This window comes from Mobula birostris, chromosome 14 (genome assembly GCF_030028105.1).
Source record: "Mobula birostris isolate sMobBir1 chromosome 14, sMobBir1.hap1, whole genome shotgun sequence".
Lineage (NCBI taxonomy): Eukaryota > Metazoa > Chordata > Chondrichthyes > Myliobatiformes > Myliobatidae > Mobula > Mobula birostris.
In genome coordinates, this window is record NC_092383.1 from 20,889,773 (window position 1) to 21,178,130 (window position 288,358).

Below are 288,358 nucleotides of genomic sequence, written 5' to 3' on the forward strand. Positions count from 1 at the left end.
GAGAATAAGAAGGTGGAGGGAGGAGAGGAAGAAGTACAAGGCGGTAGATGATAGGTGAGACCGGGAGAGGGGGAGTGAAGTAAAGAGCTGGGTCCTGGTGAAGGCTCTCGGCCCAAAACATCAACTGTTTACTCTTTTCTATAGCTGCTGCCCAGCCTGCTGAGTTCCTGCGGCATTTTGTGCATACAGTACTGCTTTGGATTTCTAGCATCTGCAGATTTTCTCCTGTTCTGAGATCTACACAAGGGACAATTTACAATAGCTGATCCATACACCAGCACATCTTTGGAACGTGGAAAGAAGCTAATATACAGTACCCATGTTGTCACAGGAAGAGCACCAAGGCACCACAGTGTTGCACCCCAACGTGAATTAATATCCACAGTATAAAATGTAAGGTATGTTCTGTCATATATATCAGTCACTTCTATACAAGAATGCAAAATTAATTGGCAGGAAAAGACCAGGATCACTCAGAGGCTACTGCTCACCATGACAGAGCGACATTATGACCAAACACCAACAATATTCTCCCCAACTATTCCTTCTGCCTCATCACCATTTGAATTGGAGAGGTTCTGAGGAGTCAGCTGCCCCTATGACACTAGACTTCCAAGGTGGAGACACCCTTCCAAGATCTGTCAGTGGGAAAAGATGACCAGACAGGCAAAAGACGTTATTTTTATATCCATTCAATAACGTCCCATTTAATCTTCTAAAATCGCAATAGAGTTGTTAACTCTCAATAAGCTAGGCACAGAATGTTTGGAGAAAGGCCCTGGACAGAAGGCAGTGGAACTTTAATAAGTAATCTATGTCCTATTTCAGTAGAGAAATTAAAAATACCAAGACATAAAAGTGAGGTTACAGCCAGCGATATCATCTAATTCAGTTGTTCTAAAAGATTAAAGGATTAAATCAGGTGTGTGGGGAAGTTATTTCCTCTGAAGGAGGAATATGGAATAAAAGGATTTAGGAATGAAACAAAGAACTAGTTATTGCACAGAACTGGCTGTGAAAATTTGAACTTTCTACCTTAAAATGTCCAGTTACTATTCCACTGAAAATTAAGTTAGAAATTGGATGTGAACATTGAGGTGCGCAATGGATTGCAGAACTACACTCAGTGGCCACTTTATTAGGTACACCTGTACAATTGCTTGTTAATGCAAATAACTAATCAGCCAATCATGTGGCAGCAACTCAATGCATAAAACCATGAAGACATGATCAAAGAGATTCAGTTGTTGTACAGATCAAACATCAGAATGGGGGAAGAAATGTGATCTAAGTGACTTTGACCATGGAATGGTTGTTGGTGCCAGGCGGGTATCTCAGTATCTGCTGATCTGGTATTTTCATGCACAACGTTCTCTCTAGAGTTTACAGAGAATGGAGCGAGAAACAAAAAAAACATCCAGTGAGTTGCAGTTCTGTGGGTGAAAAACACCTTGTTAATGAGAGCGGTCAGAGGAAAATGGCCAGATTGGTTCAAGCTGACAGGAAGGTGACAGTAACTCAGATAAACATACATTACAACAGTGGTGTGCAGAACAGCATCTCTGAACACAGAACACCTTGAATCTTGAAGTGGATGGGGTACATTAGCAGAAGACCACATGGAGTTCCACTCCTGTACCTAATAAAGTGACCATTGAGTGTATATATAGCTCAGCCTCAACTGAATCGAATGGCAGAGAAGGCCTGAAAGACTGATTGGCTAATTGACGTTCATGCAGTCAACACACACAAAATGCTGGAGGAACTCAGCAGGCCAGGCAGCATCAATGGAAAAAGAGTACAGTTAACGTTTCAAGCGGAAACCCTTCAGCAGGACTGGAGAAAAAAAGATGAGGAGTAGAGTTAAAAGGTGGGGGGAAGGGAAGGAGAAACACAAGGTGATAGGTGAAACCAGGAGGGGAGGGGTGAAGTAAAGAGCTGGGAAGTTGATTGGTGAAAGAGATACAGGGCTGGAGAAGGGGGAATCTAACAGGAGAGGACAGAAAGCCATGGAAGAAAGAAAAGTGGGGAGGAGCACCGGGGATGGGTAGGCAAGGAGGTAAGGTGAGAGGGAGTTCTGCAGGCCAGGCAGCATCTTTGGAAAAGAGTACAGTTGACATTTTGGGCCAGGACCCTTCATAGGACTGGAGAAAACAAAGATTAGGAGTAGAGTTGAAAGGTGAGGGGAGAGAGAAACACAAGTTGATAGGTGAACCTGAGAGGTACCATCAATGTTTCAGGCCGAGACCCTTCAGCAGGACTGGAGAAAAGAGATTAGGAGTAAAGTACTCCCGATTTCACCTATCACCTTGTGTTTCTCTCTTCCATCACTCCACCTTTTAACTCTATTCATCATCTTTTTTTCTCCAGTCCTGCTGAAGGGGTTCGGCCCGAAACGTCGACTGTACCTTTTTTCCCCCCCACAGATGCTGCCTGGCCTGCTGAGTTCCTCCAGCATTTTGTGCGTGTTGCTCGGATTTCTAGCATCTGCAGATTTTCGCTTATTTGATGTTCATGCAGTGTATAGTTTGCCTTGCAGATGAGACATTAAAATGATGATCCATCCATTCAGTTGATTAGAAGGATAATTCAATTGTGCTATTTTAAAGGGAGTCTTTCCTAGTATCCTTTCCAATAGTTGTGCTTTAATAAGCAATACAGACAAGTAGGGACTGGTCATTTGACACTTGCTCATGAAATCTCATTGTACTCAATTCATCTGATGCATTTGTTCATAATACACGGACCATGCTTCAGCACAATTCTTTAACACAGTACTCCTTGGAACGTCAGGAGGGCATGAAATGATTTCCTTAAACTTACACAGTTCTTCACTGTGACTCAATAGCTTCAGGAAACACATTTTAATTACAATGGCAGCTAATTCAAATGTTAGAGTTGGTTGCCTTTTGTGACCACTAGATCTTTCAGAAATCTTTTGAGATTTATTAAAGTCCTGGGAGAATGTTAATACCTTCTGTATTTGATTTAGTTGTGTTTCCCTGTTAAATGATGTTCAATTGCCTCAGTTGCTGTTCTAAGCTGCACTGATTTGACATAATGTGCACGTATAATGGGCCGAACATTCTGCAGCTGACTCCTCAATATACCTAGTCATATTTTAGTACATCTGGTTCTAGCACTTAGCAGACTGTATGAAATACCAGACATGTACTGTCACTTCCCTCTGCACTTAAATAAAGCATGGACCTATGTAATTAAGTGTAAAGATGATTTTAATCATTTATCTTGTCGCAGAGACTGCAAGTGCTCAGTTAGATGGTTTTGTAACTTAGATGTCCGAAGTTATAAAACAGAAGTCTGAAATGTGAGTCTGACTTTGTGTTTACTTTAAGCGAGGCACGCACGTATCACATGGTAGCAAGATGACGCATGCTATTCATGCATTTTTACATATAATTCGTAATTATTTAAACGAACAAGAATGTTTAATCAAACAATAAATATACAATATTACTCAAATATTGCTAAAATATTAAATACACAACACTCCTCCCTGCTTAGCTATAAACTCCAACTTAATAGAAGTCATCTCAACTATATAAACAGTATATTATATAAGACAGGTACCATACAGAAATTGTCCCATTTAATCGCAGTGGAGACTTTCTCACTCTCGTGAGATAATGTCTTTCCTGACAAGGGGGATCACTCTGCTTACCAGGTGAGACTTGTGGCTGTGAAACAATCTCAGGTCTTCCCCATGATGGCTGTAGGAGTTCATTCTGAGATTGCAGGAAGCAATTCTGACAGCTCTGACCACGTTTCATCTCCTTCCTTTTTCTTATTCTAGTTTGTGCACCTTGATCTTGAGAAGGTGCATTTAGTTCACTGGAGTGTTCTCCTATTAATCCTTCTATCGTTCCCTTTATGATCTGATCTCTCCTCTTGGTTTCCTCATCCACAACATCATCTGACAAATCCTCTATTTTGTATCTCCATTGACCCCTTTCTTTTTGGCCTTCCATTCATCCAGCTGGGCTTTGGTCTTTGCATCTACTTTTTAAAGCAGCTTTTTGTATCTGACTTGAAGTTCATACAATAACCTTAAAGCACATAGAGTAGATTCTGATTCTTTGTAATCAAAAAAAAAGCCAAACTCATGCAGCTTTCCTCAAGCTCCTTGAACTCTGTTCCAGCTTAAAACCAAGCCACATTTCACAAGTAACTGCCTGATTAACATATCAGATATATTGCCTACAAAAACTGTTGGAGTCGGACCACTGCTTTCATCACTTCCGTGATTCCTCTGAGCAGCATGGCCCTTCCTTGGTCCAATGTTCTCCAACCAGAAGTACAAAGGTTGGCACCAACACCTGTTTGCCCTCTGCTGAGCAATGGTTCTTGGTGCACAGCATGGAGGCAGTTGTAGCGTCATCCAGTAGCTTTCATAATTTGCTTTCAGTTGTCTTTATTGCAGGGGGTGTGGCATGCAAACGGTGGATGAATATCCAATCAAGTTGTAGTGGTCTCAGCCAATCGTGCCCCCACAATGCTGGTCCTCCTCCTGTTTTTACTACATACAAGCTCAGCGTGGCTTGTTGGTTGTTGTATTTCACTGTTATGAACGTCATCCCATTGGAGTTATCTTTTCTCCAATGCAAGTTCTTAGTTGGATATCTGCAGGTTTTAGTTCAGTATCTTTGAAATACCATTCAAACTCATTTTGAGGAATGACTGAAACAGCCAAACCAGTGTCCAATTCCATTTTAATTTATTTGCCGTTCACTTCTGGTATAAGCCATATTGCTTGCCTCTTGTTACTTTTCACATGAAGAATCTTAAGTGTAACCAGTCCTGTGTCACTCTCATTATTATCAGATTGTTCATCAACAACATGCAAGTTAATGTTCTTTCTGAAACAACAACAGGTCCACAGCAGATGGCATCTCACTGGCTCTGCATTCAATCCTGGAACATCTGGACAGTGAAGATGCTACATCTGTTGTGACTGTGAACAAAGTCACTGGAGAGACACCCCTGATGCGAGTGGATACAGAAGTCTTTATTCAGCATTCAAAACACTCTTGGAAAAAGAGGCCTGCCAGACCTAATATTACATGACACTTCCATATGCTAAAGATCAAAGGTAACAGCAGGACAATTCTATAGTTGCAATGTATCTACAATGCTTTCTTTGAACTACATATAATTTTCGAACACCTCATTCTTCATACTCACACTCCAGACACCCAAAATTAATGTTAATCAGCAGTTTCCCTCTAGCTGCATCCATGTATATGCAGACATCAAGTGAATGGGTGTTTCCTGGTTTGCAATCAACCCCAATCTGCAGCTCCAGGAAGATTATCCCATTGTACATAATATTTATTAGAAATTACTATAATTGCAAATTTGAACAGAGTTCTAATGTAAAGAGTTTTACTCCATTTGTATTCGAAGGATGTAAGTAATAAAGTCAATTCAATTCTATTATTCAGAGCTGCATTGTAAATTCAATCTACAATCCACATTTAATCTGAAGATTGGTTGCTGTTGAAATTAATATTTGCTATATACCCTAACTCCAGAATACGCCCTATCACATAAGGAAGCTCTTTATTGACTACAGCTCGACATTCAATACCATCATCCCCGCAAAACTAATCAATAAGCTTCAAGACCTTGGCCTCAATACCTCCTTGTGCAATCGGATACTGGATTTCCTCAATTGTAAACCCCAGTCAGTTCAGATTGGCAACAACACCTCCTTCACGATCTTCATCAGCATTGGTGCACCACAGGGCTGCGTGCTTAGCACCTTTCTCTACTTGCTTTACATCTATGACTGACTGGCAAAGCACAGCTCCAATACCATATTTAAGTGGGCTGGCCATGCCACTGTTGTAGACTGAATCAAAGGTGGTGATGACTCACCACCTTCGTCCTGCCGAAGGATCTCAGCTTGAAATGTCAACTGTACTCTTTTCCATAGAAGCTGCCTAGCCTGCTGAGTTCCTCCAGTATTTTGTGTGTGTTGCTTGGATTTCCAGTGTCTGTGGATTTTTCTCTTGTGGGGAGATTGAATATTTGGCTGAGTGGTGTCATAACAACCACCTCAAAGTCAGCAAGACCAAGGAACAGATTACAGACTTCAGGAAAGTGAAACCAGGGGTTTATACGCCTGTCCTCATCAAAGGATCAGAGGTAGAGAGGGTGAGCAACTTTAAATTTCTGGGTATTACTACTTCAGAGGGTCTATCCTGGATCCAGCACATAAGTGCAATTGTGAAGAAAGCACAACAGCGACTCTACTTCCTTAGGAGTCTGCGGAGATTCAGCATGACATCGAAAACTGTAACAAACATCTGTAAGTGTGTAGTAGAGAGTAGATTGACTGGCTGCATCACAGCCTGATATGAAAACACCAATGCCTTCGAATGGAAAATCATACAAAAGATAGTGGGTTCAGCCCAGTACGCCACGGATAAGGCCTTTCCAATCATTGAGCACATCTGCATGAAACACCATCATAGGAAAGTAGTATCCATTATCAAAGATCCCCACTACCCAGGCCATGCTCTTTTCTTGCTGCTGCCATCAGGTAGACAGTACAAGAGCCTCAAGACACATGTCAACAGATTCAAGAACAATTATTGCCCCACAACCACCAGGCTCTTGAACAAAAGGGGATAACTAAACTCACTTGCCCATCCATTGAGATGTGCCTACAGCCAATAATTTTACTTTAAGAACTCCTTATCTGATCTCAAGTTCTTGTTATTTATTTATATATTTACATTTGCACAGGTTGCAGTCTTCTGCACTCTAGTTGATCTAGTTGCTGAGTATGCCCGCAGGAAAATGAATCCCAGTGTTCTATATGGTAGCATTTATGTATTTTGATAATAAAATTACTTTGAACTTCGAACATATCTGTTGGAGTAATCAAACTTTGAAGCAAACTGTATGCTTTTAAGCCCAATGCACTCAGCAAAATCAGTACCTGTTTCTCATTGGATATTTAATTTGCTTCAAAATACTGTTCATTTAGCTCAGTATACATGAGCCAGTTATCTCTTGTGGAATCAACCATACTAGTCTTTCCAATGTAGCCAGCCATTTCTGCTCTTTTTTGTGATTATTATCACCTGGTTCTCACTCTTTATGAACCCATAAATTCTTTTGTTTTCTGACTTAAAAAAAAAATCGATTGGGTCTTCCCTTCCAAAGAACACATGCTGCGCTGCTTTTTTTTAAAAAAACTAAACCATTCCTTCATGTGCTGGGCTGCATTTTTTTTTAGTTCCAACATCTTGCTGTTTTTCAACAGGTCGATAGCCATCTAGTGTTCATTTTGAAAATACCTAGTTGCCATTGTTGTATTCTGTAACTTCAAACTATTAAACTAATTCAAAGGAAGACACAGAAGTCCAAAATGTAAATCTAACTTCGTGTTTACTTTAAGCGAGACACACACGTAACATATGGTAATATGATGATGCATGCAGTTCATGCATTTTACATGTAACCTGTAACGAATTACTGAAATGAACAAGATTGCTTAATCAAACTATATTCAAGATTTCTCAAATATTACTGATATATTAAATACACACAAATGGCTACAAACCTAATTGGTCTTGAGCCTCTTGTCAGTCAGGAGCAGCAACAAGAATGGACCAAGTGGGCTACAGAATGGAATTAAGAAAGCCTGCAAGAAGAACAGAGTCCTGTTGAGCTGGTCTTTGAAGAGGACATCGACTGCCCCTCTGTCTTTGGCAAGTTCACCACCATTCTCAATGGGCAATGAAATGGGACATTATCTGTTCAGCCTTGGCAGCACCAAAGACCTCAGTTGCCATCACTGTCAGCAAATGATGTTTCCATCATCTCTCTTAAGTTGCCACTTTTCTGCAGGACCTCTGCCTTCAGATATTTGTGGAAGTGCTTCATTTCCCTTGAGGAATGGTTGTGTTTTCTATCCAGAAACACTTTACATTTGCAGTGAATTAGCTCAATATTCTGGACCTTCTCATCATTTGTCTTGATCTGTAGAACTAATAGGAACTGTTCACCCTACAGAACTGCCCTCCAGAATCAAGACCATATGAACTTCATGCAGCCAATACCTGCACTTGCTGAAGCTTGAGGGGAAGGACGTTACACTCAACATCTACAAGACAAAGGTCCTCTACCAAAAAACTCCCAATGTATAACATTGCACTTCAACAATTAATATTCTCAGTAAGACTTTGGAAAATGTGCATACTTCGCGAACCTGGGGAGCCACCCCAGTGTGAAGGTAAACACAATTGACAATTGTTATTGTCTGCAGTGCACCAACACCGTTTGCTGTTGATCATGCTTGAAGATCAGGAATTCAGAATTGGCAGAAGAACTTGTGGTCTACCAGGCAGCAGTGATCCTTACCCTTTCACATGCTTCTGACACTTTGACTATCTACAGCAGGCACCTCAAGGCACTGGAAAGATAGCATCAAGGCTGACTCTGCAACATCTTCCAAATTCACTTGCAGGGAAAGGTGAACCAATGTCAGGATCCTAATCTTGGCCAAATGCCACTTGGCCAGCTATGTTGAGCAGACCATGTCCTTCACACACATGATAACCGACTCATAAATACTGCCACTCTTCCATGAAGGAGATTACCAGGCACATGGAGGAAAAGATTCAAGCATTTGCTCAAAGCCTTTTTGAAAAGATGTGCAAGATCTTCGCCCAGTCCTAGTAAGCCCCGCCACGTCTATTCAGATTGGAGCAATGTTTGAAATGGTATGCAGAATCTCAAGTCCATGCACTGGAAACACGCAGAAGCATGGGAAGGAAGTACCACCTCACAAACTACCCACAAACCTGTCTTCTCCCTCACAGGAACTACCTTTGCCCCATGAATGAAGATTGCAGCTTTAACGTGAGCCTCATCATTCAGCCCAAAACTCATAAAACTAGTAAGTTATTTGCAACCCTGTTACCTGGTTATGACCTTGCACTTTATCGTTTACCTGCACTGCACCTTTTCAGTAACTGTTACACTTTATTCTGTGTTGTTTTTACTTGACCTTACTCTGCTTAATGCACTGCGTATGAACAGTATGGAAGACAAGCTTTTCACTGTATCTTGGTACATGTGACAATAGTAAACTAATACCCAAGGTGAATGACTAAGATGTTATAACTAAAAAATAAATCTCAATAATTTATCTGAATTTTATCTGGCACAAGGAAGACTATGCAAGGATTCTTTCTCCCTATCATTCTGGTTTTGGTGTTTCATTTTAAAACATTTAATGACTCCAAGATAGCATAAACATGGCCTTAAAAGTATTAATTAAAAATAGACAAATCAATTTCTGCTTCACTATCAGCAAGGGTCACAACACTTGAAAGGTCCTATTGACTTTTAGCAGCATTTAACTTCAAAGAAATTAGTGACTGCAACTTCAAAGCCAGGAAATAACCCTCTAGTTTGCTTAAAATTATTTTTATTCATAGGGAACCATTTTAATGAAGAGTCACAGCATAGCCCCAGATTAATTATAGCATATAGGTTTATTGCTGTAAGTGTCTATTTTTGAAACACATTTTGCTGGTGCAAGACATGTCAATACTTGTCACAGTCATGTGCTTTAACACTCATTTATTTCTTCAGTAAGCTTGCTTCTGAACTAATCCCAGATACGGAGTAACCAGAATGAAAATTACCTTTATGATAGATAAATAGGAACTTAAAATAGCATTATGGCTTTAAAAAAACAATCGCAGATAGAATTATTTACTGATATACAGTGCGGAATAGGCCCTTCGAGCTGTGCTGCCAGCAACCCCTAATATAACCCTAGCCTAATCACTGGACAACTTACTATGACCAATTCACCTATCAACTGGTACACTTATAAATTAGGGGCAACATAGTAATAAAAAAAAACAGGATTTTTCAGAAAAGCACACACGATATTTGATTATAACTTCTTGCATAGTAGGAAGGGAGCATCAGGATCCAGGTACACAAGTTGAAAAAAAAAATCAACTAATAATTTATGGTACCAGTCCAATTAAGCTTAAAGATCAGCAGTCCTCTAATCTATCGTATACTGGCTTAAAATATAAAGAATAAATGGCAGAAGAGTTAGAAGAAATTATTTATTTTGAGAAGTTCATAAAATACAGGATTAATTTTAAATCTCTTTTAAGTAGAGTGTGTACTTTTTACACAGAAAAGCAGCAGAGATTTGTGCTGTTAGGAGAGTATCAAGAATCAATTTTAACACATTTCCCATTGCTTTGAACAAAAGAGATAGAAACTGATACCAAAGACTCATGTCAGAATTTCAGACCAATATACTTTGACTTCTTCATCAGAAGAGGGTAAAAAGTTATTCATATGCATGTTCCATCAAAGATGTGGGATCTTCGTATGACGTTTTCATTACTGCTCATTATGCTGCTGGTATCCAGGGTGGCAATGAAGATCCTCCATTTCCGCTCGTCCTTGGCCATATTCAGTTGCACACAGATGTAGAAGGATTCTTCATTGCTGTTTCCATAACAATTTTTTTGATCAGTCAGAGGTTGTTAGCCTTGAGCTGAATCCCTAAAACCTAGAGGACCGGTGGACCACTCTTAGTCTGGCCTCTACCCTTTGACCTGTTTAACATGGGTGACCCTACCAAGAGCCAAATCTTAAAGCCCTGACACCAACCAAATTAGCTCTCTGGGCCATTGAGGTACGCAAGCCTCCAAACCCCGACATGGTTATAACCCTGTTGGATGTTCACATCACATCTTCTAACCCATAAAATACTGTACAAAATTCAAGGGATTTACAATCCTCCAAAACCTTAACACATGGTATGGAATGCTAGGGTACTGTTTTTACATTTGATTGGATGATTACTTCAGTATAGCACAACCAGCACTTTTTCAAAAAGTGATGTTAACTACAACTGATTTAATACTTCTGCTTCACTATTTTAAATATGTTCCTAATGTTTTTAAGAACGTAATTTAATCTGCCATTTCAGCTGCATAAATCCAGATTTAATTCTTATCAGAGTGTCTATAGAGAGACAGCATATTCTCACGGTGGGCATAGAGGTTGCTGCTGAGTGCCGTGATTTCATCCCACATCTCAAATGTACACTGCTAGGTTAATTGGTGATGGTAAGCTACCTCCGTTTAGGTTAACGGCAAAAAGAATCAAAGGGTTATGATAAGCATGAATGAGGAAAAAGCAAGTTGCAGTGTTACAGGGGGTTAAAGAGAGAATGGAATTAGAGGGGATGTTTCATTGGGAAACTGAGAAATTTTATCATTTCTCAGCAGAGACAAAGGAACGCATGCATATCCTTGGTATTCATGATTGAGATGTTTAGATTTCCTTTCCTCTTGAATTCGACCGCAAAAATGAGGGCATTTTGCAAAATAAATTCGCAGCACAACTGGTTGGACAATTCATCTCTCCCTCGCTGGTCTTGATGGCAGCTGGTTCATTAGTCTGTGCATTTCCATGTTCCCACATGAGAAAACTCAATCTGAGATACAGTGGCATGCATCCATTTAACAGATTTTGAAAATTACTGATAACAATACTTGTACCTTCCTGTACATTTAGCATCTACCTTTGTGCTGCCTATCAAATACATGTCTATATTAATCCCATTAACTATAACTTGGTCTGGGGGCATCCCCTGCTTTGGCAATTCCAGTACTTGCCTAGATAGATTACCTTACAAATATTTGCCTCTACCAACCACTCAGGTAGCGTGTTCCAGATTCCATCTGTCCTCAAGGTGAAAAAGTTCCTTAGATTCCCTCTAATTCTCTTACCTCTTGCTGTAAGTGTTCACCCTTTAATTTCAAATACAATTGCTAGGGAGAAAAAAAATTCCTACCATCCTATCTTTGCTCCTCATAATTTTGTGTTATTTCATTGAGGTTCTCCCTAGCCTCCCCTGTTCTATGGAAAGCAAACCCAGTGCAACCAGTCTCTCTTCATAAATTAAACGCTCCATCCCAGGCAAGATCCTTGTGAACAACAGGAATTCTGCAGATACTGGAAATTCAAGCAACGCACATAAAAGTTGCTGGTGAACACAGCAGGCCAGGTGATCCTTATGAGTCTCCTCTGCAGCCGCTCCAGTGCATTTATATCTTTCCTTTAAAATGATGAACACATGAGGATGCAGTTCTACCTTTATCCTTACTCTATTTTTAATGTATCTAAGTAGCTACGTCTGTGGAAAAGGTATAGATAAACTGCAGCGCCACGTAAATAAATCATGATTGCAATTATTGAAACTGATTTCACTTGTTGCAAACACCAAAATGCAGCATCAAAAGGTTTGGAGCACATCGTTCTAAATAAATATATAAGCAGAAACACAGAAGGAGATGTCGGCCACTTAGCCCCTCAAACCTTCACTACCATGGCAAATCTACGCTGGTCTAGACTCTCCTTTTGTGATAATTCCCCAATACCATTAATTCCTCAATCTTTCAACTATTTATCCCCAACTTAAATGGATATGGATATGGCCTCCAGTCTCAGGGGCAGAGAATTCCATTGATCCATTAACCTTGGAGAACCTTTCACACACCCCAGCTTTAGACAACTGGACCCTTGTTCAGATTCTCCCACTAGTGAAGGTATGTTAACATTTACCCAATTGAGTTGCCTTAAGACCATTTTTATGTTTAAAATAAGGTCATCCCTCTCTCTTCTAAACTTCAAGGAATACAAACTCAAATTGTCTAGCCTTCCTTGATAGGACAACTCTTTCACCACAGGGATTAGCTTGATGAATCTCCTTTGCACTGCCTCCAATTCTTCTGTATCCTTTTATAAAGAGCTGAATGCCATATCCGTTTGCCTTGACCTCTGTCTGCCAACTTTTTGTGGTTCATGCATTTAAGCACCTAGATTCCTCTTAATTGTCAGATTTACAACAACAATTATTTCAAGACAATACATCTTGAATTTAGGTAGGATTTTATCTCAACTGTCTCAAACCTCTTCACAGAATTATTACCTAGAGGGTAGGTATAATTATATACTGTTAAACATGGCATAAACTTTCAGCCAACAAAATCTCCAATGTTCAGATAAATATAAACAATAAACCCTTTCTTTGCCTGTACTAGCCTTTACCTGAAGGACTTGAAGGTCCTGACTTGGACCCTAATTAAAGGACTTTAACGAATGGTAATTTTAGACAATAGGCTATTTCTTTGCACAATTCAATGATTAAAAGATCATAGTTCAATTATTCATATGTGTTCATGTATGACTCTGATGTGTGAAAGAGACAATAGACACGTAATTATAACCATAATTATCAAGGAAGAACTCATCCAAATTTCTAATTTCAAAAGGACCATAGCATAGTACAACTTAAATTCAATAGGCTGCAAAGTGGTTAATGAATCTAATCGGAGGCGAAAACATTCACAGAATAATTGCAAAGTACATTCAGTATGGCACTGTATCATAGCGGTTTAGTGCCAGCGATCACCAATTGGGGTTCAATTCCCACCGCTATTTGTAAGGAGTTAATATGCTCCTCCCGTGACCGCGCGGGTTTCTTCCGGACTCCAGTTTCCTCCCAACATTTCAAAGATGTACAGGTAAGGAATAGGATAAGCAATCTGTGGGCATGCTACGTCGGCACCAGAAGCATGGCAACAGTTGCAGACTGTCCCAACCCCAGCAATCCTCAGACTGCATTGGTTGTTGATGCAAGTGAAGAATTCTAATGCAAGTTCTGATGTACATGACAAATAAAGCTAATCTTTAATCATTTTATATGTATATACAAAGTAGTTATATTGAGCATGGCAGTTATTAAATTACAGAATTACAGGTGTTTACAAAAACAATAATAAAACACGATATATTTATATATTATGTATGCACACATATTATTAAACAGGGACACTGTACCACTGGTACAAAAAAAAACACCTTGTTATATTGTATAAACATAAGGCTTTGGGTTAGACTTGATAAGCACTATAAATTTACATGCATTGCTGCTCTGGTACAGCATGAAAATACTTCCCTGATTATTATTTTAATCTTGACAACAGTGCAAGAAATAAAAAGCAAACTCCCTTTTTTTAATCTTAGTGCAAGAAATTAGTTAAATACTTGTAACAAATTAGTGTTACATCTAACATACTGGAGCAATAAAACTTCCCTCCCTGCACAATCCAAAGACAAATTTCATCTTGCAATTTCAATGCAGCTTGAAGTAAAATATGACTAATTATGCACAACTGTAAAAGGCCCACACTGTTTGACAGCTTGCGTGCTCAAGATCTGATGGTGTGAGAATCAAAGTGCTTCAGGTTCTGAGTGGGTACCCAATACATAAATGTCTTCACAACACAGGCAGAATAAATTGATGTTCATTTTGATGGAACTCCTAAGTGAGAACTTTCAAGGTTGCTTTCAAATATAAACATGCTATACATGCTACAATATTCCAAGATGCCTGGCATTCAATAAAAAGTAGAGGAGTATGATCTTGTCTCTCAGATCCCAATGTGTCCAGAACTCAATGAGGAATCAAAATATTGCCATGATTCAAAACATCTCATCTTATTTGCAAGTGGCACCAGCCAAGCTGTCATCTAGAATTTCCATACTAAAAAATACTTTGGAAATTATATCAAACATTGGAAACTGCTAGGAAATCAAATCTCAGAGACTCTCCAAAGATCAGGTTCAGTACATTGCTGCTACTGCATTGCAAAACGCCTGAGGTTACAGTGGTTAACCATTGTCCTTGTCACATCATTATTCTGGAACAACCAACTTGCAGATTCTCTCTTGTTTGTGCAGTAGCCTTGGATAAGTTTCTCATAAAATATCACATCCACCTTGATTTCAATGAACTTGAGCAGCATTGCCAAACTAGTGAAAGAAATGCAGGCCAGTTGATTATTTTTGTCTCAAGTTTTTGCTGAGGTTAGATTTTTTGTATCACCTTTTGGCACTCGTACAGCAAACAGTCTGGAAGGACACAGCAACCTGAACGCAGCCACAGTGACAATATCCCAGCGTGAAATCGGCAATGAAGTAAACAGGACGTTGATGGAAGCAGTTGGCAAGCTACAATCCCTTCTGCTCCTGCAGATAAAGGTAAAAGTTAACTTGGACAAAGGCTCCAAAACGCTGGGATTACCTTCAATGTGTGTGATAGGTTTGCTTTCCTTGACATCTATTTTACAGCTGAATGGGAACTGTGGCCAGCTTTCTGTGGTGAATTCCTGAATGCAAGCGAGTCAAGGTAACTCTAACGCACTTCAAATAACATACTCAGTCTAGGAATGATACCACAGCATTCCAGGAGGTGAAGAGAGGGGAGTCATTGACACTCAGCAGTACACAATATCCCATGGATTATGGCCACATTGGGTTCCTTCCACGATATGACCACATGGGGATTTACTGTATGTCATCTTTCCCTCCCTCACTAAATAACTAAACTTATTAAGTTTAAATATCATGACCTGATTTCCGACATTGATGTTAAAAGCTGGGCCACGAAACAAGCAGCTAAGAAACATTACTGAAGGTGGCTTTACAAAATGTTGGGCGACACGATAGCGTAGTGGTTAGCGTAACATTATTACAGCGCCAGTGACCCAGATTCAATTCCCACTGCTGTTTGTAAGGAGTTTGTATGTTCTCTCTATGACTGAGTAAGTCCCCTCCAGATACTCTGGTTTCTCACACATTCCGAAGATGTACAGATTAGCAGCCAATTGGTCACCTGGGAAGTCTGGGCTTGCTGGGGCCAAAGGACCTGTTACCTTTAAATAATTTTTAAAATCTACCTCCTGTGTTTCAGCTGCTGAGATAGTGGTAGAATTGACATTTCAGTTATGATTAATTTTTTAATCACTAGCAATGTATTCACTCAATTTGCTTTCTAAAAGTTTGACCAACACACTACTCTTCAGGGCGCCCATTCAGAACAGAGATGCGAAGAAATTTTTTTAGCTAGAGGGTGCTGAATCTATGGAATTTGTTGCCACGGGCGGCAGTGGAGGCCAAGTCATTGGGTGTATTTAAGGCAGAGATGGATAGGGACCTGAGTAGCCAGGGCATCAAAGGTTATGGTGAGAAGGCAGGGGAGTGGGACTAAATGGGAGAATAGATCAGCTCATGATAAAACGGCGGAGCAGACTCGATGGGCCAAATGGCCGACTTCTGCTCCTTTGTCTTATGGTCTTTACATGTATACCAGACGAGTATAAGCTTCTCCTTTGGTCCCAGACAAGTGCATTGTCCACTGCTGTATCAGGTCTTCAGGACCAATAAGATTTCCTATTCAGTACCTGTGGCAAAGTGAGCTATCACGTTTGGGGACAGATATTGCGTCACCATTATTTAAGTATTGTACATTCACAATTATACAGCACAAAAAGGCAAAACGAAGAAAGGCAAAGCTAGCAGTCACTGAGGAGAGAGGAGTGTGGGGAAAGAGGGAGGCTGGGCAGTCAAGGGGGATTGGGGGTCTAGTTGTGGAGACTGATGAGAGGGTCATCAGTGTGGAGATTGGGGCACGTGTGAAACGTGTATCAGGGTGGTGGGGTGAAATCAGGGTAGGTGGCAGAAAGAGACACACAAGAAAAGGAAGACAGCAGCATTACACTGCAAGACCAAGCCAAATCCACCTTTGTCAAGAACACACAAATGTGAATTGATTTAATCTGAATTATGTCTGCTGAATGAGCAGCAGCCATAAAAGTTAACATGATCATGCTAAATGCATGTTGCTAATTATCAGGAACTTCAACAAAGTTAAATATGTCAAGCACCCAGTGTACTGAAAGCTCCTAAAAGCAATAATGTTTACCAAGGCAGCCCTGTAGACAATAAGGGGTAATTATAGGGTTTGATAAACTCTTTAAGAAGAAACTAACAATAATTAATTGAGACCTTATGATGTCTAGTCAAGCACTTTAAATAGCATACAGCTGACATGTTATACTCACAGCAACAGAACCAACCAGAAACTCTTCTCTTTCCAAATCAAGAGGAAGTGTTTTACAAAAGTTCATGTCACGTGTAATTAAAGTATTCAATAATGTAAAAGTTCTGAAAATGTAGTTTTTAGAATACTGAACAGTACAGGCCCTTCGGCTCACGATGTTATGCTGACCTACTCTTGTCTAACCAATTCCTTCCAACATAGGCCTCCATTTTTCCATTATCTACATGCCTATCCAGGAGTTATTCAATGTCCCTAATGTATCTGCCTCTGCCACCACCCTGGTAGGCTTCTCCAGGCACCTACCACTCTGTGTAAAAAAAAAACTTTCATCTGACATCCCCCTAATTCTTTCCCCCAATCAACTTAAACTTATCCCCGCTCCTATAAATTCCTACATCCTTTCTTGGACTTTTTTTTTTCTGGCCACAAATTGCCACTTAATGATTTTTGGATTAAGAAACATCTTAAGTGATTGCTTTTGACCTTTGCTGGCCAAGTTGTTAACTTAGTTAAGATTTTATGTATTGTTCATAATTATAATTTAATGATAAGTAAATTCTAATCAATATACTAACACATGGAAACACTGGAATGTGGGCATTCTATTTAATCTCCCAGGCCTCTTAGTCATAGTCATACTTTATTGATCCCGGGGTAAATTGGTTAACACTCTTCTAACACTCAATGAGATCATGTCTGATCTGTGCCCTAGTTCCACATATTTGTTTTTTACCCCCTTCCCCCTTACATCTATGGTTAATAATATTAATTTTATAATCATTAAAATATGAATTAACAATTGCAAAAATGTTCAAAACATCTTGTATTCACTACATTTTGAAGACTGGACATTTCAGTCCTAGATTCCATGACAAACAGAAAGTTTCTCTCTACCCCACTGGGTGCTTACCCTCAATGCCTACAAAGCCTCAATCAATTCAGCTTTAATTAATGAATGGCAATTATAAGAATGTCTCTGAAGAATATTCCTTTTAAATCTTCTCAACTTACATGTTTGCAAACTAACCACGTCAATGAAGACCTGGGAAAAAATCTCTGGCTGCCCACTCGATCCGTGCCTCTTAACATCTTGTACACCTCCATCAAATCACCTCTCATCCTCCCTTGCTCCAAAGAGAAGTCCTAGCTCTTGCTCAACCTATGCTCCTCATAAAGCATGCTCTCCAATTCAGGAAGCATCCTCGTAAATATCCTCTGCATCTTCTCTAAAACTTCCATATGCATTATCTGCACACGAGATTGCATGGTCTTCTGTGTACAGAATACCAGGCAGTTGGCAGTTGAACTCCATTGGGGGACAATGAAGGGAGAGCGAACAATGCATGTTATGATGGGAGAGCAAATAACTAGTTATGTGATCTGGTCCACCATCTAATGAGAGTAACTACGCTTGAGCAGTGGTCCCCAACCACTGAGCTGCGGACCGGTATCAGGCCGCGAGGAAACATTGTGATTTGGTAATACGAAATGATATGAGTCAACTGCACCTTTCCTCATTCCCTGTCACGCACTGCTGAGCTTGAAACCCCCCCATCCCCCCACCCCCTTCGGCCGGTCCGCAAGAATATTGTCAATATTAAACCGGTCCGCGGTGCAAAAACCGGTTGGGGACCCCTGCGCTAGAGCAGCAGCAGATAGGAACCTGCCTGTGCCAAACACACCCAGTTTAGGAGAAAGGTTTGTTCAAAGGGCAGCAGAGATTCTTCTGCAGATTGTGAAAATATATCAATGCTATGCTTAGAAAACATTTTAAGGATATCCATAATTATTGTACAAAAAGAAAGAGGTCCTCAGATTGCCGATATTCTGATGTGTTGCAGAATTTAGTTACATACCTGCACAAGCAATGTTTGCTGTCAAGGTCAAAGTAGTAAATTATAATTATAGCTGTCATTCCTAGAATGCTTTAATGATTTCTGTAGAGGAATAGCAGGGAGTATATTGGCAATAATTAGAAAAACAATAAATCTGACTACATAGCAACAGAAAAAGTTTTCATAGCCTATTTTTGTACAACACTGCCTATGTTATTAAGTAATTTCAGGTTTAAAATGTGGACAATAAAGAGACATTACCTATAATAGCCACAATATGCAGACTGAGCTCTTTCTGCAGAGCATGAAGTGCTGAAGTCAATGCTTCAGATGAATTCACTGAAAAGCTAAGATTCTGTTTCACATCATTGGAGAGTGAGAGCCAAAGGTTCCCAAATTCTTCAGTAGACAGTTTTAATGGCCTGGAAACAGAACAGAAACAAAGCCAATCTTTTTATTCTTATAATAAGCCCATGAAATTATACCAGCGTAATCATTAAGCAAAATACTGAATTAATAGGATTTATCTAATTAAGTCAAAATCTAAAAAAGTATAAATGATCTAAAACTGAAAGAAACATCATATAGATTTGTACTTAATTATATATGTTTAATTGCAAAATATTGCTGAATGGGAGGAAGGCTCATCTCAGAACAGTGCATTCTGAGATGTGCCTCTTGCTTTCCCCTTCGTACCCTAATATGTCTGTTCTTGATCACAAAATAATAGACATTCAGCTAGTGTATCAACTATAGATTACTGCTCACAAAACATTTGCTAGAGACCAAATCAAAATCGTTGTAATGCAATGGGACGTTCTTTATAAAGGAGTGCTGCAGAATAAGCATAATGTGATAAGCTGGTACATCATGGACTGTCCCTCCCTACTATCAGTCATAACAACAAGGAGCTACTGTCTCAAGAAGGCAACAAACATCAGAGATCATCTGGACCATGCCATCTTCTGACAGCTATCATCAGGAAGGAAGTACAAAACCTTGAAGTCCCACACCATCAGGTTCAAAAATATGTAATTCCCTTCAATCATTCAGAGCTTGACCCTACTGGCACAACCCTAATCACTACAGTACTATGACTATTTTGATAACTCTGCACTAGAATAATCTGTTTTTTTTGTTCTAATGTGTTCTTTCCCATAACATTGTGTAAAATTATTTATGATTTTTTGTGAATGCTGCCTCTATGATGCTTTGAGCCTGTGATGCTTCAGCAAGCAAATTTTTCATTGCACCTGTACACATGCACTTGTGCAGATGACACTAAACTTGACTTTGACTATAATGCTATTATACCGTAAAACCATAAAATGTAGGAGCAGAATTAAGCCATTCGGCCTATCAGTTCTGCCCGACCATTCAATCACGGCTGATTTATTTTCCCCCTCAACCCCAGTCTCCTGCTTTCTCCCCCATAACACTGACACCCTTACTAACCACGAACCTATCAACCTGTACTTTAAATATACCCAATGCCTTGGCCTCCACAGCCATCTGTGGCAATGAATTGCACAAATTCACCATCCTCTAGCTAAAGAAGTTCCTTCTTATCACTGTTCTATAGAGATCTCCTTGTATTCTAATGTTGTGCCCCCTGGTCCTAAACACTCCTACTATTGAAATTATCTTTGCTACATCTATGTTATCCAGGCCTTTCAGCAGCCTTCAATGAGAACCCCCCTCATTCTTCTAAACTCCTGTGAGTACAGGCTCAAAGCGATCAAACTTTCATTCCCCGGATTATTCTTGTGATCTTCCTCTGGGTCCTCTTTAATGCTAGCACATCCTTCCTTAGGTATGGGGCCCTAAACTGCTGTTATCTATCCACTGAAAATAAACATTGATAGGAAAAATAATGACTTTGGTTCATTTTAGAATTGTACCTGATAAAATCCTTCAAGAATAAAGCTAGTGTATACTTCTCTTCTGTAGAATGACTGTGCTTGGGATGATAATTGATGTGCCCTGTAAGGGCTACCTGGGTACAAGGTTTCACCATTTGCAGACAGAGCTCACATCTGACTGAGGAATGTGATCCCAATGTGGTAAAATGGAAACTTGTATCCTCACCAGCCTGTAAAGACATTAAACCAGAGTTAGGAAAGACGGCAACATAATAAATCTGTAGTATTGTCACATCCAAACAAGAAAAATATGATGATATATAGCAGCATGTAACATACAGTGCTGGAGTTCCCTCTCTCTAATAGAGTGAATTGATTCAACCATCCAGTGGACAGCTCGAGATCAGAACAAACACTTCTCCTAAGTGCAGGCCAAAGAACTTCTAACAAGATTAGGCTGGGCAGAATACATGTTTTATCATGTTTCTGAAGGACAATGTGTCATATGGTCAACTTCCTTCAAAACTCCACATCAGAAGCAAAATATGAACCGTACAAGTTCATATTGCAGCTAGATGGCCAATATGATTTTAACTCCCAAATCTTTCATCCTGTTTTTTACGTTATTACAATTGTAGAACCTCATATGGTCTAAAAATGTATTTTGATGCAATATTAATTTAATGCATTTGGAGAGATACATTGGTAAAAGATTAAAAGTAGCTAAAAAGTATTGTCATGCAAGGAACGCGGGGATGTGGAGTTCTTTACTTGATGGGATGATGGCGCCACAAAAACTTCAATACATTTTAAAAGGCTGCTTGAGCACCTGATGTCCCAGAATGTCAGCGGGCACAACTTCAGAATTGGGGGACGTCCATTTAGGACTGAAGTGTGGAGGAATTTCTTTAGCCGAAGAGTGGTAAAACTGTGAAATTCATTGTAACAGGTGGCTATGGAGGCCAAATCATTGAATGTATTCAAGGAGGAGGCTGATAGATTCTTGATAAGTCAGGGCATGAAAGGTTACGGGGAGAAGGCAGGAGAATGGGGTTGAGAGGAAAATAAATCAGCCATGATCAAATGGCAGAGTAGACTCAAGAACCCAACTCTGCCTCAATGTCTTAATGTTCTTGGCGACTAGAAAAGAGTGAAATGAATTAATTGCCGAAACAAATGTTTTGCCTTACATGGGCACAATGGGTCAAATAGCCTCCTTAGTCATTATTTTTAAATAACATAGCTTACAAATTACAATTTGTGAACTATCTAAAAGTAACCTGTTTTTATTACACTATTCTAGATGATTACGTTATATTTACCTGCAGTTCCTCAGTTAAAGCAAAATTGACAGTTGCATTAGTAACTTCTACATTGCTGTGGTTGGTAAAAAATAGGATTATTAACAGACAGTCTTCTTTCCAGACTTTGCAGAAAAACAAAGCTATATTTTCATTGGCACAAACACGCTCAATGTCTGAATGAGAACACTCCGAGAATTCTACTGGCAAGATTGGAGTCAAACTGTCGATTGGTTCATGGGCAGCAGAGGCTGAGTTACAATTCGTAGGCTGTATAATGTCAAAATTTCCATCTGCAAATAGTCCCGAAAAAGATTCCCTTGATGTGGCAGGCCTAGCTTTGATAGTTGCTAAGTTGTTATTCACGGTGCAGGTTTGATCAGGTACTTGGACTAGTTCCACCCCAGAGTAACTTGCTGCTTTTCCAAGTGATTCCACTTTACTTTCTTCAAAGGAATTACAACTTTCTGGGACATTATCCATTAGATCTGGAATTTGAGCAGGATGTGAAACAGTTGCCTTCTGAGCAGACGTAACCTTTTCAGAGGTATTTTGCTTCTCAATGTTCTTTGACTTTCTCCAAAATTTATGGGTGGTACTCTGAGATTTTCCCATCTGGAAAAGATTGCACACAAGAGACCTAAATAGTGCATTTTAAGTCTTTAAATCGTTGATCAACATTTGCCAAGAAGTCTAATTTGTTTTTGACCTTTAAAACTGTTATGCATATTATCATGTCAGACTAATGCCTTTTGTCACAAGATAATTCTATTTAAGTAGCAGTAAAACCCAATAGCATACTTAACAAGATTTCAGGCAAAGGTAATAAATTAGCAACAGGTTCTGTTGCACAATTTCTGGTTTATTACAGGTAGAGTTGCTCAAATTGCCTTTTGGATTCTGCTCTGCATTAAGTCAATGAAACAGATGATAAATGACACATGCCCAGAAGTAAAGATAGAACACTAAGACCAATAAAGTAAATAAGGAGCAAAAACAAATCAAGTAATAGTAATGTGAAGCTTAAATCAATATTTATTTATTGAGCTACAACGCAGAATAGGCCCTTGTGGCCACTCGAGCCGCACCGCCCAGCAACTTCTGATTTAATCCTAGCCTAGTCACGGGACAATTTACCAAGCTACTAACCAGTACGTCTTTGGACTGTGGGAAGAAACCAGTACACCTGGTAAAAACCCATGCATTCCACAGGGAAGACATAGGGACTCCATATATATAACATTGGAACTGCATTCCGAAGTCCGTAGTCTAACTGCTACACTACCATGTCCTCCCATATCCTCGACTGAAAAGATATAAATTAGCTTGGAGATCCATTCAATTACCTTTGGCAGTTAATTCAGGTCAATTTTAATATTACCTCTAATACTCAAACTACAAAGAGAAAGCTTCTTGAAGTTTTGCACAGATTTTCAGTGGGGCTGGGAAATCAGGCATTGTAGCCATTAAATAATAGTGGTTGCACAAATAGAAAGCTCTCCCTCTAGTGGTCATGCTGGATGCTCCATTCAATTTCTCACTAATTTCCTATTTGCTTTTGTCCTCAAAATATAGATCCCATTGCTCTTCCATTTTCCTAACATAAATGTTATGGTAAAGTTTTAAAATGCGCTTGCCTCAGCACAAATCATAATCCATGATTTAAGATTATTTGCTACTGTAAGACAATATAAGAGAGTTTATGTAGTTTAGTGTCTGTGTAAAAAAGTTTATAACTAGCTGCACAGTTACTGCTTGGAATCAAGGAAACTAATGAAGTGATCCAATTTTACGAGGGGTGATTGATAAATTCGTGGCCTAAGGTAGAAGGAGTCAATTTTAGAAAACCTAGCACATTTATTTTTCCAACATAGTCCCCTCCTACATTTACACACTTAGTCTAGCGGTCGTGGAGCATACGAATCTTGAACCTCCAGAAGGTGTCCACAGCAGAGGTGATTGAAAAATTTGTGGCCTAAGGTAGAAGGAGATGAGTTATACAGCTCTCGTTACATGCACATGCAGTTCAACTCTTTCAGTGATTATGCAGAAAGTTTGAAGTTAATAACTTATTTCCTTCTACCTTAGGCCACAAACTTATCAATCACCCCCAATGAGTTATTAACCTCAAACTTTTTGCATAATCACTGAAAGAGTTGAACTGCATATGCATGTAACGAGAGCTGTATAACTCATCTCCTTCTACCTTAGGCCATGAACGTATCAATCACCCCTCGTAAATGAGTAGTTCACACAACCTATTACTTTGATTTAGAGTTGACAAAAAGCCGATAGGAGACCTCTGAATATTTCTACATTCCTTGGTTAGGATATTACAATGTATTGCAGACTTTAAACTTGGCAGCCAATAATCATGAGAGATCCATAAACTGTAAGTTAGCCCTAACAATTACCTGAATGATGACTGAAAAATTTCTGGCCAGCCACGAAACACACATTAAACTCTTTGCCAACACCTTCAAAAATATTATTTAGAAATTTCATTTGGGAACTTTCTCTGAACTTTTCATTACACAGAGGGGAGGGGAGGGAGGGATCGTCGACTCAGGCCAGCGTCGGACATTTTCATGCCTTACAAGGCGCGGAATGAAAGACTGTGTGGCGCGCCACTCTTCACACAGATATAGAGCAATGTGTGGTTAAGTGCCTTGCTCAAGGACACAACACGCTACCGCAGCTAAGGCTCGAACTGGCGACCTTCAGATCACTAGACAAACACCTTAACCACTTCGCCATGCGCCCACACTCATTACACAAAACTTAACTGAAATAGGGAGATTTTAACAGAAAATTCACAATTTATGCCCCGTGTATTTTGCGGATAGATATTTCTTCAGTAAATTATGTTGAATGTTATCAAAACATTACTGTGGTTAGACTGATTTAATTACTTCAGTCACAACAGCTTCATAAAAATAGTGGAGCTTAGCTTAATCAGCTCCCCTTGCCATGGAAGTCAGAAAGTAATAATGCATTATGTGAAGTCATGAGGAACATTGTGAAGACATTCAAAAATGTTTCTTAAATGCATTTTCTTCCCTCAAACAAAAGCTACTTCTAAGAATGGCCAGTGATCTGACCAGGTTACTTATTTTACACCCACTTTTAGCACAATTTTGTTAAGAAGTAGAATATTACTCAAGCATATTACAAAAGGATATCGAGCTTAGGCTTAACAAGACAAAGTAGGTTCACTATCACACCACAAAGTTTATATTATATCTGTGAGTTATTTACCCTGGCCATTTTGGGTATATACTATTCCTCACTGAGTAAGCTGAATAAAGAGAAACTTCTCTGCAAGTTAGTTTGGTTATTTGGTTCAGAGTTCAAAATCCAACATCTCTCCCACCTCCGACTGCATCAATCATACCGGTGCCCAAGAAGAACAGGTTGAGCTGCCTCAATGCTGTGTGATGAAGTGCTTTGAGAGTTTGGTGATAGCTAGAATTAACTTCTCCCTGACCAAGGACTTGGGCCTGCTGCAGTTTGCCTATCACAACAGCTCTATAATTGATGTAATCTCCACTGAATCTCCACTGGGATTTGGACCACATGGGCAACAGCATTATCTGTCAGACTGCTGTTTATTGATTACAACTCGGCTTTTAACACCATCATCCCCTCAGTACTAATCAACAAGCTTCAAACCCTGGTTCTTTGTACTTCCCTCTTCAACAGGGTTCTTGACTTCCTCATAGGGGGTTCACAGTCAGTACAAATTGGTGATAACATCTCCTCCTTCCTACTGATAATCACACATGCACACCTCAGTGATGTGAGCTTAGCCTGTTGGTGTAGTCTCTCTTTACTCACACTGTGGCTAGGCTCCGCTCAAACACCATCTATAAATTTGTTGATGACAACACTGGCGGCAACGAGGAGAGAAAAAAAGGAACAAAACAGGTGGTTGAGTGGTGTCACAACAACAATCTTGCACTCAGTGTCAGCGAAACCAAGGAATTGATTGTGGATTTCAGGAAAGGGAAGTCAAGAGAACACACACTGGTCCTCATTGAGAGATCAGCAGAGGAAAGGGTGAGCAATTTCAAGTTCCTAGGTGTCAACATCTCTGAATATCATTTACAAAAAAGGCATGTCAGCAGAGCAGCGATATTTCATTGGGAGTTTGAGGAGATTTGGTATGTCACCAAAGACTGCAGAATACTTCTGAAGATGTACCGTGGACAGCATTCTAACAGGTTGCATCACCATCTGGTATGAAGGCACCAATACACCAACAAGAGGCTCCAGAGGTTAGAGACTCAGCCACCTCTATCGCGAACACAATCCTCCCCACCATCAAGGACATCTTCCAAAGGCGATGCCTCACGAAGATGGCACCCATCCTTAAGGACGCTCACCATCTGGGACATGCCCTCCTCTCATTACTACCATCAGGAAGGAGCATGGGAGCTCGAAGACCCACACGCAATGTTTCAGAAACAGCCTCTCCCCTCTGCCATCAGATTTCTGAATGGTTCATGAACCCATGACCACTATCTTGCTATTCCTCTTTTGCATTATTATTTTTATTGTAACTTATAGTAACTTGTCATACCTGCACGGTACTGCTGCCACAAAAAAAAACAAATTTTATGATTTACGTTAACCAACAATGGTTATGCTGATTGAAAGCTTGCATAACTTAATTATGTTTCTCAGCACTGTGTAGGTCAAAGCTTTTTGATTAAATCTGATGAAATCAAAGTTTTTGATTCTACCACCTTCTCAGGGAATGAGTTCCAGATCCCTAGCAGCCTGTATTCTGATCTCTCTGCCAACCAATCCATTAATTGTTTTAAAATCAAAGCCCTCCGGTTCCTGACCCTCTGCTAAGAGAAACAGATCCTTCCTCTTTATTCTGTCCAAATTATTATGTCTATTGTTCACAGAGGACTAGAATACAAATGCAAGGATGTGATGTTGAGGCTTTATAAGGCATTGGTACAAACTGTACTAGGAGTATTGTGAGCAGTTTTAAGCCCCATCTCTGAGAAAGGATGTGCTGGGTTGGAGAATGCTCAGAGGAGTATTATGAGAATAATCCCAGGATGAAAGGCTCAATGCATGAGGAGTGTAATGGCTCTGACCCTGTACTCATTGAAACCTACCGAATACTAGACATGGAGGATGTTATCCTTAGTGGGGCAGTCTAGGACCAGAAGGCACAGCCTCAGAATAGAAAGACTTCCCCTTTACAGCAGAGATGAGGAGGAATTTCTTTAGCCAGAGGATGGCGAATCTGTGGAAATCATTGCCACAGATGACTGTGGAGGCCATGTCATTGGGTATATTTAAAGCGGAGGTTGATAGATTCTTGATTAATAAGCGTGACAAGAGAAAACAGGAGAATGGGGTTGAGAGGGATAAGAAATCAAACTATGATTGAATGGCAGAGCAGACTCGATGGGCCAAATTGCCTAAATCTGCTTCCAATATTTTATGGTCTAAAACCACTTTTCCCTATAACTACAGTTTCAGGTACATTTTTAAAGTCGAGGCAATCTTAAAGCTCCTCTACACCCTTTACAATCTAATTACATCTGTCCTATAATGAGATGAGAATGACACACCATACTGCATATACTGCACACAGAACACAAGATGCAGCCTAACTGGTGTCGCGTAAAATAAGGCCAAAATCTTTCTGCTCTTTTATGTCTCAGCTAACAGAAGACACCACAGGTTAATTTTAATTAATGTCCCGGTGAGGAAGATAAAGAATGGTAGGGTGAAGGAACCATGGGTGACAAGTGAGGTGGAAAATCTAGTCAGGTGGAAGAAGGCAGCATACATGAGGTTTAGGAAGCAAGGATCAAATGAGTCTATTGAGGAATATAGGGACACAAGAAAGGAGCTTAAGAAGGGGCTGAGAAGAGCAAGAAGGGGGCATGAGAAGGCCTAGGCAAGTAGGGTAAAGGAAAACCCCAAGGCATTGTTCAATTATGTGAAGAACAAAAGGATGACAGGAGTGAAGGTAGGACCGATTAGAGATAAAGGTGGAAAGATGTGCCTGGAGGCTGTGGAAGTGAGCGAGGTCCTCAATGAATACTTCTCTTCGGTATTCACCAATGAGAGGGAACTTGATGATGGTGAGGATAATATGAGTGAGGTTGATGTTCTGGAGCATGTTGATATTAAGGGAGAGGTGGTGTTGGAGTTGTTAAAATACATTAGGATGGATAAGTCCCTGGGGCCTAACGGAATATTCCCCAGGCTGCTCCACGAGGCGAGGGAAGAGATTGCTGAGCCTCTGACTAGGATCTTTATGTCCTCCTTGTCCACGGGAATGGTGCCAGAGGATTGGAGAGAGGCAAATGTTGTGCCCTTGTTCAAAAAAGGTAGTAGGGATAGTCCAGGTAATTATAGACCAGTGAGCCTTACATCTGTGGTGGGAAAGCTGTTGGAAAAGATTTTTAGAGATAGGATCTCTGGGCACTTAGAGAATCATGGTCTGATCAGGGATAGTCAGCATGGTTTTGTGAAGGGCAGATCGGGTCTAACAAGCCTGATAGAGTTCTTTGAGGAGGTGACCAGGCATATAGATGAGGGTAGTGCAGTGGATGTGTGATCTATATGGATTTTAGTAAGGCATATGACAAGGTTCCACACGGTAGGCTTATTCAGAAACTCAGAAGGCATGGGATCTAGGGAAGTTTGGCCAGGTGGATTCAGAATTGGCTTGCCTGCAGAAGGCAGAGGGTTGTGGTGGAGGGAGTACATTCAGATTGGAGGATTATGACTAGTGGTGTCCCACAAGGATCTGTTCTAGGACCTCTACTTTTCATGATTTTTATTAATGACCTGGATGTTGGGGTAGAAGGGTGGGTTGGCAAGTTTGCAGACGACACAGAGGTTGGTGGTGTTGTAGATAGAGTAGAGAATTGTCAAAGATTGCAGAGGGACATTGATAGGATGTAGAAGTGGTCTGAGAAGTGGCAGATGGAGTTCAACCCGGAGAAGTGTGAGGTGGTACACTTTGGAAGGACAAACTCCAAGGCAGAGTACAAAGTAAATGGTAGGATACTTGGTAGTGTGGAGGAGCAGAGGGATCTGGGGGTACATGTCCACAGATTCTTGAAAGTTGCCTCACAGGTGGATAGGGTTGTTAAAGCTTATGGGGTGTTAGCTTTCATAAGTCAAGGGGCAGAGTTTAAGAGTCGCGATGTAATGATGCAGCTCTATAAAACTCTGGTTAGGCCACACTTGGAGTACTGTGTCCAGTTCTGGTCGCCTCACTATAGGAAGGATGTGGAAGCATTGGAAAGGGTACAGAGGAGATTTACCAGGATGCTGCCTGGTTTAGAGAGTATGCATTATGATCAGAGATTAAGGGAGCTAGGGCTTTACTCTTTGGAGAGAAGAAGGATGAGAGGAGACATGATAGAGGTGTACAAGATAATAAGAGGAACAGATAGAGTGAATAGCCAGCGCCTCTTCCCCAGGGCACCACTGCTCAATACAAGAGGACATGGCTTTAAGGTAAGGGGTGCGAAGTTCAAAGGGGGATATTAGAGGAAGGTTTTTTACTCAGAGAGTGGTTGGTGCGTGGAATTCACTGCCTGAGTCAGTGGTGAGGCAGATACACTCATGAAGTTTAAAAGACTACTAGACAGGTATATGGAGGAATTGAAGGTGGGGGGGTTATATGGGAGGCAGGGTTTGAAGGTCAACACAACATTGTGGGCCGAAGGGCCTGTACTGTGCTGTACTATTCTATGTTCTATTCTATCCTTATTGACCTGTCCTGCAATCGTCAAGTAATTTATAAATGTACATTTCAAGTTCCTCTAGTCTTCCAGACCACTCAATATTCCCTTATCTTGTTGCTCCTTTGTAATTAAATCACCTCACTTTTCTCTGAATTAAATTACACTTCTCAATCTTCTGCCTAACTGGCCAGATCATCGGCACCTTGCCATAAAGCTTCTCTTCGCACTGATAACTACAAGGGAAATTTTTGAAAAATCTGCATTTGCTTTTATCATACCCTTGACATATAGCTCTAAGCCATTAATGCAAAATTGCAAAAAGTGAAGGAATAAGCATTGAGCTCTGTGGAACTGATTAGTCTTCCAATTGGATCTTTGCCAGAAGTCTTTTAAAAATCCATATAGACTGTATCAAAAGCACTGCTCTCCTTGCTACCACCACAAAAGATTGAATCAAGTTAATCAAGCTTGTCTTCTCTCAGCAAACCTTTGCTGGCTGCCTCTAATTAACCTGTGCCTTTCTAAAAGTAACTACAATAATTTTCCCACCATAGAAGTTAAACTAACAGGCTTCTAGTTATGCAGTTTATCTACTACACTCTTTATAAAAAGTATACCATTAGCAGTCCTCCAATCACTCCAGTATCCAGAGTGGAGCGAAGAATGGAATCTAAACTTACTCTCATGCTTTTTTTAATGGCTCAAGTTACATCTTGCTCAGAGAACTTATTTACTTTTAAAGATCATAAACCCCTTAATACCTCCTCTTACACAGATTATCCAATCCAATTTTAAGCCTCAATAGCTACATCAGCATCTGAAACCGCTTCCTTGAAGACAGCGGCAAAATGTTCCTATCCACATCCTTGGCCTTTAAAACTAGTTAACCTTTCTGGTTCTCAATAGGCCCAATCTGTCCTCAATTATCCTCTTGCTTTTATGAACTCATGAAATATCTTTACATTTGCTTTGATTTTACTTGCAGTGAAATAAACCAATTGACAGATGGGGAAAAAAATCTGATGCATTATGAAACAAGCCAAACTCTGTAATGCACTGCCTGAAAAAAAAACATTCATCAGCAAACTTCGAGATTACAGAATAAATACTTGGAGAGAGAAAATATTGCAATTTGGGGAAGGAATGGCATTATGGTTAGAGGGCAATGAGAACTTCCACAACTCTGCGGATAGAAAAATATTGTGAAGTTTTGATCAACACCATTCAACTCAAAAAGCCCAATGTTAAATACATTTCTCTGTAAGAGTCACAACATGTTTAGCACAAATTTGATTACTATCCTTGAAGGCTCACTGGCAAAAGTTCCCCAATTAACATACCAATAAGGTATACAAACCTGTACTTAGTATGGTTAGTCTACCCAAGGATGTCAAACACAGGATATTAGATCTAAATTGTACACTTCCTCTCTCGGAAACATTAGCTTTAACCCCAACTTTGCATTGGCTGCTGTTCAAGATCAAATTTAAAAGCATTCTTTCTTTTCAAGCTCCAAACAGGAACCTGATTTTGAACCTATCCTTAGCAGGCAAGATACTACTTCATCTCAACCAGATGCTATGCTCCATCCAAATCTCATTCCTTCTCCAAAGCAGACAAAGGCTTTGTTTCCAATGTGTTACCACTGAATCTTCAAGCCCTCCATTATAGTTGAAGTATCCAGAATGGCCATGGATTTTCACTTTATGGTCAGCTCATTCTATTCGCAAACTGAAAATCATCAATAATAACTAAACAACTAGATATAAACATACAATTAGTCCAACAATCTTCAAAGATGGTACAAACTCAAGTTGTTAATTTGAGATAGTTTCTATATGGTGCATCACAAAAGTAACCAAAAGAAAGGATAATTACTTTTGAAATAATGCAGAATATTGGTTGCTCGAGTTGGCTACAAACACATTGACATAGATCCAGTATATGAACCCTTACAGAGAAATGACGTCAACAATCAATGAATCACCAGTAATCTCAGGATCTGGACAGCAAAGCAAACACTTCCAACAAACCTCCCTCAAAGTTAGTCAATCAGAGTCTTCTACTGCTAAGCTGTTCAGTGTTTTGAACCAGTCAACCAGATCACAACATCTAATCAATATCCATTTGGACTCCAGTGGAGCATTCTGAGGGAACACAACACCCTCAACTGCACATCGCTGATGGCTTCTCAACTGGAGCCAAAAAAACTGCAAACATTTTGCCAAGCTCAGCGATCAACTAAACTCCCATTAATCATTTTTTAAAAATGCACTGATGGGGTATTGGGTTTTAGAGGCTGTTATGATTCATACTTGATTACAATCCTATTTGATGAAGCCATAGACATATTAAAATTCACTTACCAAATTTACAAAGTTATTGGATCCCAAACCAACAAATAGAGATGATGCCAAAAGCTTTTTTTCTTGTTCTTCTGCAGAAATACTAACATTGCTTTCTGCTGTGCCGGGGCATTCAGCAACCATTTCACTTCCAGAAATGGCACTTGTTTTGCTGGAGGCTTCTTCTTTGGATTCTTTGTTTCGAAGGTAGCCCTTCTTACCCCATACTTTTTTCACCCCTTCAAGTTTCAGGCTATCTGAACTAAATACAAGAGATATACATTTCAATATAAGCCACCCTAATGCTGGCAACAGATCCCTTATTCATGCATGCAAGGAATCACCACTGTAGACAGTCTACTGAAAAAAATAGAACATTAATTCTCAGTCTCCTAACGAACAAATAAAAATATTAGTTCTATACTACTATAAAGCGCCAAATGTTTGTTGCACTGGTTGGATTTTATTTATTTGCCAAAACTGACTTTATAATAGCCCCTCTGCATCATTCAGGAGGTCAGGAGTTCAAAACTCTCTCGACAACTTCAGCACTTAACTTTGAACTAACACCAGTGTAATGCTAAGAGAGCATTTTGGATTAGATGTTAAATCTCCATCTGTTTGCTCAAGTAAACAAAAAAGATTCTATGATATCAGTCAAAGAACACAGAAGTATCCTGGAGTCTTGACCAATATCAACTCCTCAGTTAGTTGCAGCCATTGGTGATTGCTGAATAAATTCTAATCGATATATCTACATTCTGACTAAAAGCAGGACCAGGAAACAGTATGGAGTATGCCAAAGCAGAGACTAATTTACAAAATCCAAGTGAATAATGCTGTTCAGTGACCAACTATTCTTTTATGGACGTATTCAACTATACTGTATATGCCAGCATTCTCGTGTTCAACACCAAAATCAGCCAGGTTACAATTTCATAAATTTAGGCAAAATGTGTATATTTTACAATTACTAATTACACAAAAGATTTCTAATCCAAGCAAACAGTATTCATGCTTAGATCTACTGATATTTACCAAAACAATATAATAAATCTTAACTTACTCTTTTAATCCAGATTCTGTGCTGTTATAGGAAACCTCTGAATTCAAAGACAAGTCTGTTGGAGACTGCCTTCCTGTAACACTGGAGGTCTGTGGGCTTGTCAGAAAAGATAGCCCATATGGTTCAAAATTTAACACTGTAAAAAAATAAATAAATTGTTTAGTTATGCAGTGAGTGTCTAACATAAAACTGCTGGGATATATGCAAACCAGGTTAAAGTTTAGTACCTCCACCCACCATGCAGCCATACCTAAATACTCAATATTTCAGTGCTTAAACCTGATTACAAGGAGATAGGTGTTTTGAGTTGATTTGGCCAATAATCTCATCACTCTATTATGAAATCTCTTTTCGTACTGTTTGAGTTCTGTATTTCCACTTGGTGGTGCCCTTTCACAAGAAAATGCATTTGCTTACTGCATAGATAAACTGCAATGCTTATTTATTGCATCTGCTGCCATGAGGACAGCAAATCCAATGGGCTCGTTCTCCAATAAGTGAAATTAAAGAAAGACAAACAACTTTTAGAGGGAAAGAAATGAAATGAATTAGATACTAAAAGAAACATTAAGTGTAGAAAGAATGGAATAGGTTAAAAACTAAACAGAACAGTTTAAAAACTTTTTAAATATTTAAAAAACTCAAACCACTTTTCCATCACTTGGAAGGATGCGCTGAGGCTGAAAGGCAAATCAGGGCTGAAGAAAGACCATTGGCTTGAAACATTTAATTTTCTTCTCAGATGATGTTTGACCAGCTGCCTATTTCCTACATTTCTTGTTTTTAATTATCAGATTCCCAACATCTACAATACTTTAGAAAGTGATACCAATTTCATCTTTCCTAGAAATAAATTTAAATTGGGACAGTGGAATTTTTTTGTTCACTTTCCCAAATTCTAAATTGTCTATTTATGACATTAAAACACCGAAATTTAAAAAAAAATGAGGATAATAAGAGAAGCAGCTAACTTTTCAAGTTCAAGATTCTGAGTCAGAACTGGGAAAGAGAATTTGCAGCAAAGATGGGAAGAGGCGGATTAGTCTAGAGGAATATCTCTGATTGTGGGAGGCCAGAATCGCTGGTGATAACCTGTTGAAGAGGCCATCCGGATGACAGATTAAGAGAACACTTATTAATGATCTGTTCACTGACCTCTGCTCTCAACTTTTCTCCTGCCAGATACAATCAGGATTGAGTAATCCTGGCCTTCAATCTCCACCCACAAGCTCCATATTCAAAGGATCATTTGGGGAATGTGATCACTGAACCTGTTTGTTTAGTCAAGGTGCAGCAACAGCAGGTCTATGAAGAATACTTGACCAACAAGGGTAAATATGAAGAATGTACAAAGTTCTTTTAATTGATGTAGTTTGCTTATATGTTAAATATCTTAGTGTTTTTGAGTATCTTGATGCATTGACAGAGATTAGTTTTATATACATTAAAACATACAGTGAAATAAGACCATAAACATAGACGCAGAATTAGGCCATTCAGCCCATTGAGTCTGCTCCACCATTTCATCATGGCTGATTTATTATCCCTCTCAGTCCCATTCTCCTGTAACCTTTGATACCCTTAGTAATCAAGAACCTGTTAACCTCCGCTTTAAATATACCAAATGGCTTGGCCTCCACAGTTGGCTTTAGCAATGAATTCCACAGATTCACAACCCTCTGGCTAAAGAAATTCCTCATCATCTCTGTTCTAAAGGGATGTCCTTGTAATCTGAAGCCATGCGGTCTGGTTCTAAACTCTCCCATTATTTGGAATATCCTCTCTACGTTCACTCTAGTTAGGCCTTCTATATCGACAGGTTTTAATGAGATCCCCCCACCATCATTCTTCTAATTCCCGTGATTACAGGCCCAGAGCTATTAAATGCTCCTCATACATTAGCCCTTTCATTCCCAGGATCATTCTCATGAACTTCCTCTGGGCCCTCTCCAATGCTGGAACATCAGGGCCCAAAACTGTTTACAATACTCCAAGTGTGGTCTGACCAATATATTATAAAGCCTCAGCATTACATCCTTGCTTTTATATCTACTCCCTTCAAAATGAATGCTCATACTGCATTTGCCTGCCCTACCACCGACTCAACCTGTAAGTGAACCATTAGGGAATCTTGCACAAGGGACCTGCAAGTCCACTTGCACCTCTGGATTCTGAATTTGCTCTCTTGTCTACACCTTTACTCAATCTATCAAAAATGTGTTGTTTCCATCAAATCAAATCAGCGAGGTTTATGCCGTGCAGCCCAGAAGTGCTGCCACGCTTCTGGTGCCAGCACTGCTGCTCTCAATCATTAACCCTTACTGTACATCTTTGGAAAGTGGAAGAAAACCAGATCACCTGGGGAAACCCCATGGTCATGGGGAGAACGAATAAACTCCTTACAGACAATGGTAGGAATTGAGCTCTGATCTTACAGCTGGCACTGTAATAGTGTTACCTGAACCTCCATGCTTTGGTGCTGCCATTAAATTTCAATAACCTTCAGATGCTCTGTGCTCGTAAAAGTGAGGGTGACAGCTGGATACACGAGTCATATTTAAGCCAGTTTTCAGTTTTTCTGTGGGCAGGAATTGCTCCGGTCTTCCCACGAGTGCTATGCAATGTTCCCTCTGAGGTATACGTGTGCACACATCTTTTGCTACTAGCGCACAAAAGAACTTAAACTGCACACAAAAGGTTGTCGCCCTCTACCTCATTGGCATTTTAAGTATCATACACAATCACATAGTCAGAATCAGGTTTATTATCACCGGCATGTGACGTGAAAGTTAGCAGCAGTTCCATGCATTACATAATCTAGCAGAGAGAGAGAAAAAAATGTAATAATAATAAATTAAGTAAATCAATTATCTATTTTGAATAGATTTTTTAAAAAAACATGCAAAAACAGAAATACTGCATATAAAAAAAAGAAGTGAGGTAGTGGCCAAAGATTCAATGTCCATTTAGGAATCAGATGGCGGAGGGGAAGAAGCTGTTCCTGAATCGCTGAGTGTGTGCCTTCAGGCTTCTGTACCTCTTACTTGATGGTAACAGTGAGAAAAGTGCATGCCCTGGGTGCTGGAGATCCTTAATAATGGATGCTGCCTTTCTGAAACACCACTCCCTAAAGGTGACCTGGATACTTTGTAGGCTAGTGCCCAAGATGGAACTGACTAGATTTACAACCTTCTGCAGCTTCTTTCGGTCCTGTGCAGTAGCCCCTCCATACCAGACAGTGATGCAGCCTGTCAGAATGCTCTCGACGTTACCACTACAGAAGTTTTTGAGTGTATTTGTTGACATGCCAAATCTCTTTGAACTCCTAATAAAGTATAGCAGCCATCTTGCCTTCTTTATAACTACATCAATATGTTGGGACCAGGTTAGATCCTCAGAATCTTGACACCCAGGAATATGAAGCTACTCACTCTCTCCACTTCTGATCCCTCTATGAGGATTGGTACGTGTTCCTTCGTCTTACCCTTCCTGAGGTCCACAATCAGCTCTTTCGTCTTACTGACGTTGAGTGCCAGGTTGTTGCTATGGCACCATTCCACTAGTTGGTATAGTTTATGAGAAATAAGATTCAATAATGTGTATTATTCTTTTTCTTTTAAACGATGAACAACAAACTGGACTTGACAGTTTATTATCCGTAGAATAGCTTCTGGTTTACCTCTAAAAATTCAGTGCGCACATGTTGTTGTCACTGGGCAAAAAATTGCACAGCAGAAGATTTTTGCGCACACTGGTCATTACAAATTAGAGGGAATAATGGTGGTATGCGGTGCAGTCTGTCACCATACTTTTTAAATTAGGCCAGTTTCAGACAGCAAATCAGCACTGACAGATTAGAAAGAGAAGCTTCAATCTTATCACCTGTGTTAGAAGGAGCCTAATCAGTTTTCCAGCGCAAATAATCTCTCTTTCACTGCCTTCAAAATTATTTCAATTATTTTCTGACGTGGTATATATCACCTATACTTTTCACTTTAACTGAGCATCATTGAATTCCACTAAAGTGGCAAAGCAAGGAATTGCATCTTTGATACTATAAATGGTGAGCTGCTATTTTAGACAAAGAATGACTGACATATTCAAAACCTGGAAGGAGAGGCACAGCCAAGGTGCACTTTACGCAGTCAGACATCAAAATTGGTTTAAATCAACAGAAGCCTGTAACGTCATTCTATTTCTACGGCAAGGTGTAGGGAAGAGAGTGAGCTGAAATGAGTATGGAAAATTAAAATATTTAGCCTTGAAGCTAGACTTTCTCCTCAGAGAGAAAAAAAATTGTTTTCGTAATTCTTTTATAAATAGATCAATGTAGCTTTCTGGAAAAATATAATAAAAACATTCTTTGTGGTTAATATTAAATTGGACTCCTATAAAAAGGACCTGAATGAACGACCTCTGCTCTTAAGAGTTTAAACATAATTAAGCTTACATGACTAGAGGGCTAAGTTAAATGCTAGTCACAAAAGGAATTAAAACTTTGTACAAAGAGGGCACTACCCAAAAGAAAGCAAACTGATTTTGATAGGAGATTAAAGGAGTATTTTCTGTGTTAATACCATTTCACAGACCTGCTGAATATGCTGCTACTCCTCACATAATCTTTTGTTCAGCTACTGCTGTGGAAATACACCAACCACACAAATAAAAAATCCTTTCTTACATGGAAATTCAAATTCTGGAACAGATCTTGCACAAAGAGTAGCTGTGGTTTAATGATATCCACATAAACAGTCTCTGGATATTAAATTGTTAATTAAGCTGCATGGAGTAATCAATTCAAGAAAATGTTTAATTCAATTGCCAAAAAAAGGCTTTGTCATAATTGTCATCAAAGGAATTTACTGGATGGAGTGGGATGTGGTTATATGTTAATAAACAATTCCCATGATAAACAGAAATCATGGAGAACCTGGTAAAAAAAAAATAAAATGGATGATTTTGAAATTCAGCTACAGCTTGGCAAGAATGATATTGTGGCCATCTCTGAAACTTGGCTAGAGGATGGCTGCCATTGGGAGCTGAACGTCCAAGGATATACGGTGTATCAGGAAGATAGATTAGTAGGCAGACGGGGTGGCGTGGCACTGTGTATAAGAAATAATATTAAATCATTAGAAAAGAATGACATAAGATCCGGAAGGTGTAGAGTCTCTATGGGTTGAGTTAAGAAATGGCAAGGATAAAAGGACCCTGATGGCAGTTGTATACAGGCCTCCAAACAGCAGCTGGGATGTGGATTACAAATTACAGCAGGAGACAGAAAAGGTGTGTCAGAAGGGCAATGTCATGATAATTGTTGGGGATTTTTTAGCATGAAGATGGATGGGGAAAACCAGGCCAGTACTGGATCTCAAGAGAGAATTTGTAGGATTGTCTAAGGGATGGATTTTTAGAACAACTTGTTGTTGAGCCCACTAGGGGAGCTGCTGTGCTAGATTGGATGTTGTGCATTGATCCAAAGGTGATCAGCTTAAGGTTAAGGAACCCTTGGGGGACAGTGATCACAATACGATTGAGTTCACTTTGAAATTTGAAAAGGAGAAACTAAATTCCAATGTGTCAGTATTTCAGTGGAGTAAAGGAAATTACAATGGCATTACAGGGAAACTGGCGAAGGTTGACTGGAAAGAGACACCAGCAGGAAGGACAACAGAGCAGAAATGGCTGGAGTTTCTGCAAAAAATGAGGGAAGTGCAACACAGATATATTCCAAAGAAGAAATTTTCGAATGGAAGGAGGACATTACTGTGGCTGACCAGTGAAGTCACAGCCAAAGTAAAAGCAAAACAGAGGGCATACAAGGAAGCCAAAGCTAGTGGGAAGATAGAGGATTGGGAAGCTTTTAGGAACTTTCAGAAGGAAACCAGGAAGGAAAAGATGAATTATGAAAGGAAGCTGGCAACTAATATCAAAGAAGTTACTAAAAGCTTTTTTAAAGAGAGTTCAGGGTAAATATAGGAGCAATAGAAAACGGTGCTGGAGATATTGTAATGAGAAGCACAGAGAAGGCAGAGGAATTGAATACGTATTTTGCATCAGTCTTCACAGTGGAAGACATCTGCAGTATACCGGTCATTCAAGAGCGTCAGGGAAGTGAAGTATGCAGACATCCCACCTCTCCCGGAAGTTCCGGGAGTCTCCCGCAAATTAATAGTGGCTCCTTGATGCCCGCAAATTATACACAATGTCCCAGAAATTGATTTTTTTTGAGAGTGAGCGTGAGAGAGCGCAAGAGCAAGAAAGCAAATGCAAGAGAGCAAGAAAGCAAGCGAGAAAGAGTGAGAGCAAGAAAGCATGCGCAAGAGAGCGAGAGCAAGAGTGAGAAAGCAAACGTGAGAGAGCGACAGAGAGCACGAGAGAAAGCAAGCGCGAGAACAAGAGCGAGAAAGCCAGCACGAGTGAGAGCATCCACAAGCGAGAGAGTTCCAAAAAAAGTCAGAGTGGCAGAGTGTTCCAAAAAAAAATATAAGACGTACATCACCCCAGACACTAAAGCGTACCCCTGCCTAATAGGGGTCAAAAATAACGACAGTGTTGCTCGCTGCACCGTTTGCAACAGTGACTTTTCTATTGCCCATGGTGGGTTAAGACTGTAAAGGACATGTTGAAATGAGTTTAACAGGTGACATTCGTTCATTTGCATAGCTAACGTTATTTAAACTAGCTGGCTAGCTGCTAAGGAGCTACTCTATTGCAGACATCCCACCTCTCCCGGAAGTCTCCCGCAAACTGATGGTGCTACCTCCCTGAAATGAGTTTTTGCAGGGTGGGATGTCTGAGTAAGTTCAGTGAAAATTATGACTGAGAAGGTGCTCAGGAAGCTTAATAGTCTGAAGGGTGGATAAATCTCCTGGACCTGATGAAATGCACCCTCAGGTTCTGAAGGAAGTAGCTGGGGAGATTGTGTAGGCATAGCAATGATCTTTCAAGAATCGATAGATTCTGGTATTGTACTGGATGACTGGAAAATTGCAAATGTTACCCTGCTATTTAAGAAGGGTGGGAGGCTGCAGAAAGGAAAATATAGACCTGTTAGCCTGACATCAGTGGTTGGGAAGTTGTTGGAATCGATTGTTCGGGATGAGATTATGGAGTACCTAGAGGCACATGACAAGATGGGCCAAAGCCAGCATGGTTTCCTGAAAGGAAAATGCTGCCTGACTAACCTACTGCCATTTTTTGAGAAAATTACAAGCAGGGTAGACAAAGGAGTTGTAGTAGATGTGATGTATTTTCAGAAGGCCTTTGACAAGGTGCTGCACATGATGCTGTTTAGCAAGATAAAAGCCCATGAAATTACAGGGGAGTTACTAGCATGGGTGGAGCATTAGCTGATCTGCAGAAAACAGAGAGTGGGAATAAACTGATCCTATTCTGTCTGGCTGCCGGTTACCGGTGAACTTCCACAGGGGTCGGTGTTGGAACAGCTTCTTTTTACAATGTATGTCAATGATTTGGACTATGGGATTAATGGATTTGTGGCTAAATTTGCCGATGATACAAAGATAGGTGGACGAGCGGGTCGTGTTGAGCAAACAGAGAGCCTGCAGAGAGACTTAGATAGTTTAGGGGAATCAGCAAAGAAGTGGCAAATGAAATACAATGTTGGAAAGTGTACGCTCATGCACTTTGGTGGAAGAAATAAACGGGCAGACTATTATTTAGATGGGGAGAGAATTCAAAATCCAGAGATGCAAAGTCCCTGTGCAGGATACCCTAAAGGTTAACCTCCAGGTTGAGTCGGTGGTGAAGAAGGTGAATGCAATGTTGGCATTCATTTCTAGAGGTATAGAATGTAAGAGCAGGGATGTGATATTGTTCTTTTTCAATCTTTTTATTAAGTTTCAAAATTAATAAACATAATAATAATGATACAAAGAGATCAGGATTACATTAATAACGGTTAACATGTACAAGCACAGATTCCAAGTAACAAATGTAGTTTAGCCCCCCAATGTCTTAGTAACTAACCATGAAAAAGAGATTAAAAGTACGCAAGAGCGTGAGAGTGTGTGTTTGTTTTATAGCGGGGGTGTGTTTATGTCTCAGCTGTCATGAGGGAAGAAACCTCAAAAGATAAATGGACTGATTAATGACAAATGCAACAGATGCAGATAAGAAAGGAATGTAATTATGAGATGGAACAACCTCAAAGGCATGAAATTGATGAATTACTGGACTTTGTAAGCATCTAAAAATAGCTTGTTTTGAGCTGTAAGACTGAAGCTACTTTCCAATGGAGGTAGACTTTCTCTTGCAATAATAAATGTGCTTATAATTCGATCCACTATGAATTTGTTGTAGTTCGTTAGTGTGTATTAGAAAGTATAACTGAATGGTACATGACACTTTGTAAATATAGCAGAAAGAGAATGCTCTCACTTACCAGCGATTCATCTTGAACTTAAAGCCTGCTACAATATGAAATATCCCAGAATTGGGTGATAGTGACCATGTGCTCAGCCTCATTAATCTTATCACTTATAACGTGAAATTATAATCACACTGCACATTAGTGACAAAAGGCAATCAAGGCTGGTACAATATATTGTCAAAGGTACAATTAAATTGATATAAGTGGCTTGCTGAGTGGTTAAATTTCCAGTGATAATGACTTCAATTTTAAATGGATAAGTCCAGTACAAGCAGACCTCAAAGGGAAAATTGCAGAGATTTATAATACATGCATTTGTCCCATAAGCCTACTGCAGCCTGTGTGGGAGTGGGGAGTCAGCAGTAAAATATGTCCTGGTATCTAAATGAAAGGAGACCTTTACCCACAATGAGGGAAGATGATTCTGATAACCAATGAGGAATGCAGTGCAGGTCATAGCAAGGTATGTCCAAGTAATTTTCACTGCATGAAGTTCACCTTGCTGGCCTATACTGCCACGTTCCTACTCCAGTAATTATCTGCTCAATCTCCTACCATCCGGCAGGAGATACATAAACCTCTCTGCACAGACATCCAGACAGAAAAACAGCTTTTCCCCCGGGCCTGTTGTGAAACTGAACAATGCCCCACTTTAGAGTTGCTTGTTTTAAATTCTGTTGTAACTTAGCTGTCACTCTAGTAACTCAGATGTTATTTTAAATTTAGTCATTGTGCTTTTAGTAATTGAACTGCCCGTATGCCGTTTTGCCCTGAATGGAGAAACCCTGCAATCTCGTTGTTCTCAGCAATGACAAGGAAGGTATAACTAACTCTCATGATGCCAGCTCTCACAGTCTGATGGTGAAGCTGGTTCTGTTCCAGTGCTCACACCACTCAGACCTTCTGCTTTTATCATACCTGTCATCCGCCTGCTGAAAAGAGTTGTTTAATAAGGATAAATCTCAGGAAAGCAACCAAACCACCCAATTCAAACAGCACCCAATCTGCCCAGTTTCATACAACAGGCCAGGGATTTTTTTTTGGAAGGAGGCGTGATGTGAAAGTGTCAATTGCACTTAAAATAGGAGCTACTATTGTAACAAATTTTAGAGGTAATTTCTTATTGATCTATTACTTCAAAAATAAGCAACAATAATAGTCTTATTTTATATCCTCCATATTAAACAGTTCACTTGGAAATTTTAAGCACTGCTCAATCCCATTCTTTCTCAGTACTTTAATAAATGCTTTAGAAGTCAGATTTACCTTTAAACAGAGTTATTTGCCTAGGTGTCATTATGCACTTGTATTTAATAATTCTTGAGAACAGCATATTTAAATAAATATGGGGCAGCATGGTAGTGTAGCGGTTAGCACAACACTTTGCAGTACCAGCGGAGCAACCCGGGTTCAATTCCTGCCACTGTCTGTAAAGACCCCATGACCACATGGATCTCCTCTAGGTGCCCCAGTTTCCTCCCACAATCCACAGACATACCAGTTGGTAAGTTAACTGGTCATTGTAAATTGCCCTGCACTTAGGCTTGGGTTGCTGGGCAAGATGACTTGAAGGGACGGAAGGGCCTATTTCACGCTGTATCTCAATAAAAATTTTTAAAAATCTTAATTAGAAACTATAAAGATAAACAATAAAGCATCCAGGAATATAAATAGCCTTCACAATTTGGTTCTGATTAAATAAAGTTTTTAAACAGGCATTAGTATTGATTTGGTATTGTTTGAGCTTCAGTTGTAATTCAATATGCTACGTCTAATATAATTACTTCATTAAAAAGGCCTCAACTTAGTTTTAACAGCAACCGTTTTAGCCAGATACATATGGTTACTCCATATCCAGGATGGATAGGAGTTTCTGACGTGATCTTATCAGTGCATTTCCAATTCAATGAGGATTTTGAACTTGGTTCTGAGTAGTGAGCCAGGTGAAGTGTTAGTGGGAAAACATCCAGGAAACAATGCTCATGATGTAAGGAAAATGGCAATGGAAAAAGACACCAACTCCAAGATAAAATTAGTCAAATAGAGAAGGGCTAATGTCAATCAGATGAGAACAGACCTGGTCTAAATAAACTGGAATTAGAAACTCACTAGGAAAAAGCATGGGAAACATTTAAGATGGGGTTTCAGCAATAGAAATGATAGTCCCAAGAGGAAATGGGAAGGGAAATTAAAAGAAATGTCTTTACTTCAAGAGGTACTATCATTACATAAAATATACCAAAGAGAGAGTACAGAAGGTGAAACAGCTGAAAAAAAGAGGTTATAATATATATCAGGTTTTAAACAAAGAAAATACTAAGCTGATTATGAAATGCTGAGAGATGTTACAAGGAAAGGAAATGAGATTGAGAGGGAAGAGGTTTAGTAAAGACTGACGGCAAGATTAAAAGGGAACCAGGAAAAAAAATTTATGTTATGTGAACAGGAAGAATGTTGAAGGAAAGACCATAAAGGAATATAAGGAATAGGAGCAGGAGTAGACCCAATGGACCATCAAGCCTGTTCCACCATTCAATAAGATCATTGATTCAGATCCCCCATCTCCTTTTTCTCCTAAATTAATCTTTAATTACTCTGCTATGTAAAAATCCATCTGTGCCTTGAACACGTTTAACAAGGGAGCCTCTACTATTTGGTTCCTGGGCAGAGAGTTCCACAGATTCAATATTCTCAGGGAAAAGCAGTCTCTCCTGATCTCCGTAGTCACAGAGCCATAGAACACTACAGCACAGTTGTAAACCGGCCCTTCAGCCCATCTAGTCTGTGCCAAAACATTAATCTGACCAGTCACATCAAATTGCACCTGGACTATAGACCTCCATACCCCTCCAAACAAAGTACCTATTTAAATTTCTCTTAAATATTGAAAGCAAACCCACATCCACCACTTGCACGGGCAGCTCGTACACACTCTAACCACCTAGAATGCAGCTCCCTCCTCATGCCCCTTTAAACATTTCACTTTTCACCCTTAACCTCTAGTTGCGCTCAACCAACTTCAATGGAAAAAGCCTGCTTGCATTTACCCCATCTTTACCCCTCATAATTTTGTATACCTCTATTAAGTCTCCTCTCAATCTTCTACGTTCTATGGAATAAAGTTCTAACCTATTCAACCTTTCCCTATAACTCAGCTCATCAAGTCCCGGAAACATCCTTGTAAATTTTCCCCACACACTTTCAATTTTATTTACATCTTTCCTGTAGGTAGGTGACCGAAACTGCACACAATACTCCAAATTAGGCTTCACCAATGACTGATACATTTTCAACATAACACCCCAACTCCTGTACTCAATACATTGATTTATGAAGGCCAAAATGCCAAAAGCTTTCTTTGCGACCCTATCTACCACTTTCAAGGAATTATGGATCCGTATTCTCCAATTCCTCTATTAAACCGTACTCCTCAGTGCCCTACCACTCACCATGTAAGACCCACCCTGATTAGTCCGACCAAAGTGCAACATCTCACACTTGTCTGCATTAAATTGCATCTGCCAATTTTCACCCCATTTTCCCAGCTGGTCCAGATCTCTCTGCAGGCTTTGATAGTCTTCCTCACTGTCCACTACACCCTTAACCTTGGTGTCATCCACAAATTTGCTGATCCAGTTTATCACATCATCCAGATCATTGATATAGATAACAAACAACAATGGATTCACCACCAATCCTTGCTGCACACCACTAGTCACAGGCCTGCAGTCAGAGAGGCAAACATCTACTACCACTGCCTGGCGTCTCCCACAAAGCCAACGTTTAAATCCAATTTACTATCATCTTGAATACAAAGCAACTGGATCTTCTTGACAAACCTATGTGGGACCCAGTCAAAGGCCTTGTTAAAATCCATGTGCACATCCACTGCTCTGCCTTCATCAGCTTCCTCGAAAAATTCTGTAAGATTGGTTAGACACAACTTACCACTCACAAAGCCATGTTGACTATCCCTAATCAGTGTCTGTCTATCCAAAACTTGTATATCTGGTCCCTTAGAATGCCTTCCAATAACTTTCCTACTACCAATGTCAGGCTCACTGGCCTATAATTTCCTGGCTTATTCTTAGAGCTTTTCCTAAACAACAGAACAACATCAGCCATCATCCAATCCACTCACACCTTACCCATGGCCAAGGATGCTTTAAACATCTCTTCTATGACCCCTGCAATTTCTGCACTAGCCTCCCACAGCAGGAAACACTTTGTCAGGCCCCGGGGATTTATCCACCCTAATTTGCCTCAAGACAGCAAATACTTTCTCTGCAATCTATATAAGGTCCATGATCTCATTGCTACACTTCCTCACATTTATAGACTCTGTGTCCACCTCCTAAGTAAATAAAGATGCAAAAAGTCCACGAGATCTCCCTCATCTCTTTCGGCTTCATGCCTAGATAACCACTCTGATCTTCCAAAGACCAATTTTGTACCTTGCTATCCTTTTGCTCTTGGTATGTCTGTAGGATTCTCCTTCACCTTGTCTGCTGAAGCAATCTCATGTTTTCATCTAGTCCTCCTAATTTCCTAAAGTGTTCTCTTGCATTTCTTATACTCAAGTACCTTATTTGTTCCTATCTGCCTATGCGTGCTATGTACCATCTCCTTCTTCGTAATCAAGTCTTCAATATTTCTCAAAACAAAACAGGTTCCCTAAACCTGTTATCCTCATCTTTTATTCTGATAGGAACATACAAACTCTGTACCCTCAAAATTTCACTTTTGAAGGCCACTCACTCAGAAAGTACACCTTTGCCAAAAAACAACCTGTCTCAAACTACACTTGCCAGATCCTTTCTGACACCATCAAAATTGGTCTTTCTCCAATTAAGAATCTCAACCAGAGGACCAGACCTATCTTTTTCCATAATTACCTTGAAACTAATGGCATTATGATCACTAAATGCAAAATGTTTCCCTACACAAGTTTCTGCCACCTGTCCTGTCTCATTCTCAAATAGGAGGCCTAGAACCACACTCCTTCTATTGGGACTTTTATGTATTAATTAAAGAAGCTTTCCCGAAGACATTCCACAAACTTTTTCCCATCCAGCCCTTTTACGGTCTAGGAGTCCCAGTCAATATGTAGAAAGTTAAGACCACCTATATCATAACCTTATTTTTCTTATCTGTGATTTCTCTACAAATGTGCTTCTCTAAATCCTACAGACTGTTGGATGGTCTACAATAACATCTTTCTCCACAACCACTCCACTACCTGTTCTGGCAGTCTGGTTCCCATCCCCCTGAAACTCTAGTTTAAACCCCACCACCCCCATGCAGCATTATCAAACCTTCCCATTACGATATTAGTCCCCCTACAGCTCAGTTGCAAACCCTTCCTTCTGAACAGGTCCCACCTTAAGCAAGGGAGGTGCTGCTGCTGAAACCTCAGTATAAGAAAGTATACTTGAGATTCAGGATGGTCTAAAATTGATAAATTGGGACAAGAAAAGCTAGATATGCTTAAAATAGATAGGGCACCTGGCCCAGATGAGATGCATCCTAGGCAAGGGAGAAAATTGCAGAGACTTTCTATAACAACCTTTAAAATTAGATTAAGAATAAAATTAGCTTTATTTGTTACTTATACATTGAAACATACAGTGAAATGTGTCATTATGTCAACGAGCAAAGCAGTCCGAGGATATGCTGGGCATAGCTTGCAAATATCACCATGCTTGTAGCACCAACATAGCATGCCCACAACCTACTAACCCTAACCTATACATCTTTGGAAAGTGGGAGGAGCCGAGCACCCAGAGGAGGTCCACACATTCACGAGGAGAATATACGAACTCCTTACAGATTGGGGGGGGGGGGGGGGGAATAAACCCGATCGCTGGCACCGCAGAGCACTGTTAACGGCTGCACTATCATGCTGCCTGTGTTAGATTCACAAATGAATTATTGGGCAACTCCAAGAGCTTGGAAATTCATTTTGAATACAACTTCAACACAAGGTCACTTCTCCGATGAACAGTGAATTACTGTTTTAATTCTACTATCTTAAAAAGCCTTTGTAAAGTGAAACAATGTGATTTTTCCATCTACCTTTTACTTGGGACAACTTCTCTTCTTGCCTTTGATGATGTGGCTTATATGGTGCAGCTCCACGACCCAAGGCATCGGCAACAAACCCATCAAGAAAAGAGAGTGAAGCATCGACCTAAGCAAGGACACAAGCATGCTTTTGATATTTTTAACCATTTACAAATACTTTTGCAATTTAAGTTGAAAACAATAGAGCACAAGTTTATCTCTTCACAAAGCCTGTGTTGGCAGGCTGTTTAATGTTACCCCAGATGACTTCATTTGATATTCATTTTCAATAGTAAGATAATAACCATAGGAACTCAGATAATTTTCTCTCATCCCTTGCCCAGAGGTTAGAATCTGCATTGCAAGAGATTCTACCTTCAGATGTGACATTAAACCAAAGCCAATTCTGTCTGATTTCCAAGGACCCTCTCTTCCTAAAAAGGTCCATCAAGTTCTCCAGACAGGCTTGGCTCTCATCAAATCACCATGATGTTGTATGAAAATTGTCTGTCATATTAGCCTATATAATAACAAATGTACTTCACAACTAATGTATAGAGGCTAGTCATTTTGAAACATCTTTGAGTAGGAAGTCACTTCATTAATACAAGCTTTTTATTCCCAATGTAAAGCCCAACTGGGTTCAATTAACTACAGTACATCACTATTTTGTTCAGAACTATACCAATAATGTCATCTTCCAAATGAGTTATCCAGAAAACAATACATTATTTCAGACAAAATCCTAGATTTCACAAATCAGACCATGCTCAGGGGTTTTTAGCCTAAACATTCAGTTTTAGCCCTGCATCAAAATATTTACCGCAACAGACTCACCATTATATCATCACAACTTGCATTCAGTGGTAAAACTGCGCTCATTATCTCTCTGTTCTCGATAAGCTGCCCCAACTCAAAACAAGATTGTCTCAAACAAGGTTCTGTTGAGTTTCCAAAACTTCGCACGATTTCAGGTAATGCTTCGACATTCAGTGTTAGATGAGAGAGCTTGGTAATTGCACTCAGAATCCAAGCTTTTGTTTCTAAATTTGCAGCACAATTCCCAAGTAAACAGTCTAATTTCTGTATGACGTCTTCTGGTTTTGTTTCTGTTTTGAGGTAGGAATATTCTCCCAGTGCCTGAAAAACACAGCATAAGGAAATATTTCATTCATTACAATCATTATTTTCACAGTTTTTTTTTCTTATTTTTGGCTTGCAGACATCTCATCACATATTCAGATCACAACCCAGTAATCTACTTAAAACCAACAACTTGTACCTCATCACAAAACATAGACTAGTATGTACAATGTTGTTGACTTGATATAATAGCATTTATGTAATAGTGCCAAAACAGTTCAGTGTGATTGACAAGGAATGTGCACTTTATTACTAGTTGATAAAGGGTTGTGAAAATTAAATAAAATTCATGAAAACAATGTTTAAAACAATTAGTAGCTGAACTATAAAATCCAGAAAGGTCTCATGTAATCTGTACTGAGTCGGTCAATCTTGGGCACAGCAATGGTACATGAGCTACAAGTGAAATCAGTATCTCTGGGAAAAATATGGGCCAAAATGGCTAACTTTTCTGCTGTGTGTTATCAAACATCAGGTATGGATGAGCAAATGCTGAAAATTTGAAATAAAAACAGAAAATACTGGAAATTTTGACTTATCCTGTCACAGTCCTACACATTCAACCCTTTGTACACCACATTCCTCCCTCATCTTCTGTCCTAATGGTAATTAATTTGCATCTCTCTTTCTCAGTTCTGACAAAGGATTGCAGATCCAAAACATGGCATGTTAACTCCTGTTCCTTCCACAGCTACTGCCTCATTTGCTAAACTTTTCAGCATTTTATTCATGTTCTTTACAATCTTATAATCAGTGTCTTTGGTAGAATGGTCACTTGCTTAAAATATTATATTTATTACTCCTTACATCTATAGCATTTTCTACTTCTCATGAATGACACAGACTTGAATAGGTTTGGTAGAAAAAGAATGCCAGTTTGATATATGCACAGCTTTCTTTAGATGAGTGTGTAACATTGAGAGAATGAGTATTGGAGGGATATTGACTGAATGCAGGAGACTGGGAAGGGCTGAGTGGACACTGTGGTCAGCATGAATTGGTTGGGCCAAAGGGCTTCTATCCTTGCTGGATTGCTCTAGGACTTGGAAAATTATTACTTCACCTTCCATTTTGCAGTATATTTGTTTACATTTGAGATTTCTAGCATCGACAGCATTTGTATTTGGCGGGACCTTTATTGCTATCATGAGGTAGAACTTAACCTCGCAAATGATCCACTGACATTACGATTAGAATCATAGGATGACATCAGTCCATGCAAAGCCAGCATTTCTTTCTTTGCCACGTATACACATTGATATCCAGCTGTAACCAGTTCTGCTTCCGATGAATTTTACAGCATGACTTTAACTGAACAACCCTTACTCTGTTCAATTACAAATCTCACTCCATTTCTTTTACTTATTAATCTTACCCAGCTCATAACCTGTAGGAATCTCTGAGGATATTGTACATTGGGCTTTTCCAAAAGGGCAAGATAGGAATTCACTGCATAAAGCCTCAACTGTTTGTCTTCCTCTTCGTCATCAAATCCTGGAGGTCAAAAAGTACATTACATTTTAAATATCAAAACTAAGCTGCAAATATATCTAAAAAATTTATCTTCCAAAGTCACCTTTGGAAAAGATGCAATCTAGGTGTCTAAATGATATCACTGAATGACATGCATCCGATGAAGAATCCTATTGCACCTACAGAAGCAAACTAATAAAGCAGAGCTGCAAGACTAATGCCTTCATCAGAATGATGATAATTGTGCATCAGGAATAAAAAAAACAGCACAATAAAAGTTATCTCCACTTTATTATACATGTGACATTTACAAGGAGTGTTGCGTCATTTAGAAACATACCTTGTTGGTTTAACACTTTCTACTACTGAATTTCAATAATATTTGCTGTTCTTTTACCTTCAGCCAGTAGTCGTAAGAAGTTATTCGGGATGTCTGGTTGTATCATATCTCCACCCACTGAAAATACTGTATTCATGGTTTGAATAAACCACTCATTACTGGGAGCATATGTTTGTGGGTTGTCAAGGACAAAACAATCTGTTGGACATCTGTTTTTCTTTAGAGGTGGAGGGCAGAAATTGGGAGAGGCATTTCAATATAAAATTGCCGTGAATGATGCAGGAAAGAAAATCATTCTGTAAGACGTTATTAAAATGCAAATCTGAAATTAGTATTTTCATTGCTTTTTTTTTGAAACAAAATGATAGATTAGTGCCCACGTATTATTTTCAGCATTTTCTTTTGCAAACGTTAGTGAGTGATGCAACTGCAGCACTGTACCCTAGCGCCAGGGCTTACATGGATGCAGGAACAACTCCCGTTTTGATGCTTGGATACTCTGATTAAAGTATCAGCTGAGCTGCATTTTCAATGTCTGCCGAAAAAGGGGAGAAACCCGAAAGAAAATCTACTTATATCTAATGTCTTCAATCATTCTACAAACTATCATTTCATTGTGATTTATGATATTCCATACCCTTATCAGCAATCCAAACTGCAAAGTGTCATACAAACTTTCACTTTCTTTAATGTACTGTATAATGTAGCTATCAAGGACAGAAATGTATACAAGTTTTTCCAGAGTTACTTGAAAATTTAAAACAAAGGACTTATTTCTCCGGTCTGTATTTTCCCTCCATCCAGTGTTCAAACATTATTTATGTGTAAATAAGATACAGAGAAACTAAGCTGAAACTACTGCAGCCCACTCTATCGTAGATGAAACTTCACACTGCCAATACAGAAAACTCACGACTGCACACCCTGCAAAATTATAGAAGAATGCAAGTTAAAGAAATTACTAGATTATTTTCTCACCTTAAACTCACTCAGAACATCCAAATAAACATCTTGTGCCAGTGCCTTATTATTCAGATGATTTTGCTGTTTATTCAAAGTTCAAAGCTCAAAGTAAATTGATTATCAAAGTACATATATGTCACCACATACAACCCTGAGATTTCAGTTACCTGTTTTCTAACATATGGGAATACTTAAGTCACAGTTAAACATTTCCAACAGAATAATTAATAACATTTTCAATCAGTGCCAGTGTATCTATGATAGATAGATGGTTGCCAGACACAAATGCTCCGGATGGCTCTTGACATGAGTTGGCAACAGCACATGACGAACGTTGAGTTCTATGACGACCTACCGATGCTCACCACTAAAATCTAGGCGAGAAGACTACAACTAGCAGGGCACTGTCTACGCCACCTCGAGCTACCTGCTAGCCTAGTCATCACATGGGAGCCCAAGCATGAGAGGATGAACTCTGTGCGCCCTCCAAAGACTATGGTCAACACGCTCCTAGAAGACACTGGCGCGACTAATGTAGATGAACTGAACACACTGATGAGGGAAAGGGAGAAGTGGAGAGTCCGTCATCATGCCTGACACCAGCCCCCTAGGTCTGAGTCGACGTAGTAGTAGTAGCCAGTGTATTTCACAACACAATCTATAATTTCAACTTCGGCATTTCATTCCAATTATGATGAAAAAAATAATCAATGCCCATTTGCACAAACGCACACATTAAATCGTAAAGGATATTTTTCAGCAAGCTCTGCTATTTTGCCAACTAAATTGATGGTGATGTATTCGTCTTTGCTTTGTCTCAAATAGTCCAGCAGTTTCTGCACAATAACAGCTACATTCTGTGCATTAGTGATTCGGTACAGCAGTTCTAGTGTCTGCGGAGAGAGTAAAATAGTCAGAACAAAAGGATGAAATGAGGAGAACTGTCCAATCATATACGGAAGAATTGACTATCCTTACGTGCATTTTCCACTCACCAGAATCCACCTTTGAAGCCAAATTAAATTAATTTAGAGAAAAAAAACAAGAACAGTAAAACTACCTACTAGTAAAGGTTGAATAAACCTTCAATGTTTGAATATTAACAACTATCATTTTATTTGGCTTATCATGCAAAAAGTCCACGTCAAAACAACTCACCTCTTTCTTTATAATTGGGTCAGGGTGATCTAAACACTCAATTATTGTCAATTGGTGTTGAAGAACCAGATTTAAATCTTGCTGGATTACATATGTGATTGCTTTTAATCCTGAAATATTGAAATGAAGAGGTTCACTTTTCAATAGAAATAGTACAATACAAAATAGTAAAATACATGAGATTGGAAGATATATTTCAAATAAAATTGTACTGAAAGTACAATTTTATGAAATGTGAAAGTATTCTGGAAAATATTAAAATGCAAAGCAGAAAACACTATTTCTATTACAATCTGAAATTAGTATTTAACTTACGCTCTAACAAAACTGAATACAAAATAAGAATGAAACTAATTATTTTATACAATGTCCTTACCTAAATATTTTAAATTGTTTTTCGGTGATAAGATGAACTTTGCAGTGCACACAGCTGCTTTCTCCAGCAGTTCTGACTTTGGATGAATAGTATATACAGTTTGAATGCACTCAAACAAAATTGCTGAAAAATACAATATGAAAATATGATTCAATAAGGAAGCTACTGAAATATTTCCTTTTGATGCAAGTGTACAGAATTATCGCTTTGTATTGTGACAATGAACAAACAGGGAAAACAATGTACATATTTAAGATAAATGATATACATATTTAAGGCAAAATATAAAGAAAACTGAGCACTGGTATTTCAAAGAATCAATTGTTTATATCTAGCAAAGATTTATTGGGACTATAACTCTACGGATGATTAAGTGATAGAGAAGCATTTGAGTGAGATTCAAAGGAGTCAGCTCACAAAATATATTACAAATGATTCAAAGCTGAAGTACTAGTAGTAAAGGGTCCCGTGGCATTTTTGGGTGTGTTACACAAGATTTCCAGTATCTGCAGAATCCCTTGCGTCTAATGTTAGTAAATTCATTTACCGCACACTGTAAATTCTTATAGTTGTACCGTAGGAGGCTTGCGACTTGTACAAACTAGTAAGGTTAATGCCAGAGCACTGTCTGTTGAAGTTCAAATAATGCATTGGCTTTGAACAAATAACTACATGGAATAATTTCCACCACTTCTCTGAACTGTTCCATCAAGAAATAACAAAAATACTGTGTTACCAACAGACAAATTAGGATAAGTATGCCACTCGGGTTCTTCAGTCTCCTTTGGCATTCAATAAACAATGGCTGATTTAACCATAACCACAACCGCACATTCCCACCTAATTCTGGAAATACTTCATGCCCTTCCTGTCATGAATATTAGAAATATTCAAAGATTCTTCCTCCATCGCCCTTTCAAGACAGTTCCACTGAGCTACATCCTTCTGTCTTAAATGGGCAACTACTTATTCTTAACAAGTGGCACCAAGTTCCAGATTCTCTCACAAACATCATCTCTAAATCCACCCTGCTACAACACAAAAGGAACGAATAAAATCATTTCCTCATTTAGGTACAACCCTAGTCTGTCTAACATTTCCTACCGACTCCAGGTATCAGTCTCTAATGCATTAACAACTACATCAGTGTTTCCAATGCATTAATGTTCTTTATTAAGAAAGAAACCAATACAATGCAGAGCATTCCAAATATGTTCCCACTAATGGTCTGTATCACCAAAGCAAATCCTTCCTAGTTTTGTAGTGTCATGCTAGTATTTATGCAAATTTTATTCTATATCTGTACCTATAACTTTATGTAATTCTTCCTTCAGAATTGTTGAACGTTGTGCCAACACACCACAGCAAATTCCTAATACATGTAAATATTATCGTTCCTTTCCGCACTTTGCTGTGCACTGGGCCGCAACCTTGCCATTTGCTGAGCATTTTTGTCTGTTTTTACGAGACCGAGTTGCTACCTCAATACTCAACCCAGTACAGATGGAAAGTGTGCAAGGAGCCAGTCGGATTCAAACCCGGAACCACTCGCCTCGAAGTCCAGTGTGTATGCCACCACGCCACCAGATGACAATGCGTAATGTATATGCCGACTAAGACGGATCCTTCAATATTCAGTCTCCCTTACAATAAACAATGGTGTTAGTTTTCCTAATTACTTACTGTATTTGCATATTAGTCTTTTGTGAATCATGCACTGCAACAGATCCATCTATAATCTCTCATAATTACATGCAATTAATATACTTTCTTTGACTAAAATACACTTTTTTTTTTACATTTTTCCACATTTGTCAAATCTCTGCCCACTCACCCACATCTTCATCCGTTCATTTACTCTTAGGAACTTACTATCCTATCTGTCTTTGTGTCATCAGCAAGTTTAGCAACCATACCTTTGGTTGCTTCATACAAATCACTTAGAAATTGTAAAAAAGTAAAGGACACGATCACTGCAAAACAACACTTGCTGACCAGTAAAAGATTCATTTATACCACCTTGTTTCCTGCTGGCCACCAGCATTAAATATTTAAAATATTAAATTATGGTACAAATTGCAACTGTATCTTTCAATCATAATATGGTATAGTTCATCATCACAGAGCATCAAGTAGAACTTTATAATCCTAGGTCTCAGAATTTAAGACTAGTTTTCACAATGAAGTTGATTAATGCCGAATTGGTTTGCAGGGAGTAATTGGCACACATGTTTCACAGCAACCACATCAGGTATTCCCAGGTCTGGTCCAGCCCGTTAGACTTCCTGAATTACAACTGAACTCCTAAACTACATCTATCAATGCCAGTATAAATTGCACTTGATAACACAGAAGCTAAAAGCAGTGTAATAGAGTAATGCAATATAAAAACAGATTGTATTAAATTTTGATCAAAACCCAGGTTCAGATTCCTGACTGAGTTATTTCATGCAGAATATATGTAACAGAAAATATGTAGAACAGTAAATTACTTATATTTCACCTGAGAAAGGTACTCATTCAGCATCTGTTCCCAGTTTTGCCATTTAAATTTTACAGTATACATAAAAAATGCAGAAGACATAAGACCATAAGCAGAATTAGGCCATTTGGCCCATCAAGTCTGCTCCACCATTTCATCATAACCAATCCTCTGAGTGTGGCGAAAGGGTGCAGAACATTGAACACGTTCTGCGCAACTGCCCACTCTCACCTGATTTAGCTGACACTGACTTGCTCAACATCAACCGAACAACACTAGAGTGGCTGGCTGTCTGCTGTGACAAGCTATGATGATGATCATAACTCATCCATTTTCCTCTCAACCCCAGCCTCCTGCTCTCTCCCTGTATCCCTTCATGCCCTGATTAATCAAGAATTTATCAACTTCTGCCTTAAATATACTCAATGCCTTGGTCTCCACAGCGGCCCATGGCAACGAATTCATAATACACAAATAAATAAGACAACTGGTTACGGTTTAAATTAAGTTCAGAGAGAAAACAAGAAATGCAAAATGTTTCCATTTGGAACCTTGGTAAAGTTCCCATTGAAGGCTACCAGATTACATTCATGCATCACCTGACTCCTCCACCTTAAAAAAAAAAGTAAAAAATGTCACATCTACCTACGTAAACACGAGGAATTCTGCAGACGCTGGAAATTCAAGCAACACACATCAAATTTGCTGGTGAACGCAGCAGGCCAGGCAGCATCTCGAGGAAGAGGTACAGTCGACGTTTCGGGCCAAGACCCTTCGTCAGGACTAACTGAAGGAAGAGCTAGTAAGACATTTGAAAGTGGGAGGGGGAGGGGGTGATCCAAAATGATAGGAGAAGACAGGAGGGGGAAGGATGGAGGCAAGAGCTGGACAGGTGATTGGCAAAAGGGATATGAGAGGATCATGGGACAGGAGGCCCAGGGAGAAGGAAAAGGGGGAGGGGGGAAAAAACCCAGAGGATGGGCAAGGGGTATAGCCAGAGGGACAGAGGGAGAAAAAGGAGAGTGAGAGAAAGAATGTGTGCATATAAATAAATAACGGATGGGGTACTAGGGGGAGGTGGGGCATTAGCGGAAGTTAGAGAAGTCGATGTTCGTGCCATCAGGTTGGAGGCTACCCAGACGGAGTATGAGGCGTTGTTCCTCCAACCTGAGTGTGGCTTCATCTTTACAGTAGAGGAGGCCGTGGATAGACATGTCAGAATGGGAATGGGACGTGGAATTAAAATGTGTGGCCACTGGGAGATCCTGCTTTCTCTGGCGAACAGAGCGTAGATGTTCAGCAAAACGATCTCCCAGTCTGCATCGGGTCGATTCATTCCCATTCTGACATGTCTATCCACGGCCTCCTCCACTGTAAAGATGAAGCCACACTCAGGTTGGAGGAACAACACCTTATATTCCGTCTGGGTAGCCTCCAACCTGATGGCAGGAACATTGACTTCTCTGACTTCCGCTAATGCCCCACCTCCCCCTCGTACCCCAACCGTTATTTATTTATATACACACATTCTTTCTCTCTCTCTCTCCTTTTTCTCCCTCTGTCCCTCTGACTATACCCCTTGCCCATCCTCTGGGTTTTTTTCCTCCCCTCCCCCTTTTCCTTCTCCCTGGGCCTCCTGTCCCATGATCCTCTCATATCCCTTTTGCCAATCACCTGTCCAGCTCTTGGCTCCATCCTTCCCCCTCCTGTCTTCTCCTATCATTTTGGATCTCCCCCTCCCCCTCCCACTTTCAAATGTCTTACTAGCTCTTCCTTCAGTTAGTCCTGACGAAGGGTCTCGGCCCGAAACGTCAACTGTACCTCTTCCTCGAGATGCTGCCTGGCCTGCTGCGTTCACCAGCAAATTTGATGTGTGTTCCTCATATCTACCTAACCAGTTTAGAGGATTTAATGTTGGTAGATTTGGATTAGGTTACCATTTAAAATTAAAAGGTCTTGTTGTATAACAATGTGTACTGGAGTTATTTTCACTAAAAAATTTCAACCAACTTAAGGAGTCAACTCTTCACTTCTTCCCAGTTCAAAAGCTGATCCACAGGGCATCTGTTGGTATACACTTGCACAAATAGAGCCAATGGTGAACAGTTACATACCATAGGTTATATTGTGGTTGAGATCAGCTCTTCGCAAAGATTCATCGAGAACGTCATACATTAATTCACTAGTTCTGCATCAAAAAAAAATTGCAGAGAAATCACAAGTTTAGTTTCATGAAAAATGAATTATGTTGCATAGTTGAAAGAAAATTTGTAAAAATAACACATTTTGACTTTTTTTAGTGCCTTTTACCAGCTTAAGATATCCAAAAGAGTTTCACAGCAATAATTCTGAATTCTATTTTTGTTTCTTAGTGTAGGAAAAGGATACAATTCCTTTCTAGGAAAACACAAGAAAAAATACTATCTTTCTTCAAAAAGCATCAGGGCAACTTTACTCTCCAATGATTTGGACATTGCCTTAATAACTCATTCAAAAAAACAGCGCTGGATATTCTACCATTCTCTCAGTAAAGCAATCCCAACCCAAACTGCCTGCATGTCACTAGAATGGGATATGTCCTTGTAAACTTTAGAACCTCGTACCTTGTAGGAACACTAGTCCTGAATAGAAATATCCAATTTCTAATGGAATTATTAGAATCCATTTCTGTTGCACTCCTCTGTAGGCAATTTCCTCCTATAATAATACTCACCTGTGATATTGCTGTCTTTGTAGGGTACACAGCTCTTTATATGGAAGCCATTTTCCAGTACCTCATCCTATCGACCAGTCTTTATACTGAACAAACGTCAAAGGGATAGAAGAAACCAACAATAGGGCCTTCTGTACTGTTTACATGATTAAGCCAAAGGTAAACACTGTACAAACAGTTGACTTTTGGTTCAGGAATTAAATAAATGCAATGATGGAAAGTGAACTGTATTATTTCTTAAATATTTTCAGTCTACATCATATTGGAAATGCTTCTCAAAGTTAGGACCTTGCGATGCTTTCTAATGCTTTTATTATAAAAATATGGTGCTAAATAAGCCATATCTAACTAGTTAAAATATTAACTGAATCCACACAAATTTTGTATTGATTAAATGCTACCACTTAATTTTACTTGTGAACACCTGGAAAATTCTGGATTGTTAAATGTTATGGATACTAGATTTATTGAATTACAAATTAACTAACAATGTATTTAATTTTTGGTTTCACTATAACTGACCAGTTATACGTTATAATAAATTAAAAATTACAGGACCCTAAAGGTGGTTTCTGGATCTGGAATATTAACAGATGCTACCCGACCTTTTGAGTTTTTGTTTTTATTTCAGATTTTCAGGATTTGAGGCATCTAATTTACTTTCATTTTCCATAGAATTCATTGTTTCAACTCCTCCAGGATTGTCACGTTCAAGTACTCTGCTCTCCAGCAAAACTTTTGCCTGTCCCTTTTGATCTGATATGGGGTCCTAAGCCTGACACATTAGCTGTTTCTCAGTCCACAGATGCTGCCTGATACACTCAGCGTTTCCAGTATTTTCTGTTTTCATTTTTAATTGTTAGATCCAAACTTATCAACCAAAGTTGCTAAGATAGTTAGCACTAAATATAGTTTTAAAGACTATATAATGCACAAGTAAAATAGTTTAAAAATACAATTAGCAGCTGAATGTTGCCTTTCAAGACCTCCTTTTACCCCAGATGGCTTCACCAGAACAGAAGAACAGTGGTTAAAATTATGACCGTTCTTTTACCACGGCAGTATTTTACTGCACTATCCCCATATCTTAAGTCATTTAATATCCAGAAATCAATCAATCTCAGTTTTGAATAAACTCAACCACTGAGCCTCCATGGCCCTCTAGGGTAGAGAATTACAAAGACTCACCACACTCTTGTGAAAAAAAAGTTCATTCTTAAAAGCATTTCCTTATTCCAATTCTGTGACCCTTGGTTCTAGTTCCTCAGCCTTATTCACCCTTCATAGCTAATTAAATTCTTATTGAAGCACTGTCACTATTGAAAGACGGTATAACAGTCTGCTTTTCCTTTTGAAATGTATGTTCTAATTTGTACATGCGAGGACTAGCATCTCAATTTAACCCACAAAAGACATTTTTACATTGTCAAAAAAACACATACGTGCTTTAAGATAGAGAATAGATAATATTTATATGCAGAGATTTCTGGATATAAATATTATACCTGTCTACATCTTAAAAGCCTCACCTGGATGACTTCCTCGCAACTTTTCCATTTTGAGATCCTACGCCCACATTTATAGTGGAAGCTGCCAATGTGCACTTGTCAAGCTTCCCCTCAGAGTTACTGCAGCACCACTGCTGAGGGAGAGAGAGGGCAAAATTACAGTGTGACAAGTCTACAGAGACAGTTACCATTATAAATATAAATAGAGGCATTAAAAGAAATAAGAACTTTTAATAAGGCTGGGATTCAATTCCTGCGGCTGTCTGTAAAAGATTTGAAAATTCTCCCTGTGACTGCATGGGTTTCCTCTGGGTGTTCCGATTTTGTCTTACATTCCAAAGACGCATGGGTTCGGGGTAGTAGGGTGTGAGCTTATTATGTTGGCAACAACTGTAGACTGCCCCCAGCACATCCTTGCACTATGCTAACCGTTGATGCAAACCTCACTTTTCACTGTATGTTTTGATGTACATGTGACAATTAAAGCCAATCTTTGTCTTTACTTTTCATCTATCAATACTGTCCAAACATGCCTTGAACACTACAAGATTTAATCTAAAGGCTACATTATATGTTTTTCCTGAATACATTACATAAGGTCAATTTGTAATTAAAATATTCACATACAGGAACTGTAGTTCCCAGTATATTAGTACCAATAACTAATTTATAATGCCACTATTTATTATTCTCACTTGCCAGAAAAGGGGCAAAACTCGTCCAGCCTATGTAAATATACACCAACCTTTCATCCTTAATAAAAATGCCAATAAGTGTACTTACTAAAGTTAGTTTCATGTTCAATTTGGTAGCACTGGACATTGAAATAGAAAAGTAAATATAGAATAACTTACACTGGATCATCTTTTCCCAATAATCTTAAAATTCTCAGCAACTGAATCTGTAGCCAGGGAGCTGGCACATTATGGTAGTTGAAATCCACTGCAAGTTTTCCTCCAATCACTTGCTTAAGAATTGTTAAAAAGCTCTGAGTTAAATCTTTATAGCCATCTGGATTTTCCTGGAATACATGAGTTAAATAACTTTCACTAAAATACAAGAAAAATCTTTTCAGTTTGCTTGCACATCATTCCTTCCCTGCTACCTTGGAGGAATAAGGCTTAACGTGATTCTAAGTGATGCAAAATATTTACTTCATCATAGTTTCATTCCAAGTATTTAATATCCACTACAACCAATTTGCTATAGTTGGGCCCCAGGACATTATGGCTAAAGGGTATGAAGGATATCAATGAGGGACTTCTTTCCAAAGTATTTTCAAGCCACTCATACCAGAAGATATGGTCACGATAAGCAATACAACACAGCTGTAATGGAGACAGCAGCTGAACAATGTCATCACAGGATGCAACAAACACTAAGACTGTGGTAACATAAACCAAAGTTAATGCACTGGCACAACTCTTAGATATTTAAATAATTTCAATTCTACATCAAGTACTTCCATGAGAATTGTTTAAGTTAGAATGAGGTTTGACAGTATTGCATTCAAAAATACAAAACTAGCTTGCTTTCCCATTTATCACTATACCAAGGTACCTTAATCAGCAAAAGGTAGATGTGAAGAGAGGCAGCCATGACTCCAGGGTCCTTGTCACACAGAGCCTTCTTAAACTTGTCATGTATGTGCTGAACTTGATTTGGCGCAATAAGATAAAATTTGTACAAAGCAAGTACGGCTTTTCTTCTTATTATTTCCCTATAAAATAATATTTTTACTTTAGATTTGTTTACAGAATGAGACTCAATTTTAAAACTCAAAGTAAAAGATAGGACCTGTATTTCACATTTTCTGTTGCTATTTCATTAAAACTACACAGCTTTCGAGACCAGCAAGTTTTCTCTTAATGGCTTATGCATTCATTCATTCTCAAACCATAACATCCTACCAAGTGCACTGGTACTTTTTTTCCTAACAGTTTGTGCAATTCAGAACTATCAAGGAAAAGAAAAGCACTTGTAGTACAGACTCATATTCCCTAATTGCTCATGATCTTTAGCTGAAATCTATAGTTTTATGAAATACTAGTTATTATACAGCTTAAAAATTAGCCCTCTTGTATTGTTCATCAGAGACCAATTGATGCTAGTTAATGAACATAGACAAATGTCAGCAGTTAATCATCATAGGTTTACAGAAGTTTGTAAAAAGAAAACTACACTTGCATTCCTAGTTCCAGAACTAAAGAGACCCAGCTCCAATCATGATGTTGCATGCTATGTGGGGTTTGCAACATTTAATCCAAGTGTACTGTCAGCATTTGATGCCCCAGAATGCATTAACTCACAGTTGTCTAGATTAAATCGCATCTGCTACCACTCTGCTCAATTTTCCAACTAATCTATATCCTTCTCGATCCCTTCACAACCTTCCTTGCTATTGACTACTTTATCAATTTTTGTATCCTCAGCAAACTGATAAATAAGTCCACCTACATTTTCAGCCAAGGCATTTACATATAACAAACAACAATGGTACAAGCATCCATCCCTGTACCACTGGGTACAGACTTCCAGTCAGAAAATTGGCTCTGATCGCTACCGTCTGCCCATCACCAAGCCAATTTTGAATCCAGTATACCAGCATATCTTGGATCAATGTACCCTAACATTCTGAATCAGATTACCATACAAGACTTTGTTAAGGCCTTCCTAAACACCTTGCCTAATGCCCTGCTTTCATCAATTTTCATGGTTGTTTCCTCAAAAGAACTTAAAATTTGTGAGACAGGATTTCACCAGGACAAAACCATCTTGACTGTTCCTTTGCCTGCCTTTCCAAGTGAACATAAATCCTACGCCCCAGAATTCTTTCCACTCTTTTGCCCTCCTACACAGCGTAGGAGTTTTCTCCATTCCAATGTGAAAATTTCAGTTCACCTAGCAAAACATCCTGACCTGGTCGATATTTCTGCATAATTCCCTTTGTGAAACAAGTGCTTTAACAGTTAAGGTGTTTCTATTACACATCCGTCTCCCATTATAATGTCTTACTTAGAGTGCTGAAGCTTCTCTTCAACCAAAGGAAGAACTGCAGGGATCATATCTGGTGGAAAAAGCTGGCTGCCAACAGTCAAAGCCATGCAAACCTCGAGAAGGTTAGTGCTCTGAAGGTCCTGCAATTAGAGCAAGGTTTTCCAGAATTAATATAATTGTATTAGATGACTGAGATTCAATGCAAAGCATCTATCTTCTAAACTATCAGACAAGCAGTGATAACTTACCCATATGCACTCAAGGTGTTTTATTTGACATCCAATTCTATGCAAAAAATACATTATTCAACTATGGGTCACTTTCATCATCGAAATGCTCTTTCCAGAGTCCCCAGACACCAATTTATTGTTTTGGGTATTCAAGTGACTTCAAGTACCAATGTATTAATCACTGGTATTATACCTGCAGCCTCCGACGACATCGTGACTCAGACTTAGCAGCTTTGTAAGTTCTTAGCAATGGGTTTTGGAGACAGAGAGGGAAACTAGAGGTCAAGTTGGGGTTTAGGGGCAGGGATGGGGAGGAGTTAGGGGATACGCCTCAGCTCCATGTTCAATACGTGGAGGTGGGTGGGAAGAAGGTAGGAGGCAGGGAAGAGATTTGTTTTGCTGTTGTTATTTTGTTGCTTGTTGTGTTCTGTATTGTTCTGGTGAGCATTGTGGACGTGCTACGTTGGCCCCAAAATGTACGGCAACATTCATGGCCACTCCCAGCACATCCATGGGTTGTGTTGGCTGTTAATGTAATTGATGCATTGCACTGCATGTGATAAATAAATCTCTGTCTGAATCTATACAATGTTTAAGCAACAGGGTGAGGCCAAAATTCATACTATAGAGGCCAATTTTCATTTAGCCTACTTAAATTCAGTTTCAAACTCATATGTCTTTAACTTATAGCACATAAAATGATATAACACAATGCATGAGGTGAAATTCCTTAATATCATCAAATCAATTCAGAAAGAAGTGCTGCTTTAAATGATTGATGAGGGACCACCTCAACAGTCGTCACAAAATTGTTGGGCCATGCATGATTGGGTGAGAGAGACAGTGAAAGAACCTCTGTACTGCCTCGCCTCCTGTCTATTCGCAAAAAGCCCAAGACAAATGCCAAACTAAAGTTTCCATTAGAATAAGGTGTAAATTATTAAACCCCAAGTCCTACTATTTTGCACCCATGTAATCTACATCACCTTACGATGACAATGCCTTGTGATCATGGTGCCATTAATAAGGAGAAAGCACCTCAAGCACTGTACAATAGTGTAATCATACAGTCATGGACACCAATCCAAAGGAAGGATAAGTGGGTATAGAGACTGATAAACCCAATGAGTATCAAACCCGACCTTGACGTAATATGTACGAGTCAAAATGGTGTCCGGCCATCTAGGCAACATCAAAGTGAAATGAAGGAGTGTTTCAAGCAACACCAACTACTGCTGGAAAAAATACATTAATTTCACTGATATACAGGCACACTAGTCCTATGATAATATTCTAGATCTGTGTAAATTAGTGTTAAATGAATAAATGAAAAGACTTGAAATTTCAAACTACTTGGTCTGTAACATCTACATCAATTCGATATATCACATACCCTCACTGGTTCATTCTGAACTCAAGTAATTTATTTGAAATATCACTTCTGTTAACAAAAGTTAATCAAATATAATGTATTCAATAATTACTCAACTTTCAATTCCTCAATGTATTTTAAGAGCCACGTTTAACTTAGTTTCCCTATTAACTCATTAGCTGCTGTTGGCCATTACAAAGACTACGCTTCCTTGTTCCATTGAACAGTACAACAAAACTTCGGATTACATGTCTGTGTTGAAATCCTCTTCCATGCTTTTGTTACCTCAGGGCAGTTCCAATGCACTCCTGAGCAGTCTCCCTTATTCTACATCCATAAGCTTGAGGTTATCCAAATGATTGCCACCCAGTATCAACTCTCTCAATTACTTATTCAACCAAGTGTTCTTCTTAGGCAGTCACTCAAGATCAAAGATAACTTTCCTCCATTCTCATTCTGAGGAAACTGTGATCTGCAGAATCTGCCACGGGGGGTATTCGGTTTCATCATTTACACTGGGCTTGTGCACACTCCCAAAGAATGGATTCAAGGTTCTTAACGGCAATCCAAATTTTCCTGTTCAGTTCTGAGTGGTCACGGAGCCAGAGATTTCAGTAGCCTTCCTCAATGTCAGTACACTTCCTCAAGGAACCTTTGAGACATCCTTGAATCTTTTCCTCCATCCACCTGGTAATCCCTGACCTTACCGGAGTGCACATTTAGGGAGTCTCATACTGGCTATCCGAACAATGTAACCTGCCTATGAGAGTCATCTGGGCCTCAATGCTGAGGACGTTGGGAGAGGACACTAACCTCAGTTCATTTATCTGGCCAACATATGGCAGACTTTACTGACACATTAGTGGTATCTCTCCAGCAGCTATCAATGCTCACCACCCTATCCTAACCACATTCTACCAGAGCACCGTCAAGAGTATCCTGACCAGCTGCATCACCATTTGATATAGGAATTGCAAAGCATCTGACTGCAAGACCCTGTATTGGATTGTGAGGACTGCAGAGTGAATCATCAGGGTGTCTCTTCAGTAACCACCCATCCAGGACATACACTAGAAGCATTGTGTTCACAGAGCCTTCGGCATTGCCAAAGACCCCTCATAATCGCTTTGACCTCCTACCATCGGGCAGAAGGTACCACAGTATAAGAACAAGGACCGTTCAGCTGGGTATCAACTTCTTCCCCAGGCTGTGAGGCTTCTGAACACCCTGCTACCCCCCAGTGCACATTATTTATGACATTGCCAACAGGAGTAATACCACTGCATATTTAACTACAGTATATATTGTATGGGATCCAGGGAGGGGGTAGCACTCTGGTGAAGGGACTTGTTGTGACCATTCTGGGGAAGCTCACTCATCTTTGGTCTCCACTGGGCACTCTGCGTGCAACAGCGGCCACACCCCAGTACACTACTTCAACAGGCAGGTTAAACCAGGTGAGGGTGGCAGTCAGGCCTCATACCCCAGAGAAATAGGGACACGCTTGCCCTATCACACGAAGATCGCACCAGTGGACTGGGTGAGATCAACAGTGAGATCCAACAGCTAGGAAAGTGGTTCTGCAACACCTTGTGGAGAGTGAAGGGCACGACAAGGCAGAGAAGTCATAGTCATCCATTGCAACTGAGGAAGACCGCAGTTGTGATGACTATTTGTACTGTGGGGCCTGGACTTCCAAGCTCAAGAGAGAGGAACTGCCCCAGTACAACAGACTTTCCACTTTTAAAAACTCCTTCCACACAGGTCACTGATTATCATTGGATACGGCGGACAACCACCACGATATATGCACTTGATGTCAACTTTTAATTTACAATATACTTTTTTAAAATCTGTTAATATTATTTTATGTGCAGATACATGTACTGTGTTTTGCACCTTGGCCCTGAGGAACGTTCCTGTTTAACTGTATACAGTTCATTGGAACTTGAACTTAAAGTCTACAGGAGGTCAGGCCTCACAGTTATCCACCAGATCAGGTGGGTTGTGCTAGATTTGAGATGCCAATCTTCAAACACATTTCTCAGACAGCCAAAGGTGGTGCTGGGGCACTGAAAATTATATTGAATTGTGCCTTCAGTGAGAGATAGTTCCAGAGGTAATGGCAGAGGTTCACATTTACTATGGACCTTTACTGTCAGGGACTGGCATTGTACAGCAGGGGCAGACTGCAAAAGATTTCGTGGATGCAAGGCCTATTGTCTTTTGTTCTTCGGTCAGTGATGACTTCAGGATCAGCCTTTCCATGTGTGCATACACATGCTTTGTCTAGGAACTAAAAGTTGATGATGAAATATCAGTCATCTTGGTTCTGAAATGGTTGTGAAGAAGGTAAAGTATCTTCTCTGTAGACTAGTCTAGACTTCAACAAAAAGCTGGTTAAGAGGCATGATGCAACAGTGAGGAACAATGCTGAGATATTGAGGATACCTTGCTGGACACCAGTCTACACTTAAACAGTTGCAAGAATTTCTGCATGCAACTATATTTAAGAAGGATGTTCCACACTTCCTGTCAATTATTGCAGTCGAAGGATTATGTAAGGTTAAAAACACTATTGATTGACGCTGCTGCCTGTAATGACTCAGTGAAGATCATGTCTATAGTACCTTCAAGTGGATGGATTGTAAGTTTGCAAATGACACGACATTAGGAGTTGTTGGTGTATGTAATTGTAAATTATAGGGGATCCTGATCACTTAAAAAGTGGACTGTGGAGAGGTAAAAGGATTTCAATACAGGTAAGTACGAAAGTCAAGCCAGCATAGGAGTTGTACTCTGAATGGCAGAGCACCAGGGAGTATAATGGAGCTGAGGGACACAAGAGTACAAGTGCATAGTTCATTAAATGTGGCATCACAGATAGAAAGGGTAGCATGCCAGCCTTCATCAATCAGGGTACTGTGTACTGGAGTTGGGTCATTACAAGCCAATGGTGAGGCTACACTTACATTTTTGATCACATTATTGGAAAGACAGAGTTTACTGAAAAGGGTGCGGAAAAGATTTACAAGAATGTTGCCAGGACCCAAGGGCCTGAGTTATAGGAAGAGGTTGGCCAGGTGGATGGTAATAGTATTTTCCCCAGAGCATGGGGGTCAGTAATGACAGGGAACAGGTTTAGGGCGAGAGGGGAAAGATGTAAAAGGCCTTTTTCACACAGAAGGTGGTGAGTATATGGAATGAACTGCCACAGGTAGTGATTGGGGCAGATGTAATAAGATCATTAAAAAAAAAATCGTTTGGACAGGTACACGTAAGGGTAAGGCTTAAAGGGATGTAGGCTGAGTGCAGGGAAGGGAGTCTAGCTGGGTAGGCACTGTGGCTGGCATGGACTAGTAGGGCCAAAAGGCCTGTGTCCATACTGTTATACTGTATAACTCTGGCAAACAGCTGAGTTGGATTCTTGAACAATAATATAACTATGAATGTGTACAGTGTAAGTCCCAAGGTTCAATCAAAAAACCTCTATAGACAGCGTTTGATTTGATAGCCATTTTCACTTTCCATAGCATCAGGTTCCTATTTTCTCTAAGTGGAACTTGAGTGTAAGTTCACAGATTGTGGTGAACATGCTGATTATGCAACAGTGAAGTCACAATATTTATAAAGATTCCATTCCCAGTTCAAGGTCTCAAAAGGAAAATTCAATAGACTCTGGCAAAGTCTGAAGTCTGAGATCTGATTCCAGAGTTAGAATAAGCTCTCTAAACTTCAGCACTTGCAATCACCAAAAAAATATATATATTTGCAATGGTCTAAAGCTGCAATTGGGGAAGTAAAGAAGCATTTTTACAAAGTTAAAATCTGGAAGAACTACATGTGTTGGAAATCCAAAATAAAAACCAATGTTGGAAATACCCAACAGGTCAGCAGGGTCTGGAGAAGAATTAACGTTTTAGGTCAGTCACAAAAATTAAATCATCCCACAGATGTGGTCTGGCCTGCAGAGTATTTCTAGCACTTAGTTTGTTACTGTTGTTCCTTCTCGCGCCTTGTGACACATCAGGAGGAATTTCTGTCATTCTGTAGCATTTGACTGTTTTTTTTTTTACAAGGTTGAGTTGCTAGCCCAATGTTCAACCCAACATGAATGGAATGCTATTTTGGAGAAATGTAAATCTGACGGCTTTTGTAGGGCACTACAAGATGTGCGTTATGCATATTTAAGCTTAAACATCCATCTTTATTGAATAGCCTATTACAACACTTTGCTTACCTTTGTTTAGAACTCACCCCAGTCCTAAATTCTTTTTTCACTGTTAGGTCCAGATCAAGAAAAATAAGTCTATGATTGTAGCTGTTCAAGTTCATTTCTACAAGCTACAACCATCTGCAAAAGTATATCTTGGAATGGAAAATTTGAAAGAGATGCTTGGAACAAACAAGAGATGTGGCTTGCTCCTGTGAATAGAGTCATAGAGAAGTACAGCACAGAAACAGGCCTTTCAGTCCATCTAGTCCAGCGGTCCCCAACCACCAGGCTGCGGACCGGTACTGGACCGCAAAGCATGAGCTACCGGGCCACGAGGAAACAATACGAGTCAGCTGCACCTTTCCTCATTCCCTGTCACGCACTGTTGAACTTGAACATAGGGTTGCCAACTGTCCCGTATTTGCCGGGACATCCCGTATATTGGGCTAAATTGGTTTGTCCCATACAGGACCACCCTTGTCCCATATTTCCCCCGCTAAGGTAGAGCATTCCTATGAAACCTTTCATGCCGAAATGGCATAAAGCAAAGAAGCAATTACCATTAATTTATATGGAAAAAATTTTTGAGCATTCTCAGACCCAAAAAATAACCTACCAAATCATACCAAATAACACTTAAAACCTAAAATAACACTAACATATAGTAAAAGCAGGAATGATATGATAAATACACAGCCTACATAAAGTAGAAATAATGTATGTACTGTGTAGTCGGGAAGATTAAGCTAAAACCGATTTGTGGAAAGAAAAATCAGCACGTACATGCATGCGCACATCACATATGCGCACGTCACGCATGCACACACAGGTGCCCGTGCAAGGCTTCATGGTCATGGTAGTCTTTCGTGGTGTAAACACAAGTGTGTTGTATTTGACTGCTACTTTTGTCCCTTATTTGGGAGTGAGAAAGTTAGCAACCCTAACTGTAAAAGATATGTTGAGGTGAGTTTAACGCTACTTGAACACCCCCCTCCCCCGGGTCGGCCGGTCCGCAAGAATATTGTCAATATTAAACCAGTCCGCGATGCAAAAAAGGTTGGGGACCCCTGATCTAGTCCACGCCAAAACCATTTAAACTGGCTACTCCCATCGCCCTACACAGGGACTATAGCCCTTGATACCTCTACAATCCATGTACCTATCCAAACTTCTTTTAAACATTGAAATTGAGCTCGCATGCACCATTTGTGCTGGCAGCTCATTCTACACTTTCACGACATCTGAGTGAAGAAACTTCCCCTCATGTTCCCCTAAACCTCGCCTTTCACCTTTAACCGGTGACCTCTGGTTGTACACGAATCCAAACCCAGTGGAAAAAGCCTGCTTGCATTTATCCTATCTACAACCCTCATAATTTTGTATACCTCTATCAAATCTCCTCTCAATCTTCTATGTTCTAAAGAATACAGGCCTAACCTATTCAAAATTTCCTTATAACATAGGTCCTCCAAACCCGGCAACATCTTTGTAATTTTTTTCTGTACTACTTCAACCTTAATGGTCTGCATTCCAGCTTGATTTTCATGTTCCACTATTGAGTTTACGGTAGAAGTCAGTTCAGCTCCGGGAAATTACTAATTCACTTTCATTTGGGTTTTGCTTTATCTAATCTATGAAGGTGTACTGAGTTACCTAAGCATCAAAATTGGGCCACAAATCAGCTCTCCTTCAAAATGCCAGAGTTTAATTTACTAAAATGAGTTTAAGGTGTTCAGTGAAAGATTATTAAAGTTGTGGAAAAACATTCCCAAAAGGCCAGCAAAAGTCAGAAGCTTTCATGCAATAAAACAGAAAATGAACTGTTCACTCCATGTGGCCTTGCAGCGTAAAAGTTACTCGGTCATCTTTATTTTGAAGATACTGTTGTTGAAGAACTAAATCAGGGGTTCCCAACCTGGGGTCCGTGAACCCCTTGCTCGATGGTATTGGTCCAGGGCATAAAAGTTTGTGAACCCCTGAACTGAATGGTCTAGAAACCAAGTAGTAACTGCTTCAGTATTACCAAAACCAAGATGGCAAACATTAATTCTACAACTTCCATTAATTTATTTTTAATGTTCATAGATTAATAGTCAGGATTAATTATTAATTACATCAATTCTTACCTTTAGAACCGTGTTGACGAGAAGCAAAAGCAGCTCGTGGCTCTCGCTTAGAAAGAGAGAAACGGCCAAGTAGCCTAGCAATGAAAAAGAACACAGGAATATGCTCAGGATAGTTCTCTCCCAAACCTCCACTGCAGAATTTCAGGATGACAATGCAGATATTTTGCTGAAATTGTCAGTCCGACTCTTTTGGCATAAGCAACCCGGTGCAGATATTCTCCCTACCTGATCATGCTACCTGAAGAATGCAAAATGTCTGGTTTAGACAAAGGCTGCCATTATAGAGTCTGCACATAGAAATGACAACCTCCTAACAATGCAATTATTTGATACTGTAGCTGTAATCCATAAAATCCTGCATCAAGTTCCAAAAGAAGGAAAGAACTGAAAAGGATCTTGCCTGGATATAACTATATATCAATACAGTGGATTTCAGTTAATTGGGACACATCAGGACCAGTACATTTTGGCCTAATTAAGCATCTATCCCAATCAGTCCAAGTTAAAAATGTATAAAAAAGACAAACTGAGTAACGAATTATGTATTTAAGTGAAATATAGAACAAATTACAACACTACCAATAGTACTACAGTACTATAAAACTGTATTAGTTCCCTATAAGTTATCAAAGGAGAAATTCATCCAGTGTACACAATGAACAAAATCAGTATAGACATCTAGTGCAAACTGCTTTCTTACAATGCTATTGACAATTGCATCCTCCAAATCTTTATTTTCACTGTAACATTCAAAATGATTGTTGATACCTTCAAATTCTTCATAGCTTCTAATTTACTGAAGTTGTGAAATTGTTTCATTTTCACCTGGTCATTTCTGGCATTACCAAGCCTAAGTGCTTCAAACCTCAGTGAGCAAACAGTTCTGAATTGTCTTACTCATTATTTCACGCGAATTATCAGTAACAAAAAGCATTGCTTTTTGAACACATATGCAACTGACACTATTTAAAAACTGTTCACTCTAAGGGCATCCCAGGAATTTTCTCAATTAGTTTTTGTTCTTTCAGAGTTGTCCCAAGTAAGTGGATGCCCCGATTAACCAATGGCCTAAATAATCAGAATCCATTGTATATAAATGCCACAATTCCTATTTTTTATTGAGATACAGTCAAGAATTGGTCCTCCTACATTTTAGACTGATGACCTTTTGTTGGATACAATCACACATTTCTGTACTTAGTTTAGGAATAAACCAATACACTTAACTCTCTTCATGTTCATAAGATAGAGAGTACTTTGGAGTACATTGTCATTTCACATTATTTCCATTGCATCACTTAACAAGATGAGGGTGCCTAAGACTTGTACAGTACTGTATTTGTCAATGTGGAGCAGAGAGCGAGTTTGTAAATCTGGCAGGAACAAAGGATATTGGGAATATCAAGGGTGGAGCGCCACAGAAGGGTGTGGGACAAGTGTCAGAGTAGGAATGCCAGGGGTGAGGGTGGGGCAGAGAGGGTGCTTGCTGATGCACCCAGCCCCGAGACACCAGGCAAGGTAATTTGATTCTGAACAATTGGTTTATTGATCATTACAGAATATCTCTCTGGTGCTTCTCGCTCCCTCCTCTCTTCCTTCCCCTTTTCCCAACCATGATTCCCCTCTCCCTGCCCTCTTCCCACTCTCAGTCGACAATAGAGACCCATATCAGAATCAGGTTTATCATCACTCACGTGTTACAAAATCTGTTTTTTTTTTTTTTTTGCAGCAGTACAATGCAATAGATAAAATTACTACCATACTGTGCAGAAGTCTTATGTGTGCCTAAGACTTTTGCACAATACAATTGAACTCAATGTGTCCTCACCAGAGAAATTCATAAGACAAGCAGCAGGAACATGGCATCATTCCTTTTACTGCGTCCACAAAATACTGTAGACCATTTTAGAATCTTTACCACAAAATATGACAGCAGACCACTGACTCATAACTGGAATTGCAAATATCTCGTTCTGTAAAGTTCAGCACTGCCATACTAGGGGAGCCCATCAGTTAACATTTACAAAGCTGTCTGTTTAATAAATGGTCTTGAAAACAAATTACAGCAGAACATACCAACTCGCTTTTCCATCAGGCTCCCTTGCTGAGCTAACTTGATAGCATGTATATATCCAAAGGAGGCCTCGTACCCCAGCATTTCACAGTAGATCAGACGCACCAAACATTCTCGCATTTGCTTCTGTAACAACAAAAAACAAATCAAGGTTTAACAAACACTTTGCCTCAAACTACAAATGTAATGTTTAAAATCTTCCAAACATTCATGGTTGGTGGAATTGTGTAGTTTTAGCTCTTTCCTTAACATTTCCCAACTAAGATGTAATCGGACTGCCACAGTGAAGCCACTCTCAGGTTGGAGGAGCAACACCCGGTCACTTTCAACCTGATGGTATGAACACTGACTTCTCTAACTTCCAGTGATTTCTCCCTCCTTCACATTCTTTTCCCATTCCCCCATTCTGGCTCCTCGCTTATCCCCTTCTCTTCATCTGCCTATCACCTCCCTCTGATGCCCCCCCTTCCCTTTCTCCCATGGTCCAGTCTCCTTACATACCAGATTCCTCCTTCAGCCCTTTATGTTTTACACACATCACCTCCCAGCTTCTCACTTCATCGCCCTACCCTAGCCACTCACCTTCCCCTCACCTGGCTTCACCTGCCAGCTTGTACTTCTCCCCACCCCCCGCCACACCACCTTATTCTGGCTTCTTCCCCCTTCCTTTCCAGTCCTGAAGAAAGGTCTCAGACAAAGCATTGACTCTTTATTCCTCTCCATGGATAATGCCTGACCTGCTGAGTTCCTCTAGCATTTTGTGTGTGTCTCTAGATTTCCAGCACCTACAGAATTTCTTGTGTTTGTAATCTGTAAATGTAACTTTTTGACATACTTCTCAAGCCGGCCTCTCTCAGACTGTCATCCGGACCACACAGACCAGCGCAGTTTGAGTCCTTTTATACCTCATTAGAATTACTCTCACTGCAATCTGCAGAAGATACTTTTCTTTTAAGCAATGTACTTTAAAATCAATTTAATGATCTACAGATCTCATGATCTTCTGAAGGACTCGATGGACCAAGCAGCTAATGCACCATTAAGCAGACGATGGGTCATCGCCATGGCCAGAAGTGAGGCGGTGGGGGATTGTGGGGGGGCTCCAAGTCAGTTTGAAACACAGAGAGATGAGACACCCTCTACCCAGCATCTTGTCAGCAAATGTGCAGTCACTGGAGGAACTGAGGGCAAGATTTCTGTATTGGAGAGAAGCGAGAAAGTGTTGTGTTCTACGTTTGTACAATAAGTGGCTTACTCATTGAGCACATATACAGGAAGCTTTGTCGCAGGAAAGCAACATCCGTCGTCAGGGTCATCCACCACGCAGGACATGCTCTGTTCTCACTGCTACCATCAGGAAGAAGGTACAGAGCCTCACGACTCACACCACCAGGTTTAGGAACAACTACTACCCCTCAACCATCAGGCTTTTGAACCAAAGGGGATAATTTCACTCAACTTCACTTGCCCCATCACTGAGATGTTCCCACAACCTTTGGACTTAATTTCAGAGATTCATCTCATGTTCTTAATATTTATTGCTTATTTATTTATTTATTATTCTTCTTGCTTTCGGTTTGTATTTGTACAGTTTGCTGTCTTTTGTTCTCTGGTTGAATGCATAACTTGTTGCAGTTTTTCATTAATTCTATTATGGATTTATTGAGTAAGCCCACAAGAAAACGAATCTCAGGGTTGTATATGCTGACACATATGCACTTTGATAATGAGTTTACTTTGAACTTTAGCCCAAAGCAACTATGCAGTGAGAGGTCAAAGAGCAGGATGAGGTCCTCATGAGGTGAGGGCCATCCTCATTTGTTGAGGAGACAGGTGTCACCCTCTCTTCAGAGTAGCAACTCAACTAATCAACTAACCTTGCACAAATAACATGTAGCCAATGAGTGGAAAGAGGATTTGACCTGTTTGCAGCATTTAAGGTGGCCAATAATAGTGACTTCAAGATTGTCTTGACAACATAAAGTTCATAATAAATATCTGTTACTTGAAGCATATCAAGCTCTTAGCTACAGTTATAAAAGACTTGCGTTGAAAGGAAAAATAAATCTACTTCTTCAGAGAAAAATTTAAAATACTTACCAGTGAGGTGGTAGGGGCAGAGACTTGCTCTTTTAATGCAGCCAATTCCTTCTTTACCAGTTTCTCCTCATCCTGAAACAAAAATATCAAGCATTTAGGAATGATTTATATTAACTGACTTAAATAAAAACAAGAATAGTCAAACAAAACATTACTGCATCCATAATTATTCAGAAACACCCCAAAGTAGACAAGACACCCAAAAAACAATTCCACAGTGTCCTTACAAATATTAAAACCTATTTTATTTCTAAACTATGCATAGAAATTCAGAAGAATAAATACAAAAGGCATGCAATTTATCCAAATAACCTCAAATTTAATGACACTGAAGACAGAAATAAACGCAGAAGATTAATTTAAACTACCTTCTGATATCAGGACTGGAAAGCCAGTGCGTGTGGAGGGAGGGGTGTGAGTGTCGGGGGTGGGGGTTGGGTAGTCCGAATACTTGGAAACTGCTCTTTGCACAAATAATAAACAATATTTGGAGCAAACGTCTGACTTTAGCAGAGCAGATTAACACTTCAATAACAACTGGTATTTGGAATGCAGGAGTAAATTGTAAGATCTTCATGAATCAGTGCATCACAAAGGGTTGAATGGGTTTTTCAATCAACATTTATCCTACAATCACCAAATATGGGTCATTGTTACATGCAACTTCTACTTTACTATTTTGAGAGAAAATTCTTTTACTCAGTAATTCGATATAACCTAGTATTGACAGGTAGATGGAAGCGGATGCAGTAGTGACTTTCAAAAAGGAGCAAGGGTACCTACTTAAAGGAGATACCTACCAGATTCAAGGACAATACAAGGGAAGGGAGCTGATTGTTTATTACTTCAATGGGATCCTGTGCTATAAGATTCTATCACTATATAGGCTGATTTATACTTGTGCGTCAAATGTATGCTGTAGGTATCGTGTACCCTATGCCAGGGGTCCCCAACCTTTTTTGCATCGCGGACTGGTTTAACATTGACAATATTCTTGCGGACCAGCCAACCAGTGGGGGGGGGGGGGGGGGGGGGGTGTTAATCACGACCGGTATATAGGTGGTAAGTCACTTATAAGTGGCTAATCAATTTTGTTTCTAAAGGGGTTTATCTAACGAATTTAATATTAAACACACAGCACATATTTTCCTCGTATGAATATAGTGATAAGTCAATTATAACAGTGGTCCCAAACCTCCGGGCCGCGGACCGATACATTGCCATGAAGAATGCAGCCGTACAGCGGTAGTCTGAACGCACCCAGCACGTCTTTAAGGAAAAAGTCGAAATAAACAAGCTAATTAATTAGGTTGTTTATTTCCGCTTTTTTTCTTAAAGATGTGCCGGGTGCGTTTCGGCCACCGCTGTACCGCTGCATTCTTCGCAGCCTGGAGGTTGGGGACAACTGAATTATAAGTCACTTATAAGTCAATAGCATCATAACATTTTAAGTAACGTTTGGATATTAAACACACAGCGCATATTTTCCTCGTATGAACATATAAAATCATTGCAACACACCAATATCGCTGAATCAGTGGGAGCCCAGGGCTTGTTTTCCTGCAACAATACTGTCCCACCGAGGGGTGATGGGAGATAGCCATACTCGAAGGGGGCTCCTTATGTCCAGTCTATTCCACGATTTAGTTTTCCTTGCATTCATCGCAGAAAACTCCGCTTCGCAGCGATATGATGTTGGAAATGGAAGCAACATTTTCAGTGCTTTCGTGGCTATCTCAGGGTATTCAGCCTTGACTTTGATCCAGAATGCCGGCAGAGATGTTATGTCAAACATACTTTTCAGCCCATCGTCATTTGCAAGCTCGAGGAGTTGATCTTTTTCCCGCGCTGACATTGATGATTCACCGGGGACATTCACAAATGGGTCACAGACCCATTCCTTTGCACGTCTTGGGTCACTGATGACCTCACGTGCGTTAAAATTCAACAGTGCATGACAGGGAATGAGGAAAGGTGCAGCTGACTCATATCGTATCACATTGCCAAATCATATCGTTTCCTCGCGGCCCGGTCGCACGTTTTGTGGCCCAGTGGTTGGGGACCGCTGCCCTACGCCGTAGGGTGATGTGCACCTCCCCAAAAATGTAACTCATGCGTCGCAGTGACGCAGACCGCAACAACTGTGATTGGTCTGCTTGGTAGCATCGCATTTCCCCCTACGCATTTCCAGTTACTTTTCTCTGCCATGTCTGTACACTGATGTGAAAGAAATGGTTAGAGACGATGAACCAAATCCTCAAATCTACCTGCCGACATCTGAAAATATTTGAAATGCATTTCCTCATCCATGTCTCTCACGAAGAAACTCAACACAGTGGCATAGAAACCCCACTGCTAACTAACGATTTGGCGATGAATTGCAGAGCGATGCAGGCACAACTACACATGCTCGTTATGGCGTAGGGCTACGCCAAAGTATAAATCAGGCCTACGGCGTAGCCCCTACGCACAAGTATAAATCAGCCTTTAGGGTTTCAACATTTCTGTGTACTTGTTGGATTAAGTCCATTTAAATTCTAACCAAAGTAGCTAATTTATCCATGTCAATCTATTTTCTAGTTAACTTCGTATTGAATTCTACACAAGTACATTCTACATATATGGTCGAATATGGTTGTGTGTGTTGCTTTTCTGTATATATGAAATCACTATTAAACAGCTTACTTCAATACAGTAAACTTCAATACAGCAAACACACAGAAGTTAATCTCAGAATAAATGACAAGATATGGAAACTGCATGCACCATGACAAATTTAATACTAAAATTCTCCACAACAAATTTTTTTAATTTATTGAAATACGGCACAGAAGGCCCTTCGAGTCGTACCACCCTGCAATCTCCCGATTTAACTCCAGCCTAATTAACCCACCAACCAGTAAACCTTTCGAACGTGGGAGGAAACCAGAGCACCTGGATGAAATCCACGCAGTTACGGGCAGAACATACAAACTCCTAACAGGCAGCAGTGGTAATTACACCCGGGTCACTGGTACTGTACTGTATTGTGCTGACCACCACACTACCATCATTTTAGCTATAGGTCTCTCAACATTTAATTCTTCCAGGCTTACTGAAAAATGCCACATTCTATATCAGAAAACGCCTTCAATTCACAAAAGTGACATTATGCACATGATTCACCCTCTTAATATTGAAGCCTGCATATAAGTAGTCTGTGGCACTATCACAAATTCAAGTACAAACTGAGACACCTACTGTTGCTTTTAATGGCACAATGCATCTAAAATTTGAACATCAGAAATTGCAATGTAACAAGATTTGTCGCAAGTATTCTCAATCTTTTGCAAACATCATGTACACTGAAAATAAATTTCCCAGTAGCTAAAAAATGATGGTAAGGAAACTGCCAAGTTAATATTCTGGTACAATCTTATAAATGATCATGGAAATGAACTGTAGTCAATAATCGGACAAAAATAAACCAACAATTGACAAAAGGGAACTTATTAAGTTTAATCACTTTGTTGAAACAAGTCATCTCCTCTCAAACTGTTCCCTCTTCTACTCCTTCTGACCCAAGGTTCAATCTGTGGCAGTCACATTCTGCACTCTCTCTCAACTAGAGGCTAATCATATTTGTCCGCAGGCCACTTGTTCCTTCAACTGAAGTGGGGAATTTATTGGAATTTTCCACTGACTGGCATGGAAATAATTCATATTGTGGAAACACCACCATTACATTCAGGTGCAGTGCATGGTATGATCTGTGAGTGCACCATTGTACACAGAAACTCTGTTTCATTCGGTTGTGTGGACTGTATGTGCAGTCAGATAACAATAAACTTGGACTTGAAAAGCAAATGTTTCACTGGTCCTTATAGAAGGGTTCTATGCTTTGAAATGCAAGGCAACGGAAATTCCCGTTGCCATTTGTTGTAATACCTTTCCAATTAAACTACAGACATAAACATTCAAATGTATTATTTTAAAATCATTTTATCCTATCATTAGAGCAGTCTTCAGAAAACTTACAGTATGCAGTAGAATGCCTATTAGCTACGCATTCATTTATAAAGAGTTTTTTTGGTAAGGTATTCATTAAAATATGCTTATATATTTGAATACATTTGGTCTGGCAACTTAAAACTAGATCAGAAGTTATCTATGCAAGGTAACAATAACATTTATAATTACTCGAGGGGTAATAGTGATCTTATCCATAAAAAAAATTAACAGACAGTAAAATGGTGTAAATCAGTGCAATCAGCTCCTCAGATTTATCTTGCCCAGCCGCCAAGTGTGCACGAGGATGACTCAATCACTCGTAAGGTTAATCTTTGAGAAAACCTTTGACGTCTCTTACAGAATGCCAATCAAACATGCTTTAAGCTCCTAAACAGGTTGACTAAATGGCTTAGATTCAGGCTAAGCCATAATACAACTTTGCTTCTCAAAGTCCAACCCTAATCCCCATAAAGAATGATACCATTAAGAAAGTCTTTGACTACAAGTACCTCGGGTCAGGAATGATGAGTTCAGAGAAGGACATAAAGATACGGAAGGTGATGGCATGGAAGGCTATGAACGACATGAAGGAAATCTGGAAGTTGAACCTGAACAGAGGGCTTAAAAAGAGGATCTTCATAGCAGTCATACAGTTCATTCTCACGTACGAATGCGAGACATGGACACTCACCAAGACGACGCGGAAGTCTCTAGATGGTTGCTATACATGAATGCTCCGGATGGCTCTTGATGTGAGTTGGCAACAGCACATGATGAACATCGAGCTCTATAACAACCTACCGATGCTCACCACTAAAATCGAGGCGAGAAGACTGCAACTAGCGGGGCACTGTCTACGCCACCCCGAGCTACCTGCCAGCCTAGTCATCATATGGGAGCCCAAGCACGGGAGGATGAACCCTGGGCGCCCTCCCAAGATGATGGTCAACACGCTACTAGAAGACAGCGGGGCGGCTAATGTAGATGAACTGAACACACTGATGAGGGAGAGGGAGAAGTGGAGAGTCCGTCATCGTGCCCGACGTCGGCCCCCTAGGCCTGAGTCAACGTAGTAGTAGTAATCTCCATCATGAGAGGTGGAAATGGGTAAGGCTGGCCAACAGGGCTCTGGTGAAGCTGTATAGGCCAATCCCCGGTACAGCGGATTACAAAAACATTGATGAACTTCAACCATCAATCACCTTTGCTCCACTGGGAGATCAGGGTCCAAGTAGTAGTAATACAACTTTAAGCAACATCTGTATAACAAACTCCTTGTGCATCACTTTTATCTAGAATATACTTCCAACCTAATGCCTCAACTCTGTAGGAGTTGAAGTTATAACCTATGCTCATCAAGAATAGATATGTGCACTTTTAGATCAATCTACAATTCAAATAAATGTTAATTTATCCAAGGAGTATTCTTTTAAAAACCAAAAGGCAAGACTGTGGAGGACTGTAGATTGAAATAGTAAAAATGCTGACTTTCGAACAGCAGCAAGCTTTCCCCCCCAATCCCTGCTAAGACTCATTGTTCAAATGTATTGCCCAAGGCTATGAAGTAGCTCCAGTACATCAAAAGTTGTGGGTTCAGGTCCAATTCTAGGCACAATAAAAAAAAAATCTACCCTTGTATCCCAGAACAATGCAGATGGATGAGTGGGAGGTGCCATCCTCCTGGTGAGACATTAAAATAAAATCTGGATGATACTGTAGCATGACCTGGTAGAGCTGCTACCTCACAGTACCAGCAGCCTGGGTCCAATCCCTCCCTCTGGTGCTGTTCTGTGTGCAGCTTTCACATACTCCCTGTGACCACATTACTTTTCAAGGTAACTCCATTTTCATCCCACATTCCAGAGGTATTCAGATTGTAGGTTAACTGATCACCATAAACTGGTGCTGATGTAGAGGTGAGTGGCAGGTTTGGGGGAAATACAGGTTACAAGTCAAATTAGAGAAGAGAAGTAATGTTTTATGAGCTAGGTTGGATTCTGTGGGCCAAAAATTCACCTCCTTCTACATCAGTGGGAAATGGGAAAGTCTGAGGTCCTTTCTGACTTGTTCAATCAATGAACTAGTTAAAGCATAAGGGAGTTTCCTCCTAGTGTTCTAACATTAGGAGAGGAAGAAGTGGGGAGGGAAGGGAATGAGGAGTGAAGGAAAGGAGTGGAGAGGGAATGAGTAGTGAGGGAAGGAGATAGGGCAGAGGAAAGGAGATGGGGAAGGGGGAAAGTGAGATGGTGAGGGAGGGGGTAGGGGGTGTGTGGGGGAGGGAGTAGGGGGTGGGGGAGGGAGTGGGGGTGTGGGGGGGAGGTGGTGACAGGGGGGAAGGGGTGTGGGCGCTGGGGAGGGAGAAAGGGGTGTGGGAGGGGGAAGGGGTGTGGGAGGGGGAAGGGGTGTGGGAGGGGGAAGGGGTGTGGGAGGGGGAAGGTGGTGAAGGTGAGGAAGGGGAAGGGGGTATGGGCGGTGGTGAGGGAGGGAGAAGGTGAGGTGGTGAGGGAGGGTGAAGGTGGTGAGGGTGAGGGAGGGAGAAGGGGGTGTGGGTGGGGGAGGGGGAAGGGGTGAGGGAGGGTGAAGGTGGTGAGGGTGAGGGAGGGAGAAGGGGGTGTGGGTGGGGGAGGGGGAAGGGGTGAGGGAGAGTGAAGGTGGTGAGGGTGAGGGAGGGAGAAGGGGGTGTGGGTGGGGGAGGGGGAAGGGGTGTGGGAGGGGGAAGGTGGTGAAGGTGAGGGAGGGAGAAGGGGGTGTGGGTGGGGGAGGGGGAAGGGGTGAGGGAGGGTGAAGGTGGTGAGGGTGAGGGAGGGAGAAGGGGGTGTGGGTGGGGGAGGGGGAAGGGGTGTGGGTGGGGGAGGGGGAAGGGGTGTGGGAGGGGGAAGGTGGTGAAGGTGAGGAAGGGGAAGGAGGTGTGGGCGGTGGGGAGGGAGAAGGTGAGGTGGTGAGGGAGGGGGAAGGGGTGTGGGCGGTGGGGAGGGAGAAGGTGAGGTGGTGAGGGAGGGTGAAGGTGGTGAGGGTGAGGAGGGTGAGGAAGGGGAAGGAGGTGTGGGCGGTGGTGAGGGAGGGAGAAGGTGAGGTGGTGAGGGAGGGGGAAGGGGTGTGGGCGGTGGGGAGGGAGAAGGTGAGGTGGTGAGGGAGGGTGAAGGTGGTGAAGGTGAGGAAGGGGAAGGGGTGTGGGCGGTGGGGAGGGAGAAGGTGAGGTGGTGAGGGAGGGGGAAGGTGGTGAGGGTGAGGAAGGGGAAGGGGTGTGGGCGGTGGGGAGGGAGAAGGTGAGGTGGTGAGGGAGGGTGAAGGTGGTGAGGGTGAGGGAGGGAGAAGGGGGTGTGGGTGGGGGAGGGGGAAGGGGTGTGGGAGGGGGAAGGTGGTGAAGGTGAGGGAGGGAGAAGGGGGTGTGGGTGGGGGAGGGGGAAGGGGTGAGGGAGGGTGAAGGTGGTGAGGGTGAGGGAGGGAGAAGGGGGTGTGGGTGGGGGAGGGGGAAGGGGTGTGGGAGGGGGAAGGTGGTGAAGGTGAGGAAGGGGAAGGAGGTGTGGACGGTGGGGAGGGAGAAGGTGAGGTGGTGAGGGAGGGGGAAGGGGTGTGGGCGGTGGGGAGGGAGAAGGTGAGGTGGTGAGGGAGGGTGAAGGTGGTGAGGGTGAGGAGGGTGAGGAAGGGGAAGGAGGTGTGGGCGGTGGTGAGGGAGGGAGAAGGTGAGGTGGTGAGGGAGGGTGAAGGTGGTGAGGGTGAGGAAGGGGAAGGGGAAGGAGGTGTGGGCGGTGGTGAGGGAGGGAGAAGGTGAGGTGGTGAGGGAGGGTGAAGGGGGTGTGGGTGGGGAAGCGAGGGAAGTAGTATTATCGCCCTGTTCCGCCCCCACCTCCCACCTGCTTGGACGTCAGTTCGGTGACGCCGCGGATCAAGGCGCCGAGCCTGGAAGCGCCCGACGCCCTGGAGCCGGGCTCCAGCGACAGGAGACCCGGCAGAGCCGACAACGTTCGCTCCACTACGTCGCTCATCTCCCGACTCCGGGTCACGCCATCTTCCCCGCGCTACGTCACCGCCTGTTTGAATCCAAAACTTTATTGACTCCGAACGCTGTCAGCTGGCGCTCGAGAGAAGCTGGGCTGCCAGGAGGCGCGATTTGGCCTGTCGCCAGCAGAGGGCGCAGGAGAGTCAAGAGCGTTCACAATGGAATGGATGCCAAGATCAGAGGGAGTCAGGAATCATCAACACAAGGTATTCTGCATATGCTTGAAATCCGGTGTAACGCATATAAAATGCTGGAAGAACTCAGCAGGTCAGGCAGCTTCTGTGGAGAGGAATAAACTGTCGACGTTTCAGGCTGAGACCCTTCATGCATTAGTCCTGATGAAGGGTCTCTGGCCAAAACGTCAACTGTTTATTCCACTCCATTGAGGCTGACTGACCTGCGGAGTTCCTCTACCACTTCGTGTGTGTTTACTAGAGAGAGCCAAGGTTGGCTGTATATCATGGAACGAGATCTGAAAAAGCATTTAGGCACCAAAGCTTTTAAATGGAACAAGTTATGAAGATGAGGGTTAGGGTAAAGAGAGTTTTATTGGTTAGCCACATCCGTCCAGTTCTGGGTGCCAGACTTTAGGAAAGACGTGAAGAACTTTGGAGGTGGTGCAAGAGAGATTTACTGAAAGGATAATCAAAAAATACATATATTTTTAAAAATCAGTTAAAGTTGTGGATTCTGGAGATCTAAAATGTACAGGCAGAAGAGATTTAGTTCAATTTGGCATTATGTTTGTTGCATACTTAGTTGGTCAAAGGGCCTGTTTCTGTGCTGTACTGTTCTAATCTGATGTTCTAAAATAGAAGATGCAGGAAATACTTAGCAGGTCAGGCCAAACCTGTGGGATGAAACTCATTGTTAATAGTCCAGGTCAAAAACCCTTTGTCAGAAATTAACTTCCAGCATTTTCTGCTTGTATTTTACTCAACTGTTCATGTGAATAGTCTGGAAAAGGTGAGGTGGTTCTTAAGGTGATCTGATTGAGTCATTTAAAATCATGGAGGGTATAAGCACAGCAGACGCAGACCATCTGTTCCATTGGCAAAGGGGTCAGCAATTCAGAAAAAAGAGCCACAAGTGACTCAAGGAATAAAACTATTATACTGCAAGTAGTTAGGGTCAAGAATTCATTGTTAGATAATGGTGGAGGGAGATTTAGAAGCGTCTGATGGGAAAGAAGTTGTAGGGCTATTGGGAACAGCAGGGAAGTGGGAATTACTCTGACTATGGACTTAATAGTACCAAGTGTCCCCGCTTTTCGAACGTTGGCTTTACGAAACCTCACTGTTATGAAAGACCTACATTAGTACCCTGTTTTCACTTTCAGAAAGTGTTTTCAATGTTACAAAAAAAAATCCCACGCACAATAAAAAAATCAGCGCGTGATAAAAGGCAGCGCACCCCGAGCAGCCGCTCTCCCCCAGATTCGGAACGGCTTTGCTTTAACATGTGCCTGTGAGCAGCCGTTTGCAAGATGAGTTCTATGGTATCAGAAAAGCCCAAAAGAGCTCGTAAAGGTGTTACACTTACGGTAAAACTAGACATAATTAAGCGTTTTGATCGTGGTGAACTAAGTAAGGACAACGTGAGTTTGGCTTGTGGAAGCTGACGAACATGATGTTGAAGAGGTTTTGGCATCCCATGACCAAGAACTGACAAATGAAGAGCTGATGCAATTGGAAGAAAAAAGGATAACAATTGAAACCGAATGAGTAATGATAAAGTACGACTTTAATTTCGAAAGAGTACGTCAGTTTAGGGGATATTTGTAGGATGGTTTGAGTCCTTATTAAAGAACTGCGTGATAGAAAAATGCGCGAGGCTCAGCAGTCAAGCAAGCCTTCCACATCAGCCACAGCAGACGACTAACCTCGACCTTCGACATCGAGGCGGGCAGAGATAGAAGAAGATGAGCCGCATTCTCTAATGGAAACAGACGATGACGAGATGACACCCCATTGTCCCATCACCCCAACCCCCAGGCCACGGATAGATACCGAGAATGCAACGGTAGCCTGGAGGCATGCAGCACATCTTTAAGAAAAAAGCCGAAATAAACATGCTAATTAATTAGGTGCTGCCGACACGTAATTGTCGGCCCAGATCAGAGACGATGCAATCGGAAATCGGCACTGATCTGGGCCGACAGTTACGGGCGGCACCTAATTAATTAGCATGTTTGTTTCGGCTTTTTTCTTAAAGATGTGCTGTGTACCTCCCGCCTACTGCTGGACCCCTGCGTTCTTCGCAGCAATGTATCGCTCAGCGGCCTGGAGGGTGGGGGCCACTGCACCACCCAACCTGCAACGACTCAGTCTAACACACCATCGTCAGTGTGCTCGGCGCTGTCCCGATTCCCGTTAGTGATACTACACTGTACATACATTATTTCTACTTTATATAGGCTGTGTATTTTTACGTGTTATTTGGTATAATTTGGCAGCTTCATAGCTTAAAGGTTACTGGAGAGAGTGTTTTTGCCAACAGCGCTTGCGTGAGATTTTGGCTACGGAGAACAGTTCAGTAATGATTGTGGAAAAGTATTTCTACTTTATATAGGCTGTGTATTTATCATATCATTCCTGCTTTTACTATATGTTACGGTTATTTTAGGTTTTATGTGTTATTTGGCATGATTTGGTAGGTTATTTTTGGAACACTCACAAAATTTTCCCATATAAATAAATGGTAATTGCTTCTTCCCTTTATGACATTTTAGCCTACGAACCGTTTCATAGGAACGCTGTACCTTCGGATGGCGGGGGAGACCTGTATAGAGTCATTATGGACTTAATGGGCCAAATAGCCTCTTTCAGTGCTGTATCCATACCGTGACTATTCCTGTGGCAAAATTTATTATTTATTGAGATGTAGTGCCCTTCCAGCACCCCCCCCCCCAACAAATCCCCAACTTAACCCTAGCCTAATCACGGGACAATGTACAATAACCAGTTAACCTGCCATCCAGTACATCTTTGGACTATGAGTGGAAACCAAAGCACCCAGAGGAAACCCACATGGTCATGGTAACTCCTTTACAGGCAGGGACAGGAACTGAACCGTAAAGTGTCATGCTAACCATCATGCCACCAAGCTGCAATCTAAGGATGGCTTGAAGCATCAAACCTGTGGGAGGCAGAGCTGAAAATCACAACCTGAATGTTTGCATTATTTAAAGAGGAAATCAGTATAAGGTGCAGGGAGAATAGACACACGCGCGCACACACACACACACACACACACACACACACACATCAAAGATATCAGTAGAATAATGACTGAATAACGGTTTTTAATTTCTTGAAAATCAGAAGATCTGTAAATGATGACATTAAGATAGTGGAAATACTCAGGACACGCAGCATCGTTGAAAAGAGAAAACAGTTAATGTTTCAGGTCAGAGACTTCTGTCAGAACTGGGAGAGTGAGAAACACATTAGCTTTCAGTTGCAGAGATGGTTGAAGGAAAGTGGGGTTAGGGGTGGATTGGAGGAAGAGAGTATCTCAGATCAGATAAGACCAGGGCATAGAGGTTGACTCTAGTGTCCTCACAGCTGATTGGCTGATGGCTTTATGTGTGAAGCTGCAGAGGAAACTGAAGAAGGATCATATTAGGGCTGTGAATGACAAGTCAGGGCTCTTAAACCTGAAAGAGAAAAAAACTAGAAATGCCCTGTAGATCAAGAAACGTCTGTGGAGAGAGAGAAATCTGAACTAATGTTTCAGATAAAAACCTTGCAGCAGAAACGTGCGAGCAGAAATCAGAGATGTTAGATCTTTTGTACTTCAGCCTTGGGCCCCAAAGATAGGAGATGCCTGGAGAGGAGAAAAGTCAAAGTCAACTTTGTTGTCAGATGTACAGGTATGCACAGGTGTAATGAAAATTTTACTTGAAGCAGCAGCATCACAGGCACATGACATCGCAGATACACAACATTCACAAGAAAAACATTCAAACATTCTGTTCAGAACAAAATTATGAGGGGCATAGATGGAGTAAATGGGCAATTCTGATTTGATGGAGGAAGGACATGAAAGCACAGAGGAACATCTGGAGAAATTTCTGAAACGCCCGTTCGCTGCTGTCGTTACTGTGTGGTCGGGAATCTTTCGGAGGGTAGGCCACAAAATCCCCGGCCTTGCCTGCTTTTGGCGACTGAGAAGGAGGTCGAATCGTTCGGTAGAGATGCCGCTCGGTACTCGGTGTCGGAGAGCTGATCAGAGCTCGAAGTTTTCGGATGACTCAGAGTCGGACTGTGGTTGACATGGCAGGGAGAGTTTTTCTTCCTTCTCCCGTCTGCGTGAGATGTGGGACATTTGAGAAACTTTGAATTTTACTGTGCTCGCGGACTTTCTTCATCAAGTTATGGTATTGTTACACTGTTTGTAACTATATGTATAATTATGTGGTTTTGTCAGTTTTTCAGTCTTGGTTTGTCCTGTGTTTTGTGATATCACACCGGAGGAAATAATGTATCATTTCTTAGTGCATACATTATTAAATGACAATAAAAGGGGACTACGTGTCTTCATAATCTAATTCTAAAATGCAAGCAGGTTGTTTCCACTGAAGTTGGGTGAGACTACAACTAGAGGTCAAGGGTGAAAGGTGAAATATTTAAGGGGGTCATGAGAGTAATGAGACTGTGGAATGAGCTGCTAGTACGTGTGCTGGATGCAATTTTGATTTCAACGTTTAATCAAAGTTTGGATTGGTACATGGACGGCAGGGGTATGGAGGGTATTGGTTCAAATGCTGGTTAATGGGACTAGGCAGTTTAAATAGTTTGGCATGGACTAGATGGACTGAAGGGTCTGTTTCTGTACTGTAATTTTCTCTGACTCTACAGGCACAAAACACAGCAGATGTTGACTGTGTATTCCTCTCCAGAGATGCTGCCTGACTTGCTGAGTTCCTCTAGCACTTCGAGAATGTGTTGTTCAAGACTAATAGCATCTGCAGAATCCATTGTAAAGTGAAGTATCAAAGTGGTCACGGTGTTGCTAATACTGAGCTGGTGGAGTTTGGTGCTTGAGCATAAATAGCTGCTCTTGAACCTGCTGTTGTGAAAATTCAAGGTTTTGCACTTTCTAGTAACTGCAAGAAAGTGGCATGGCCCGGATGGTGGAACTCTTTACTGTTGCCTCCCTGAGGAAGGTCCCTGTACAGGTACTACTGATGTGGTGGAGAGATGTGCACGTGATGTGTTGGGTCACGTTCACTACTACACCTATGCAAGCACCTGCTGTTTAACCTTATGCCTTCCCACCATACCCCTCAGGAAGTAGAAATTCACTTGCACTTCTTTCAATGGAGTCTATTACATTCACTGGGTCTTACAGTGGAGAATCCAGCAACAGATCGGGTGTCCACTCCGCACAACGCTTTCAGTCAGTATTCCAGGAGACTCCTGAAGTCAGGAGGTATGTTGAAACTTGATAAAACTCTGATTAGGCCATTGCATACAGTTCCGGTCGCCTCACTACAGGAAGGATGTTGAGACTTTGGAGAGGGTGTAAAAGAGGTTCGCCCCAATACTGCCTGGCTTAGAGGGCATGTGCTATCACGAGAGGCTGGAGAAGCTTGGGTTGTTTTCTCTGGAGTGCCGGAGGCTGGGGGAAGATCTGACAGAGGTTTACAAGATTATGAGAGGCATCGATAGAGTGGACAGACAGTATCTGTTTCCCAGGGTTGAAATATCTAATACTGTATCAGGAAACATGCATTGAAAATGAGAGGAGGTAGGTTCAAGGGGAATGTGAGGGGTAAGTTATTTACTCACAGAGTGGTGAATGCCTGGATTGCGCTGCTTAGTACAGTGGTAGACGCAAATATAATTGAAGCTTTTAAGAGATGTTTGGATAGGCACATGGATGTGAGGAAGATGGAGGGATATGGACATAGTGGAGGTAGGAGGGATTCGTGTTGGGGTGTTTTTGACTTGCTCTTCAGCTGGTTCAGCACAACCTTGTGGACAGAATGGCCAGTTCCTATCCTGGACTCTTCTATGTTCTATTTCCAGTTATCTGTCAATTAGATTCTCCGACCCACCTCTCGACAGATCTGTTTGTGTGTGTGTGTGTGTGTGTGTGTGTGTGTGTGGGGGGGTGCCTCCTACACTGTTCCAATAAAGCCCAATATAAGCTCGGGGAACAGAGCCTTGTCTTCTGTCTGGGCTCCTTGCAGCCATTGGGACATCAGTGGATTCAACAATATAAGGTAGCTCACATTCTTTATTTGTATTCTGCTGTAAGATTTTCCATCTCTAGTATTAACTTTGTTTCCTTCTCTCTCCAACACTGTCTGTTTGGCATTTCTTGCATGCTCATTTTGGTTTAAGCAACGGCTCTGACCTGCATTTCACAACTTTAATTATTCCCTTTGTTTTCTCTCTGTGACTGCTCTCATCAGAATCAGAATCAGGTTTAATATCGCCAGCATATGTCGCAAAATTTGTTAACTTTGTGGCAGCAGCACAGTGCAATACATGATAATGTAGAGGGAAAGTCTGTGAATTATATTAAGTATATCTATATCAAATAATCAAATTAGTGCAAAATCAGAAATAAAACAGCAGTGAGGTAGTGTTCATGGGTTCAATGTCCATTTAGAACTCGGATGGCAGAGGGAAAGAAGCTGTTCCTGAGTCACTGAGTGTGTGTCTTCGGGCTCCTGTACCTCCTTCCCGATGGTAATAATGAGAAGAGGGCATGTCCTGGATTTGGGGGTCCTTAATGATGGACGCCTCCGTTTTGAGGCACCGCTCTTTGAAGATGTCCTGAATACTACGGAGGCCAGTGCCCATGATGGAGCTGACTAAGTTTACAACTCTCTGCAGCTTACTTGGATCCTGAGCAGTAGCCCCCCACCACCCCCCCCCCATTCCAGACGGTGATGCAGCCAACCAGAATGCTCTCCATGTAGACATTTTTGAAGTGTTTTAGGTGGCAATCAAAATCTCTTCAAATACCTAATGAAACAGCCACTGTCTTGCCTTTATCTATGAACCAACCAGCTCTGTAAACACTGGGGTCCGCTGGACAGCATTAGAATCATCCACTCAGAGATGCGTTCTTTTTCCTGTCCGTCCCCAATCCCCCTCCTTCCTCACCCTCTGAAACTGAAAACCACTTTCTCACATTCCCAGTTATGATGAGGAAACATCAACTCTTCAAAGGATTCCAAGTACATTTATTATCAAAGCATTTATTCGGTTTACAACCCTGAGGTTCGTCTTCCCACAGACGCCACGAAACAAAATAAGCCATGGAGCTTGTACAAAGAAAAACATCAACCCCCCCGCGCAAAAAACAAATCGCGCAAATGGCAACAAAAAAGAATGAGCGGAAACATTAACACAGAAAGGAAAGAGTCCATGTTCAGTTCAGCTCAGTGTTCGTTATCTGCATGCCACCACCCTGATTCAAGGGAAGGGAACGTTGACTCAGACCATGAGAGGCCTGCTTCGGGCATTTTCATGCCTTACAAGGTGCAGATTGGAAGTCTGTGTGGGGCGCCACTCCTTGCACAGACACTAGAGCAATGTGTGGTTAAGTGCCTTGCTCAAGGACACAAACACGCTGCCACAGCTGAGGCTCGAACTAGCGACCTTCAGATCACTAGACCGACGCCTTAACCACTTGGCCACACGCCACACACAAATTGTGATTCAGAGTCGCCCAGAAATAGCAACAGAAAAAGGACTGAGCAAAACTAGAAAACACGTCATAGTGCGAACCACAGTCCAATCCACAAACTGCTTCGATTAGAGCTTGCTCTGGCACCATCTTCTGACAGCATCGAGGGAGAGAGAGAGATCGTTTGAAAGTAGGGACCTTTCTTCAGGAGCAGCAAACGAGAGGGGAAGAGAGAGACAGAGAGAGAGAGCATCGCACGTTGACGCCTTCTCCAGCAGCAGTCAGCAAGAGACTGGTAGACGATGCTGAACACTCACTCGTCTTGATGTTTTCAATCTTCCTCGGCACTTTAATCAGCAAGAAGTATTTCTCTTTCCGCAGATACTGCCTGACCCAGACCGTGATGTTTTCTGCATTTCTATTTGATGATTTCTTCGTTATTGATAATATAGGAGTATCTGACCAAATTTCTTACCCATTGCTAATTGACCTGGAGCAAGTGATGTAGAAAGTGCGGTAAGATGAAAATGCCTCTACAGTGCTGTGGGATAGGAGGAGAAATAATAAAAAACAAGAGATGATGGGATGGTGTGCAGATTGGAAGGGTACGTGTGGTTGGTGTTCTCACGTACCTGCCACTGTTGTCCTTCGTACTGTAAGAGGTTGAGGGTTTTGTAAATTCCTGGAATCGTCATCATCATTGTGAGCTATGTCATATGACATGGACGATCATGGTCTTTGTCCATGATTGTTCTTGGCAAATTTTTTTTTACAGAAGTGGTTTGCCATTGCCTTCTTCTGGGCAGTGTCTTTATAAGACAGGTTCGTGAAGGATTGTCTGCCTGGTGTCAGTGGTCGCATAACCAGGATATAGTGATCTGCACCGGCTGCTCATACAACCATCCACTACCTGCTCCCACGGCTTCATGTGACCCTGATCGGGGGGCTGAGTAGGTGCTACGCCTTGCCCGAGGGTGACCTGCAGGCTAGCGGAGAGAAGAATTACCTTACACCTCCTTTAGAAGAGACGTATCCACCACCTACCTCCCAGAATAGCTGGGACAAATGACTCCAGCATATTTGACTGTTACACCCTGCGGCCAGTGTGGTGGAAGGAATAAATATTTAGTCATGTCATTGGGGAAACTAGCCAGGTGAGCTGCTTTGTGCTGGATAATGTCGAACTTCTTGAGAGTTGTTGGCATAATGCTCATCCAGGTAAGTGAAAAGTATTCCTTCACACTCCCAACTTGTGACTTGTAAATGGTAGAAAGGCCTTTGAATGGCATTTGAGTTCGCTGAGTTGAGACAGAAGGCATTCACTACTGGTAACTAAGTTAACTATTTATTTACAGGACAAGACAAACACTAAGCATTCAGTAAATCCTTCAAAATTACACCCAGTTACAGATACTTATTTAAAGTGTGTGCTCAGAAAGTTTCTCACTGCAGCACCCTTCCGCTGTTCCCGCGGCACCAGTCGCGAGCCAGTCAATCGGTGACCCAGAGAACGAGAAAACAGACTGAATGCTTTTAGCCGGCTGCATTTATACCCTGCCCCAAAAAGCCACTGACAACCCCCTGGATATAGTAGCTCTGGAGCTGGCCCTCCACTCTCCTGATCTTATTTACTGACTGTTGGATATGATCAGCCAGGTGAGTAATGCTCTCAGGCCCATCGTGGATGTAGGTGTAGCATTCCTGACCAATCACAGCACAGGTACCACCTTTCTCTGCGAGCAGGTAGCCCAAGGCGATCCAATTGTTCAATAGCCATCATATCAGCTGACATTCTGGTCAGTGCGTCCATTATACGTTTCAGCACTGCGGCTGCCTTGCTGACCAGCGTCTCCATCGTATAGGCCATGCATATCAGTTCCTGGAACAGCAGGTGGCTATCACCCAGAACCTTCCTGCCACTGTGATATGCATCTTACTGGGCCGACCCTCATAGACAGGGTGCTTGTCCAGGATAGTAAGGTGATATATGTATGGTACCACTTACCTTGGGTAGCAGCAGTCGTACCATCCCATGGGGAGCCACAGGTAGGCCCAGGAGCCGCATGGCCAGTGAGTACCAGTTAGTGTTCAGAGAGTACCAACCTCCACAGCACTATTCGGCATTGACACAGTCATCCCAGGATAGTCTGCTGCTCACACTGACTGTGCCCAGGATAGTCTGCTGTGCACACTGACTGTGCCCCAGATAGTCTGCTGCTCACACTGACTGTGCCCAGGATAGTCTGCTGCTGACACTCGCTGTGCCCAGGATAGTCTGCTGCTCACACTGACTGTGCCCCAGATAGTCTGCTGCTCACACTCGCTGTGCCCCAGATAGTCTGCTGCTCACGCTCGCTGTGCCCCGGATAGTCTGCTGCTCACACTGACTGTGCCCAGGATAGTCTGCTGCTCACACTGACTGTGCCCCGGATAGTCTGCTGCTCACACTGACTGTGCCCCAGATAGTCTGCTGCTCACACTGGCTGTGCCCCGGATAGTCTGCTGCTCACACTGACTGTGCCCAGGATAGTCTGCTGCTCACACTGACTGTGCCCAGGATAGTCTGCTGCTCACACTGACTGTGCCCAGGATAGTCTGCTGCTCACACTGACTGTGCCCAGGATAGCCTGCTGCTCACACTGACTGTGCCCAGGATAGTCTGCTGCTCACACTGACTGTGCCCAGGATAGTCTGCTGCTCACACTTGCTGTGCCCCGGATAGTTTGCTGCTCACACTGGCTGTGCCCAGAATAGTCTGCTGCTCACACTGGCTGTGCCCCAGATAGTCTGCTGCTCACGCTCGCTGTGCCCCAGATAGTCTGCTGCTCACACTGACTGTGCCCAGGATAGTCTGCTGCTGACACTCACTGTGCCCAGGATAGTCTGCTGCTCACACTGACTGTGCCCCAGATAGTCTGCTGCTCACACTCGCTGTGCCCCAGATAGTCTGCTGCTCACGCTCGCTGTGCCCCGGATAGTCTGCTGCTCACACTGACTGTGCCCAGGATAGTCTGCTGCTCACACTGACTGTGCCCCGGATAGTCTGCTGCTCACACTGACTGTGCCCCAGATAGTCTGCTGCTCACACTGGCTGTGCCCCGGATAGTCTGCTGCTCACACTGACTGTGCCCAGGATAGTCTGCTGCTCACACTGACTGTGCCCAGGATAGTCTGCTGCTCACACTGACTGTGCCCAGGATAGTCTGCTGCTCACACTGACTGTGCCCAGGATAGCCTGCTGCTCACACTGACTGTGCCCAGGATAGTCTGCTGCTCACACTGACTGTGCCCAGGATAGTCTGCTGCTCACACTTGCTGTGCCCCGGATAGTTTGCTGCTCACACTGGCTGTGCCCAGGATAGTCTGCTGCTCACACTGGCTGTGCCCAGGATAGTCTGCTGCTCACACTTGCTGTGCCCTGGATAGTCTGCTGCTCACACTTGCTGTGCCCTGGATAGTCTGCTGCTCACACTGACTGTGCCCAGTTTAGTCTGTTGCTCACACTGACTGTGCCCACTGACTGTGCCCAGGATAGTCTGTTGCTCACACTCACTGTGCCCACTGGACTGTGCCCAGGATAGTCTGCTGCTGACACTGACTGTGCCCACTGCTCACTGTTCACGCTCACTGTTCACACTCACTGCTCACACTCCCTGTGCCTACTGACTGCTTGGACTTGAGCTCATTGTACCACCTGCACCAACACTTCCCCTTCCCTGTTGGCAGAGAGATTGCTCTGAGCTGGGACCATAGGATTTGACAAATCATGGGTAGGGGAGTACCAGCCCTTGAAACACTTTAATCCACCAGAAATTACTGATACTCGAGTTTTTTGAGGCCATTCCCATACGATGGGGTGAGGTTGTCTGGGGAAGACTACTCGCTCTCGGCTTCCCCAAAACAAAATGCCAAAGCCAGAGAAGCTGGACAAGTTGCTCTCACAGTCCTGCTCTTCTTCGTTAGAGGCGATCGGCATCAGTGGCGTCCCTTTTGCAGTGTGGGTTGGCGCCCTCACGCAGATCCAACAGTCTGAAGCTTTGGTGGGGTTTGCATACTTGTACTTAATCCATAGGAGTGTGATGTAGGATCTGACACCAACCGCCATCATCGCCACCACCATCAGCACCCACTACGTTACCATTCTGTAACGTAGGGAGCCACACACTCACTTCCTCCTGGTTACTTGCTGGGTATTTGGACAAATTATCCCCTTCCCCCAGTAACACCACCCATCATGTATTCCCTATTCTGTGCACCACAACCTCTCTTCCCCACCCCCCCACCCCTCACTTTGGTGGCCCTGTGGGTGCTGCACCCAAACCTTCCCTGATTCCTCTACCCTTTCCACCTTTGAAGGACCGTACACTGCCGGGACAGCATGGAGCCTCCCGGGCCTGCTGGCTGGGAATTTAGGTTGTCCACTGCCTGCTGCAACGCACTTAGCCACCCCTGAAGGATGCGGGTATGGGGGTCAATAACTTCCTTTGTTGCTTCAGCAGCCTGTTCATATGCTCAATCACCCTGGTGATACGGGATGTGGAACAACCTGCAGAAGGCCAGGCTCTGCAGCCTACTCCTGGACTTCGGCTCCTGCAAATGTGAGCCATTGTCTGATTGGGCCTGCCAGGGCGACCCCATACACGGATGACAAGTGCCTCAACCTTACATTCTGCTTTCCTGGTTAGTGTGGCCACATGGCACTGCCACCAGGACTTCTGAATTTGTGTCCACCATTGTGAGCACTGACTGTTTCTTGTTCTGTGGCAGGATATATAATCTGCTTGCCATGCCTGACCAACCCTCGTGCCCTTTCGGAAGCATCTCTAGGACCCGCAGGCTTAACCTACTGGCAGGGAGGATAGCTTGCTGTCCAAACATCAACGCCACCCACGTCCTTGCTCCTTCCCCCTGTCACGTATCCCGTGACGGGTTCAAGAACCAGCAGAAATGGAAAACACTTTGGAGTCCAGTATTGCTATTAACTAATGGTATTTATTAGTAACTACGCAATACAATAATATAAATGCAGATATATCAAATAAGTTAGCAATGATTGTAAGTGTGGAAATATATGAAAACCAAGCTTCTTCAAGTCTAGGGATAAATAGATAGTCATACAATGATGAGTAAAGTTCAGTTCAGTTGGTGGTACTGAGTTGAGTAGTGATGGAGAGAGAGCAGGAGAGATTTGAGTCTTCAGGTGAGCTGACGCCATCGATCTTCCCGTTGTCCTCCGAAATCCTTTAGAAGTCACCGACTGTGACCACAACAAAGGGGACCGTTCTTCTGTGGTGGAATTATCAACCCAAGCGAGGGTTGGACACACGAATAAGTCCCCACCAGTCACACCCTTTTCACACTGCGAGAGCCACTGATCGATCCTCCAAAACCCACCTTTTCTGTGGGCACAACAAAGCTCATTCAGTGTCCAAAACCATGTGGCTGTAAGTCTAACAGCTGACCTTCTATTTATCTCACCGTGCTGAACACCAACTGTCCATCAGGCAGCTCTCTCTCTGTAAGAACTTGGAAGCTGCCAGTGTTCTTGCAGACAGTATAAACAAACTGTGAGCAGTCTTCACCTATCTCTCTCTTCCTTTCTCTCTTTTTAACAAGGTGTCTGTGTTGAACAGCTCTCTCTCTCTCTTTCTTTCCAAAAGCACAGTTCATAGGGGTAATTCAGGACCCCGTCACACCCCGTAGACATTTGGAATTCTGGTCTGCCCCTTCCACCAGGCACCTGCAGAAAACACTGTGCCCGCCTTCACTGCTCGACCGGCTGCAGTGTTATGTATGACCTGATCAGTGTGGCCGGGAAGTGTGGGCATGTTAGACTGTAATTGGGCGTCAGTGATCATCCTTCCAGGCACATTCCCAATAGGAGTGCCCCCTAGAGGAGTCGCCCATGCACCTCCCAATTCTGCCCATGTCAATGAGGCACCCACACCACCACGCTGTTAGCCACTGGGCAGGAGTTGGAGTAGATCTTAACAGTCCCCATGGCCTCCCGGACGGTTAGAGTCGCAGCCACCAGCTCAGTCCCCAGTTGCCCTTGAGGGTAATAACCCCTCCCTGATGCAGGGTGAAGAGCAGCAGCCTTCCACCACTGTTTGCTGCTCCGCCAACGGCTGTAGCCATTGGTAAACCAGACTTGGCCCTGTCAGCGGGTTACATTGGCAGACTCCGCATGCTGCATGATCGAGAAGTGGGTTTGTATCACAGCTGACTTGGAGCCAGTCTCATGTTCTGTGGCCAAGAGTAGCCTCTCAAAGGGGGTGTATCAGCTTGCCACCCCGGGAAGGGTTTTTTCAGGAACAAGAAGCCCCTTCAGTCACCTACCACGGGCTCCACTCAGCCGCCCCGGGTGTGACAGAAAACCTGCAGCTCGAACGGCACCTCACTCCGTCTAGGGGTCAAGCGGAGGGGCTGCTCTACCGATCACTGGTGGTTTCAAAGGCCTCTTGCTGCTCAGGATCCCCTGGGAAGGCAGTCTTTTCCTGGGAGACCTGGTACAGGGGGCACAGCATCTTCGTCAGGCAGGGGGACCTGCTGATGCCAATAACCCAGGAGTCTCCACTTTGGAGGCTGGGACTGCACCACCCAAGATCTTGTGCTTGGTGGGATCTGATATCTCCTGCTGCCCAGAATGCCATGGCATGCCAGGAATGTAACATTCTGCTGGGACCTTGTATCTTATCTGGCTTGATGGACCAGCCCCGTTCACACAGAGTGGAGGGCACCTCGTCCAGGGCCTTCCCACGAGGGTTCCCATGTCAACACATTGTCTATGTAGTGGGATACAGAAGTACTACTACTACTACTCAATCCTAGGAGGCCGGCGTCGGGCACGATGATGGACTCTCCACTTCTCCCTCTCCCTCATCAGTGTGTTCAGTTCATCTACATTTGCCGCGCCGCTGTCTTCTAGGTGCGTGTTGACCATAGTCTTGGGAGGACGCCCAGGGTTCACTGACGCCCATTTACAGTCTAACATACCCACACTTCTCAGCCACACTGATCAGGTCATACATAACGATACAGAGGCGGTGGGTTCTAACTGTATCTCCTGCTGGTCTCGGGCACCAGGCCATGGAACAAGGTGGGACTGTAGATATATCCCAGTGGGAGGCAGCGGAAATTCTAGTGTCTACCTTCCCAGGTAATATTGAACTTGTCCTGTGCCTCCGGACTCAGGGATAGAGAAGAAAGCATTGGCCAAGTCTGCTACCATGTACCAATGCTTTCAATCCCTACCTACTATGTTCTCGATAAGGGTCACTATATCTGGAACCGTTGCTTTGAGGGGTGGTGCGTCCTTATTCAACTGTCTGTATTTGACAGGACTGCACCAGTGTACCATCCCCCTTCCACACCAGCCACACCAGGCTATTGTAAGGGGTGTTTGCAGGGCGGATGCCACCCTCCAGAAACATAGCCTCCACAGCTTCCCCAATCTCGTTCCAGGATCCTGTACTGCTTGTGCTAACTACTTTGCTTGGGGATGGGATCACCAAAGGCTCCCACTTGGCCAATCCCACCAATTAGCCCGGACCACCCCAGAGGTAAAATAGCACGTACTGGTCTGCAGGGATCTTACCCCTCAGCACATTCGTGCCCAGAATGCACTCAGGGGAGGCTGCCACCAAGAGAGTCATGGTCCGATTGCTACTTTCAAGGTGACCTCCCAGGAATTCAGAAGAATGAGGGGGGGGATTGCATTGAAACTTATCAAATGTTGAAAGGCCCCGATAGAGTGGATGTGGCGAGGATGTTTCCAGTGGTGAGGGAGTCTAAGACCAGAGGACACAGCTTCAGAATAGAAGGATGTCCATTTAGAATGGAGACAAGGGAGAATTTCTTTAGCCGGAGAGTGGTGAATCTGTGGAATTCGAGGCCAAGTTGGGTATACCTAAGGCAGAGGTTGATAGCTTTTGCTTAGTCAGGGCACAATGGGATGTAGGGAGAAGGCAGGAAATTGGGCTGAGAGGGAAATGGATCAGCCTTGCTGAAATGCTGGAGCAGACTCGACGGGCCAAATGGCCTAATTCTGCTGCTACATTTTATGGACTTAATGGCCTCCTTGCACCTCTTTCCCGACAGTGCTTCCTCTACATGGCATAGAGGGTGGGAGTGGAAACCCTACCTGCCTGGTCGCTCAGACCCCCGGCTCTGAGCAATGCCAAAAACATTTCCATACGAGCCACACAGGGCACTCTACCCCCCAACCCCAGGATACTTGTCTAACTTGCACAGCTGACTGTGGGGAACTACCCAACTTACTGGCGTTTACAGTACCCCCTATCGCTGGTCTCAGTAAGGACAACACCACTCCCTTAAGCTGCTGATTTAACTAAATACCCCACCATGGTGAAGGTTCATTTGAGACCCTCTGATGGGCTGTCGGTGTTGGGCTAGTTCCCTGTGATCACAGCCCACTGGCAAAGGGCTCTGGTCCCTTCCTCCACTTCACCTAAGGCTTCGAATCCCATTCAAAGGGTGAGGGATACCTGACCTTAACCACTGCTCTCACTCTGATCCATGGTGATTCATCAACCCTGTGAGAAGCAAGCGGAATATTCAGGGCAATGTTAATCAAGTGATGGGATTACTGACTCTCTCCTCCCTGGACACCCATTTCCCTGTTAGACAAACTCACTTCAGAACCCCCCACATCCCAGATCCACAGCTACCATGTGGGCAGAGGCTCTCCTAGCTTCTACCTATACCTATCTCCCAGCTCCGCCAGTTCCTTAGCCAGTTGCTCCCTGAGGGTAATGGTCTCATGTTATTCTCCCCAGATCCCCCTCCCTCACGCTGTTCTTCTCCACAGCCTTTTGTTCTTCCTCACTCAGTTCCATGGCGGCTGGAGGAGCTATGGGCTGGCGACCCCCTTGCCGGGTCTGGCCTGTTCTGCCACTGCGCATAGTGGGGAGGATCCCCAAGGCTCTCTTCGAACCTTTCTTCTCCATCCTCACTATCCAGCCAAATATCCCTATCTGTCGGGTTCACTACCCTGCAACATTAGGGCTCGGATCTTTACAGGGTCTGGTTGCCAGTTAGCCCTGCAGGCAGCCTCTAACAGCTACCCCTTTAGTAGTGGACAGGCCGTCTTTGTAACTCTATCCTCTAAATCTTTGGCTCGAGCCCGTGCTGACCGGGCAGCCTCCCCCCGGTAACACATCACTAGTTTAACATTTCCACTTCATTTTTCAATCTATCTTTTCTTTCTCCTTCGGTGAGATTGTCCTGTACTGCTGCTTTACTAAGGCTGCCAGCGGCCCTCTGACTCCCCTTCCACTCAGTGGACCCTCCCTTATTAAGTACAGGCACGATTTGGTGTCCCATTTTCACCTCGCGGGAGTCAAGCTTATCTGATCAGTCTATTGGCTTAATGTGGCCCACCAGTCGATTGGCAAGACTCCCAAATCCTGCACTGTTGGTCCACCACTGGGACTCAGGACTCAACATTCCTCACATATGGGGGGGGGGGGGGGGGGGGTGTTCTCTCTCTTATTTTTGCCTTTAAACGTATTAATCTTCTGTTCAATCTCTGAACCCTGCTCGCAGCGCCAATTGTGTGAAATCAGGTTCATGGATTTGGTGAGTGGAACCAGAAGACTCTCACTACCAGTAAGTAAGTTAACTATTTATTTATAAGACAAGTCAGACATCAAATGTTAAACCCTTCAAGTTACACACAGTCACAAAAAAAATTATCTGAAGTGTGTACTCGGCTTGCCTCTCTCTGCTCTCTCTGCACCACATTTCCACAGCTCCCAAGGCATTGGTCGCAACCCAGCCCATTGGTAACCCAGAGAGCAAAAAAAAATGACCAGGTACTTTCAATGCACTTGATTTTTACCCTACCAGTGGTGTGACATCATCAGCCGGCACTATGATATCAAACAACAGCCATTCGAAGGGCTGCAATTCTCTTAACTGAGCTAATTCCTCGCTAGCATGGAGAAGTAGCTTTCTGTGAACAGGTAAGATTGACACTACTGCAATAGTGACAGGAAATGGGATATTAACAACAGGATACCTAGCCTCTGCCCTTGTCTTGTAGCCATGGTATTTACTGCTGGTTGAGTTATCATTGAGTCCCCTGCTCCGAGTATCATGGGGCAATCTCTAGTCAGTGAAATTCCTCAAGATATTCATAGTAAGTCTTAACAAATGGCAATGCTGTTGAATGTCAAGGATTGATGGTGAGACTCCCTCTTGATTGTGAAGATCATTGCCTGGTACAATGTAACTTATCAACCCGTGTCTGAATTTTGTTCGGGGCTATCTGTATGCAGGCATGGACTGCTTCATTGGTTGAGGAGATGTAAATGGAATTGAACAGTTTGCAAACTTAAGCAAAGGTTCCCACTCCTGATCTTATGATGAAAGAAAGGTCATTGATGAAACTGCTGAAGATGGTTGTACCAAGGACTCCAGCCTAACAAACTCCTGTTCTGAGGCTGGGATGACAGTACCAACAACCACGACTATCTACCTTTGTATGAGGTTTGACTCATTCCACTAGAATGCTTGTTATTCCCACTTTTGGGTGTTTTTAGTCATTTAGTTCAGCCTGTTGGTCAAGTTGCATTGATATCCTTAAGCTGTTCATTATTTTATTTGTGCATCACAATCATATAACCCATTGAAGGAATAGAAATACATTTCCTGGTAAGAATGGTGTGTGACATGGAATGGACCTCGGGGGAGTAATATTCCTAAAGATAAAACTGAATCAAGGGTCGGGCCATTTTCATTTCCTCTGTAAGTATCAGTAGAGTCTTTATGTTCCATCTTCTCATGCTAAAACAAAAAAGCATACTGGGCATCCTTCTGACATGACCAAGTAGCTCTTCTCTCCTGATTCTAAGCGGTAAATTATAACAGTATTTGAGGATATGTGACATTTGAGTTTGATCTTGTTTGTGGATTTACACTTCAAGTACAGTGCTTTGGACAGTAATTAAAACAGGGAATGCAGATTGGTTCCAGTTACCTTCACTGAAAGATGGCAACTGTAATCACAATGTGCTGTCATGATGCTTTAGTTTTTCTAATACAATAATACATCGAGCATGGAATGATTCCGTCTTCAATAATATTTAGACTTGTCAACATGGGTAATGTCAACAGGCTCAATAAACTGATTAGAAAGGCTGCTTGTGTTATAGGAGTCAAACTGGACACACTGGAGGCTGTGGTAGAACAAAGGATCCTAGAGAAAATCCTGGCAATTCTGGACAAAGTTTCTCATCCTTTGCATGCCACCATGGCTGAACAGTGGAGCGCTTTTAATAATATACTAAGACAACTGCGCTGATCCAAAGACCGCTACCCATGGGGCTCTATAATGAGTCAACCTATAACCAGGGAAGTGATAACCTCCTCCTGTTAGACTGTTTGAGGCAACTTTATTTTTATTCTTTCTTACTTCTCTTCTAATGTTTGTATATTTGCATATATGTGCACTTGTAATGCTACTATGACACTATAATTTCCTTTGGGATCAATAATCTATCTATTTCCTTTGGGATCAATAAAGTATCTATCTACCTTTCTTACTAATTTCACTCAGTTGCAGGTTCTTAATTTGAATTTAAAATTTTCAATTATTTCCTATATTTTATTCGTCCGTTTCCAGTTTATGCTGGGGGTGCAGCATCGGTGCTGGTGATGAAAAAAGACCAAATAAACTCTTCAAAAAGGCTGGATCCATCCTTGGCTACAACCCAGACTCTTTCGAGTTAGTGGTGGGGAGGAGGTCACAAAACAAACCATTATTCATTCTGGACAATCACGCACATCCTCTCCATGACCGACTGGATAAGCAATGGAGCACCCTTTCGAACAGGCTCATTCAGCTCTTCTGTCACAAGGATCGTTACAGAAAATTGTTCCTACTAAATGCAATGACCATATACAACAGTTCATCTCTGTGTAACAGGAAAACAAACATCATGGTACAATAGTCTCTGTTTTATTATTTGTACATTATTATTGCACATTGGGAAATTATTGTATTATTATTCTGTACTTTATTAGTAGTTTTTATTATTATTATTATTATTATTATTATTATTATTATTGCTAAATGTGTTTTAAATGTTGATCCCAAGTAGGAAATTGTCAGTAAACAACTTATTATTATTTTTAAGCTGATGAAATCCTTATTCATGTCAAATTGTTTTAAAATCTGCTATCACCTTCCTGCATTTGTTTACATCATAACCAATGATTCTGACATTGATACCTACAATAGAAAGCAATCTGGATGAAACATTTCATGTGTTACAGAGAGTTACCAAAATGCTCTGCTTTCGTGTAAAGTAAACAGTTCCATGTAAGCTGTGTGACATACCTTAGCATATACTTGTGATCGGATTTGCAGTGGGCTTCCAAAAATTTTAATTTTTCTTTTTTTCTGCTGACTAACATTATATACTGTGGTTATAATTTCAGTTTTCAGAACATCCATTACATTGATTTTGTGCATTATATGTGGTAGATAAAAATTCACAATTTTTCCTTAAGAATATAATGTATTTTACTATGAAGTTATTCTTAAATGCAGTCTTTTTTGTTTCAGAATACTTTTAAAAGGCAGGTGGTTGATAAAATATTACTTATTGCCTTAAGTAAGTTGATGGGGTGTCTGCCAATTTGTTAGACTTACTGAAATCAAAATAAAAGTAAAGTAAAAAATAAAGATGTTTAATCTACAAAACTTGGCTCATTAAACAGTCCTTTATCTCGACATAAGATATACAGTACTGTGCAAAATATATATAAGGCTATGGTGCATAAGACATTTGCTTGGTACTGTGTCTGTCAATCTGGAGTGCAGGGGTGTGGGACGGGTGGCTAGAAGGAGTGCCAGGTGTGGGGGTGTGGTGTGGGTGCAGACACACCCAGCCCTAAAACACCACGCAATGTCATTTGATTCCAAGCAATTGATCATTACAGAATGTCTCTTTGGTGCTTCCTGTTCCCTCCTCTTTCCCTTCCCCTTGTCCCAACCATGATTTCCCTCTCCCTATCCCCTTCCCACTCTCGGTTCACAATAGAGACCTATATCAGAATCAGGTTTATCATCATTCACAAATGTCATGAAGATTGTTTTTTTGTGGCAGCAGTACAGTTCAATACATAATATTACTACAGTTCGTGCAAAGGTCTTGGGCACCCTATGTATATATGTGTGTGTATGTGTGTGTGTGTGTGTGTGTGTGTGTGTGCTCACGCGCCTAAGGCTTTTACACCTTACTGTAAAAGCAGAATTAGGCCATTTGGCCCATCAAGTATGCTCCACCATTCGATCATGGCTGATTAATTCTCCATCTTAACCCCTTTCTCCTGCTTTCTTCCCATAACCTTTGATGTCATGACTAATCAAGAGCCTATCCCACCCACAATTTTTTTTTTGCCTTGGTTCAGTTTATTATTTAATCCTTTTATTATTTAATCACCTCCATCACCTACCTTCCACCATGCTCAGACTACCACCGTTTCGGAAAGTTTCCCATGTTGTTTCGCTACCCTCAGTTCCTTCCTTAACTCCAGTACTATGAAAGCTGCTCATCTCTAACAGCATCTACTTCTGATAAAGATCATCAGTCTGAAACTTTACCTCTCTTTCCTTCTCAGCGAATGCTGCTTGTCCCACTGGGTGTTACCATCACTTTCTGGTTCTATTTCAGATTTGGAACAATGTTTTGATCTTGTTGTAAACATTACACCTGTCCCTAAAACAAACATTTTACAATGTATAATGTTTTTTAAACTGAAACTACATACTACTATCACGTGTGCACGGTCTATAAAATGTATCCGACAATTGTTTTTTTAATGAAACCCATAATGAGGAACATTGCGTTGTGTTATAGCCGATATGAAAGTGCTGGGCGTGAGGAGAATCGTATCAGCATCATTTTATTCACTTATACTACTCCTTTCGATTACAGGTGGCAACTGACTAACAAGATTTTAACAGTTGTAGTTATTAATCATCGCCAGTTAAATATATTCACCGACCAATAATCAAGGAAGTGATTTTAATTTGATTTATTACGAGCGGCATCTTTTGTCACGGATTTGTCTTTGCAAATATGGAAAAATAATAAAGGCGGTTTGAGTGCAGGAAATCTTGAGGTGGACAGACAGTGAAATGGAAATATCTGATTCTCTTTCTTTGGGCCAGCTGAGCTGAATTGTGTGTGTGTGTGTTGAGTGACGCAGGTTGGGAGGGAGCTGACGCACAAGCTCAGATTTGCATGGAGTCCACCTCCTGCGAGCTGTCAGAGACACCAGTACCAGTATCCAGGTCCGCCCATCGCCATAATAGTTCCTTGTCGCTGTCCAGGGTGCTGAATCGGACGCTGGGTTCTCTGCACGAAGACTTCCTACTGGAAAGCGACGGCGACGGACCTCCGTACCCCTCTTCAGCCAACATCTTCCACAATGCCTTCCAAATACACTGCATATATACTCTTCTTGCAGACAATTGCATTAGTGTTACATCAGATCAATGCATTTCCGATGCCCGAGGAACCGCAAGGTAAGTCCCATTACAGATGCGGTAAAAAATAACATTTCTGATCAAATAGAGGAATACGAATCGAGAGTATAAATGATCACTTCAGTGGCTTAAACCACCAAAGTTAAACTCACCGGGTACGTTTTCTTTAAATGTTGCGTCCAATCAAGTCCTTTGTGTCTTGTTGGTAGAACGGTGCTGAAATACTGTACCCTAGGGTGTCATTGTTTCCGATTTTTTTTTCTCGGTAAATCTAGTCAGATTACTCCCTTCCTGTCCTGTATTGTGAGTTATAATGGCACTTATTTCAGATGAAATTATCAGGAGTTTTTTTTTACTGGTTGATAAATATTTCAGCCTATTCCGTTTTCGGTACGGTTCATGGAATCTTGGAAAATGTATAATTTCAAAAGAGACTGTTCGGCCCGCTGTATCCGTGCGGGTCAGAGTGAGGTATCAATTCGTCTACGCGACTTACCGCATTGGAAATATTTCAGTTGCATCGTCGAACTAATTGAGGATTTTAGCAAGGGGTTTGTATTCTCAATCAGTACTGGACTATCAGCTCGCGGTGAATTGAGGCCAATGGCTGCGGGACATGATTCTCTGTTAATCTTAAACTAATTAAAAATCGCTGAACCAGCCTATGACAGGCATCGCTGACAAAGTGAATACTCTAATCAGTAGAACCGCCACGGTATAAACTAATATGCAAATAGGCTAAAAGTTAACAGTCACATCGATGCCAGTAACATCGATAGGTAGCATTGGGGCTTGGTGACAATTTCTACATGTCAAACCCGTGGTAAGGACGTGTTTAGATCAGATTTACATGCATTTCAGTTGTTTCCACCTATCGCCAATATTTGGTCCTTTTTTTTATAACCAACGTAAATTATACTTTGTACTTTGATAATTAACATCTTTAGGATCTGTTGGGTATCCCGGGAGATGGACATTTTATCCAGACATTCTGCTCACATTTGCTCTATTCATTTCAGACAAAGCAGTGTCTAACCGGGAATTGTCAGCCGAAAGACCGGTCGAAGAACAGGTAAGGCATGTACTTTTGCTTCAGCGTGGAGTTTGATTGTCGGTTCATGTACTACATTTAGAAATGCTTTCGTAATCATTTCATTGATGATGCTGTCCCCTGTTTTTTAAAAAAACTGATTTTAAAATATCCCTTGAAATGGTTAATAGTAACGCACACACAACGCAGGAGGAACTCCGCAGGTCGGGCAGCATCTATGGAAATTAATAAACAGTCGACGTTTCGGACCGTGACTTCTCCAAATAAATCAAATCAAGTCCTTCAGAGATACCTACCGCCATGTGATGATGATATTCTACATAACCGTCTGTTCTATTTTGGGATTTCTTGAATTTGTTTGGGAGAATCTCCTGACACATTTTAATTGTTAACATTTCTCTCTCGCTAGATAGCGGAGGCTGCACGAGTCAGTCAATCAACATCTATAGGTAAGCGCAATGTTGCTTAAATTACTATGCAACGCGCGGCAGACATTCAATCTCGTCTCATTTACTTCTCATTCCCTGTTCAACAATCGATTTCATTTCTTTACAGAGGACAAGGTCCCACTGCAGAATAATTCGTTTGCAGATGACTTCATGCTGCTGAAATCGTTGGCGGAAAAAGAGAGAGAGATGGAAGATTACATCACCAAAAACTCCCCAAGCGACCCTTCTCCTTCCCCGGTCAATGTCGATTCCACCAAGAGCAGGAGACTGGCGGAGGATTATGATGATTCCACAAAAAATGCAATGGATTACAAAGACGAAGGTCTCATCCTATTAGTCTCCTCATTCGCCATTAATGATATATAGTTTTTCATCTGGATTAACTTGGTCTATATGGTCTAGACTCGCTGGTTATATACTTACAATTACTATTTAGTAGTTTCTAAAAATAGATACTTTGTTTTAAAATATAATATGTGATCCAAAGTCCTTTCTCCTTGCAGATGACCCGGATGGTCTACACCAATTGGATGGGACACCATTAACAGCTGAAGATATTGTCCAGAAAATCGCCAGTAGGATCTATGAAGAGAACGACAGAGGGGTGTTTGACAGGATCGTTTCCAAGCTCCTAAACTTAGGACTGGTAGAGTTCTAAAATTTAAGAATACATTTACAATGCAGTCAAAAAAGAAAATGCATTTAATAGCCTTTCCTTTTGCAGGCAGAAATTAACAGGGGATTGAGCAGTAGGGTAATTATGCATCAATTCTAATGCCTGATTGAAAATCATACTGGAAGACCATTGTTGCCTCCCTGACAGCTCATTAGTGTGCCATATGTGCCTCAAGGAATTTAGGGGGAAGCTGCCAGCAAATCATAGTTACTTTACAAATTGAGAAGACATGAACAATATAAACAGTACAAGAATCAAGACCATAGAAAAATTCATCAACCCTCCCTGCTCTGCACCCTCTCCATAATTTAACATTAACTGCTGAGTTTTAATTATTGTAAGTTAGGTGGATACCAACATTAAAATAATACAATTACATTTAAATATTTTCAGGGCATGTTGTTTTTGTATTTTCTTTTCTGCTTTAAGATATTAGACTAAGAAAATTGTAAACATGAACCATGCTCACAGTACACACTAAAAGGAAAGTGATATTGTGGTTTTGCAACTTTTTCTCTATTCCACTTTCCAGCTCTGAATAATTTCTGGGCTCTTTTCAATATTTTTCTTCCTTCTCTCTCTGTCCTAAAACAGCTTTATGTACAATGCGTTCTCAGCTGTCTTTCTGTTCTTTCCCCCACTTTGAGTGTTCGCTACCTGCCCCCTTCATTTTCTTTCAGAGATTACAGATTACAGATACTTCCTGGAGCATAGGAGAATGAGAGGAAATTTGGTAGTGGTATACAAAATTTTGAGGGGTATAGATAGGGTAAAGGCAAGCAGGCTTTTTCCACTGAGGTTGGGTAAGACTAGAACAAGAAGTCATGGATTAAGGCTGAGAGGTGAAAAGTTTAAGGGGAACATGAGGGGGAACTTCTTCACTTGGAGGATGGTAAGTGTGGAACGAGCTGCTAGTGGAACTGGTGGATGAGGATTCAATTTCAAAATTTAAGAGAAATTTGGGATACGAGGGGAGGGGTATGGGGGGCTATGTTCCTGGTACAGGTCGATGGGACTAGGCAGGTTAATAGTTCTGCACAGACTAGATGGGCCAAAGGGCCTGTTTCTGTGCTGTATTGGTCTATGACTCTATTAGTGGATTTCTTGATTTTCTTGTCTGTGCCTGGTTTCATTTAAGTAAAAGAAAAATTAATAATCTCAATATCTTTAGCAATAATTGAATAACAATAAGATTTTGTCCAGATATGGGAACCAGCTTCACACTGTCACAATTTAAAATAGATCCCTCAGTTTAATTACAACTGGAAGTCACTAATATCTCCAGTTTTTAATCAGGGAAAAATACCTCAATATGCACTAAATAAGAAATTCCAGGATTCAGCTCTGCTTTCTGCTGAAATAGGAGCAGAGATGAAACTGGAAATATTGGCCAAGGATACTAACAGCTTCATACGATAACCAGTCCGCAGATAACTAGCTGTTCAAGTTTCACAAGTCTGTTGAAATCTAATACATTAAAAGCAGACCTACGAAATGTGAACAGCTTTGTTCTCATACATGATAGAATTTTACAGCACAGCATTGGTCCTTTGGCTCACGAAATTGCACTAACCCTTTATGCTACTCCAAGACCAATCTAACCCTTCCCCCTCAGATGGCCTTCTATTTTTTTTTATCCATTTGCCTCTCTATGAGTCTCATAAATGTTCCTAATGTATCTGCCCGAACACCACCCCTAGCAGCACATTCCATGCACCTGCCGCTCTCTGGAAACAACCTGCTTCTGACATCCCCTCTAATCTTTCCTCCCAACACCTTAAAATTATACCTCCTTGTATTAGCCATTCCCCCTGGGAAAATGTCTATGGCCATCCACTCGACCTATGCCTCTTACCATATTGTACACTTCCATCAAGTTGCCGCTCACCCTCCTCTCCGAAGAGAAAATCTCTAGCTCGCTCAACCTATCACCTTTCTAATCTCCCTGATAAACAAGAGAAGATCTGCAGACGCTGGAAATACGAGCAACACACACAAAACGCTGGAGAAACTTGGCAGGCCAGGCAGCATCTATGGAACAAAGTGCTGTCGACGTTACGGGTCTTGGTCCGAAATTTCGACTGTACTTTTTTTCCATTGACGCTGCCTGAGTTCCTCCAGCATTTTAGGTGTGTTGCGTCAACCTGGTTAGTCGCCTCTGCACCCTCACTAAAGCTTCAAGATCCTTCCTATAATGAGGCAACCAGAACTGAATATAATTTCAAGTGTGGTCGAATTGAGATGTTATTGCGCTACAACATTACCTCACCTTCTGCTGAAGTGCTATTAGTTTGTGCCACAGAATGGCACGGGACAAACTGATTCTACATACACATGGAACAATTGGGGAAAAATAGGAAATAAAGAAAGTATTGATATTTATACCTGAATGTGTTGATACACTCTTCTAACAGATAACAGAAAATCAGGCTAACAATCTAGAGGAAGAAGTTGCTGTTGCTCTGCAAAAAATTATTACCAATGAAGCTCGTAAGAACAAAGTGAGGGTTGAAAATGATGATTACCCTGTTAAGAAGACAGATGAAGACTTGACAGAAGGAGAAGGGGAGAAGGAAGTGGTAAGTTCATTGAATTACCAAGATACATCCTCACCTATGTACAATCTCCCATATAAATGGTATTTGTACACTCAGTGGCCATTTTATTAGTACCTCCTGAGTGTATGTTCATGGTTACTACACCTGCTCATTAATGTAAATATCTGATCAGCCAATCATGAGGCAGCAACTCAATGCTTTAAAGCATGCAGACGTGGTCAAGAGGTTCAGTTGTTGTTCAGACTAAACATCAGAATGGGGAAGAAATGTGATCTAAGTGTTGTTGACCAGGAGATAATTGTTGGTGCCAGAAGGTGTAGTTTGAGTATCTCAGAAACTGATGATCTCCTGGGACTTTCACGCACAGCAGTCTAGAGTTTAAGCATCCAGTGAGTGGCGGCTCTGTGGCCGACAATACCTTGAGAGAGATAGAGGAGAATGGCCAGACTGGTTCAAGCTGACAGGAAGGCGAGAGCAACTCAAATAACCATGCATTACAACAGTGGTGTACAGCAGAGCATCTCTGAACATACAACAGGCCAAACCTTGAAGTGGATGTGTGACAGCGGCAGAAAGCCATGAATATACACTCAGTGGCTACTTTATTGGGTACAGAAGTTACCACTGAATGTAAATTGTCATAATACTGAAAAATAGTACTTGTTTGATAGTACCTATCTATCCTTGATATTTGCAGAAAAATCAGTAGAGCAGATTTTAATATTTACACTGAGAAGGTGAGATCAACAAGCATCAGTCATCGGGTGCTGTTAGAATTTAGGAGAAGAAGCTTTTACAAAAGTAGAACGGTTTATTCATCAAGAGAGCCACAACCTTTACACCTTAGGTTTGGCAAGAAACCACAAAGGACGTTTTCAGTCACGAGTCCTTGGCAAGTAGATAGTGCAAATTCTATCATCCTTGAAGTTTGCATAATTATCCTCATAAATTACGGAACACAGGAAATATATTAAAGTAACATTAAAAAACATGAAAGCATACCCTGATTAATTAGTTTGACAAAAAATGCTAGGTATCAGCTATGGCTCAGTGGGAAGTACTCTCACCTCCTGGGTTATACATTCAAGCTGCTCTCATTAACTCAGGCATACCTTCTGGGTTGACGTTCACTGAGGCATTACCTGTCCTGGATAACAACTAAAAAAGATTCTATACAGCTGTTTGAAGAGGAGCCATTTTTCCTGCTCTCCCTTAATCAACTTCGGTGAAAGGATTACCGAATAATTTTTCCCTGCAGTTAGTTGCAGGTCTTTGAACGTTATCCTTCAACTGTGATCACATTGCTGAAAATATGCACAACATGGAGTGTGGTGCACTCCAGGACATCAAAGAGACTGTGTAAACTTCTACATAAAGGTATCTTTTCTTAACTTATGTCTTCAATACTGTTAAATGTTATGGAAAAGAAAAACACTGGAACACCAACATGCCAGGCAGGATAGTTAGTCAAAGGAGAGTCAGTGGCTGTTGTTTATTTGAATTTTCAGAAGGCCTTTGACAAGGTGCCACACATGAGACTGCTTAACAAAATCAGAGCCTTGATATTAAAGGAAAAGTACTTAGATTGGCTGAATGGCAGGAAGTAAAGAGTGGGAATAAAGTGGGCCTTTTCTGTTTGGCTGCGAGTGACTAGTAGTGTGCCTCTGGGGTTGGTTTTGGGGCTATAGCTTTTCACATTTTATGTCAATGATTTGGATGAAGGTGGTGGCTTTGTGGTCAAGTTTTGCAAATGATACAAAGATAGGTAGAAGGGCAGCTAGTGTTGAGGAAGCAGGAGGACTAAGACATATTGGGAGAATAGGCAAAGAAGATGGAATATGATCATCATCATCATCAGGTGCCATGCCCAGTTTGAGCTTTGACTGCCATGGCCCACACACTCCTGTTTTGGGTCAAGTGGATCAATTCATTGGTATTCATTTCCAGTTCTTGGGCTGCTGTCTCCATCATCATTTGTCTTTGTCTTCCTCTTGCTTTCTTCCCTTCAATCTTTCCCATAATTACTGTGCATTCTAACTCCTCTTTCGTAATCAATGAAGTTACGTTGCCTTTTCATGATCTCATACATTATTTCTCTTTTTGTGTTTGCTCTGTTCATGACATCCTCATTAGACATTCATTTCGTCAATGATATTCTTTGCATCCTCCTCAAAAACCACATCTCTGCTGCTTCAATTCATTTCCTCATGTTACTAGATATTGTCCAACATTCTGAGCCATATAACATGACTGGATAAACGTAACATTTCAGTACTCTGAGGCGGGTTGTCATGCCTAGTTTAGTATTGGTCAGAATACTCTTCATTCTCGTAAAGGTGTCTTTTGCCATCCCTATTCTTCTTTTGATGTCCATGTCGCACCTGCCATCTGATATCACCCAGCTTCCTAAGTAGCAAAAGTTCTGTACTTGATGTAATATAGAGCAGAGAAGTTCATGGTCATGCACTTCGGGGAAAGGAATAAAGGCATGGACTATTTTCTAAATGGGGAGACAATTTTAAAAAATCAGAGGTGCTGGGCCTGTACTTGCCAGCGTTTAGAAGAATGAGGGAGGATCTAATTTCAATATTGAATATTGAAAGGACTAATAGAGTGTATATGGAGAGGATGCTTCCTTTTGTGGGGGAGTCTAGGTCCAGGGGCACAGCCTCAGAATAGAGAGACATCCATTTGGAATACAGATGAGGAAGACATTCTTTAGCCAGAGGGTGGTGAATCTGTAGAATCCATTGCCACAGGCAGCTCTGCAGGCCAAATCATTGTGTATATTTAAGGTAGAGGCCGATAGGTTCTTTATTAACCAGGGTGTCAAGGGTTACAGGGGCAAGGCAGTAAAATAGGGTTGAGAGAGATAATAAATCAGCCTTGATGAAATGGTGGAGCAGACTCTGTGGTCCAAATGGCCTAATTCTGCTCCTTTGTCTTATAGTCTTATGACTCCTCTCTGAGTACTGTCTCTGAGCCAATTCTATGCAGAGAGCTGATGAACAAAGCTAACAAATCCCTCACAGGAATGGAAGAAATGTTGACATTAGACTTAATATCTTCCTGCATTTCTGTGCAGGTCATTTTTGAGTGGGAGAAACTTCTAAACAATTATTGCCTTCCTTAATGAAAATAGTGACCAATGTAAGAGTAATGTATCTACCAAAAAACATGCCGGTATTTTATTTATGCTCTGATATTAAAATGTTACTATCTGCATTTATATGCACTTTCTACTGCTGATATCCAATAAAAACCTATGCATGATTTTGCATTCAACTTGAATGCATTCAACTTGATTTGGGATATAATGTCAGCTTTCATTTGGGAAACTGCGCAGCAGTTTAAGGGAAACATGAAAATATTCTTCAGAGGAGCTCTGCTATTCTTATACTTCCGAGTTAGAGCCTTGTTTGTGACTGAGAATGAGTAAGTCACACAGTTGCTCTCAAGATTCAAATTTCACAGGACAATAGCTACCAAAGTACTTAGCTTGACTCTTCCCCAAGCTGTGGAGTGCATCCAGCCAGTTTATTGCTTCTCCACGATGACCTGATTAGGTTAGTATCGCCTGGAGAAAATTGCAGATATGGACCCAAATAAAACCATTCCATCATACCTTATTCAATCAGCTGCCCAAGATCATTCTTAAAAATTATTTATCTTATGGTATGTGGGCAAAACTGCTGAGACCAGCATTATTGACCGTCCCTAATTGCCCCTGAGAAGGTGGTAGGAACCCAGCTTGTTGAAGTTCTCTAGTCCTTCTGGTGAAGGTGATCCCACAAAGCTGTTGGGTGTAGAGTTCTGGGATTTAGACTGAGCGACAATGAAGGTACAAGGTTTTACTTCAGAGCTAGCACAGATGGGTCTTGGAGGGAAACCTGTCTGTGTTCCTGTCCTAGTGTATCTGCTGCCTTTGACATTCTTGGTTGTAGATATTGGGCAGAAGCAACACACACAAACTCAGCAGGTAAGGCAGCGTCTATGGAAATGAATAAACAGTCAACGTTTTGGGCCAAGACTCTTCTTTGGGACTGGAATGGAAGGGGGAAGATGCCAGAATAAAAGGGTGGGGAGAGGGGAAGGAAGAGGGAAAGGTAAAAGGTAAAAGGCTGGAGGGGAAGGAATCTGTTAGGAGAGGAGAGTGGACCATAGGAGAAAGGGAATGAGGAGGGGATCCAGGGGGAGTGATAGGCAGTTGAGAAGAGGTAAGAGGCCAGGGTGGGGAAAAGAAGATGAGTGGAGGGTCCAGAAGATGAAATCAATATTCATGCCGTCAGGTTGGGGGCTTCCCAGACGGAATATAAGGTGTTGCTCCTCCACCCTGAGGGTGGCCTCATTGTGGCGCAAGAGGAATCCATGGATCGACATGTCGGAACAGGAATGGGAATGGCAATGAAAGTATTTGGCCAATTTGGGAAGTGCAGATGCTGGGATATGGAGCTAAAAAACCTAGCTGCTGGAAGAATTCAGTGCGGCAGGCAGCATCTGTGGAGGCAAAGGGATGGTGAATGTTTCAGGTCAAGTCTCTGCATCAGGGCAGAGTGTATAGAAGGGAGATGGCTAATGTATGGAGGTAGGTGAGACAGGATCTACCAAATCTTCCCCTTACCTCTGTATCCTGACCATCTCTCCTTTACACCCTCACTCTGATGCAGAGCCCCGACCTGAAACATCAACCATACTTTTGCCTCTACAGATGCTGCCTGACTCACAGAGATCATACAGCAATTTATTTTCTGCTTTGCACTAGCCCAGTGAGGAAATGCAGTGAATTTTGGAGATGACACTCCTTGTGGCTTTGGTGTGGCAAAAGTGAGGAGAATGAATACTTATTGTGTCAATCAAACAGAATGCATGGTGTCAAACTTCTTGATTGTTGGTGGAGCTGCACTCATACAGGTGATCTTGTCTTGTGCTTGGTAAATGGAGTGCCAGGAGATGTGTCATTTATTGCAAGAGTCCTGATACAGCATTTTGACCTGAAACAGTCACAACGTTTTTCTTCCCACAGATGCCGTTTGACCCGTTGAGTTCCTCCAGCAGATAATTTGTTGCTCCAGCTTTCTGACCTGCTCTTGTAGCCACTGCCTTTATGCAAAGAGTTCCGGTTGAATTTCTGTTCAATGGCAGCCCTTAGGATGTTGATACTGAGGAAATTAGTGAGCCTACTGCAATTAAACATCAAAAATAGTTGATTGGACTTGGAGATGGTCATTGCTAGGCAAAAGCGCAAGACATGGTTTTCATTTTCTGAGGAGATGTGAATGGAGTTGAACATCATTTGACTATAAATAAACATCCCCATCTCTGATCTTATGATAGAAGGAAGAAAGAAGCATTGAGTTGAGGATGCTGCTATGAGGAAATTCTGTTCTGGGATTGTTATGATTGACCTTTCAAAACCATAACCACCTACCTATCTGCGAGATACATATATTTCTAACCATTGGAATAATTTCTCCATGATTCCCATTGACTTCAGTTTAACCAGGGCTCACACTCAGTTCAGCGCATCCATATCAAAGGGAGTCTCTGTAACCTCACCTCAGGAATTCAGTGCTTTGATCCACTGTTGGCTGTGATAAGGTTTCGAGCTCTGGTGAAATCCAAGCGGACCATTAGGTTTATAATCATTTTCCATGATTTAAGTGCTTTCTGATTTTACTCTGGGTAGCCTTGTGCTGATAGGTACATTTTTCATCAGAGTACAGCTAATTCCTATTTTCTCACCTTTTCACAGAGACCTAAAACAAAACCTACAAAGAAACAAAGTAAGTTTGTGAAGGGGGAGAGCAACAGTGCTCCAGGCAACGGTTGGGACTTAAACAGTAACAAGAACCAAAGAGGGAATGAATTCACTGCTGATGGCATGGAAGATCTTCAATACTTTCCAAACTTCTACAACTTGCTGCAGAGTTTGAACACAGGTAATTCCATAGATATACGTTCAGGGTTAGTGAGTTGTGGGCTTGCTGTGTTGGCGCTGGAGGAGTGGCAACACTTGCGGGCTGCCCAGCACTAATCTCACTGATTTGATTTGATACATCGATGCATTTCACTGTATGCTTCACATATTTTGATGAACATGTGACAAATAAAGCTAAAATTTATCCTTATCTTTATCTTTGAGAAGATGGATTTTGTAATGAAATTAATAGTGAGCAAAGTGTGTTCACTTGTTAATTGGCAAATGAGGCAGTAAATTCAAACCGATGCATATGCATAGTTAAGAGTGAAAATATGGGGTTGCTGATTGCGAAGCCTGATCCTGCAAGAATGCTTCATGCACTAACAGACATCAATGTCTTCTTTCTTGTTTGAATTTATAATTCCTCAGAAAAATCGTACCTTGTCCAATGTAAGCAAATGTTTTTATGAACATGCTCTCAATTTCTGCCCGCGGTCTCTCTTGCACTGAAAATTAACTTCAGAAATATGGAGCCTGATTCCTCAGTCTTTACTTATTATTATATAATTGTTATAAAAGTAAGTAATTTTATTTTTTTGTTTCCCAGCCCACTCCTTTACACTTCTACTAATTTCATGTTCTCTACTTGATTTGAATTGAATTAAATACTCTGCGCCTCAGTAATTATTCTTCAACGCACACGAAGTGCTGGAGGATCTCCACAGAACAGGGAAAGAGTAGGTGCTCCCTCTGCCAGGAAAGAACAGGATCTCCTAGTGGCCATCCAATTCAATTCTACTTCCCAATTCCATTTCGACATGTTAGCCACAGCCTCCTCTACTGCCGTGAAGAGGCCTCTCTCAGGTTGGAGGAGCAACATATTCCGTCTAGGTAGCCCCCAACCTGAAGGCATGAACATCCAGTAATTGCCCCTCTCCCTTCACCATTCCCCATTCCTGTTTCCCTCTCTCAACTTATCTCCTTACCTCCCCACCTCCCCATCACCTCCCTCTGGTGCTCCTCCTCCTTCCCTTTCTTCTATGGTCTTCTACCCTCTCCTATCAGATTCTCCCTTCTTCAGTCTTTTATTTCTTTCACCAATGAACTTCCCAGTTCTTTACTTCACCCCTTCTCACTCTGCAGGTTTCTCCTATCACCGACAACTTTATACTTCTTCCTCCCCTCCCCCCACCTTCATCTTTTTTTCCAGTTCTGATGAAGGATCTCAGCCCGAAACATATTCTTTTCTATAGATGCGGCCTGGCCTGCTGAGTTTCTTCAACATTTTGAGTGTGTTGCTTTGGATTTGCAGCATCTACAGATTTTCCTGTATTTGTAGTTATTCTTCAGTCTGGTTGCTTAAAGATGTATGCAGGTGCTCAGCTCATTTGGTCCAGGACCCCTCTTCAGCGTGCTACAACTTTTTCACCTATTGGCACGTGGACCTCACTGAAGGTTAAATTCTAATTTATGCCTAGCATAAATTCGTTCACTGCCAAACCCCAATATGTGATTCATTAAACTCAAAATTCATGTCATTAATTTAATTATTTAAGAAATGCAATATTAATGTCAAATTGTTGTGCAGCTACTTGAGCTGGCTCTGGGAAGTGATCACACAGTTGCTGAAAGAACTTAACAACCTTTTTGCAGAAGTAGAGTTCTGCCACTATCACTATGACCACATAAAAACAATAGTCAATTTTACAACACATTCCAGTATAAAAAACGAAGCAATATATTCTAGAAGCAATACATTTGCGTTCTACAACCACAATATTATCGTAGGCACCAGTCTTCGGCTATTTAATCTCTGTATCAACAGCTTTTTAACTCCTGTATCAAAAGCAATTAAGTAATCTCAATTTAAACAACTCTTTTCTGTTCAAAATATTGACTTGCATAATCGAAATCTACATCAATATTCCTTCTGAATTGATTTCAAACTTTTTTCAATTCATACATTGCAGATTTAACACTACACTTTTTTTTATTTATAACAGAGCAAGATGCAAAGGAAAAGGAAACTCTGATAACTATCATGAAAACGCTGATTGATTTTGTGAAGATGATGGTAAAATATGGAACAATAAAACCAGAAGAAGGTGTTTCATACTTGGGTGAGAATACTTATAAAATTATACATTGATGACATTATATCTTTGTGTTCAGGAAAACAATGGAACACCACTTGTAAGTACAGTGAGAATATGATCTCAGTCTACTCTGTAACGAGCCTTGGTTGAAATATATAACATTAGTCCTTTCTTGGGTACACGTGAAGGTCAGAGAGAATTTTTGTGAAGTTTCCTCTTAAAGATTTCATATTTCTGCCAGGAAACTAAACAGGCCCATTAATTTTAATTGTATAGAACCTGATCAAAGAACTTCAGTGAATGGCTCAATAATGCTTAGATCATTTATGTTTGGATTCTATCTGATGTTTTCATAAACAATGCTACCAAGTGTAGAATGCTAAATTCTCTCTCAAAATAATTTCCATCTTAAATTCTAAGGTTCCAAAATGAAGCATGGGCTAGTTAATTTCAATGGCCTGCTTCTCTTGCTAGAGATTCTATATGGTTCTATGCAAATAGTATAGCTCTTTCCCTTAGAATGGTACTAATAGGGCATCTCAGGGGCCCTAGACTGTTCAGAATATATACTAATGACACTGAAGACAAGACACAGTTTAATTTACCCAGGGTTGCTGATTATTGACAGGGAGCTGGTAAACGAAGCAGTGCGGGTGTTGTGAGGAGTCTGCAAAGGGATATAGATAGGTGATACAAGCAATGAAAAAGATGGCAGATTGGGTAAAATGTGGGGGCATGTGAGGTTTAGAGATTGGCAGGAAGACAAGTGAAGATAGAATATTTTCTGATTAGTGCTTATGTACAAAGAGATCTTGTTTTGATTGTTCATTAAAGAGAAGTAAACAAGTATTAGGGCGCAACGATAAATTGTGAGGTAAGGTGGTATATGGCCTTTACTGAAATAGAATTAAAGTGCACAAGTAAGGAAGTCTTATTGAGATTTTACAGGGCTCTGATGAGACCTCATTTTGAAAGTAGTGTGCAAATTTGGTTTACTTATCTAGGAAGGATATATTAAATCCAGGGATGAAAGGATTGTCTATAAGCAAAGATTAAGAAAGGCCTATACTTACTGGAGTTTTAGAGCTGATCACACTGAGACCTACAACAGGACTCAATAGAGAGTCTAGCATTGCCACTGGATGCGACGTCAAGTTGAGATGAGATTTTTTTTAAACACATAATTCTTTGGAGCTCCTTACCTCAAGGGGCTATAGATGAACAATTATTTATAACTTTCAAGGACAAAATCAATACATTTCTTGGATTAGCCAGGAAAGTGGATTTGAGACAGAGAACCGGTATTATCATGTGATGAAGTAGACCCAAGGGAATTGCCCACAGCTGCTTCTATCTCTTATGTTCTTATGATACAGACAAAATATTAAATAACATAAGTTAAGCAATGGGGAATAATTGTTTCAAAGTCATAAGAGGCAACGACAGCATGGAGAGGGATTGGTGGAGGGGGTTGAGATAGTGGATGGGTTGTGTGCCTAAGGGACGACCTAGTTTATAGACTTTGAAAAATATTTGCATGCAGCGAAAGAACTACTCTTGTCATAACTAAAGTATAATCTTATAGCCAAAAATTATTTTCAAAAATCGAATTTTTTACATCATCTTTCCATTTACATTGTAAACCGCAAAAGCCAATCTTAAGTGAAACCTCATTTCTATTTCTTTATATAGCCTTAAGCTTGCTGAGTAATACATGCATTGTTTTCAATGCCTGTTCTTTATTACTTCGAGCTTCCAATGTATTAGATCAAAATAATGTGAAGTACTCGGCAAATGTTATTATTAAAAATACTGCATTTATGGATCCTGTTTACATATAACCATTATGAGCAAACATTTGGATTATAATTGGTCCTACTAATGCCATGATAACTGCAACACATTCAGTAACAATTCACAACGTTTTACTTCAAATTGTGCTGGCAATTGAAACTATTTTAGCATTTGACATGTTGAATTAATTAATTAATTTAATTTTTATGTATAACATTTGACTACAATCAATATATAATATATTAATGGAAATCTTTTGTTGAAATTGGGAAAAGTGAAATGAGCAGGGAAGTCCCAATGGAGGTCGTGAAAAACCTGACAGGTGTTGAATACTGTAAAAGGCAAATCAGGCAAGTGTAGCGATGGCAGCAAAATTAAGTTTTCAAGGCCTAGAGGTTGTAGAAGAAAAGAAACAATAAGCTAAGCAACATAACTAAAACATTGAGATCAAACAAGTTATTATAATAAGGTTGTATTCATATTCTACTACAGTGAGGAGGAGGGGCATAAGCCTGGATATTAGCAGTATTAAAGAGCATTGAAGGTTATACTCTAAGTGGTATCAAACTATAGTGAAACTCAGAACGTGTGCTAATGCAGTCTGTTGAGACAAGGTAAAATAACTTAGAGTCCAGCATTTTGATGCTTATGTGTGACTTCTTGTAACACTTAACTCTTCCTTTTGGAGAGTGAAGTCTTGATCTAGTGTCTAGGTGGTTCAAGACAATTAGAGGGCAAGATCAGCTGCATGAACTTAGCACGTGCAGGAGCACACACACACACACACAGACTCATGCCTGTACCACACCAACCACACATGCATGTAGATCACATACATGGACTCAATAACCCCCTCCCACTGCCCCATCCCCATATTCTCCCTCTCCAGGTACCCCTACCCCTCAAAACCCTCCTTCAATCCATGTCCTGTAATATCTCTTTTTCCCTCTTCCTTTCTACCTCCCGCCCCGCCCACTCTTTTCTCTAACCAAGTATGACTTACTGGATGAAGCCGATCTTTTTTTTTCTCAAAGGTATGACAGATATGAATGGGCATTGGTGTGTAATAGGGGGAAATTCAGAAGTTCAAAGTAAATTTATTATCAAAGAACATATAAGTCACCAAATACAGGTCTGAGATTCAGTTCATAGTCAATAAATCTCATGAAAGAGCAACAGGGTGGACAACTGGTGTGTGAAAGACAACAAGCTGTGCAAATATAACAAAAGGGAAATAATAATAAATAAATAAATTTATTGAGGTACAGTGTGGAGTAGGCCCTTCCGACCCTTTGAGCCACGCTGCCCAGCAACCCCCTGATTTAACTCTAGCTTAATCACAGGACAATTTATGATGCCCAAATTAACCTACTAACTGGTACGTCTTTGGACTGTGGGAGGAAACACGTGATGACTGGGAGAACGTAGAAACTCCTTACAGGCGGCAGCGGGAATTGAACCTGGGCCGTCTGTACTGTAACTCATTGTGCTGACTTCTATGCTACTGTGCTGCCCCAGAATAAGCAACAAATATTGAGAACATGAGATCCTTGAAAGTGAGCCCTAACATATCAGGATAAAGAGAAGAAAGACCCTGAAGGTAACGTCTAAATTAATTGCACAACTTCCATTAAAGTAAGAGAAGGTCTAGAAAGTGTGGTCCAGGGTTATAAAGCAGTTGCTCATACATTTACCACTCCTTTGAAATTTGCAGATACTTGGGACATTAAGTGACGGCCTGAAATCTTTTTCACCCAAAAAGAAACAGAAAATAGTGGTGATACTCTGCTGGTCAAGCAGTATCCGTGAAGAAAGGGAGAGTGGAGCATTCAGCAATTGATTGCTTCTCAATCTTTAGGCAATAGTAGTCTCCTTTTTTTCTGCATTTAAAATTTTTTCTTATTCCAATCACATTCAATCAAAGCAAACACCATGTGGCTGGAATCATTTACTGATTCGGAGGGTCAGAGTGGTACGTTAGCGTAGTGGTTAGCACCACGCATTACAGTACTGACGATCTGGGTTCAATTCCCACCGCCGCCTGTGAGGAGTTTGTTCGTTCCGCGTGGGTTTCCTCCCACAGTCTAAAGACCTACTGGTTGGTAGGTTAATCAGTCATTGTAAATTGTCGCGTTGTTAGGCTAGGGTTAAATCAAGGGCTGCTGGACGGCACAGCTCGGACAGCCAGAAGAGCGTACTCCCCATTGTATCTCAATAAATAAATAAATAAACCAGCAATGATAATTCCATTGTTAACTGCTAAGTAACTGTATTGTTAGGTAAAAGATTTATCCCAGCTGATTCAGAAGGCTGAGGGCTCACCCATCTCGTACCATTGGTAGTTTCTTCCTCAGAATGGGATTCGGTTTACAATTATCAGAACAACAACACTCTCTGTTGTAGTGATTGTTCACTCCTTGTTATAGATGCATCCTCCAGCAGGTCGAGCAGCAACTATGGGAGGAAAGGAACTGGCAAATTTAATTTGATCTTTGAACGTTTCAGGTGGAAGACCGGTCCTAATACAGGACTGTACCAGATCCACTGAGTTCCTCCAGCAGATTGTTTGCTGCTTTGTTTAAAATCCTATTGTGTATCTCTGGCAAGTGTGATTAAAACAAGGCATTGCATTGCTAGAAATTAACTGCTGTGTTCATCTGTACCTGGGGTGGGGTGTGGGATCAGCTATTTCCTTACGGTCTACTTTCCACATATGGCTGCGGTTTCATTTTGATACGGAAGATTTACAGCTTAATAAATCAAACCCCATAAAAGCCGATCATTTGAGGAACATAAAGAATTATTTGACATTAATTCCAATTAGCATCCAGCATATCACTTTAAAATTCAACCCCAAGAGCATACAGGCATATTAAGATATCATTGGTAAATATAAAGCAGGCATATATTACTGGAATAGATAGCAAGTTCATATTAAATATTAATTTTATCAATACATATGCTTTGCAGTTGAACTTTTTAACCAAAGGATTTTACAAGAGCTATCTTTCTGTCACCATTATAAAATGCAATGTTTTTAACCAAACAATACTTTATTGTAATTTACAGTCATTTGCAACTTCTAAGCTAATTATTGTAAAGTGATGAAACAAACATTATATAAAAAGTTTAAAAGATAACAAGTAGCAAAACATGAACTATTTCATCCTATATGTAAATAGGAAGATTTCACCGCCATAGCTATCCCCAGACATAGGATGGCCATGGTGATTTTTGTTATATTGTGTTCTTTATGCTTATTGTATTTTTTAATGCTATATCAGATCTGGAGTAAAATCATATTGTTCTCCTATACACCCGTGTAGTGAAGAATAACAATAAATTATCCTGAATCTTAGGCGCCAATTGTCAGTTTTACCCAGTTGGTAGCACTGCCATTGTGTGCCAGATTCTTGTATATTTTACGCTAATTTTAGGAATTTGAGCTCAAAATTTGACCTGACATAGTAATGGACTATGAGGCAAGGCGGCATTTTTAGAGAGGCCTTCATGGAGGAAGAACTTTAAGTATAAAATACTTTGTCTAGCATGTCAGCACAAAATGGCACTCACAATTGACAAAACAATGTCATGCATTGTACTTCAAAGGATTTAAGTACTGCTCTTGAGAAGGAGAACATTGCAAAGAAATGATGTCCTTGGATACACAGAGTGCCATTGATGAGATACCACACAGGGGACTGATGGAGAAGATTAAGTCCCATGTAATGAGAAGATGTGCAGTGCATGTAATTACCAGTAGGTTGCAGGAAGGAAACAGAGAAGGGCATTTAAAAGCAATTTTTCCTTCAGGTTGTAAATAGATACAGATTTGCACATCACTTACGCCACATACTTACTGGATAAGGGCATTATTAGCTAGTCCAGCAGATATTGCCCATCTCTAATTAATACCCAGAGAGGCTTCAGATCTGATACAATGCCACACAGATGGAAACAGACCGTCAGGTATCTAGACTGATAATATATTAGGTGTAAAATATAATGAAAAGACTAAGGACGGAGCAGAAGAGACTTTATTTCCATTAAAGGTTGTGAACATGTGAAATATTCATCTGGAGCTTGTCAACAGGGGCAGACAATGTGTCGACACAGTGATAAATTAGATAGATAGCAATAGGGAAAAGGAGAAAAATGATCGTGGAGCAGGGAGGACAAATGCTTGTGTGATGGCTGTCTGCATAAACCAAAGTGGCAGTATCAATACCGCAATTTATATTCAATTCTAAGTAGGTGAAACGCAGAGATGGTTGATAGAGCATTAGATAAATACTTATTACTATTGATTTAACTGCACTTCTGATTTTATTAATATTGTTTATTATTGTAATTTAGTTTATGTATTGCACTGTACTGCTGCTACAAAACAGTAAATTTCATGAACATACACCAGTGATGTTAAACATGATTCTGAATAATATCTAAATGTAAATCTTGCCTTAAATATCTTCCATGTGCATTCATGCCTGATAATGGGCCAATGCATTTTAAAACATTGTTTAGGTACATCAGAGTGATTGAGAATGGAATACCTTTGATTTCCTGCACCGAGAATCAGGACAGCAATTCCAACCCAGCCAACGGACAAATTCACAATGACTAGCCCTGTGCCTCAGGCACCACCTGGAACCTACCAGCCTTCTCCTTCCTACCCTCCCCTCACCTTCTCTACAGGGCCTCTGCCCCTTCCCCCTACAGTCCTGACGAAGGGTTCCGGCCCGAAACGTCGACCGATCGTTTCCACGGATGCTGCCCGACCTGCTGAGTTCCTCCAGCATTTTGTGAGTGTTGCTTTGACCCCAGCATCTGCAGATTATTTTGTGTTACCCACACACTCGCAGTTCGATGCTCTCAACACCAATCACCTTAGCGATTTCACTCTGAAATTCAATACTTAGTAAGAATTTGAAACAGGCTTGTTTTGTAGCCCCACACCTCCAGAAACTTGATATGATTCAACCAGTGCCTTCAGATGCCTGTTTGGGCAGCACAGTGTTAACTTAACACTATCATAGCACCAGCGACCCGGGTTCGATTCCTACCCTCGTCATAGGGAGTTTCTACATTCTCCCTATGACTGTGTGAATTTCCTCTGAATGCTGTGGTTTCCTCCCCGATTCCAAAGACGTATGGGTTAGTAGGTTAATTACTCATACTGTATATGTAGTGTAATTGGCACAGGCTCATTTGGCCAGAAGGGCCTGTTACAGTACTGTATCTCTAAAATCTGTACCTAAATCTAAAAGGTAAAGTAAAATAACAAGTTGAGCAGGAATATAGAAGCCATCTGGCCCATCAAACATCAGTTTCTTAAACAGTAACTATTTCCATTTTTATTTATTTATTTATTGGGATTTATTGTACCAGTGAGAGCATACTCACCAACTGCATCTCAGTGTGGTATGGCAATTGCCCTGTATCGGACCGCAAAGCACTCCAGCGGCTGGTGAAAACTGCCCAGCGGATTACCAGCACCCAATTGCCCACCATTGAGAACATCTACCATAAACGCTGCCTGGGCAGGGCGAAAAGCATTATCAAGGATGCATCTCACCCTAATCATGGACTTTTTACTCTCTTCCCATCCTGTAGGCGCTACAGGAGCCTCCGCTCCTGCACCAGCAGGCACAGGAAGAGCTTCTTCCCTGAGGCTGTGACCCTGCCGAACCTCACATCACAGCACTAAGCAGTATTGCACCCGTATTGTACTGTCTCAGTACTTTTATATTTGTGTGCTGTAGCACTTACTTTTTATTCGCAGTTATTCTGTAAATAACACTATTCTTTGCATTTCTGGTTAGATGCTAACTGCGTTTCACTGGCTTTGTATCTGTACTCGGCACAATGACAATAAAGTTAAATCTAATCTAATCTAAAACTGACCCTCCCGGCCTTCCCAGACACACCGCCCAGCAATTCCTCGATTTTAATCCCAGCCTGATCACGGGACGGTTTACAATGACCATTTAACCAACTAACTATTACATCTTTGGACTGTGGGAGGAAATCAGAGCACCCAGAGAAAACCCACACGGTCATGGGGAGAACGTACAAACTCCTTACAATCAGTGGTGGGAACTGAACGCAGGTTGCCGCCACTGTCAAACATTGTTCTAACCACTACACTACCGTGCCGCCCTGTTTGATTTAAAGTTGAATGTCACATTGTAACTGATGTCAAACATTGAACTACCCAAAAACCAAACCTTTTTTCTTTGTAGAGTTCGTACAGCCAGAAGATACAAGACTTTTATCATATTCCTGAATTTATTTTGAACACCGACATCAATAATGTCTATCTGCGAATATTAATCATATACATCTTCAGGCAGATTTAATTGATTCCTGTAACATGATAACATAACCCAATGAATACAAGTTAGTTGAATCTACTAGTTGTAAGATTCCTAATGTTTTGCTTATGTTTCATTGATGAAATATGTAAACCTTAAATAGAATAAACTTGTATTCTAAAATGTCAAGCTAACATTACACATTTATGAACTGATTGTCTGAATGACAAGCTATTGTTGTCTTATACACAGTAACATATTTTCAGTAAGGGTTTTGGAGATCAATAATAACCAAGGAAGGCTCATATTTAAATCTTGAAGCACCACAACCTTGAGTGAGATCAGAGCGGTCTCCATAGGTCAAGTGACCTGATTCTTCTCCTATGTCTTATGAACAGAATGCAGATTTTGGCAAAATGGAAGGAAGTGACTGGAACAATACTCTTTAGAAACCTCTTTGTAATCAGGAGACATGAATAACATCCACTCTGACAATCAACACAGCCCAAATACATGTTATCAGAATTGGTTGATTAAGGTCAGCAACTTGCACTGCAAGTGCTAAATGGTCAAACAAACGCTTTTACCATGGGATGCTGGTTGCTATGGGAACCAATGTGCATGGCATGGTCTTACCAGGAATCAGCAAATAAAAGCATTAGTTGCCAAGGCACTGATCCTTTATTTATCTTCAGACAAACCTTCTATATAAGATTCATCTGGTACTGAATAACTACGGTGACTCACCTGCTATTTGAGGTTTCAATGTCCTCTCTTTAAACAATTACTTTTATTTCATTTTGTGGCAGTGACATTTACACCAGCAATTTCTAAATGTAGTTAGTTTACTCATAAGATTAACCTTAAACTGAAAAGTGAGGCTTGAAAATGACTTTGAAATACTATCCCTCATCGTAGTCAATTAGCCTCCAGCTCTCACAAATTTGTAAAACATGAATTAAAATTAAATTTAATTTTTGTACCCTTGTTAGATAAAGTAAAAGGGATATGAATTCTTTTAACTTAGAGCAGGGTACTAGAAACCTCAACATGATGACATAATATATTAGAGCAGGGGGCTGGACTGTTATTTGAGATAGATGGTGTAGGAGTTGTTCCTCCTTCGGAAGTGGAATTGGAGAGGGTTCAGAGGAGGTTCACAAGAATAACCCTTGGAATGACAAGGTCAACATATGAGGAGTTTTTGATGGCTCTGGGCCTGTACTAGCTGGAGCTTAGAAGAATGAAGGGAAATCTCATTGAAATCTATCAAATATTGAAAGGTCTAGATGGAGTGTATGTGGAAAGAATGTTTCAAATAGTGAGGAGTCTAGGATCGAGGGGCGCAGCCTTAGAATGCAAAAATGACCCTTTAGAACAGATATAGGGAGAAACTTTTTCAGCTAGAGGGTGGTGAATTTGTGAAATTCATTGCCACAGATGGTAGTGGAGGCCAAGTCATTAGGTATATTTAAGACCATTGTCCGTAAGGCAAAGGAGCAGATTTAGGCTATATGGCCCATTGAATCTGCTCCGTCATTCCATCAAGGCTGATTTAGTACTCCTTTCAACCCCATTCTCCAGCCTTCTCCCCGCAATCTTTGATGCCTTACTAATCGAGATCTGTCAACTTCTGCTCTAAATATACTCAAAGACTTGGCCTCCACAGCTAACTGTGGCAATGAATTCCACAGATTCAACACACTCTGGCTAATGAAATTCCTCCTCATCTCTGTTCGAAAGAGATGTCCCTCTGTTTTGAGACTGTGCCCTATGGTCCTAGACTCCCCCACTAAAGGAAACATCCAAAGCAGAGGTTGATAGATTCTTGATTAATAAGGACATCGAAGACAGAGAAGGCAGGAGAATAGGATTGAGAGTGATAATAAATCAGCCATGACGGAATGGCGGAGAGATTCAAATCGCCGTGAAGCCTAATCCTGTGTTTTTTGGTCTTATGGAAGTGAACATTTGTAGGGGAAAAGGACCCCAATGTAATTTGTTGTCTGGAAAAATGTGTGTGCTACATTGTCAGGATAACTGGAGCTGACACATTAACAAAGTCTGCATCTTGGACCCTCAAGTATTAATCAGGAGCCTGGAATCTCCATTTGCATCAGCCTGGTATATCAATCTGGAAGTTTATGGTGCACTTACTGTAAAGCCGGGCCATTTATTCCCGAAGATCTGGGAAAGGCATCAAGATGGCATTAACATCATGCAACTCTAAATGAAAAGATGCAGATTATGAGTTGGTAACAAGGCAACTACAAAACTTGAATGTGATCCAGAATCAATTTTTCATGTTTCACTGGGATTACATAAAAGGATCTATTTTTAGACAAGGGTAGAAGAAAAAGAAACTGAAAATATTTTAAAAGGTCTCATCTTTGTCTAACATTCAAACCAGACCATTCATCCCAAATTGGTTAAGTTTGCACCCGGTTATATTGTTTTGAATAAGACATGGATGATTTGGTATTTAAGGCCAAACTCACTCTCCCTTTTCTGCAGAGAATTTGGATGCCATGATTGCCGTCCAGACAAAGAGCAAGCTTGGTAAGGTCAAACCTTACGCCACAAACAAGGGAGCAGCAGGTAAATCTGGAATCTAGACTTAAACCTATTTTTGTACGATAGTTAAAAGTATTTCTTCAAGGATTGCTTACTGTCCAAACATTCTTTAGTTACTTCTTTGCTTACCACAGATATCAGAGATGACTTGGACAGCACGAAGAGCTACTTTGTAAAGCAGGACAAAGAGAATGCAAATTCTGAAGACTCCACAAAAGAGGAAATGGATCAATCAGAAAACTCGAAAGGTACGCAGTTCACGGTTACTTGTTTCAACAAGGTCTGTCATTCTATACACGCTGACTGAACCCGCCCAAATGCTTGATTTCTCTTGTCATGTCTATTGAAGAGGCAGATGGAGAATGGTTACATTGGAGATTGCAAGCACCAATAGACTGGAATACATTTTGTCATCTTGTTAAGTCACCGATGTACTACACACACAAGACTGACTATAAGATGTATCATGATCAAGATCCTTTTACGTCACCCTGGTATAACATAAAATCACATTTAAATTTAGTACTGTGGAATTACCAACTCTTTACCTTTATCTCCTTCATTTGAGAAAATGAATGGAATTCTCCATGCTAAACAATGGGTTGAATATGAAAATACCAAGGCTGACAGAATAATAAACTGAATGATTTTTTGGGGATCTCACCTGTACTGCTAGATAGCATACAACAATGCACAGACAATTTCATGAGAAAGGACTCCTTTCTCATCAGATTATCTTGTTTTTTGAATAACCCTCTATCAACATTTTTCAATAATTCAGAGCTACAAGTCAATGTCAGTAATTCTCTGCACTACTGGGTATTGTGTTCTGATCTATTGCATTCAATCTTCGAACCATAAGCTCAAACAAAGGATAGATCTTTTAATGCACAGGCGATACTAGACTTCAGAGACAGCTTTGTGTGGGAGATGGCTGCAAGTGACTCTAAAGTTAAAAATAAACGAATGCTTAGTGCTCTTGATCGGCAAGTCCTGGGTTAGTCAGAGGCCTGATGTCTGAGAGTCCAGGCCAGGGGCTGGACTTTAGATGCCTGAAAGTCTGAGAGTCTGGTGCCAATGGTAGGGAGGTGGCTTGCACCGGGATTGGCGGCCTGTCTGTGTTTGTGTATGAGTGGGTGTGGGTGTGGGCGTGCCGGGAAAGGGCTTGTTCTGTTGAGCTTTTGCTCTTCCTGCTACTTGTGTTGTTGTGCTGAGCACTGTGGGCGTGCTAACGTTGGCTCCAGAATCTGTGCCGACACTTGCGGGCGTGCCCCCAGCTCTTCCTCACACGTTAGCTGTTAACGCAAATGACACATTTCACTGTACGTCTCCATGTATGTGTGATAAGTAAATCTGAATCCTATTGCACCTTCGAAGCAACACCCTGAGTATTGCTGAGAGTTGGAGCGGGAGTGCGGAGGAAGACATTTTTGAAATTTTTGTTATTTTTTTCTCCAACGGCGTTCTGAGAGGCGGGACTGCGCAGGCGTGTGACGTCGGGCTGAGCAGCGCGGCAGATTTAAAAGGAACAGAGCCTCATACAGCGGGCAACGGAGTTTGCGGGCAGCAGAGTGAGCCGGGAGCAGAGTGAAGACTTAAGGGCTTCGGCTCAACAGGCTTAGGCGGAAACGGGCGAGGCGAGGAAGGTTTGGTATTCATTTTCTGTTGTTATTTGAGGAGAGGGGCAGTATGAGTGTGAGGGCAGTTTGTTGTTCTCAGTGTCGGATGTGGGAGGCCCTGGAGTCTCCAAGCCTCCCGGACGTCTACATCTGCGCCGAGTGCATCGAGATGCAGCTCCTAAGGGACCGCGTTACGGAACTGGAGCTGCAGCTCGATGACCTTCGTCTGGTCAGGGAGAGTGAGGAGTTGATAGAGAGGAGTTACAGGCAGGTGGTCACACCGGGGCCACGGGAGGCAGACAAGTGGGTCACGGTTAGGAGGGGGAAGGGGAAGAGTCAGGTAATAGAGAGTACCCTGGTGGCTGTGCCCCTTAACAATAGGTACTCCTGTTTGAGTACTGTTGGGGGGGACAGCTTACCCGGGGGCAGCGACAGTGGCCGTGCCTCCGGCACAGAGTCCGGCCCTGTAGCTCAGAAGGGTAGGGAAAGGAAGAGGAGGGCAGTTGTGATAGGGGACTCGATAGTAAGGGGGTCAGATAGGTGATTCTGTGGAGGCAGTCCAGAGACCCGGATGGTAGTTTGCCTCCCTGGTGCCAGGGTCCGGGATATTTCTGATCGTGTTCAAGATATTCTGAAGTGGGAGGGTGAGGAGCCAGAGGTCATGGTACATATAGGTACCAATGACATAGATAGAAAAAGGGAAGAGGTCCTGACAGGAGAATATAGGGAGCTAGGAAGGGAGTTGAGAAAAAGGACTGCAAAGGTAGTAATCTCGGGATTACTGCCTGTGCCACGCGACAGTGAGAGTAGGAATGCGATGAGGTGGAGGATAAATGCGTGGCTGAGGGATTGGAGCAGGAGGCAGGGATTCAAGTTTTTGGATCATTGGGACCTCTTTTGGCACAGGCGTGACCTGTACAAAAAGGACGGGTTCCACTTGAATCCTAGGGGGACCAATATCCTGGCAGGGAGATTAGCGAGGGCTACTGAGGTGACTTTAAACTAGAATGGTTGGGGGGTGGGAATCAAATTAAAGAGGCTAGGCGAGAGGAGGTTAGTTCACAACAGGGGGATGGGAACCAGTGCAGAGAGACAGAGGGGTGTAAAGTGAGGGTAGAAGCAAAAAATAGTAAGGAGAAAAGTAAAAGTGGCAGGCTGACAAATCCAGGGCAAGCATCCAAAAGGGCCACTTTTCAACATAATTGTATAAGGGCTAAGAGAGTTGTAAAAGAGCACCTGAAGGCTTTGTGTGTCAATGCAAGGAGCATTCGTAACAAGGTGGATGAATTGAAAGTGCAGATTGTTATTAATGATTATGATATAGTTGGGATCACAGAGACATGGCGCCAGGGTGACCAAGGATGGGAGCTCAACATTCAGGGATATTCAATATTCAGGAGGGATAGACATGAAAGAAAGTTGGGGTGGCGTTGCTGGTTAAAGATGAGATTAACGCAATAGAAAGGAAGGACATAAGCCAGGAAGATGTGGAATCGATATGGGTAGAGCTGCATAACACTAAGGGGCAGAAAACGCTGGTGGGAGTTGTGTACAGGCCACCTAACAGTAGTAGTGAGGTTAGAGATGGTATTAAACAGGAAATTAGAAATGTGTGTAATAAAGGAACAGCAGTTATAATGGGTGACTTCAATCTACACGTAGATTGGGTGAACCAAATTGGTAAAGGTGCTGAGGAAGAGGATTTCTTGAAATGTATGCGGGATGGTTTTTTGAACCAACATGTCGAGGAACCAACTAGAGAACAGGCTATTCTAGACTGGGTTTTGAGCAATGAGGAAGGGTTAATTAGCAATCTTGTCGTGAGAGGCCCCTTGGGTAAGAGTGACCATAATATGGTGGAATTCTTCATTAAGATGGAGAGTGACATAGCTAATTCAGAAACAAAGGTTCTGAACTTAAAGAGGGGTAACTTTGAAGGTATGAGACGTGAATTAGCTAAGATAGACTGGCAAATGACACTTAAAGGATTGACGGTGGATATGCAATGGCAAGCATTTAAAGATTGCATGGATGAACTACAACAATTGTTCATCCCAGTTTGGCAAAAGAATAAATCAAGGAAGGTAGTGCACCCGTGGCTGACAAGAGAAATTAGGGATAGTATCAATTCCAAAGAAGAAGCATACAAATTAGCCAGAAAAAGTGGCTCACCTGAGGACAAGCAGAGGAGGACAAAGGGCTTAATTAGGAAGGGGAAAAAAGATTATGAGAGAAAACTGGCAGGGAACATAAAAACTGACTGTAAAAGCTTTTATAGATATGTAAAAAGGAAAAGACTGGTAAAGACAAATGTAGGTCCCCTGCAGACAGAAACAGGTGAATTGATTATGGGGAGCAAGGACATGGCAGACAAATTGAATAATTACTTTGGTTCTGTCTTCACTAAGGAGGACATAAATAATCTTCCAGAAATAGTAGGGGACAGAGGGTCCAGTGAGATGGAGGAACTGAGCGAAATACATGTTAGTAGGGAAGTGGTGTTAGGTAAATTGAAGGGATTGAAGGCAGATAAATCCCCAGGGCCAGATGGGCTGCATCCCGGAGTGCTTAAGGAAGTAGCCCAAGAAATATGGATGCATTAGTGATAATTTTTCAAAACTCGTTAGATTCTGGACTAGTTCCTGAGGATTGGAGGGTGGCTAATGTAACCCCACTTTTTAAAAAAGGAGGGAGAGAGAAACCGGGGAATTATAGACCAGTTAGCCTAACGTCGGTGGTGGGGAAACTGCTGGAGTCAGTTATCAAAGATGTGAAAACAGCACATTTGGAAAGCGGTGAAATGATCGGACAAAGTCAGCATGGATTTGTGAAAGGAAAATCATGTCTGACGAATCTCATAGAATTTTTTGAGGATGTAACTAGTAGAGTGGATAGGGGAGAACCAGTGGATGTGGTATATTTGGATTTTCAAAAGGCTTTTGACAAGTTCCCACACAGGAGATTAGTGTGCAAACTTAAAGCACACGGTATTGGGGGTAAGGTATTGATGTGGATAGAGAATTGGTTAGCAGAGAGGAAGCAAAGAGTGGGAATAAACGGGACCTTTTCAGGATGGCAGGCAGTGACTAGTGGGGTACCGCAAGGCTCAGTGCTGGGACCCCAGTTGTTTACAATATATATTAATGACTTGGATGAGGGAATTAAATGCAGCATCTCCAAGTTCGCGGATGACACGAAGCTGGGCGGCAGTGTTAGCTGTGAGGAGGATGCTAAGAGGATGCAGGGTGACTTGGATAGGTTGGGTGAGTGGGCAAATTCATGGCAGATGCAATTTAATGTGGATAAATGTGAAGTTATCTACTTTGGTGGCAAAAATAGGAAAACAGATTATTATTTGAATGGTGGCCGATTAGGAAAAGGGGAGGTGCAACGAGACCTGGGTGTCATTATACACCAGTCATTGAAAGTGGGCATGCATGTACAGCAGGTGGTGAAAAAGGCGAATGGTATGCTGGCATTTATAGCGAGAGGATTCGAGTACAGGAGCAGGGAGGTACTACTGCAGTTGTACAAGGCCTTGGTGAGACCACACCTGGAGTATTGTGTGCAGTTTTGGTCCCCTAATCTGAGGAAAGAAATCCTTGCCATAGAGGGAGTACAAAGAAGGTTCACCAGATTGATTCCTGGGATGGCAGGACTTTCATATGTAGAAAGACTGGATGAACTGGGCTTGTACTCGTTGGAATTTAGAAGATTGAGGGGGGATCTGATTGAAACGTATAAAATCCTAAAGGGATTGGACAGGCTAGATGCAGGAAGATTGTTCCCGATGTTGGGGAAGTCCAGAACGAGGGGTTACAGTTTGAGGATAAAGGGGAAGCCTTTTAGGACCCAGATGAGGAAAAACTTCTTCACACAGAGAGTGGTGAATCTGTGGAATTCTCTGCCACAGGAAACAGTTGAGGCCAGTTCATTGGCTATATTTAAGAGGGAGTTAGATATGGCCCTTGTGGCTACAGGGATCAGGGGGTATGGAGGGAAGGCTGGGGCGGGGTTCTGAGTTGGATGATCAGCCATGATCATAATAAATGGCGGTGCAGGCTCGAAGGGCCGAATGGCCTACTCCTGCGCCTATTTTCTATGTTTCTATGTTTCTCTGGGTAATCAGAAGTTACACTCATTCTAAAGCCGAGTCAGGGCTACTCTGTTGAAAAATAAGTCAGGGGACAAAAGTAGTAGCAAAGCAGAGCACAGTCGTGGTGTCGAGAAAGTCTGCAGATGCGGGAGATCTAGACGACACACACAAAATGCTGCAGGAACTCAGCAGGCCAGGCAGCATCTATGGAAAAAGAGTAAACAGTCAATCTTGGGCTGAGACCATTCATCAGGTCCTGATAAAGTGTTTCAGCCCAAAACATCGACTGTTTACCCATTTTCCTAAGTTGCTGCCTGGCCTGCTGAGTTCCTCCAGCATTTTGTGTGTGTTGCATAGTCATAGTGTGTTTTATTTGCTTTCCTGAACAGAGTTCTAGGTAATGATATAAGTACTCTGTGACATAATGGACAACCACCACTACCAATGACTGTCTTACTATAGTGCATGGAATGAGTGATCACGTTCTGATTATGATGTCCAACTGGAAAGCAAAATTCAGTTGTGAATAGTAAACAGCTTTATTCTCACTGAGAATGCAGAGGATTTTAAGAGTAGTAACTTACAAATCTTGTTTGTAATGTGAACAAAGTCACCAGGTAGACACTGAAGCCGATAGACACACAAGTGTTTTATTCAGCAAAATAAGACACTCTCAGAGGAAGAGGACTGTTTGACCCAATATTACATGGCATTTTGTATGTTACAGATCAAAGGCAGCAGCAGGACAATTCTACAGCTACAATGTATCTACTGTACAATGTGTCCTTACAGTTTTCACACACCTCCTTCTTTGCACCCACACTCCAGACACCCAAAATTAATGTTAATCAGCATTGTCTGGTTTGCAGTCAACTCCAGTCTAGAGTTTCAGGAAACTATTGTCCAGGACTGCATTTTAAATTTAATCTACAATCCATGTTCAGGTCTAAAGATTGGTTGTAGTTAATATTTGCTATATATCTTAGCTTGAGAATATGCCCTAACAGCAAATACAATTGAAATTTACTATGCCTATCCTGTAACATATTTAGAAATAATAATAGTGAATTGGGAATTAGAATAGGGAATTGTTTGCTACATACCCTATTCTGATTCTCATTTAGCTGTGTACATCAGAATATGAAAACATGATGAAGAGAAAGAGTTCCATGACAAGATATGTAATATAATATATTATACTCCTCTGAATTCTATCAGTCTGTGACTCATCAAAAAATTCAACTGCATTAACAGTTTTCAATGTATTACAGGCAAGTGTAAAGCCAGTTTCAGCAATGGATATTTAAAAAAAAGAGCTGGAGTAACTTCACTGGATTGTAAATTATAGTGATAAAATTTGGAAACTACTTTTTCTTCATTAATGTTGATTCCACTCCTTATGTAATAGAATTCTCTTTAACAGGAAGTACGCGAAGAAGGATAAATATTCTGGAGGAATGGTGAATTACTTAAGAACAAATGGTTAAATGAATGATACAGTTCGTAATGGGACAGGTTGTAAATCAGCTGGCAAAGGAACTGGTGTGTTGGGTCACAGCTTCAGCACAGTTGTGATGATATCTTTAAAAAACATCTTGTGGTTGGTTTGCTGAATGGTGTCAGATGGCAGAATCTCCAAGAATTCAGATTCAGGTTTATTTATTTATACATTGAAACATACAGTGAAAGTGCATCATTTGGATTATCAACCAACACAACCTATGGTGTCGCCCCAAGAATTAAGATGCATTGTATAGTAGTTACTCACTGAACAGAAGATCCAGATTAAGTAATGGTTTACACAAGTTTGTGAACGAAGCCATTAGTAACTCCACTACAGAGTTTGTATGGACCCATGTGATTGAGAACTTGAAAGAGTTGATGACATAAGCTAAAACAAATTATCATACCTACCTTGAGCCCAGATGAAAGGTCTTGACCGGAAAAGTCAATTGTTTACAGATGCTGACTGATCTGCTGACTTCCTCTATTTTCCGGCATATACAGTCTCCAATGTGCCATAGCTTTTGACTCACAGGAGGCAGTTCATTTGATTGGAATGAGCAGAAAATCGATATAACTGTTGTGATTTAATTGTGAGGCATAGATGAAAAAAAATGATTGTTCAATGCTTTTTAACCTCTGCATTCATTTTGTATATCAGAAGGCTGAAATAAAATCAAAATTTGCTATTAGCACACAGACCAGTCAGCATATGAATTACTGTAAGGAAGTCAATCTCCCCAAAGCCAACTTAGTCTTTTTGTAAATATTGTCATCGACACACAACATAGAAGCAGGCCCTTCTAAATGTTTATAACTAAGATATATTTCTAGCACTTTTTCCATTTCAATTTTTCCATTTAACATCATTACAATCTGTCACAAAATTGTTCTCTAAAAGCTCATTTGACCTTTTATCGATGTAATTCTGTAATAATTCATTATTCAAGATAGTCCTTATATTTGTTTTCCAGCACACGCAGTTAATAAAGATGGACATTGCACACATTCTGTAATGAGGACATTCACTTCTAAAAACAACATCTCTTGAGAAATAATAATTCCCTGAGCAGTCATCACTATAAATAGGAGTGAACTTTCTCTAGACATTTGTATGAGGCTGGGTTTTTTTGTAATGGTCATCATTACATGAACTGGAGAACAAAATGTTCTTTTTGGGTCTTGCTTGGCATTCTGCTTCTGGCTGACCGAAGCAATCCCTGTTAGATGCACTCCATCCAACCTCCTGAGGTGCTTACCATCTGCTTCCAGGAGAGAAGCAGTTCTACTACAGCCGCTAGAAGATCGTAAGAAAATATGCACAGATTTTAAATTCTCATCAGGGACACCACTGCCACTAATGCAAGAAGCTGGAATTGACAGTTGTAAATTCTCGCATTATTAAAAGGTAGAATTGCATTGCTACATTTTTCATGAACTGTTTCATTATGTACCTGAAATCTATTAAAACATTGGTATTTGTACATATTTACTCTCACATCAAAACAGAAAATATGGGAAATACAATCAAACAGCCGCTGAAAGAAAAAAATACAAATTTTGATAAATAAGTTTATTTATCCCTCAATTCTGTTCTATCAAGACTGCCAGTAATAACTTGGTTGGCATGGACAATTTGGGCTGGATGGCATAATTCTATGACTCTAATAAACCTGCATTTGAATAGCACCTAGTGCATCCAAGGTATAATAAAGTATTGCACCATTTTTCATATGTTTGTTATGGAAGCAAATGCACAAGTCATTTTGATGACAGGGTCCTGCAAGCAGTGAGCAAGATTATCTGTTAAATTATATCAATCATATAAATCAAAGTATATATGACACTCTTGCATTTATTCAAATACTTCTGTATGATTTTTACATCTACCTGGATCGGTAAATGGGCATCAACTGATTGCCTAATCGAAAAGCATCTTAAAAATACCAAAATATCTAAATATCAATCTGCATTATCTCAAATCTGCTAATGTACAGGGTCTAAAATGGATCTTGAATCCCCAACCTTCAGAAATGTGGTAACTGTGTTACCATTGATTTAAACAAACAAATAAAATCTGGTAACCTTGTACTATTTGAATAATGATGAATGGAATTGTCTATCATCTAGAAACTGACTAAAGTTGTATTGGGATCAAACATAAACCCACGTAAAAGTAATTGAAATGATTAAAATGTACATCCATTTTCTCTCTCACCCCAATCCTGCCTTCTCCCCATATCTCTTCACACTAGACTAATCAAGAATCAACCTCTGCCTTAACTATCCCCAATGACCTGGCTTCCACAGCCACCTGTGGCAACAGATTCCACAGATTCACCACTCTCTGGCTAAACAAATTCCTCTTCATTGCCATTCTAAAAGGACACCCCTCTATTCCAAGGCCGAGTCCTCTGGTCTTAGACTCCCTCACCGTAGGAAGCGTCCTCTCCACATCCACTCTACTGAGGCCTTTCAAAATTCAATAGCTTTCAATGACGTCTCATTCTTCTGAATTCCAATGAGTACAGGCTCAGAGTCATCAAATGCTTCTCATATGATAAGCCTTTCATCAGCTTATGATGCTTCTGTAGCATCAGATGATAGTTAGTCCCCACAATCAAATGCTTATTCATAAATGATCCTGATCAAAGCACCATTAGGAGCAAAGGGATAGCATTGTTGAATAATGAAATGAACAATAAAGAATTCTGCATACCTCTGCAGAGTTCTGAGGTACATAGCTCACAGAATAAAATATTTTCCAAATCAAACGTGTTCAGAAGGAAGGTTGTTTACATAGATTGGATCTGTTTTGAACCAAATATAGATTTGACACACAAGGGTCTGTCCTTTATCACTTGGAATGCACGAAGGGCAGTGAGTCAGCGGATGAGCAACTCAGGTTAGTGCCTATTCCAACATAAATGGCCATTTATAATGCATACCACCAGGGGATGACGCCAGACTAGGGATAAACTGGTATTTGCCATTTTCTGTTCGCTATCCAGTTTATCAGCAACATCTAATAAAACTGTTAATTATTTATAGTTTCAGGATAACACTTTATGATTCCAATTATTCCCTCTGAAAATGCCATGGTTATGTGTTTGCAAGCTGGTCCCAATGTTTGAGAGTATTTCTGAAAAGCTGCATCAAAGAAAGCATTGCAGTGATGTTGAAAACACTGAACTGAATCTTGCCATACCCACTTCTATTTTACTACCTGAGCCTCATCGCTCAGTGCAGGAACCTAAGCAGAGCAGATTGGTGGTGGAATAGATGCAGAAATACACTCAGTGGATATTTTATGAGGTACAGGAACGTACCTAATAAAGAGCCCACAGGAGTGGAACCCAATACGGTTCCTGCTGCTGTAAGCACCCTGTATGCATTGAGTTGCTGCCACGTGATTGGCTGATTAGATATTTTCATTAACAAAGGAGTACCTAATAAAGTGGCTACTGAGCAGCGTGGCCACTCTATCGTTTACATTATTTGCACTTGACGATGTAATATTTGCTTTATCTGACTTGGGTCAAATGATTTACGAGTACAAACATTTAATGCAGGTTCCTGTCTGTTTAAACACTGGTAATGACAAATGCTCATGAAACTACTTCCCTTTTGATCAACAGGTTTTGACAAAACAGAGTCTTACCTTTCAGCAATCAGAAAAAACATTGAGTGGCTGAAGAAACACAAGCAGGAGAATGGGGAAGGTAAATTTAAAAGTATTTGGATCAACATTTGCATTCAGCAGAGGAAGGAATAAACTTTAAACTTCTGTTTAAAAACAATTTGTAGAACAATGAAATGTTTAATTACACCATACAGAGTAAGTTGCCTAAAGTAGAAGTGCAGTAATATTTTAAGTCTGTTCATCAAACATTAACATTTCTCTCATAGGAGTATCTTTCTAAGTATTTTCAGTATTTTATGGTTGATTTCATATTTCCACACCTGCAAAATTTTACATTTGGCAATGAGGTGATATGGTTAAGGGCAACATTGCAAATCAAATTACTTTTGAAGATCCCTTCATGAGAAGAACTCCATTATTTAGTTTAAGTTATGGATATACTGAATCAGAACCCCTTTTGCACGTTGCTTGCTGCACCTCATTAGTTAATTGGCAATTCTTAATAAACTCTGAACCATCAAAGCATCATACTTATCTCTGGGCATTATGTGTTATAGTGCCTCCATTAAACTTCATACTCATTAATGAATCAAGCCATTCAACAAGAGAAATCCAAAGAAATACACTCCCTCCCTCCCCTCTAAGAAATTTGTAACCATATTCCCAATGTCTTCTTTGTATTGCTTCCCTTAAAAATGTCATACTGTTATTTTCTGACTGCAAGAGGCTTCTAAACCATTTCTTAAACCATCAGTTCAGACATTTCATTTTGTTTATATCCCTGCCAAAATATCAATAGTACAACTATTAAAACAAGCATTTACTAATTGGCAGTGCTTAAACCCAACTGTTATGAATAAGGTCAACTTTACCCTCTTGGTGGTTAGATGTAGGTGCTACTGCTCAGTAAACATGGGTCTTCCCTGTTTCCTCAGCACCGTTCTTCCTTCATCTCAAGCATTGAATGAGCTCAGTGTTTATAAGATACACTGTGTACCTCCTGCACCTAATAAAGTGGCCACTGAGTGTATGCTCGTGATCTTCTGCTGATCCACTTCAATGTTCAATGTGTTGTGCATTCAGAGGTGCTCTTCTCCATACCACTGTTGTGGCGTGTGATTATTTGAGTGACTGTCATTGTCCTGTCAGTCTGCAGCAGTCTGAGACTGGTCTCAGGAAATCAGCAGCTTCTGAGATATTCAAACCACCCTTTTCTGGCATCAACAACCATTCCACAGTCAAAGTCACCCAGGTCACATTTCTTCCCCATTCTGATGCTTGGTCTGAACAGCAGCTGAACCTCTTGACCACATCAGCATGCTTTTATGCATTGAGTTAAGTTAGAGTCTGTCCCGAGCCTTTTAGGCTCATCAGGCTGGTGCTTACAGTTTCCGTGGCGTGAAGCGACTGAGAGTGCGAGATTCCCAACCCACCTCCCCAGATAGGACACCAGTCTATCGCGAGGTTAACCCCCAGCGTTTTGCCGGCACCCATTTTCAGCTGGGTCGACTGGACCAGTGTGTGGTTAAGCGCCTTGCTCAAAGACACAACACGCTGCCTCGGCTGAGGCTCGAACTCACGACCTTCAGATTGCTAGTCCAACACCTTAACCACCTGGCCACGTGCCACACTGCCACAATTGGCTGATTGGTTAATTGTATTAATAAGCAGGTGTACAGGTGTCACCACTGAGTGTATATTCTCTATATTTTACTACAGGGTATGACCTTCAGAAGCTACGTGACATCATTGATCGGCAAGTTGACAACTATGTACAGAAAGGAATCCTGGAGGAAGGAGAAGGGGATGTTATCAAGAGGATTTATAATAGCCTGTGAAATCCTCCAGTGCAAAGGGGAAGCGATCTTTTACCTTCAGTGATGGCCAGCATTATAAGTTCACTCAAATATAGTTTGTATTAGATTCTTTAATAAGCTTTATTTTTTTTCTTGGCTATTCTGTAGTGGCAAGCAGATTCCAAACTGGAAACGGGGACAAACTGGGCTGAAAGAAATAGCAGACAGGGTAGGGGTGGGAGTTGATCCCACATTCCTTGTGAAAGTCACAAATAAGAGAAAATCTGCAGATGTTGGAAATCCAAGCTACACGCACAACATGCTGGAGGGTCTCAGCAGGCCAGGCAACATCTGTGGAAAAGAGTAAACAGTCGACTGGAGAAAAAAAAAGATTCTAAGTCAGTTTCAGAGAAACTAATCCTCAAACTGCTCATCTTTTTTTTTCAGCCCTGATGAAGGGTTTCGGCCCAAAACATCGACTGTTTACTCTTTTCCATAGATGCTGCCCGGCCTGCTGAGTTCCTCTAGCACTTTGAGTGTGTTCCTTGTGGAGATGCCATGCTGTCCAGCAGAGAAAAGGCAAATGGCCCTCCTTCAATGCTGCCCTTAGCTGAAAGCACAGTTTTACAGCTTCACCACAGCCAATCTAGTTTCCCCTGCTTCTGAAAAGAAACTGCTAGGGCTATTGCATGTGGTAAAGCTTTCAAATCCTAGTATCCATCTTTAAAATGAGTTATTATACCCACCAATTGTAAAGTCCATCATCTCTGGTGCACCTGACCACTTGCTCCCTGGAAGATTTGTGACATAAATGCAAGGCCTGCACTCACAGGAAATGATCTGCTTTTCCTTTAAAGTTAAAATTTATCTCTGAGCTCTACGTCCCCTCTTGCAGTGAAAATTCCCTGATTCATTTTCAAATTAGACCTTGAAGTCTTCTCTTTTGCAAGAGTGGTGGTAAATTAATAAAGGATTGGAAGAGTTTCCTAAAAGTTTGTTTGGATGTAAATGGCTTGAAATGGTGTTTTTCCCCATGTAAATCGACTTGTATCGACAATTTGATGGGTGTTTTTAAATTTCAAAATGAACACTGACTTCTCCTGCCCAGAGTGGTTTCAGTAAAATTACAAAGGTCATTCAAATGGAAAATATCTCACCTCATTCTGACCTTCCAAGCTGATTCTTAAAGTATTGTGTTTGCATCACAAATGACATTTATTGTGACTTCAGAGAATGGGGTGGGGAAAATGTGATAAATTCATTCAGCTGAATGTATTACATATGGAATCTTGGATCCTTTGTAAATGATTCCTGCTCGTGGTTGTCAGTAAATACAAGAAGTATTTGCTTAAGTGTAAATATATGTCTAATTTTCAAACTGGTGTAAAAAAGGCTACAATTAAATGGTTTGAGTTTTCTTTACAAACTTAATTTGTCCTGGAACAAGAGTGAAACTGATTGTCTCCACCATTCCATAAATCTAGGAAAAAAAGGCTATTCTGAATCGGTAATACATCAGATAGATTTTCATAATTGTCACTAATATCACAATTACTTAATGATACAAAAATGTTAATGGTAGCAATTCTTCAGAGAATGTTGGATAAAGACAAACTTATCTTGCTCCAGGTTCCTGCTTTTTGAAGATTTAAAGGCTGGAGGTTATATGAAATAAGTCTAATAAGCATCAATCCAATGCTAAATTAACATAAATTCTTGTAGTAAAAGTCAAGTCTAAATGACAGATGTATTCTGTGGTTATGGAATGATGTTGGGAAATAGATGATACATCTAAAAACATGCCTTGAGTTTCTGCCATTAATTCACTGCTTGGAAGAGGGAAGTTTCTTTGCAATGAATTGTATTATACTTGACCAACCCACCTGCAAAACAGTCATGATTTTGAAAAGTAATGCTCTTCACTTTCTCGAGATGTTAAATAGAATTTGAGAGCAAACTGAATACATTCTCAACATCATGCTTTCTTATCGAGAAATTGAAAACAGAATCATGTACACAACTATTAGTTAAAGCATATTTGGTAATTTAAAACTTAGCATCTTAGTTTCAGTGTGCAATAATCGTGAAATAGAAATTTGAAAAACTTTATTACGCGAGCTGTAAATAATACAGTATTTCAAATCACAATGCATTAACTTTGTAATGGTGGCTTCAGACTAGAGCATGAAGTATTATTTCTCCCATGATAGAATTAATGGCTTACAATGGAGTGAGCAATGACTTGTTGGAAAAAGTATTAGATATTGTTCATATTCTGATTGGAAATTCCAAAATCAGCAGCTTTTTATACCCCACAACAGAAAGGCAAAAAAAAACTCAAGCAGAGATAGAAATTTGCTGAGAAACATTTGGTTACTGATCTTGATTTAAAAAGGAAAAATAGGAAGAAACAATTACTACCATTGGTTGAACACCATTGGTATAGTGAATTGCCACATGGAATTTCAGAAAATTGTTATGAAACTGAATTTTATACCAAGCAATGAAATATTAGGACATATTAGAATTATTTGAGAGCATGTCAAAGAAGGAAAGAGGGATGGAATTTTTGAGGGTTTTCCAGAACTTTGTGACTTAACAGCTAAAAGTACAGTCAACACCAATAGTGGAACAACTAAAATTAGGGATACACAAGAGATTAGAAGTGGAGGTACAAAGATCCTGGCAAATTGAATGAGGGGAACACTTGGGAATGAAGTGGGCATGGAGGGATCTGGAACCGAAAATGAGTTTTAATATTGAGAGGATGCCAGATGGGTCAACAAGCCAACAGATGATGGATGAACAGGAATTAGTGTTAAAGTACAAGCAGCAGAGTTTTGAATGAGGTCAAAGTGTAGAATATGGAACATTTTTCTGGAAATCAATGACTCAGCTAAAAGCTTTACAGTGAGCTGAAACATAGACAATCGGGCAACATTAAGAGGAAGCTGCCAGACTGATTGATGGAGTGGATGCAATCAGAAGTCTATTTGATTTCCAAGTGAAGCACCAATTTTATAAATGGTCTGGTTCAACCTTAGACAGTTGTGAAGGAAAAGGATGGAGTTAGTGGCAAGGGAGAACAGTTTGTGGCAGGAGGGGAAATGGTTTGTCTTCTCAAGATATTATTGGAAAAACATTTCTAATGATCTATTTCTGCATGTTCATCGGGAAAACTGAGATGAACAGGGAACATTGGAAAAACTGACAGTGCAAGAGTTGCAGGTTCAAGGTAAATTTATCCAAGTACAAATATATCACCATATACAACCCTGATTCGTTTTCTTGCTGGCAGACACAGCAAATTCAAGAAACACTGTAGAATCAATGAAATATAAAATGGTGATGGTAGAGTTGGGTATTCTCAACGTATACGTGAAGCCAAAGAGCTTTGGGATGTTGAGAATAAGGAGGGAACATCAACATGAAAATTAGCCAAAGATCAAGGACAGATCCTGAGGAAACTTTACCTAGTAGGGAGAGACAGAATAGATAAAAATGTAGTTGACCTAAATAGAGGAGAAATGCTGAAGGGGAATGGTTATCAAAGGCTGCAGACAGTTTGTGAATAAGGACAGATAGATTACCTTGCCATTTTTTTTAAATGTTGCTATACTTAAAGTCATTGTATTCAGGTTTCTTTTCGGACAGTGACTTAAATGATAAGCATTTGCCCCAGAGTCTACATTAGCGCTTGTAAATTCCATTTTCCCAGTTATTTCCCTGCGTCCTATTCTATCTCACATGACCATCGATTTTATTTTGTTTCTAATGCCCACTTACACTAGAGGCAATTTACAGCAGCCAGATAACCTATCAACCACACTTATGTGGCAAATGGGAGAAAATCAGATCATCAAAGGGAACGCCATGCAATAACAAAGAGAGAACGTGCTGAGTGCATACAGACAGCCCCGGAGATTGGGATGGTATTTTGGACATAGTGTTGTGAGGAAGCAGCTCTATTTGCCGCACCACTGTGCCAACTAATAATCTCAATGTTATATGGAGGGCTAGTTTTGCGTGGTTTGGGTAAATCAAACAGTTCACAGCTGAACTAGTTTGCTACATCGCTTTCTCAAAGTCAGATTCTCAAGTGAAGACAGTACCATTCCTGGCATTAGACCTGCAGCAAAATCGTCAGTTTTTGAAAGCTGGGTATGCACATTCAGCTAGATTATCGTTTAGCCCTTACCAAACTGATTTCTATCATGGACAATTACTTCTACGTTTGGATTCATCATTGTATTTGTAAATTGAGAAGTTAAGTGTTCAATTCTGACCCATCAACATTCTAACAAATTAAAATTACATGCACTGAGATCTCCTTTATAGGGCACACAGGATTTTCTTGTGTACTGTATCCTTGATATTGACACAATATGGATCCTCGCCATTCACAGCCACAATGAAGATGTTTGGGCTAGACCCACTGATCACCTGATGTGCCTGTGATGTCCTGCAAGTAAGTTTTCCACTGCTGTCATACATGTACTTGCTTGTATGATAATAAACTTGACTTTGAAAACATCTGAAACTGGTGAATTTAATCAGCTATTCCAGTCTTCTATCTCATTTCAAGCACTAAGCTAAGACTTTTCTGCTCTCCTCATTCCGGGTCTTTCAGATTTCACTTCACTCTCTTAATTTCACTTTCTCCTTTTGTTATTCACCAGACTCAACCATCCTGTTACAGCACCACCACCCCCAGTTGTGACATTCAATCTGTGAGTCACCCATTCGTCAATCACCTTCCCTTTTGATCTCCTCAGTGACACCTTACTTACATAGTCATAGTCATACTTTATTTTTCCTGGGGGAAACTGATTTTCATTACAGTTGCACCATAAATAATAAACAGTAATAAGACCATAAATAGTTAAATAGTAATAATGTAAATTATGCCAGGAAATAAGTCCAGGACCAGCCTATTGGCTCAGGGTGTCTGACTCTCCAAGGGAGGAGTTGTAAAGTTTGATGGCCACAGGCAGGAATGACTTCCTATGACGCTCTGTGCTGCATCTCGGTGGAATGAGTCTCTGGCTGAATGTACTCCTGTGCCCAACCAGTACATTATGTAGTGGATGGGAGACATTGACCAAGATGGCATGCAACTTAGACAACATCCTCTTTTCAGACACCACCGTCAGAAAGTCCAGTTCCATCCCCACAACATCACTGGCCTTACGAATGAGTTTGTTGATTCTGCTGGTGTCTGCTACCCTCAGCCTGCTGCCCCAGCACACAACAGCAAACAGCACTGGCCACCACAGACTTGTAGAACATCCTCAGCATCGTCCGGCAGATGTTAAAGGACCTCAGTCTCCCAAACTTCCTCTGCAACTTGTTTTATTTCTTAACTTTTCCTGGTTTCGATGGAAAGCAATTGAGCTGAAATGGTTCCTTTCTCTGTTTCTTTTGCCATAGATTTGCCACACTGAGCATGAGCAATCTTTTTTATATTTCAAATTTCCAACATTTGAAGTATTTTGCTTTTGTTTAAGCCTGGTGGCTATACTGCTGTGAGCAACTGAGACTGATTTTTTTCCCCACACAAGTTGCTATACAACAATCCTACACTCACTGCTTTTTTTCCTTGATAAATTATCTCAGTTCTATTTGGAAAAGTTGTTGCAGTTTGTATTAGAAGCTTTGTTCATTTACAATAGACAATTCTGTGAGTAAATTGGCATCTAGCGTGCAATTATTTGCTGAGAGTTCAGTGAAACAACTCACCCTGCAGCCAGTGCATGATTGACAATGCTGTCAGGCAGAAACCTTGCGTGTAATATAGCCAATGGTATCCCATCAAAGAGAGAACTGCTCACAAATGTGGTTCACATTTCTTAAAAATTAAATATACATTTTTGCAATCATCATACAGATTGAATGTTTTTGTAGGTACACATTATATATAAAGACTGAATAAACAGTAAATAGGAAAGAAAGAATAAATACAAGAAACACATAAATTCAGGTTGAAATCGTAACAAAAACTATTTATTGCAGATTTTCAAATGAAATAGTAACCAGAGGAACAAGTCCTCATTATCAATACATCAGTTAAAAAAAATCTAAGGCCACAACATACACACCCACACAAACAATTCATGCATTAAATGTTTACTGCATTAGTTATCCCATTTGGGTCTTCAACATGAAGCTGCAGACCTCTGATGTACACAATCACCATCTGTAGCAATATTCTTTCTAACAGTATTTACCCAATATTGGTCCTGAAGCAAAATAATCTTGGTATAATGTAGGAATGTCAATAGAAAGCAAAAATATATAATTTAATCTAATTTTAAAAGACAGCATTTTCACACAATTCACAGGCAGAAGCAGATTTGTCCACCTTCTCTGAAGTACATAGGTGGGATAACTATTACAGTACTTAGTGCTGTTTTGCAACAATGAATTTGAAATGCACATTTTATCAGTTCCATCCACTTCCACTCCAGTCTATGTGATTTTTTTTTCCTGAAAATCAGAACCAAATCTAAAGACTATAGGTGAAAAAATGCACATAAAATATTACTATCAGAAGTGATCCAAACCATGCCAAGTAATCCAAACAGTAACAATGGGGTAAACTTACAATGCAAGTTATAGATAGATCAAAATTAAGGACAATAAAAATTAAGTAGTTTCTATAATGATTTGTCAGCTTGCAATTTCAGCCTAACAACTGGGTGGAAAGTCGTAAATCTCTATCTGATTACTATTTGGCCATCTAACAATGGTAGAAAAGAGGAAGAACTGAATAACTATGTCAACTAAGAGGTCCTACTTGAAGGACATTTTCATCTGCGCTAAATATCTGATAAAAAAAGCTCATAACCATCCTGCATTCTTTAATGAAAAGTGATTTGCTTTTTTATCAACAAGCTCCTCAGCCAGAGTTTAGTCAACAGGAATTGATATTTTAGTTAAAAGCCACAGAAATACATTATTAGATAATAGTATTGATTAAAATAATACTGATGAGAAGCAATTATGAACAGCAAGAGATGCTGCCCAGCACTTGATTGACCATAAATGTTCTTTATTCTTCCTCTGAGGTTTAGACCATACATTTCAAACCTGATTTGAATAACTTTTCCTTTTTTTAAAATTTAAAAAATGAAAAGATTCTCACCACTTGAAAATACATAGCCCAAAAGAAGGATTTTGACATATATTTATATGAAAATCATAGAAAACTACTTAACAGCAATAAAAAGAGTTGAAATGAAATGCATTAATGTGGAAGAAAAGTCAATGTTCACCTGAAAAATTATCTTATATTCAATATATGCTTAACATACTTTGCTGTTTTTGATAAATGGCCCATCTGAAATAATAAAATAATACCTTGCTTCTTCAGATAACAATGCAGGTGTGTATTTCTAGTATTATATAATCTGATATCTAGCAATTATGGGTTATTTCAGTTATCTTGATGGCTACTAATTCACTTCATATCTATTCGTTATATTTAATGTTGCTTAAAAACGCAATTGCCTTCACATTATAAAGCAAAGAAGTTAGATGGATATGGTTCAGTTAAATATTTGCAAGGTGAGCTTCCGTGCTTAAAGCTCATACAACATCTGTAATCTTTCTATGTTAATACCCGAAATGTTATCAAAACATCAATGTATGGAGAAAAACAGGATAAATTGTCAGTTCTTTCAGTATGCCAATGTTCGCCTGAATGAATGCATTTTAGTTCTTTGTTCCTACTGAGTAATAAAGATTCCCTCCACAGACTCAGCAGCAGCCAAAACTCATGATGAAGATCCAAGAGCACTGTGTTTCTCCATTTTCTTGCAACATTTTGAGGTACTCATTTTGCAAGATGTTGTGGTACTAGATTTTAGTAAATGCTGTAACAATGCATTTGGTAGTTTGAAGTTCAGAAGCAGACAGAATAAATCCTGAGAAGCAATATTTCTTTTTGTTTGAAGTGACATTTTCTTATGAAATTATGAAGTTTACCTGGGATGGGAAGGTTGGGGCAAACCCATGATATGGAAAATCTGTCAATGATTGCTTTCATAGTTCTTTTGTTACGATTAATTATTTTGGTGCAGGTCTATCAGGGATCCTATTTCAATGTGAAAGGCCACTTTCCAAAGTAAAGGTGGAAAGTTTGGAAGCGATTGTACCTACAGCATCCACAATACACACCGTGGATCTTCTTCCATTGTCTCCATCATCAGTCCATTTATAACAGTTCATGTCAGCTTTTACGAAGTTCCATGGTGGGCAGTTTGCATTGCCTTAAAGAATAGTTTACAGCAGCTGATTGTTCACATGAAATTATATACTAACCATTAACCCATCTACCTGAGTAAACAGTGCTTTAACATAATTGATGCTGCTCTCTCAATATAGATTTAAATCAATTCTTTATAAATCTGGTACATTTCTTTCATTTGGTTCATTGTTAATAGGTTCTGTGTTCAACCAATACTCACAGCAGGGTGCTCCCCATTGCAAGTACATTCACAGAACAGATTCTGTGGTTCAATTCCAACAGTTCATTTGTTGCCCCACTAATAAGAAGCATCCTCCTTGATGGTCCTGAGCAAATTACCTGGTAAACCAAACACTAACCAAGTGCACATGGGAGGTGAATAAGACAAATGGAAATGAGATCAATCAAAGAAAAATAAACAGGAATAAAAGCTAATTTGATGGAGCTCTTAAATCTGCTAACAAAAAGGCCAAACTAAATGACTTATATAATTGTAACAATGAATAATCCCTCACAAATTTTCATTAGAAATCCTATCTGAATGGGCATTTGGCATAATGTTCTCCATGGAAAGAAAACACTCAACCTGTGTGGTGTAGTTAGATACTGAGCAGATAGCTCAAATAACAGAGTCCATGTGAGCTTGAATTATTTAACAGATCTTTGCAACTTCATTAAAATGTAAAAAAAAATATCTTATTAGGCTCCTCAGTTCCAGTTTAGTAGGTGCACAATTAGCCTTATTTAAAAAGTAAAATACCTTCTCTCAGAAGAGTCGGAAGGAGCTGGCTAGCTAAAAATATTGCATATAACTTAGTGTGTACTGACAAACTGCATTCCCCTAGGTAATGCTTTAGCCAGCTTTGGCAATTTAAAAACCATAAAGATGGGAAGGGGGATAAAGTCTCCTCTCATCTCCCTTATCTAAATGGAGAAAAGCTCCACAATCGAATCAGCAAATCACTTTTTAAAAGAAAGTAAATGTGCATGTCCAGAGACAGAAACCCACTCACAGCACATGGTGTTCAGCTATTACAGAGCGGGAGGCCAGGTCTCAAAGGGAGAGCAGTGGTCAGTCAGCGACGGTTGAAACTCAGAATTAGAAAAGGGAGTGACAGAAAAGGGCAGCCTTGCTCACTAGAATAGCATAATGCTGGCACTAACTGGCAACGAGAAAACATGCCACTCTCACACTGCAGTGATCATCTGTATCCAGTAGCTCAACATTACCTTTACATCAAATTGCACAGTCCCAACTAGCCAATTCAAGAGTCAGCCCTTCCTCCCCACTCCAACACTGAAGGCAACTTGGTTCTGAAGTTTGGAGAATCCGCCTGTGCACTGCCCATGTATTAAATAAAATGGCTGCATGTGAGAACACCTGCAGTTGTTCCCCTTTAAAAGCAAATGGTTAAATTTGACTTAAGTTTGGTTTTCATACCCGCACATTTGAGTTTAACTTTATAAAAGTGAGATGATCCCAATTCTTTTTTAAAAAGAAAAGTTTGTGACTAATTCACTATCTTTATCACTGAAAGTCTTATTGTTTTTGGTTTCAATTTGAAGATTACAAACAAATATGTTCTTCAACCCACTCTACTAAAGTCTACTCCCAAACTCATCAGTAATCAAACAGAACTGCCAAATAATGATCTAAAGTGAGATCTTTCCCTCTCAGTTCAATCTAATTTTGCAAAAAAAAGTTGAGGTCCAATAACTGGTTCAGATTTCATTATTTTGACTGAACTTAATTTTGGAGCAATTATGTTTACCTCTGCCCCAGATCGATACGTGTGCCATACAGTAGGAAAAAGCACAGCAGCCCACACATGCAAGATTGACAGTGAGATTACAGGTTTGAAATCAGGTAGTTTACACCCAATTTCAGACCAATAAGACAAGCATTTCCTGTGAACTAGGTATGCAACAAATAAGCACGCACCGCAAATCAGCAGAAAATTTGCTGTGGTATTACAAAACAGCGAGTCGAGATGGCATAAGGAAACAAGCGTAGTAGTAGCTCACACTTCACACCAAAGATGCGCAAGGTACTATGCTGCCAATCGTTTCTCGTACTTGTGCCCCGGCACGCCGAAGTATACAGTGAAACCGCTTAGATTTAAAGCAAAAACAAAACCCAGAATCCACATGATATCGCTCAGTCTTATCCATTCATAACTGGAAAAACAATCTTCCGGCATCCTGCAAGTTTGGATTCCGTGACGATTTAATGAAGGCTCTGGTAGGAAAATGCTGCATAGGGGTTATCTTTGTGTCTAGGTTCACCAGCTCTGTGGGAAGTAAAAAAATTTGATCATTGCTTTGCAGAAGTTAAGATTCTTTAAGAAGTATATGCACTTTTAAAAACAGTACATTTTTAGAAGCGGAACTCTTAAAAGAAAGCATGTTAAAATGATTCATTCCTCATCATGTACCCTTGTTAACCAATGGATATCTTGTTAAATGCAGGCAAACACAAGGAGCCTGGTTGTAAACAGCTCAAACTATACAATAAATGAATGACCAGATCTTTCGATTCTCACATAGATTGTTTGATGAGGGAATATCAGTCAGTTTATGAGTAAATTCCTGGAATGCTCCCATGCAGTCTCATCCATTATCTGACTAGGCATCTCCCCAAAAGAAAATGCACTGCTGGCTACATTGCATTAACTCAGCTGAACTAACACATGAAAGCCTGCTGTTAATCTGCAAGATGTAATCGGTTGGGTCAAAGAAAAGTGATTCATACTACCAACCAAGGATTTATGTCACGTGCCTTTCTACTTTTAGGGCAGCATATTATAAGTAGAATGCACAGGGAAATGCGTGTTTTCCCTGCCCATCCCCTGAGCTCCAAATCATGACGATGTCACATGGGAGCAAATAAGCAAAGGCATGAAATTAAGTGTCGATGAAATTAAGGAGAGAATAAAAAGACTTGGAAGAAAATGCTTTAAGCAGGCCTTTGAAGTAGGAAGTCTCAGTGTAGTTGTTTTTGGGAAAGGGTGGGGTAAAAAGGGAGGGGTAAGAGTTGTCAGAGTATGTTTCTAAAAACAGCAGTGTGAACACGGAGTGAGTTATCACTGTAGAAAACCATCACTCAGATTAAATTTAATAAGCTTCTCTTTCAGCTCAGATGATGCAAGTTCATTAAAATGAACATTTCAATATCACATCAACATGGTCACTCACCCTGACGTGTCACTGCCACTGATACCAGTGAGAAAAGCTCTTCCTATAACTCAGGTTCTGGAGACCCAGCAACATTCTTATAAATCTCCTTTGTACTCTTTCCAGTTTCATGTCATCCTTGGTATGTTAGGGGAACCAAAACTGCACGTAATACTCCAAGTGCAACCTCAATGTCTTGTACAACTGCAACACAATGTCCTACCTCAACTAGCTTTTTTCACTACCCTGTCTGCCTGTGATGGTGCTTTCAGGGAAAGCCCCTCCCTGCACGAAGGCACCATTCACCTACTATCCCTATTCTTGTCGCCAATACTCTTCTACCATAACACATTCTCTCTTGTTAAGCAGTACCCTGATTTTAAGCAACACATACAACATTCTGGAAGTCAGGCAGCATCTATAAAGGAGAATAAACAGTCGACATTTCGTGCGAGACCCTTCAGCAATCATGTTTATTCCCCTCCATAGATGCTGACTTCCTCCAGCATTGCCCGTGTGTTGCTCAAGATCTTAAGCATCTGCAGAATCTCTTGTGTTTACCTTGACTTTAAGTTTCTCATCCTAGTTTTCAATCTAATCACACAAAAAAAGAATGCTAGAGGATGGGGCCAGGATAACCACTAGGCTACCGGGATGGTTAGCACAACACAGGTGACCTGGGTTCAATTACCGTTGCTGCCTGTAAGGAGCTTATATATTCGCAACTGTGACAGCACGGGTTTCCTCCGGGTGCTCCGGTTTCCTCCCACAAAAGACATACCAGATGGTAGGTATGGTAGGTTAATTGGACATTATAAATTGTCCGGTGATTGGGGGAATCGCTGGGCATTGTAGCTTGAGGGGCTGGAAAGGCCTGTTCCCCAAAAAATAAATTCAATAAATAAACAGAAGTAGACCGCAGGACAAACTCCAAAGATGAATGGCTATTGTTTATATTTTTTTTGTTTACAAGTTCTGCTGCAGGATTGAAGGTCAGACAGATTCCTATGAGATTCTAGGAAACAGTGTATTTGTCAACACCAGATACAGTTAGTTACTTATTATATCTCCAACTATTTGTTCTCTGCATGAAGTGTGGGATCAGCCCAACAAACTCTCTCCTCCATGAAATGCAAGCTCTAATCCCAGTGTCCTTTGCAGGTTCTTGACAAGATTAAAAATAAAACTTCTGGTAATCCAAAACCTGGAACTCAAAGAGAAACAAAATGCATTGCAAACACCAGCTGGAATTGATGTGCTGGAAGGAGACAATGTTTTAGATCAATAACCATTCACTACCTATTTCCACAGATGCTCCCTCACCTGCTGAATATTTCCAGCATTTCCTATTTTTATTTCAAAGACAGTTCTGGACTATTCATTTGACTTAGATCATCAATTAGATACAGTTTTATTCTGGCAAACAGGAACATACAGCATATGTAAAAGTATTAGGAATAAAAGCTTATGTATATACAGTACTGTGCAAAAGTCCCAGGCACATTGATATAGCTTGGGTGCCTAAGACTTTTGCACAGTACTGTATTTGTCAACATGGAGCCAAGAGAGGAAATTTGTAACACAGACATGATAAAATCTGCAGATGCTGGAAATCCAAGCAACACACAAAATTCTGGAGGAACTCAGCAAGGCAGGTAGTATCTATGGAAAAGAGTGAACAGCTGACATTTCTGGCCGAGACCCTTCATTTGGACTGGAAAAAAAAGATGAGGTCAGAGCAAGAAGGTGAGGGAGGGGAGGAGGTATAAGGTAGTAGGTGATAGGTGAAACTGGGAGGGGGGTGGGGAAGAGGTGAAGTACAGAGCTGGGAATTTGATCAGTGGAAGAAATAAAGGGCTGGAGAAGGGGGAATCGGTTAGGAGAGTGTAGAAGACCACGGAAGGGGGAGATGCAGCAGATGGACATGGTGGACAGGTAAGGAGATAAGGTGGGAGAGGGAAACAAGAAATCAATGTTCATGCCATTAAGTTGGAGGCTACCCAGATGGAATATACTCATCCAAACTGAGGGTAGCCTCATCAGTGCAGTAGAGAAGGCCAAGGACTGACATGTCTGAATGAGAATGGGAAGTAGAATTGAAATGGGTGGACACAGGGAGATCCCACTTCTTCTGACAGACTCTGGTTGGTGCTCAATGAAGTGGTCTCCCAATCTATGCAAGGTCTCATACCGGAGGCCACACTGGATACAGTAGATGACCCCAAAAGTCTCACAGGTGAAGTGTTGCCTCAACTGGAAGGACGGTTTGTGGCCCTGAATCGTAGTAAGGGAAGAGGTGTAGGGGCAGGTACGGCACTTGCTTCACTCACAAGGACAAGTACCAGGAGGGAGATCAGTGGGGAGGGATGAATGGACAAGGGTGTCGCGTAGGGAGCAATCCCTGTGGAAGTGGAAAGTGGGAGGGAGGGAAAAAAGTGCTGGGATCCCGTTAGATATGGCAGAAGTCACTGAAAATTATGTGTTGGATGCAGAGGCTAGTTGGGGTGGTAGGTGCGGACAAGAGAAGCCTTATCCCTGTTGTGGTGGCAGGAGGATGGGATGAGGGCAGCATCGATGATGGTGGAGCGAGTCTGTAAATCTGGCAGGAGAAAAGGATGTTGGGATTAGTGAGGGTAGAGACGCGCAAGGGGTGTAGGACAGAAGGCAGAGAAGGAGTGCCAGAGGCAGGGGTTGGCACAGGTGCAGACTCACCCAAGCCTGATACACCAGGCAAGGTCATTTGATTACAAACAATTGGTTTAATGATCATTGAAAAATGTCTCTCTGACATTCCTGCTCCCTCCTCCTTTTCCCAACTATGATTCCCTCTCCCACCCCACCTTCCACTCTCAGTCCATAATAGAAACCCACATCAGAATCAGGTTTATCATCACTCCCACGTCATGAAATTTGCTTTTTATTGCTGCAGCAGTACAGTGCAATACATAAAATTACTTCAGTACTAAGCAAAAGTCTTAGGCACCCTAGCTATTGTATATGTATGTTCCTCAGATTGTTACAGAATACTGCAAGACTTCAGAAATACAAACAGAATAACAGAATCAGCTTTTGAACGGCTGAGATCAATATTTTTGAACGATGTTTCTTTCCTCCACAGATGCCAATTATGCTCCTGTGCTTTTCACTTTTTAAGATACACAATTACCATTTTTGTTGTGTTTATTCTACTAAAGCAGCTTGCGAAAATTAGCGCTTGGATTCTAATCTTGTAGCTGGCCTGTCAATGCAATTATAATGCACAGAGATGGTGATAACATCTGCCATGGAAAGCTTCCCAGCTGAGACAATGCAGGATTCAATACATCAAAATCACAAACTCCCGGTGTTGTTATTCAACCAATTAACTTTCCTGGCAACAACATACTCACAAACTTGAGTGACGACACGCCAAGACTGTGGAGTTATTTAAGCTCATCTTAAATTGTTCTCACCAAAAACGTTTGCAACAACAGACATTGTAAACAAGAATATAAACATAAGTCATTCATCTATGGAGCTTGTATTGTTCCTTAAATACCAATTTTCTGTCTAGCCTGCACTCTTAATATCAAGCATTTATCTTCCTTCCAGGTATTTTGATTTATAGCTAGCTCTCTTTGCAATACACTGTGCAATGAAGAGAAGGTAGTGCCTATTGTAATGTTTTTCTATAATCCTATTGGATGCTTTGACAGAACTCTTCAGGACACAAGCGAGACTGCACCTGGAGTACTGTGAAACAGGTTTGGCCTCCCAATTTAAAGAACAATATACCTCCTTCTAGGTGGTGCAAGAGGAGATTCACTCGATTATTTGCTGAGATGAAAGTGTCCACGACATCTTCAAGGAGCGGTGCCTTAGGTAGGTGGCATCATCACTGAAGACCCCCCACCACCCAGGACGTGCTCCCTTCTCACTGTTATCATCAGGTAGGAGGTACAGAAGCCCGAAGGCACACACTCAGCAATTCAGGAACAGCTTCTTCCCCTCTGCCATTCAATTTCTAAATGGACATTGAATCCATGAACTCCACCTCACTACTTTTATTGGGTTTTTTGCACTAGCTTCAACTTAACTATTTAATAGACCTATGTATATTTACTGTAATTCAGTTTTTTCTCTATATCTATTTATCATGTATTGCATTGTACTGCTGCCGTAAAGTTAACAAATTTCACAATATATACATGTGATATTAAACCTGATTCTGATTGATGAACGGTAAAAAAAATTGAGCGTGTTGAGCCTATACTCATTGGAACATAGAACATTTAAATGCAGACTCAAAGTTCAAAGTAAATTTATTATGACTGTACGTATATGTCACCATAAACTACCTTGAGATTCATTTTCTTGCAGGCATTCACAGAAAAGCAAAGAAATACAAACAGCATCAATTAAAACTACACAAAAACAATGACAAACAAGCAATGTGCAAAAAAAACCTCCTCAAAAATAATAATAAATAAATAATATTGAGAAAAATGAGTTGTAGAGTCCTTGAAAGTGAATGCATAGCTTGTGGAATAAGTTCAGTCTTGGAATGAGTGTCGTTATCCCCTCTGGTTCAGAAGCCTGATGGTTGAAGAGTAATAACTGTTCCTGAACCTGCGGGCGTGGAACCTAAAGCTCCTGTGCCTCCTTCCTGATGGAGCATCAAGAACAGAACATCTTACTGAAATCCAAGTTTTAAGTGGGAATTGACGGGGTGAATGTCGAGATGTTTCTACTAGTGGAGGTATCTAGAATTAGGTGCACAGTTCCAAATAAGCAGTTGACAATTTAAGATACAGATAAGGAAGAACTTTTTCCCTCAGTCATGAATCTTTGGGATCCTCCACCTCATGGAACTGCAAGCATGGAGCTTTTTAAGGCAAAGATTGATGGACATTGGAACTACAAGTCCTGATGAAGGGTCTGGGCCCGAATCATCGCCTGTTAAATCTTTTTCATAGATGCTACCTGACCTGCTGAGTTCCTCCAGCATTTTATGAATGTTGCTTGGATTTCCAGCATCTGCAGATGTTCTCATTATGGAACTACAAGGGAGTAGAAAAGTATGAGAAGAGAATGGGAAAGCAATGTTGAGGCCAAGATTTGATCAGCAATGGTCTTTATGGAATTGCCACCCAAACTAGAGGAGCCAGTTTCTTAATTTTTAGTGTTCTACTTTATTTTGAACATGTCAACCATCTCAGCTGCTCAGTTGTGAGATGTATAATAACAGCTAATCTAATTTTTTTAATCATAACTGCTTTATCCTATGCATCAACATGGTACTTCATAGAATCTCTCCTAGGCCAATATTTCCTTTCTACAGTGCAACACTCAAATGCACAGAATATACCAAATGAGATTCAGCAAATTTCTACATCACTGCATCAAGTGAACCCAGCAGCCCCGCTCCTAATTATTTATAGATTCGTAAAGCTAATCCATCAGAAGAAAGTGCTTCACTATTAATACTACAAGCCTTTCTGCCAGAATTATACACAATGTGTACCATCATATACTTGCACTAAATAGAGTCATAGAAAAGTACAGCACAGACACAGGATCTTCAGCTCAACTAGCCAATAAACCGCCGACTGCCATCAACCTGCACCGGGACCACAGCCTCCCTACGTCTACTATCCATGTACCTATCCAAACTTCTCTTAAACATTGAAATTGAGCTCGCATGCACCACTGGTGCTGGCAGCCACAAACTGTGCCTACATTGAACTCTGTACTATTTATACAGAATATGTTGATGAAATATAAATCAGTGGGCTTATAAACCAAAGTACTATTATAGGGGACCACCAACCCTTTCCAATGAATAAATTAGAGAACCGTTCAGCTCCCTCATCCATTCATTTGGTTGCACTGTCTGAATTCAAACTGTAACTTCTATACTGTGAAAATAATCACCTCAATTAAAATGTGTGAAAAACTGTTTCTGCTAACTCAGATGTTGAGAGGATATGCCTTTTTCAAAATGCACTTTGTAATGGTTAACCGAATTCCAACAGTGCCCAGCATTTCTACCCAATAGTGTTCTGGGGAAACAAACTGAACAACCCCCCAACCCCAACTTATGTCATCACGGATTCAAGGTTCAAACAATTGCACTACTTAACAGAGTTGCTATTGTGTCTCCAAATTCATCATCATTATGTGCCATGTCGTATGACATAGGCGATCATGGTCTTTCCAAGACCATGATCGTTCTTGGCAAATTCTTCTACAAAATTGGTTTTCCATTGCCTTCTTCTAGACAGTGTCTTTACAAAATGGGTGCCCTCAGCCAATTTCAAGAATCTTCAGAGATTGTTTGTCTGGCATAGGTGGTCACATAACCAAGACTTGTTATATGCACCGGCTGCTAGTAGGACCATCCACCACCTGCTCCCATGGTTCACGTGACCCTGATCAAGGGGCTAAGTAGGTGCTACACTTTGACCAAGGGTGACCTGCAGGATAGTGGGGGGGGGGGCGGAGTGGAGGAAGGAGTGTTTTACACTTCCTTTGGCAGAGACACATCTCCATCCCACCTCCCAGTTTCCACCCTAGAACTCCATTTATTCTCACACAATTTCCCTCCTTGACACACACTCTTGATAAATGTGAGGTTGAAGTTATAAAGATTGGTGGAATATGGTACTGATGTCACCATTGTATTGACTGGCAGAGAAGGCACAAGGGGGTGAGTGTTCTACTCCTGCTCCTAATCTGAATGCAAGTTTATAATTATTTCTGGAATGCATATTGCATTTCATGGTGCTGTAGAAAACCACAGCTTTGCATGCATCTCAGGGGTTTTGCTGATAATAAAAGTAAATGGAGTGTAAAACTTGGTGAAAAAGCCAAAACTAACAAAACTTTTCTAACTTGTGTAAAATTGCAGCAAATGGTAGGGCTGCAGAGTATTTAGTGCTTTATGAAGACATGAAACTGAGATACAATTTCTTTAACCAAATATAAACATTATGATCAATGTTGGCAAATTCTCAAGTTCAGAAGGTGGACAGCAACATACTGTTAAGTTTACAATCAGAGCAACACAAGAAAATATCACTTTGGTGGTTCCTACGCACAACAAATTATGTTTTTAGTTTTGCAAGCTACATGTGCCATGAGGACAAACACTCAAAATCAATACCTATCCTCTCAATAGATCTTTAGAGGGTAGGGTGGGGTGGGGTGTGGCAGGGAGAGAAAAGAGAGAGGACCTTGTTTAGCAAATGCAGAAGAAAGTACATGGAAAGTAAGCAGTGGCAAATTTAACTAATCAAACTCCGTACAGTGTGAAACTAATGAAAAGCAGTTTTCTGACTCATTTCAAAATTTACTCCTTACAGGTGATACACACAGACACAATATTATTTTGTAACTGTGCAGCAGAATTTCAAAGTCAATACCAAGTGCATTGAACAGCAGGAAAAAAGGAAGTGTTAATGAAGTTCAGAATGTCACAAGCAATGTGAAAATTGATTGGCTGTCAGCCAGATTGTTTTCACTGTATGATAAAATTTTAGCGTATGATTTAGATTTTGTGTTGTTGTTAGCGTCTACATGCCTGTGTTGTTGCTGCAAACAAATTTTCATTGTACTGTACCTCACTGTACTGGTGCACATGATGATAAACTAGATTTGACCTGGGTACAAAGTGAATAAATCTTAAAAAAATACTTGATACACTCATTAGAACACTTGAAAATAGGAACATAAGTAGCCCACTTGCCCCACTATTCAACATGAATATGATCGATTTTCCCCAGATCTCCTCTTCTGTACTGATTCCCCATAGCCTTAATTTCCCTAACCTTGCAAAAAACGTACTGTTGGGATTATTATGGAGTTATGAAAGTATGGATAGCAGATATTAATTAAAATGAGTACCAGTCTTCGGGAAATAACACTTGTTCACAATTTAACTTCAGCTGATACTTCAAGGTTATTGAAACCCATCACTGGGCGTGGGACAATCTGATTCCATCATAACTGTGCAGGGGGAGCCAATAGTTGAATATTTTAGTTAAGTCACCCCTCAAATCTTCTAAATTCAAAAGAATGTAGATGTAATTTTTTTTTACCCTCTTGTAATGGGTGAACGAATTTCTTTATGACTACCTCAAAAGTATATAATGCTTCTTTAATAAGAGGACCAAAACTGTGCTCTGTGCTCCTGATACAGGGTACAGCCTTACTAATACCTGATACAATTATATTAATACTTCCAGATTTCTAAATATCTCATCCCTTGCATTAAAGGCAAATATGCCATTACTTTCCTAAACATTTGTTGTAACTGCCTGGTTACTTATTACGGTTCATATACAAGCACATCAAGATCCCTATGTACCTTGCTCATTCACAATCTTTCTCCACTTAGTTAATAGACTGATTTGAAATTCCTTACAGAAATGCATAGCCACATTAAAGTGCATTTGCTATATTTAACCCATTCATCTCAATATCTTAAAATGCTACCTAATAACATAAGAATATAAGAAATAGGAGCAGGAGTAGGCCATCTGGCCCATCGAGCCTACCCCGCCATTCAGTAAGATCATGGCTGATCTGTCCGTAAACTCAGCTCCGTCTACCTGCCTTTTCCCCATAACCCTTAATTCCCTTACTATGTAAAAACCTATCTGTTTCTTAAATATAAAATATTTAAGATAAAATAAAGTAATAACAAATCTTCAACCTACGCTGTCAAAGTACCCCCAAATATAGTGTACCCTGAACATATGCAGCAGTCTTTTATGTGACACCTTACCAACTGCTTTCTGAAAACTAACTATATTACATCTACAGAATGTTGCTTCTTACATCCTCAAACAGTTATAACAAATTTGCTAATCATTTATTAATTTGAAGTTCCTTTTATAACACTATATTGTCTCTGCTTGATTACACCAAGCTTCTTTAAATAACTAGCTATTTTTTCTTCAATTATAGATCCAGCATCTTGTCAACAATAAACTTTCAGCTAATGGACCCTTTCATCTACCTTCTGTTGCCTTATCAAAAAATTCAATCAGATTAGTCAATCACAATTTACGCAATCTATTCTATCTTTCCTTTATTAACATATTTTATTTTATGCTCCTAATTATTTCAAAAGGTTTCCCACTACCCAGGATAAAACCAACTCACCTGTCAGCCATATCCTTGTATCCCATTTTTGAATAAGGCTGTAACCACCATTTCCCAGTGTTCTGTCGCATAGAGGAGGGGAGACTAAAAGATTTTAGCAATTATCCATCCTCAACAACCTAATGTGAACCAGGTAACCAGCCTTTAGAGCATCTCCTCATCATTTTCTCCATCTTTCCTTCCAAGAGATTTTCGCAGCATATCCTTCTTTGGGAGAAACTGAAACTGTGCAATCTTTAATTATCTCAACCACATCCTCCCCCTCTCCAAAGTCAACTCCGTGCATCTTAATTGTACTTCACTCTCCTTAAACCACTCATTCTCTGCCTGCAAGTTCAGTCATCCTTCCTTTTTTATTGTTTTAACATTCCCAACCTTTTCTGAATAACTTGTACTCAAGAATTTTGAGTATCTCATCCTGATTCTTCTCCTATGAAGAAGACGCCATCACCTCAGCAATCAAATCATGTGAAATAATGGGATCATGTTAAAATGTTTGTAATTTAATTTTTTTACAGGGGGATGACGTGGATCAAAATTAACATGAAGATCCAGGAATTTCAAGGAATGCTTTAAACTGAAACATCAGGCACACCATTGAATTTGTATCTGACATGTGCATCACAGGGTCACTTCTAAGAATTCCGAAATGCCTTGATCAGTTTTGGCACCAATCTGGTATTTGTCACATGCAAACGTTTATAATCATCTCCCAAATTGAACTGTTGTGACCTTAGCCCTCCACAACAGAAAGTGAACCTTGGAACACTAGGGCTTCCTCACAGGCAATGGAAAGTCACAACTTCAGACTGATTGAGTAATGCCCTGCTGGCTGCTTCTGTGGCAGGAAAAATTAAAACCATGCAAAAACTACAAAATGATGCTGTCACAGAAAGGGAAATAAATGGACAGTGATTTAGAATTCATGTTCCATCATAAAGAAACTGCAGCCCCCTTCTGATTTTTGCCATTCTGCGTGTACAAATTGTACAATACAAACTGAAGCTGGCACATCAGATTTCCAATCTTTCATCTTGGGGAACTGTCAGTCCATGAGATGAAATTGCTGAAAGCTGCAAGAATCTTGTCTAAAAATAACTAGATTGAACCCTGGTCAAAAGCTAAATATGGATGAGGAAGGGCATATAGCCAATTGTAGTTAATTCCTAGAAGAGTCAGTCCCGCATATGGGAAAGCTGGGGATGCATTACGTTGCAACTTGCTGTAATTCGAAGTAGAGTTATCCACTACACAAAATAATCTGCAGATGCTGGGGTCAAAGCAACACTCACAACACGCTGGAGGAACTCAGCAGGTCGGGCAGCATCGGTGGAAAAGATTGGTCGACGTTTCGGGCCGGAACCCTTCGTCAGGACTGTAGAGGGAAGGGGCAGAGGCCCTATAAAGAAGGTGGGGGGAGGGTGGGAAGGAGAAGGCTGGTAGGTTCCAGGTGAAAAACCAGTAAGGGGAAAGATAAAGGGGTGGGGGAGGGGGAGCAGGGAGGGGATAGGCAGGAAAGGTGAAGAAGGAATAGGGGAAAATACAATGGGTAGTAGGAGGAGGCAGAACCATGAGGGAGGTGATAAGCAGCTGGGGGAGGGGGCAGAGTGACATAGGGATAGAGACTCTGCCCCCTCCCCCAGTACTAAAAATTAAGTACTTTTTTACTTAAGAAACAAAGTTTATATCCGATCCTCTTAACATGAAAAGGATGGTAGAGATTGCCCGTACTCTGTAAAGCAGAAGATGCTGGAAATGTTCAAGAAGTCAGGCAGCATGCATGAAGGGAAAACAAAGTTCAAGTTTCCGGACCTTTTATTTCAGATTTTCAATATTTGCAGCTGCTTGCTTCTCAACAAACAAAGCCAAGGCATCATTTTTTTTTATCCCTTTACCCTTTCAAACCCTTCACCTTGGAGAGAAGATTCTTCTTAACCAAAAGGATTGATCTGCAGTACAGGTGGGTATAAGGACTTCCATCAATTGGCCAAATTTCACTGAAAATGCAAAATGTCCCATTCTTGTTTCCATAATCCTCACTGTTGACTTATTTGTAGTCTGGCTTAAACAAAGTGAAGTTATCCACTTTGGTGGCAAAAATAGGAAAACAGATTATTATCTGAATGGTGGCCGATTAGGAAAAGGGGAGGTGCAACGAGACCTGGGTGTCATTATACACCAGTCATTGAAAGTGGGCATGCAGGTACAGCAGGTGGTGAAAAAGGCGAATGGTATGCTGGCATTTATAGCGAGAGGATTTGAGTACAGGAGCAGGGAGGTACTACTGCAGTTGTACAAGGCCTTGGTGAGACCACACCTGGAGTACTGTGTGCAGTTTTGGTCCCCTAATCTGAGGAAAGACATCCTTGCCATAGTGGGAGTACAGAGAAGGTTCACCAGATTGATTCCTGGGATGGCAGGACTTTCATATGAAGAAAGACTGGATGAACTGGGCTTGTACTCGTTGGAATTTAGAAGATTGAGGGGGGATCTGATTGAAACGTATAAGATCCTAAAGGGATTGGACAGGCTAGATGCAGGAAGATTGTTCCCGATGTTGGGGAAGTCCAGAACGAGGGGTCACAGTTTGAGGATAGAGGGGAAGCCTTTTAGGACCGAGATTAGGAAAAACTTCTTCACACAGAGAGTGGTGAATCTGTGGAATTCTCTGCCACAGCAAACAGTTGAGGTCAGTTCATTGGCTATATTTAAGAGGGAGTTAGATATGGCCCTTGTGGCTACGGGGGTCAGGGGGTATGGAGGGAAGGCTGGGGCGGTGTTCTGAGTTGGATGATCAGCCATGATCATAATAAGTGGCGGTGCAGGCTCGAAGGGCCGAATGGCCTACTCCTGCACCTATTTTCTATGTTTCTATGTAAATACTAATTTAACCAATTATTTGAAAATGTCATCTTCAATGTCACTGAACATCTAAAAGGTCAACTATTAAAATCTGTATTAAGTAGCTTTGATATGTTTTTTTGAGGAATGAAAAGGCAACAGAAATCATTTCAGTAACATCCTCTATTAAATATGTTTCCATGCTGAACATATTACTAATAATCAGTGGCCAAGGGATATATAACTACATAGCATGACATATATCTTTAAAAGTAGAAGAATTTTCTCTATTACAGCCTAAAACATATTAATTTTCAAAATATTTCAACAGCTTATTTCTAACATCTATATATGGGATAACATCAAAACAGCTGCAGTACAGTCACACATATATTATGCTACTAATTAAAAGACAATTACCCATATTCGTCCTCCTGTATTGTTTTAGCAGCTGCTTGCGTTGACAGTTTAATCTGCAAGTCCAGTCTTTGCAAGTAGTCTTTAGCAGAAAGTTCCTCAGGCTGAATGGGCCTAGTGTCAGGATCTTCTGGACTCGGAGACGAAGAACTTTCTTCTTCTATATTCAGCGGCCTCTCATTATTGAGAGCATACGTCTCTCTGGATTCATTCTCAGGAGAGTCCAATGAGTTCAGTCCATTAAACAGAGTCCCCTTCTCCGATATGACCGGGATAAGGAGGGTTTTCCTCAGGAATATGCAGTCGCTTGTGAAGAGTTTATTTGCTCTTTTTATTTGCTCCGTCTAGAACAGAATCACGATAAATGTTAACACCTTAGCTGCACGTTTCACAATACTACATCCTTCCCATGTTGTGACATCTACAAAATAAATTATGACTCAACAGAAGAGCATAGTTTTACTGAATAAATTTAGTCAGTATTCAATGCATATTAAGTTGTTGTAAAACAGTCAAGGTATATTAGACACAATCTTTAACCTTGGAATCCAAACTCAAAAGCAGATTTTAGATTTAGATTCAGAAATACAGCATGGTAGAGATACATGTTCAGGCCCAATGATCTATGCCACCCAAATACACCCACGTGGCCAGTGTCTTTGGAACACGGGAGGAAACTGGAGCCCTCAGAGGAAATCCACGCAATCACATGGAAAATGCACGAAGTCCTTACAGACAGTGGCAGAGTTGAACCTGGGTCACTGGCAACGTAGTAATGTTACACTACCGTTACCTTATCTTGAACCACAAGATTGATGGGATGAAACCAGTGCTTAGCTATAAACCTTCCTAATGAATGCAAATTGAGCTACTGGGGAGGGAGAGGCCAGTTTTGGTGAGGAGGCCCCTTAATTATTGTAGTAGAAGTCCTCAATTATGTACTGTAGTAGCACACAGTCTATTTAATGGCAGACCACCTCAATACCACGGTCATGTCACCACCTCCAACCATTGGCTGCTCTCGTCTTTGTTTGGATACAGCAACTCAAAGGGCAGCAATCATCATCAAACCCATTGCATCCCGCAGGAGTGAGGAGACAGACCAGGCAGTCTCTCAGTACCTGAAACAGCAGCTGCCAGTCAACAGTCACAGCCTCAGCCCACGACTCGATGCTGAGGGACCACACAACTTGCCCAAGGTCCTCTCTCACAAGCAGTCTCTCCATGCCAATCTGTGTGCAATTCACTGGGTATTGGATATTCACCTTGCAGGCCCAAAAGGGCGTTTTGCTAACTTCAGTTATTTTTAGCACAGCAGCAGAAACTGTCGAAGAATCAGGGTTTGTTGTTCACTGAGGTAAACTCCTTCTCAGCACACCAGCAGACGTTCAAAATATTTGTTGTTCAACCTCCACTAATATACTTTGCTCACCCTCTTGACCTCTAACCAGTACACTTTGATCATCCTTTTGATTTAAACACAATAAACAATGGGGTTCATGTTGGCCTAGTTAAACTATGACCCAATCACAAAGAACAAGAGGGTCCACCTGGCCTAATAAAGTAGCTGAGAAACATCACATACCATTAATGCCAATTAATAAAAAAACAGTATAAAGTTTAGAAGGAAATCAAGGTTGGTAGGAGTGACGATGGGAAGATACTAAGGCTAATTTATTCCTTAGCCTTGGATCGTGCATTCGTTGGTATATCTTTCTAGTTTACAAGAATGGTACTTTTGTTTGAAAATCTTTGCAAGTTATAAATATGTCAAAAATTACTCCTCAGAAACTAAACGTGCTTCACTTAAAAATAAACTATGTTTTATCATCTTCTTTAGCTAGAAGTATCTCCTCCCTGGTAGGAGTAGGGCACCCGTCACTCAAAATAGTGCTTATTGACAGCTAGACTGCTTCAGGAAGACACTTTACGTGAAGTAAACTAGTCCTTGAAGTGTAGGTTATGTTACGTAGCTGGCAACTATGAATATCAATCGAGTCAGGTTATATAAAAACAACAAAACATTCATTAAACACGGATAAACAATAAAAAAAACAAATGAAAACCTTAACTGGAAGTTAACCGCTATGTGGCCATTCAACAAGTTGCCACTCGGTACTGGTTCTTAAAGCGATAAATGTGAAAACAGTTCTTAAAGTGGTAAAGTCAAATACAGTTCTTAAAATGGTAAATTCGAAAGTCCAACAGATTTATACATTCAATTGGGACAGACTTCTCTGGAGAAGGATTTCTTCATAGATGCGACTTTCCTGCTGGTTCTGTCCAAAAGGATTCACGATGAAGGAAATAAACGGTTTAAAACAACTGACCTTTCTTCTGGCAAACAAATCCTGCATGAACTACCTTGCTCTTCTGGCAGGAGTTATCTTCGATGCAGGTCGCTACTTCTTCAACAAAGACTCAATAAGGTCGATCCTTTATTAAACTGCCGAACATTCCCTACTTCTCTTAATCCTTCAGGTCTTGTACTTTGATAAAGTCTTCACTCTCCAATACTACTGAAAAGGTACATCAACAAATCTGGCAGAAATGGGTACACTGCCAATCCAGCACTATTGTACCTTACAATAGAACGTAACACTCTGTTTTAAAAATGAAACTGCGTCATTAAACAAATACGCAACGGAACGGAAACCCTGAATAACGTTCTAGCTGGAAAACTAACTGCGTCACCAGGGGTCTTCCCTTTTACACCCGTGGTGAACATGCCATCACATGACCTCACATCGGCAGGAAAATTACATCAGGTGACCTCCAAAAGACCATTACATCATTCTCACAAGAAAGTCACAAGATCTCCTTGAGGTAAGTAACAGTTGATACAGTCTAATCTCCCTAAAATTAGGGTACTTCTAAATACCTCTACCAGAAGAGGCTTAAAATCTTGATGTAAGCTTAGCACTCTCGAATGGGTTCACTTAATATCACAATCGCTCGATGTGTGCCAAGAAACTTGCACTCAACGTCAGCAAGACAAAAGAGCTGATTGTGGACTTCAGGAAGGGTAAGACGAGGGAACACATACCAATCTTCATAGAGGGATCAGAAGTGGAGAGAGTGAGCAGTTTCAATTTCCTGGGTGTCAAGATTTCTGAAGACCTAACCTGGTCCCAACATATCAATGCAGCTATAAAGAAGGCAGGAGAGCGACTATACTTCATTAGGAGTTTGAAGAGATTTGGTATGTCAACACAAACGCTCAAAAACTTCTATAGATGTACCGTGGAGAGCATTCTGACAGGCTGCATCACTGTCTGGTATGGGGGTGAGGGGGCTACTGCACAGGACCGAAAGAAGCTGCAGAGGGTCGTAAATTTAGCCAGCTCTATCTTGAGTACTCACCTACAAAGTACCCAGGACATCTTTAAGGAACAGCGTCTCAGAAGGGTAGCGTCCATTATTAAGGACCCCCAGCACCCAGGGCATGCCCTTTTCTCAGGTTTAAAGTACAGCAGCCTGAAGGCACACACTCAGTGATTCAGAAACAGCTTCTTCCCCTCTGCCATCCAATTCCTAAATGGACATTAAACCCATGAACACTACCTTACTTTCTTAATATAGATTATTTCTCATTTTTTGCACGATTTTTAAACTATTCAACATACGTATACCGTAATTGATTTACTTATTTACTTTTTTCCTCTTCTTCTATACTATGCATTGCATTGAACTGCTGCTGCCAAATTAACTAATTTCATGACCTATGCCAGTGATAATAAACCTGATTCTCATCTTCCTGGCATCGCGGCGCAGACAGTAATGGACTTCTATGTATACAACAATCATCTGATTCCTTCTTCCTCTCACCCCAACCCTCCCCTCTCCACTGACACCACCTGCCTCCCTCCCCCTCCCACCTCTGATCTCACTTCTCATCCGTGCCGGGTCTTTACCATCCCCTCCGACCTTCAACTCTCTGAGGCAGAGCACTCTGTCCTCAGTAAGGGCCTTACCTTTGTTCCCCTTCGCCCACACCTCAGCAAGTTCTGCGTTCGCCATGACACTGAACTGTTTTTCCGCCGGCTCCGTCTTCGAGCCTACTTCTTCGGAAAGGACTCTCCCACCCCCACCGATGACCCCTTCTCCCATCTTCAACCCTCCTCCTCTTCATGGACACCCCGCTCTGGTCTTCTGCCTGCTCTGGATCTCTTTATTGCTAACTGCCGACGGGACATCAACCGTCTCGACTTCACCGCACCTTGTTCCCATTCCAACCTCACTTCTTCCGAACACTCTGCTCTCCACTCCCTCCACACTAATCCTAACCTTACTATTAAACCCGCTGATAAGGAGGGTGCTGTTGTAGTCTGGCGTACTGACCTCTACCTTGCCGAGGCACAGTGACAACTCGTTGATACCTCCTCTTACTTACCCTTCGATCATGACCCCACTTAGGAGCACCAGGCCATTGTCTCCCACACCATCACCGACTCCAGGGGATCTCCCATCCACTGCTACCAACCTTATAGTTCCCATACCCCGCACTTCCCGTTTCTACCTCCTACCCAAGATCCACAAACCTGCCTGTCCAGGTAGACCCATTGTCTCAGCTTGCGCCTGCCCCACCGAACTCGTTTCTGCATACCTCGACACTGTTTTATCGCCCCCTTGTTCAATCCCTTCCTACCTATGTTCATGACACTTCTCACGGTCTGAAACTTTTCGATGATTTTAAGTTCCCTGGCCCCCATCGCTTTATTTTCACCATGGATGTCCAGTCTCTATATACCTCCATCCCCTACCAGGAAGGTCTCAAAGCTTTCTGCTTCTTTTTGGATTCCAGACCTAAGCAGTTCCCCTCTACCACCACTCTCCTCCGTCTAGCGGAATTAGTCCTTACTCTTAATAATTTCTCCTTTGGCTCCTCCCACTTCCTCCAAACTAAAGGTGTAGCCACGGGCACCCATATGGGTCCTAGCTATGCCTGCCTTTTTGTTGGCTTTGTGGAACAATCCATGTTCCAACCCTATTCTGGTATCTGTCCCCCACTTTTCCTTCGCTACATTGACGACCGCATTGGCGCTGCTTCCTGCACGCATGCTGAGCTTGTTGACTTCATTAACTTTGCCTCCAACTTTCAGCCTGCCCTCAAGTTTACCTGGTCCATTTCCAACACCTCCCTCCCCTTTCTTGATCTTTCTGTCTCTATCCCTGGAGACAGCTTATCTACAGATGTCTACTATAAGCCTACGGACTCTCACAGCTACCTGGACTATTTCTCTTCCCACCCTGTCTCTTGCAAAAATGACATCCCCTTCTTGCAATTCCTCTTTCTCCGCTGCATCTGCTCTCAGGATGAGGCTTTTCATTCCAGGACGAAGGAGATGTCCTCCTTTTTTAAAGAAAGGGGCTTCCCTTCCTCCACCATCTGCTCTCAAACGCATCTCTCCCATTTCACACACATCTGCTCTCACCCCATCCTCCCGCCACCCCACTAGGAATAGGGTTCCCCTTGTCCTCACCTACCACCTCCCCAGCCTCCGGGTCCAACATATAATTCTCCGTAACTTCCACCACCTCCAACAGGATCCCACCACTAAGCACATCTTTCCCTCCCCCACTTTCTGCTTTTCGCAGGGATTGCTCCCTACACAACTCCCTTGTCCATTCGTCCCCCCCATCCCTTCCCACCGATCTCCCTCCCGGCACTTATCCTTGTAAGCAGAACAAGTGCTACACATGCCCTTACACTTCCTCCCTTGCCACCATTCAGGGCCCCAAACAGTCCTTCCAGGTGAGGCGACACTTCACCTGTGAGTCGGCTGGGGTGATATACTGTGTCCGGTGCTCCCGATGCGGCCTTCTATATATTGGCGAGACCATTTCGCTGAACACTTATGCTCTGTCCGCCAGAGAAAGCGGGATCTCCCAGTGGCCACACATTTTAATTCCACATCCCATTGCCATTCTGATATGTCTATCCACAGCCTCCTCTACTGTCAAGATCAGCCACACTCAGGCTGGAGGAACAACACCTTATATTCCGCCTGGGTAGCCTCCAACCTGATGGCATGAACATCGACTTCTCTAACTTTCGTTAATGCCCCACCTTCCCTTCATACCCCATCCCTTATTTATTTATTTTTTTCTTCTCTCTCTCTCTCCCCCCCCACTTTTTTGTTCTCTCTTTTTTCTCCCTCTGTCCCTCTCACTATAACTCCTCGCCCATCCTCTGGGTTCCCCCCTCACTTCTTTCTGCCTAGGCCTCCCGTCCCATGATCCTCTCCCTTCTCCAGCCTCGTATCCCTTTTGCCAATCAACTTTCCAGCTCTTAGCTCCATCCCTCCCCCTCCTGTCTTCTCCTATCTTTTTGGATCTCCCCCTCCCCCTCCCACATTCAAATCTCTTACTATCTCTTCTTTCAGTTGGTCCTGACGAAGGGTCTCAGTCCGAAACGCTGACTGTACCTCTTCCTAGAGGTGCTGCCCGGCCTGCTGCATTCACCAGCAGTTTTTGTGTGTGTTATCTGACTGTTGTACATTGATTCCATTAGTATTCCGGCTCACAGGAATGCAGGTTGAGCGTTAAGATATCAGAGTATATGGAGACTGTTCACTAAAAGAGCAAGTAAAGTAAAAAGAAACTTATGGAAGAATAAATAACAGACATCCCACCTCTCCCGGAAGTTCCGGGAGTCTCCTGCATATCGATAGTGGCTCCCTGACGCCCAGAAATTATATACAATATCCCAGAAACAGATTTTTTTGAGAGAGAGAGCGAGCATCCTGATTGGTCTCTCTTCGTGCTAAGAGTGGTCCCCAACCATCGGGCTGCGAGGAAACCATATGATTTGGCGATATGAGTCAGCTGCACCTTTCCTCATTCCCTGTCACGCCCACTGTTGAATTTTAATGCACGCGAGGTCATCAGTGACCCAAGACGTGCAAAGGAATGGGTCCGTGACACATTTGTGAATATCCCTGGTGAATCTTCCATGTCAGCGCGGGAAAAAGATCAACTCCTTGAGCTTGCAAATGACAGCGGGCTGAAAAGTATGTTTGACATAACATCTCTGCCAGCATTCTGGATCAAAGTCAAGGCTGAACATCCTGGTATAGCCACGAAAGCACTGAAAATGTTCAACATATTTCCAACATATTTCTGCGAAGCGGAGTTTTCTGCAAAGAATGCAACGAAAACTAAATTGCAGAATAGACTGGACATAAGGAGACCCCTTCGAGTATGGCTGTCTCCCATCACCCCTCAATAGGACTGTCTTGTTGCAGGAAAACAAGCCCAGGGCTCCCACTGATTCAGCGATATTGGTGTGTTGCAATGAATTTATATGTTCATACGAGGAAAATATGCGCTGTGTGTTTAATATCTAAACGTTACTTAAAATGTTATGATGCTATTGACTTATAAGTGACTTATAATTCAGCGGTGTCCATCCTCCGAGCCGCGAAGAATACAGCGGTACAGCGGTGGCCAGAACGCACCCAACGCATCTTTAAGAACAAAGCTGAAATAAACAAGCTAATTAATTAGGTGCCGCCCGGCATGTAAATGTCGGCCCAGATCAGAGGCAATTGCCGATTGCATCGTCTCTGATCTAGGCCGACATTTATGTGCCGGGCGGCACCTAACCAATTAGCTTGTTTATTTCAGCTTTTTTCTTAAAGATGTGCTGGGTGTGTTCTGGTCACCACTGCATTCTTCGCAGCCTGGAGGTTTGGCACCACTGTTATAATTGACTTATCACTATATTCATGCGAGGAAAATATCCGCTGTGTGTTTAATATTAAATTCGTTAGATAAACCCCTTTAGAAACGAAATCGAGTGTATTAGCTACTTACAAGTGACTTATAGTTGACGTATCACCTATATTCCGGTCGCATTTAACACCCCCCACCCCACCCCTGGGGTCGGCCCGTCCGCAAGAATATTGTCAATATTGGTGCAAAACAGTTTGGGGACCCCTGATTTAAACTAGCTGGCTAGCTGCCAAGGAGCTACGCTATTGATGTCCTACAGGCCAAACTCCCTGTAGACTTGCTTAAAGTTGTAATAGAATAAACATGACAATATAATATAAGTACATATTTTAATGTCACATTTACTGCATATACCCAACTTGGTTTACAGATTAGACAAAATCACTAAACAAAGTATTACATACACCCTTGGAGGTCGACGGGGGAGGGGGGGTGCTACCTCCCTGAAATGAGTTTTTGCAGGGTGGGATGTCTGAAACAATATACAGTATCTACTGGAAGAACAGAGTACTGAATGACCACTCCTGTTCCATATCAAAGAATTATAGAAGCAAAGGCATAAAAATAATTAGACTGTAATTTTATCTTTTGGAGTAGGAGACAATATTGAAAAAAAATCTTTGTTCTTACATCACCCAAACTCCTTACAGACCTTCAGCTTTCATCTTGGCTGTTGGGAATTCAACATCAGAAACATCCCCACATCCAGATTCTGACTTCTTCCCCCTTCCTTACTATTCCTGATGAAGGGTCTCAACCCAAAACATTGGCTCTTTACTCCTCTCCACAGATGCTGCCTGACCTGCTGAGCTCCTCCAGCATTTCGTATGTGTTGCTGTGGATTTCCAGCATCTATTCGGTTCCGTCCCTGTATCCAGTTGTGGCCCGGATTACCAAACATCTCAAGAAGCCAAAAGGCACTTTACACTAAACTGACTTTCTCATGCGGCTTCCCTGCCCTTGAAATAAAGCTGACACTGAATTCAGCTAATACTTGATAACAACAAAACAATAAACAAGTGACACTGTTTATGACAGCAGCAATTTAACAGAGTAAATATAATAAAACTGCCGGCTAGCAGTCCATTCCCACTCATGCAGTGTTACTCTGCAAGCATTCCAGCGCATTAATCATATCCTGCGGTTTCAAATAAATTGGATACTCTCAATACAACAGGGAAAGTAATAGAGAATTTCTAAGCTTTGACAACCCCCAAGTGCAATGGCATTTCTGCAAGGGCAGTTTCAGCAAGCAAGAGTTGCATTGTGCTTCATGGAGTGGCTGCAGTGAAAAAAACACAAGTATATAGAAGAAAGCTCGCTAAACTTGAGGGGTTAGATTAGACTGACACAGTCGTGTGATGTACAGCAAACCCTTAACATAAGCTGTCTCACAAATTCATGGTAGAGCTCACCATGGACATAAATGAGCTGGTAAATGAGTTCAGGAAGTGAGGTGGAATACATGCCCCTGTCTGTATCAATGGTGCTGAGATGAAGACAGTTGACAGCTTCAAGTTCTGAGATGTAAATATCCCCAAGAATTTGTCTTAGTCCAGCCATGTAGACACTATGGCCAAAGAAAATGCACATCAGCACCTCTACTGCCTTAGAAGGGTAAGGAAAATATCCTGATGACCAATTTTTATTGATGCACCATCATTATGGACCCCCACCACAGAGGACATGCCCTCTTTTCAATACTACTATCTCATAGGAGGTACAGGAGCCTGAAGGCACACACACTCAATGTTTGAGGAACAGCTTCTTCCCCTCCGCTCTCACATTTCTGAACAGTCAATGAACCCATGAACGCAACCTCTCTGAGGTAGCTCAAAGAAAACAGGATGCAGATTATAGTATTGCATTTGCAGAGAGTACAGTGTGGGTATTAAAACTGGAATTGATTTGTTATTGTCAAATGTACCTAGATACAGTGAAAAGCTTGCATTGCATACTGCTCATACCGATCAAATCACTGAGGTAGAACAAGGTAAAACAATAACAATGCAAAATAAAGTGTAGCAGCTACAGAGAAAGTGCAGCACAGTTAAACAATGAAGTGCAAGGTCATCACGAAAATGTTGGAAGAACTCAATAGGTCAGGCAGCATCTACCGAAAAGAGTAAACAGTTGACGTTTTGGGCCGAGACCCTTCTTCCAGACTGAGAAGGAAGGGGAAGATGTCTGAATAAAAAATGAGGGGGGACAGGTGAGAGACTAGTTGGATAGTGACAGGTGAAGCCAGATGGGTGCGAAAGAATCTGACAGGAGAGGAGAGTGGACAAAAGCAGGAAGAGAAGGAGGAGGGTACCTGGGGGAAGGTGAGAAGTGAAAGGTCCAAGAGGGGAATAGAGGTATGGAGGGGGAATGTGCTCACTGGAAGGAGAAATCAATATTCACGCCATCAGGTTGGAGGGTACCCGGATGGAATACAAGGTGTTGCTCCTCCACCCTGAGGTAATCATGAGCTAGATTGTGAGACAAATAAAGTTGCAAGGATTATGATGTGGAGAATGGGAGTTCAAGAGTATACTTTTTAGCATATAATTGGCTCATGTTCTCAAGTTGTTATAACTTCTGCCCTATGGGAAAGTGGAGAAGAGAGAATGACCAAGGTGGGAGGGGTCCTTGATTATGTTCACTGCTTTCCAGTGCAGCTGGCAGTGTTGACAAAGTTAATGGAGGGGAGGCTGGTTTGTACAATGGTCTGGGATGCATTCTCATTTTTCAGCCCATTATTCTAGCTGGTCTAGATCCCACTGCATGCTCTGATAGTCTTCCTCAGTGTCCACCACACCCCCAAACTTGGTGTTATCCAGAGATTTGCTGATCCAGTGAACCATATTATCATGCTGATCATTGATGTAGATGACAAACAATAACCGATCCAGCACCAATCACTGTGGCACTCCACTAGTCACAGGCCTCCAATCAGAGAGGTATCTACTACCACTCCCTGGCTTCTCCCACAAAGCCAATGTCTAATGCAATTTCCTACTTCATCCTGAATGCCGAGCGACTGAACCTCCTTGACTAACCTCCTAAGTGGGACCTGTAAAATGCCTTGCTAAAGTCCATGTAGACAACATCCACTGCCTTACCTTCATCAACTTTCCGTGGTAAATCCCTCGTAAACCTCCATGAGATTAGTTAGACACAAACTACCACATACGATGCCGTGTTGACTATCCCTCGTCCATGTCTATCCAATTACTCATGTATCTGGTCCCTCAGAATACCTTTCAATAACTTCCCCACTACTGATATCAGGTTCACAGGACTATAATTTCCTAGTTTATTTTAAAGTTATAACATTAAATAACAAGAACCCACCCTAAATAAAGCATTTCTATCAATAATGGAGTTTGGATTAATGCAATGTATGTTTTTGCTTTGTCAGAGCAAGAATGATATGCTTTGAATTTACTGCTTTATTACTCAGAGAAAGTTGACTAGCTAGTCCTCTCACTATCTGCAGCAGTTGGTCACTACAGACACCAAACAGTAAAGTTACCAGAACAATACAAGCTTAAGCAGTTGTTTTATTATCAGTAAATATTAAGTGTGACATTATTACGCCTTACATACATACAGTATATAATCACAAGAGATTCTGCAGATGATGGAAATCCAAAGCAACAGACACAAAATGCTGGAGGATCTCAACAGGACAGGTGGTATCTTTGGAAATTAACAAACTGTCAATGTTTCAGGAAAAGACCCTTCTTCAGGACTGCAAAGGAAGCGGGACAGCGCCTGAATGAGAAAAGGTGGGGGGAGGAGAAGGAGGATAGCTCAAAGATGATAGGTGAAGCCAAGTGGGTGGTAAATGGGCTAATGAAGAAGGAATCTGATAGGAGAGGAGAGTGGACTTTGGGAGAAAGGGAAGAAGGAGGGACAAAGGGAGGTGACAGGCAGGAGAGCAGAGGAGGCAAAACGCCAGAGTGGAGGCTACACAGACATGTCAGTCCATGGCTTCCTCTTTTGCCACAATGAGGTCTCAGGATTGAGGACCAACACCTCATATTCTGTCTGGATAGCCTCCAACATGTTGGCATGAATATCGATTTCTCCTTCCGGTAAAATTTTTCTCCCTCCCTCTTCTTCGATTCCCCACACTGGTCTCTTCTCCGTGGATTGTCACCTTGTCGTGGTGGAGAAGCTTGTGTGGTCCTGTGATCCCGAGAGCAATGCCACCTGGAGCTATGCTCCTGGTAGGGTCACCCATGGCGGTAAGGTGGAGGATGAGGTCCCTGACAAAGAACAATCCAACCAAGACCTCAACGGTGGAACAGGCGGACATAGTTATTTCAAACTCAACAGCTGTGAAGGCAGATGAAGGCTCCAACAAATCCATCAGCTCCAATCGTCGTGGTTTCCATGCCACAGGAATCAATTGGTTGATTTGTGAAGTATAGTGTGCTTCTTGGAGTGCAACATCAAGTACACGTTGAACAAATACACGCACAGGCGTCTTTGCTCTGTGGGCCACTTCTTCAGAACGAAGACCGTCATCCTTGACCTCAAGGGGTAGCCACGACGACGACTCTTCTCCGCACCTGCCTATCATCTCCCCCTGTTGCCCCTCTTCCTTCCCCTTCTCCTACGGTCCACTCTCCTCTCCTATCAGATTCCTTCTTCTCCAGCCCTTGATCTTACCAACCAACCTGGCTTTACCTGTCACCTTCCCCTCCCCCCACCTCTTTATTCTGGCATCTTCTCCCTTCCTTTCCAGTCCTGAAGAAGGGTTTTGGCCTGAAACATCAATTCTTTATTCATTTCGCCTGAGCTGCTCCAGAATTTTGTATGTGTTACAGTACTAAAATCTGGTTTTTGACTTCCATACTATGATACAAATGCTACTCATGGTGTCCAGGATTCACAACCATTAGTGGAATGCATTCCCATGAAGGTTAAAGGTTTACTGTAAATTGAGCAGGATGTATGCCTCCCTTGGTACTGTACCTACCCATTTCAATATAAAACTCACAACACGCTGGAGGAACTCAGCGGGTCGGACATCATCCGTGGAAAAGATCGGTTGACGTTTCTGACCGGAACCCTTCGTCAGGACTGTAGGGGGAAGGGGCAGAGGCCCTATAAAGAAGGTGGGGGAAGGGTGGGAAGGAGAAGGCTGGTAGATTCCAGGTGAAAAACCAGTAAGGGGAAAGATAAAGGGGTGGGGGAGGGGAGCAGGGAGGTGACAGGTAGGAAAGGTGAAGAAGGATAGGGGAAAACACAATGGGTAGTAGAAGGAGGCAGAACCATGAGGGGGGTGATAGGCAGCTGGGGGAGGGGGCAGAGTGACATAGGGATAGGGGAAGGGAGGGGGAGGGAATTACCAGAAGTTGGTGAATTCTATGTCCATACCAAGGGGCTGGAGACTACCTGGACTGTATATGAGGTGATGCTCCTCCAACCTGAGTTTAGCCTCATCATGGCAGTAGAGGAGGCCATGTATGGACATATCTGAATGGGAGTGGGAAGCAGAGTTGAAGTGGGTGGCAACCGGGAGATCCTGTCTGTTTTGGCAGACGGAGCGGAGGTGCTGGACGAAGCGGTCCCCCAATCTGCGTCAGGTTTCACCGATGTAGAGGAGGCCACACCGGGAGCACTGGATGCAAGAGATGACCCCAACAGACTCACAAGTGAAGTGTTGCCTCACCTGGAAGGACTGTTTGGGGCCCTGAATGGTGGCAGGAGAGGAGGTGCAGGGACAGGTTTAGAGTTTTAGAATTTCAGTCCTGGTATTCCAGCTGATTTCTCTCTTTCCAAAATAGATTTTGAAAAAAACCTTCAGATGCCAAGCTATTGACGGCAACACGGTGCTTAAAAACATCAGCCTTCCTTCCACTGCTGAGAATGATATATGGAGTAATCACTGGACACGAGTCTGAAACACTACCCCATTGTTGGACTAGCATAAGAATGATTCACAGATATAGTCCTTAAACCCTGACTTCATCAATTCACTGTTCATTAAATAGATTTTAAAAAGTCATAGTTCTTTAAAGTTCATTGCTAGCCCACATCTCCAATGTTTAAAGTACAAATGAATATTAATACAATGAACGCTATGATTTTGCCTATAAATTTACCAATCTGAATAAAGAATTCTTTGCAACATCCCACTTTTAATCTTTTGGAATAATTGAATATAATTCTATGATTTCACAACATCATGCATCTGCCAGACTCCATTGTCACATGATTAGTTGACTATTAGCATATTACTGTGGGAACTTGCTGCACACTTGTTGACTGCTGTGTTTCTTGCATTATAACTGAGGCTACACTTCCAAGTTCCTCTGAAGACTGCAAAGCATTGGTGGGAATGGGAGAAGATAAAAGTTGATGTTGGGAAAGATGAACTTTCTATGGCACAAGGGGAAGGCTAATTGGCCCATCACATCCATGCTAGCTCCCAGCACGACATCCTATTGATCCTAATCCCATTCTCCTTACTTCCCTGCAGCCCTCATAAACACACCAATTCCTTTTGGTTCTACTGTCAGAAATGAGGCAATTTTCCATGAACCTTACTGCAGATTTAGAGTAAATTGACCTACCAGCACGTTTTTAGAAGGAAAGCAAGCACCAAGAAGAAACTCAAACAAAATTCAAAAATCAAATTCAAGCTTAATTACCATTCAACCATACATACATGAATATAACTGAGTAAAACAGCGTTTTCTCAGGGGCGAAGGTGCAAAATGTACACACCACATTCAAAATAACGAGCAAAAAAAACATACATATAGCCCAAGTCCCTGAGGGTCATATCCAGTAAATTAATGGTACAGTTCCCGGCAGTGTGCAGACGTACACAATCCAGCCCGGGGAGCAGCACCAACAGGAGAGGATTAACACCAACCAAGCATGGACGAGATATAACCAACTTCCAGCCTCTCCTCTTCTGGACTGCAACACCAGGAAAGCCCGCGGCTTGAGGCCCAGTTCTCGCTACAACCGAGGCCATGCAGCTCCCCAGCCACCTGTCACACCACCAAACAAGAGAAACAGGCTTGTGGCATCTTACATTATCAATATCCCACAGGGTCTTGCAATTGTAAGAGAAACGTCCAAGATAATCACCTACAGTTATACTGCATCCTACCTTTGTCCATCAACTTCAGTGACTTCCTGTAGCAGGCAATAACATTTTGTGCACCCAGTCCAGCACCTCCGCCGAACAGCAGCTCACTGATGGGGCAGACCTGCAGTAACCCAAAGTTCTTGGAGTATAGCATTGTCTTGGTATTGTAAAAAAGACATTTAACAAAGAAAAAAAATACACCTTTGGTTGGCCCCCAAGAGGCAGCGTCTGAATGAGCCGCCATCTTACTGGCACTCATACATTTACAGAGAAAATGCAAAAATTTGCAACACATACTGAAGTCAGAAGTAAACTCAGGAATATGCAGCTGTGAGACAACTACATTGATTGTCCTCTGTACTTAGTATAAAGTATTAAAAGTTCAAGCTCTATATATATTAAACAATACTTCAAGCAATTTTCTTCAAGAAACTATGGCTAAGGTGTCTTCATTAGCAAATCCAGTGCCAAGCATTCATTTGGGTCTGCTGTAACAGAATTCAAGTTCTTGGTTTCTGCTTGGAAGCCATGCTCCTTAAGAGTTATCAAACAATTCCATGTAGAAAAACCACATGCAAGTACAAGATCAGACACAGCCCCTAAGTTTCCAAGGTGGAACAGTTTGTTGTCATATATTTGTGGTTTACATAAGAATTGGCATTTTGGTTTTTTTTGCCTGTTGCCAATATTGTCACACGGCTCAGTGCCTTCTATTCTTGCAAAGTAGTTCACGTGGGAAGAGAGACACAATGGCTTAACTGGAACGAAAGGAAATACTGACACTACATTGGACTTTCAAGAGAGCCCAAACAGTGTTAAGATGTGGGGTATCCTACTACGACTGAGGGCAATATTTTTTGATTATGACTATAACTAATTAAGCATGCTACCATCCATATTAGCAATCAGAAATCATGGATCTCACAGACAGTCATAAAGTTGCCAGCTCCAATGTGATTATATCTCAAACTTAGAGAATAACTTCAAGGTATGATATGATCCTATCGTAAAAATGCCACGTCCCTGGAGTCGGCATACCATTTATAGCTACAGATTTTCGTCTTGAGCTTGTAATGCCTTCTGTTCATGTAACTGTCTCAAACTTCACAAGTCAATGTCACAAATTACATTATTTGTGCATTAGTAGACAAAATTTACAATATCAGAGTTCAGTGGTTAAACACTATATAAATTGAAATTCACACTAAGGTGTTATTTTACATGCCCACAATGATATATGATAATCCAGTTAGTATAATTATATATTTCAAATTGAGCTTGCTCAAGTGGCTCTGTCTCACTAACCAATCTGGCAAACATTCTGTTGCAATACTATAAATTTAAGCTTTGGAATTGTAATGCCACAACATAAGAGTCATACTACTCTACAGCATATAACAGGCCATTCAGCCCAACTCACCAAATCAAACCAAGCAACTAGACCTGTATTCCATGTGGGGGCAGAAGAGTTTAAGGGTTCATGATTGTGTTGCCGTTATTTTTTATGCAGGGGGTGGGTCTGCTGTTTCTCTCTGAACTGACTTCCATGTTTTGTCTTTGTTTCGTGGCTATCTGGAGAAGACGAATCTCAGAGTTGTATACTTTGTATACTGCATACATACTTCAATAACAAATGAACTTTTGAACCTTTTGACCCAATTTCTCACTGGCCCAGAAGATCATAACATCCTCAACTCTACCCCTTTTTCAGCCCAACACATCACAACTGTACATTATGACCTTTCTTCTCCCACACCCCAGGCATATGAACACATGCTAAAAACTACACAGGACCATGCTACACCAGATCTGATGCCGAGTCTGCAGTATGTGCACTTACCTGTATTTACCACAGCTAGGTGTGGAGCCCAGACTCACAGGGTATCTACACTCCAGAGTTCTATAGTATGGCCCGGATGGCTACTTAGCCTCAGATTGTGAGCTAGCACTCCAGAAATTGCCCATCAGCAATAAAGAGTGGATAGATTCTTTCCCAGCTCTTAACATTAAGAGATATTTAAAATTTAAGTAAACAAATCAATTGAACATACTTTTTTTAAATATACACAAGCTTAGTCTGAAAGCACACAAAAAATAAAAAAATAAAAATATTGAAGTAAGAGAGAATTATTTTCCCCTTTGCCTCTCAATACTCACTGAAATTAAAGTGGTCTTAGATGTAATGCGAGGGCAGCCCTGGCACAAGGTTGTGACAAGATCCCTTCATTTAAAAACGTAAGCACGAGGAATTCTGCAGATGCTGGAATTTCAAGCAACACACATAAAAGTTGCTGGTGAACGCAGCAGGCCAGGCAGCATCTCTAGGAAGAGGGACAGTCGACGTTTTGGGCCGAGACCCTTCATCAGGACTAACTGAAAGAAGAGCTAGTAAGAGATTTGGAAGTGGGGGGGGGGGGTATCCGAAATGATAGGAGAAGACAGGAGGGGGAGGGATGGAGCCAAGACCTGGACAGCTGATTGCCAAATGGGATATGACAGGATCATGGGACAGGAGGTCTAGGGAGAAAGAAAAGTTTGTCCAGCACCACTAAAGGGAAACTACATTCAGTAATGCCTGAGGCAACGTCCACACTACGCTGGATAATTTTGAAAACGCCAGTTTCGAGTAAAAACGACAGGCGTACACACTAAGCGTTTTTCAAAATATCTCTGTCCACACTAACACAGATATTTGGGCGAATCTCCTCTACTGGACACACGCAGGACACATAGAAAACAAGTGAAGAGGAAACGGTATACTTTGTGCACGTTTGTCCAGTTGCAGAGTAGAAAAATTTAAAAGGAATTGCTCTTGGTTCTCGCGCAGGAGGACTTAAAATTAAAAAAAAACAAATATTGGAGCGCATGGAGGCAACCAACAGGCAGTTCACGGACAGTATGACCCGGCTGACGACGAACATTGAAAAACTGACTAACTCTGTTGCATTAATAAAGCACCTTGTTAAATGTATAAAACATGTCTGCATCAGCGTTATCTTGTATTTCCATACAATGTTACATTAGGCTGTTACACATCTATTGTCAGAGAAGTACTTGCGTAAATAGGTAAACCACCTTCATACAAGCAAGGACAGAAAACAGGGCGAAGTGAGTATACTTATTTATTCAGTAAGCTACGGGTCAAAGTATTTGGTGAGTACATTTCTAACTCTTCTGGCTTCAGTCTCGTTGCCGTCTGTTCTGAAATTGTTAGGTTATGTGGGGGGATTGCGTTCAAGAAAACAATGAAATGCCGCGCTGCCGCCATCTGTTCCGGCACGTCATGACAGCGTTTTTAAATAGTCAAAAAAGCTCACTTTACAATTTAACTCTCACGCCATTCACACCGACTGCGCGTTATAACAGCCGTCCGGCAGTGCTTGCACAGTACCAAGCAGAAGCAGTAAAAGCATTGTTGTTGTGGTGTTGTCATGACAGCATTTTTAAATCTCTCCGTTTACCCCATACACACTACAACGGATATTAGACGTTTTCAGATTTATTCACTCTGAACCCCGTTTCTGAAAATCTCCGTTTTCGGGGGATGAAAACACCGCTTTAGTGTGGACGGAAGGTCAAAACAAAGAGAAAAAGCTTCGATTTTTCAAAATTATCTGGCGTAGCGTGGACGTAGCCTGAATCTCCAAATATTTCACTTGCTTTGTAAAAAGAACAGAAGATTGAATACATAGAACATAGAATAGTACAGCACAGTACAGGCCCTTCGGCCCACAATGTTGTGCTGACCCTCAAACCCTGCATCCCATATAAGCCCCCACCTTAGATTCCTCCATATACCTGTCTAGTAGTCTCTTAAACTTCACTAGTGTATCTGCCTCCACCGCTGACTCAGGCAGTGCATTCCACGCACCAACCATTCTCTGAGTAAAAAACCTTCCTCTAATATCCCCCTTTACCTTAAAGCCATGTCCTCTTGTATTGAGCAGTGGTGCCCTGGGGAAGAGGCGCTGGCTATCCACTCTATCTATTCCTCTTATTATCTTGTACACCTCTATCATGTCTCCTCTCATCCTCCTTTTCTCCAAAGAGTAAAGCCCTAGCTCCCTTAATCTCTGATCATAATGCATACTTTCTAAACCAGGCAGCATTCTGGTAAATCTCCTCTGTACCCTTTCCAATGCTTCCACATCCTTCCTATAGTGAGGAGACCAGAACTGGACACAGTACTCCAAGTGTGGCCTAACCAGAGTTTTATAGAGCTGCATCATTACATCGCGACTCTTAAACTCCATCCCTTGACTTATGAAAGCTAACACCCCATAAGCTTTCTTAACTACCCTATCCACCTGTGAGGCAACTTTCAGGGATCTGTAAAATGTAAACAAATGTAAACAAATTCAATAAAATCGTCAACTAAATTGCATCCATAAACAGTGGTAGAATTCAAAAAGAGCCTTGACAGAGTTTGCCAGGATATTGAAAAGATATTTTCATATTTATTATATTCTAAAGCTATTCAAGATGCAATTGTTTCCAGATCAATTGGATGAAAATTTTCTACATCACAACAGCGCAATGAAATTAGACAGGGGCTATAAATCAAAATGCTTAACTCAGAAATGGTAAATTGCACTAGTCAGTGAAGGTGTAATAATCGAAACAGAACAGGATGAGATGTTAAATTATTTGAGTGATGATAATCCATCACTTTGAAGTTCACATAACAGAAATATTTAAAACTAGATAGTCAATTACAAATTATTTTATTGTTAAAATTTAATCATTACCTTACATGAATCAATGTTGTGGTGGATATTTCTAAGAATCAAATGCAGAACTTGGGAGGAATCAAGGCAAATTTCAAAAAGACACAGAGTACAGCAGACGACATGGTAATCAGTATTGATCCAAGTCTGAAAGCTATGCTAAAGACTGCTCCACCAATATTACCTTGAATGGAAGAGGTCAATAGCAAAGCTCACTTGAACTGAGACTTCACAATTATTCCCGTATCTAATACTGTCTATGCAAATTAGTCATTTAAACCAGTTAGCAGTAGCAAGGCAGTTGTCAGCCACCATCTTACTGTCAGCTTTACAAAATAAAGGTCAATAAATTAAGCAATTGTGTTCATATAATAGGAATTCTGCAGATGCTTGAAATTCAAGCAACACACATCAAAGTTGCTGGTGAACGCAGCAGGCCAGGCAGCATCTCTAGGAAGAGGTGCAGTCGACGTTTCAGGCTGAGACCCTTCGTCAGGACTAACGGAAAGAAGAGTGAGTAAGGGATTTGAAAGTTGGAGGGGGAGGGAGAGATCCAAAATGATAGGAGAAGACAGGAGGGGGAGGGATGGAGCCAAGAGCTGGACAGGTGATTGGCAAAAGGGGATACGAGAGGATCAAGGGACAGGAGGTCCGGGAAGAAAGACGGGGGGGTGGGGGGAGGGACCCAGAGGATGGGCAAGAGGTATATTCAGAGGGACAGAGGGAGAAAAAGGAGAGTGAGAGAAAGAATGTGTGCATAAAAATAAGTAACAGATGGGGCACGAGGGGGAGGTGGGGCCTAGCGGAAGTTAGAGAAGTCGATGTTCATGCCATCAGGTTGGAGGCTACCCAGATGGAATATAAGGTGTTGTTCCTCCAACCTGAGTGTGGCTTCATCTTTACAGTAGAGGAGGCCGATGTGGCCTTTTATATATTGGCGAGACCCAACGCAGACTGGGAGACCGCTTTGCTGAACATCTACGCTCTGTCCGCCAGAGAAAGCAGGATCTCCCAGTGGCCACACATTTTAATTCCACATCCCATTCCCATTCTGACATGTCTATCCACGGCCTCTTCTACTGTAAAGATGAAGCCACACTCAGGTTGGAGGAACAACATCGTATATTCCATCTGGGTAGCCTCCAACCTGATGGCATGAACATCGACTTCTCTAACTTCTGCTAATGCCCCACCTCCCCCTCGTACCCCATCTGTTACTTATTTTTATGCACACATTCTTTCTCTCACTCTCCTTTTTCTCCCTCTGTCCCTCTGAATATACCGCTTGCCCATCCTCTGGGTCCCCCCCTCCCTTGTCTTTCTTCCCGGACCTCCTGTCCCATGATCCTCTCGTATCCCCTTTTGCCTATCACCTGTCCAGCTCTTGGCTCTATCCCTCCCCCTCCTGTCTTCCCCTATCATTTTGGATCTCCCCCTCCCCCTCCAACTTTCAAATCCCTTACTCACTCTTCCTTCAGTTAGTCCTGATGAAGGGTCTCAGCCTGAAACTTCGACTGCACCTCTTCCTACAGATGCTGCTTGGTCTGCTGCGTTCACCAGCAACTTTGATGTGTGTTGCGTGTTCATATAATTTTGTTCTTCTGATTATTAAAACCCACAACCAGAGTGACTCTTCTAGGGTTCTTCACTAACCTTTAACAATCTCCAAATTCTCTCAGATCTTTTCCAGGCAAAAAAAAATAGACTGACTAACTTCCCTCTGATCAAGTCAGCAATCTTGCAGAATTCAACAAATATGCACAATCTGCAGTGATTCTCTTCATATCAAACCTGTGCTATTGCTAAGTCTTTTGCAATGACCTTGAATACTCTTGAACAAACCCAACCATTCAATACACATCCACAATTAACATCATCACTTGCCCAATCCATTTATCCCATTTCACATTGTAATTTTCTCATTGCAATAGACCTTTTAGCCAGCAATCATGTCCTGGATCCCCATGTGCAAAGCAGTCTCATATCACCTACCAGATGACCACACTCTCTCATACTCCAACCTCATTTTAAACTCAAGTAAATTGCCCATTGTTATTACTTCAAAACTTGCCTGTTAGAAACTGGAATTGTGAATCTTAACCAATTTAATCTTAATCTTTCAATGTCGCTGCACGGGTTGATAGGGTAGTTAAGAAAGCCTATGGGATGCTAGGCTTCATTAATAGGGGGATTGAGTTCAAGAGTAGAGAGGTCATGTTGCAACTCTACAAATCTCTGGTGAGACCACACTTAGAGTATTGTGTTCAATTCTGGTCACCTCATTATAGGTAGGATGTGGAAGCTATGGAGAGGGTGCAGAGGAGATTTACCAGGATGTTGCCTGGATGGAAAACAAGTCTTATGAGGCAAGGTTAGCAGAGCTGGGACTTCTCTCTTTGGAGCGTAGAAGGATGAAAGGGGACTTGATAGAGGTCTACAAGATTATGAGAGGCATACATAGGGTGGATAGCCAATACCTGTTTCCCAGGGCATGAATAGCAAACACCAGAGGGTGTATGTACAAGGTTAAGGGAGGGAAGTTTAGGGGAAACATCAGGGGTAAGTTTTTTTTTACACAGAGGGTTGTGGGTGCCTGGAATGACTTGCCAGGGATGGTGGTGGAGGCTAAAACTTAGGGGTATTTAAGAGCCTCGTGGACAGGCACATAGATGAAAGAAAAATAGAGGGTTACGGGGTAGTGTGGGTTTAGTACTTTTTTTTTAGGATTATATGGGTCGGCACAACATCGAGGGCCGAAGGGCTTGTACTGTGCTGTGGTGTTCTATGGCTCTATGGTTAATCAATAATTCAGGAACAGCTTCTACCCGACTGACATCCACTTTCTGAATGGACATTGAACCCATGAACACAACCTCACCACTTTGCTTATTTCTGTTTTTTCTTTGCACTATCTACTTAACTATTTAATACACTGTATATATACTTACTGCAATCCATTGTTTTTTTAATATTATCATGTATTGCACTGTAATGCTGCTGCAAAGTTAACAAATTTCATGACATATGCCGGTGATATTAAACCTGATTCTGATCTTAAACTCCAATATTTCTTATTCTTTAAACCACAGTTCTGCCTCCAATACTATTATTCCAAGCAAGCTCATCACAGATCTCCGGACCCTGGGAGATAAAGCCTCCCTCTGCAACTGGGTCCTTGACCTTCTAACCAAAAGTCTGCAACCAGCAAGGAAAGGCAGCAACCCTGCTGCCATGATTATTCTAAATACTGGTGCTTCACAAGGTTGTGTCCTCGCTCCTTTACTCCCTGTACACTCCTGACTGCATGGACAGATTCTGCCCTGATTCATCTACAGTTGCAAGTAAACATTTGTGAACCCTTTGCAATTACCTGGTTTTCTGCATTAATTACTCATAAAATGTGGTCTGATCTTCATCCAAGTCACAATAATATGCAAACACAATCTGCCTGAACTAATAACATACAACCAATTGTACTTCTTCTCATCAATACTGAGTACACCATTTAAACAATCAGTCTAGATACAAAAAAGTATGTGAACCTCTGGGGTAATGCTGTGTGCAAATGCTATTTAGGGTCAGGTGTTCCAATCAATGAATGCTAAAGGAAGTAAAAAAGAAGCCAAGGGTAACAGCAAAAGTTATGTGCAGGAATCTCTTGCTAAAGTCTCTGCTCACTATAAGAAAAACACTGAACAAGAATAGTGTTCATGGAAGGACAACACAGAGAAAACCACTGCTATCCAATAAAAAACTATATTGCTGCAAGTAAAAGGCCAGCTGGATGCACCACAACACTTCTGGGGCAATGTTCTGTGGACAGATGAGACAAATGTTGAACTTTTTGACAGAAATGTTTGGAGAAAAAGGGGCACTGCACACCAACACCAAAACCTCATCCCAACTGTGAAGCACAGGTGGAAGGATCATGATGGTTTGGGACTGCTTTGCTGCCTCAGAGCCTGGACAGCTTGCAATCATTGAGGGAAACGAATTCAAAATTGTATGAAGACATTTTATAGGAGAACATCAGGATAGCAATCTGTCACCTGAAGCTTAATAGAAGTTGGATGATGCAACAAGATCTGAAAATACAACAGTAAATCAACAACAGAGCAGTTTAAAAAGAAGAAAATGTGTGTTTTGGAATGGCAAAGTCAGAGTTCAGACCTTAATCCAGTAGAGATGCTGTGGCATGACTTGAAGAGAGTTGTTCATGCAAGGTATCCCGGAAATATTGATGAACTGAAACAGTTTTATAAGGAGGAATGGTCTAAAATTCCTCCTCACCATTGTGTAAGTCTGATCAGCAGCTACAGGAAATGTTTGGTGGAGGTTATTGCTGCCAAATGAGGATCTACCAGTTATTAAATACAAGGGTTCACATACTTTTTCCAGTCTAGACTGGCAATGATTAAACAATGTTCAAAAAAATGTGCGTTATTAGCTTAGGCAGATTGTGCTTGTCTGTTATTCTGACTTAGATGAAGATCAGACCACATTTTATAAGTAACTAATGCAAAAAAAAACAGGTAATTCCAAAGATTTACAAACTTTTTCTTACAACTTTACATGTTTGCAGATGATACCACTGTAGCAGGCCATATCTCAAATAATAATGAGTCAGAGTGCAGGCAGGAGAAGAGATAATTCCTTTGTTTTAAATTTTCAAGTTACTCTGGAAAAACTTTTGTATATTTAATTTAATCGAATTTATTTAAATCTTACATCCACCCTACAATGTGAGAGAGTAAAAGTCTTTGCGTTATGACTGTCTCAAAGTACAGACATGTGAATTTAAAAGTCAATAGCTTGTAGAAAGAAGCTGTCCCGTAGCCTGTTGGTCCTGGCTTTAATGCTGCGGTAGCGTTTGCCAGACGGAAGCAGCTGAAACAGTTTATGGTTGGGATGACTGGTGTCCCCGATGATTTTCCAGGCCTTCTTTCTGCACCTGCTGCTGTAAATGTCCTCAATAGAGGGAAGTTGACATCTACAGATGCGCTGGGGTGTCCATACCACTCTCGTATCAGGTGGTGATACAGTTAGTCAGGGTGCTTTCAATGGTATCCCTCTAGAAAGTCTTGAGGATTTGGGGGTTTGTGCCGAACTTCTTCAGTTGCCTAAGGTGGAACGCTGTTGTGCCTTTTTCTGCCACACAGGAAGTATGTACAGTCCAGGTGAGATCTTCGGTGATGTGTATACCAAGGAACTTGAAACTATTCACCCTCTCAACTGCAGTCCCATTGATGTTGATCAGGGCAAGCCTGTCTCCACTCCTCTTATAATCCACAATCAGCTCTTTTGTCTTTTGGACACCGTGGGAGAAGTTATTTTCTTGGTACCACTGTGTCAGGGTGTCAACCTCTCCTCTGTAGGCTGTCTCGTCACCGTTAGAAATAAGGCCGATCAATGTCATGTTATCTGTGAATTTGATCGGCAGATTGGAGCTGTGTGTGGCAGTACAAGGGGACTCACAACACAACCCTTGGGGGCATCTGGGTTGAGGGTCAGAGGGGCAGAGGTGAGGGCGCCCATCCTGACCACCTGTCGGTGATCCGATAGGAAGTCTAGGATCCAGCTGAACAAGGTAGGGAGCAGGCTGAGGTCTCTGAGCTTCCTGTCAAGTCTGGAGGGAATTATGGTGTTGAATGCTGCACTGTAGTCCAGGAACAGCATTCTAACGTATGTATCCTTCTTCTCCAGGTGAATGAGGATGGTGTGTAGTGCTGTGCCTAAGGCGTCATCAGTAGGTGAGTTGTAGGGGTCCAGTGTGGGTGGAACATGCTGCAGATGTAGTCTTTAACCAGCCTCTCAAAGTATTTGCTCATAATTAAGGTGAGTGTGACAGAGCAGTAATTGCTCAGGCACGCTACCTCGGTTTTCTTAGTTTTATTGTATCCGGGCAATTATTATGGATTGTCCTATCCGTAATAACTGATCAGTCATAACATAATTTGTGGTATTCTGACTCTAAAACTCAATCAGGCTGTATTTATAGTAAGATATGATTTCTTTTATGATTTTGTATTTTAAAGCAAGATTTTGATGAATGATGTTTGCCACTTGATTGTGCCTGTGTAAGTAATCAGATCAAGTTAAACTGCTACAGAATCTTGTAATGTGCTGGATTGTTTCTGGTTTTTCTTGGAATTTTCTAAATTTATCATCTTGAATTTGTTGATCTTTTATTATGTATTTTTGACAATTTTTTGGTGTTAACCGCCCGGTCCTGTATTGCCACAAAAAAAAACCCTTCTATTTCTGGGAAGAGGTCTCCCACCCTGAGCCAGATATTCAACGCTTCCTTGTGGACATCTGGTCTGCTCAGATCATGGGGATGTCTTCCATGGAGGGTTATGCTCTTCCATAGGTTAACCTTTTCTTCAATAGTAATAATGCCTTCATTTTTCTGGGTTGTACTCTCATTTAAAGTTTAGTGGTGAATACTTCTTATCAGAATTGCATATGCCTGCACGGAGTGCAGATTCCTGTCTTCATTGATGAAGAGGCCTCTTCGCCTCTTCCCCAGGGCACCACTGCTCAATACAAGAGGACATGGCTTTAAGGTAAGGGGTGGGAAGTTCAAGGGGGATATTAGAGGAAGGTTTTTTACTCAGGGAGTGGTTGGTGCGTGGAATGCACTGCCTGAGTCAGTGGTGGAGGCAGATACACTAGTGAAATTTAAGAGACTACTAGACAGGTATATGGAGGAATTTAAGGTGGGGGCTTATATGGGAGGCAGGGTTTGATGGTCAGCACAACATTGTGGGCCAAAGGGCCTGTACTGTGCTGTACTATTCTATGTTCTATTAAAGTATATCCTTAGAAGTTTTATCTGACTATTGTGTGGATTTTTGATGTCTGTTATTTCTCTTCCCCCTTCTGTCCAAGGTAATGAATGTATATAGTGTTTTCTGAAATTTGTCATTTCAGTTCTAATTTTAATTTGCAAATTTTAGAGTGAAAGGGAAACCTGAAGGGAAACTTATTCACTCAGAGGGTGATGTGAGCGTAGAACGAGCTGCCAGCAGAAATGGTAGATGATGGTTCAATTGCTACATTTATAATTACTATAGTTATTGTGTTCTTTATCTTATCACGTTTTTGTGTACTGCACTGTATCTGGAGTAACGATTATTTCATTCCGTTTTACACTTGTGTAATGACATTAAACAATCTTGAATCAAGTGGTGTAGGTATTCCTGTAGGAGCATTAAGTACCTAATGATTTCATAGCGTCATAAAGCACTACAGCACTGAATCAGGCCCTTGGCCCATGTAGTCCATGCTGAACTGATCTCTTGCGGAGATCTATTTACCTGCACCCAGACCATATCCCTCCAAACCTTTTCCAACCATGTACTTATCCAAACTTCTCTTAAATGTAACAATTGAACCCTTATCTACCACTTCCACTGGTAGCTCATTCCACACTCACAGTTTCCACTCAGGTTCCCCTTTCAGTCCAAATCTATCATCTCTAGTTCGGGTCTTAATCGACTGGCAGGTAAAAGCCCGCAGCATGCATTCACTGTATCTACAGCCTCATGATTATGCGTCCCTCTATAAGATTGCCCCTCATTCTCCTGTACTCCTGGGAATAAAATCTTAACCTACTCAAGCTTTCCCCATAATCCAGGTCTTCAAGAACCAGCAACATGATGGGGAAAAGTCACCCTGATACATACGCACAAAAGACTTTGCAAAGGCTAGAATCTTGAGCAACACACACAAAATGTTGGCCTGAAACGTCATATGTTCATCCCCTCCATATCGATGCTGCTTGACTTGCTTAGTTTTTCTAACATTTTGTGTGTGTTGAGCTTGATACATACAAGGGCTTCATATAAATGACTGCTTTACTAGACCATTTAAGAGACAACAACGTTGCTGTAGATCTACAAGGCAGACACAAGATTTCCTTCCTCAAGGACATTAATGAACTAAATGGGATTTTATGACAATCCAGAAGATAAAGTTGCCAGTAGTGATACTTTGATGATCAACAGAAACCAGTGCAAGAACAAGCAAAATTATCAGCAGATCTACGTACGATTTTTTAATAGTGAAGGAGCTTGATGGAAAACAATCAGGTACATAGCCCTTCTGGTTAGAATTTAGACGCACTACAAAAATATAAATACTTTCCTCATGACTGAAAAGTATCAATGGCTTTGTGACAGAAGTGAATACAAAGCTGCGTAAGGGAAAATGTTATTCAAAGCATGAATACAGTTGATATCACACTCATGAGAAAATCTGCAGATGTTGGAAATCGAAAGCAACACACACAAAATGCTGGAGGAACTCCTGGAGATCTGATGAAGGGTCTCGGCCCGAAACGTCGACTGTTCACTCTTTTCCACGGATGCTGCCTGGCCTGCTGAGTTCCTCCAGAATCTTGTGCGTGTTGCTCTGCATCTATCACACTGTTTCTTCTCTTACGCAGTCCTTCAGGATCAAGGTGAGTTGGTTCTACACTGGTTCTGTGCATTGTGATGCATGAGACCCACAGACAAATCCAGATGGGGCAGAGCTTGTGAAGCAGTATGCTCTATCTCCCGTTTACACTTGGCTTCTATTCACACTGGAGGCATGGATTACAGCTACTTATTACCATTCCATATAATCCTATTTGATTTTGGACAATCATGAGCCAAGAGTAGAGGAGGAGGGGTTTATCTTTCAACAAGTCAGCTGTGAGAACATGCTTGCACTTGCAGTTCACCTGGTAATCTCTTCTTGTGAAGGAGCTCAAAGTAAAATGCCTGTTTCAGGAATTTCGGATTGCATATGCCCATTTGTGCCAACTAAGCCTCAATCCTGGGGAGGCTAATGTGGGAAAAGATAACACTGATTGACTTATCCATCCAGTAGCTTTGAAGCATACTGTGGAGGCGGCATTGGTGATCTCTCTCCAGCGCCTTGAGATGTCTGCTGTAAATAGTCAAACTCTCAGAGGTAAAGAAAGGAAGAAAGAGAAAAAGAACGATGCAGCTGTCCACATTGGTGGATCAACAGTGGAGTGAGTCAACAACTTTGAATTTCTAGGTGTAACTATCTGATTATCTGCTCTGGGCCCAACACATAAATGCAATGATACGGAAGTAAAGCCAGGGTTTTTACTTTCTTAGAAGGTTAAGATTTAGCATGTCACTGAACACTCTAAGAAACTTCCACAGTATCCTAAATGATTGTTTCATAGTCTGATACGGCAATTCAAATGTGCAGGAATGCAGATTAGTGGACTCAGCCAGTTATATCATGGGTGTATCTAATGGATGTCATCATCTGGGTCACGTCATCTCCTCAAAGCTACTATCCAACAAGAGGCATAGAACTCTGAGGTCCCATACCACCAGGTACAAGAGCTACTTCCCTTCAACCATTCTGATCTTGAACCAATTTGCACAACCCTAATCACCACCTCAGTATAGCAATGTTATGACTACTTTGCACTACAATGGATGTCATTTTGTTTTGATTTTGTTCTTTCCTATATAATTTATGTTAATTTATGTTTTTCTTGTGAGTGTATCTGATGTCATGTGCCTGTGATGCTGCTGCAGCTAAGTTTTTCATTACACTTGTACATGTATGTACTTGTGCATAAGACAATACACAACTTCCTTTTTTATTTGCTGAGAGGTGCCTCCTGAAATTTGGGATATAGTCCATGTTTTCCAGGATCACATCCCAAACCTTTAACATTATCTAGCTATTATCCAAAGGAAACAGTAACTACATGAACTTGTTGCTTAGATTTTCCAAAGATTATTTAATACTTTTATAATTTATAGAAGTAGCAACCTTTACTAGCTCAATAGTACTCAGTACATTGAACAAAACAGAACACAGAATATTACAGCACAATACAAGCCCTTTGGCCAATGATGTCGTGTTGATCTTTTAACCTCCTTTAAGATCAATTCCCTCTCACAAAGCCCTCCATTTCTCTTTCATTCCTGTGCTTTTCTAAGAGTCTCTTAAATGTCCATAATGTACTTGCCTCTACCACCACTCCTGGCTACGGGTTCCCCGCACCTGCACTCTGTGTTAAAAAAAAACCTTACCTCTGGCATCTCTCTACAGGTGCAGGTGAAAAAATCAAAATGCTTTTTTTAAAAAAAGAAGAAATTCCCACAGGAAAAGCAGTGTTCATGAGGTTAATAAGATAATTTTTGAAGTACATTTAAGGAAGAAGTTCAAGAGGCAACAAAATACATTTCTTGAGTGTGAATGCTTCAAGTTCCATTCGAATTACTTGACATTTCTAAATTCTTTTGAAACACAGGATTCTAAATAAGCATTTCTGCAACTGGATCAGTAATAAGAGCTTAAGTGTTTCCTTTGCTGAATTCATCAATTGAAATATCATAGGGCAGTTGGCCAAATGCCATTCAACATGTTCAAACATGCAAGTGAATTTCACAAAATGCTTCAAATGTATGACAGTTGAATGCACAATCGACAGTGTAGTAACCCTAACTACATACAGTAAAAAGATTGCATTCCTGGGCAGCTGCAGTCACAGACTGAATGGTGTTACACAAGGATCCTCCAAGAAAGCAATGCTGAAAGTGTTACCAGCAAAGCTGTATCTCAGATTAAAGGTTGTGATGGAACTCAAGCATCGTAGAGGGTTCAAGAGGAAAAGGCCTTTCTCTTCATACCCCGGACACAAAGTCTGAATAGCCAACCTTTGGACATTCAGCCTCAGATAAAATGCCATGGTTTACGTGTATTACAAAGTCTGTGAGCATCAGTAGAAAAGACAGTCATTCAAAAAATTAGATTCATTAGGAAGGAAAATTCAATATGTGCACACCTGGGCATTTATTTAATCTCTGGCTGCCCAGGGAAAATTTATGGGTTTTCCCTTCATAAGTGCCACAGATGATAATGTATTTGTTCTCCCACAGCCATGTTACATAGGAACTTACAGAAAAATAACCAGCGGCAGTGCTCTTAACTTGTAACAACTACAACTTTTTGTTTATTCACAGTGGGTTACGAGAACCTGATGTTGTTGCTTAGTGCAGTAATAATACCCTACTGCAATTGGCTCCCACTGGCAGCGAACACCACTGCAAACATGGTCTCGTGCAATCAAAATGCACCAAGTGAAAATCAGGCCCCTGGACTGCCTCGTTCCCACCAATCCTGAAGGCAAAAATTTAGATATAGAAGATCACTGAAAACAATAACATTCCTAAAAGATCCTGACAGGCTAGACTGAAGGAGGATGATCCCTCTGGGAATCTAGGACCTGGAGAAAAGTAAGGGTAGGCATTTAAAAACTGAGATGATTTTTAATTCTCCACACCGGTCAATTGTGGAAGCTCACTTGTTTGTGTGCATTGAGACATCAATGCAGATGGCAAACGATACGAGATGGAAAATCAACTATACTTCTGGCAAATGACAGAGCAGACTTGAAGGCCACGAGGTCTACTCTTGATCCTAATCATGCATTTTTTTTTAAAAGATATGGCTGCTCTCTTTGACTAATCTCCTTTTATGGTCCATAGAGACTTCCCAGCAGTGCAAATTCATCAGTGCCATAGCCCTTTCCCCTTAAACCCTGTGCCTCATTGTCTGTCATATAATCCCTTCAATCCCTTTTGTTCCTTTTACAATAAGTGCAATTTTCACTGACCAATACAGGATATGACAGCATCCACTGGAAACCTGTAAACACAAGGGATTCTACAGATGTTGGAAATCCCAAGCAAACACACACAAAATGCTGGAAGAACTCAGCAGACCAGGCCACAGTTATGGAAACGAAGATAGTCAACGTTTCCGGCCAAGACCCTTCATCAGGGCTGAGGAGGGTGATGATGCCAGAATAAAAAGGTGGTGGGAGGGGAAGGGGGCTAGCTGGAAGGTGATAGGTGAAGCCATATGGGTGGGAAAGGTCAAGGGCTGGAGAACAAGGAATCTGATAGGAAAGCAGAGTGGACAATAGGAGAAAGGGAAGGAGGAGGGGACCCAGGGGGAAGAAATAGGCAGGGGAGAGGAGGTAAAAGGTCAGAGTGGGGAATAGAGGAAGGGGGGATATTTGTTTATTGAAAGGAGAAATTGATATTCATGCCATCAGACTGGAATCTACCCAAACGGAATATAAGGTGTTGCCCCTCCACCCTGAGGGTACGGTCACACTGAGAACATACAAGTTCCATACAGGCAGCATCCAAGGTTACGACTGGATCTAAACTCATGGGATGAGAGGCAGGAGCTCTGACTGCTGCAGCTGCTTCTGACACTGAATTCTATTGATATTTACTTATCATGCAAATCCTTTACAAGTTGCGACACCACAGCACTGAAAACCACCAGGCCGAAGATTCATGGCTCCAAGTAACATGATATCATTGTGCTGCCATCTGTCCTGTCGCTTTACACAGCTAAATTTTATCAATCCACTACAAGGCAACAAGTTGCAGGCTTCCAGTGTGGACAGCAGGCATTGTGCATTTTTCGGTAATAGAATTACAGAACAGTGCCTTCGGACTGGTGCCTAAAGTAATTATAGCGTTGTATTAAACCCAACTGTGTGAATAAAATGAAACAGAAAATGGCAGATACACTCAGCAAGTCTGGCAGCGACTGCAGAGTCAGAAAGGTCAATAATGATTAAGGCCAAAAACCTTTTATCAGAGTTGGAAATCAAACCTGTTTTAAGCTACAGGAAAGGAGAAGTTGGGTCGTGAGAAGGAAGCGAATGTCTGTGACAAAATGGAGACCAAATGAGAAGTGGCACATGTGGTGATGGTGCCGACTTGCTAACCACAGCTGATCTGTCTGCAGGAAATGAAAATAGGTTATGAGAAGAGAAGAAGATAAAAAGCAATATCAACAGCAAGATAAAGAAAAATACAGTATGTGCTGGAAATGCAAAAGAAAAGAAATTTTGGAATTGCTCTATGGATCTGGAAAAACAGAACTAAAATTAAACACAAGTTCCAGTACAATCCAAAGTTCAAAGTAAAATTTATTATCAGAGTACATACATGTCAACACATACAGTGGCTATAAAAGGATTCAGTCCCTCCCCCCACCAGAAGTTTTCATGTTTTATTGCTTTACAACATTGAATCACAGTGGATTTAATTTAGCTTTGTTGACACTGATCAACAGAAAAAGACTTTCATGTCAAAGTGAAAACAAATTAGGTGATCTACATTACAAATATAAAACACAAAACAATTGATTGCTTAAGTATTCACCCCCCCTCCTTTAATATGACACACCAAATCATCACTGGTGCAGCCAATGGGTTTTAGAAGTCACATAAATTAATTAAATGGAGATCAGTTTTTGGAGACCGGTGTGCAGTCAAAGTTTTTCAATTGATTGTAGTAAAAATACACCAGTATCCCGGCAAAAACCATGAAAACAAAAGAACACTCCAAGCAACTCTGCAAAAAGGTTACTGAAAAGTGCAAGTCAGGAAACTGATACAAGAAAATTTCTAGGTCACTGAATATCCCCTTGAAGTACAGTTAAGACAATTATCAAGAAATGGAAAGAATATAGCACAACTGTAAATCTGCCTAGAGCAGACCGTCTTCCAAATCTCAGTGACCGTGCAAGGAGACTAGTGAAGGAGGCCACCAAGAGACCTATGACAACTCTTGAGGAGTTACAAGCTTCAGTGGCTGGGATGGGAGAGACTGCACATGCAACAACTGTTGCCCAGGTGCTTCACCAGTCGCAGCTTTACGGGAGAGTGGCAAAGAGGAAGCCTCTGTTGAAAAAAGCTGGCATGAAATCTCGGCTAGAGTTTCCCAGAAGGCATGTGGGAGACTCTGAAGTCAGCTGGAAGAAGGTTCTATGGCCTGATGAAACCAAAATTGAGCTTTTTAGACATCAGCACATCACATCAAAATCACACCATCTCTACCATGATGCTTCATTGGGGCTGCATCATGCTGTGGGGGTGCTTTACTGCAGCAGGCCCTGGAAGGCTTGTGAAGGTAAAGGGTAAAATGAATGCAGCAAAATACAGGGGAATCCTGGAGGAACACCTGACGCAATCTGCAAGAGAACTGCGACTTGGAAGAAGATTTGTTTCCCAGGAAGGCAATGACACCAAGCACAAATCCAATGCACAGGAATGGCTCAAGAACAACGAAGTTAATCTCCTGGAGTGGACAAGTCAGAGTCCAGACCTCAATCCAATTGAAAGTTTGTGGCTGGACTTGAAAAGGGCTGTTCACTCATGATCCCCATGCAGTCTGACAAAGAATGAGGAAAAATTGTAGTATCCTGATGTACAAAACTGATAGAGACCTATCCACACAGACTCAAGGCTGTAATTGCTGCCAAAGGAGCATCTACTAAATACTAACTTGAAGGGGTGAATACTTATGCAATCAATTATTGTGCTTTATATTTGTAATTAATTTAATCACTTTGTAGAAATCTGTTTTCCACTTTGACACAAAAGAGAATTTCTCTGTTGATCAGTGTCAAAAAAGACAAATTAAATCCACTCAGATTCAATGTCATAAAACAAGAAAACAAGAAAACTTCCGGGGGGGGGGGGGAATAATTTTTATAGGTACTGTAAGGAGATAAGGTGAGAGAGGGAAACGGGAATGGGGAAGTGTGGAAGGGTGGAGGGGAGAATTACTGGAAGTTCGAGAAATCAATGTTCATGCCATCAGGATGAAGGGTACCCAGATGAAGTAAAAGTCCTCATAATTCTAAGAGAAGGGGAGCAACGGTTCTGGAAGAGGGGGCACCTCATTGAAAGAGGAAGAATTTACAGAGGATGATCCATTGAACATGGGGACAGTTAAGATGGAAGGCAAGAATGAGGGGACTTTATCCCTGGTGTGGGGAGTGGTGTTGGAAGTAGCAGTGCGGGAAATGGGCAAATGCAATTGAAAATCCCATCAAGTACAACATAATGGAAACCACAGTAGGGAAAAATGAAGACATTTCAGAAATCCTGGAGGGGAAGGTGTCAATTTCAGAACAGACACAGGAAAGCCAGGGAAAATGGGAGAATGAAATTAAATTCTTACAGGAAGCAATGGGGGGAAGAAGGTGTAGTCAAGATGACAGTGGGAATCTGTGAACTTATACCGAATACTGGTCACTAAATTAGCCCCTAGATGCCATAGTTCATTAAGGTAAGAGGATCAGAAATGGGTCACATGGAAATTAGAATTGGGTGCAAATTGGCAGCAAACACACTGAAACATCTGCGGTTTGTACAGAATCGGAAGTAGTATCAATTCAGCCACCTTCAGATTAGCACAACGCTATTACAGCTCAGGGTGTCAGAATTCGGAGCTCATTTCTGGTGCTGTCTGTAAGGAGTTTGTACACTCTCTCCGTGACTGTGTAGGTTTCCTCCGGGTGCTCCAGTTTCCTTCCATTGTCCAAAGACTTACCAGTTATTAGGTTAAGTGGTCATTGTAGATTGTGCTGTGATTGGGCCAGTGTTAAATAGGGGGTTTGTTGGTGCGGCTCATTGTTCCATGCTGCAACTCCAATTAAGATTAATAATTAAATTTTAGTTCATAGTTCATCCCCTGAGATTGAAGCAGAGAAAGAGAGAGAAAAGTCAGAGTAGTGCAAGTGAAGTTGAGAGCAGTGTGGAAGTTAATAGCGTAGGTGATGAAATTGATGAACTCTGCATTGGGTGCAGGAAGCAGGACCTTGAATAACGGAAAAAGAATCAAAAGAGAAGTCGCTCAGGTTAAGAACAAGTTCTGTCCTGCAGATTAATCTGAGGTGATCTGATAGCAAGATAGGCAAGGACAGAGAGATAAAAAAATGAGAACAATGCCGCACTTGTGAAATGCAGAACAGAAAACACAGGAGTTACTGGAAACTTGAAAGCAGAGATACTCAGAAAGCAAAACAACATCTGTAGAAAAAATAGCTGATGTTTCAAGATTCACCGTTCATCTGATATAGATCTCAATTGTGGAGGGAGAGAGGAATCATGGTTGGGGAAAGGGGAAGGGAGAGGAGTGGGAGTGGAAAGGACCAGAGGGACATTCTGTAATGAGCAATAAATCAATTGTTCGGAATCAAGTGACCTTGCCTCAGGGCTGGGTGTGTCTACACCTGCACCACCCTCCACCACGGCACTCCTTCTCTGCCACCAGTCCCACACCCCTCCCAGAGTGCTCCACCCTCATCATTCCCAGTATCTTCTGCTCCCGCCAGATTTACAGACTCACTCCCCACTCCATATTGACAAATACAGTAAGGTGCAAAAGTCTCAGGCACCCGAGATGTGTACAGCATATATCTAAGATTTTTCCACAGTTCCCTACGTCAATTAGTCTTTCTTGCTATCTACCAAAGAAACTGCAGATGCTAATATCTGTAGCAACAAATAATATGCTGGCAGAATGTTTGAGGTTGAAGGATTGCAACCAGGAACATCAACGATCTCTTTCCTCCCACAGGTGCTGCTTGAGCCGCCGAGTTCTTCCAGCCAGTTGTTTGTCCCTGTCTCTTTGCTTCGCCACTGTGCATCTTAAAATATTGAGTTCTAATTTTTTCCAGTTCTGATAAAAAGGTTACCGATCCAAATATTAACTCTGAATCTCCCTCTACAGATGCTGCCCAGATTTGTTCAATGTTTCTAACATTTTTGTTCTTTTACATTATAAACTTGGGTTTAATACCATGCTAAAACTACTTTAGACACACAATATATTGCGTGACTAGTCAAATGGCAATGTAAACAGTAATTCTATTTACAGAGAAATGTAAAATGCCTGCTGTCCACAGTGAAGCCTGCAACATATTGCCTCAGCCAATCGATAGAATCTAGCCGTATACAACAGGGCTGATGCATGATATCATGGTATATCATGTTACTTGGAGTCGGGCAGCTCCAGCTTTGTAGTTTTCGGGACTGTGGTGCTGAAATTGTATCAGCAAGGGCTACTGACTAGATTAAATGTACAGGGTTTTCACAGTAAATGATTTGGAAGATAAGTGGTAAGGAGAGAGCAGATCAAAGCAGCAGTAACGCTAAAGCAAACAAATATAGTATTCAACAAGTCAGGCAGCATCTATGGAGGGGAGTAAAGAGTCAACATTTCAGGCAGAGTCCTTTCTGAAGGGTTAAGGAAAACAACTGCTAAAAATTGCTAAACGAGCCAACTATAGCAGTAGCTTACTACCCTGTGAGGCTGAACAATTTGTAGATTAGAATAAAAAACCCTAATCCAAGCATATTCAATTAGTATTAGATGACAGAGTCTTTGGTCAATTTTGCTTATTTTTCAGTTTGAAAGACTTGCCCAATTTGTCCCATTCTAAGCATTTCCCAGGCTGATGCACCACCAGGATGAAGAACAGCTTCTAGCCTGTTGTTAACAACTCCTAAATGGGTTTCTTCAGTATTAAAGATCAACTCTTGACCCCACAACCTACTTCATTATGACTCTTGCACCTTATTGTCCACCAACACTGCACCTTCTCTGTAACTGTAACATTATATATTCTGTATTCTGTTATTGCGTTTCTTTTGTACTCACTCAGTGGCTAGCACGGCACTATTTCAGCCTGGGGCGTTGGAGTTCAGAATTCATTCCCATGCCTTCTGTAAGAGGTGTGTACGTCCTTCCCATAAGTACACGGGTTTCCTCTGGGTGGTCCAGTTAGCCCCACATCCCAAAGATGAAGGGTGTCGGCCTGAAACATCGACTCTTTACTCTTTTCCATAGATGCTGCCTCGCCAACGGATTTCCTCCAGCATTTTGTGTGTATTAGGGTGTGTTGCTGGCTGGTTCGGTTCATTGGGCGCAACGGATCTGTTCCACACTGTCTCGCTAAACAAAGTACTTGTGTTTTGAAATGAACTGTATGGTTTGCAGAACTAAATTTTTCACCGTATCTCAGTCCCTGTGACAAAAATAAATCAAAACTAGTGCTTCCCCCAAGCACTGAAAATATTGCACTTGAAGTCAACCTCCAATTCTTCTTTAACAGCTTCCTTGTCTCTTTAATGCTAAAACTCATCACCTTTCACCCCATAAGTTGATGAATAAGAACGTCTACTAATTCACTTTGAACATGGGCAACATCCAAGAGGAATGTAGGCAGCAGCACCAATTATTAGGTATGGCCATTTCCAATTCCACCTCAGGAAAGCCATCGAATTAATGGGACATCCTCCCCAAATTTGACTGCCCACAGATCTACACCTCCACCTTTTGTCTGCTTCAGATAGCATGCAAGCTGTGATCAATCATGAGAGATGGGCCTTACACTTAACACTTGTAAAGCAAGTGTCTCTACCAGATACATAACCATAAAACTCCATGGGAAGTCCTTGAAAATCATGGGGATCACTTCTCCTATCTCAGAAGTTGCCTTTTAGTGAAGGCTGCCAGTTTCAGCAAAATTCATCAGAGCCTTCAGTGAACCAGCACAACCTACCTGACTTTTCCCCATAACCCTTACTTAATTCCCCATACTATGAAAAAATATATCCAACCTTGTCTTAAATATATTTACTGAGGTAGCCTCCCCGCTTCACTGGGCAGAGAATCCCACAGATTCACCACTCTTTGGGATCAATCTAATCCTTCCCACCAACGTAACCCTCCATTTTTCTATTACCCATGTGGCTATCTAAGGGTTTCTTAACTGTCCCTAATGTAATTGCCTCTGCCACTCTACCAGCACCCCTGCCAGGGCATTCCATTCACCCAGAACTCTCTGTGTAAAAACCCTATATCTAACATCTCCCAACACATTCCTCCAATTACCTGAAAATTATGCCCTTTCTTATTAACCATTTCCACCCTGGGAAACAGCCACTTGCTCCCCATTCAGCATATGCCTCTTATCATCTTGCACACCTCCATCAAGTCACCTCTCACCCTCCTTCACTCCGAAGAGAAAAGCCTATGCTTGCTCAACCTATTCAGACCCGCTTTCTAATTCAGGCAGTATTCCTGGTAAATCTCCTCTGCACCCTCTCTAAAGCTTCTACATCCTTACTACAATGAGGCAACCAGAAGTGAACACAAGTGTGGTCTAACGAAGGTTTTTATGACCTTATGCTCTTAAACTCAATTCCTCAACTAATGAAGGCCAACACACCGTACACTTTCTTAACCACCTTTTCAACTTGTGGGTTCCACAGCCATTTGAGAACCTACAAAACTGAAAAGGAAGCAAAATACCTTCAACTTCTGGTGTGGTTGCGGGGAGAGGGGAAGGTGGGGGGACCCAAGAGCAATTTTAGCCAGACCAATTCAATTCAGGAAATAATAGGAGAGCCCAATAAAAATAAAATCATACATTTAAATAACGACTCAACTGCAAGTCAACAATTTTCATCATAATAAGAAAATCCACTGACAGGAGCATCCTCCAATATAATTAATCTGTATTTAGAAAAGATATCAAAAGTATATTTAAAACAAATCCCTCTTTATAGTTGGCCAACAAAAACCTGTCACGTTGGTAGATGTCAACCAAACTTCTGCTTGAATAAGTTTCTACTAATTTCTTCATGTTGCAAAATTGAAATATTCAATGAGTTTGGGAAGAAAGTATTCGGCATTACAACAGGAATTCTGCAGATGCTGGAAATTCAAGCAACACACATCAAAGTTGCTGGTGAACACAGCAGGCCAGGCAACATCTCTAGGAAGAGGTACAGTCGACATTTCAGGCCGGGACCCTTCGTCAGGCATTAGGTGTTTTTGAATTCAGCAAAATAGACTATAGGTACGTACTGATTACATTGTCTATTTCCCTCCCTGTATTATCATTTAAATCTACCATGTCACAGTCTCTCTCTGCTCTGTGTCCATCTCATCAACCAAGAAAAAAGCAAAACCTAAACTCCACTCCTTCAAACAAAATTCTAAAAAAAATGTACATTAATAATGCATAACTGTAATGTTGCCTCAGCACTGGCGACAAATGGCTGGCACCTCATCAGTTGGCTTGTGGCATTCAGTCTACACTCTGCCCTGAAAATCAGATGCTCACTGAATGTTCCTGCAATAGCTTTAATCCTCATGAAATATTATGAATCAAGTGCAGAAAGCCCATGCAATCACATAGATTAAGATTCCACTTAAAAGTTGAAACCTTTCAAATTATTTATGTCACAAGCTGATTGAGGGTAGTCATTTATTTCATGATAGTCACGAACCACTTGAACTCAACTCAAATTTTGTGGGCCCATAGTTAAATATTAGCAATCAAGATAGGTTTTACAGAAGCCATCGTCTTCAAATGCAGCAAACGAAAAAAAATGTCTTAATTGGAAATGTTAATTCAATAAGAGTGAACAAACCTTCCATCTGTGAAAGTAAGGATATCAAAAGTAAATGGCTAAAGTAGGGCAATATGCCTCATTCAAATATGTGGTTGGTTCAAATGATTTGAATTAAGAGCCAGAAGTGTTACGAAATGAACTAAATAGTACCATTGTTTTTAAACATCACAGTGTAGTTGATTTTAAACATCAGCATTTAGAAGGAACTTAAATTTTAACATTTTAACACAATGCCAGCATTTTAAAATCTTTCTAGAACTGCTCTTATCATTCAAAATACTCTTGACAAAGTAAACCACTAACATACACGTTCACCATTTTATATTATCAGCTGTTTACCAGACATTGTCATCTAACTTGCCTCTGATTCTAATGTTGAGTTTCACAATAATGGACATCATATTCAAGTTGTCCTTTGAATACTCTGAACTTATGTTTGCTAGTGATGTATTAATTATGATACGGTTTTTAACGGAAAAAAATACAACTTACTCAAGAGATTTGCCAGATTCTGGACATTTTGAGCACACACACTAAGTGTTACAGCAACTCATCAAGTCAGGCAGCATCAATGGAGAGGAATAAAGGCCGATTTATACTTGTGCGTATGGGCTACGCCGTAGGCCTGATTTATACTTTTGCGTAGCCCTATGCCGTAGCGAGCATGCGTAATTGTGTCTGCGTCGCTCTGCAATTCACCGCCAAAACGTTAGTTGGCAGTGGGGTTTCTATGCCACTGTGTTGAGTTTCTTCGTGAGAGACATGGATGAGGAAATGCATTTCAAATATTTTCAGATGTCGGCAGGTAGATTTGAGGATTTGGTTCATCGTCTCCAACCATTTATTTCGCATCAGTGTACAGACATGGTGGAGAAAAGCAACTGGAAATGCGTAGGAGGAAATGCGACGCTACCAAGCGGACCAATCACAGTTGCTGCGGTCTGTGTCGCCGCAACGCGTGAGTTACATTTTTGGGGAGGTGCACGTCACCCTACGGCGTAGGGTACAGTGCAGGGTACGCGGTACCTACAGCGCACATTTGACACACAACGATAAATTAGCCTTTAAGCAGTCGATGTTTCAGATGGAGATTCTTCATTAGGACTGGAAAGGGGGCAGAAGCCAGAATAAGATGGTAGAGGGAGGGGAAGGGACAAGGCGGCAGGTGATAGGTGAGACCAGGTGAGGGGGAAAGTGGGTGCGTAGGGAATGAAGGATGGAGTAAGCAGCTGCATGAGGATAGGAGGAAGATGTCAAGGGCTGAAGAAGGAAGAATCAAATAGGAGACAGTGGAGCATGGAAGAAAGGTAAAGAGGAGGGGAAACAGAGGGAGGTGAAAGGGAACTGAGCAGGGATACAGAATGTAGAATGGAAAAAGAGAAAAGGAGGGGGGAGAAATTACCAGAAGTTGGAGAAATCAATGTTCATGTCATCAGGTTGGAGGCTACCCATACAGAATATGAGTTGTTGCTCCTGTTGTGTCAGTGGTAGGATCCAGTTGGAGATGGCAGAAATTACATGGAATGATGTGCTAAATATGAGGAGATAGGCAAGGACAAGAGTGAGGACAGATGTGTGGGAAGTGAAGTGAATGTGGGTGAGGACAGCACCAATGGTAGAGGAAGAGAAACACATTATTTGGAAAAAAAAAGGACATCTCAGATGTTCTAGAATGGAAAGCCTCATCTTGAGAGTACGCAGCAGAGACAGAGAAGGGAATAGCATCTTCAGGAGGGACAAAGTGAAAGAAGTATAGTCAAGATAACCGAGAGTCAGTAGGTTTGTAAAGATGTCAATGGATAGTCTGTCTCCAGAGATGGAAACAGAGAGATCAAGTAAGTGGAGACAGGTGTTGGCGATGGAGTAAGTAAATTTGAGGGCAGAGAGGATGTTGGAGGCAAAGTGGATGAAATTAACAAGCTCTCCATGGATGCATGAAGCAACACCACCAAAGCAGTTATCAATGTAGCTGAGAATAAATTGGAGAGCCTTACCAATGTAGGCCTGGAACACAGACTGTTCCACATAACTGATGAAAACAAATTTAACAACAGGAATCCAGTGAATTTTGGACAACCATTGAATCAAAATTAACAACTTTGCTTCATTCAAGTTGATGATTCATTGAAAGCAATCTGACTTTTTGTATCCTCCCCTTCTTTAAGGAAAGTAACACACTGGAATGGTCAAAACCCCTTTTGTTCCTATACACATGCCAAAGATGGCCCCAATAAGCTACAACGATTCCTGCAAAGTATTTTCATTTTTGAAGAAGACTCACATTTATATCATTTCTTTCACATTCTCTTCAAGGTCCTCCCCATGAACAGTTCACTAATAGGAAATGCAGCCAGGAACTGAGTTCCCATAAGTCAAAAGATGCCAGCAACCTGGAGGAAGCTGACAAAACCTATTCACCACTATCCCAACAGTAAGTTCGTCTGTTGGTCTTAAACTGTATCCCAAAGTGTAAGCATTTTGAAGTACAATAAACTACATGCTAAAGCACAGGAAATCAGCTTGCACAGGAAAATCCAACAGGCCACAACATGGTATCAACCGAGTAAATAGGTTACTCCCCAATCCCACAGATGACATCAAGTTCAACTCTGGCAAATCTCCTTAGGACATGGAGGGTGCAAGCTTGACGACAGAACAAATTTGAAAACAAGATTAAAAAGGGAAATGGACTATATCTGAACCACTTCCAATAATGTACTCAGAGAATACCTTTGAGAAGCAACAAGCCGAAGATGGCAGGGTGGGGTGAGGATGGGTAAGAGTACTGGATAAAGATGGGTCGGAGAGAACAAGGGGCTGAATGTGGACGGACCAGAGAGTGGGGGTGGATGGGTCAGGGACTGGGGGAACATTGACCTATCAGGGTGTGAGTGGGGAACATGTTCGGGTAAGCAACTGGGAGGAGGTGGATGGGTCAAGGCGTGACTGCGGGCATGGACAGGTCAGGGATGGGGATGGGGGACAAGGAAGAGTCAGGGGGTGGGGACAAGGAAGGGTCAGGGGGTGGGAACAAGGAAGGGTCAGGGTGGGGGACAAGGAAGGGTCGGGTTGAGGGGGACAAGGAAAGGTCGGGGTTGGGGGACAAGGAAAGGTCGGGGGTGGGGGACAAGGAAAGGTCGGGGGTGGGGGACAAGGAAGAGTCGGGGGTGGGGGACAAGGAAGAGTCAGGGGGTGGGGACAAGGAAGGGTCAGGGGGTGGGGGACAAGGAAGGGTCAGGGGGTGGGGGACAAGGAAGAGTCGGGGGTGGGGGACAAGGAAAGGTCGCGGGTGGGGGACAAGGAAGAGTCGGGGGTGGGGGACAAGGAAGAGTCAGGGGGTGGGGACAAGGAAGGGTCAGGGGGTGGGGGAACATGTACGGGTCAAGGGAAAAGTGGATATGGTACGGGGAGGGGATGTTCGGGACATCCTTCTCCCGGGCCTACTCGGTCTCGCTCTCGGCTTCGGACTCACCGTGACTCCGTAGCGCAGGGCAAGGCCCTGCAGCGTGTCGCCCTCTCCCACCGGGTGATGGATGTAGCGCTCGGCCAAAGGCGCCGACACGCTGGCCGTACTACCGTACGAGCGCGTCTTGGTCCGGGCCAGACTCTGCGACAGCTCGGCCTCCGACTCGTCCAGCCCCGCGGCCGCTAGCAGCGCCTCCGCCATCCTCCGCCCAGCTCCGGCAGGAGAGGCAGCTGCTGCTCCCGGCCCGCGTGTTGTGCAGCGGCCGCCGCTCCTGCAGCTCCCAGTGACGGGAGGAGCCTGTGAGTTCGGGCAGACTGCCTCCAAACTCCCCTCGCCGGCTGCCTGCCACCGCTCGGAAACAAACCTCCCCTCCCCCGGTGTGAGGGACAGAGGCGAAGGCGGGGAGGATAGCAACAAAATGTGGCATTAATCTCGGGGAGGCATCGACGCGACAGGCCGAATAGCCTGGTGCTGTTGTGCAGAGGATGCAATATTGCAGCGAGACTCTGATGAGTCAATCAGCAGTTTTGTGATTTTTTTATTGCACTTGTGCATGCCTGTACTTGGGCATTGATAATAAATAACAAACTTTAACTTTGACCTCTACCCAGAGTTATAGAGCATGGAAACAACCCTTTTGGCAAATCAAGGTGCATTCCAGGCTAATTCTATTTGCCTTTAGTCCTAAATCCCTCTAGCTTTTCCAAATATCTTTTATAATTATACCCTCCTCAATTACTTCCTCCAGCCATTGGTTCTGCATACTCATCACCCTCTGTGTGAAAAACAACTTGCCCCTCAGACCTCCTTTTCTCATCCTTCAGTTACTGACGCACCCACCATGAAGGAAAACTGTGACCATCCACTTTATGTATGCTGTTCATGATTTTATAAAGCTCCATGATACCCCTCAGCCTACTTTGTTCCAGGGAAAACAGTCCTAACATATCCAGGCTCCCATAGTCATAGAGAAGTGGATGGCATCCGTTAGTCTTGCGAGACCATGGATCTGTGCCTGGAAAGTCTTGCTTCAGTCTCCCCAGGGTGCGGGCCTGGGCAAGGTTGTTTGGAAGACCGGCAGTTGCCCAAGCAGCAAGTCTCCCCTCTCCACGCCACCGATGTTGTCCAAGGAAAGGGCAAAGGCTGATACAGCTTGGCACCAGTGACGTCCCAGGGGTTACCAGAACGAGGTTGAAAGCAAAGTCGCACTGCCTTATAGGGGCTCCAGCTCCGGATTTGTCCTCAGGGTTTACTCCCTAAGCCTTTCCCATGAGTGGATATGGCCACAAGGCAGCGGAGGTTTGAAATCAGAGTCTTCCCTCTCTTAGATGGACTGCCTTCCCAGGCTGACGAGCTCCATCTACCCGAAGCACTGGTTTTAAGGCCTTCGCCCCCTTCTCCTGTCAGTAGAAACAGTTCTGCTGGGCTTAGAGGCTAAGCCACACAAGAAGACCAGGAGATGAACTTGGTTTTCAGAGGCTATTTGAGACGCATGCCATGAGGAGCACTTTTAGGTAGTGGGAGCTTGTCACCACTATCACCCCTCGGCTTGACAACCTTGGAACCGTAGAGAAGTACAGCACAGAAATAGGTCTTTTGGCCCACCTAGTCCATGCCAAAGCTGCCTACTCCCATCAACCAGCATTGGGATCATAGCCGTCCATATCCCTACTATCCATGTACCTATCCAAACTTCTCTTAAATGTTGAAATCGAGCTTGCACGCACCACTCATCATTCCACACTCTGAGCGAAGAAGTTCCCCCTCATGTTCCCCTTAAACTTCTCACCTTTCACCCTTAACCCATGGCGTCTGGTTGTAGTCCCACCCAACCTCAGAGGAAAAAGCCTGCTTGCATTTACCCCATCTATACCCCTCATAAATCTCCTCTCAATCTTTTACGTTCTAAAAAATACAGTCCTATTCAATCTTCCCTTATAACTCAGGTCATCCAGGCAGCATCCTTCTCTGTACTCTTTCAACCCTGTTTACATCTTTCCTATAGGAAGGTGACCAAATCTGCAAAACAATACTCCAAATTAGGTCTCACCAACATCTTATATAACTTCAATATAACATCCCATCTCCTTAATTTATGAAGGTTCCTTCTCTCTCATGCCCTTCATCTTGGCAGCATCTTTGCTCCCTCTGTAGCTTAGTCAAATCCTTGCTATAGTATGGCAATCAGAACAGTGCACAATACAGTATTCCAGGTGAGGTTACACCTTTGTCTTCTTTAGCTATTTAAATAAAATCTTTGGAGGGACAAGACCATCATCACAAGAAGGTTTCAGCTGCTCTTTGCATCCAAGCCTAATTTTACCCTCTAGTGAAATCACTGGAGATTGATACCCTCTTTTGAAATCAGCTGGAAAGAAAAAAAAGTAACGTTCTACCTGAATCCACAGTGTTAACATTATATCTATTTACATATTTAAGAATTATAGATTGGGTTTGCTTTTAGAAACCCAGTTTACTTCCCCTCCATGGGGGAAATCAAAGGGCAAGCAAGTACAGAAATCCAAAAACAATGGTTCTTGTGCATTGTAGGAATGACACATAAAAATGTTCAAATGCATGCAAATTGTGCTTGATGTTTGTTCAGAGTCTCTGGAAGATGAGGTTTTACATGTTGAAAATAATAATGTCATTGAATTTCATAAAGTTTCCCACAAAACAACCTAATGATCAAAGTCTACACTGCCCAATGAGTGAACGCCTCAAGAAGACATCACCCATCACTAGGGACCCTCACCATCCTGAGGTTAATTATCAATATAATTATCAATTTTCTGAAATCTGAACAATTCTGAATTCAGAAATGCAACTGGCCCCAAGGATTTCGGATAAGGGATTGTGGACCTGTACTAACATAGGGGGAAAGCCATAGGAGCCCAAAGATCCAGTCACTGACTCAGGAACAGTTTCCACCCCTTCGCCATCAGATTTCTGAATGGTCCATGAAGCCACGAAAACTACCTCGCTCGCTATTTATCTTTCCTGCACTGTTTATTTATTTATTTATGTAATTTATCGTAATTGGTATATCTTCACACTGTACTGCTGCTGCAAAACAACAAATATAAGTCAGTGATAATAAACCTGATTCTGGATTCTGCTATGATATAAAGATATAAATGTTCATGCTGCAATACTGCTGTAAATATTGGCACAACAGCTGACCAAATATAATGCCAAGTAAAAGGAGAACTAGCCTTTACCTAATGCTTACTAATATTTTATATAAGGAGGTAATATTTATAACATATAATAAAGTCAATTTTGTTTTTGTTCAATTAAATATAATATTTGGATGTTAAGGGGAATGGCAACAATACATTTACATGTAAGAATATAGGGCAATAATGTAAATTGGTTGAATTCTGTTCCTTAATTGGAATTTCATTAAAATTAACTGTATGCCATTGTCAATTACAAATATACACAGAAGTAGCTGGAAACGTGAAATTAATTAAACTCCACCCAGGATCTTTATTTAAACAAAGCTTCCAATTTGCTTTAATAAAACAATTAACACCCAAGAAAGAATAGTTCACTAAAATGGAATTAATATGTCATGTACCTGATCCAGTGTAAAATTCTATTCTAAAGAAATACCAAAGTTCAAAATAAATTGATTATTATATTAAATATATGTTACTGTTTATTTAACATATGTTATCTGAGATTATTTAAGCGAGTGAGTATGTGAATATCATGAGAGGAGGTTGTGTCTTTTCGCCAGACTTATTCAACCTGTATAGTGAAAATATCTTGAGAAGTATCAAAGACATCAAAGGATTCACAATTGGAGGATTCTAAATAACATCAGATATGCTGATGGCATCATACTAATAGCTGACTCAGAAACAAAACTTCAAGAACTACTCACTATAGTGGCAGCAGAAAGTAATCGCAGAGGCCTCTCAAACAACACCACGAAGACAGAAAGCATGGTCATCTCCAGAAAGACAAACATCCCACAATGTGTGATCAAGATCGGAAATACAAACATCAAACAAGTCAACAAGTTCAAATATCTTGGCAGCCTAATAACAAGTAGTGGCAGGTGCAACACAGATATCAAATACAGGATAGCAATGGCGAAAGAAGCTTTCCAAAAACATATTAACAGACAGAAAGATGAGCACATACACTAAAAACAGAATACTGCAGTGCTACATTTATTCTATCCTGACTTATGGAAGTGAATGCTGGACCATTTCTCCAGCAATGGAAAAGAGACTAGAAGCAGCTGAATTATGGTTCTACAGGAGAATGTTAAAGATATCATGGACCACACACACATCAAATGAAGAAGTTCTCAGGAGACCCCAAGCAGTTCGATCACTCATACCAACAGTAAGAGAAAGACAACTCAGCTTCCTAGGACACATCATGCGGAAAGATGAACAAGAAAAACTCATACTCTCTGGAAAGATTGAGGAGAGCAAACCTAGAGGAAGGCCTCGGCTTATGTACATCAAAAGCATAGCCAGGTGGCTACTCATCGAGGAAATGGAAGTCATCCAAAAAATGAAGGATATGGAAAACCATGGTCACCAAAGTCCGCATCGGATATGGTACCTAGACAGAGAGACAGAGATTATTTTTCTTGTGGGCATACTCAATAAATCCAATAGCTGTATTAGAAATAATGAAAAACTGCGCCAAGTGGGCGTACAACCAATGTGCAAAAAACAATAAACTGTGCAAATACAAAAAGAAAGAATAAATAATAATAACAATAAATATCGAGACCATGAGATGAAGAGTCCTTGAAAGTGAGTCCTCAGGTTGTGGGAACATTCAGTGATAGGGCAAGTGAAGTTGAGTGAAGTTATCCCCTTTGCTTCAAGAGCCTGATGGTTGATGGGTAATAACGGTTCCATTAACTTTGATTATTTTCCCTTGAATGTGTACACAACTGTCAATAGTCTTTAGCAACAAAAGAATTAAAAGCTTTCAAACACATCACATAGATTGATTACTTATGGAGAAAGGGGTTTTTCTTTGCAATTAGGGTACAATAAAAATGCCAGCCTCTTTCTCTTTACCGTTAAAGACACAAGAGATTCTGCAGATTCTGGAATTCTTGAGCAATACAGCACTGTGTGTGTATTGTTTTCTTATCTTGGTTCAGTGTTATGCCCCAGAATTTTTATTTTCTATTGCAGTGTTATCTAATACGCCAGACAATGGAATTTCAACGAGCACATTCATCAAACACAATTGATTATTTAGTGGGCCTATATTATACTTATAGAATTCTGTTCCAAGTTTTTGATAACATTTGATATACATCTGCAGAGTCCAGCAGGCATCTACACGGCATCGGTTGAAATGCATTACTGGTATGGGCTTCACAATACCGCAGCGGATAGCGTAACGTTTCACAGTGCCAGCAATTACACCACTGTACGTAAGGAGTGTGTATATTGTCCCTTCCAGGTGCTCCGGTTTCCTCCTACATTCCAAAGACATACGAGTTAAGGATCGTAAGTGGAAGCATGGCAACAATCCGGAGCTGTCCCCAACGCATCTTTGGACTTCGTTGGTCGTTGACACAAGTAACACATTTCACTCTATGTTTCAATGTACAAGTGACACAGTTCATCTTTAAAGGAACTCACCAGGTTACGAACATCCAACTTATGTACCACCCATACATACAAACAAGCACCTGGGGGCAGACGGGATGGATTTACTCAGCTGCTGTCGGACCAGGAATCTTCTGCCACGTGAGAACTCAGTTTGCAGCCATGTTTTCGACATGCAAGCCACCGTGGACACAAACTGTTTTCAGAATTGAACCCTGATCCTACAGCTAGTGATGAAAGCATTACACTGCCATAGACTCTTATCTTTAACCCTCTCAACACCCCCTTAATTCCCCCAGCTGATCTTATCTCCTGCACCTTTGTGTCTTTCCCCTTCCTGATCTTCTTTTCCCTCATCTATTGTTCGATATCTTCTGTGCACTCTGCTCTCCGCTGCCGAGGGAGCTGAGAAGTGAAGCATTCTGTATATTTGTAGGTTGGTAGGGGGAATGGTGAGGGGATGGCGATGAGGTAGAATGGGGGAGTCAGTGTGAGAGAATAGGTGGGAAGTTTGCACCAATGCAAGTCAAACTCCCTTGGAATTATTTGAATTTTTAATGCAACACAATTTCTAAATGGGTATCCCTTTGGTAAACACAGATATTCTCTTTGTCCGCTGCAGTAATTTGTACAACAGAAGCAGAAGTTAAACTGCTTAGTGGAATCCAAATTCAGCAAGTCAAGTTGTACCGCAAAATCAACATAAGATTTGTGTCTAGCTTTACTGGACAAGTTGTCAGAAGTTAAAGGATTTGTGAATTAAAGCAACCAATATACCTCCAGGTCTGTAAAGTAGAGCAGAGTATAAAACTAGATTGGCTAAACCTACAGAAAAAAGTCTCATTACCTCAGTGTCCTAGAGCACCAGTGACCAACACGACTAATGGTGACATCCTGCCAACAATTCACGAAACTACTTTTTCTTTTAAATATACTTCTACTCCGAACCTGTGTGTGATTGTGAACCTGTGTGATAATGTGTTTTTGGGCTGACTGAGCCATCTGGTGCTTTTGCTGTCTCCGAGGGAATTCAGCGTGGTTGAGAGCGAGATTGAGAATGGAGCACGCTGTCTAATGGCGGAGCGCGAATCCATGATCGGCTCCGTTACTCACCAATCTCACCGATTAGAGCATTTAGCAAGATTAAAATCAACGGGGATGAGGGCGGATGGCAAGCAGGTGTTCAGCGCCGTCTGTCTGAATTTGACCGTTCTCCCTCTCGCTGATGCCAGAGGAAGGTGCAGAAGTCTCGGGTCTTGGGCAATGTTTGATCGACACGGTTTGTGGATCAGACTTGTTTTTAGAGGACTCGACAGTTCATGTTATATGTGTTTTTGGTTTCTGGTTACTACTGCTATTTTGCATGATTTTGATCAGGACATTTCAATGATAATTGGCTCCACTGCCTGCAGTCAGCAAGTGACACAGTGCTAAGCTGAACTGAACTGAACTACACTGAACATTCCTAGACTGCTTCAAGTACTTTGTGGTTTGATGTTTAATAGTCTGTGTGTTATTCACTTGTTTTTTGCTGTTTACATGACTTGTTATTTTTTTTTGCGTGCTGGATGTTTGATATTTTCTTTAAATGGGTTCCACATTGTTTCCTTGTTACGTGGCTGCCTGCAGGAAGACAATCTCAGGGTTGAATACTGCATGCTTACTTTGATAATAAACGTGCTTTGAATCTTTGAATCTTTGAATCTTTACAGCTAAGAAGATAATAGATGCTCTGTTTTTTTTAGATTATGAGGACACTCAGTCCTCGTTTATTGTCATTTAGAAATGCATGCATTAAAAAATGATACAACATTCCTCCAGAATGATATCACAAAAAATCAGGACAAACCAAGACTAAAACTGACAAAACCACATAATTATAACATATAGTTACAACACTGCAAAGCAATACCATAACTTGGCAAAGAGCAGACCATGGGCACAGTAAAAAAAAAGTCTCAAAGTCCCGGTGGACTCATCATCTAACGCAGGCGGCAGAAGGGAGAAACTCTCCCTGCCATGAACCTCCAAGCGCCGACAACTTGCTGATGCATTGGAAGCACCCGACCGCAGCTGACTCTGAGTCTGTCCGAAAACTTCGAGCCTCTGACCAGCCCCTCTGATACAGCCTCTCTGAGCACCATCCTCTGCCGTGCGCTTTGACCCCATCCCGGCCACCGAGCAGCAAGCAAAGCCGAGGACCCGGGACCTTCCCCTCCGGAGATTCCAGACCACACAGTAGCAGCAGCAGCAAAGCAGGCATTTCAGAAGTTTCACCAAATGTTCCTCCCTGCTCTCACACCCATCTCCATCAAATCAGGATTGTGCACGGCACCCTACTTGACAAATAACAGACATCACCACCGGAGTGGCTGCTGCGAGCTGCATCGCGCCGCCATCTTCTCCTCCCTTATTAACAGTTAATCACTCGATTCTATTCATCAGATTGTCTAACCATTATTATTAATGTCACTTATCTAAAGTGATTATTCCTAAAATAATCTCACCCATCTACAATAAACCTGGGCAATAATCTCAATTGCAATTAAATAGTCGATAATTCCAAAATGCCAAATTCCAAGTGGAAAAACTGTACTATGTACATATGAGGCCATGTGAATATTGAAAAGTCTAACTAGAGTGAAAGCAGAGAGGATGTTTTCATAGTCGGTATAGCTAGGACCAGAGAGGATGTTTTCATAGTCGGTATAGCTAGGACATCTTCAGAGTAGAAGGACGTTCATTTAGAACAGAGAGAAGGAGGAATTTCTTTAGCCAGAGGGTAGTGAATCTGTGGAATTAATTGTCAGAGATAGCTGTGGAGGCCAAGTCATTGAGTATATTTAAAGCAGAGGTTGATAGGTTCCTGATTAGTCAGGGTGTCAGAGGTTACGGGAAGAAGGTAGAAGAGCAGGATTGAGATGGATAATAAATCAGCCACGATGGAATGGCAGAGCAGACTCGATGGACTGAATGGCCTAATTCTGCTCCTATGTCTTATGGTCTTATCTATACTCACGCCATTCTAGAGCAATAGAGGGCATCCTAACAAGCAACATCACCGCTTGGTACGGAAACTGCACAGCAGCAGACACAGAGGATCTACAACAGGTAGTCAAAACTGCCCAATGCACCACCGGCACCAGACTACCCGCCATTAAGAACATATATACAGATAGGGGCTGGAAAAGGGCCAGTATCTTCGTGAAAGATCCCATCCATCCTGCTCATGGATTATTTGTCCCACTCACATCAGGGAGGAGGCTACATAGCATCCATGCCTGGACCACCAGACTCAAAACAGTTACTTTTCCCAAGCAGTAAGGCTGATCAACATCTATAGCCACTAACCTACCGCTCCACACCCCCAACCACCACTATTTTATCATTTTCTGTCAATCCTGTGTCTACCATCGCTTTAGATAGATAGATAGATAGATACTCTTTTCATCCCAAAGGAAATTATAGTGTCACTGTAACATTACAAGTATGCAGATATAAATATTAGAATGGAAGTAGAAAGAATAAAAAGTAAGTTATCACAAACAGAATAACCGGGGGGGGGGGGGTCACCACTTCCCAGGCTATAGGTTGACTTATTATAGAGCCTAATGGTCAACAGGAAGAATAGCCTCATACTCCGCTCTTTGGAGCAGCACAGTCCTCTTAGTCTATTACTAAAAGTGCTCCTCTGTTCAGCCCTGGCATGCAGAGGGTGAGAAACATTATCCAGAATTACCATGGTTTTCCGTAGGGTCCTTTGATCTACCACAGCCTCCAGTGTGTCCAGATTGACTCCTATAACAGAGCCAGCCTTTCTAATCAGTTTATTGAGCCTGTTGGCATTACTGCAGCACACCACCACATCGAAAATTGTACTGGCGACAACAGACTGGTGGAACATGTGAAGGAGAGGCCTTCACACTCAATGATATACAATTTATGGACATACAATCAATCTATATATATAGCTCTCTTATGTATTTATATTTATTGTATTTTCTTGTTATTATCATTGTGCTCTTTATCTTCATTACGTTTATTTGTGCTGCACCAGATCCGGAGTAACAAATATTTCATTCTCCTTTACACTTGTGTACTGGTAATGAAAGTAAACAATCTTGAATATACACAAGAAGTCCAAGCAGACAATATTTAACAACTGATATTTCTTGCATTTCGTCTGTTAACAGTCATGGTAGTAAATCTATCTAAAAATATTGCTGGAGTCTTATCAAGCTTACTAAACTTTAAGCGCATAAGCAGATATATATGCCTTATTCCTCACCAATACAAATGCAAAGATAGCCAATGAAGAATTTACAGAATAAACTTGCCATTTGAATGACAGCAGAGGAAAATGATAAGGCAACAATTGTTTAATGATCCCAATTTCAGCAAGAAAATTACTCATACTAGGTATATATAATGAAAGAGTTTTTACTGACAAGTCTGTAAGCTGGTCTTGGGACAGTGCATTTGACAGACAGTAATGGCGTATAAAGCAAGCAATGTCAATTCACTCAGAAAACTGAGTCTATTTAAAGAGCAGCAGGATCAAACTGTATTATCCCAGTTTAAGAAAGGTATTTTCTCCTGAAAGAAAACAATCAGAAGTTATGTTTATACAGTACTGTGCAAAAGTCTTAGGCACACATAGCTAGGTGCTTAAGACATTTGCACAATACTGTAGTAATTCTATGTATTGCACTGTACTGCTGATGCAAAACAAAACAAGTTTCATGACGTGTGTGAGTGACGATAAACCTGATACTGCTATGGGCTCTATTGTCAACTGAGAGTGGGAAGAGGGTAGGGAGAAGGGTATCATGGTTGGAAAAAGGGGAAGGGAGTGGTAAGCACCAGAGATTCATTCTATAATGATCAAAAGGCCAGTTGTTTGGAATCAAATGACCTTGCCTGGTTTCTCAGGGCTGGGTGTGTCTGCACCAGCGCCACCCTCCCCCCCCCCGCCAACCCTTGGCACTCCATCTCTGCCACCTGCCCCACACCCCTCCCACGGCGCTCCACCCTCACCACTCCCAACATCCTATGCTCCTGCCGGATCTACAAACTTGCTTTCTGCTCCGTGTTGACAAATAGTGTAACGTGCAAACATCTCAGGCATCCCAGCTATATGTATGTGCCTGATACTTTGGCACAATGTGAACACCAGGCTTGATCAGCAGTGAGACACAGGAGACTAAAGACATGGATGGGAGGGGTGTAGAGGAGTGGGTTGATGGGACTAGGCAGAATGACAGTTTACCATGACTAAGTGCACTGAAGGGCCTGTTTCTGTACTGTAGCGCTCTACGACTCTCTGGCTACAGGTGCTGGAATCTAGAGCAGCAAGCTCTAGAGTTGCAGCAACTCAGCACACTGACATAGGGCTTCGACCCAAAATGTCAACAGTTCCTTTCCTCCAATGCTATGTTGATTAACGGAGTCACTTAATCACCTGCATTTTTGCTAAATACAGATGAAAGTACAATCATCTCTCCTGTAAGTGATCAATGCTATGGATCAGACAACTTAAGAAAATGAGTCTCTTAAAAGACCCTATCATATCCGCCTCCACCACCGTTGCTGGCAGCCCATTCCACACACTCATCACTCTGCATAAAAAATTTACCCCGGACATCTCCTCTGTACCTACTCCCAAACACCTTAAACCTGTGCCTTCTTGTGGCAGCTATTTCAGCCCTGGGAAAAAGTCTCTGACTACCCACACGATCAATGCCTCTCATCATCTTATACACCTCTATTAGGTCACCTCTCATCCTCCGTCGCTCCAAGGAGAAAAGGCCGAGTTCATTCAACCTGTTTTCATAAGGCATGCTCCCCAATCCAGGCAACATCCTTGTAAATCTCCTTTGCACCCTTTCTGCTTCCACTGAGGTGCACAGGGTCTTAGGAGCCCTAATGCATGATTCCCTAAAGGTTTGTTTGCAGATTTAGTCTGTGGTGAGGAAGACAAATGTGATGTTAGCATTTATTTCAAGAGGACTAGAATATAAAAGCAAGGATGCAATGTTGAGACTTTATAAAGCACTGGTGAGGCCTCACTTGAAGTATTGTGAGCAGTTTTAGGGCCTTATCTTAGAAAGTATGTGCTGAAACTGGAGAGGGTTAAAAGGGATTCATGAAAATGATTCCAGGTATGAACGGTTTGTCATATGAAGAGCGTTTGATGGCTCTGGGCCTGTATTCACTGGAATTCAGAAGAATGAGGGGGTGACCTAATTGAAACCCATCAAATGTTTCCTATGGTGGGAGAGTCTAAGACCAGAGGACACAGCCTCAGAATAGAGGGATGTTCGTTTAGAATGGAGATGAGGAGGAATTTTCTTAAGCCAGAGGGTCGTGAATCTGTAGAATTCTTTCCACAGGCAGCTGTAGTGGCCAAGTCTTTATGTTTATTTAAGGCAGAGGTTGATAGATTCTTGATTGGTCAGGGCATGAAGGGATACCGGGAGAAAGCAGGAAATTGAGGCTGAGAGGAAAATTGGATCAGCCATGATGAAGTGGCAGAACAGACTCAATGGGCCAAATGGCCTAATTCTGCTCCTATATCTGATAATGGCTGGGGTCACTGCCTTGTAAAGATACTGCCCAGGAGAAGGCATGGAAAACCATGTCTGGAGAAAAATTAGCCAAGAACCATCATGGTCACAAGACTATGATCGCCTACATCATACGACACGGCAGATCATGATGATGGTGTTGATTGCTCCACCCATCTTGTGAGATGCTGCCTGACCCACTGAGCTTTGTGTGTTGGTTTAGAGGTCCAAATTAATTGTGTTGCTATATTAAATGTTACGCATTCTAACTGGCTGCATCGCTGTCTAGTATGGCAGTGGGAGGGGGCACTGCACAGGAATAGTAAAAGCTGCAGAATGTTGTAAACTTAGCCAACTAACTCCATCATGGGCACTAACCTCCCCAGTGTCCAAGACACTTCAAAAGTTGATGCCTCAAAAAGGCGGCATCCATCATTAAAGACCCCCATCACCCATAATATGCCCTCTTCTCATTGCTACCATCAAGGAGGAGGTACAGGATCCTGAAGACACACACTCAATGCTTCAGAAACAGCTTCTTCCCCTCTACCATCAGATTTCTGAATGGACAAAGAGCCCTTGAGTGCTACCTCTGTATTTCTTTTCTTCCCCCTCTTTTTACACCTCATTTAATTTTTAAAATTTGATATATACTTTATTGCAATTTATACTTTTAATTATTATGCATTATTATTCTATATTGCAATGTACTGGGGCCGAAAAACAAGAAATTTCATACCATATGTCAGTGATAGATATTAAACCTAATTCTGATTCTGAGGAAACACCAATCAATAGAATTTCATTTGTCTTATGGAAGAAATATAAGGGCACTGCTTCAAAGGCAGAGGAACACAATAAACCTACCAAAAGATAATGAACATGCAGATAATAATGCCCATAATTAACAATAGTTAATGATAGCGGGGAGGTGATTCATGCATTGAAACACTGACACACATCTGTGGTGCTCAGAATGCTGGCTTTTGTGTGATACAATAAATGTTGAGCGCTGGTAATGACATTTCCACAGGGCAGAAAGAAAAACAAATCAATAACAGAGTTGAATTCATATTATTCTTTTCAATCTCCCAAAAGGACTGAGAACAGTACAAGGAAATTCAAGTATATTTTTTGTTAATTTTCTCTTGTAACAAATACAATAACATTGACAATACTTTGAACACGTACCTTTTTTTTGGTCAATTCTCAATGATTGGTGGAAAATCCATATTTCATGAGCAGGCCATTAAAGAAAGACTTGCACTTTTATAGCATCTTTAAAGCTTCATGTCCCAGAGTACTTTACAGCCAACAATCTTGGCGTGTATTCATTTTTTTTTAATGTGGAACACACAAGCAACTGAAAATTGCAATGTAATAAGGATATAATTACCAGATTTGGTAATTGTAATCGAGGGACCAATATTGTCTGGGACACTGCTAAGTAACTAAAAAATGCAAACCCTTCCTTCTTCACTGTCATTATGATCTTGCCTAATTCTTTTATTTCAGGGACATTTGCCAGCATTAGCTACAGATTCCTTGATTTCAATGATGTCTAGAAATCTTGACCTGCGTTTTCTGAAGCCTTGACTTTCCTCTGGGGTAGAGAATTCACAGTGTCCAGCCTTAGGATGAAGAAATTCCCTTTCATTTCAGTTTTGAATAGCCATAAGATCATAAGACATAGGAGCAGAATTAGACCACTCAGCCCTTTGGGTCTGCTCTGCCATTCCATCAAAGCTGATTCATTATTCTTCTCACCCCCGTTATCCTGCCTTCTCCCCATAATCTTTAACATCCTTACTAATCAAGAGCATCAACCGCCCCTTTAAATGTACCCAATGACTTGGCCTCCACGGCTGTCTGTAGCAATAATCTCCACAGTCTCACCAACCACTGGCTAAAGAAATTCCTCCTCATCTCTGTTCTAAAGAGAGGTTCTTCTTTTCTGAGGCTGTGTCCTCTGGCCCTAGGCTTTTCCACTATAGGAAACATCCTCTCTGCGTCTACTCTATCCAGCCCTTTCAATAGTTGATATGGTTCAATGAGATCCTTCCTCATTCTTCTGAATTTATTCACTTATTCTGAAAAATTATTAAATAATAGTTAATACTGAACCATATATTGGAGAGAATCAATTGTTCGCCTTACGGGCAATGATTCTCCATGTTTGTCAGGCGAAGCAACTTTCTAGTTATAGAGATAGAATGCAGAACAGGTCCTTCTGGCCCAACAAGTCACACCACCCAGCACCCCATCTGTTTAACCCTATCCTAATCATGGGACAATTTACAATGGCCAATTAACCTACTAACCAGTACTTCTTTGAACTGTGAGAGGAAACCATAGCACCCGGAGGAAACCCACATGCTCAGGGGAAATATTCTTTTTAATTGAAGAATTTGTCCTATTATGTGCATTGGTGTTTTGTCAGTCTTCGTTCGTGTATAATGTTTTGTAAACTTCTATTTCACTTTTCCTGCAATGTGAATCTCAAGGTAGTATCTGGTAAGATGTACATATTTTGATAATAATTTTATTTTGTACTTTTCTGAGGCTTAAAACTAAAATTCAATGTCACAGCAGGTAAGCTCAGTACCCTAGCAGTCTCGTGGGGACACTCTATTTCCCTTTTCAAAAAGTTATATTATTATCTTGACTCAGAGAGAACACATGCCAACTTTCCGATGTTGGATACTGTGGGGGTTGGAAACAGGGCCAATAAACCAATAAACAGGAGGAGGATCTTAGGTGGAGACAATGGCACCTAACGGCAACTCCTTCACTTGCATCTTTGGAAACAGCTCCACTTCCATCTTTAATATCTCTATTTTTCCCTTTCAGGGTTCTTTTGAAGACCCTGACCTGGAGTTACACACTGACTACAGTTCTTTGCAGGAATGGGACCTGCTTTCGGGGTTTCATAACTGGCCGTTATTTGATATGCCAAGGATGTGGCCAAAGAGATTAGCTCACCTTCGAGGTTCCAGGATCTCGTGGCTCTGGAGACGGGCCGACCGAAGGTCAGTGTCTTGGCAGGGATCCAGTGTGTCGTGGGAGACGGAAGATCGAAAGCAGCAAGCTGGCTGCTGGCTGCGTGCCCAGAGACCTGAGTTCTTTGGGCACAGAGCTTGGAAAAAGCGATGCAATGGACTTTTAACATCGTAAATCAGCGAGTTATTTGTTTTGTCTCCCCTCTCGCTGTGAAGCAGACATCTCTTTTTCCCTTATTAGGAAGAGAGAGAGCCTGTGGTATGTCGAACATTGGGTGAACGAATAATCTTTGGGGTACTGCAAGTCTGTGTCTTTATTGATGCTTTGCTGCACACTTGAGTGCTCGGTGGGGGGTGCCGATGCTTTTTTTTTGCTGGTGGAAGAGGAGGTATTGTTGCTTTGTTCATGGGAGGGGGGGAGCTGGGGGGGTGGGACTTTGGGGTTCTAACATTTAACTGTCATTCATTCTTTGGGGGCACTCTGTTTTCGTGGATGGCTGCAAAGAAAAAGCATTTCTGGATGTATATTGTATATATTTCTCTGACATTAAATGCACCTTTGAAACCTTTGAGGAGTGATGGAATCAAGTGAACATATTTCAGTCATGGTCATTCAAACAGAAAGTGTTCAGGCACATACATTTGATGGAAAATGAAGTGAACAGGTAGGTAGGTTAGCAGAAACAAAATCTTCTTGTGAAATGATATTCTGTGTAAGAAAAAAGAGTGCCTTCTCTGTTTCTGGGGAGGATTTTTGAAACAAATTGCTCTATACTGTTGCATAGCTATCACTTGGATGATGTGAATTGTGACCCCTGGAACTTGAAACTAGATCAAGAAGATGCAGCAATACAAAGAATCTTGTGCTGTTTCAAACCACATGTCACCTTGAAGGAGAACAGTAACAGCAGTTCCCAACCTGGGGTGAACGGACCCCTCATTAATGGTAGGGATCCATGGAATAAGAAAGGTTGACTGTGGAGGATTACTATTTTGTTGTACTCTATATTCAATTAAAACATCATTGCCAGGTTCATGGTATAAGTAAATATTATTTACAACACAGTTTAGTTCAAATTGTATAGCATAGGTTGATTCATGTTTTGTAATTGTGCTATGTTTAATTTCTGAGTTCATTTGAATTAATTTTTTGTGCTCTGGGAGTTTCTATTACAAAGGTACGAACACACATGAGGCAAATACCACGAATCATTCTGGTGGTTTTAAACCCAAAACAATGGAGCCAAGTCTAATGCCGTCATTTACTTCCCTCAACTCAATAGCCCTGATTCTGCAGTAATGATCATGTCAAAAGAGTATCATAATATAATGATTACATTTCTGAACCAGCATCTAGACTGGACATGAGCTCGGATCCCAGAGAGGCGGCTGGAGAACTTATTTTCAGGGAAGAAAATCTGTGCTGGCACAATTGCATCTCACAAGCAGCAGAGTATTTCAGAGGCACTTCGGGATGGGCTCACTCAGCAAAAACTATGACTAAAGAATGCATAAGCTAATAAAGAATTATTATTTTTTTATTTATTGAGATACGGCATAGAATAGGCCCTTCCAGCACTTCAAGCTGTCCAATTTAATCCAAGCTTAATCACGGGACAATTTACAACGACCGATTAACCTACCAAATGGTGTGTCTTTGGACTGTGAGAAGAAACCACAGCATGTAGAGAAAACCCATGCATTCTGCAGGGCAAACATATGGACTCCTTACAGATTACGTCGGAATTCAACTCTGCACTCTGACGTCCCCAGCTGTAACAGTGGCACATTAACCGCTACACTGCTGTGGCAATAAGAACGTGGGCATTCACTGTGTAAGTTTACTGTGGAAGTGGCTGTAGTTGATTAAAATCTCCTATGCTGTCTGAATTGTTTGCACCTTCTTCCAGCAAATCAAGGGATATCAGTTGAATTAATATGACTGCAGGGGCTAAAAATCTGAAATTGAAATTACTGAATCTTCAGAGAAGATCTGGGAGCATCTTTGGAAAGAGAAACCTTTACCTGTTCAAGCTGAACTACACTTGCTTTCTTACCAAGTTCTCTAGCCCTTTCATATAACATTTATAATTAGCAACTAATTTTATATAACTTTATCGAATAAGTAATTCAAAATAGAAAGAATCTCAAAATAAAAATATTACAAATGTATTTATTATATCTCAGTCTCCACTCTAATCCAATATATAGACTCCAACCTCTATTTAATAGTCTATAAAATTGTCATAAAGTTAATTACACTTTGCATTTTCTTTCTTCTGGTTTTATGGTCTGTGGAAATGCTTCAAATCCTTGACTGTTTAGCTAGTTTGACACATGACACGGGTAGACATGGGAAAGCCTTTGTCATAGACATCACTAGATTCTTTTCAAGCGCTTTATTTCCAAATTCAAGATTGAGACAATGAAACTAAAATAAAAACTGGGGATGGTGAAAAATCTGAAAGAACAGAAAATACTCGAACCACACAGGCAGTGTCTGTGGAAAGATATAGTGAGTTAACATTTCTGGTTAAAGACACAGAACTGGAAGAGAGAAAGAGAGAAAAACTAAAATTGCTTTTCTCCTTCCCAGTTCTGATGAAGGGTCTTCAAACTGAAGCATTAACTCAAACACAAGGAAATCTGCAGATGCTGGAATTTCAAGCAACACACACAAAAACACACCAGCATTTTTTGTGTGTGAAGCATTAACTCTGTTGCTCTGTCCACAAATGCTGCCTGACAAGTTCAGTGTTTCTGCTTTCGTTGAAGAGCGAGTGTCTTGTTTTCCTGCTATCTGCAGATTACAGGCCATTCTCAAAGAGATGTGTTGGACCTCAATGAACCAGCCATAGTGGAATTCGCCAACCTGTCCAGATTTACTTTTAGTAATTAAAACAAAAAAACATACTTCAATAGTGTAAATTTAAAAAAATAAATTTTATTCAAAATATTATCGGATAGTTAACAAAGTTAAGCAAAGAGTAAAGTAACTCAAACACTTACCTGCAACACACATCAAAGTTGCTGGTGAATGCAGCAGGCCAGGCAGCATCTCTAGGAAGAGGTACAGTCGACGTTTCAGGCCGAGACCCTTCGTCAGGACTAACTGGTGTAAATCTGAAGATTCATATGCCAAGTCTTTCTCTTTAGCAGACTGCCTGAAAGGTTCAATGGTGTGTTTGTCAGATGCACAGGAATTCAACCTCCGCCACCTAAAAGCTTTGATTGTTTCAGTCACTGCTCACAAAGCAGCCGGAGATGGACTGACTGCAAAAGGCCAAAAGGCCTTAGCTTTCTTCGGAACAGGCAGTTAGTAATCAACTCAAGTTGATCCTTCATGCTTTCCTGACTAACTTAGATCCAAGAAGAGACTGCTTTGAAATATGAAAATCCAAAAACTGCAGATGTTAGAAATTTGCTATAAAAACAGGAAATGCTATAGAAGCTCAGAAGACAGAAATACTTGTTTCTCCTTCCATGAATGCTGCCTGACATCCTGAGTTTTTCCAGCATTTTCTGTTTGTATTTCTCCTGAGCTTTTGCATTAAGAAACCAGATGATTTGTTCTCTTTCTTTTTTTGCCACGACGAAGCCTATCATAGTCCTTACTTCAGAGATACAGGTATTGCTCTTTTTAACCTCAGCTAATTTTAATTTCTGGCAACAGTATAAATTTCCATCAGCTCGAATAGCATAGAAATTCAGAGATAGTGTAAAGTGACTAGGTCATTTGACATTGTTCAAAGTTCACAGTGAATTTAATTATCAAACTATATATATGTCACCATCCACAACCCTGAGATTCATTTTCTTGCGGGCATACGCAATAAGTCTGTCATAGTATGATAACATAATAGAATCAATGAAAGACCGCACTAACTTGGGTGTTCAACAAGTGTGCAAGAGACAAAAAACTGTGCAAGTACAAAAAGAAAGAAATAGTAATAATAAACAAATTAGCAATAAGTATTGAGAACATGAGGTGAGGAGTCCTTGAAAGTGAGTCAACAGATTGTGGGAACGTTTCACTGATGGGAAAAGTGAGGTTGAGTGAAGTTTTTGGTTCAAGAGCTTGGCGACTGAGGGGTAATAACTGTTCCTGAACCTGGTGGTGTGAGTCCTGAGGCTCCTCTACCTTCTTCCTGATGGTAGCAGTGAGAAGAGAGCACGCCCCGGGTGGTGGGGGTCCCTGATGACAAATACTGCTTTCCTGCGACCACACTTCGTGTAGATGTGCTCAATGGTGGAGAGGGCTTTACCCGTAATAGATTGAGCCATATCCACTACTTTCTGGAGGATTTTCTGTTGAAGGGCATTTTACATTTGCTGTCAGAAAGACCCCACTTTAGCATGGATCATCATCATTCTCAAAGTAGTCCACCCTACCTTCCCTGGTTATTCTCCATCAGTCAATAGTGACCTGATTGCATCTAAAATGCGTGTATTGTGTACCTCCACAAAGAGCATGCATCAACTTACAAAGGATTTGTCAGTTCTAATGCATCTTTGCTGGCTCCAGTACAGAGCGAATTTGTCTCCTAAGTGTTTGCTAAAGTGAAATTATTTGCACAGATTGTGAATAAGCTGTTTTAATTTTAGCAAATAAGACATCAAGTGAGCAACACAAGGATGCATATTGTAATGGCAAATCCAGTACTTTCAGTGTTCAGTTTGGGGAATTGCTGAAGCAACATGTCATAATTTCATAATAATCCCCATGGGAGGAACTCTCAAAATTAATTACTTTTGCTAATGGATTCAATTTCCATTCTTTCTGTCAGAGAGAATGGGATGATATCAAATAATGCAACAAAAACAGCATGAGCTACGAAAGGTAGAGAATTATGAAATACCCTAAATGGGAGAAAATTTGCAGGATTTTGTGTGTATGAAATATCACATCATGCTTTCCTCCAAGAGGACCACAAACCTGTCGTAGGGTTTGAAGGATTGCGTGCCTCAATAACCTGGAGAGCGGTGTTGGCTGGAGTCAGGGCTTTATGCTTTGGCTCTTAGTAGGGTCACCTGTGCCAAACAGGTCAAAGGGTAAAGGCCAGACTAAGAGTGGTTCACTGGTCCTCCAGGTTTGTGGGTTCAGCACAGGGCCAACAACCCTGACTGGTCTAAATAAAGATTGTTATGGAAACAGCAATGAAGAATTCTTCTATATGGCCAAGGACAGACAGAGATGGAGGACCTTCATTGCTATCCTAAATGGCTGTGGTGTAACGAGCAATCAATTAATTAACTAACATCATGTTTTAAGGCAAGAAGTATAGTTACTTGAATTATCTTTATCAATGTCATGTTAAGTATTTAGAAAAATGGAGATGTTGGTCTGTCATTAATGCATATGTTCTTTACCTTCATTTACTTAAAATAGTTGTAATGAGAAGGTAAAAAGCAGATCTTTCTTTACGCAAAATGTTGTCAGTCCACAGTCTCCACTGAGCAAGTACTGTATGTTAATCAGGTAGATAAGTAAAACAAAAGGTCTTCATTCATAGGGTCCTCAAGTCCTTGAAGCATGAAGACATGAGACATTAAGGAATGTGAAATGACAAAATCACTTGCTTTTTCTCTTGGAGATGAGTGACGTTCAGTTGACAATGTAAAATATGTTAAGAAATAACTAGTTTTAGAAATGTAGCCCTTGTATGGAGGGGCTACTGCACAGGACCGAAAGAAGCTGCAGAAGGTTGTAAATCTAGTCAGGTCTGTCTTGGGCACTAGCCTACAAAGTACCCAGGACATCTTTAGGGAGCAGTGTCTCAGAAAGGCAGCGTCCATTATTAAGGACCTCCAGCACCCAGAGCATGCCTTTTTTCACTGAAGGCTCATAATCAGCGATTCAGGAACAGCTTCTTCCCCTCTGCCGTCCGATTCCTAAATAGACATTGAAGCTTTGGACACCACCTCACTTTTTTTTTATATACAGTACTTCTGTTTTTGCACATTTAAAAAATCTATTCAATATATGTATTTGATTTACTTGTTCATTTATTATTATGTAACTACAGTTTGTAACTTCTTTTGGTGGACTTTACCAAAAACACTAAAGACCAAACTTCCCACACCCAGGACCTTCTTCTAGCTGTCCTGCTGGCTAAGTCCTCAAAGAACTTCAGTAGAGTAGTCAAACATTATTTGCCTTTCATCAATATATATTGAGTCTACTCAGTCTTTTAGTCATTTTCTGATTGCCTTGATATTTGCATCCTATCAATGCAACAAGGTCAAAGGTTAATGAATCATTAGCAAGGTTATGAATTCATGTCACTTCAGTTGCATGTGACTCCAGAGAGTACAGTACAACACACACAAAATGCTGGAGGAACTTAGCAGGTCAGGCAGCATCAATGGAGAGGAATAAACAGTCAACGTTTTGGGCTGAGACCTTTCATCAGGGCTGGAAAGGAAGAGAGAATAAGCCGGAATAAGAAGGTTGGGGGGGGGGGGGAGGGAGAAGTACAAGCAAGCAGGTGATAGATGAAGCCAGGTGAGTGGAGGAGGAAGGATGAAGTGAGAAGCTGGAGGGTGATAGGTGGGAAAGGGAAAAGGCTGAAGAAGAAGGAATCTGATAGGAGAGTAGAGTGGACCATGGGAGAAAGGGAAGGAGGAGGGGCACCGGGGGAGGTGATGGGCATGTGAGGAGAAGAGAAGGGGTAAGAGATGAGCCAGAATGGGAAATGAACAAGAGAGGAGAGGAGGAAGAAATTACCATGCTAAAGAAATCAATGTTAATGCTCTCAGGTTAGAGGCAGTTCAGATGGACTTGAGGTGCTGCTCCTCCAACCTAAGAGTGGCAGTAGAGGAGGCTATGGACCAACATGTTGGAATGGGAATAGGCAGCGGAATTAAAATGGTTGGCCACCAGAAATCCTGCTTTTTTGCAGGTGGTAAAGGTACTTGACAAAGCAGTTCCCCCAATGTGCGTTGGCTCTCGCTAACGTAGAGGAGACCGCGCCAGGAGCACTGGATACAGTAAGTGACCCCGACCGACTCGCAGGTGAAGTTTAGTCTCCTCACCTGTAAGGACTGTTGAGGGCCTGAATGGTGGTGAGAGACGTGTAACACTTCTGCTCGCAGGGATAAGTCCCAAGGGTGAGTGCGGTGGGGAGGAACGAATGGACGAGAAAATCACTGATAGCGGTCCCTACAGAAAGTGGAGAGTGGGGGACAGGTAAAGATGTGTTCGGTGTTAGGATCACATTAAGATGGTGGAAGTTACAGATAATGATGTGTTAGATGCAGTGCTAGGTGATGACAAGAGGAACACTATCCCTATAAAGGTGGCGGGAAGAGGGTGTGAGTGTGGATATCTGGGAAATGGAAGAGATGTGGGTGAGGGAAGCATTAATGGTAAAGGAAGGGAAACCTGGTTCCTTAAGAAGGTGGGACATCTCTGATGTTCTGGAAAGGAAAGCTTCATCCTGGAAACAGATGTGGTGAAGATGGAGGAACTGAGAAAAGGAAATGGCATTTTTACAAGTGACAGGGTGGGAAGAAGTATAGACAAGATAGCTGTGAGGGTCAGTAGGTTTATAAAAGATATCAGTAGACAGTTTGTCTTCAGGGATGGAGACAGGGAGATTGAGAAAGAGGAGGGATGTGTCAGAAATGGACCGAGTGAATTTAAGGGCAGGGTGGAAGGCAAAGTTGATGAATTTGACGAGCACAGCATGGGTCAATGAAACAGCACCAGTGCAGATGTCAATGTAGTACAGAAAGAGTTGGGGAGCATTACCAGTGTAGGTTTAGAACATTGACTGTTCCACGTAGCCAGGCTATATCTTAGGTTTGTAGGGAGTGGGAGGAGCCGAAAGAGAAATTGCTGAGGGTGAGTACCATTTCCACCAGTCGGAAAGGGATGGTGGTGGAGGAAAACTGGTTAGGTCCATTTCTATCTTTAAGGCCTTCTCGATGAGGAATAAAAATTGCATAAGGACTGGACATCCATAATGAAATTGAGGCAATCAGGACCAGGGAACCAAAAGTTGTTGAAGAGATCGAGAGCATGTGAAGTGTCACGGAGGTTGATGGGAAGTGACATCCCTTCAGGAAATAAATCCTATTCATAATTTAACTTCAACTGATACTGCAAGGCTATTGAATCCAATCATTGGGCGTGGGACACTGGGATTCTATCCCATTGAAACTAGTCAGGGAAGACAATAGGTGAATGTTAATGTTAAATGGTAATTATTAAGAACTGCAGGATGAGTTCAAGGAAGGTGCCAAGTGGGCATCTCTTGTATTAACACATTGTTAAAAGTGTATCCTTGACACCTAATACACTCTTCAGGTCTGTTTGCCACCTAGTATTCTGGCTGGTTGTACATTCAGAAAGCCACCCTCAACACTGTAACAAAAGGGATATATTTTGGGTGTGTGTGCTCAGAAGCTTTTGGACCAACCACCAACAGGGTTCTGGTCGTTGGGATGTGTAAATATGTAATTCTGGAAAGTTGCCTATCTAGATTCAAATGTTAATGTAGAGAGTTATAGCCATTGAAACTGTACTTAATCATTTATTAGACAATAAGACCATAAGGTATGGGAGCAGAATTAGGCTATTTGGCCCATCAAGTCTGCTTCGCCATTTAATCATGGTTAATCCAATTTTCCTCTCCACCCAAGTCTCCTGCCTTCTCTCTGTATCCCTTCATGCCCTGACCAATCAAGAATCTATCAACCTAGTCCTTAAGTATATATACAGACTTGGCCTCTGCAGCTGCCTGTGGCAATGACTTCTATAGATTCACCACTCTCTGGATAAAGAAATTCCTGCTCATTTCTGTTCTGCAAGGATACCCCCTATACTGAGTATTAGACTCTCCCTATCTATATGTTTAGAAAGTATAAGACAATGTGTCTGGAAAGGACAACAAAGTTCTATCCAGAAGATCTGCTGTGTTGAATAAAGAGACATATTATCGGCTTCAGCATCTCTCTGGAGATTCAGTTCAAAGTCAAACAGTGCTTCCACCCTCACACTGGAGAATAACTACTGTCTTTTTTAGTGCAGTGTTTAAACATTGGGTTTTGTGGTTCCTCTCCTTGGTGAACCCTAGTGTCATCACCAGATGTTGTGCAATCCTATGGACTTCATAACACTGGGGAGCCAGAAAGGCTATGGGCAGCAGGAGGCTTCTACATGAATGTTGCCTGGTAGCCAGGTGACGTGCACAACTGCTGTCAGGGATGGGAATTAAATCTTGGGAAAGAAAGGCCCGAGATTTCTTGCTTCCTCTAGCCCACAAGATAACTAAATATCAGAAAAACACTTATTTTTATCATGTCTTCTGTCTAGGAATATTGCCCAATCCATTTTGTAATAACTAAAGTGGGTGTCAAGATTCAAGATGGCTTATTGCCATTCTTCAGTGCATGAGTGTAAAGAACAGAATGATGGTTCTGGATAAGATCCAACAGCATAAAAACACAATAAGCATTAAGAACATAATAAAAACACAATAAGTATAAATATAAAAGCAATCCTACAATATACAATGTACAAGTAAATGTTATAGACTGATTGTATGTACGCTAGGATTCAGAAGTTCCCAACCTGGGGTCCATGGACTCCTTGCTTAATGGTATTGGTCCATGGCATAAAAAAAACCCTTGCCGATCAGTATGTCATGGTGATGGTTGGTGATGGGGTGGGTTAATGAGTCGAGATGTTGATCAGCCTGGCGGCTTGTATCAAGGAGCATCCTGGTTTTAATAAATGTCTGATTAACCACCAGCCTAGTCCTTCCCAACAAAGTTAGAATAGGAAGTGATGTATTATATCCTTTGATGTCTTTTGCGCTGTTTGATTAATCAGAATTTTTTTTGCCGCTAATCAACAGCCTTTTATATGTTCTCTCGAAAGTGGTATAGAAAGATTCTTCCTGCTTCTTGCACAATAAAATAATTAGTTTCCATGGCAACCAATGCCCAGAAGCAGACTTATCAGAAAGAAAAAAGGCAGCTTGAACCTTATTGAAAATCCTGAATATGATTTCAGCTGTTTAATGAGGTCTGAAACTCTCTCAGTTGCTGATAGAGCTGCAATATATCAGAACTGATATTTGATTTTTGTTTTGAGGATATTGGTGCTTAACGTAAAGAAAAACATAATTCAAAATGTGTAACAGAATGGTCATTTTTTGCAAGGGGAATGTCATCTTCTGTAAGTGCTTGTTTGCTGCTTTATATTATTTGCACGATTTGTTCTTTCTTTTTTGCAATTGGATTTATAGTTGTCCTTGTGGTGTGGGGCTTTTCGTGAATTCTATTGTGCTTCTTTGTCCTGTGGCTGCCAGCAAGAAGATGAGCCTCAATGTTGTATGTGGGATACATATTGATAATAAATGTACTTTATACTTTGAAACATTAGGAAATGAACATCACTGTAAAAAATTTAGCTCTACAAAAAGACAACAGCAGTGCAGCCAAGTGTACTGTGAAGGAACAAGGAATAAATGATACTTACTGAGCTGCAACACAGGTGATCAAGTTCACGTTTAATTGTCTTTCAACTATACATGAATACCCATGAATATAGCCAAACATTGTCACTCCATCCAGGAGAAAGAAAACTCAGATCTCAAACCTCCACTGCCTTGCGGCTATATCCACTCATAAGGAAGGCTTCAGGAGTAAATCCCGAGGAAAAATCTGGAGAGTCCCTAAGGCAGTCTTACACTGAGTTCAACGCTGACTAACAAACCTTGCGACACTGCTGGTGCCAAACTGTATCTGTCACTGCCGTCCCTTTGGGTTCATCAGATGTGTGGAGAAGGGGAGCCTGCTGCATCAGCGACAGCTAGCTCTCCGTATCGTACTGCCCAGGCTCGCGTGTCACGTAGCCAGCTGGGACAGAACATCCATGGTCAACCCAAGCAAAACAGCATTACTCTGGGCCAGAGGGACAAAATACAGTAACAACTGTCATACATAGCATAAGGTGGACATAGCACATATAAGACAGCAGTAAAATACAGTCACACAAAAAAAAACCCAAGTCCCTGAGTCCATGAATGCTGTAGCAGTCTACAGCTGAACACAATACGCTTGTCTTCTGCCGAGCAAGAACTGGAGGGCAGCAATGACTCCAATATGGATGTCTCTCCACACCATCTCTGGTGTGAGATCATATAAAGAGATGACATAAGACCAGAAGACATTGGAGCAGAATTGGGCCATTTGGCCCATTGAGTCTGCTTTGTTACTTGATCATGGCTGAACCAATTCCCTCTCAACCCTATTCTCCTGCTTTCTCCCCATAACCTTTCACACCCTGACTTATTAAGAATCTATCAACCACCGCTTTAAATACACTCAATGACCTGGCCTCCACAGCTGCCTGTGGCAAAGAATTCCATAGATTCACCACCCTCTGTCTAAAGAAATTCCTTCTCATTTCCATTCTAAGGTTGTGCCCTCTGGTCCTAGACTCCCCCGCAATAAGAAACCTGGCCTTTCGATATTCAATAGGTTTCACTGAGATCCCCTGTCGTTCTTCTGAATTTCAGTGAGTACAGGCTCAGAAGCATCAAACACACTTCATATGATAAGCCTTTCAATCCTGGAATCATTCTTGTGAGCTTCCTTTGAACCCTCTCCAATGTCAGTACATCCTTTCTCAGGTAAGGAGCCTAAAACTGCTTACAATACTCCAAGTGAGGCCTTAAAAAATACCTTATACAATATCATACCTTGTTTTTATATTCTAGACCTCTCATAATGAGTGCTAACATTGCATTTGTCTTCCTCACCACTGACTCAACCTGCAAGTTAACCATTGGGCAATCCTGCAATAGGACTCTGAAGTCCCTTTGCACCTCTCAAGCTTTTGAACTTTCTTCCCATTTAGAAAATAGTCTATGCTTTTATTCTTTTTTCAGAGTGCATGACCATATACTTCCCGACGCTGTATTCCATCTAGCCCTTCTTTTCCCATTCTCCTTATCTAAGTCCTTCTGCAGTCTCCCTGCTTCCTCAAAGCAACCTGCCCTTCCACCTATCTTCATAACATCCATAAACCTGGCCAGAAAGCGGTCAATTCATTTGGCTTCATCAGCCAGAGGCTGGTAAATCTGTGGAATTCTTTCCACGGGCAGCTGTGGAAGATTGAGACATTTGAAACGAATGGGGAAGGCAAGCCAGAGTTCAGTGCTGATGGCCTTCCTTTTGATCACTGCCAGGGAAGGAATCTGTGAGTGGCCTATCGCCGTATGGCTCACTGTGGCAGGCGGGTAGGCCTCTCTACCTCGTGTGTTGTCCCTCTCTTTCGATGAATGTCGGTGATATCCTTGCATGGTATTCTGGTTCTGCATTTATGGATTGGACTATTGCATTTATGGACTGTGGACGTTTTCAGGTTTATAGTATTCTATGTAACTTTGTCATTTTGTTGTGCAAGGACAGGGTGTTTGGGCATTGATATTCTGTTAGTTTTTTGTGGGGGGAGGGGTTACTTGGGGGTCAATGTGCCGGTTGTGTTTTGTGCGGGGGGAGAGGGGTTTTGAGGGTTGGTGATCATCCAAATCATTGACATATAAAGTTAAAAGAAGCGGTCCCAACACCAACCCCTGCAGAGCACCACTAGTCACTGACAGCCAATCAGAAAAGGCTCCCTTTATTCCCACCCTTTGCCTTCTGCCAATCAGCCAATGCTCTATCCATGCTGCTTTCTTTCCCATAATACCATGGCCTGTTTCTTGCTAAGCAGCCTTGTCAAAGGCCTTTTGAAAGCTGAAGTACACAACCTCCACCAGTTCTCCTTTGTCTATTCTGCTTGCTATTTCCTCAGAGAGTTCCAACAGATCTGTCAGGGAAGGTTATCTCTTGAAGAAACCATGCTGTCTTCGGCCCATTTTATTATGTGCCTCCAAGTACCCTGCAACTTCATCCTTAACGATCGACTCCAACATCTTCCCAACAACTGAGTTCAGACGAACTGGCCTATAATTTTCTTTCTTCTGCCTCATTCCTTTCTTGAACAGTAGGGTGACATTTGCATTTTTCCAGTCCTCCAGAACCATTCCAGAATCTAGTCATCCTTGAAAGATCATTACTACTGCCTCCACAATCTCTTCACCTAACTCTTTCAGAACCCCTCGGGTGTAGTCCATCTGGTGACCTATCTACCATCAGATCGTCCCAAGCACCTTCTCCCTAGTATAGCAACTGCACTCACTTTTGCCTCCTGACACTCTCGACCATCTGGCACAGTGAAGACTGATGCAAAATACTTTTTCAGTTCATCCACAATTTCCTTCTTCCCCATTACTACTTCTCCAGTGTAATTTTTCCAGTGGTCCAATATCTATTCTTGCCTCTCTTTTATTCTTTATATATTTGAAAAAAACTTTTGGTGTCCTCTTTGATATTATTGGCTGGCTTAACTTCACATTTCATCGTGTTGCTCCTATGGCTTTTTTAGTTGTCTTCTGTTAGTTTTTAAAAGCTTCACAATCTTCTACCTCACCACTAAGGTACCCCATGCAAGGCTTATTGAGAAAGTAAGGAGGCATGAGATCCAAGGGGACTATGCTTTGTAGATCCAGAATTGGCTTGCCCACAGAAGGCAAAGAGTAGTTGTACACAGGTCATATTCTGCATGGAGGTCAGTGACCAGTGGTGCGCCTCAGGGATCTGTTCTGGGACCCTTTCTCTTCGTGATTTTTATAAATGACTTGGATGAGGAAGTGGAGGGATGGGTTAGTAAATTTGCTGATGACACAAAGGTTGTGGGTGTTGTGGATAATGTGGAGGGCTGTCAGAGGTTACAGCGGTACATTGATAAGATGCAAAACTGGGCTGAGAAATGGCAGATGGAGTTCAACCCAGATAAGTGTGAAATGGTTCATTTTGGTAGGTAAATCTGATGGCAGAATATAGTATTAATGGTAAGACTCTTGGCAACGTGGAGGATCAGAGGGATCTTGGGTTCCAAGTCCATAGGACACTCAAAGCTGCTACCTAGGTTAACTCTGTGGTTAAGAAGGTATATGGTGTATTGGCCTTCATCAATCGTGGGATTGAGTTCAAGAGCCGAGAGGTAATGTTACAGCTGTATAGGACCCTGGTCAGACCCCACTTGGAGTACTGTGCTCTGTTCTGGAGACCTCACCACAGGAAGGATGAGGAAACTATAGAAAGGGTGCAGAGGAAATTTACAAGGATGCTGCCTCGATTGGGGAGCATGCCTTATGAGAATAATTTAAGTGAACTCAGCCTTTTCTTCTTGGAGCGGCAGAGGATGAGAGGTGACCTGATAGAGGTGCATAAGATGATGAAATGCATTGATTGGATAGTCAGAGGCTTTCTCCCAGTAGTAAAATGGCTAACATGAGAAGGCAGAGTTTTAAGGTGCTTGGAAGTAGGTAAAGAGGAGATGTCAGGGGTAGGTTTTTTTTGCAGAGAGTAGTGAGTGCATGGAATAGGCTGCCAGCAACGGTGGTGAAGGCGGATACGATAGGGTCTTTTAAGAGACTCCTGGATAATTACATGGAGCTTAGATAAATAGAGGGCTCTGGGTAACCCTGGGTAATTTCTAAAGTAAGTACATGTTTGGAACAGCATTGTGGGCCAAAGGGCCTGTATTGTGCTTCAGTTTTTCTTTGCTTCTGTGTTTCTATAATTTTTGCTCTTTTGCTTTATGTTGGCTTTGACTTCTCTTGTCAGCCGCTGTGGCATTATTCTGCCTTTAGAATATTTCTCCTTTGGATGTACTGTATCTATCCTGCATCTTCCAAATTGCTCCAAGAAACTACAGCCATTCCTGCTCTGCCATTATCCCTGCTGCATAGATAGATAAGTGGATACTTTATTGAATCCAAAGGAAATTACAGGGTCACAGTTTCATTACAAGTGCACAGATATACAAATAGTAGAAAAGAGTAAGAAAGAATAAAAAATAAGTTACCACAAACAGTCTAACAAGAGGGGGTCATCACTTCTCCAGCTAAAGGTTGACTCATATAGAGCCTAATGGCCGAGGATAAGAATGACTTCATACTGCGCTCTTTGGAGCAGCACAGTTGGCTTAGTCTATTACTAAAAGTGCTCCTCTGTTCGGCCAAAGTGGCATGCAGAGGGTGAGAAACATTGTCCAGAACTGCCATGATTTTCTATAGGGTTCTTTGTTCTACCACAGCCCCCAGTGTGTCCAGTTTCACTTCTATAACAGAGCCAGCCTTTCCAATCAGTTTATTGAGCCTGTTGGCCTCACCCATGTTGATGCCATTGCCCCAGTGCACCACCATATAGAAGATTATACTGGCAACAACAGACTGGTAGAACATGTGAAGGAGAGACCTGCATACTCCAAAGGACCTTGGTCTCCTCAGGAAGTAGAGATGACTCTGGCCCTTCTTGTACACAGCCTCTCTGTGCTCTGTTTAGAATCTATTAGAGAATTTAGTACCAACCAAACACCAACTAGGCAAAGAGTTACTGCCTTTATTTCATGAACTCACGGGGAGCTGTTCCTCACAACATCTCCATCAACGCAAGGTTACAATTCAAATTTATACAGTCAATCATCTCCAGACACTGTTTCCGCAATTGGCACAACATTAGCGTCTGTACAATCAGTTCCTCATTGTACAGAGTAGTAAACAATCCATTAATCACGTTGCCCCTCAGACAATTAGCACCTATACAAACGGTTCCTCATTGATGATGTCATCTACTGTTAGCTGGTACAAAGCAGACCCATTTAGACCCATTCTGTTTTATTTTATCATGCTTTCCCCATGATACTAGTGTTCCCTTCCGATCAACTTTGGCCAGCAGCTCCTTCATGCCTCTGTAATCTATCTTTACCGCACAATAACCATTCTAATGTAACATTTAGTTCCCCTGACCTGAATGCCAAATCTAAAAATAAGACCGTGATTTATATAGCATTGCAACTTGAAAACTAGGCTGAATAATTTCATATTGACAACGTATTTTTGTTAAACTATCTTGTTTAAACAACTAAACCCCCATCTCTGTCATCATTACAGAAATAAGGATTATATGGATTAGTACTATTGCACCTGTATATCAATGCTTTTGGAACTATTTTGTCAATTTAATATAAATTGAATATCCCTCACTTTTAGAACAGGTACAAAGCAAAAATGAGTCACTCAAACTCTTTCTAGCCATTATGTAGCTCAGAATTAAGTAAAAATATGGAGCCAAAAACCAATAAAATTTAATCTGTTTGCTGAATTCAAGCAAAATCCACCCTGGATTAAGCAAATCTCCAGTTCATCTTTAACACAAGAGATTCCGCAGATGCTGTCAATCCAGAGTGACATACACAAAATCCAAAAACGTACCGGTTGGCAGGTTAATTGTCCCGTGATTAGGCTAGGGTTAAATTGAGGGATTGCTGGGCTGTGCGGTTTGAAGGGCTGGAAGGGCCTATTCCACCCTGTACCTGAGTGAATGAATCAATCGATCAATAAATAAATAAATCCCCACTGTATCACAATAACTAATTACATAAAAATAAAAATGTCTTTGAACTCAGCAGGCCATGAAGCATCTTCAGAAACTAACACAGAGTCGACATTTCGGGCCAAAACCATTCATCGGGACTCCACATGAGTTCCTCCAGAATTTTCTGTGTGTTATTTTGCACTGTTACACCAAATGATTTTTCCGGAACTCATGGATATCAAATACATTTCATTTCATTACAATGTATTTGGCCAGTGAACTGGAACTTGCTGTTGTAATAATTTCTGCAGTGACACAGTGACTGAAGCACGACTTGTAAATATTGCTGTCAAATTTAGAAATAGAAAGAGGAAGTTGAATTTAAAAGAGAATTTACTACATTCTCCAGATCTTGCCAAGAACGTAATTTTGATTGAATTATTCTTGAAGTTTGTCTTTAACTATAGAAGGCAAATTGGGTACCTCAAAATACTATGCATGAAAAAGAAATGTGTAATCTTTTAATGTGCTTTTAATGCAGTAGATTGAGGAAAGACTGTTAACCAAGGTATCTGGAAGACTCCCTTGCAACAGTGTATTGGAATATACACTCAGTGGCCATTTTACTAGGTACACCTGCTCATTAATGCAAATATCCAATCAACCAATGTTGAGGCTGCACCTTAATGCAGAAAAGCACACAGACATGGTCAAGAGGTTCAGTTGTTCAGACCAAATATCAGAATGTAGAAGAAATGTGATCTAAGTGACTTTGATCGGGGAATAATTGTTGGTGTCAGACTGGGTGGTTTGAGTATCTCAGAAACTACTGATCTAGGAATTCACTACAACAGTCTCCAGAGTTTACAGAGCACGCTGCAAAAAAAAAAACAATACATTTCAGCGAGATACAGTTCTGTGGGCAGAAATGCCTTGTTAATGAGAGATGCCGAGGCCAGAGGAGAATGGCCAGATAGATTCAAGCTGACAGTAACTCAAGCAACCATGCACCACAACAGTGGCATGCAGAAGAGCATCTCTGAATGCGCAACACATCAAACCTTGCAGCGGATGAGCTACAGCAGTAGAAGACCACAAACACACATTCAGTGGCCACTTTATTAGATACAGGAGGTACCTAATAAAGTGGCCACTGCGTATATGGTGCTCATCTATGAAAGGGTTGATAGAGCCTCAGATTAGCACTACCTCAAAAGTACTTGCAGTATGAAAACTTTTCACAGTCCTATGCTAGTTAATCTTAGAAGGAACAATATCAAATCTACTTCAATGTATAAAAATTTATTGTTGATGTTTTTTTCAGATGAATAAAAAGGAGAAAGCTCTAAGGTTTTCTAAGAGTTCTATATCTCTTCCAACCTGTAAGCCCTCTACTCAATAGGTTCAATTAGCACATTTAATGTCAGAGAAATGTATACAATATACGTCCTGAAATTCCTTTTCTTCGCAAACATCCACAAAAACAGAGTGCCGCAAAGAATGAATGGCAGTTAAACATTAGAACCCCAAAGCCCCCCCAACTCCCCCCTCCCACGCACAAGCAACAGAAGGCAATGACTCTCCCCACCACCACCCCCACCAGCAAAATAGCATTGGTGCTTCCCCCCAACTGGACAGATTTTCCCTTTTGCTCACCTCTTCCTTCAATCGCACTTCATTCGGTTTAAGTTCCCAATGTACTAAACCTTAGAATTCTTTCCCTAACCCTTTCCATATCTCTTCCTCAAAGCTGACTATGTTTTCTTGCATAATTATTTCTCCCTTAAGATATAAGAAAGGACAAAGCCCTGATTGGTGAGATACTGTTTGAATGGAAAGCTGACCTACTAAATTTTTTTGAGGTGAATCATAACAATAGAGTTCTGCTCTTCCTTTTTTCAGTTATGTTTTCCCTCCCTTCATCTGCTCTGTCAGGTTATTCACTCCTTTACCACCACACTTATACTGTGACTGTTAGGGCAAATGCCAATGACACAAAGCTGGGTGGCAGTGTGAAATGTGAGGAGGATGTTATGAGAATGCAGGGTGACTTAGACAGGCTGGGTGAGTGGGCAGATGCATGGCAGATGCAGTTTAATGTGGATAAATGTGAGGTTATCCACTTCGGTGGTAAGAATAGGAAGGCAAATTATTATCTAAATGGAGTCAAGTTAAGAAAAGGGGAAGTACAACAAGATCTAGGTGTTCTTGTACATCAGTCACTGAAAGCAAGCATGCAAGTACAGCAGGCTGTGAAGAAAGCTAATAGCATGCTGGCCTTCATAACAAGGGGAATTGAGTATAAGAGCAAAGAGGTCCTTCTGCAGCTGTACAGAGCCCTGGTGAGACCACACTTGGAGTACTGTGTGCAGTTTTGGTCTCCATATTTGAGGAAGGACATTCTTGCTATTGAGGGAGTGCAGTGTAGGTTCACAAGGTTAATTCCCGGGATGGCGGGACTGTCATATGTCGAAAGATTGGAGCGACTGGGCTTGTATACTCTGGAATTTTGAAGGCTGAGAGGGGATCTTATTGAAACATATAAGATTATTAAGGGATTGGACACACTGGAGGCAGGAAGCATGTTCCCGCTGATGGGTGAGTCCAGAACCAGAGGCCACAGTTTAAGAATTAGGGGTAGGCCATTTAGAATGGAATTGAGGAAAAACTTTTTCACCCAGAGAGTGGTGGATGTATGGAATGCTCTGCCCCAGAAGGCTGTGGAGGCCAAGTCTCTGGATGCTTTCAAAAAAGAGATGGATGGAGCTCTTAAAGATAGCGGAATCAGAGGTTATGGGGATAAGGCAGGAACTGGATACTGATTGTGGATGATCAGCCATGATCACAGCAAATGGCAGTGCTGGCTTGAAGGGCCGAATGGCCTACCCCTGCAGCTATTGTCTATTGTCTATTGCCCATTTTCACTGCTCATGTCTGTGAGGTTTGCTGTTCACTGAATTGCTTCTCAAACTTCTCGTATGCCACTTAAAACCAGATACATGTTCAAAGTTAGTTTATTATCAAAGTACATACAGAACTGTGCAAGAGTCTTAGGCGCGCACACACATACACAAACACACACACACACACACACACATATATGTGTGTGTGTGTGTGTGTAAAATTGATTATTGAAGTACATACATGTCACCACTTACAACCCTGAGATCCTTTTCCCTGTGGGCATACTTAGCAAATCTATAAAACAGTAACCGTAAACAGGGTCAATGAACAACAAACTGTGTGAATGCAAATATAAATATATAGCAATAAAAATGAATATGAAGTTACATGAAATGAAATAGCATGAAATAACAAGTTAAAGAGTCCTTAAAGTGAGGGCATGGGTTGTGGGAAACACCAGAAATGGAATAATCATAGTCATAGTCATACTTTATTGATCTCAAGGGAAATTGGTTTTCATTACAGTTGCACCAACCAAGAATAGAGTATAAATATAGCAATATAAAACCTGATTGTTGAGGGGTAGCTAGACTTTTGCACATTACTGTAGCGATTTTATGTATTGCTCTGTTCTGCTGCCTCAAAAGAAAAAAATAGATTTCATGACATGTGTGAGTGATGATAAACCTGATTCTGATATGGGTCTCTGTTGTATACTGAGAGTGGGAAGGGGACAAGGAGAGAGGAATCATGGTTGGGGAAAAAGGGAAGGGAGAGGGGAGGGAGTGGGAAGCACCGGAGAGACATTCTGTAATGATCAATAAACCAATTGTTTGGAATCAAATGACCTCGCCTGGTGTCTCAGGGCTGGGTGTTTCTGCACCGGTGCCACCCCCTGCCCCAGCACTGCTTCTCTACTACCTGTCCCACGCCCCTCCCGTGGCACTTCGCTCTTGCCATTCCCCACATCCTTTGCTCCCACAAGATTTACAAACTCGCTCTCCGCTCTGTGTTGACAAATACAGTACAGTGCATAAGTCTTAGGCACCTGTGCAGTGCTGTATATATCACCATACAATCCTGAGGTTCATTTTCTTCTGAGCATTCACAGCAGATACAAAGAAACACAGTAAAATCAATAAACTACACACACAGATTAAAAAAAACAATGTGCGAAAGAAGACAAATTGTGCACATACAAAAAAAAAGCAAGTGCAGTGGATTTGGTTTAATTGGACCAATAGTTAGTTGGGGCAGCTGCTTATTTGGGAGAACTCTTAATGAACAAAAACGAATTAAAAATAGCTGGGATTCCCTTTGTTTATTTGGACACTATGCTGCTTAATTGGAGCAGGAGACTGTTGCTGAACATTTTCCTTTCAGCATCAGTCACGTACATGTTCTGTGGCCATTAGACGCTACACCATGCTTAGAGCCAACTCTTTTTAAGTAGCATCATTTGCATGTTGGTGTTCAAAAAGTAGTGATTTTTGTCATTGATGGGTGATGAGTAATAAGCAGTAAGAAAATTCTGAACCGTTTTGCTCACTGTGGTTTCAAGCATTCAGGCTTGGAGAATCCAGACATGGCTGGGAGTGAAAATGAAACAATTTCACTACATCAACAAGTTAAGAACTACTAAGAATTTGAAGGTATCAACAATCATCCTGAATGTTAAAATTAAACTGAAGATTTGGAGGATGCAATCATCGAAAGCACTATTTGAAGGCAGTCCACTATCTACACTAGGTGTCTGTGTAGATTTTGTTCATTTACAGTCAATTAAAAGAATGCATTAGCATACACTGAATGAATTCCTCCATCGATAACTATTAGGAACTAATACACAATTTTATAGTACTGTAGTAGTTTTGGTAGTGTTATAATTTATTCTGTATTTCTTTTAAATTCATAATTTCTTACTCAGTTAAATGGTAGCTTGTCTTTTTTATACCTTTATAACTATTTCCATGAAACTTTGGTTAATTTGGGCAGCTGCTTAATTGGGCCAAAATGCACTAGTCTGAATGTGTCCCAATTAACTGGTATCCACTGGAATAGTAATTATAAACAAATACATAATGAATAATATTAAGAACACAAGTTTTCTGAGTCAGTTATGGAATCAGTTCAGTGTTGAAGTGAGTGAAGCACAATGGTTCACAAAATCTGATGGTTGAGGGTGTTTAATTGTGATTGGGTTGGCTCCTAAAGAACTATTCAGCATTATCTTTATTGAGGCTTTTACACCATGGAGTTGGGGAGCCTCGGACCAGAGGGCACAGCCTCAGAATTCAGGGTAGTCCATTTAGAACAGAGATGAGATGAGGAAACATTTCTTTAGCTGGAGGGAGGTACATCTATGGAACTTATTGCCAGAGGTGGCTGTGCGGACCAAGTTATTGGGTATATTTAAAGTAGAGGTTGATAGGTTCTTATTAATCGGGATGTCAAAGGTCATGTGGAGAACGGGGTTGAGAGGGATAATAAATCAGCCATGATGGAATAGCCTTATATTTCTCTTCTATGTCTTATGGTCTTATGGAATGTGGTCAAACCATCATTATCCTTATCTCTACAGGGAATTTAATCCTCCATTCCCACTGATCACACGACAAAACAAGCGATCACCACACACCAGCTAAAGAACATTTAACTTCACAGTGAATGCCATCTCTTGCACTCTTTATTGAAGCAGCAAAGGTGGTTTGATATGCTAGAAATTTCAAACATTTATGTCTCCTGGATATCCCTCTGATGGGCCTCCACACTAGATGGAAGAGGAATACCTTTTGAAAACTCAGTAATGGTACCAAATAAACTATAGAAGTAAATAAAACCTACGGCAGGAAAAAGAAATGGTAATCGGCACATTAGTTTGAAAGGAGTGACAGCATTAATTGAAGTTTAAATTCCAGCAGACTAAAAACTCTGTTGTGTTTGTGTGCACAATGTCCTACCAGGAAAGGACATTACCCTACCACTGACTTACTATTATTATAAAACTGATACAATCTTTGTGATGAAGGGTCTCAGCCTGAAATACTGTCTGTTATTGTCTGAAATACTGAGAAGGAAGAGGTGGTGCAGAGTAATGATGGCGCTAAACGATGACTCCTCTGCTTACATCTTCGGAAACAGCTCGACTTCCATCTTTAATCCCTTTATTTTTCCCTTTCAGGGTTCTTTGGAAGACTCTGACCTGGAGTTACATGCTGACTTTGTAATGGGAATGGGACCCACTCTCGGGGTTTCACAACCAGCCATTGTTGTTCGGCACACCAAGGGCTCAGCCTAAGCGTCCGGCTTGGATTTGGAAGCCTAGGATCTCGGGGCTCTGGAGACGGGCAGATCGAGGATCGGTGTCATGGCTGGAGACCCGTGTGTCATCGGGGAGTTGGGATATCTGCTGTGTGCCTGAAGACCTGAGATCTTTGAGACCTTCTGGCACAGAGCTTGAAAAAAGCGACGTAATGGACTTTTAACGTGGTAAACCAGCGAGTTATTTGTTATGCAATGCGAAAACAGAGACACCTCCTTCTCCTCCATTAGGGAGAGAGAGAGCCTGTGGTATGTCATATACTGGGTGAAACGCGAAGTCTTTGGGGTAACTGCAAGTCTGTGTATTTGCTACTGCTTTGCTTACATTTGAGTGCTCGGTGGTGGGTGCCATTGCTTTTTTTTGCCGGTGGGGGGAAGAAGGATTGTTGCTTGCTGCCGCTTACACGCAGAGAGGGAGGGGAGCAAGGGGGGGACTTTAGGGTTTTAACATTTAACTGTCATTAAGTCTTTGGGGCACTTCTCTGGTTTTGCGGATGGTTGCGAAGAAAAAGCATTTCAGGATGTATATTGTATACATTTCTCTGACATTAAATTGTACCTTTGAACCTTTGTTTATTCCCCTCCTTAGATGCTGTCTGAACTGCTGAGCACTTCCAGCAGTCTATGTGTGTTGCTCAAGATTTCAAAGTTGAAAGTAATTTTATTATCAAAGTATATATATGTCACCATATACAACCCTGAGGTTCATTTTCTTGCAGGCATACTCAATAAATCCACTATAGAATAATAACCATAATAAAATCAATGAAAGACCGCACCAACATGGGCGTTTTATCAGTTTGCAAACCACAAGAAACTGTGCAAATACAAAAGGAAAGAAAGAATAATAAATGAATAAACAATAAAGAGCTATTGAAAGTGAGTCCATTGGTTGTGGGAGCAGTTCAACGATGGGGCAAGTGAAGTTATCCCCTTTGGTTCAAGAGCCTGACTGCTGAGGGGTAGTAACTGCTCCTGAACCTGGTGGTGTGAGTCCTGAGGTTCTTGTACCTTCTCCCTGAAGGCGGCAGTGAGAAGAGAGCATGACCTGGGTGGTGAGGGTTGCTGATGATGGATGCTGCTTTCCAGCAACATCGCATTTTGAGTAGATGAGCTCAATGGTGGGGAGGGCTTTGCCCTTGATGGACTGGGCTGTATTCAGCATCTGCAAAATCTGTTAAGCTTACTGTCATCCAGTTCAGTACACACAATCGCAGATCAATCACAATTCATCTTTACCGGACTTTCTCCTTCAATCTGCCTCGTTGCACTGGTTTTATTGAGACAAAAGCCCAGAAATGCTGATTGTCGTGGTACCCTTGCTTGAACATATTTTCAAAGCGATTAAATCTGAGCAAGTGCTATTATAGAATGATGGGGGATGCAGACTGTTGTCTTGCAAATGTGATTCATGGTCCCATCTGTTACCACAGAGGTTGCAAAACATGAAAACTGTACTATGGAAGGGAAGGGGAAGGGTTTGGTGGAGGAGATGAGCTGGCGAATTGTACATGCTATTGAACTGCTTGATGTAGCACCATTGCAGAGAAAACACAGAACAGGATTTTTCAGGAGGCTGTCACGTACCCCATGACGGGTTAAAGAACCAGCAGAAATGGAAAACATCTTGGAGTCTGGTATTGCTATTAATTAATGGTATTTATTAGTAACTACACAATACAGTAATACAAAATCAGATAAACCAAACAGGTTAGGAATGATTATATGTGTGGCAATGTAAAAACCAAGCTTCTTCAAGCCTAGGGGTAAATGGATACAGTCTTACAGTGATGAGTAAAGTTCAGTTCTGTTCGTGGTATTCAGTTGAATAGTGATGGAGAGAGAGAGAGGTGTTGTGGTTGTTCGAGTAAGCCGGTGTTGTCGACTCTTCCCGTTGTCCTCCGAAACTCTTTAGAAGTCACCGAATGTGGCCACAACAAGGGAACCGTTTTCTGTGGTGAAGTTATCAACCCAGGCGAGGGTTGAACACACTCATAACTTCCCACCAGTCACACCTTTCCCACACTGTGAGAGCCACTGATCGATTCTCCTGATGGATCCTCCAAAAACCCACCTTTCTGTGGGCACAACAAAGCTCATCCAGTGTCCAAAACCATGTGTCTGTGTGTCTACCAGCTGACCTATTTATCTCAGCATGCTGAACACCAGCTGTCCATCAAGTAGCTCCTCCCTTCTCTCGCTGTAGGAACTCAGAAGCCGCCAGTGTCCTTGCAGAAATTCCAAACAAACTGTGAGCAGTCTTCGCCTCTCTCTCTCTCTTAATAACAAGGTGTTTGTGTTGTACAGCTCTCTCTCTCTCTTTTTAAAGGCACAGTTCATAAGGGATAATTCAGGATTTGGCCACAAGACAAATATTCACTTGACGGAGTCAGAAGCACTAATTATCAAATTAATGTATAGATTGCTTAACGTGACAGTTAATGGGAAAGAATAAATGAACAATAAATAGTGTTAATTGGACAAAAGTCCAGCAGGGAATTTGATTTTCAAATCAGTTTCTTTTCATTGAAAATTGCTTGTGTTAACATTAACTTCACATAGGAGTGGAAGGGAGGAGGGGAGAGTGCAGTGATTCAGGATGGGAGAGCTGTAATACAACACTATGCCCTAAGTCAACAAAGTGAAGGAATTTAGATCTCACTTTTGAGAGAGGATCATTGATAGGTAATGAGTTATCGGTGAGACTCATGAAATACATTTAACAGTCACATGGATCAAGAGAAACAGTTTTCTCAATCAAAAATAGATGTTACTATCTTGGAATTAATTAATTTAAATTAAATTATCTTAACTCCGCTTCTGAAGTAAAATAGGAAAATGAACACAAAATGTAAAATTTAAGTTAATGTAAATACTGTATTTGCTTGCACGTTCTGTTTAAAATTAAAATGGTCTCCTTCTTTGAAATTTATCACAGTCAGGAACTGACTATCACACAGCAAGTGACTTAGCTCCTAACACTGCAAAACCATTCCAGTATTTTCACTGCGCAGGGAGGAGTATGACTGATGTACTCTCCACTTGCCTGGTTAAGTACAACACCAATAGCACTCAATGTGTTTGACACTATACATGGCACAGCAGTGGGATTATTGGTATCCCATTCACCACCCTCTTCACTCCATTCTCATAAACACCACTCCTGAAGAAGGGTCTCGGCCCAAAATGATTGTTTGTTCCCTTCCATAGATCAGGAGTTCCCAACCTGGGGTCTATGGGCCCCTTGCTTAATGGTATTGGTCCATAGCAACCCCTGCCATAGATGCTGCCAGACCTGTTGAGTTCCTCCAGCATTTTGTATGTGTTACTCTCATTCCATCTTCCACCAGTTACCTTGACTGCAGTGTATCCACAAAATGAACTACCATTGCCTCGACAGCCTGGGATCACAGTGTTCAAGAGTGTCAGGTCAGCAGGCACACACATGGGATCATCACCCCCTTCCCTTCAAGTCACACGCCATCCTCACCTGGAGATATACTGGTGTTCCTTCACTCACTACCCAACAACAACGTGAGGGTATCTTCATCGAAAGGACGGCAGCACTTCAGGAAAGTGCTCCTCACCTTGTGAGGGGCAGTGTTGAACAAACAAGGAATGCTGCCCTTGCTAACAGAACCCACATCAAAAATAATGAATTACAAAAACTTGACATATATTAGGTAATGGAGGAGGGGAGGAGAAGATGGCCGCACGATGCAGTGCACGTGGCCGCTCCAAAATGATATCGTATTTGTTAAATAGGGGCCGTGCACAATCCTGATTTGATGGAGACAGACGTGAAGAAGCATGGAGGAACATCTGGAGAAACTTCTGAAATGCCTACTTGGCTGCCGTTGCTACTGTGCGATCGAGAATCTCTGGAGGGGAAGACCCCAAATCCTCGGCTTTGCCTATTGCCTGTTGCTGGGGCTGGGGTCGAAGTGCTCGGCAGAGGTGGTGCTCGGTGCTTGGTGTCGGAGGGTTGGTCAGAGGCTCGAAGTTTTCGAACGGACTCAGAGTTGGACCGTGGTCGGGTGCTTCCAGGATGCTGCATCGGCAAGCTGGAAGCTCATGGCAGGGAGAGTTTCTCCCTTCAACCATCTGCGTGAGATGATGGGACTTTCGAGAGACTTCGAGACTTTTTTTTTACCGTGCCCATGGTCTGTTCTTCATCAAATTACGTATTGCTTGGCACTGTTGTAACTATATGTTATAATGATGCAGTTTTTGTCAGTTTTTTTTAGTCTTGGTTTGTCTTGTGTTTCTGTGATATCATTCTGGAGGAACAAATTGTATCATTTCTTAATGCATGCATTACTAAATGACAATAAAAGAGCACTGCGTGTCCTCATAATCTAATCAAATCTAATGCACACAAAATGCTGGAGAAACTCAGGAGGTGAATAAACAGTTAACGTTTCAGGCCGAGACGGTTCATCACAACAAATTCTTAAATGTCTGATAAAATCTGCTGACATTTAAGAATTTGGACACAAGGATAAAATAATGTTGAATGTGTAATATCCATTTGTTCATCTATTGTGTATTACCGAGATTATCACTTCTTCCAGTAGTTTTGGACAGAATATTTATATACAATAAAAGTGTTAGCTTAGGCACCCACAGGGCTTTCATAGTGAACTAAAAAAAATGTGGATTTTATTTGCCATTAATATTCCATATACTTTTATTTGACTATTGTTATACAGTAGAATATTAAAGAAGGCACTGTAGATAATGCCCTGGTAAAATTTCAGGAAGGATAGGAAAAAGTTAATCAATTCTTTCTCCTTCCCTGCAGCAAATGAAATCAAGATGCTAAGTGTAATCAGTCTGCAAGATTCAGGTAACATAAATATTTGCTGAACAATTACTTTTGGAAGAGTTGTCACACACTGCTGGATAAACGGTCAAACTCCTAAGAGAAAAATAATAAATTATCTATCATGTTGCAGGCAATCAATTGGACTTACTGACATAAAGAGGGTATAGCATGCTATTAACCATAAATAATGCACCTCCTCTTTCATACAGTACTTATGAGAAGCACAGTCTAGTAGTGGTAAAGTCAGATATTCTTTTACGTAAATTTAGTTCAAGAGAAACTAGGTTTCAAACAGTTTGCCATTACGAATCACAGTAATTAAGTAATACTTGCCACCTTCTATAAGGATTCCTAAGGAAGATGACGAACCTCTTCACTGTAGACCCACAGGAATCTGGTACAATTGCGTACCATTCCTTGTATACTGATAGCACCAGTGATCATGATCAAACGGGCTAGATAGTGACATATGGGTAGTTTATTTTAACCTCTTATTTGAGATGTGACATTTTATTCAACTTAAGTATCCCATGTATTACCTACTGTTACACAAACTGCAAGATGGAAAATGTGGTCAGACATGAAAGTGCTTGAAGCGAAAGTGATCATTAGTAAAACTAGAGTGGATAATTTTCTGGTACGTAACACATGCACATTTATTACATCGTTTTATCTGGGTTGTAACCTTGTGAACTGTACGTGACTCTAAATATATGCAGTACTGTGCAAAAGTCTTCAGCACGAATAAGTGCCTAAGACTTTTGCACAGTACTGTATTTGCCAATGTGGAGTGGAGAGTGAATTGCGAAGTCTGACTGGAGCAAAGGATGTTGGGAATGGCAAGGGTAGAGTGCTGCAGGAGGAGTGGGTAAAGAAGGAGTGCCCAGGGCAGGGAGTGGCACAGGTGCAGACACACCCAGAACTTTGATCATTACAGAATGTCCCTCTGGCGCTTCCTGTGCCCTCCCCTCTCCCTTCCCCTTTTCCCAACCATGATTCCTCTCTCCCTGCCCCTTTCCCACTCTCAGCCCACAAAAGAGACCCATATCAGAATCAAGTTTATCATCACTCACATACGTCATGAAGTTTGTTTTCTTTTGTGGCAGCAGTACAGTTCAATACATAAAATTACTACGGTTCTGTGCAAAAGTCTTGGGTACCCTAGCTATATATATATATGCCTCAAACATTTACACCTTACTGTAGAAGCAGAATTAGGCCATTTGGCCCATCAAGTATGCTCCACCATTCGATCATGGCTGATTAATTTTCCATCTTAACCCTATTCTCCTGCGTTCTCCCCATAACCTTTGATGTCATGACTAATCAAGAGCCTATCCCACCCACAATTTTTTTTTTTTTTGCCTTGGTTCAGTTCCTTTTATTACTTAATCACCTCCATCACCTGCCTTCCACCATACTCAGACTACCACCATTTCAGAAAATTTCCCATGTTGTTTCATTCCCCTCAGTTCCTTCCTTAACTCCAGAACTATGAAAGCTGCTCATCTCTAACAGCATCTACTTCTGATAAAGATCATCAGTCTGAAACTTTACCTCTCTTTCCTTCTCAGCGAATGCTGCTTGTCCCACTGGGTGTTACCATCAGGACAATACAGAAAATTACCACAGCACTGTGTAGTAATTTAGACACCTTATCTACAAACGTATATACATATATGTGCCTAAAACTTTTGCACAACACTATAAATGGGACAGAAAGTCAGTTTTTTCCCCCAGCGCAGGGGAGGAGTCTAGAACTAGAGGACACAGGTTGAAGATGAATAGAGAGAAATCTAAAGATCTGAGGGGGTGGTTTTCCACAGAGAGGGTGGTTCTCATCAGGAAACAACTGCCAGAGGATGTTGTGGAGGGTTACAATGTTTAAAAGACATATGGACAGGAAAGGCAATGAGGGAATGGACATAACGCAGGCAAACAGAATAGCATTGACAGTCAGCACAGTCAGCATGGAAAAGATCGGCCAAAAGGATTCAGTTCTGGCTGTACTATTCTATGGTAAATTGATAAATATTGCAATAACTAGCATCATTATCCAATATTCTATGGCACTATACTTCATACTAATCTGTAAGAGAAATAAAATAACCATATAAAGGATGACTTGCTTATAGTATAAAGATTTGGAGGATTAATGATCAACAATTCATGAGCTATGTTTTAAATTTAACCCAGGGTCATCATTTAGGACATTATCAGAAACTCATTGGCTGCTGAAAGAGTTCACTGTCAGCTGTTTGCTACTGTGCTGGGTTTGCAAAAAAACACTCAAGAGATTCTGCAGATGCTGAAAATCCACAGTAACACATAGAAAAATGCTAGAGGAACCCAGCAGGTCTGGTTGCATTTGCGGAAATGAATGAACAGTCAACGTTTCAGGCCAAGACCCTTCATCAGGACTGGAAAGGAGGGTGAAGAAGCCAGTCTAAGAAGGCAAGGGAAGGGAAGGAGTACAAGCTGAAAGGTGATGTCAGGTCAGGTGGGTGAGGGAGGGGGGATGAAGGAAGAAGCTGGGAGGTGATAGGTGGAAAAGGTAAAGGGCTGGAGAATAATGAATCTGATTGGAGAAGAGAGTGGACCATGGGAGAAAGGGAAGGAGGAGGGGCACCAGGCAGGTGTGGAGAAGAAAAGAGGTAAGGAGGAGCCAGAGTGGGGAATGGAAGAAGAGCTGAAAGGGGAGAAGGAAAAATTACTGAACTCTAGAGCAATTGCTGTTTATGCCATGAGGTTGGAGATTGCCCAGGCAGAATATGAGATGTTGCTCCTTCAGCCTAAGAGTGGCTTCATTGTGACAGAAGAGGAGACCATGGACTGACGTGTTGGAAAGGGAATGGGGATTGGAATTAAAATGGTTGGCCACTGTGAATTTCTGATTTTTGCAGATGGAGCAAAGGTGCTCGACAAAGTGGCCACTCAATCTATGTCAGGTCTCACGAATGCAGAGGAGGCTACATCAGGAATGCCAGATACAGTGGACAACCCCAAAAGATTCGCAGGTGGAGTGTTGCCTCTCATGGAAGGACTGTTTGTGGCCCTAAATGGTGAGAGGGAGGAAGTGAACGGGGAGGTGTAGCACTTCTAACACTTGCAGGGAAAAGTGCCAGGAGTAGATTAGTGGGGAGGGACAAATGGACAATGGAATTATGGAGAGAGCAATCTCTGTGGAAAGTGGAGAGTGGTTAGAAGCAAGGATTTGTTTGGTGGTAGGATCCTGTTGAAGACGGTGGAAGTTGCAGAGGATGATAAGCTGGACGCGAAGGCTCATAGGGTGGTAGTTAAGGACAAAAGGAACACTATCCCAGTTGGGAGGTTTTGGTTGTGGGGCTGGATGTCCAGGAAATGGAGCAAACCCCCCAAGCTTCACTCATCACCTTTTAGCTTGTATCCTTTCCCCTCTTCCCACCTTCTTATCCTGCACTCTTCCTTTCCAGTCCTGACAAAGGCTCTCAGCCTGAAATGTTGACTGTTTATTCATTTCCACAGAAGCTGTCTAACCTGCTGAGTTGTGTGTGTTGTAAAAAAAATTCTATTTTCTGAAAAACAATCCTGTATCATAGTTGGGAGATAATATCCAAGGATATATATTGTAGTTAAATGACAGGCAGGTTGGCAGAGGGGGTGGGGTGGCTCCATTGCTTAAAAAAAATGAAAACAAATCCTTAGAAAGAGATGAAAAAAGATCAGAAGTGTAGAATCCTTGCGTGTAGTGTTAAGAAACTGCAAGAGCATAAAGACCCTGTTGGGAGTTATACACAGGCCTCCGAAAACTAGTCAGAATGTGGGCTATGAATTACAATGATAGACAGAAAATGCTTGTCAAAAGTGCAATGTTATGATAGTCAAAGGGGACTTCAATACGTAGATAGATTGGGAAAATGAGGTTTGTGGGGTATCCCAAGAGAGGGAATTTGTAGAATGCCTATGAAATAGCTCTTTAGAGCAGTTTGTGGTTGAGCCCACTAGGGGGAAAGCAATTCTAGATTGGGTGTTGTGTAATGAACCAGATTTGATTAGAAGCTTAAGGTAAAGGAACCCTTAGGAAGCAGTGATACGAACATGATAGAATTCACTTTGCAGTTTGAGAGGGAGAAGCTAAAGTCAGACATATCAATATTACAGTGGAGTACAGGGAATTACAGAGGACTGAGAGAGGAGCTGGCTAAAGTTGTTTGGAAGGGATGACGGCAGAACATCAATGGGTGGAGTTTGTGGACAATTCGGAAGGCACAGGATAGATACAACCCAGAGAAGAAGAATTATTCTAAAGAGAGAATTAGGCAACTGTGGCTGACAAGGGAAGTCAAAACTAACAAAAAAGGAAAAGAGAGGGTATATAATAAAGCAAAAAAATAGCGGGAAGTTAGAGGATTGGGAAGCTTTTAAAAAGGCAAATGAAAAAGCAATGAGGAGGGAAAAGATGAAATATGAAGGAAAGCTAGCCAATAAAGTAAAAGAGGATACCAAGACTTATTTCAAATAAATAAAGCATAAAAGAGAAGTGAGAGTGTATATCAGTCCACTGGAAAATGATGCTGGAGATGTAGTAGTTGGGGTCAAAGCAATGGTGAACAAACTTAATATCTATTTTGTGGAAGACACTACATATAGCAGAAATTCAAGAGAGTCAGGGAGCAGAAGTGAGTGTGGCTGCTAATACTATGAAGGTTCTTGGGAAACTGAAAAGTCAGAAGGTAGATAAGTCAACTGGACCAGATGGACTACACCCCAAGATTCTGAAGGAGTTAGCTGAAGAGATTGTAGAGGCTTTAGTAATGATCTTTCAAGAATCACTAGATTTTGGAATGGTTCCAGATGCATGGAAAATTGCAAGTGTCATTCCACTCTTTAAGAAGGGAGGGAAGTGTTGTGTATTTAATATTTCACAAACATTTGAGTAATATTGTAAATATATTGTTTGATTAAGCATTCTTTGTTGTTTACATAATTGATTATGGGCTATATGTAGAAGTACGTGAATGGCATACGTCATCATGCCACCACATGATAAGTGCACGTCCCACTAAAGTAAAAATGAAGCCTGCAGAGGAAAGCAGCATCCATCATCAGGGATCTCCACCACCCAAGCCATGCACTTTTCTTCCAGCTGTCATCAGAAAGAAGGTATAGGAGCCTCAGGACCTACACCACTAGGTTAGGAACAGTTATTACCCCTCAGCTGTCAGGCTCCTGAACTAGAAGGGATAACTTCACTCAACTTCACTTGCCACATCATGCAAATGTTTCCACAACCTAGTCACTTTCAAGGACTCTACATCTCATGGTCTTGCTATTGATTGCTAATTTATTTGTTATTATTATTTCTTTCTTTTTGTACTTCCAGAGTTTGTTGTGTTTTGTATGCCCAAGTTGGTGTGGTCTTTCATTGATTCCGTTGTGGATTTAATGAGAATGCTGAATGTACATGGTAACATATATGTACATTGATGATAAATTCACTTTGCGCTTTGAACTTCCAATCTAGAAAAATGTCAACGTGTCATATTTTGTGGTTCCTTATAGAACATCCTCCAAGATAAAGGGCGTGAGGCAATTCCAGCATAAATACATCAGGATTTTGAAACTGAAAAGCTGATAGATTTCATTGTCATCTGCTCGCAGAGACTATTTCTCATTCCCCAATGAGTTTTCCTGTGAAGATTGAACCATTGACAGGAATAGAACAATATAATCTATGAAGACTGGAAAATGATATTATGAATCACTTATTTCCATTGTTGATTTGCAGAGCCGGTGGTTGAATGCATGCTTAACAATTTTCATCACGTTATTACTATTTTCTAAGTATTCCACAACCCACCCCCACCCCACCCGACTTTATAACAGTTTGCATTTAAGTGTTCAGTAGATAAGTAGAAAGTTTTTTTATGGTTAAGGAAGTCAAAGAATTTGTGGCAGTTTAATTGATAAAAGGCTTGGTGAATGAAGGAGGTATTTGAAGAGCACGGGGAATACAAGAGAACACTTAACAAGGAGACCAGGAGGGTGTAAAGAAAGCATGAGGTTGCTCTAAGCAGACAACATGAAGGTGAATTCCAAGGGTTTCTACGGATATATTACGAGCAAACAGATAGCAAGAACAAGATTGGTCTTGAAGATCAGAGTGTCATCTGTGCATGGACCTAAAGAGATGGGGGAGATCTTAAAAAGATTTTTTTTTTTTGCATCTGTATTTACTCAAGAGATGGACACAGAGTCTATAGAAGTGAAGCAAAGCAGCAGTGAGTTCATGGACCGTATACAGACTTCAGATGAGGAAGTGTTTGCTGTCTTAATGAAAATTACGGTGGATATATCTCCAGGGTCTGACAAGGTGTTCCCTTGGACTTTGTGGGAAGCTAGTGCAGAAATTGTAGGGTCCTGGTAGAGATATTTAAACCATCTGTAGCCACAGATGAGGTGACAGTGGATTGGATAGCTAATATTCCGTTGTTTAAGAAAGGCTTTAAGAATAAGTCAGTTTATATAGGCTGTTGAGACTGACTGAGCAAGTTATTGCAAAATATTCTAAGGGATTAGATATATAAGTATTTGGAAGACAGCGACTAATTAGGGATAGTCAACTCGGCTTTGTGCATGGTAGGTTGGTCTAACCAATCTTATAGTGTTTTTCGAGGAAGTTACTGGGAAGGTTGATGAAGGCGAGGCAGTGGCAGTACTCCCTACGTGACTCTCTTGTCCATTTGTACCCCCCATCCCTTTCTACCGATCTCCCTCCCGGCACTTATCCTTGTAAGCAGAACAAGTGCTACACATGCCCTTACACCTCCTCCCTCACCACCATTCAGGGCCCCAGACAGTCCTTCCAGGTGAGGCGACACTTCACCTGTGAGTCGGCTGGGGTGATATACTGCGTCTGGTGCTCCCGATGCAGCCTTCTATATATTGGCGAGACCCGACACAGGCTGGGAGACAGTTTCGCTGAACACCCATGCTCTGTCCGCCAGAGAAAGCAGGATCTCCCAGTGGCCACACATTTTAATTCCACGTCCCATTCCCATTCTGATATGTCTATCCACGGCCTCCTCGACTGTCAAGATGAAGCCACACTCAGGTTGGAGGAACAACACCTTATATTCCGTCTGGGTAGCCTCCAACCTGATGGCATGAACATTGACTTCTCTAACTTCCGTTAATGCCCCACCTCCCCTTCGTACCCCATTCGTTATTTAGTTATTATTATTATTAATTTTTTTTCTCTCTCTCTCCTTTTTCTCCCTCTGTCCCTCTCACTATACTCCTTGCCCATCCTCTGGGCTTCCCCCTCCCCCTTTCTTTCTCCCTAGGCCTCCTGTCCCACGATCCTCTCATATCCCTTTTGCCAATCAACTTTCCAGCTCTTAGCTCCATCCTTCCCCCTCCTGTCTTCTCCTATCATTTCGGATCCCCTCCCCCTCCCATTTTCAAATCTCTTATTATCTCTTCTTTCAGTTAGTCCTGACGAAGGGTCTCGGCCCGAAACGTCAACTGTACCTCTTCCTATAGATACTGCCTGGCCTGCTGTGTTCACCAACAATTTTCATGTGTGTTACTTGAAATTCCAGCATCTGCAGATTTCCTCGTGTTTGGATGGATTGTTTTCATGGACTTTAGCAAGGCTTGGAAAGTTGGTCAAGAAAGTTCAGTCACTTGGCATTCAAGATGAGATAGTAAATTGGATTAGACGTTGGCTTTGCAGGAGAGGCCAGAGAATAGATGTAGATGGTTGCTTCTCTGTCTAGAGGCCTATGACTAGTGATGTGTCTCAGGGATTGGTGGTGGGTCAGTTGTTGTTTGTCATCTATATCAATGATCTGGATGATAGTGTGGTAAACTGCATTAGCAAATTTGCGGATTACAATAAGATTGAGGGCACAGTGGATGGGATATGGACCAGCTGGAAAAAATGGGCTAAAAATTGGTTGATGGAATTTAATGCAGACTGGTGTGCGGTTTTGCACTTTGGGAAGACAAACCAGGATAAGACTTACATGGTGAGTGGTATGGCACTGGGAAGTGCAGATGAACTAGGAATACGGATCCATATTTTCTTGAAATTAGGGTCATTTTTGGTACATTAGCCTTCATAAATCAATGTACTGAATGCAGGAGTTGGGATGTTATGATGAAGTTGTATAAGACATTGATGAGGCCAAATTGTGTGTAGTTCTGGTTACCTACTGTACCTATAGGAAAGATATCAATAAGATTGAACTAATACAGAGAAAATTTACAGGGACGTTGCCAGGACTTGAGGAGCTAGGGGGCTGAGATACAGGGAAAGGTTGAATAGGTTAGACTTTATTCCCTAGAGCAGGGGTTCCTTAGAGCAGGTTCCTAGAGGTGCCTGTTGGGAACACCTGCCCAAGAGCATAGGAGAATGAGAGAAGATTTTTTTTTAAGAGGTATACAGAATTATGAGGGATATACTGTAGATGGGGTATATCCAAGCAGGCATTTCCGTCTAATGTTAGGTAAGACTAGAAGTAGAGGTTAAGACTAGAAGTAGAGGTTAAGGATTAAAAGTAAAATGTTTAAGGGGAACATGAGGGGGAAAATCTTCACTCAGATGGTGGTGAGGGTGTGAATGAGCTGCCAGCAAAAGTAGTTGATGCAAGTTCGATTTCAACATTTAAGAGAAATTTGTATATGTACATGGAGTGGAAGGCAATGGTCCGGGTGTAGGTCAATGGATCTTGGTTGATTAATAGTTCGGTATGTACTAGATGGACTGTAGGGTCTGTGTCTATGTGGTAGTGTTTTATGACTATATGACTGAAGATTGGTCATTTTTGTGACCTCCCAAACCCATGACCTTTACCACCAGAAGAACAAGATTATTGGTATTGGAATTGGTTTATTATTGTCACAAGTACCAAGATACAGTATAAAGCTTGCCTTGCGTACCATTTTTATGGATCACATCATTACACAGTGCATTGAACTAAAGCTAATGTAAAGAATAACCATAATAAAGTGTAAAAGCTACTGAAAATGTGCAGAGCAGGGAAACGATGAAGTGTAAGATGGTAACTATTCTGCTCAACGTTTTCAGCTTCTACAAGTGATCCCACTTGCTTCTTTGATGAACAGCACATGAATCAGGTGGGGTTTGCTGAACTGAATGCAGCGGAGTGCTGTCCTACGCCTGGGGACAATTTGAAAGACTGGCCGAGAACAGAGGGCTCTGGCAAGCTTCGGTTGGCGGCCTGTGTCCCAGTAGGGGTGATGGGCTTTTTAAGTCAGTAAGTTTCAGGCTGAGAAGGGACTCAGTCAGCAACATTAACTGTATATTTCCCTCCATGGATACTGCCTGGCTTGTTGAACTCCTCTAGCTTTTTGTGCAACAATGGTTTACTCCTTTCCCTGACACTCGACTTGCCCCTCAGACTGACAATTGACAGTATGAAACAATGCAATTTCGTTCCTGAATTGCTATTACATTCTTACTCTGCACTTTAAGGAGATTAATTGCTTTGCTGGAGATAGAGCCGCATTAAATTTTATATTGCTTTTCTAAATGGTTCTTTAATAAATTTAGCCACTCTAAAACTTGGTATTGCTTCTCGCCTTTAACCTGCTTTCACTTTACTGCATTTACATTGAGAAAGATTGCTTTTGCTCCAGGACTATGCAGCATGAACGCTCCAAGTAACCCTTTAACTTTTCTGTCTGCAGATTGGTGGCACACCAACACAAGTTAGAGAGATGTGATTGCAGCTAATGGCTAAATCTGCTGAACTGGCACTCTATATTAAGAATGCTGGTGAAAAAGAGATCACCTTGATCATATGGAACTTTTATAGATCCACAGTGTGTGGATCTTTAAGGATATTGTTTCCTTATTGATTTGCTTAGTTACATTCAAGGGTGCAACAAATGCAACCATATTTTTCAAATATTAAAGAGCCTTGTAGATAACTAGTTTCATGGTTACCATTACCGAGGATAGATTTTTATTCCAGTTTTATTTTAATCATTTGAATTTACATTCCCCAGCAATAATGAGAGGTTCAAGATCATGTACCTGGATCAATAATCCAGGTCTCTTGGTTGAGGTTCAATAACTTAACACTCACAACGCTTTGGAGCTTCCTCAAAGTATCCAGACACTGCATCCATTACACAGATACACCAAGAGCAGGGCTTCCAAACTGTTTTTATGCCATGGACCTCGACCATTAACCAAGGGGTTTGTGGACAACAGGTTGGGAACGTCTGATCTAGAGGAAACCTGTTGAAGTGGGAGCTGCGTTACATGAGAACGATCTCCACTGTGCCACAGAGAACAAGCGGCAGCTGTGAAAGGAGAGGCTGGACACCCAAAAAGACCCAAACACTAACCACAGCCACCATTTACTCCTGGCCACAGTGCACCAGAATAATTGGATCCTGGATCGGCCTCCACAGCTTCCTGAAGACCCATCAATATACCACCCCTGAGGATGGACTCTTTGGGGGCTCTGCTCTTGCTTGCATGGTGGGGGGAGGGAGGGAGGTGCTTTTATTGGTGCATGTGTGTGGGGGGAGGGGCACTTTGGGGTTCTGATGTTTCTACCATTCATTCTTTGGAATGGATTCTGTCTTGTGGATGTCTGTAAAGAATAAGAATTTCAGGCTGCATACTGTATACATTCTCCAATATGAAATTGAACTATTGAATTATTGAACTTCATACTTGACTTGAGTAATCCCATTACTATCAATTACAGCACAAGCGAGCCATTTGATTATCATTTGGAAATGAATCACTATATATTAGAAGAATAATTTTTGCTGAACATAATTTATGGGCAACATTAGCATTAAGACCAAGATGGAATTGCATGATATTCTTTATCAGTGTTGTGAAACAAGAAAGATAATACTGCAACACACACAAAAAATGCTGGTGAACGCAGCAGGCCAGGCAGCATCTAAAGGAAGAAGCACAGTCGAAGTTTCGGGCTGGGACCCTTCGTCAGGACTAACTAAAAGAAGAGATAGGAAGAGATTTGAAAGTGGGAGAGGGAGGGGGAGATCCGAAATGATAGGAGAAGACAGGAGGGGAGGGGTGGGTCTAAGAGCTGGAAAGTTGATTGGCAAAAGGGATACCAGACTGGAGAAGGGAGAGGATCATGGGACGGGAAGCCTGGGGAGAGAGAGAAGGTGGGAGGGGAGCCTGGAGGGTGGAGAGCAGGCAAGGAGTTATAGTGAGAGGGACAGAGGGAGAAAAAAAAGAGATAAAAAGGGGGGAAAATAAAAAATATATTAAATAAATAAATAAGGGATGGGGTGTGAAGGGGAGGAGGGGCATTAACGTAAGTTAGAGAAGTCAGTATTCATGCCATCAGGTTGGAGGCTACCCAGACGGAATATAAGGTGTTGTTCCTCCAACCTGAGTGTGGCTTCATTTTGACAGTAGAGGAGGCCGTGGATTTTAATGTGCATTTTAATTCCACGTCCCATTCCCATTCTGATATGTCTATCCACGGCCTCCTCTACTGTCAAGACGAAGCCACACTCAGGTTGGAGGAACAACACCTTATATTCCGTCTGGGTAGGCTCCAACCTGATGGCATGAATACTGACTTCTCTAACTTCCGTTAATGCCCTTCCTCCCCTTCACACCCCATCCCTTATTTATTTATTTATTTATTTTTAATTTCTCCTCCCCCCCCCCTTTTTATTCTCTCTTTTTTCCTCCCTCTGTCCCTCTCACTATAACTCCTTGCCTGCTCTACCCTCCGGGCTCCCCTTCCTTCTTCTCTCTCTCCCCAGGCTTCCCGTCCCATGATCCTCTCCCTTCTCCAGTCTTGTCTCCCTTCTGCCTATCAACTTTCCAGCTCTTAGATCCACCCCTCCCCTCCTGTCTTCTCCTATCATTTCGGATCTCCCCCTCCTCCTCCTCCCACTTTCAAATCTCTTACTGTCTCTTCTTTCAGTTAGTCCTGACGAAGGGTCTCGGCCCGAAACGTCGACTGTCCCTCTTCCTATAAATGCTGCCTGGCCTGCTGCGTTCACCATCATTTTTTGTGTGTGTTGCTTGAATTTCCAGCATTTGCAGGTTTCCTCGTGTCAAAGATAATACTGCAATTATGGCTGGCCACACAGGCACAGTTACATCTGAAGGGCACATAGTCCATTATGCAGTTGATGGATATGAAGAACATATTCATTTCTAAAGACCGAAGCTAGTCCCCTTTTGCAAAGGGTGAAATAAATCACAGGGAAACATGCAAACTACTGCATATAATGCAAGAAGAAAAACCTAAGGACAAAACCCCAGAGCAGCTAACGACAGTAGAGTCAATTGATATCAGCCAGACACCTAATGAATGAGAAACAGAAGAAAATGTATTGAAATTGAACTGTTATATGGTGGAGTCAAACCTATTGGATTAACTTGAGACTGAGAAAACCCAAGTCACCATGGACCTTATAGTCAGATATTTGGAAGAAAAAAAAATGTCATGATGAGGAGGAATTTCTTTAGCCAGAAAGTGGTAAATCTGTGGAATTCTTTGCCACAGGCCGCTGTGGAGGCCAAGTCTGTATGTATATTCAAGGCAGAGGTTGATAGAGATTCGTGATTTGTCAGGGCATGAAGGGATACGAGGAGAAGGCAGGAGATTAGGACTGAGAGGGAAAATGGTTCAAACTTGATAAAAAGGCCGAGCAGACTCAGTGGGCCAAATGGCCCAAGTCTGCTCCTATATCTTATGGTCTTATAATACAGTTTGCTTTCCATGTGTGGCATCCATGTTTGGCGATTTTTTTTAAATGACAAAATCATATTGAAGTAGCTTTAATGATTAAAGGAGATATAAACTATATCATGCTTGTCATTGTCTGTTCATCTGTTCCATAATTTAGATCAATCAGTTGTAATGGGTTCTGCCTTACTTAATGCTCCTGCTTCAGTTGATTTCATTGCAAATATTGTTAAAGCTGCTGTAACTTTGAATGAACAACATGGATGCAGGAGTTGCAGATGCACCAGCACAAGCACACAGGCCAGGGGAGGGGGGCCAAGTGGGAGAATCTCAACAGAATTTCCATAAACCCAAAGTACGTTGAACTGTTATATCCCTATATTAGTTTTGGGCACCATATCTAAGAAATGATGTGCTGCATTCGAGAGGATCCAGACAAGTTTTACAAGAATGATTCTGGGAATGAAAGGGTTAATGAATGAGGAGCATTTGATGGCTTTGGGCCTGTACTCGCTGGAGTTTAGAGTTTAAGTGGGGATCTCATTGAAACCCACTGAAAATTGAAAGGCCTAGAAGGAGAAGGTGTTACCTATAGTGGGAGAGTGTAGGACCAGAGGGCACAGACTGAGAACAGAAGGATGTCCTTTTAGAACGGAGATGATGAAGAATTTCTTTAGCCAGAGGATGAGGAAACTGTGGAATTCTTTATCACAGATGGTGGTGGAGGTATATTTAAAATGAAGGTTAATAGTTTCTTGATTAGTAAGGACGTCAAAAGTTAAGGGGAGAAGGCCAGGAGAATGGGGTTGAGAGGAAAAGGAAGTCATCTACAGTCAAAGGTTGGAGGAAAATTTGATGGGGCTGAATGGCCTAATTTGGCTCCTATGTCTTATGGTCTCATAGTCTTAAGAACTAAGATAACATTAGGTAATTACATACGTACAGGTGGTGACAGGACCAACACCAAATATCAATGTTTGAAGTGGCAAAATAACCAGTCTGGATCCTTTCTTGATCTCTATCACAGTAGAGCAAATTATTTGAGCTCAACATGCCTAATGTTTAATTTGACATAGGCCAATTATTATAGCTCCATTATCTGCATGTTTGGCCAATGCTTATGACCATATTCTCAAACTCATGCTTCCAAACTACATTTGTTAAATTGTCTTCAGTTATCAGCTTGCTCCTGTCACAGAGAGTGCTGTTTATTCACATTTATCTTTGCCATTTCAAAATCAGCTAAAATTCACACACTACTTCTGAAAAGAGTTTGAAAGCCAATTCTTATTTGTATTCATGGCTACTACCCAATAACCCTGATTATATCTGCTCCTCTCTAATAAGTCTGTCACTCAGTGATATGGTTTGAATAAGTTTAGGCTTTGAATTTTCAAAGTTCAATGAATTATTACATAAGGGGAAAAATATCAAAAGTGACATCACCTACCAGGTAGTTTGATTTACTGCCAGTTTAAGATTGGAATTTAACAGGATCTAGGGAAAAATATTGAACAAGCACAGCTTCCACCAAGTACTTCAGATGCCATTCCCATAATGTTGGCTAAAGATTGGCAGAGGTCCCAGAGAAACAATGTAAACAGTTATGACCTCCTATGGGCCTGCAGTCCAACTGTTTTAAGAACTTGCATTTTACTCTAGAGAATGGCTTAGGTTTGTTAAAATGCTTATGTCATTATAGTTTTCCAGATAATACATTTTGGTTTTTCCAGTTCCACTTAAGACCTAATTAGTCACATTCATCTATGGTGCTGAAAACACCTTAAAATTCCAAACAAAGAAAAAATATTATGGTTGGACTTTATTATGCTTACACCTCGGAAAGATCTAAATGGAAACAATTTCATGTCCAACGAACATTTCATTTTTGAACTCTAACTCTTCACTGTAACAAACAGGAATTCCTTAGTGTCTCAACAATTTCTCACCACACAGCTCTGATTCGATGATCTCAGCCACACTTGGCTTCAGTATCCAGTAATCCACATGATATTAAAGTGTGGCTGATTGCAGTGAGGTGAGGGTTTACCTTCTGGTCTGAAGTAGCTGCAAGTCCCAATTTACAGACTCATTATATTTGTGAGAATAAACAAAAACTATTTTGAGCAAAGCACCAAATGTTTACTGATTACTGAAGTATTAAGTGGAACTATAGAGTTGGAGCTTTTGTTGCCATGGAAACACAGCCCACTCTCCTGAGTCATCCTCTATTCCCGTTTACTATGATGATATCCAGTTTTCAAATGACATCTTGGCAGCCAAGCATGATGATTAATCTGTTGGCTTTGCATCTGGTTGCTTTGTGTATTAGCAGTGGAACATATGAGCACAGGACAGTATTCTTGGCGAATTGTGGAATCTTCCATAATCTTGGCAGAGATATTAAAGACTAGAGATTAGCTTTATTTATCACTTGTACATTGAAACATATTGTGTCAGTTGCGTCAGATCAAATCAGTGAGGATTGTACTGGGCAGCCTGCAAGTGGCACCATGCATACCTAGAGCTCACTAAAGCTAACCCATATGTCTTCGGAATGTGGGAGGAAACTGGAGCACATGGAGGAACCCCAAGAGGTCATGGGGAGAATGTACGAACTTCTTACAGTAGTGGTAAAATGAACTCCGATCTTACATCTGACGATATAAAGCAGAGATTCCCAGCTGGGGGTCCGTGGCATAAAAAGGTTGGAAACTCCTGCTGTAAAGCATTGCATTAACCGATGATCTACCAAGCCGCCAGTATAGCTTTACCCTCCTGTCACTTGATCTCAAAGAATATTGTTAATCAGCTGATTTATATCGTCTAATTTAGGAATATTTTTAAGACATTAAGGAAAGAGATTGTATTTCTCTTACAGCTACTGAGCATTTCAACCACTATCCCTGAAAGCACCCAAGTGCTTTATATTTGAGGCAAGCAAAAGGACACAATTAAGATTCCAGTGCAGATCTAGTGACACACATCATTATGTAGTGTTCAACTTGGGCTCAAATCTTTGTTCCACTTGGAGCCAGTCACAGGTGCTTCACTAGGCTCCTGGAGTCCAGGGTTCTCTACAAAGGTCACTCTCCTGTCAGGTGGTGTTGGTGCTGCCTCCGTTCCTCGGTCAAAGCCCTCAGAGTAGGTCTTTGCTGGCTGTTGTTGAGGTTCCTCTCTCTCTACCTCCAAGCAGAGATAAACACAAGAAATTCTGCAGATGCTGAAAATCCAATGGAACACACACAAAACGCTGGAGGAACTCAGCATGTCAGGCAGTATCTATGGAAATTAATAAACAGGCAATGTTTCGGACTCAGACCCTTCTTCAGGACCTGAAAGGAAGGGGGAAGAAACCAGAATTAAAAGGTGGAGTGACGGGAAGAGGATTGCTGGAAGGTAATAGGTGAAGCCAGGTGGGTGGAAAAGGTAAAGGGCTGGAGGGAAAGGAATGTGATAGGAGCAAGGGGAGGAGGAGGGGTTCCAGGGGTAAGTGATAGGCAGGTGAGAAGAGGTAAGTAGCTAGAGTGGGGAATAAAAGGTGGTGGGGAGAGGGGAGGCAGAAATTTTTTTTACCAGAAGGAGAAATCAATATTCATGTTATCAGGTTGGAGGCTACCCAGACGGAATATAAGGTGTTGCTCCTTCACCTTGAGGGTGACCTCATCGTGGCACAAGAGGAGGCCATGGACCAACATGTCAGAACGGGAATGGGAATCAGAATTAAAATGTTGAACCACTGGGAAGTTCTGCTTTTGGTGGATGGAGCGGAAGTGCTTGACGAAGCGACCCTCCCAATTTACGGCGGGTCTCACTAATGTAGAGGAGACTGCTTGGGGAGCACTTGATACAATAGATGGCTGAAGCAGGTTCGTGGATAAAGTGCTGCCTCACCTGGAAGGACCGTTTGGCGCCCTAAATGGAGGTGATGGAGGAGGTAAATGGGCATGAGTAACACATTAGGGGGTAAGTGCCAGGAGAGAGATTAATAGGGAGGGGCCACAGGAGTGATCCCTGTGGAGAGCGGAGAATGGGGAGGGGTGGGGGTGAAGATGTGTTTAGTGGTAGGACTCCTCTGGAGATGATAGAAGTTACAGAGGATGGTGTGTTGGATGCCGAGGTTCATGGGGTGGTAGGTAAGCACACGGGAAACTCTACCACTGTTATGGCAGCTGGAAGATGGGGTGAGTGCAGATGTCTGGGAAATGGAGGAGACAAGGGTGAGGGCAGCATCAATAGTGTAGGAAGGGAAACCCTGTTCTTTGAAGAAAGAGGACATCTCTGATGTCCTGGTAAGAGAAGTCTCATCCTGAGAACAGATGTGGCGGAAACAAAGAAAATGAGAAAAGAGAATAGCGTTTTTAGAGGAGACAGGGTGGGAAGAGGTACAGTCAAAATAGCGGTAGGAATTGGTAGGCTTATAATAGATGTCAGTTGAAACTTTATCTCCAAAGATGAAGTCAGAAAAATCAAGAAAGGGGACGGAGGTGTTAGAACTGGACGGTGAATGGACAAACTCAGCATGAGTGCATGAAGCAGCCAGCACCAATGCACAGTCAGCATAGTGGAGGAAGAGTTGGGGATTACTGCCAGGGAAGGCTTGGAATATGGACAAAAAGGCAAGCTACATAGAATAGACACGACTTCCCTGGTTTTCTGATTGAGGTTAGCTATACTCCTTCTCTAACCTTCCAGAACCATCCCTTGGCTTAACTCATTTGGTGGCAGGGCCATTGCTGGTGTCTTCAAAGGATAGTAAGAATAGGGGAGGGCCTGTGGTGGTGAAGTTTTGAATGCAATCCTCCAAATAAGGTAGGAGTAGGGAATCAAGATTCATTCAGCCTGCCACTCTATTACTTCTCTTTCCCAGGACCATCACTGAGGTTAAATGTTCAATCGTTGATCAGTGGACCAGAATGTGGTCAGTAGCCTTGCTATCAGTAACCTGTAGGGTTGCCAACTTTCTCACTCCCAAATAAGGGGACAAAAGTAGCAGTCAAATACAGGACACTTGTGTTTACCCCAGTAAAGACTACCATGACCATGAAGCCTTGCGCGGGCACCTGTGTGCACATGAGTGTATGTGCTGATTTTTTTCTGCAAATCGGTTTTGGCTTAATCTTCCCGATTCTGTTAAGTGAAACTACACTGTACATACATTATTTCTACTTTATATAGGCTGTGTATTTATCATATCGTTCCTGCTTTTACTATATGTTTGTGTTATTTGGTCTGATTTGGTAGATTACTTTTTGGGTCTGAGAATGCTCAAAAATTTTTCCCATATAAATTAATGGTAATTGCTTCTTCACTTTACGCCATTTCGGCTTACGAGCGGTTTCATAGGAACGCTCTACCTTAGCGGGGGAAATACAGGACAAGGATGGTCCCATATGGGACAAACCAATTTAGCTCAATATACAGGATGTCCCGGCAAACACGGGACAGTTGGCAACCCTAGTAACCTGTGAACTTGGACTGAGAGTCTGGTCCATCCTCTTGTGTTTATCTGGATTTTCCACTAGTCAAAGGACAGCTTGGCCAACTTTCCCATGATTCCCAACTCTTTGCTACTTGGCCACAGTTGCAGTTTCCTTCCATAGCATGTACTAAATGTTGTACCTGACATTGTTGCACTTCATATAAAATTGCCCAACTGTTGTCAGAGAGACACTTACAAAAGCTTCTCTTCATGGACCCACATCATTATCTCATAAGCCCTGATCCATGGTCCTCTCACTTACAGCCTAGGTATTGTTCTAGTATACCATTCGCAAACATAGCATCTCTTTGCACATGTGCACCACCATCTCTTTCTCTTACCACAAGAAACGTAAGAAATAGAAGCACAAGCAGGCCATTTGGCCCCTCAAAACCTGCTCCATCATTGATCAAGTTCATCAAGTGGGCGGCACTTTAGTGTAGCTGTTAGTGTACTGTTATTACAATGTCACTGACCCAGGTTCAATTCTGCTGCTGTCTGTGACCGTGTTGGTTTCATTTTCCTCCCGCATTCCAAAGACAAATGAGTTATTAGGTTAATTGATCACATGGGTGTAATTGGGTAGTGCACGTTCATGGAATGGAAGAGTGTGTTACTGTGCTGGATCGCCAAATAAATTATAAAAACAACTAAAAGATCAAGGCTGATCTTCTAGCTCAAACCCATCTTCCTGCCCCATCTCCACGTCCCACAATTCATCCAATATTCATGAATCTAGCAATCTCATTTTGAAGTAAATCAAAGGCTGGGCCTCTTCATGGATTCTCTTCTCCAGAAAAAATTCAGCCTTTGAAATAATTTCCCCTCATTTCAGACCTGTAAGCCTTACACTTAATTTGAGACTGTGATCGCAGTTCATTCATCCCTGTTCTTTGATTTCTTGTAACAAACTTTCACTCCAGTCTAGCATTTTATCCCCAATACCAGCAGCAACTATATATGGGATATTATCAATAGTTTCCTAATATATAAATGCATCACGTACTCAGTGGTTGACTTCCACTTTTTAGTCTGCTCAGTCATATTATTCAGTGCCTGGATGACATATCCTTTATTACAGCTGCCAATATTCACATAATCTGCTGTTAGGATAGCAGATCAGATAATTCTGTTCCACACATCTCTCTAGCTCCATTCTATCCATCCTTCATTGTGTAGGAACCAGTCCAGAACACAGAGCTTTGAAAGATGGTAACCAGGGCTTCCAATATAGGCATAGCCTCCTTTTTAAAAACTCCCCGATCATCATGTTCTTGAGCAAACAACAGGAATTCTGCAGATGCTGGAAATTCAAGCAACACACATAACAGTTGCTGGTGAACGCAGCAGGCCAGGCAGCATCTCTAGGAAGAGGTGCAGTCGACGTTTCAGGCCGAGACCCTTCGTCAGGACTCGAACAGGATCATGTTCTTGGGAGTCACTTTTCATCATCATTAACTTCTCTACAGGTTAATGCTAATTTCATTCACTTCTTGTATGGACTAAATCCATGAGAGTTCACTAATTCTGGGAGGTTTTCTCCATTTTTCATGAAGGAGTATTTGCTTAATTCCTCTGCCGACTCCTTATTCTCCATCATTAAACTGTCAGACTTCTCGACATTGGGAAGACCAAAGCCATTGTTTTTGTCCCTAATAATAAGAACAGACACTGATGACCAACATTATCCCTCTCTGGTTCAATGTCAGACTGGTGCCAATGTTCACAGCCTTGAACGATGAGTTTCTGATAATGTATCTGCATCTTCTTGACTACCTATTTCCTTATCGTTAACTTCCTTAACTCTGACCGTGGGCAGATTGTTACTCATCACCTTGTGACCTCCCCATCTTAACTATCCTATCACCAACCTATCCCCACACCGCCCTACCACTGGGATCTTGAAAGCAGCAGTATAATAACTCCCCTCCAATTCTAACCCAAAATCACCTATAAATTCACGCTCTTAGATGCCAAATTTTGGAATTCTCTTCTCAAACCTCTTTGCATTGTAATCTTTCCACTTTTTAGAAGCTCTTTGCCCAAGGTTTTGCTATAATCTCCAGTCTCTCCTGATGTGGCTCTATGTGAAGTTTGATTGTGAAACATCCTGTGCAGCATCCTGATGTTAAAAACTTCTGAATTTTTATAATTTTTTTTTAAACCAGCCTTTTGCTTCACATTAAAATTGTTTAAGAAAGCTGGATTATACTATTCAAATACTGAAATGATGTACATTATGCTAATTATCCACTTTGTTTGGTACTTTTAAAGTTACTTGCAATTACAGTATGCTGCAGAAGGTATCTTTCTTCATTTGGCATCTCAGGATGTCAGTGAGTGGACTGACAGACTCACGTGACTCTGTGTGAGGCTTTTCAGATCATAGACACCAACCATGGGTAAGCGCAGATCTGCATAGCAAAAGGAAAAAATATGGAAAGGTATAACCACACTGATTGTAGAATACGAGTCCTCAGCTATTTGGCCACTAAAAAGTCCAATCAAATCAGCAAGCCATAATCTAGGGGCAATCTGCTGAGATGTATTAACCTTTAGTAGACTTAATTAGCTTAATTAAACCTATACAGTATGTATGAAAGACAGAACTTGCTAAAATCTGATTTCTTTGATAATTTATGGGAATAATTAATTTGCTAATATGCATTTTAACTACACTATGAATTATATTTAGAACAAAATGAATTAATTTGCACTGTATAATATTCATCTTCTGCACCAGGTTGCCCTCTAGAGGTTTGAAGTGCTAAATACTTAAAGTAATATTACTTTTCACATGCTGAATATTATGCCAATAATAATATAAATTTTCACTACATTTGGCTGCACCCAATAACTTATGCATTGCCTAATGCAGAATTCTTTTTACATGAAAGAAAGGACTAACTATTTGTAGCAAACTGTAGAAACAGATTACACCAGCCACAATGTTAGGGTGTCCAAGGTTACTGGGAGAAGACTGGAGAATTGGGTTGAAGGGATATTAAATAAGCTATGATGGAATGGCAGAGCAGACTCGATGGGCCAAATGACCTACTTCTGCTCCTTTGTTTTATAGTCTTATTCTCCTGCCTTCGCCCTGCAATCTTTGACATCTTTATTAATTAAGAACCTAACCACCTCTCCTTTAAATATATCCAATAACTTGACATCCACAGCCACCTGTGTCAGTTAATTCCACAGGTTCATCACCCTGTGTCTAAAGAAACTCTTCCGCATCTGTTCCAAACGGATGTCCCCGTTTTCAGAGGTTCCGCCCTCTGGTCCTAGACTCCCCCTCTATAAAAAACATCCTTTTCCACATCCACTCTATCTAGGCCATTCCATATTCAATGTTTTAAATGAGATTCACCCTCATTCTTGTAAACTCCAGCAAGTACATACCCAGAGCTATCAAGCACTCCATAAGCATTAACCCTTTCACTCCCAGAGTCATTCTAGTGAACCTCCTCTGGACCTACCACAGTCAGCATGGAGAAGCTGGGCTGAAGGAATTTTTTCTGTGCTGTAGACCTGACTCTGTTTGGCTTGCTGATTAAATTTCATCAATATATAATGATTAACTGTTCATTATGACTTTTTTTTTAACCACGGGCATTCTCTATCATGACCTCCATGGCTAAATTTGTCTCCTGTCAAAAGCAGTTGGGCTGTTCTGGGAGAAGGATCGGCCATGATGAAACGGCAGAGCAGACCTGATTGGCCAAATGGCCTAATCCTTCTCCTATATCTTATGGTCTTATGACCCAGAGAGCTGTGTTGGCTGGAGTCAGGGCTTTATACTTTGGCTCCCAGGCCAAAGAGGTCAAAGGGTAGTCCTCACCAGTCCTCCAGGTTTGGGGGACCAGCTCAGGGCTAACAACTCTGATTGGTAAAACAAAATTGTTGCAGAAGTACCCTTCTGTATCTGAGTGTGATGGTATTCCTGCATCTACACCTAGGACTTGCATGACTGACAGTAGCGAAAACCAAGCAGCAGCTACTGGCATGCTGAAGGAAGCCCCGAACACAACCAGAGATGTAGGACCTGCATTGCTGCCCAATACGCCAATGGCGTAATGGGCGGTAAGTGATGAAAAATCCAGCGTCCTTGTATGGGCTTTGAAATGCAATAAAGCTGGTGTCAACAATCCAGCAGGGGTTCCTAGCCTGGGGTCATAGACCCCTTGCTTAATGATACTGGTCCATGGTGTAAAAAAAAGGTTAGGAACCCCTGACAATCCATTATCGATAAAAAACACATAGAAACATAGAAAACCTACAGCATAATACAGGCTCTTCGGCCCACAAAGCTGTCCCAAATATGTCCTTACCTTAGAACTACCTAGGCTTGCCCATAGCCCTCTATTTTTCTAAGCTCCATGTACCTATCCAGGAGTCTCTTAAAAGACCCTATCATTTCCACCTCCACCACCACCGCTGGCAGCCCATTCCACACACTCACCACTCTCTGCGTAAAAAACTTACACTGACATTTCCTCTTTACCCACTTCCAAGCACCTTAAAACTATGCCCTCTCATGCTAGCCATTTCAGCCCTGGGAAAAAGCCTCTGACTATCCACAAGATCAATGCCTCTCGTTATCTTGTACACCTCTATCAGGTCACCTCTCATTCTCCGTCGCTCCAAGGAGAAAAGGCCAAGTTCGCTCAACCTATTCTCATAAGGCATGCTCCCCAGTCCAGGCAATATCCTTGTAAATCTCCTCTGCACCCTTCCTATGGTTTCCACATGCTTCCTGTAGTGAAGTGACCAGAATTGAGCACAGTACTCAGTGGGGTCTGACCAGGGTCCTATATAGCCGCAACATTACCTTTTGGTTCTTAAACTCAATCCCACAGTTGATGAATGCTAATGCACCGAATGCCTTCCTAACTAGAGTCAACCTGCGTGGCAGTTTTGAGCGTCCTATGGACTTGGATCCCAAGATCCCTCTGATTCTCCACACTGCCAAGAGTCTTACCATTAATGCTATATTCTGCCATCATATTTGACCTAAAGTGCCAATATATAAAAAATAGCTTCCACATTCATGTCAACCCAAAGTGCTTTTGAGGCAAAAAACATCTGAAGTATATTCTCTTTTGTAGGTTAACCATTTCAACCATGAGTTATAATGTCTGAGTTATATTGTTTATCTTTTGTTAACTGGAAAACAAGTACAATAGCATTCTTTTATCACATGTTGTCATTGTTCACTGAAGATGACTTTGGAAATTGCAGTTTCAAATTTGACTTTCTTTCTTTGTGATATGTCAAAGGATTTATAGCAAGTTGTTTTTTTGTCCCCCTGTGTATTTGCAATGGCATGCAGGCATTTCTGGCCAGTCAGGCATCTGAAATTTATGCAATATCATTTTCTAAGAGATTTTTAAAGTCAGCAGTGCAAGCTCCTTTACAAGTAGAACTTCTATTCCCTTTACAAAATTAGACATAATTTCCTAGATAATTCTGGTGAATGCTGATAACCAAATCTGCCCCAATGCTAACGGCTAATCTGCCCCAAAAATTGCTGGCAAACTTTTATCGGTGCAATGGAGAGCATACTGACATACGGAATGACAGTGTGGTACTCTAGCAGCAGTAAGTCAGATCACAAATCACTCCAACGGGTGATTAGGATTGCTCAGCACCTCACTGGGACTCAGCTACCAGACCTGGAGACAATCTACAACTGTCGATGCCTATGGTGTGCTTGTAACTCATCAAAGACCCATCCCATCCCAGACACTGTCTGTTCAATGTCCTCGCATCTAGTAGGAGATACAGAAACATCTTTTTCAAGACAGGAAGACTGAAAAGCAGCTTCTTTCAAAGGACTGTTGTGTACCTGAATAAGGCTACACCCTGGCTTGCCAATGGTCTTTGGAGTGTTACTGTCTACCGAAGTCATTTGTTGCATATATGTAAATGTGGGAATTTTTAAAATTAAGCCATATAGCATGGTTTGTAAATATCTGTTTTGCACAGACTGGAGTAGCACTGCAATCTGGTTGTCTTGAACAATTAAAGTTCTATTCTATTCTATCATAGTCAAAGCTTTGGGATTAATAACTACGTGCAGATGATTTGCCTACCTTTAACCAACAAAAACCTGCCAACTATCAGGGAAACGGTGAATTGCAAGCAGCTTATTAATTAAGGCATTGGCTTACACCAAATGGGAAATGAAACAAAAATACTTCAGCTGCCAGGCCACATCTGGTCTTTCAGATCCTATCAGTAAATCAACATTCGCAAATTAGATTAGCAATTTGTACTACAGACCTACCTGACCGAGACACTGACACTGTTACCTGTTATAGAAAATCAACACAGTTCAAATGTCTTGTCATCTTGAAGTCCACATGATCTTATATTATGAATTTAGATGATTAGTTTAATACTTTTTACCAATTTAGGTTTGTGAAGAATATTGCTGAGAACTTTTTTCCAATTATTTTAGTTACTTTTATTTTAAGCAAAGATGCTCAGAATTACACATCTCATGGGATCCCATCTTTGTATTGTGACTCTCTAAGACACACTTCTGACAAAAAGACCCACCATCTTACCGTTGAATTGGATGGCATCCACTTGCTTAGGAACTGCAGGAATCAATCACTGTTGACTAATTCCTAATTCAGCAAAATTCAGAAGCCAACTTGAATTCTTAAAAGCACTTTGAAGGATGGGTAGAGAAGGACAACAATGGATTTCCAAGCTGATTTCTGTCGAGGTTAGTAAAATAGTTCAGAGTTAGCAATAAGAATTCCTGGCATAGCTGCCAAGTAGCAAAGGAAGCAGATTGCAGTTTGAGTACCACCTACTGTGGTCAAGCAGACACAAAAGGACCTGTTTTCAGGTGTGTAGCCCAGGGGCTTATGAAGGAGCTGTGTCAAGATGTTTGGTAATGTATTTGTAACATGGAATGAGGACAGATCAGTTACCTTTATTTGCTGCTCCTTCAATGTCTGTAAAATAGGCATGGCACATTTAATTTTCTCTACAGTTACCAGCATTAATTGCACTCATAAATTAGAGACTGTATGTTGTGACACAGACAAGATGCTCAAGGAACTCTAGATCAGACAACGTCAGCGGAGAGGAATAAACAGATCTGATGTAGGAAAGGTTGACTGTTCATTCCTCACCATACACGTTGTCTGACCCATGGAGTTCCTCCATCACGTTGAGTATGGTACTCTGGATTTCCAGCATCTGCAAATCTCTTGTGTTTATGACTCTATGTTGTTCTCTGCTACCAAAGTTTGATTGCATTGAAGTTAATTTACGGATTTTCAGAAGAAATCTCCTTCTCTTTCTTCATTCCTCCTCTGTTAGGGCACAGTTAGTTCAGTGAGAATGGCTCCAAGGCAGTGTTTTATTCTGTGAGAGAGATATGGGAATTCTAGGAGACTTCCAGCCTTCCGGATAATCACATCTGCACCAGGGGCACTGAGCTACGGCTCCTCAGATAACGTGTTAAGGAACTGGAGCTGCAGCTTGATTACCTTTGTCTCATACCGGAGACTGCAAAAGTGATAGGTAGGATCTGCAGGGAGGTAGTCATCCCTAGGTTTCAGGATGCAGGTAAATAGGTGACTGTCCAGAGAAGGAAAGGAAATGGGCAGTCGGTGCAGGCTACCCCTTTGGCCATTGCTCTCAATAATAAATATACTGCTTTGGAAACTGTTGAGGGGGAAGACCACTGGGTTGGGGGCAAATTGACCAGGTCTCTGCCACTGAGTCGAGTGCTGTGGCTCAGAAGGGAAGAGAGGTGGAGAGGGCTGCAGTAGTGATAGGAGATTCCATAGTTAGAGGAATGTTGCCTCCCAGGTGCCAGGGTCAGGGATGTCTCAGACCAGGACCACGGCATTCTAAAGGAGAAGAGTAAACAGCCAGATGTCTTGGTACATATTGGCACAAACAACATAGGTACGGGAGGTGAGGAGGTCCCGAAGAGAGATTCCCGGGAGCTAGGTAGAACGTTGAAGAGCTGCTTGGGCCACACACCAGTGAGGGCAAAAGTAGGATGATTTGGCAGAAGAACGTGCGGCTGAGGAACTGGTGCTGGGGGAGGGGTTCAGACTTCTGGTTTAATGGAATCTCTTCTGGGGAACGTATGACTTGTACAAAAGGGACGGGTTACATCTGAACCAGAAGAGGGCCAATATTCTTGTGGGCAGGTTTGCTAGAGCTGTTTGGGAGGGTTTAAACTAACTTGGCAGGGGGGTGGGAAGCCGGTGATAGGGCTGACGATGGGGTAGTTGGTTTACAAACAGAGACTGATAGAAGGGAAAGGCAGGGACAAAATTGAAAAGGGTGATGAATACAGCACTAAAGGTGTTATATTTGAATGCACACAGCGTAGGGAATAAGGTAGGTGAACTTGTAGCACAGTTCTGATTGACACGTATGACGTTGTGGCATCACTGAATTGTATCTGAAAGAAGATTATAGCTGGGAGCTTAACATCCAAGGATACACATTGTATCAAAAAGACATACAGATAGGCAGAGGTGGTAGGGTATCTCTGTTGGTAAAAGGACAAAAATCAAATCATTAAAAAGAAGTGACATTGGGTCGGAAGTGTAGCATCGTTGTGGGTAGAGCTAAGAAACCGCAAGGATAAAAAGACCCTGATGGGAGTTATGTACCAATCTCTAAACAGCAGCAAAGGTATGGTCTACAAATTACTACACAAGATAAATAGGAGGCATACAATAGAGCAAAAATTAGTGGAAGTTAGAGGATTGAGAAGCTTTTAAAAACCAACAGAAGGCAACTAAAATGAGTCAGGAAGAGGGAAAAGATGGTAAGCTAGCTAATAATATTAAAGAGTATACCAAAAGTTTCTTCAGATATTAAAGTGTAAAGGAGAGGCGAGAGTGGATATTGGACACTAGAAAATGATGCTGGAGAGGTAGTAGTGAGGGACAAGGAAATGGAGGACAAACAATATGTATTTTTGCATCAGTATTTACTGTGCAAGACACTAGCAGTATGCTGGAAATTCAAGAGCATCGGAGGGCAGAAGTGAGTGAAGCTGTCATCACTAGCAAGGTGGTGTTTGGGAAATGGAAAGGTCTGAAGACACGTGGACCAGATGGGGTAAACCCCTTTGTTCTGAAAGAGGTGGATGAAGAAATTCGGGGGGCATTAATAATGATCTTTCAAGAATCAATGGTTTGTGGCATTGTTCTGGAGGACTAGAAGATTGCAAATGTCACTCCACTCTTCAAAAAGGGACAGAGGCAAAAGAAAGGAAATTATAGGCTAGTTATTCTGATCTCAGTGGTTGGGAAGATGTTGGAGTCGATTATTAAGGGTGTGGTTTTGGGGTACTGTACTTAGGCTGTACCCTTAAGGGAAAATCTTGCCTGACAAGTTTGTTGGAGTTCTTTGAAGAAATAACAAGCAGGATAGACAACGGAGAATCAGTGGATGTTGTGGACGTGGATTTTCAGAAGGCCTTTGACAAGGTGCCACATATGAGGCTGCTTAACAAATTAAGAGCCCATGGTGTTACAGGAAAGATACCAGCATGGACAGAGCAATGGCTGATTGGCAGGAGGGAAAAAAGTGAGAAGAAAGGGAGCTTTTTCTGGTTGGCTGCCGGTGTCTAGTGGTGTTCCACAGGGGTCTGGATTAGGACTGCTTCTTTTTATGTTATCTGTCAACGACTTGGAATACATATTGATGGCTATGTTGCAAAGTTTGTGGACTATACAAAGACAGGTAGGACAGCAGGTAGTGTTGAGGAAGCAGGGAGGCTGCAGAAGGACTTGGGTTAGGAGAATGGGTGAAGAAGGGGTAGAAGTGTATGGTCATGCACTTTGGTAGAAAGAAATAAAAGTGTAGACTATATTCTAAACGGAGAGAAAATTTTAACAAATCTGAGATGCAAAGGGTCTTGGGAGTCCTCACGCAGGATTCCATAAAGGATAATTTGCAGTTTGAGTCCACGGTGAAGGTAGCCAATGCGATGTTAATAGTCATTTTGAGAGGACTAGAATGTAAATGTAAGGATATAATGTGATGAGTCTCATTTGGAATATTGTGAGCAGTGTTGGGCCCCTTATCCAAGGAAGGATGTGCCGATATTGAAGGGTTCAATGGAAGTTCACAAAGTGATTCCAGGATTGAAACGCTTATCATATGCAGAGATTTTGATGGCTCTAGCCCTGTACTCACTAGAATTCAGAAGAATAGGGGCGAGGTGCGGAGGGGAATCTCATTGAAACCTATCGAATGTTGGAAGACCTTGATAGAGTGGATGTGGAGAGCATTTTTCCTATGGCAGGGCAGTCTAAGACCAGAGGGCACAGCCTCAAAATAGAGGGACATTCATTTAGAATGTGGATGAGGAGGTATTTCTTTAGCCAGGGAGTAGCGAACCTGGAAATCGTTGCCACAGGCAGCTGTGGAGGCCAAATATATCTGTGTATATTTAAGGCAGAGGTTGATAGACTCTTGATTAGTCAGGGCATGAGGTGATATGGGGAGAAGGCAGGAGATTAGGGCTGAGGGGGAAAATAGATCAGCCATGATGAAATGTTGGAGCACACTCGATGGGCCAAATGGCCTACTTCTGCTCCGCTATCTTATGAACAGATGGGCAAGATGCAGTATGTATTTTTGCAAGACTTTATGTTTGCTTGCTATTTTTTGTAATGCATTTTTTGCACCTTGGCCCCAGAGGAACATTTCTTCGGTCAGCTGTACTCATGCACAGGTGAGTGATAATTCAACTCGGCGGGAGGAGAAGATGACAGCACGCCGCACGTGCGCAGTTCTCCGGTGAAAAATGATGTCGTATCTGTTAAATAGGGACTGTGAACAATTCTGATTTGATGGAGAATGGACGTGAAAGCACAGAGGAACATCTGGAGAAATTTCTGAAACGCCCGTCTGCTGCTGTCGTTACTGTGTGGTCGGGAATCTTTCGGAGGGTAGGCCTCAAAATCCCCGGCCTTGCCTGCTTTTGGCAACCGAGAGAGAGGTCAAATCGCTCGGACAGAGATGGCGCACAGTACTCAGTGTCGGAGAGCTGATCAGAGCTTGAAGTTTTCGGATGACTCAGAGTCGGATTGTGGTCGGCATGGCGGGGAGAGTTTTTCTTCCCTCTCCCGTCCACGTGAGAAACTTTGAACTTTACTGTACTCACGGACTTTCTTCATCAAGTTATGGTATTGTGCAGTGTTGTAACTATATGTATAATTATGTGGTTTTGTCAGTTTTTTCAGTCTTGGTTTGTCCTGTGTTTTGTGATATCACAGCGGAGGAAATAATGTATCATTTCTTAATGCATGCATTACCAAATGACAATAAAAGGGGACTACGTGTCTTCATAATCTAAAAACTTAATTTGAACCAGAGACAAGGTGGATATAATAAGCACCTGAAGGTGGAGCTGTGGTACTCCAAGGAAGATATCTAAACTTAGCAGATTTTCCATGCATTATTGTCACTTTCAAGGACTAAACTCATGTTCAGTATTATTTATATTTTTATTTGTACCACTTGCTTTCGCACATTGGTTGTTTGCCTATAGCTTCTACTGTATTTCTTTATTTTCCTGCAAATGCAAGGACATGAACCTCCAGCAGTATATAGTGACAGATCCGTAGTTTTCAAAATAAATTTACTTTGACTTTGCTGTTCCAGTCAAATCTGTTTTGTGTTTAGACATTGACCCCCTCGCTGGAATAAGTGAACACGTCATTACTCTCCAGCTCAGTCATCAGTGCATACATCACCAGTGCTTAAAACCGTGTGTGGCCAGTGAGGGCATTTGCTCTGACCTCTGAAAAATCCTAGTCCTCATCCCAGAGGGAGAGACACTGTCAACGCCGGCATAAGAGGAAATCCTCAGGCAAGGAATTATTGGCAGAGGGGATGAAGGGAAAGCCAACTCTTTACAGAGCCCTTTTCCTGATGAAATGCTCAGAAGCAAGAAAAAACCCTGCAGATGCTGGAAACACAAGCAATGCACACAAAACACTGGAGAAACTCAGCAGTCCAGACAGCATCTACGGAAAAGAATAAACTGTCGCCATCTCTGGCCAAGACCCTTCATCAGGACTCTTAGCACAAGATCTCATGGCCCAGACACCAGAACAGCTTAAATTGAATTGCCCTTGCAAGAGACTGCAGTGGTAAAGCAACCACCCATCAATACAAAATCAGAGTTTTGACTGCCCTGAACTCCACGACAACTAGTGACTGAGAAGCGACTTTTGGTTCTTTACCAGAAAGCAAGTGGGCTAGATTGACAAGACTGACCTGCTGACTAGGGAGCTGATGAACTGCAAGCACAATGTGTTTCTGGATGAATGCTCACAGGACGTCTGAAGTCTGAGATCCAACATAAAGCTTTAGGTCTAAGAGATGAACGGTGGAAAGGGTGTGGGAGACAGCGGAACTCACTGATGACCACTGCTTTCTGTACATTAAGGGATTAGGAGTTATCCTTATTATGCATTCTCCACTTATGCTGGAGAATGGCTCTGGTCAGCTATGATCTAGATTATCATTGGCTTATTATTGTCACATTATCATGAAAAGCTTGCCTTAATAACAATCTAGACCAGGAGTTCCCAACCTGGGGTCCACAGGTCCCTCACTTAATGGTATTGGTCCATGGCATTAATAAAAAAGGGTTGGGAACCCTTGATCTAGATGAACGTTAGATCTGGTTTGTAGGGCTGGAAGACACACATCACTATTGTTTTTATTATTCATTTGTTCTAAAAGATCTTTGATAAAGAGTTTTGACCAGCAGCTAATCCGGACAACAGAAGTTTTGAGAGGAGGGGACTTCACTCAGGTCCACTACCCGAGTACAAAGACAGCAGCGGGTCACTACAACGAAACAGAGTTCTGACCAGTGACCTGTCGGTGTTTGGGATTGATTGGCAAGAGTAAATTAAAGGCAGGCAGGGGCAAGGGCAGCAGCCAGAGTGGAGAGAGTCAGAGTGGTGACCTTGAGGCTCCAGCTCTTCGAGGCTTCCATGATGATAGGCTTCAGTCCGGGGGAAAAAAAAAGTTAAAGTATTTTTTCCCCTTCCCTTCTTTATCTCTGCACAGCTAGGATAGTAGAGATGTCAGGCAGGGTGGTTAAGTGCTCCTATTGTGGGATGTGAGAAGGCAGAGAAACCTCCAGTGTTCCAGACAATTACAGCTGCGAGAAGTCTCTCCAGGTGCCAGGGGCTGGGATATCTTCTATCGAGTCCTCAGCATTAAGTGCAAGGGTGAACAGCCAGAACTCATGGTCCATGTAGATACCAATGACATGGGTAGGACGAGTGACAAGGTTCTGCACAGGGAGTTAGGTGCTAAGTTAAAGGGCAGGACCTCCAGTATTGTGACCTCAGGATTGCTACACATGACATGTGCTAGTGAGACCAGAACTAGGAAGATTATACAGCTTAATTCATGGCTAAGGAGTTGATGTAGGAGGAAGGGCATAAGATTTTTGGATCATTGGGAAGTTAATATCTGTACAGAAGGACAGCACCCAATCTAGAATAGCTGATCCCTAGTGGGCTCAACCAAGAGCTGCTCTAAAAAGCCATCTCGCAGCAAATCTAGAAACCGTTTGCACCTGAACTTGACGGGGACTAATATCATGGTAGGAAAGTTTGTTAATGCTGCATGGTAGGGTTTAAACTGGAGCTGCCGGAGGCCAGAGTGCCAGAGCAGATAGTGGAGAGGTTGTGGAGGCAGATGTTGGGACTACCTCAGACAAAGTTACAAATAAAAAGGTTGAGCACGGTGTGACTTGTGGACTGAGCTGCGTATATTTCAATGCAAGTAGTATTGTAGTAAAGGCGGATAATAGTGGTGAAGATGAGGCAGCAGGTTTACAAACAGAGGCAATGTGTAGTGAGAAGAGACTGCTGATAGGAAAAAATTGCAGTCAACAAGACGGGTTACAATCTAGAAGGTGGGCAAAATCGAAAATAGTGAATACAGGACTGAACGCGTTTCATTTGAATGAGTGCAATAGATGGAATAAGGTAGAACTTGCAGCACAGTTACAGATTGGCAGGTATGTTGTAGGCATCATGGCTGAAAGAAGATTATAGCTGGGAACTGAATGTCCAAGAATACACACTGTATTGAAAGGGCAAGCAGGAAGGCAGAGTGGATGGTCATGTTCTGTCGGTAAAAAAATGAAATCAAATCATTAGAAAGAGCTGACATATGATTGGAAGGTATTGAATCATTGCAGACAGAGCTAAGGAACTGCAAGGGTAAAAAGACACTGATGGGACTTGTGTACAGACCCCCCCCCCAAACAGTAGTGAGAATATGACCTACAAATTACAGAAAGGTTATAGAAAATGCATGCTAAAAAGGCAATGTTACAATAGTCATGGGTGACTTCAATGTGCAGGTAGATTGGGAAAATCAGGTTGGTGCTGGATTCCAGGAGGGGTGGTTTCTAGGTTCCCTGCGAGATGGCTTTTTAGAGCAGCCCCTGGTTGAGCCCACAAGGGGATCAGCTATTCTGGATTGGGTGTTGTTCAATTGACCAGAATTGATAGAAAGCTCAAGGTAAAAGAATCCTTAGGGGAAAGTGATAATATCAAATTCATCCTGAAATTTGAGAAGGAGAAGCTAAAGTCAGATGTATTACTGTGGAGTAAAGGGATTACAAAGGCATGAGAGAGGTGTTCTCCCAAATTGATTGGAAAAGAACACTGGCAAGGATGATGGCAGAACAGCAATGGCTGGAACTTCTGGAAGCAATTCAGAAGGCACAATATATATACATTCCAAAGAGGAAGTAGTATTCTAAAGGAAAGGCGACACAACCGTGGCCAACAAGAGAAGTCAAGCCATCACAAAAACCAAAGGCAGGGCATCATCATCATCATTCAGGTGCCTTGCCGTTCGGTGTGGGCGATCATGTCTCTCCATCCATCATGGTCCCTGACCCTCCGAATTGTAGTTGTTGCCTCCCCCGTTTCCAACCATAATGTTATTCCATCTATCATTTTCATTCTGTCTGCCTCTGCTTTTTTTCCTTCCAGCTTTCCAGTTGTAACTAAATGTTCTAATGTCTCTCTTCACATGGTGTCTAAAAAATTTTGATTGCTGTTTTCTGATTTTCTTTTTTATGTATGTTTTGTTTTTGTTCTCTGTAGAACTTCTTCGTTGGTTATCCTGTCCATATACGATATGCATAGCGTTCTCCTGAGGAACCACATCTCCGCTGCATTGATTCTTTTTTCCATTGCATTTGTGATGGTCCATGACTCGCAGCCATACATCAGTATTGGAAAAATGTAGCAGCTGAAAGTTCTAAGGCATACAATAGAGGAAAACTAGATGATTGGGAAGCTTTTAAAAAACAACAGAAGGTAACTAAAAAGTCATTAAGGTAAAGATTGAATATGAAAAGTAAGCTAGCCAACGATATTTAAGAGGATACCAAAAGTTTCTTCAGATACATATTAGTGTAAAGGAGGCAAAAGTGGATGTTGGACCTGGAAAACAATGCTGGAGAGGTAGTAATGGGGACAACCAAATGGTAGACGAACTGAAGTATTTTGCATCAGTCTTTACTATGGAAGACACTAGAAGTATGGTGGAAGTTCTAGATGTCAGGGTCATGAACTGTGTGAAGTTACCATAACTAGAGAGAAGGCTCTTGGGAAACTGAAAGGTCTGAAGGTAGATAAGTTACCTGGACTAGATGGTGTACACCCCACAGATTCGAAAGAGGTGGCTGCAGAGATTGTGGAGGGATTAGTAATGATCTTTAAAGAATCATGAGATTCTGTAAAGTTTCTAGAAGAATGAAAAATTGCAAATGCCACTCCACTCTTCAAGAAGGGAGAGAGGCAGAAGAGAGGAAACTACAGGCCAGTTAGTCTGACCTCAGTGGTTGAGAAGATGTTGGAGTCAATTATTAAGGACGAGGCCTCAGGGTACTTGGAGGCACATGATAGAACAGGCGGTAGTCAGCATTGTTTCTTCAAGGGAAATCTTGCCTGACAAATCTGTTGGAATTCTGTGAAGAAATAACAAGCAGGGTAGACAAAGGAGAATTAGTGGATGTTGTGTACTTGGATTTGTAAAGGGCCTTTGACGAGGTGCCACATGAGGCAACTTAACAAGCTATGAGCCATTGGTATTACAGGAAAGATTTTAGCATGGATATAGCAGTGGCTGATTGGTAGGAGGCAAAGAATGGGAATAAAGAGAGCTATTTTTAGTTGGCTGACAGGGTGACTACTGGTGTTTCACAGGGGTCTGTGTTGGGACCAATTCTTTTTACATTAATGGTCAACGATTTGGATGATGGAATTGGTGGCTTTGTTGCAAAGTGTGTAGATGATATGAAGATAGGTAGAGGGACAGGTAGTTTTGAAGGAGTAGAGAGGCTACAGAAGGAGTTAGATCAGGAGAATGGGCGGATGGAATACAGTGTCGGGAAGTGTATGGTCATGCACTCTGGTAGAAGAGATATAAGGGTTTACTATTTTCTAAATGGAGAGAAAATACAAAAAACTGAGGTGCAAAGTGACTTTGGAGTCCTTGTGCAGGATTCTCTAAAGGTTAATTTGCAGGTTGAATCTGGGGTAAGGAAGGTAAATGCAATGTTAGCATTCATTTCAAGAGGATAGAATATGAAAGCAAGGATGTAACTTTGAGACTTTATAAAGCACTGGTGAGGCTTCACTTGGAGTATTGTGAGCAGTTTTGGGCCCCTTATCTTAGAAAGGATGCGCTGAAACTGGAGAGGATTCAAAGAAGATTCACAAAAATGATTCCAGGATTGAATGGCTTGTCATACAAAGAGTGTTTGATGGCTCTGGTCCTATATTTACTATAATTCAGAAGAATGACAGAAAAACCCATTGAAACCTATTGAATGGTGAAAGGCCTTGATAGAGTGAATGTGGAGAAATGTTTCCAATGGTGGGAGTGTCTAGAATCAGAAGACAGCCTCACAATAGAGGGGGCATCCTTTTAGAATACAGATGAGAAGGAATTTTAGCCAGAGAGTGGTGAATCTGTGGAATTCTTTGCTACAGGCAGCTGTGGAGGCCATGTCTTTATGTATATTTAAGCCAGATGTTGATAGATTATTGATTGGACAGGGTGAGAAAGGATACAGGGAGAAGGCAGGAGATGGGGTTGAGAGGAAATTGGATCGGCTATGATGGAATGGCCAAGCAGACTCGATGCACTAAATGGCCTAATGTCTTATCTATGCCTAAACACTCAAGACCCCATCTTGTTTATAAATCTTTCTAGATACATGTCCACTGTTACATTGTTACAAATTGCCCATCCAATTAGATTCCTGATTCATCATTTTGCATTCCTCTGTCAAATCCCTCATCAGCCTCTTCCGCTTAAAACCAATCAGCTTCTTATAACTGAGATGCTTCATTCCAGGCAATATCCTAGCAAATGTCTTCTCTACCATTTCCAAGGAAATCATGTTTTTTCCATATTGTGCTAACCAGTACTACTCAGTACCCCAGCTGTTTCCGAACGAAATACTTTGTAAAGTTGTACCATGATTTCCTTGATCTCATATTCCCACGTACCTTGTATTATTCATTCATCTTATATGAGTTTCCTCCATCAGGTATCCTTGGACTTGCATGAAGTCTGTATGATCCTTAGTTCTCCTTTTTGCCCTACTATTCATCATGTCCTACCCTTATTGACAAGGATAAGGGGCATCTCACACATCAGGAGTACATTCCATCAGTCAAAGTCTTCTCCATTTTCCAACGATCAACATCATCCTGGGACCTATAACTATTTTGCTCACTGGGAAGAATACTACTGATTTTAGAGTTGTGTGCAAATCACCAGGGCATTAAAAGGTATTTTATAAATAATCAGATGAAATCAGGGTTAGTTGAACAAAGAAGTTATTGCAACAAGAACTGCTGGAGGAACACTGAGTCAGGTGGTGCACACAAAATGCTGGAGGAGCTCAAAGTCGGGCAGCACCTCTGGAGGGGAATTAACAATTGGCTTTTTGGGTCGAGCCTGATGAAGGTCTCAGCCTAAAGAGTCAACTGTTAATTCCCTTCCATAGATGTTGCATGACTTGCCATATTCCTTCAGCATTGTGTGCTGCATTTGCAGAATCGCTTGTGTTATTGAGTCAAGCAGCAACTCTTGGGGTGGGTGGATTGGAAGCGGTTAAGAAATTGTTGACATAATTGGGTCAAGACCCTGCATTAGAACTTTGGCAAAGTCAATTGTCTTTGTTTGGGTGGTCCATCCAACTAGAGAGAGCTACAATACCCCATGATAAAAATAGCTTTGCTGCAACCTTTAACCTGCTTCTCAAACTACTTATCCACTCACAGGAATTACACAAAACATCAGCGAGTTCCACATTCCTAGACATCCCTCAAATTTCCAGAATTGCTAAACCCTAAAGAAAGCCATATTCCGGTCAAACGATTTTTTTTTAAATTTAAGTTTTGCAAAGTAAATAACCAGCTATCTAGACAGCTAATGTCTGGTTGTTACAACAGTGAATCCAAGTTTACTTGTTTGTTTACATGTGGATCAAGGTCAAAGATTAATTCGTCTTGTTCGCATGCTACAAACCCATTAACTGAAAGATTCTGGTGGAGATGAGTCAGGGAAATTTACATCATTATCAAAAATAATCAAAATCTCATGCCAACCACAATTATTTTAGGGTGTGTATTCAAGTGCAATGCTCAAAGTAGAAACAAACTGCAGCTTTAAAGGAGCTTTTGCATATCAAACTGGCAAAGTGTTACAGATGGAATGCTTAATACCTAAATTCTGAGACTCTTGAGAACCCAGTTTGAAGCTATATTTGGTGATAGCTTATAATACTTTCATAACTTTGGCTTTTATCTCAAGTTGAACATTTAATTGAAAACAATGTACTGTAGTAGATAAATGATTGAGAGCAATCCTCATACCGTGTAATGTCAGTCAGACATTTCAAAGTCATTTAAAAAATTGATCAATGTATACTTTAACTCTAAATTAGTCTTAGCAAGATGGTTGCATTTTACTTTGGATATCACAGCTGAGAACTTAATCAGTTTAAAATTCTGAATTTAACAAAGATAACCATAAAATTTACTGTATGCCAGTGTCTAGAGCAGGGGTTCCCAACCTGGGGTCCACAGACCCCTCGGGTAATCATAGGGGTCCATGACATAAAAAAGGTTGGGAACCCCTGATTGAGAGTTGTGTCACAGAAAGGACTGCAGTAAA

The 288,358-nt window shown here is 41.6% G+C and overlaps 3 protein-coding genes across 4 annotated transcripts; 1 reads left to right on the forward strand and 2 right to left on the reverse strand.

The window, feature by feature from the left end:
* Positions 1-13,768: 13,768 nt before the first annotated feature.
* On the reverse strand, positions 13,769-82,903 carry ap4e1 (adaptor related protein complex 4 subunit epsilon 1). Its single transcript, XM_072278199.1, has 21 exons — positions 82,706-82,903; positions 74,862-74,933; positions 72,764-72,887; positions 70,688-70,761; positions 62,762-62,883; positions 61,307-61,466; positions 60,601-60,767; positions 57,640-57,713; positions 53,044-53,166; positions 52,668-52,777; positions 52,263-52,402; positions 50,604-50,716; positions 50,109-50,227; positions 48,428-48,730; positions 47,603-47,717; positions 33,133-33,268; positions 32,088-32,328; positions 22,007-22,600; positions 20,724-20,914; positions 19,084-19,244; positions 13,769-15,114 (listed from the first exon to the last, which is right to left on the reverse strand). Exons 1-21 carry the CDS (start codon positions 82,835-82,837, stop codon positions 14,954-14,956), a joined length of 3,432 nt encoding a protein of 1,143 aa, XP_072134300.1. The 5' UTR covers positions 82,838-82,903; the 3' UTR covers positions 13,769-14,953.
* On the forward strand, positions 82,711-142,881 carry scg3 (secretogranin III). 2 transcript variants are annotated; one of them, XM_072278197.1, is made up of 12 exons: positions 82,711-83,057; positions 106,042-106,094; positions 106,483-106,522; positions 106,629-106,844; positions 107,026-107,168; positions 109,613-109,777; positions 115,509-115,695; positions 117,680-117,796; positions 128,395-128,478; positions 128,589-128,702; positions 139,311-139,394; positions 141,035-142,881. In XM_072278197.1, exons 1-12 carry the CDS (start codon positions 83,015-83,017, stop codon positions 141,151-141,153), a joined length of 1,365 nt encoding a protein of 454 aa, XP_072134298.1. In that variant the 5' UTR covers positions 82,711-83,014; the 3' UTR covers positions 141,154-142,881. The 2 variants fall into 2 exon arrangements, with proteins under 2 accessions (XP_072134298.1, XP_072134297.1); XM_072278196.1 differs by lacking the exon at positions 82,711-83,057 and adding an exon at positions 104,840-105,061.
* Positions 142,882-147,093: 4,212 nt separating this feature from the next.
* On the reverse strand, positions 147,094-208,745 carry lysmd2 (LysM, putative peptidoglycan-binding, domain containing 2). The gene is made up of 3 exons (XM_072278200.1): positions 208,261-208,745; positions 164,942-165,282; positions 147,094-151,650 (listed from the first exon to the last, which is right to left on the reverse strand). The coding sequence occupies exons 1-3, from the start codon at positions 208,453-208,455 to the stop codon at positions 151,587-151,589; spliced, it is 600 nt and encodes a 199-aa protein (XP_072134301.1). The 5' UTR covers positions 208,456-208,745; the 3' UTR covers positions 147,094-151,586.
* Between the last annotated feature and the right edge of the window lie 79,613 nt (positions 208,746-288,358).

Bases quoted from the DNA above. Each gene is read 5' to 3' on its own strand.
- ap4e1 (XM_072278199.1), bottom strand. From the start codon at position 82,837: ATGAGCGACGTAGTGGAGCGAACGTTGTCGGCTCTGCCGGGTCTCCTG. The intron at 62,884-70,687 runs GTAAGAATTGAT...CTCTAATTGCAG, and splicing joins TCGTCAACACGGTTCTAAAG to GACCTTCAGAGCACTAACCT. The intron at 19,245-20,723 runs GTACAATTCTAA...TTCTGTTTCCAG, and splicing joins TTCTTGAAGGATTTTATCAG to GCCATTAAAACTGTCTACTG.
- scg3 (XM_072278196.1), top strand. From the start codon at position 104,965: ATGCCTTCCAAATACACTGCATATATACTCTTCTTGCAGACAATTGCA. The intron at 106,523-106,628 runs GTAAGCGCAATG...ATTTCTTTACAG, and splicing joins CAGTCAATCAACATCTATAG to AGGACAAGGTCCCACTGCAG. The intron at 107,169-109,612 runs GTAGAGTTCTAA...CTCTTCTAACAG, and splicing joins AGCTCCTAAACTTAGGACTG to ATAACAGAAAATCAGGCTAA.
- lysmd2 (XM_072278200.1), bottom strand. From the start codon at position 208,455: ATGGCGGAGGCGCTGCTAGCGGCCGCGGGGCTGGACGAGTCGGAGGCC. The intron at 165,283-208,260 runs GTGAGTCCGAAG...ATTCTGTTCTAG, and splicing joins CCCTGCGCTACGGAGTCACG to ACGGAGCAAATAAAAAGAGC. The intron at 151,651-164,941 runs GTAATTGTCTTT...TACTTCCCACAG, and splicing joins ATACAGGAGGACGAATATGG to AGCTGGTGAACCTAGACACA.